This window comes from Oreochromis niloticus, linkage group LG9 (assembly GCF_001858045.2).
Source record: "Oreochromis niloticus isolate F11D_XX linkage group LG9, O_niloticus_UMD_NMBU, whole genome shotgun sequence".
NCBI classification, from domain to species: domain Eukaryota; kingdom Metazoa; phylum Chordata; class Actinopteri; order Cichliformes; family Cichlidae; genus Oreochromis; species Oreochromis niloticus.
The window spans coordinates 21301975-21546585 of NC_031974.2; the positions used below are offsets into that span (position 1 = coordinate 21301975).

At 41.1% G+C, this 244611-nt stretch overlaps 5 protein-coding genes, 4 long non-coding RNA genes and 1 other non-coding gene across 16 annotated transcripts; 6 read left to right on the forward strand and 4 right to left on the reverse strand.

Moving 5' to 3' along the window:
• Positions 1-620: 620 nt before the first annotated feature.
• Positions 621-56822, forward strand: pola1 (polymerase (DNA directed), alpha 1). 2 transcript variants are annotated; one of them, XM_005471767.3, is made up of 37 exons: positions 621-788; positions 1253-1380; positions 1636-1732; positions 1829-1906; positions 1988-2103; positions 2313-2375; positions 2640-2741; positions 2846-3017; positions 3105-3273; positions 4040-4212; positions 4330-4442; positions 4674-4787; positions 4864-4938; positions 5040-5178; positions 5313-5467; positions 5577-5661; positions 5838-5899; positions 6758-6847; positions 6952-7068; positions 7170-7345; positions 7512-7641; positions 9513-9632; positions 9740-9830; positions 9922-10046; positions 10181-10330; positions 11338-11460; positions 23698-23730; positions 24048-24140; positions 24244-24449; positions 24557-24689; positions 24824-24955; positions 25056-25230; positions 25763-25944; positions 28456-28587; positions 37630-37746; positions 45186-45282; positions 55794-56822. In XM_005471767.3, exons 1-37 carry the CDS (start codon positions 740-742, stop codon positions 55928-55930), a joined length of 4449 nt encoding a protein of 1482 aa, XP_005471824.1. In that variant the 5' UTR covers positions 621-739; the 3' UTR covers positions 55931-56822. The 2 variants fall into 2 exon arrangements, with proteins under 2 accessions (XP_005471824.1, XP_003443630.2); XM_003443582.4 differs by having other exon boundaries at positions 2849-3017.
• Positions 56823-62001: 5179 nt separating this feature from the next.
• arxa (aristaless related homeobox a) lies at positions 62002-67982 on the reverse strand. The gene is made up of 5 exons (XM_003443487.5): positions 67450-67982; positions 66563-67127; positions 65082-65127; positions 63085-63416; positions 62002-62398 (listed from the first exon to the last, which is right to left on the reverse strand). Exons 1-5 carry the CDS (start codon positions 67637-67639, stop codon positions 62131-62133), a joined length of 1401 nt encoding a protein of 466 aa, XP_003443535.1. The 5' UTR covers positions 67640-67982; the 3' UTR covers positions 62002-62130.
• A 2835-nt stretch (positions 67983-70817) lies between these two features.
• Positions 70818-72549, forward strand: LOC112847771 (uncharacterized). Its single transcript, XR_003221537.1, has 3 exons — positions 70818-70892; positions 71874-72037; positions 72113-72549. It is a non-coding gene; the product is annotated as an uncharacterized LOC112847771 (long non-coding RNA).
• Positions 72550-78685: 6136 nt separating this feature from the next.
• Positions 78686-86334, forward strand: hgd (homogentisate 1,2-dioxygenase). The gene is made up of 14 exons (XM_003443488.5): positions 78686-78863; positions 80040-80111; positions 80254-80342; positions 80446-80551; positions 81411-81470; positions 81557-81648; positions 81744-81778; positions 81910-81989; positions 82272-82371; positions 83297-83421; positions 85185-85289; positions 85383-85509; positions 85745-85926; positions 86007-86334. Exons 1-14 carry the CDS (start codon positions 78849-78851, stop codon positions 86148-86150), a joined length of 1332 nt encoding a protein of 443 aa, XP_003443536.1. The 5' UTR covers positions 78686-78848; the 3' UTR covers positions 86151-86334.
• On the forward strand, positions 78870-80038 carry LOC112847856 (uncharacterized). Its single transcript, XR_003221685.1, has 2 exons — positions 78870-79596; positions 79677-80038. It is a non-coding gene; the product is annotated as an uncharacterized LOC112847856 (long non-coding RNA).
• A 400-nt stretch (positions 86335-86734) lies between the features above and the next one.
• On the reverse strand, positions 86735-89325 carry ndufb4 (NADH:ubiquinone oxidoreductase subunit B4). 2 transcript variants are annotated; one of them, XM_003443489.4, is made up of 3 exons: positions 89113-89324; positions 87722-87865; positions 86735-86894 (listed from the first exon to the last, which is right to left on the reverse strand). In XM_003443489.4, exons 1-3 carry the CDS (start codon positions 89287-89289, stop codon positions 86832-86834), a joined length of 384 nt encoding a protein of 127 aa, XP_003443537.1. In that variant the 5' UTR covers positions 89290-89324; the 3' UTR covers positions 86735-86831. The 2 variants fall into 2 exon arrangements, with proteins under 2 accessions (XP_003443537.1, XP_013125798.1); XM_013270344.3 differs by lacking the exon at positions 86735-86894 and having other exon boundaries at positions 87716-87865; positions 89113-89325.
• A 1506-nt stretch (positions 89326-90831) lies between these two features.
• LOC109203585 (uncharacterized) lies at positions 90832-98438 on the reverse strand. Its single transcript, XR_002063347.2, has 3 exons — positions 98407-98438; positions 97162-97265; positions 90832-92592 (listed from the first exon to the last, which is right to left on the reverse strand). It is a non-coding gene; the product is annotated as an uncharacterized LOC109203585 (long non-coding RNA).
• A 16494-nt stretch (positions 98439-114932) lies between these two features.
• Positions 114933-124173, reverse strand: LOC106098102 (uncharacterized). Of its 3 annotated transcripts, XR_003221690.1 has the most exons (5): positions 123967-124173; positions 122837-122977; positions 116954-117053; positions 116419-116662; positions 114933-115766 (listed from the first exon to the last, which is right to left on the reverse strand). It is a non-coding gene; the product is annotated as an uncharacterized LOC106098102 (long non-coding RNA). The 3 variants fall into 3 exon arrangements; XR_003221689.1 differs by lacking the exon at positions 122837-122977 and having other exon boundaries at positions 116419-116513; XR_002063422.2 differs by lacking the exon at positions 122837-122977.
• On the forward strand, positions 123193-239447 carry myripb (myosin VIIA and Rab interacting protein b). 3 transcript variants are annotated; one of them, XM_005471762.4, is made up of 18 exons: positions 123193-123437; positions 131259-131468; positions 184047-184268; positions 211133-211269; positions 222548-222628; positions 224452-224549; positions 224853-224933; positions 225636-225797; positions 227451-227631; positions 227962-228488; positions 229890-230039; positions 230288-231064; positions 231356-231418; positions 234222-234410; positions 234500-234661; positions 234791-234886; positions 235103-235163; positions 236799-239447. In XM_005471762.4, exons 2-18 carry the CDS (start codon positions 131359-131361, stop codon positions 236840-236842), a joined length of 3141 nt encoding a protein of 1046 aa, XP_005471819.1. In that variant the 5' UTR covers positions 123193-123437; positions 131259-131358; the 3' UTR covers positions 236843-239447. The 3 variants fall into 3 exon arrangements, with proteins under 3 accessions (XP_005471819.1, XP_005471822.1, XP_005471820.1); XM_005471763.4 differs by lacking the exon at positions 123193-123437 and adding an exon at positions 123577-123863; XM_005471765.4 differs by lacking the exon at positions 231356-231418 and having other exon boundaries at positions 123194-123437.
• Positions 239448-243805: 4358 nt separating this feature from the next.
• Positions 243806-243878, forward strand: trnar-ccg (transfer RNA arginine (anticodon CCG)). Its single transcript has one exon. It is a non-coding gene; the product is annotated as a tRNA-Arg (tRNA).
• The last annotated feature ends 733 nt before the right edge of the window (positions 243879-244611 follow it).

Here is a 244611-nt window from a genome sequence, read left to right on the forward strand (position 1 = left end):
TATTGTCCTCTCCATGGACCGGTTTGGTTGCTGTGGAAACCAGCTTCACTGGGGTAGCCAGGCTTTGAAAAACAGAGCAAAATAATGGCCCCAGTACTAAAAATCCCCGGATTTATAGAATGGTTTAAAAGATTTTTGTTGTTTTGTAAATATATATTGTTCTTGTTTTGTTTCTTTTAGCCAAATTGCGATGCGATTTTATTAACTCAAAAGAAATAAAAAGTCACTATAAACTCGTTTGAACCTCATACAATATTTATGCTAATATCACATAAATTGACTTTTTGAGACCAACTGACAAAATTTTGCTCAGAAACTTTCTCTGATTTATATTCTTATGATTGCATTTTAAACTTCTTTAAGTTACATAAACTTGGTTTCAGTGTAAATTCTGAAAACGGTCGAAATTGTGGATATATTTTAAGCGCATGTTCTGTATGCCACATCGCGCCAGACCTCAGTAATCACACACACATTTGCCTGCCAGATAAATATAATCCGGTGCACAGAGAAGAAGATACAGTGCAGCCCATAGGGAGAAATAATACTGCTATATTGTACAACACTGCCACCTTGTGGACAGAGGTGATATAGCGTGCCAGTTTATTGGTTGGGCGCTCTGTCGTCACTTCCGACATATGACTTTCCCCGGGAAGCCGATTTGGCGCGAGCTGTTCTGTTGTTGTGTTGACCTGCCATAACCGTACGAATAAATAAGACAAAACCACCACTTCTCGCCATGGCTCCAGTGTCAAACCCTGACAAAGACATGGACGCTCCGGACGGCGGTGAGTTTTGGGCCTCGCGCCTCTGTTTTTGCTGACTTTTGGCGACATTGCGGTGGGAAAGCAAAGAAGCTAGCTGACACGCTAGCTAGTTCAGATTATGTTAATACACCTGCTATCAGGCTTCGGTCATTAACACCCAAAGTGCCCACCGTTGTCTGCTTGCCAGCGTTTTACACTGTTAAATGAGTATTATTAAGGTTCAAGCAGGAGGACATGAAGGTAAATATAGGTAGCTAGCAGAAGAGCGCTGATGTGGAGGTCTGTTAACTCGCCACTAAAACCTTCTGTGGCGCTTCGAGAACGAGAAAAATCTATATAACGACCACCAGTAAGTCTTCAGACGTTTAAATTGAATGGTAAAAGAAACACAAGGGTCAGGTCGATCTGGTATATGCGTATTATATGTTTGAAGAAACGAGTCAAACGTCCTTCCTTATACTGCGTTGTCTTGAACCTCTCCTCAGACGATGGAAGTGAAGCCTGTGGTTTGGCGAAGACTCGCTCCAGACGGGAGAAACGGGAGAAGGTGGGGAGGAAGTCCGCACTGGAACAGCTCAAGAAGGCTAAGATGGGAGAGAAGATCAAATATGAGGTATGAAAGGCAGCCTTATCACTGGTTTCTGCTTCAAGGTGTGTGAAGAATATGTTAATTTGCATCAAACACCTGTTTTAACTCCTTCACTGTGACTTAATAAACAAAGCTGGTTAAGTATCTTCATACTTCCTTTTACAGCATCTGTTTTTCACTCATTAAAATGATTCATGCTGTTCTCTATCCTAGGATGCTGTATGCAGGTGTCATATCACAGTAGTACACCTGTGTTTTAACCAGTGTTGTGTTTTTCAGGTGAAGGAGTTCAGCAGTGTGTATGAGGAGGTGGATGAGGATGAGTACTCAAAGATGGTACGAGAGAGGCAAGAGGATGACTGGATTATTGATGACGGTTAGTGTCAGTCAGCCTGCTGTAGGAATATTTATACTGTGCCAACGTCACAATTGTTTTATTACCTCTTCTTTTTTCTTTCTTTTTTTTTGCCAGATGGAACAGGATACGTGGAGGATGGACGAGAAATTTTTGACGATGATTTGGATGATGATGTAGTAGAAGACAAAAGGGGTAAACACAAGGAGTTGATTACATTTTCTGGAGTAAGTTGTCCAGATCAGGTGCATGAATAGGTTTTGTTTGTTTTATCAGGAAAAGGAGGCGCCAAAGGAGGTGACTCAAAGAAGAATGTGAAGAAATCTGTCGTAGCCAAACCCAACAGCATTAAGAGCCTATTCATGAACAGCAACGTCAAGAGGCCTGCTGAGGTATGTGTTTGTTAGCATCTTTGATTTGCTTCTGTGAAAAATGCCCCATGCAGGTCTACATGTAAGGATTTCTGTGCCTGCATGGTGCTTTGGATATTCCAGTCAGTGTAAAGCTCAAAAACATCCAGCTTTTTTTTGTTTGTTTGTTTGTTTGTTTGTTTTTGTCCTTATGCATTTATCAGATGTTTTTGTACTCTTGTCTCTTACAGAAAGATGTTGATCTGTCCAAAGATGACCTGTTAGGGGATATCTTGCAGGACCTGCACTCTGAGGTTGGTAATTCTTCATTTAAAAATGTGACAGTAGTCTGTAGCAAGGCGTTTTCATCTATTAACCACACTTGAGATTACACATGCTGTTCTAAAACCTGCAGTCTTTTATTAGGTTTCTCTTCACGCCATTTTGACTTTTTTCCTGTTTGGGCATGATGACATATTCCCTTCTGCTTTTTCTTTTTCTTTTAAAGGCCGTAATTTCTTTCTATTGGTATCTTAGCCTTTGTTAATGTGGCTTTAAAATATGCTCCGTCTTTCCAGAAACCAGCTCTTCTGACTCCTCCACCTGTGGTGACTCTAAAGAAAAAGAAATCTGTGGGATCACCCATGAATCCCTTCTCTATCAAACCTCAGTTGCCAAAGGTAACTCAGCCCACCCTCCTAATCAAAGGATATTGATTATCTCTTTAGACAAATTTATAAAGTGGCTTACCTGAAATTATAATGAATCATCATCCCTTTGATAGCAGGACTCGCCCTCAGCAGCTGGGTTAAAGGCAAAAGTGATTCGAACGCCACCATCACAGTCTGCCCCCAGGTCATCAGTCCGCCCTCCCTCCTCCACATCTGCTTCTCCTATGGCAAAGCAGAAGGTAAAAGTGGAAAAACTGAATGAAGAAGACAAGAACGAAGAAGAAGGTAATGAAGATGGTTTCTAATCTTTTGCCCTTTTTTTGCTTTGTGAAAAGTTTATGCACTAACTTTACATTTTAACGTGTTCCTCAGTGAATGATGCCATGGCATTTGATGAGATGGACTTTGATGAACCGATGGAGGTTGGCCTCGAGGAGGAGGCACCTGTAGTGAAAGACGACGCGGAGTCTAAACCTGAAGTAGCAGCAGTGACTGCAGTCAAAGTTGAGGCCAAAGCTGAACCTCAGGACCCAGTCCTCATGTGAGTTTTTTATGCCTTTAGTCCAACCTCATCTTATTTCCCATAGTTGTAGTTCTATGGGTCGTGCTAAAATTGCTGTGTCTTCCAGTCTGGAGGAAACGAAGCAAGGACAAGGAAAATATAAAATGCATATAGCAAAGTTAACACGATGTTTACATAAGTCAGTTTAAATGCCCTTTAAACAGGTGTTTAGTCCTGTGCCATCTGTTCCTCCCGTGGTTTACCTGCACATGCCGGTGTTTCTAAAGGAATTCGAAAAGCTAAATGCGATGGCTGATTATTGCATGGGCTATTATGAAAATGACTGCAATTCAGTTCACTTCAATGGTTCACAAATCTGTCTGGGTCAAACGGCAGGGCTCCATACAGTAAAGAAAAAGACGAAACATGTCACACTTCTGTGTCACACCTGCAGTCAACCCCCCACAAAACATTGCTGGACTCATTAAGGTCTGAAATGATTGTAGCTGTGAGTAACTCCAGATTAAAAATAAAAATCTAAGCCGTCTTGTTGTGTTGTCAACTTGCATGAAATCAAAAATGAATTCCCCAGCAAGTGAGCAGCATTTAATGTTCCTCACGCTTGTTTTTAAAAACATGGGAGTCTTGTGTTGCCTGCTTTTATATTCACTGCTTTGTGCAGTCACCTTGATGATTGCAGGTGCAGTTAGCATGACCCACAGAACTAATTATGTTCTTAAACTGGAATGGTTTGCATATGAGCAGATGAGTTTTTAGCAGTTTCTTTGCTGTGTTCCTTGTCAAGGTCCAGCAGAATTGGAAGCTCTTGGGGACAAGAGGAGGAGGGCGGAGCTAACGACGCTCCGGCCGAGGTGCAGGTCGATTCCAGCCAACTTCCTCTGGTGGAGGGGCCAGATGGGGAGCAGGTTTTCCGCTTTTACTGGTTGGATGCCTTCGAAGACCCATACAACCAACCAGGTGGGTCCCATTTTCACCCACTGTGAGGATTAAATACAATGCGGTTACATTTACTGTTTTTAAAAAATCATGGGCAGGTTTGTAGAGCTCACACTGATATGCGAATTTAAATTAAAGGTGTGGTATACCTGTTTGGAAAAGTGTGGATTGAGTCTGCAAAGTCTCATGTCAGCTGCTGTGTTAGCGTCAAGAACATTGAACGGACCATGTACCTCCTACCTCGCGAATATGTAAGTTTCATCTGTCGAAAAATTCATTACCTGTGAAAGTAGAAAGCTATGTGATTGTGTTATTTAACTATGATTGAGTTAAGTAGTATTTTTATTTGTTTTCCTCTACAAAATATTAGCAATTGAATATATGGAACTATATTTGTTGGAATCTAAAAAGTGAGATGTAAGTTTTATACAGAAATATCTACTGATTACAAGTCTAATTAGTGTTTGTATTGTATTTAACAGAAGACAAACCCCAGGACCGGGGAGGTGTCCAACACTCCAGTAGGGATGATGGATGTGTACCAAGAGTTCAACGAGCTCTCTGAGAAGTTTAAGATCATGAAGTTCAAGTCGAAGGTCTGATTATGGACTGTAAAGTGTGAATGTAGTCATGTTTTTAGCTTGTGTTTGATTTCTTTTTCTTGTCCTACAGAAAGTGGAGAAGAACTATGCGTTTGAAATTCCTGATGTGCCCACTCAGTGCGAGTACCTGGAAGTCAGATATTCTGTGAGCAGACTTGTATATATGCTATTCTCACATTGTCCACGCTTTATCCAGTTCTTTATGTTTAAATAAGCTTTAATCCTTTGGGAAATATTGTTTTGCAGGCTGAGTTCCCCTCGCTGCCTTCTGACCTTAAGGGGGCGACCTTTTCCCACATTTTTGGAACCAATACATCCAGGCTGGAGCACTTTCTCCTCAGCAGGAAGATTAAAGGCCCTTGCTGGTTGGATATCAAGTCACCACGTGAGTAGGAGATGTAGACTTTTGTATTACTGATGAAAGATTTTACTGAGTTTAATGTTATCTGTTGGAATTCTGCAAAAAATTTCAGATGACATGTTAAACTTTGTCTCTAAACTTCACTGTGTCAATGTTAGAGCTAATGAACCAGCCGGTCAGCTGGTGTAAGGTGGAGGCGCTCTCTCTGAGGAGTGATTTAATCTCCGTGGTCAAAGATCTCCCACCTCCACCACTCACTGTCATGTCCATCAGTCTCAAGACTGTCCAGAACCCTAAAACTCACCAAAATGAGGTCAGAACACACAATCAAATATCCTGCTGGATACTGTGATTTTATGGTTTTTGCAAACAGACTGAAATTCTAAAGAAGTGAGGACTCAATGCAGTATTTTCCCCTGCAGATTGTGTCTCTAGCTGCGCTTATACACTATCGCTTCCACATGGATAAAGCTCCTCCTCAGCCTCCGTACCAGACTCATTTCTGCGGTGAGTTTTTTCATGGCGTCGCACATGAGAATGTAGTCTTTGCATGCATAGTTATTTAACAGACTGCTGTTTATTTTAACAATCCCCAGCCTTAACATGTAAAACAAAATGTCGGTTAAGAAGTAAAACCACAGACTAAACGAGTGGGCTTGTCATTTTATTATTTGTCTTCTCAGTTATCAGTAGACCAGCTGACTGCATCTTTCCTTATGACTTCAAAGAGGCTGTGAGAAAGAAGGTGAGCGCGTGTCCAGATGTAAACCTCAGCGTGTTTGCACTCATTCATAAACTTCATAATCAGAAACTTCAGCTTTAAACATGCATACTAACGTTTAGTGCACAAATCTGGGATTCATCATCTTCCGGATGTTGTCCGTACTCTGCCTGAAAACTTTAAAACTGACTCAAATGACACAAACAAATTCTGGGACATCCCTCTCTATTTTTCCTCTAATGTTTCATATACAGTACATGCAACATACTGCTCTTTTGTCCAGCATGTTAACAGTTTTCCTTTTGTTAATCACCATGTTTTTTTGGACACTTTTATGGATGTCTTAGTTGATTTTGACAATTCATATTAGCAAGCATTGGAGTTTTTCTCGTTTTTGCTGCATTCATCATACTGGACTTTACTGGAACAAGCTTCATCTTCTGCTGTGCCAGTTATTTGTTTTAATTTTTTATTTTTCTATCGATGGTCTGTTATCAGTAGCGTATCACTGCTGTCGAGCACGTTTAGGAAATTTCTTTCTGCACAATACAGGGAACAGCTGTGACTGGAATACACGAGCACATCAGTGGTGATTGAGGGAGCGCTTGATTTGCTTTTTGTTTTATTGGTGTAGCACGCATTTCCAATATCCCTCATTGAAGTTTGGGAAGCCAAAATTGTGAATGTGATTAAAATTCAGTTAATTTTGCTGCTTTACATGGAACTTGAATAGAAACACTTTAAAAAAAAAATCATTTATTTGTTTGACAGACAGTATAATTTATAAATGTCAGTTAAAAACATATTTTGGGTTGATGACTATGTCAGAAGTAGGGTGCTGTATTTTAGTGAAAACACTGATGGTGTGACTCGCTCTGTTAGAATGGGAAGGTGGAGATCGCTTCTACAGAGAGGACCCTGCTCGGCTTCTTCCTGGCCAAGATGCACAAGATTGACCCTGATGTGCTGGTGGTGAGTAGGAGACGTTGAGATTGTGATAATGATTTTTAATTGGGTTTGAAGTTATATTGTTTTTTTCTCTGGCTAAAAACACTGTACATGTTTGTTTTCTGTAGGGTCATGACATCTTTGGATTTGACTTGGAAGTTCTTCTCCAGCGCATCAATGTGTGTAAGGTTCCCCATTGGTCAAAAATTGGACGCCTCAGGAGGTCCAATATGCCCAAATTAGGGGTAAGAAAACAAATTTGCTGAGAAGTTTTTCTTTGAATGTATTAGAAAGAGGGGAAAAAAAAGCTTTATGTTGTTTTGTGCTGGTGCTTTTGAATCTGCAGGGTCGTAGTGCCTTTGCAGAGAAGAACGCCACCTGTGGCCGTCTGGTGTGTGACGTGGAGATCTCAGCCAAAGAGCTGATTCGCTGTAAAAGTTATCATCTGACTGAACTCACTGCTCAGGTGCTGAAGACTGAGAGAATCACAGTCCCACAGGAAGACATTAAAAACCTCTACAGGTAAATACATGTAAAGGGTAATTTCACCAAAAACACAGGATAAGAAGTAGAAGTCACTTCTTTTGTATTATTCATCTTTAAAGTTTCTACATGTTATTTCTTTGCTCACAAATCAATGTGGGAAATAATATGTGTACATTAATATATGAATGAATATGTGTGTCAGTGACTCTCCTCACCTCCTGTACCTGTTGGAGTTGACATGGACAGACGCCAAGTTGATCCTCCAGATCATGTGTGAGCTCAACGTGCTGCCGCTCGCCCTGCAGATCACCAATATTGCTGGAAATGTCATGGTAATGCCAACAATGCTGCTGTTTCTTTAGCATAATTTAACATGCACAATGATCTTATAGTTTGGCTGAGCCACAAAACTCAAACTGACAGTTTGCAGAATACCAGGGTATTAACATTCAATTAGTCACATACTTATAATGCACTCTCTCAACTGATCAAGAAAAGCATTACAAGTCTAAACCACAGGGCTAAAACCTGCAGGGCTGTGTGCTGTAGGTCTGGGTAAGATGTTGATATTTATATGCTGGATTGTCATGTGCGTTCTGTATCTTGGTATTTTCTGCAAAAGCAACAGGTGAGATGTTGAAAGCAGCTTTATTCAAACAGAGTTCTCATTTCAAAAAGCATAAAATTTAATTGTAGGGTCGTATTTTAAAGCAGCTGGTTTCAGGAGCTGCAGTTTTACATATTTGTGTTGGAAATAATAACTGTTTCACTGAGTTTTCAATCAATTCCTGTTTTGCGAGTTTCTTGATATCATAAATTTAGCATTTAGTACCAATAACAGAATTACATGACCTTTGGTATCCAGTTTAATACAGCTAAAATGGCAAACATGTATATCAGGGCGATCACACAAAGTATTTTCACACCGTAGTCTTTCTGCCTTTCTGATTATTGAGTTGGGGCAGATTTAAAGTGACTATAGACCAACTGATATCCTATATTTTATCTTTTTTTAACAGAGATTCAAAAAATCTGACATTCCAATTTATCAGCTAATATATAATGTTTTTTCTTTTGTGTTTTGGACATACAATACAGTAAACAGACTTCCCACTCCCAACATTTGTTATTTTTACTTGTTTATTTACTCATTTACTGTAGCATCCCCGGTTGAAAAGATGGTCTCTCAAACTGATGGTTCACAATCCTTTTATTAAACAGCCGGTGTATGTGAACACACCGTAAGAGCTACAACATACAGAATAAAAGACTATTAGTAAATCAAACAGTGTGTTACCTTTAACCTTTTGACTTATTTATTAATCACAAATTAATTCTCTTTACCTTACATAACAAATAACACTGAAACTTGTAAATTATTGCATATAACAGTGAAATCGTTGCATCGCTGCCTAAACATGACGAGGTACGTTAGCACCCTCTAGTGGGTGAAAACTTAGCCTTTATCCTTAGTAGCGGTCAGCAGCTATATGCTCCGTAAAACAGCAAAGTACATATCCACAAGACAAACTTTGTTACAAACCTTGTTCCCTCATCAACCAGGTGCTAAGAAACTGCTTTCAACTCAGGATTGCACCTTTATAGCCGTTCTTTTTCCCATTCCCGTCCATTAACCATAGAGCACACCTTCTCGCTGTGCATTAAAACCCGCGCTTCTGCTATATAGTTAATTTACAGCACCTTGTCGCTCTGTGACTTTCAAAATAAAAGCATCCGCTGGGTCCAAGCTCTAACAATATAATAGCCACTCATAAGTTTACAAAACACTTTACAAAATATTAATGAGGTCATTTACATTTACCTTCTACCCAGCTCTGCTTGGATCAGCTCTTTGGTCCAAATGTGTGTGCCCTCTGGTGGGCAAATTATACAATGTCAGCGCAAATAACATGGGTTGATGGGTTTTTCTCCAATCTTTTATCTACTTTTTAAAATTTTTTATAATGCTGATATCAGTAACAAGAAACTAAACATGCTGTCACAATCCACTCACGCTTGTTTGACAAAGACATCAGTTTTACTTCACAAAACTTCATTCATTAGTGTTTTTAACCGACTTGTAACATGTTTTCCCATTTTCTTTGAGGCAAAACAAAATCCTTTTTTTGACATCTTGTTCTGGAAGCTCTAATTGCCGTATGTGACAGAAAATGTCCTGGAAAATGAATTTTTGTCTCTGCAGTCTCGTACTCTGATGGGAGGCCGCTCGGAGAGGAACGAGTTCCTGCTGCTTCATGCCTTCCACGAGAAAGACTACATCGTCCCTGACAAACCTTCTTTCAAAAAAGCACAGCTCGAGACGGTGAAGATGCAGCCAAATAACACACGCAGCTGAATTTTTGTTTTTTCCAAATTAGTTAATTGAAATAAAGCTCCTTCTATTTTTTTCTTTTTTCTTTTTTTTTCCAGGCTGAAGGCGAAGATGATGTGGATGCAGGCAAAGGCAAGAGGAAGAAGAAGGCAGCCTATGCTGGAGGTTTGGTGCTGGATCCTAAAGTTGGTAAGCACTGGGCATGTCTAAAAAGTGTATTTACTCACCTTGTCTGTTCATGTTTACGTCATTATTTTAACTCTCTTCTTCTCATTTTTAGGTTTCTATGATAAGTTTGTGCTGCTGCTTGACTTCAACAGTCTGTATCCTTCAATCATCCAAGAGTTCAACATCTGCTTCACCACCGTGCAGAGGGAGGCTCAGAACTCCCAGAAGAAGAAAGAGGTAGTGTTCAAAAACTGTGGTCACAAGATATGTTTATAGGTTGAGCCTGTTGTCCTGCTACTTTAATGCTAAATGCTTCAGAGTCAAGATTCAATTCATTTACACACTTTTGACTTGTGTTTAAATGGCAACAGGAGGATGAACCAGAGGAAATTCCCGAGATTCCAGATCCTAACCTAGAAATGGGAATCCTGCCTAAGGAAATCAGGAAGCTGGTTGAACGGCGTAAGCAGGTCAAAGGGCTCATGAAACAGCAAGACATCAACCCAGATCTCTACCTGCAGGTACACACGTGATTACACGTGAACACACACTGGCGGTAGGGGTGGTATTTGTGAGCTTGTGTCAGAATAGAATAGAGAAGCTTTATTGTTATTGCATGTGATGTCTTTCATGAATGAAAAACCTCTTTTCCATTAGTACCTACTCACCACAGTTTTCAGGGTTTTCCATTAGGTCATAGTACCCCCTGCTCGGCCAGGGCTCCAAAGCGATCCGAGCAGGTACTAAAATGCAACGTCATCAGACTGCACGCCACTGATTAGCTGATCAGTGGCGCCTTGTTCCCAAAATTCAAAACCACCTTTTTTTTAAAAACCCGGCAACGAGGGAAATGGCTACAAGAATCAACGCTGTGGTCCCCAAGTCGGATGAAAAGTCACAGACGGAGCAGCAGGTTTATCGTCGCCTCGATGTCCACCTTTGTTATAGCGTTCGTGTCGCATACTAATTACGTCACGGGATGCCCAGACGTGTTGCTATAACAACAACCAAGCACATTAGGTGGTATTCAGTTGTTATGCAACACCAGACTATCCGAGTCAAGCCCTGGCAAGTCGATCCGATTAGATACTAATGGAAAGGGGGCTAAAGTTGCACACATACTCAATAAATGAAAAACAATATGTAATAATATATAAAAACCAATGCAGTGTATAAAACAGTGTACCTAAGAAGTAGCAGAAACTTAGATGAGAATGATTGAAAGCTCAGTGTACAAGGTGCTGTTACTGTGCATCTACTGATATAGAGCTATTAGAATGATGATACTGGAAAGTGAGACTGTCTTTCACTGAGTTCCATCTGTTGGATAAAGACTGTTCCTGAATCTGGAAGTGTGGGTCTTTAGATCCTGTTTTCCAGACAAACGACAACAAAGTGAATACATGATTAAAGTCCTTTATAATGTTGGAGCCATACCATATCAGATTACTTAAATCTGTTGATAAATATTTTGCTGCGCTGCACTTCTTTTAGCCGGTTTTCCCATTGGAATATTTTTGTCCCTCAGTACGACATCCGTCAGAAGGCTCTGAAGCTGACTGCTAACAGTATGTACGGTTGCCTGGGATTCAGCTACAGCCGCTTTTACGCCAAGCCACTTGCTGCCCTGGTTACACACAAGGGTAGGGAGGTGAGTAGACAAACACACTGCTGACTCTGTAGGCTATGTGGACACCTAGAGTTTTAGCTGTAAAGCTTTTTTTTTTAGAGCAGTATCTGGATCTATAAAAGGGATCAAAGCTTTTGGTTGGCACCAGATACACTGAGACTGATTAAATACAAGTTTATCCTACTTTCTTTTGAAAAGTGTAAAGAACAGTCCCACGTTCATCCACAAGAGGGCACTGCTACATTATATTCAGCACTGTGCAACACTCCTCACTGTGGCCTATTTTCTTTGACTTGTCATTTGTTTTCTGCTTTATCCTGACTCACATTTGTTTCTACAAATGTCTTTGTTTCTCCCACACCCTGTGCCCTTTTCTGTCTTCCAAATATGATTACATCTTCAATTTAATTTAGTCAGAATAAGAGACTTGCCTTATTTTCGGTGATATCAGTGACACTATGCAAGTATTTTCCAATAACAGAATGCCACGGGCACTCTTGAATCTAACACTCTCCATTTAGTCTCATTGTGTAAGCACTTCTTTCAACACACAAATGGAATGACAGGGGCATGCACGCTCAATAAATTGGTGCAAAGCAGCATGTGTACTGCATGACATAAACAGCTAAAGCTGGTATTGTAACTGAACACCCCCCCACACATGAGCACACACACACACTCACACTCTCCCACTATGTCAGTGGTAGTACTCATGTTCATTTAATGAGCTCTAACAGTACAAGTCCTCAGCAGAGGCATCAGGCTTTGCCTCAGGGGAGTCCTTCATTAAGATCCCCTTACACACTCATTGTGCTCCCTAATAGAGGGCAGGGCAGTAACTCACTGTGCGTGTTTGTTATTTTGTCAGTCCGTTTGGGCCTCCAGTCATGCTTGTTGTTCAGCTGACAGAGCTACATTGTTAAAGTTGTGTATTGGATTTGCTGCTGCAGGTGGGAGTTTCTGTCCCTCAACACTTCACCGCTTATATCTTGTATTATCAACAGCCTGAGGTAGATGGGTTCATTTACATTTGTACCTCCTGCTTGCTTTACATAATCCGGGAAGCATCACCATTCGCGTGTAAGGAGTAGACTAGATTTCCATTATTCGAAGGCTTTGCTCTTGCCCGTGTTGCTAGATTTAGAAGCCCTAATTTAATCATGTGGAATAGACTTACAGCTAGCAGCTATTTTCATGACCTTTCTTGGTGATTTATTTGTTGTATAAAAACTGAAACCTCAAAGTTATTTATCACAAGAGGCCCAGAAATCCAAATTTAGTTGGAGAAAGTGCTGACACAGATGTCACCATTAGTGAGTCACATTAAGATAGTTATATGCTACACCTTCAAGCTGATCACTCTGCTGGTGCCTGAAAGTAAGAAGGTTTCACTAGAACAGATTAGATGGGTTACGTTGAGAATACAGATACTGATGTCCAATGTCTATGCAGCAAAAGGGACTTTGCATCATACATAATGGGATTATACATATCTAACCAAGGCTGTATGAAAAACCTGTGAAGCATAAGTGGTGTAACAGTAAAATTATGCAGCTGGATCTCTTTTGTAATAGTCGGGCTGGAAGGATGTGACATTGTCCTTGCTTTTGAAAAAGTCTAAGAACAACTGATGTGTATATAAAAGATGGGTTTTTTTGTTTGTTTTTTGTGCTTCCTGAACAAAACCCATTCTATATCTGAATCTGGGACTCCTTTGCCCCCATATGGAGCTCACACTGATCGTGCCAAGTCCTTGTTACGGTCAGTATAAAAGATGGAGGTAGCTACAGTGATGTCACACATTGGTTTCTGAAGCCTTGAAGAGTGTTTTCATTTCGAATGCAGGTTTATTTTTTTAACCGGAAGCTATGTCCATGTTTAATACTTTTTGTGGTACTTGGTACAGATTGCTGTATCCTCTGTGTTGAGAAAAGGGCAGGGTGTAGATTAGGCTTGGTCGACTGACCCCTAATGCCACAGAGTATCAAACCCTCCGCGAGGCCTGGTGCAAGCCATGCGCGTCTGCCCCCTGCTTCTTCCACCTGTCCTATCAAAATAAAGCATAAAAACATAAATTATTGTTATTAAAGAGTCGCTTGGTTACCAGATTTTTACCTGATTATCTGTTGCAGTTACTCCTCAATGAAATGATTGTTACTTAATTAGTATTATTAATAATTATTACTCTAATTAGTATGTTCAGCGGTAAATGGACTTGTTCTTATGTAGCGCTTTTCTGCTCGACTCAAAGCGTTTTATACAACATGCCTCAGTCACCCAGGCACTTCTTTCTTCCTAAGTAGTACTTTGTAACATTCACATTCTCATGAACGCATCAGAGGAGCAACTTGAGGTTCTGTATCTTACTTAGACATGCAGACGGGAACAGCCAGGTATTGAACAGCCAACCTTCCAGTTAGTAGAGGCCCTACATCCTCAGCTACAGCCACCCAAGTATGAAGTCAACCTCCAAGCCTCACAATGTGACACAAATACATTTGTCAGGATCAAATACTTTACTACTCTACAGTTATCCTTACACAGTTGCCGAACATTGTAAGCCTTAATACAGAAAGTTATACTGGCGGCATGTCTCGTTAGACTGCATTGGGTTTATCGAGGTGTACTTAATGTGTCAGCTGATTGTTTATACTAATAGTGATTCAGATGCTTTGCAGGTTTGTTGAAAACTAAAATTTCCTCCAAAGTTTTCTAAAACTTTTCAAGTTCTCCTGTGTGGCAGGGAGGCTGTAAGCAAATTGGATTTAGGACTTCAGTACACTCCAGAGTGACGCGACAAATTGGAGAGACGTGCATCAAAAAGGTCATCAGTCAGTGTGCGGCGTACACACGTACCTCGGCTTGCTGATGAAGCAGGAGATCCCACTTCACACAATCTTAGTGTTTTGTTTACTTTGTATCTATGATCCTACCACAACTCTATTTATATAGCAGCTTGTGTGTTTGGGGAGCGCGTGGCTTCAGCACCACCCCGCTGATAATAAGGCAACATGCTGTGGAGGATATTCTTTGAAATTTACGTTTACGTGACAGTTTTACTTGTATATAAATGTGTGTGTATATAAATCTTATAGAATCTAAAATAGGATTTTTGTAGGACCGTTTTTCCAGCACTTGAGCATCGTATGCTCTCTGGCTCGTCACGCAAAAGCAGCAGATCAGCAGTAGTACGAACCAAATGTGTCTGTTTTACTGAATTTGTACAGAGTTCTAAAGTTAACAGGAGGCAAGCTGAGTAGTTCTCGGTAGTTTCCGACTGCAGCGAGCCAGAAAAGCCAGCTGGCATTTATAACTGGGTTTCTAGTGTATTTGTGGGCATTGCCATTTGCACTCCCACCCCCATTTTAATCGTCACATTTGCACTCCACTTTCATCTCATGATTTAGGAGGCTTTTTATTTTTGTAATTGTAACACGTACACTGATCACCACTCTGTTCACAGTGTAAATCCACCCTCCTCCCGCGCCCCTGCGCGCGTTCCCTTCATCTGTTTGGACGAGTGTCCAGAGTGAATGTACATGTGTTCTCTGTATTTATTGATTGGCCCGGCTCTCATCTTTCTCTCGCTCTCGTTTTAAAATGAGGCCTAACCCCCCAGTGTGGCCGGATGGCTCAGGCTGCAGGCCACGGCAGTGTCTCAGCCCTGGGCTTAGATGGGGGTTGACAGACCCTTGGCTGTGGATCTTCTGATCAAATTTGCCAACTTAAGAGGGGAAAGCCCCCACTTACCTCTCCTCCTGATTCTTGTGCGTCTTCCTTGGGTATGTCTTCTATCTTGTGTGTGCACGCATGCCTGCATGTGTTAATACCCATCTGTGTGTGCGTGCACAAGTGCTACTGGCCGAACTCTGCCCTTTGTCGGGACCATTTGTTGTGGCCCTGTTCTGTCCTGGTATGTGTGGGTATTAAAGGGGGGGGATGATGGGTATTAAGAGGAAGGTGAAGGTTTAGGATTACACAGTCGAGGGTCCTCCACAGATTGATGTCCCCCTCAACCCCTCAGCGTTATTTTGGGTTCTTTTGTATGTTCGCCAGAGAGCTTTGGGTGCAGAGAAATGGTTGTATGACACAGACAGACAGCTTGCACACATGTGATTTTTTTTTTTTTTTTTTTTAAATTTTATTTATTTATTTTTTGTTAATGGGTTGATAAATGCATCTGTCACACCAGAAAGATTTTTATTGGCCACAGGCTGCTGGATCTCTGAATTCATCCAATAAATTAGGAGAATTCAATTTGGGGGGAAAAGGTTGCCGCAAACCTGCTTAGGGATGAGGAATCAGCTGCAGGATTAGAACAACTACATGATTTTTCCTTCGTTGGCCTGTGTTAGTGTTAATGTTTCTAGTCACTTGAAATGGCGAAGAGTGTACTTGAATTTCATTTGTGTTTATGAAATCAGAAGCTCGCTTTTAAAATTCTCAAGTTGTTTAGTTTGGCCTGCTTCTCTTGCATGATGGTGTGTTTACATCCTCTTAATCGAGTGATGTTCACAGCGCAGGCCGAGGGAAGCCGCTTATTGTTGCGGATCGCAGATTGGTTTGACCTTTGACTCTTTTGCCTGCAAATCTGACAACCATTAGCAGGTGTGTGTCTCTCAGGATGGAGGGTGACTCCTAAAAGCCATTCTGCTGTAATTGAGTCTCTGTCCTTGTGTTTAAAAACAGCCTGACAGGAGCTCGTAGTTGACATTATTGGCTGGCATGCAGAGTGAAGATAGAAGCTGGCTTCTGTAACGGAGCTGAGGGTGCAGAGAGGTCAGAGTTTGGTTTAGGTTAAACCCTCTCCCGTACGTACGTGTGTGCAGGGGTGCATGTGCTCGTAATGAAGTCTAAGTAAATATTGTTGCCCCTGGTGTCCCTTGTTCTGCTTCTGTATCATCTGTCTTGTCTCAAGAATCACAAATCGGTTCCCAGAATTAGACACAGGAATACCTGAACCACCCTATCACGTCTCATTTGTGGTCGCATCTGTCAGACTGCATGCTCTGATGTCGTGTGAGTAAATATTGTTGCCCTCATTTCTTTCATTGAGGGTTTCAGAATCACAGGAGTCATTTTTACATTTCCCTGAATTAGACATAAGAATACATAAGCCTGCCTACGCCGCCGGTGCGTTTGGGGAAATGAGGGCTGCGATGTTTCCATGATCCTGTAGTCCTCTTAAAGAGCGGGCTTTTCTCTTGATAGGAGTGGACTTAACAAATAGTCACATGGGAGCAGCGCTGCTATTCTGGCATCAATAGCGTGTCTGTGAGGGCGGACGGTGGACAGCGCAGGGGCTCAGAGTTTAAACGGCGACTTAGTAACACCTGCTAATGAGGCCATGTGAGAATGAGCTTATGGCAGAGATTATAATTGATAATGGATTCATCTGGTGTGCATTTGTATTTATTTGTTTACTTTATAACTTTATTTTGAAAAGTTCTATATAAATACTAATAAACTAAATAATGTCCACATGGACATGCTTTATGAGTGAGCAGCTATTTAAATTTTAAATAAGGAAGAACCACATTTTGACTCTTTGCAAAGGCAGCTTTTAACATTTTAAAAAAGATTAACTTCAGTAACTGTTAGCACAAGTTTTTAAAATTCATTTTAGTGACTTTGTTCTAAATGAATGGCAGCCATACTGAGTAATAATTAGTATTAATAATAGTATTAAATAATTCATGATAACAATATTAATTCATCAATAATTATAGTGAGTGACCCCTAAAAAAGAGTATTACTATTTACCCTGTGGAGTGAGTTGAATTTATTTATAGTGTTAGCTTTCAGTGATTAGTAAAACCAGATATTTGAGATTAAATTATCATTATTCCACATTTTCTTTGCTTTTCGGGAAGCATTTCTTTCTCAAATTCACTCCCCACCAACCAGTGGCATATTTACTTGAGTACTTCAATGAGCTAGCATCTTTTAAAAGTGAGTAAGTTCCCTTGGCTGTCCCTTTATTCCCCAGGCACTCAATCTATTCGATAGAGCCATAGATTTTATTTGGCATAGATTTCAAAAGTATGAATAATCATTTAAATTCATGATAATCATGATTTAAATATTGGCCACAATAATTTTCACTACTTTTTGTTGTCTTCGTGACAGCTGTATTGCCACCCCCATTTAAAAAAATAAAAAATAAATAAAAATAGTAAAAAAAATCTGGCTTCACTGGTGCTGTTGAGTATCTGCCTTTATATTACTTATTTACTTGACAACATATTAAAAACTTGGCAGAGAAAAATGCAGTGACATACCAGGATGCATCTTTTCCTGCTATTAAAGTACAGTATTATAATTGAGCGGACAGCAGGAGGATTGTTGTCATTGTTGAGTTATTTTCAATCAGTGTCGGCGTTTGTGATCTTGGCCGGTTGTATTAAATCAGTCACAGCTTTACAACAGATTGACCTTCCCGATGGCAGACATGAGAACACAGCTATGGCATCTGCCAGGACAGGTGTGTGTGCGTCTGTGTGCGTGTCTGTGTGTGTTGTGCTCTGTGCTCATGAATTCTTGCATGCAAGTGAAATCATTTTAGTGAAAGAAGGCCTTTCGGTCTCTGTGGGTGTGTACGGAGGTGTGTGCAGATATAACTTCACGGTAGCAGAAGAGAGCCTGTAAATCTTTTATGCATCTTTGCGTGTGCGAGGCTGTGTTCGTGAAAGAGTTTTGCGAACGTGTGTGTGCGTGCATGCTCAAGTGCCTTGTGGACATGTTGTGTGTATGTCACCCCCCCCACCCCCCAGCTCTGACAGTGGTGTGTTCCTCCACAGGTGCTATTTCAGTCGACCGACTGTCATCCCAAAATGCTTTTCAGCTGAGTGCTTTTCAAAACAATCGTCACTGGTGCCCCAGACTCTTTTTACAAGGGCCCTCTGCTACACAGAGGTTTAACATGCCGCTTCTGATCTGCTGATCAGCAGAAGGATGTATGTGGTGTGTATGTGTTTGTGCCAGAGTTCAAAATGTAATGATAATGGGGGGGTGGGGGGGCTCGCTCATTTATCTTTTGTCTTTACTGCTGCCTTTCAGTCTGCAAACTACTCATCACTCAACCAAGCAGGTCAGTTAAGACTAATATTCTTATTAAAATGACAGCCTGGCAAAAGACAAAAGATATTTTGATGAGAAGTGTATGAGTGTGAGGGTTGGGGGGGGTAGTGGATTCAAATAAAGAATACACGAGATTGACGTGACAACAAGACATGTAAGGCCCTAATAGATGAGGCCAACAAAAAGCTGAGCAACAGCTGGGAAAAGGAGGATATCACAACAAGGCTGAACCACTCATCAATTAGCATGACAGGGTGCAATAACGCACAGCTAATGGGTACAGCTCGTGTGCAGGCACACAGGTGCACATGCAAAGACATGAGACGCTGTTAAAAGCACTAAATGAAAAGGGAATTACAAGCTGTGAAAAGTCAAGTCAAAGACGGTGGGAAAATGCAGCTTTTACAGTGAGATATTAGGACGAGTATTAAAAAGTGTAGATGGGTTTGTGTTAAGCGGCTTTGTAAAAATATTCAGTCTGAAATCCATTGCTCCCTTTTAAACTTTGATTTGAAATCTGAGTTTTATTCAGCTGGACAGGAGGTGTTATTTCCCTTAGACTTTTCCTCCTGTAGTTGTCACTCCTGGTCACTTTTTTCTTTTCTTTTTTTTTGGCATCTTTAAGTGTTGCAAACGAGTGGTAGTACCATTTAACCAAAGTACATCTTCCGGAGCCCTGAAGACTGTGTGTTCGAGTCACAAGGCAGATTTGTTGGGTACATTAGGTTTTAAAAATGAGTAGTGCAAAGGAAAAATGCCACGTGGAAGCTGTGCATGTCAGTGTAAAACTCCTGCAGGAATACCGCACTAACACTTTAACTGCTGAATCTAAACTTGGAGCGTCTGCTGCCAACTGCAGTGTCTTGAGTCTGCTGCAAGTCACAGGTTTATGTTTATTGCAGGGTTTGCATTTTAGTGGGGCACACTGGTTGGATATGAAAGCGCTGCAGATGTGTTCTTGATGGGTGGTGAAAAATGTTGAGTTTGTTAAATATATCATTTGCAGTGATCACAAAAGCTATTTTTTACTACTAAAGTAGGACATGGTAGAAAAAATTTGAGAACCATCGGTTTAGGTCAGTACAGATCTCGCGATACCAGATGTGACTATGTAATATTCAGTATGACCATATTAATGTGAACTAAACGTCTACAGTAGCTATGTGATTATTTCTTTCAAATCAAATGAACCAAACCTAGGCACTCTGGGGTTGGAGACTGTGGCACAGACAAAATTATAGCAAACTTGTAATCTCATTGCTTTTGAAATGGCTGGTTTGAAGGTAGGGGCTAGGACTGTGACCACTCGGAGCAGCGGCTGATGTTGCTGCGTACGCACAGAATAGAATATATCCTACTTATTGCAAGGTATGTCCTTTTATTTGGTGTCTCAGTCCAAGGAATGCAACCTGACATGTGAGCCCTGCAATGTGGCGTCAAAAGGATGAGGTGAAACTGATTACAAACGTGAGAAATTCAGTCTCATGTGTTCTGTCCTGATCCTTCACTTTGCAGGAGCACTTGTCAGCGAGCTGCTCAATTACTGTCCGGTCTATTTACACTGTATTAACACCAAGGAGCCGGAAAGGATGAGAGGCAGGAATGTTAGAAAATTGGTTTTATAGTGCGAGGGGAAAAAGAGCGACTCAGTAATTGGAAGATTTTGAATAGATTATCTAAATTCACTTTGTAGAAAATGGTTAAACTAAGGGAAGCAGCTACACTGGTTGCAGGTATTAAGATGGCAAAACTCAGTCAGAAGTAATGATTGTAAAAATTGAAAGAACAACTCTTATTCCGTAGCTGGAGCGAAAATGCGATCGGCACAAAAAGCCAAGCGAGGGTACAGACTGATCCGATCAATTTGATTGATGTTAGCAGGTTAACATTAAGCACTGTGAGCCCCTCTGCTGAGTTTTTTCAGATGTTTGGCCCAGAATGAGCGTCATTCACGGTGCTGACGAGTGCAGTCATCACGGTGAAGACATACATGCACTCTTTTTACCCCCCGGGGATGTGTGTTTGCATTGGTTCGTATAGTATGTGTATGTCGGTATGCGTTTAAAGATGAGCGCGCGTGCACACACACTGTCAGTTGCACACATTCCAGCGTCATGGTCAAACGACTTGTCTTTCATACAGTTCATTCCTTAAAGCAGTCTGTCCTGCTGGAACTGACAGCATATGGAAAACCTGTCTAAATGAGTCCACACATCAATTACATCAACGCATTCTCACCTCGCTCGCCTCGCTTGTCTGTCTTTCCCACATCTCCCCATTCATCACATCTCTGCACTTTTTATTCAATCCGTTCCATCATTTCAGCTTCGTCTCCTGGCTCTTTCTCCTTTCAGTGCTTTTATTTTGCTGTTTTGTTATTATAAAAAAAAGTATTACTGGAGATTTCAAAATGGAATACAAAAGCAGAGTTTTAGCCGAGTTTTGTTGATGGGATGATTGACACTGTGAGAATAATGAGCATGGCTAAATTTCTCTAAGATGGTCCCCCTTTACTGTCTGCATCAGCAGGCCTGCATTAAAACATTGTACTGGGCTCTGTTGGTGGGCGTGTGTTGTGCCAAGTAGCAATAAGCAATGAAATACAATCCATGGTGTCTATTTGATGACTGCATTTGTGAATTTCAAGATATATCATACCCGGACTCTGTGGGGTTTTTTTAAAATTATTTTCCTCTTTCTTTATTCTCCTACATGTTTTGGCTGTTAGCTGGAGAACTTGAACTTCATCTTGTGATGTATGCACTTGCTTTCTTTCGAATGGGACATTATGATGACTTATTTAATTTTTCCATTTAAGGAGTGGGAAGGTGACATTTAAGGCTTTATAGACAGCTAAGGTAAATGATTGTGGTTGAGGGTTAGATTAATCAACAAAGGTTATATTTTTGTTACGTCTGTAGAAAATTAAAAAAATAATAATATTAATGCTTTCTGTCACATTCGTCTGTAAGTTCATTTGTCCTTTTTGGCAAATGAGGTCAACTCAGACTGTAAGCGAGAGAATCAAAAACATACAAAAAGAAGTTACACAACTAATTGTGATTTTTGGTTAATGTGATATGGACATTTTATTCTTATAAATGCTCTTTATTGTGACAGCTGTGCCTGCATTTTTTCCTGCAGTGGTGTCTGAACACCATCAGGATACGTTGGGTTTTGTTTAGAAATGTTCAAGTCAGCAAACGAGGAACTTGATCTAATTATTAAATTAGCATTTCTGTTGGGTTACTTATAATTAGTTGCATTTGAATTTCCATGAGTTTTACTATATCGTGATTTATATCCTGCTGATTTTATAGTGTATTTTTTACTTTTTAGTCATTTTCCAGCTTGAATTTTAGCATCTGATTCAAATAATTTGGCTTGAAACGGCTCCTTTGTCTGATTATGTGACACTCGCACTGTTATCTTTATTTCTGATAATCCTCTGCTTCATAAAATCACATTACCCAAAGGGAAAAAAATGTGACGCTTCAAGTTTTACTTTTAATGATTGAAATATGGGAGGAATCTTTGCTGCAATTTCACACGCCTGTTTTGGAGAATTCTTTTTTTTTTTAATTAAACAAATGGATGGTTCAGCTCAGGCACAGCTGAGTTTTTCTTACTCAAAAGCTGCTGCTCAGTGGCAGCTGTTAACAGAGGAAAATGTGGCTCGGTATACAAGGCCTGATTTTCCCTCCAAGACAGATACTTTGTTATTTGTGTGAACTTTGGTTTGCACTTTGATAACACTTAGCAAGTGTACAAAACGCTTTAGTCACATGCACATGTGCATACACCAATGCAAGGTGCTGCCCTAGTGTCTAACCAAGGACTCCTTAGCAGACGAGCCTGAACCATCACAGCTGCTTGTTGTGGTGTTTGTGTTCAGTAGCTGGCTGAATTTGAAACATCAACCTTCAGTTATAGTGTTTCATATAGTTAAATGTCAAAATAATTTTCAAATGCATGGAATTTTAAAAAAGGAATAAGTAAATGTGACCTTTAGTCTGGCAGACTGAGCACATTTGGTGTCATCTTTACATTTTATTTTATATCTCTGAATGATCATTTCCTCTGGCTCGTTTTCTGTCGTAAATAAACTACTCTACACTCGCTGCAGGCAGCTGTCATTCACGTTTTAAACCATGAATCGAGGCCTTTACTTTTGCAGTTTTAAAAATGTCTCAAATTAGATTTGTATTCAAGAATTATTGGAGTGGAGCACCTGTGCACTCAGTCTGAGTATTAATAAAGAGTTCTTTCATCTTCCTCTTTTCCAACCTTTCATCTTCTGCTAAACAGGCAGGGGTCATTTTGTCTAACAGCAAAATCCACTGCATAAGTGCAGAGGTGAAAAACTGTGTGTGTGTTTGTGGTAAGACCTTGACCTTGACTGCAGTCCCTAATGGAGAGGCTCTTCCCTGAATGACTCAAACTCCCCCCGCCGTACAGCGGTATGTAGCAGCCCATAAAGCATGCTTATGGCCCACTCTGGTTTCAGGGAGTGGAAGCCCGACCCCGCCCCTTCCTCACACTCTGAAATAGCCGCGTCCTTGTCCCCACACGGAGCACAGTGCGAGTCGGGGTGTATATATGCGGCTGTGGTTGATTGAGGAGCAGATTGCTGGTGACAGGTCACACTGCGTTCCGTCCCTCCGACCCCCCCCAGATTAGCGACCTGAGGTCCCCACACTGCCCTCCCCTCCTCTGGGCCCCCACCTGTTAGGATCCCTCTGCTGCTCAGAGCTTTCCTCACGCACACCCACACACAAACGCGCACACACACAGTGGTCAATCTGCATTTACAGAATTCTCTTATTTCTCCGTCAGTCAACCAGAAGGTTATAAAGGCCATTACAAGTCATTATGGTGTGTGTGTGTGTGTTGCCTGACTGTGAATTTGTGTGGGTTGAAAAGACGCCTGTCACAGCATGCTCTCATAATTGCCCTCTTAGCCAATTATCCCCCATTTAAAGCAAATCACCTGCTCTGCTCCCATGTCCACACAAATGTGTGTGTACACACACACACACACACACACACGCACAATAAATAACACGGAAACTTAATATTTAATCATTTCATCTTCCTGAGTGACATGTTTGTTTACTGTGCTTGTACTGTGTTGTTTTTGTTGTTGGCATCGTTCATAGTGTTGTCTCTTTTCTCCAGATTCTGATGCACACCAAAGACATGGTTCAGAAGGTCAGTCATTACCAAGTTGTTCCTGTTTAATATCTCTAATATGATATGTAATTATGGGCAGAATGACGTAAAATGTACAGGACAAATAATCCTTTTAATAATCACTTCTTCACTGGGTCAGCACGCCTGGATTCTTGCATCTGTATTCAGCAGCTAAATGATAAACTTGGGGTTAAATATCATTTAAGTAGCCAAATCTAACATGAGATTGTTTTAGAAATTGTGCAGTTTGATGTGTGTAATATTCAGTTTATTATCCCAGTAACTGTATGGATTCTTTCTTCTTTTTTTCTCTTACCCCCTTTTGTGTGACTCAGATGAATCTGGAAGTCATCTATGGAGATACTGACTCTATCATGATCAACACAAACAGCAAGTGTCTGGATGAAGTTTTTAAACTTGGCAATAAGGTGTGTGCTTTGGGTGTTTTATCAGTTTTTACATGCGTACCATGCAGTGGAGATTTTAACCAGATGTTGTCACTGAATCTGTGTGTGTGCACTTTGATCCCAGGTGAAGGCAGAAGTAAACAAGCTGTACAAACTATTGGAGATCGACATTGATGGTGTGTTCAAGTCTCTTTTGCTGCTGAAGAAGAAGAAGTATGCCGCCCTTGTGGTGGAGCCAAATGGAGAAGGACGTTTTAGCGTGAAGCAAGAGCTCAAAGGGTTGGACATCGTCCGGAGGGATTGGTGTGACCTGGCTAAGGAATGCGGCAAGTACGTTAGCATGGGAAACAGCGCGTCAGTGTACGGAGCACTGGTAGCACCTTACAAAAGATTTTCATTTGTAAGGAAAAATTCATTGTGTTTATTTATTTTTCTAGCTACGTGATTGGCCAGATCCTGTCTGATCAGAGTCGTGATGTCATTGTGGAGAACATCCAGAAACACCTGGTGGAGTTGGGAGAGAAGGTGGCTAGTGGAGACATACCACTGAACCAGTATGAGATCCACAAGGTGAGGGAATCACTGTTTGTGTGTTTACTTTTCATTTGATTAAAGTGGGGCTTAAGACTCTGTACATGCTGGGTTTTTCTTTTGTGCCATTCCCATTCTCATCTATTACTGCTGTCTTGTCTTGACTTCACCAGGCGCTGACAAAGGATCCTCAGGACTACCCTGATAAGAAAAGTCTCCCTCATGTCCACGTTGCTCTGTGGATTAACTCTCAGGGTGGTCGTCGGGTCAAAGCTGGAGATACCATCTCCTACCTCATCTGTAAAGTGTGTATCTATTAGAGAAACTGGAATATCTCATTACTTTGTGTGTTTCAGTGATATTTCAGTACAAATACATTGGAAATGCATCTTCTTTGCCCAATAGGATGGCTCCAACCTGCCAGCCAGTCAGAGAGCGTACGCTCTAGAGCAGCTCCAGAAACAGGAGAATCTCACTCTGGACACACAGTACTACCTGGCCCAGCAGATCCACCCTGTGGTGTCTCGCATCTGCGACCCTATTGAGGGTATTGACGGTGTACTCGTAGCCTCGTGGTTGGGTAAGTGAATTACAAGTTATTGCAGACCCCAGAAGTGAGTAATGTTATGGCTTAGGAAAATGATAAATTATGGAAAATAATTACAAAAAAGTTTAAAGGAGCTGTGTTACTTAGAAATAAAATGACAAAATTGCTCGAGGAAGTTCCCTACAGATGAAAATACTGCTTTTGGAAAACTGTTTTATGGATTAAATCATTACTTGGATTCATATTGTATGCACGTTTCCTCTCTTGTCCCAGAAGACATAATACCTGCTTAATAATCTTGTCAAGTGCTGCAAATTATTTCCAGTTTCACTACAATACATTTCCCGTAAACACTCAAATGAAGTGTCTATGGGTCACAGTTTAATTGTTTTTAAATAATAATAACATCTGTAGACAGCCGAACAGCTAAATACAGAGTCCTTAATTGCAGCATGACCACCTTTCATTGGTGTTTATCAGGCATGAAATATTTTGCCTTCAGCCGTGTTTCTGAATAAACATTGGCTCTGCTGTAAACCTTAAAAATGTTTTATTTCCGTGTCAGGTCTGGACCCGAGTCAGTTCAGAGCTCAGCAGCAGTTCCAGAGGGAGGAGGAAGCCGATGGCTTGCTGGGTGTTCCCGTCCAGCTGACTGATGAGGAGCGCTATAAAGACTGTGAGAGGTTTACTTTCACCTGTCCTCAGTGTGGCACTGACAACATCTACGACGGCGTCTTTGAAGGAGCTGTGAGTAGATGAACACACCGCTGTCCATCATAAAACTCCTCTGTATTGCTTTCTGTGTTTGTGCAGAACCAGATAATCTTTCTTAGAGTTGTATTTGAAGTCGTATTAAACCTTTGACAGTTTAGACTTCAGCTGAAGAAATGTGCTGTCTGTTCTCAGCGCACACACACAAAGCACCTCACAGATATGGCCGAAGACTGAAAGGGAAGATGGCTTTTATCAGTAATGGTGTGTTTCACTGGTCTAATGGATTAATCAGTAGAGACACGAATAAAGAGTACGACAGCGGGAGAATAATGTTTCCGAAGGCATTTCAGTAAAACTTCCTGTGAAGGATTCATGCGTTAGTCATCCTCCATATTGTGTCTCTGTCTGTATTTTAAGACAGCTGCCTGGCTCCAGTACGGACTCTGTTTTCATTGGCATAGTTTGGACTCCACAACTTGAAAAGCCTTTCCTTAACCCCTGCGGCTCTATGGAGACACACACACACACACACACACAGATCTCCTACCATTTGTCAGGCCAAGGTTTTGTGTGTATGTGTGTGTGTTATCAGCTTCTAATGAGGAGCAGGGCACGCAGCTTTTTCTTGTCTAGAAGACACTAATAAAACTGACAAGCCTTTGGCCTCGAGTGGTGGAGAGAACTTGCAATAATTAAAACAGGAGTATTAAACACACACTTTCCATAAAAGGATAATATCATTACACACTTGAGCAGATATGCTGGTGTGTTGTACTCTGAAACAGTTGCACAAGAATAATCTTGCCTGAGTGATCGTGCTTGTACTAAACGGCCTGCGTCCTGCTATTAAGAGTACAATGCATGAACTTGAAATGTCAGAATAAAATATAGCATTAGTCTAAACGAACCAGGAATCATCTGATTACTGATGTTAATTCTCCTCTCTGTTGCCGGAGGCCGGTATGCACGCACACACAGTGATACTGATAAGACGGTAAGTTAATTAAGGTGGCGAGCATGGTCTAACAGCTCAGAGAGAGAGGGGAGGACAGATGGGCCTTGACTCCTCCGCTGACACAGAGCCAGAGATGGTAGGAGGAGGCGGTGATGTATGATGGAGGACAGACAGAGGAGGAAAGTTGTTTGATGGAGGTAGCGGGAGAGGAGGATGAAAAGATTAAGTGCAGAGAGGGGAAAAAAATGTGGATAAGGTTGCAGGGGAATACCCTCAGTTCAGTTTTAATAGAGCGTTAGGTATCCCACGCAGGCAGTTAAATCAGCACGCTGTGAAAGCTGCACAAACCAAGACGTTGACAAAATGGCCTGCTTAGGCAGTTGGCATGGCAAACCTTTTAAAATTGTTTTTCAAAAGCCTATTTAGTGTGCGGACATGAGGCGGTCCAGATAACGGCCGGGGTTTGTAGCCAGAGGTAGAGGAGAACTGGGAGTGTTAGAAGATATCATCCCTTTCTCATAAGTCTCGCACAGTCACAAGACGGTACTTTGAGTGTTTCATATTTTCATTTAATTGCCCGGCGATAAAATGACTAACAAGAAAGTGGTGTGGTAGATACAACTTGTTTGGGAAGGAGAGTCTGCTCTTGAAAGTGAACTTTTGAAAGAAACATGTAAAAGATAAAGAACAGGAGGGGAGGAGATTATGGAGGGAGAAGAAGGGAGTTTGCTGTCATCCAGAGCAGACTGAAATGAGAGAAGTAAAGCAAGGCTAAGATGTGTGTTTGTGTGTGTGTTCATAAGTGTGGCTGCCTATTAGAGAAATCAAATGAGTTGATTGACTCTAACTGGTAGAAAACTGTGTGTGCGTTTCTTTTTTTTTTTTCTCCCCAAAAGGAGTGATGTAGGCAAACAAAAAGCCAGTGTGTGGCTGGGTGGGGGGGTGTCACATGCATTCTTTTATGTCACAGACTTCCCTGCAGAAACCTTTTTTTGCGGCTGTCAGTGCGACAGGTAAATGGAGTTGAGGTTTAAAGGAGCAAGTGTTTAAAGGCGTTATATTTAGTGTAATTGGTATGTAGTGCGTCTACTTTTTTCATTGCATTAACTATAAACCTTGCTGTCAAGTGGACAATTCAGGGGGACCGGGGTCATGTTGACCTGTTTTCTTCAGGCTACAATAATGTTAAAATCTACTGGACCCAGGGTTTCTTTAAGCTCTTCTGTGTTTGACGTGGTCTTTGTTAAGGTTTAAAGGTAATGGTTGTGTTTGTGTGTCGTAAAACTGGGTTTGCTGATTACAGGGTTAAATATGGAGCTGTGATGAATTCATATAGTATGCATATAAGGCAGTGAGACTATAGTTGATGTTTGCCCTTAGAAGCCATTCTACCTGCTGAAGCATTTTAGTACATGTGCATGCAAACTATAGGAGGAATTTTAAATGTCTCCTGATTTGTGGTTCCATTTTCTTTTTATTACCATCAATAAAATAAAGTTAGTTTACTTCATTACAGGATCATGCAAGCTTAGTGTACGTGGTTACATGCGGTTTCTTTTCAGGAATGTAATATATACTTTCTTTCTCAGGGTGCAAAGGTTGAGCCTAGTTTGATGCGCTGCTGTCACATCCCTTGTGGAGGTTCTCCAGCTGACTACATTGTCAACATCAGCAACAAACTTGTGCTTGACATCCGTCGCCACATCAAAAGATACTACGCTGTGAGTATTTCTGTTTATATTCCCGTCTGCCTCTGATAGTCACATTTTGATGTGCAGCTGATTCCAGATAACTAAAATAAAAAACCGATGGACTCTAAAACAGCATAAATACAGTTTTCTTTAACCCTTGTACACCAATGCCAGGTGATTATTCATTGTTTTGCTTTGAAGCCTTTTAATAGGGTGATCTCTTATTTCAGTTTGAGATGTATGGGTAGAAATGAAAGCACTTCAATTTGACATGTATTTTTTTGCATTAATATATTTCATTGACTAAAATATGCCCAATATTAAAGATAGTGTTAGAAAACTGCACATCAAGGTTCTAGGGTTAATTAGTTTGGCTGCTTTCCTTATTTATTTATTTTAAATCTTTCTCTGTGGTACTAAAAATGTGTTAATTCAATCGAAAATGGTCCTTTCTTAATGTTAAAAAACAAAACAAAAAATAAACAAGTGTGTCTTGAGTCCACATTGTTGCATCTATGCTTGTTACGTACGACAGCAGCACGTTGCTAAAGTAATTAAATAAAGGATTTGGCTGACAAAATACAAGCTCAAGTGGTCACAGAAACTGAGCTGTGTGTAATGAAATCGTCAAAACTCGGTAAAATTGACCTTCCACAAAGTGTCTGTGAAAGGGTTGGACTGTATTTAACACAATGGGGGATGCAACAGATGCAGTCATGTTAAGAGAAGCTATCAAAAGGATGTTGGGCAAAAGATGAAGAAAACCTCAGCAGGGCACTGTGCTGACATTTTCAACCAAAGAGCACACTGAGCATGTAAAATGGAAAAGAGCTCCAGAAAGATATGTCGGCGCATGATCATGGAAATAGTTAAATGGCCATTTGTACTCTGAATACCAAGTTTAAAACGCACACGCAGTTTTAGATGATAAGGTGAAATTTAAATGATAGATGTGGGAAACGGGGTCATTAAGGTATGAGCAAAAACTTAAATTACTTTAAATCAAACATAATGGACTTTAAAGATCAAGCAGATTTGTCTCAATACAAGACACCCACTTACTTGAAAGACTATTTACAATTTTTATTTGCTGTAGGTTTTCTAGCGTAAATCGTTTTTGCAGGTTGTATTTAAGCATTTATGGAAGGCGTGAAAGTGTGAATCATCATCTCTCTACGCTGGTACCTATTCATATTTTCAGCTGTGCATTGACAGATGATGAAATGGTTGTCAAATATACATACCTATAGAAATAATGCCAGTATATTTGCATTATAAAGAAGCGCAACTGTAAATAACAGCAAATCTAAGGATACTTTTCTGACAAGTAGAAGAAGGCTTACATACAGTTTGATTTTCTCCGTGCTCACCTTTCGTTGCAAAAGTTGGGCCGTAAGAAAAGAAACACCAGTTGACAGTTTTGTCAGTGCCATGTCATCAGAAAATGACAGCCATTAGAAAATTAACAAAGAAAAGAAGGAACAAGGCGCAGAAGAAGACGGGCAGTGAGTTGGTTGGACACTATTATAACAACAAAACGAAGATTGGTCTTCCTACAAAATGTTTATCCACCTTGTCTCTATGGTTTGGAAATGAACAGATGGCCTTGACTAACTAAATATTTTGTAAAATTGGGAAAGCAATGTTTCCTTTTACATAGAAATGTTTGTCTCTTCCTCACGGTGAGAAATGCAGTTTATTAATTTCAGTTCTCGGTATCGGCAGATGCCTTAAGCTGAGGATCAGCATGCTCCTAATGACCAATCACAAGTTAAAGTGGCTCAGAGTGGTCGGGTAGATCCTGGATTAGTGCCATAGCCCTGAAGATAGCCCTTTTCGCCTACAACAGTCCTATGCTGTAATGTTTCAAACCAGAACTACTTTGACATCTTATGTCCCAAAAAAGGTTAAAGCAGGCATTACAGTGCAACTTAGTTTCATGTATGTTTTGCTTTACATGTTAGGATAATAATTCAGTAATATTATTGATTATTTATCACTTAATTTAGACGCTGATAACATTTCATATTTTCAAAACTTTTACTAGTTTTGTATTTTTATTTATTTGTAAACATGGCAACACTGTTGCACTCATAGTGGTCAGTACACCACTTTGGTGCAGAGTAAAATGTCTCAGGACCTTTTTAGATGGACGTAACTGAAAAATTTAAGATTTTCTCTCTGGTAACAAATCAAACCAAAGAAACACGTGTTAAAATGTGATCTAGTCACACTGGAATGCAGAGTCATGGCAAAGGGAAACACTGTATCGTCTAAAAACTGAATTATGTTCATTTTCAGATAATATCGAGTTGCACCCAGTAGTGCAAGTTAAAAAGTCCACGATTAGTTTCTAACAAATAAAAATTGAAAAAGCTGAGACTTCCTCACCTCACACAGCTAACTATACTTGGAGTGAGATCGGTGTGAATGTTTCATAAACCTCTTTGCGAGCAATTCAGATCCTCATCCGTTATATCTTGTGAGCTTTTTAGACAGCAGAAGGCCCCAAGAAGTAGTCTTCATACGAAATATGCAATGTATGATAAAACTGCAATAATTCACTGCTATGTTAGCTAAAGTGTCAGTGAAGTTATTGAACAGAAACATGACCGTTATGGCAGTGTGGGGAAATTGAAGACGTTTGCTACATCAATATAGACCCTGAGAAGATGATTTGTAGTCCTCCTGCAAAAGACTTTGATTTATTTCTGTCGTTTTCAAAAGTCTGCCATGCCGTGGCACTCTGATTTATGGCAGTAAAGTATGTGAACACTGATATCTGCAGATTCCTCTTGGACAGAGTAGATCGAGAGGCTGTGACACATGACTGTGTAGAGGACAGTGTAGTCGATTTGCAGCCTGGGAGTGAATTAAACAGGATGCCTGCGTTGTCTTCGTAGGGGACTCTATCTCTGTGTGTGTGTGTGTGTGTGTGTGTGTGTGTGTGTGTGTGTGTGTGTGTGTGTGTGTGTGTGTGTGTGTGTGTGTGTGGCAGGGTAACTCTCCCACAGTGCTGAACAGAAATCAATTAGCGTGGTGAATGTGTGGGTAGTGAGTCCCCCTCAGCCCCTTTGTCACGATGTGTGAAACAGCTGCTACCACTGAATACTTACACGTCACACAGTAACACACATTTATACACACGCGCACACACACACACCGAGGGCTGAACAGCAGTGGACACAGCACACACAGCAGGGCAATGAAGAGGGGTAATATTGTGTAATTAAGGATTCCTTTCAGGCCGAGGGAGAGTTCAAATAGAGCTGTTTGTCTGGGCAGATAGAGTGAAAGCTCTGTACCTCTGTGTGTGTGTGTGTGTGTGTGTGTGTGTGTGTGTGTGTGTGTGTGTGTGTGTGTGTGTGTGTGTACGGATATACATACATATGTGTTGGCGTCTTTAGCTCCAACCACAGAGACATTAATCATTAGTGAAATTACCTTCTGCTCCCCACCTCACCCCCACCATTATCAATAAACCAGCACCCTGAGAATGGGCAAACACTTGTTCACTACCTCTCTCTCATACACACACACACACACACACAAACACACACACAGCCATCATTCCCTCTTCTCATCCCCGCTGTCTTTGGCAAAATGAGAGATTCGCTTGTTTCCTGAACCACCCAATTCTTCTTTTTCTTTTTCTTTTCTTTTTTTTTTTAACCCCTCCCATCTAACCACCGTTACCATGGTATTTAACAAATTATTGCAATTACCCTCGTCATGCGGGTCGCCCCTGGAAACGGGCTGAGGGGCAAGAGAAGAAAGGGGGAGGGAGAGAGAGAAAGGGTGAATGAAGACCAGAGAAGGTGATAATCCTGTTTTGAACAAAAGGTCAAATTGTTGAATAGAGAAGCTTTGATTAAGCGGAGGAGGTACAAAGTGGAACCGTTTGAGCTCTTTTCACTATATGTGTGTGTGTGTCTGTGTGAGAGAGTGCGTGTCTGTGAAGTAGACAGATTTTTAGGTCTATTCACTTTAGAGCTGGAAGTGTTGACTGCCAAAGCACAAAAAACAGTTAGAGGTCTTTCTGTGTGTGTGTGTGTGTGTGTGTGTGTGTGTGTGTGTGTGTGTGTGTGTGTGTGTGTGTGTGTGTGTGTGGCAGGTGGATTCCTCTGCTGCAGAAGTCACATCAGAGAGGCTTCTCCACTTATACAGTACAACAATGGAGCTCAAATTATCTCATTAATCAATTATTTGATTTACAAAACATCAATTATCAATAGTTTTTTTTGGTTGTTTTTGTTTTTTAGATGTGAATGTTTGCTCTCTGAGAGTAAAATAAGAACAGCGCTGGAAAAACTACTTTAAACTGGCTTTTTTTTACTCTTTACTTCACTGTAAGGTAAACTGCAGTTTTAAAAGAAATGATCAAACTGGAAATGTATACAGGATTTGAAACTGTAATGATTTACAGAGAAGTAGAGAAATGGCACCTAATTGAGTTTATTGGACCTTGTTGTTCCTGGAAGAGTGCCATAACATCAGATTGACTGATAATCTATCAACTTCTCTGAACATATAACCAGTGCAGGTTTATCCATAATGATGGTGCTGTGTAAGCCCTGAGCAGCCTTACATGTGGTCTGCATCAGTGTGTAGTGGTGGATTCCTCACTAACGCATTGCCTGGGTGAGCCATCAGAGCAGAGGATCGAGACTTAAAAAAGGGGCGTGGCTTCTCAGCAGGAGTCTACAGTATAGAAGTAATGTAAGAAACAAATCTAATTTTATTGTCAGTTTTAGCCACAACTGAATTAATTGAATCAAAATCGTCAAACCTCTACTTTAATTACCCTCCCCAAGCTGTATTTAAAATGGCTCAGTAGCAGCACTTTAAAGGGTTATCTATAACTTTGCAGGCCACTCGATCAGTTATTTATGGAATATTATCAGTGGATTATTCAAACTGAACATTGTTTATAGCATTGCTTACTGAAATAAATAAACATGGAGATGATGAGGGAAGGTTTATGAACTACAGCGTCGAGTGTGATGTTGAATTCTCAGAGCCTAAATTATAAGAATGTAACAAAGCGGAGGGTTTCGGATGAGATAAATGTGTTTTAAAAATAAAAAAACAAACAAAGAAGAAGCTGCAGAGGAAGGGTACATTTCGCGGTGGGCCCTGTCGTGGCCTGGTCTTGCCTCTATTTGGTTAAATTATGTGGAACTCATTTGACGTCTGCATTCAGTGTGTCAGGTATCCACTGCTGTAATTATGCAATTATGAGCCTTTATTCTCGCGTCCGACTGTACACCCCCGCCCACCCCGCCCTCGCTCTTGCAATATGCCTCAATTAGACTTTTTTTTTTTTTTTTTTTTTTATCCTTCTTTGGTCCTGATGTGCTTCTTGTTTTCAGTCGTTTCTATGTGGCTCGCAGGTCTGCCGCACTTAATCTTAACTTAATTTTTTATTTCCTTCGGTATGTGGCTTGTGTGTGGACGGGTTTTTGTGGTCACAGCGGCAGAGCAGAAGGGCATTGTGGGTTCCTCCTTTGAACCTCCTCGGTCTTTGATGTGTGCCTTGTTAATTCATTTTAATTCATGTGAATGGGCGCCAATGAATATGTTTGTACGCACACTGAATGTTTGTGTGCCAGTGAATCAGGCCCATGGGAACAGCAGTGTGTGCCAAGGCTTGTGTCATAAGAAGTACACAAAAAAGACGGCGCTACAGCCTCCCACTCTCATACTCCTTATCTCCCACCTCCATGAACTATTGTCCTGCGTGTGTCTTTATCAGACATGGTGAAGCAGTCTCATTTCCCATGATGCCTAGCTCTTTGCACAAGAACAGCAGAGGTGTTTGGATAATTAGTCCTGGCGCTGGGTATTGTGGGTAAAGCTGTGAACTCTGGGACTTTCTAATTGATTTGGGACATATGTGTGTGTTTGGTTTTCATTTAAAAGAGATTGGCCAAATTTCTCTCTGTTTGTATGTGTGTGTGTGTGTGTGTGTGTGTGTGTGTGTGTGTAGCCTGTTTGTGTAGACGACATGTCTACACCTTCATCTCCTGTTTGGGGGAGAAAAAACATGCAATTTTTTTTCTAAAAAAATGAATCTTTTTCTGGTATTCATGTTGAACACAATAAATAAATTTGCTGAATTTTGTTGATGTGGTGAGGTGTACATGAGGTTACTGGAAATGTGTGCAGTTGCAGAAGAATAGTTGGGTTAGATGTATTTGTCTCTGGTTTGATCTAGTTCAATAAATTGTTAAATTAAGTGAATGAGGATAGAGGAACATACACTCATTAGCCACTTTGTTAGGTGCACTTGTTCAACAGCTCATCGGTACAGATATCTAGTCAGGACAGTGCATTTAGGTTTGAAGACGTGGTCAAAGTGACCCGCTGAAGTTCAAAGCGGGCATCAGAATGGGGAAGAAAGGTGATTTTTAAGTGACTTTGGACATGACATGGTCTGAGTATTTCAGAAACTGCTAATCTACTGGGATTTTCCCACATAATCATCTCTAGAGTTTTAAAGAGGATGGCCTCAAAAAGAGAAATTATCCAGTGAGCGAAAATGAATTGAAGAGGTCAAAGGAGAATGGAGCGGACTGCTTCAAATTGACAGAAAGGCAACAGTAACTCCAACCACTTTTTACAACTAAGATATGCAGAAGAGCATCTCTTGTCAGCTAAGAACAGGAAACCGAGGCTGCAGCTCAGTGTGATTGGTGAATATTGGAAAAAGTTGACTGAACGTGGGTCTCAAGTTTTCCTGTGTGATCGAATTTGCCATGAACATAAAAGTTGGATCAATCCTTCTTTATATCAATGGTTCAGCCTATGGGGGATATTTTCTTGGCACACCATAGTTATCTTATTAACAGCTGACTATCTTTCAAATGCCACAAGCTACCCGAGTATTCTTGCTGACCATCTCTTTATGTTCAGTGTACCCATCTCCATGGCTCCACAGTCAGCAGATCTCAATTCTGCAGAGCACCTTTGGGATGTGGTGGTACAAGAGAGAAATCATGCATGTGCAACTACTAAATCTGCAGCAACTCTCTGATGCTATCATGTCATTATGGAACAAAATCTCTGAGAGATGTTTCCAGTATCTTGTTGAATCAATGCCATGAAGAATTCGGACTGTTCTGAAGGCAGAAACCTGGTTTTAGGTACTAGCAAGGTGTAACTAATAAAGCGGCCACTGAGGATGGTGTTTAGCAGTCCAACTCCTAAACTGACCTGCCACTGAAAATATTTAGTACATTATGAAAATTAAAATGGGACAAATTTTGCAATTAGTGATCCATAATGTGATGCTTTTTGGTCAGAAATTCCTGACATGAAATACTCGTCTCATATAAACGTCATAGCATCACAACTTCACTGGAACCCGGTGAAGTCCAAATTGCATAAAGAAACAGTGGCTGAACTGAAGTGCTGTTCATTTGTACTGGGTGGCTCAGTGGGGTGGAGTGGGCGGTCTGCCAGGCACATGGTTGGTAGTTTGATTCACAGCTCCTCCAGCCTGCATGCCTGGGTAACATACTAAACCCCAAAGTGCTCCACTGGTGGAAGTGTGTGATAGAAAGTGTTTAAATTCATAGAATGAAGAGATGTATGAATGTGTGTATATGTGGGTGTGGGTGTAAATGGGTAAATGTGAAGTAATAACTGGATTGAGTGCTCAGTTAGAGTAGAAAAACATTATGTAAGTACCAGTCCATGTACCATTACAGTATTGTTCGCTGATGGATTACTATAGAAAAATCCTAAAGATGGTTTTGTGTGCTCCCCCCCCCTCATTTTGCAGGAGAAATGCATCCTTAAAGCCAAACCTGCTTTTTACAATAACCTTCAAAAACCTGACAGATTATTAAAGGGACCAATACAGGGGAAAAAGTTGTTCATATAAGGTTAAATCAGCTGTAAAGAAAATAATCCTCACCATTTCTTTTGGTTGCTGCTTTTCAAAACTGATCAGTAGACAAAGGCGGACCTAAAAATCAATCGGAGCTACCCTGTGTGTGTGTGCATGTGTGGTGGGTGAAGGGGGGTGGTATTGATAGGCAGACAGGTGCAGCGTTTTGAAGGGGTTTATTTTGAGTGAATGGGGAGAACGAAGGCTAGCTGGATGTAGGAAAGGAGCAAAGGCGTTGATGGCGGTGGGTCTTATGCTCTGTCATTAGTTGGGCATTAACCCCCTCCCCTTTAAACCGCCTTTAGTAATGACAGGGCATAAGAAGCAGAAAGGGGAGGAGTGATCTGGAAGAATATGGGGAGATTGAGAGGGTTAGCCCACAGCACCTGCCCAGGGTCACTACCTCACTCCAGGAGGTCCTAACTACTGCCGTTTTGGCTGTCTGCTGCTCTGCCTGTATGACAGAGCAGGACCCTGACACACAGCAGCTGAAGATACATCGAAATGTAAAGAAAAGGAAACATGAAAAGGCAGAATGTGAAGTCAGTAAACTTCTTTCTTTTTTTTTCATGCAGTTTTTTCGTTGTATTTTACAAATCCTATTTGCAGTGCATTTCTTGTCAGATTGTTGTGCAAAATTAGAGCAGCTAAATGGAAACAACAATTTTCAGCAAAATTTCCTCATTACCAGAAACAGTTTTTAAAAGCACCTCAAGACAACAAGTTTTTTTTTCTTCTCCCCAATTTTTTAAGAACACCTTTAGCAACAAAATAAGTGGCAAATCAACACATTTTATAAATGAGTAATGACATTGGATGCTTTGAATGTGTTTTCTGTGTTCATCTGTTTGATGGAAATGTACATTAATTTTCATCAAGAATCCTTTAAACATGATTTCTAATCACTGTTGCGGTAGAACTTCAGAGTATAATAAATGCCTTAAAAATTGAATCTTAAAACTTTTTTTTTTTTTTTTTTTTTTTTAAATTTTAAATGTTGGTTTTGTTTTGTTTTTCCTTTGTGTTTTTCTCTCTGTCAAAGCAGCAAGTTGACATTTTCATCCAAAAACTTCACAAAAAATTTAACTAACAAGCAACAAATCGCAACATTTGGAAAACTTTGTGTGTTTGCAGCTGTTTCACAGCTGGCCGAACTAAGCTAGTTTCATGTGTCATAGGGCTGGTTGATGTGCGAGGACCAGGCCTGTCAGAACAGGACCAGACGTTTGCCCATCGCCTTCTCCCGGCATGGACCCATCTGCCCCGCCTGCAGCAGGGCGACACTTAGACCCGAGGTAACGCACCCGCAAACATCAGAGTTCACACTGGCACACACTGGCACACACTGGCACACACGTGGCGTTGCATTCCCATTGGCTTAAAAGAAATATATCCCAGGCTGAGTTAAATCTCCACAGCAGCATGGGTTGTTGCATTCTGTGGGTCTTTTCCAGTTGATGGTGCTATGGAGCTGCAATATCCGCTCTCATATGTGCTGTGCATTTCTGCTCATTAGCGTCACATTTCCTCAAATATACACTCTGATAAAACCAATCTTCTACTTTGTGGTGTAGCTTCTGTGTGTGTGTGCGCGACTGTGTTTCAGTGCACATGTGTGCCACTCTGTCTGTGTTTGGAAGGCACTAAGAGCTTGGATGGTAGTTTAGCCATTAAAAGCATCTGTCTGTCCAGCTCTGGTAGCCGCCTTATGAACACTTTGTTAGTTTGACCACTGGATTTAAAAGAAACACTCTCCCTTTCAATTTGAGCGTGACAGTTCAATCTGCTTTTTGTCTTTTCTGTCTCTGTCCCATTCTTACCATTCCTGTCTCAAGCCTTTGCCTTAACTCTCTCCTGTCAATTCTTTTTCTTTCTTTCGTTTTTTTTAACCATGCGTGCTCTGCTCCTTTCTGTCCCACCCCACCCCCCACCCCCACCGGCTGCTTTGCTGTGTCTGGCTCTGTGGCGACAGGTTGTAAACCAGAAGGCCAATTTCTGCTGTCACTGTAGCCACTTAGGCAGCCATTGCTGTGCCTGAGGGCCGTGGCACTTTAAACTGTGGGCTGAATAAAACATTTAACTCTCTGTGCTCGTTCATGCACCCTTTCTCTACTTTAAAAACTGCAGCCTGTCTTCATTTTACTTCACGGTTTGACTCCACAGACTTGGCCTTTTTATCTAAATCCATGGGTTGCTGATGATGAAGACAGATATAAGCAGTTTTGTGTAAAAGTCAGGATGAATACTCAGAAGATATTATTGATACCAGTGCAAGCATTCTCCACCGGGTCTGTGAGGATTTTCTGTGTGGGGAAGAACATCAGGTTTTCAGGTTTTCATCGCTCAGTAATATTTGCATGTGACTCAGGTGTTCAAAATTTTTGTTTGGCAATGTGCAACTGTCAGGAAAAGATGCCAGCATTGCTAAAAGGAACTGATAAGCCTGGAGCCATACGCTTCCAATGAACCGGACAACTTGGAACAGGTTTTCATCTGGAGCTTGTTCTTAATTCCATCCCTGCTTGCAAGGTGCTTTGCATACATTTAAAATTGTTGAAAGAAATGTTATTCTTGTTTCAAATTCAAACATTAGATAAGACAACGTGTGGAGATCAGGCTTGGCATTTTCTTTTAAGAACAAGGAGTAAAAATTTGCAGCATCATTTGATTAAAGTTTATTTAAATGTTTTTTAGCTTCTTAACTACAATACAAATACTCCTGTTATATTCAGACAGAGGTTATAGATGGCAAAGTGAGGAATCAGGGGTTAAGATTACATTCTTTTATTTTTGAATATCCCACCTGCTTCCTCATCGTCATTGCATCCATCAGAGTGTGAATGTATGTGAATGATAGAAAAGTGTATGAAAAAGTGCTTGAATGTGTGAATAAAGCATGTTGTATAAAGCGCTTTGAGTGCTTGGGTAAAGTAGAAAAGCGCCGTATGAGAACCAGAGAAACCAGTCCATTTACCGTTTTACTGTTTCATGACTCAAATGTTTTTACTGAGATAGTCGTGTTTCAAAAAAAGAAGTCACTTCGCTGACTGTGTCTACCAAGTTTGCCATACGCAATACAATGCTGTGCAAAAGTCATGCGCCACAACTATTTTTGTTCTGTTTCCAAGGAACCCGACTGTCATTTTTAAAGTGGTCTTTAGGAATAGTTCTCCAGATTTCCTGATTACTTTTCCTTTGTAATTTGGCTGTTTTTTTGCACGTATTTTCAGTCCTGTCCTTGTGCAGTACATCCATCCATCCTTTCTCTTCCCCTTATTCCCCTTATTCAGGGTCGTGGGTGGGTGGGCTGTTGCAGTCACACCTATGGGCAATTTAGAATCACCAATTAACCTAGCCCCACTAAGTGCATGTGTTTGGACTGTGGGAGGAAGCTAAGAGAAAAGGCTGAGGTATTCTATTTTGCACAAGTACTGAACTGAAAATCAGTGGCAACAGGCCTTATGGAGCGATGAACCCACATTTGAAATTTTTGATATGTCATGAAGAAGGTCAGGAGAGGAATACAACAGTGAGTGTCTACAACCATCTGTATAAGGTGGAGGCTTTGTGGTTTGGGGGAATTATGAATACAGAAAAGTACCATCAGATTTGGATCCACCATGTGGAAAACATCTGATTGGCAACAGCTTCATTTTCCAGCATCTAAGTGACCCCAAACGCTCTACCAATGCCATAAAAAGCATAGCTGGATAGAAAAATCACTCAAGACTTTTCAACAGTACTGCATTTCTTTCCCCTGACTGTAATGTGCAAAGACCCATCCCTGCTTTGACTCTGATTGGCCTTTCTAACCAGCCATGTAATTTGAAGGCTAACTAAGCAACAAGCCGCAAATCAGAAGCAGGATATGGGCAGATTACATTATTGTCTTAATTAAATAAAAGACAGTAGAAGTTTCCACACATTGCAGGTGAATAACAAACGAATAATTTTGGACACTGACATGAAACTGATCTATTGCTTTAGTTGTCTGTTGAGGGATTTGAACCTTGATGGAGGCGCTGTGTGCAAAATGCCAACTTTTACTCTTTCTGTGGCTCACGTCTGTATCACTACCGACTGCTACTACAGTGTGAGGCTGGAATAAACAGATGTGACACATGGGGTAGACATGATGTAGCAAGTATTAGAGCAGTAATTGTTTTACAGTGTAGTTGTTTCTGTGATGTTCAGATTTTGGCACCTCTTCTTGTCCTGGTTTTCCCACTCACAAACATTTTAGACAAGTGGAGGTGCGACAGAAATTTGCCACGTCTAGTCGAAATATAACACATTACACGTGGGAATAAACTTGACCGTTTTTATGATGTTGAACCACTTTTTAAAGATGGCATTGCTCTTTTTCTTCTTGTGTGTAAGTAAACAGATTCATTAGACTAATATTAAAAATACTTTTTATTTTCTTATGAATTCATCTCAGAATCCCTTCGCAAGTACATCACTGAGTCTTTATTGGCCTTTAGTGTGCTAGCTTCAACATTACAGCTCTTTAAATACCTTGTTAGCACAAAGGGCTGCCACTTAGCAATATAACAAAGGCTGAAGTACCCTTTGAGCAAGACATCTAATGTTGAATTATTGCTGCTGATTTCCTTTTTGTTTTTTCCTGCAATAGAGTAAGTTATGATTCAAAGTAGGCTAACTTTGACTTTTCAGCACTGTTGTCTGAATTGAGCCAGTGCACCGAGATTAACAGTCCAGCAGCTTACGTTTTTAATTGCTGCTAATTATGCAAAGTATTCAAGAGACCATTCATGGCTGTTTGAGCTGGTGTGGACTGCTCACGCTAGCAAAGAAGAAGACGAGAAATTAGCCAATTTCCACTGAGCGGTGGTCTCCTTTTTTCTTTCTTTTTTCTTTTTTAAATGCATTAAAGTTCTGATTACTTTTGAAACGTCCATCAGATTCATGTGCATCCTGCCTGCTTTATCACTCTGGACACATTCCCTTTCTGCTTTTCGTCTGCCAGCATCATCATAGTTTATCGGTCTCAAATTTGCAACAGCCACAAAGACGATTAGTGGTTCTACTTTTGTGTACGCTGCACCAAAAGCACTTTTTTGTGTGTGCCAGAGCTTCCGTAAACGGAGTATCTTGTTTGTGACTCCTTGTTCCCGTGTCTCTCTCTCTCTCTGCATCATGGTACATTTACCGTCACTGTGGGGCTGCCTCTTCTCTCTTCTCCTTCCTCCATCTCCATCTCTATCTCTCTCTCTCTCTGCCTCTTCCTTCTTCTCCCTCCTTCTCTCGCTCCCTCTCCCTCTCTCTCTGGACACAGATTCAGAGCGTGATCTGATCTCCATGTAATGGGAGAGTAATAGGCACTCTGCCTTGATTGGTTGGTAATTTGGGGGAGTTATGCACAGGTGCAATTTGTAATATTTTCAGTAAATTAAATTTCTTTCTCTTCCTCTCTCCCTCACTCTTCATCTCTCCCTCTCTCCTCTCGCTCCCTCTGCAGTGCTTAACTCAAATAGGCTATTTTTTTTCTCACCCTGTCTCAAATCTGTCCTGACTTTTCCTTCCCCCTCCTCCCCCTCACCTCTTTATTCAATGCTTTCTTTCCCTGTTCCTTTCTTTTTATTTTCTTTCCCTCCCCTCCCTCCCTCCTTAGCTCCTACACTTATTCTCTCTTCTCTTGGCTCGCTCTCTTTCTCTCCTCCTCTCACCCTCCCTTTCTGTCTCTCTCTCGCTCTCCCTCTCTCTTTTTCTCCCCTCGTTTTATTGATGTACGCTCAGGCGCCCATTAGAGCTCCCTTTTTCCCTCTAGTGGAAATTGCAGCATGTTAATTTTCACACAAATTACGGCAATAGCAGGTATCTCTATTTGATACATTATAGCGGGAGCAATCAGAGATAATTGAGTGCCTTTCAGAGGGAGACGGCTGCATTCACTGCCGGCTCAAAGCTGCCCCATTATCGCCTAATCGCTCTTTAAACACTGAATTTTGCCGAACAAAAATTCTTGTCATAATTTTGCTTAAGTGTATTTGGAAATCACAGTCCTTTGAGCGAGGATAATTGAAATCAAATCCCTTTCACTGGAGCTGACATTTCTACATTTCCCCCCAATTGAAATTAATTTCAAAAATTGAGCATGAATATCTTCAAATAGCAGGCAATTATGCCTTTCAATGGGGAGAAATTACCGGTGCTGAATCGTTGGAGGCTTGCGGGCGAGAGCACCAGTTAAATGCCTTTGTTTCCCGCCGTGTTTGCCTAGTAAAGATTTACATATATTGACTCATTATGGTGTCTTGTGAAGCTGATCGGCGTGACTACCACAACCGGCAATAACGCTCATCGCATCTAAAAAGCTCAAGAGTTTTAAAGCCTTGTGGCCTCACAGCTGAGGGAAAAATGTATGTTTGTTTCTCTCCATCTCCCTCCCTTTCTCACTCCCTCTCTCTATCTGCAGCTGCAGTAGCACAAGTGCTTGTAGACTCAGTATTTACAATGCATGTTTGCAGCAAAGCCAGAAAGAAGCATGCAAAGCCGAGGCCTTGTCCGTGTCACCGGTGCTGGGATATTTTCTGCCATGTCAAAGCCACTGGGTGCTTGTAGTTTCACAGCAGCTCACACATGTTCCAGCCTCTGTAACCCAAAAAAGCGGGGAAAAAACTGGCTGTGTTTTTGTTTTTGTTTGGCCTGCTGCAACGTCTCTCCCTCGCATGCTCGCAGAATATTGTCTGTCTGACTACCTTTCATTAACTGCTTCACTGGTGTACCTGAGCGACAGTGTAGTGCGCAAAAGTTCTCTGGAGGTCGGATATGTGCGCGCGCGCGGGTGTCACGTAAAAGATAGAGGCAGGTGTTTTTAAGACTGAGGAAGTCTTGAGTGCTTGTTTTATTGCGTGAAGCCATTTTAGACTGTTGCTCTGTGATTTGGATCAATTTGTATGATTTAGCCTCTTTTCTTATTTCTTACTTTTACCTTTTATTGTATATATCCTCTCTCCCACTTTATCGTCCTCCTGACACATCTTCCTTATGGTGTAACTGTGTTTTGTAGCTGGGTCGGGGTTGTGTGCATCTGTGGGGAGGCAAGGGAAAGGGGGGGGGTAGTCAGTCAGGGATGAGGGAGGCAAAGGAGCAAGCGGTACGAGGTGGGGGCTGGGGGGTCCAACACTCCCGGGAGAGAGGCAATTTCACAGCTGGTTTGCTCCTTAGGCAGTCAGGCTGAAAATGCTGCAGATTTGTGGAGCAAATTGAAATGGTGTCAGTGCAGGAACAAAGCGCCGAGCTGAATGACGAGGTAGGTGTGTGTGTGAGTGTGGGAGAGAGTGAGGTGGGGTTGAGGGGCTCTAAATTCAATAACAATCCTGTAACATTTTAGCCACGCCTTTCTGACACCTGTCAGTCAGTCAGTACGGCGCGACTGGCCCGCCCACAATCAGCATTATATTGTTCAAATGTGAGATGTGTGTGTGCATGTGCGTGTGCATTTTTTGTGGTTTTTTTTTTTTTTTTTTTTTAAAGAGGAAGAAGCGACGCGCTGTGTGTGTACCGACCGAGCTTGTTCAACCTTGGCAACCGTAACCGAGGCTCCATTATGGGATGCGCATGGTTTGGTTGTTGACTAGGCAAGTGCATCAGCGGTCAACAGCTGTGCGTGCCATGTGGGCAAGCCATAGAAAGCCATTAAACACACACTCGCTTTCACACATCACACAGTTTGCGTATAGCTGCATTAGATACTCTTGCCACTTGATTATGCCACAGCAGTAAAAACTGAAATTACAATTACGCACATTCCCGATTGGCAGGTATAATGGGCGCACACATACTCGCTTCACTCACACACACACACACACACACACAGACACACGGATACTGACACACAGGGATTGTCAGGGGATTCTTCCTGGTGGTAATAATAAAGCACTCGGCGCACACCTGATGGCAGTGTGGGGTCGGGGCTTAGCGTGCCCTCTGCAGCGTAGCAGGGAAATGACGAGCCAATAACTGCAATTAAACATGCAGTATAATGGCTAATCAAATTGACAGCCTCGGCTGTTCACATGCCTCTCTCACAATGGCTTATCACAACAAACTATTATGAGGGAGGGTATTTCAGGCCTGATCCCCTCTTTTCGTTCTCTCTCACCATCTCTCACTTCTTTCCCAGTCTTGCTTTCTTTTGCTCTGTTTTTCTTCTCTTTTTTTTCTCTCCCCTCCCTCCCTCCCACCGCTCTGTCTTGCTCATCCTCTCCGTCTCTTTCCCCTCTCTCCCTCTGGCAGGCTGTCGTGTGGCTCCATTTAATTGCAGTGGAGATTAACAAAGCAAGCAAATTTGTTTTCTCGCTTTACTGTGTCACACAGAGGAAGGGAGATGTTTTCAGGGAAGTATAGTCATTTGGGCTAGGTGCACCCTCTTAGAATTATGTTTAATGTGCCTGCTTTTCAAACTGGTAAACCACTTTTATTATTCTGTTGTGGATAGGTTTTTTCCCCTCCTGTCATGATCTTGACTCCGTTCTCGGCAGAGTGAATAATGGTGATTAATCACTTATTAATGCAGAAATGAAGCAGTAGTGTTGTTGGTGAGGTGGCTGGATAAGACTAGTGGTGACAGGGGTATTCCACACATGCAAAAAAATATACACAAGGCTCTTCATCCGCCTCAAAACAACAGAGCTTTTGCCTGAATCCATATCGGGGGGGTTTCTTGATGAAGTAACTCTTTTTGTGTGTGTCTGTTTTTTCTCTGCAGTACTCGGAGAAGGCCCTATACAACCAGCTGTGCTTCTACAGGTTCATCTTTGACTGGGAATACGCAGTCACAAAAGTACTAAATCCAGAAGAAAGAAGTAAGATAATACACACCCAGCATACATGTTGCAATAAATCTAATTCATTGTTTTTCACCTGGCCTGTAGGTGGTTTTGGTTTGAGCCGCCCAGTTTTAGAGAGCTCTTGTGTAGCAATGTCTGCCTTTACTAGAATATAACTAGTTACATGATGCAGAAACCTTGTTGTGAACACATTCATGCAGGAACTATTGTCTTTCTACTGTTTACATCCACCAGCTGAGGGGGGACGGCATTAATGTTTACATCCTGTCACAGTGTTAAAAGTGCTAAACCTTTTGTAATGGGTGTACAGATGTTTTAATCTTCAGAGTGACATAGATGTTGGATGTAGACAGTAGAAAGAAAATGCTCACGATATGATGCTTGGACTTTAGTTTTTTTGTGAGTCACTATTTTTACTGGTGCATTGAGCACAAGAAGGTAAGTGCCATTCACTTCCATTATATTCAAAGGAAGGCTGATCTGTCTCAAACGGGCCAGCTTTTACACCGAAACAATCTACAGGTGATGATTGAAGCCCACTACAGGCCAAATGAAAAATTAAGGCCAAATTAATACATCAACCAATATTGATTGATGTATTTTGATTTCTTTGTGATAAAGAATAAGTAAGTTTTGGGGCCAGTTGTCCTCCAAAGTTTTGCTTTGTGTTTGTTTTGAAACTGGCTCTGCTTTTGTAAATTTAGTCATATTTTATTCATTTTTCTTTCCTTCTTCTCTGCTATACAGCCACTGAAAGTGAAATCAAGTTAGTAGAGCCACTGCTGAACTTTGAATTTTAATATCCTAACAAAGCTTCCTCACAAATACATGTACAACATAGCATTAGCAATCAATGTCTCAACATAAACCTTTTACCCAGGCTGCACTTAAAATATTCACCAGTGATGTGACACACACACATGTGCGCTCACACACACACACACACACACACACACAAAAGTAGCGGAGCCTGGGCATTGGATATGGGAAGGGGGGTTAAGGACATTCAGCTCCTCGACTCGACAGCCCTAATTTAGGAGTCGGATTCAATCACACACACATACAGAATGCAAAACGCTCCAATCACTAGAAGAAAGAAGGAGAGAGCCCTCCATCGCTCTGCCTCTACCCCTACCCTCACTGTCCATCTCTACTGCTTTCTCTCCCTTGCTCTCTCGGTCTTTTCGCTCGCTCTCTCTCCCCCTCTCTTGGACAGGCACTCGTTTGGCTGTGTTGATTGAAAACAGGTTTTAGATTTGGGGAAATGATAGGGGGAGTAATGGGCGCGCTGACGAAAGGATAGCCCTTCTCATATAATGGGACATGGAGCGTATATTTCCCCCCTTGGACTCAAATAGACGCTACTCCAGTGATCTGGGCGCACTCAGTAGGCGTCAGCCACAAGGCCTCTTTACCCATAGTTCTCCCTGATTGATGTCACTTGATTAGAAAGGGCCGCTGGGCCGAGTGATTTATTTATTTGATTAAATTTTTTATGTATGTATGTTATTTATGTATGTATGCTTGAATGCTGCGGGTGTGCACACTGGGACCTGAGTAAGGCAGGGAAAGAGTGAGACAGCAGAGTTAAATATAACGTGTAATCAACAGATGACCACTCAGAAGATGGAGGGAGCTAAAATGGAGGGATTGGACCATTGTAGAGGAGTGGGGGGAGACTAACATGATTATAGCCTACATTTTTTGCTTTTATTTCTGTCTTCGTCCAGATGCAAGAAATCGTCGCCAATCAATCCTCGACTCTTTCTTTATGCTCCTGTGCTTTGCAGTGTTTTTGATCTCTTTGAACTTTCTCGTCCTCAGTTTCTCATTTTTGTATCTCACAGCACAATACTGTACAGTATATCCACTATAAGGGTACTCACAGTTTACTGTACAGCGTTCGGTAAACAGCAAATGGTTGGATGGTTGTGGGTTTGTTTAACATCTTAACTTATGATTCCTGAAAGCTTTTTGATTTGGGATATTGATCTGTTCAGTTAAGTATCAGAGGGGGCTGTTAATCAGCTTCAGCTGCTTTGGAATTTATGAAATTAACAACAGGTGCATTAGAGGGCCAACAATGAGACAACTCCTAACACGGGAATGTATTTACAGACCGCTGACATTTTCCTCCACATTTTCTGGGTGAATATTACTACTGATAGGAGATACTTGGACCTGGCAGAGGTTCCACAGGTAGTCCACCTCCTCAAGGATGGCACATCAATATGTGGCATTGCCAAAAGGTTTCGTGTCTCGCAGCACAGTCTCAGCAGCGTTGAGATTCCAGACACTTAGTCTAGGAGAGTTAGACAGGGCAGTAGAAGGTCCTTAATCCAACAGCAAACCTGGTGTCTGCTCCTTTGCCCAAGGAGGAACAGGATGACCACTGCCAGAGCTATAAAATTAACTCCAGCAGGCCACAGGTGTGAATGTCTCTGACCAAACAATCAGAAACAGACTTCATTAGGGTGGCTTAGTAGGCCCTCTGCTACCTGCACTGTGGAGCCTGATTGGCATTTGCCTTAGAATACCAGCACTGGCAGGTCAACCTCTGGCACCCTGTGCTTTTCACAAATGAGAGCAGGTTCACACTGAGCACATATGACAGATGTGAAAGGGTCTGGAGAAGTCGTGGAGCCTATAACATCGCTCCGCATGACCAGTTTGGTGGTGGGTCAGTGATGGTCTGTGGATGTATATCCTTGTAGGGACACAGACTTCTACAGGCACCCTGACTACCATTAGCTACCAGGATCAAATTGTTGAACCTACTGTCAAGACCCTGGTGCACTGGATCCTGGGTTCCTCCTGGTGCACAATGTCTGGCCTCATGTGGTGATCTGTGCAGGCATTTCCTGGATGACAAAGGGATTGATACCACTGACTGGTCCCCAAACTCGCCTGATTTGAATCCAATTTTCAAAAAAAAAAAACTGGGACATTATGTTTCAGTCCATCCAACACCACCAGGTTGTATCTCAGGCTGTCCAGGAGCTGTGTGATGCGATGTTCCAATTAAGTGCAGAGATCCACTTAGACCAAAAACTAAAACTCTGCTTATTAATTCAGCCTGATTATTTGTGTCGATACCAGCTTGTTGTCAATTCTCAGCTAGGAAACTACTGTTAGCTCCCCTTTAGAGCAACACTGAGTAAAGTGTAGTGCAGACACTGTTCTGATCTCATGGCCAGAAATTTTATTCCTGCCAATATGACAAGAGCTCATTGTCAGTATAAAAAAAGAAATGTAGCAGACATTACACATCACACTAATAATTGCTGTGTTTCTTCAGGTTAAACATGAGCACGTTGCAGCTGTAGTAGAGTACAAAGAGTAGCTACAAGTGTGGAGAGAAGTGGTCCAGTTTCCTCTTGACATGGTAGAAAAAGTGGCTCAGTGAAGGGTCACAGATCAGGGGATACACAGATCAGAAGGGTCCTGGAGGGATGTGATGAACCACCAGACGGTGGTTTTAACTGCAAGTGGAAGTCATGTTAACCTGTTACTCTACTCACTCACCAGACCACAGCACAATCCGCTGTTCTTCACCACACTTGGATGGTTTAGTTTCATAAATCACATCTCCACTGCTCCAATTTCTCTTTTCATGCTTCTTCCCCTAAAACCTGTTTGAGAGACAGAATGTGTGACTGGATGCTGTCTGTCACACCCAGTGTTGTTCTGCACTGCCCAGCACTCTGCAAAGTTAACACTGACATGACAGATGCAGTGATGGCCGTGATTCTGGGGATTCGCCTATTAACTATTAGGCAGCTCCTGCATGGTCAAACTTCTCCTGCTGCTCTAATGCCCTGATGCTGGAAACCATCAAGGTGACATCTCTCAAACAGCTATGTTAGGAATACTAATCTAAATTAGAAAGTGAAAATCTCGATGACATTGAGGCCGCATTTATGAAAGATCTGTTAATAATTCAACATGTCATGTTTCAGTCATCACACATACGTCACTGTGTTAACAGTGTTTTGCTTTGTGTGGCTGTATCCATTAATCCTGTCTGGAAATACTAACAAACCAATGGTGTCCGCTGCAGTTCTGTGCAAAAGTCTCAAGCCACCCTTCATTTCTTTTAATTCACATTCAAGGATCCAGACTTTCTTTTAACCTTTTAAAGTGGTCTTGAGAAATAGTCCTCCATGTTTTCTGAAGATCTTTCAAAGTTTTTCTTTGTACACTGGTTGCTTTGTCACTTATTTTCAGTCCAGTCCATGTATCCGACCATTTTCAGTGACACTGGACACTGACCTGTGAGTCATTCAAGCATAAAAAAAGGCACCTATATTAAGGGATGACTCAGTGTTGTGTACACATGACAGATGACTTAGCAAACAACCAGTTTGTATCTTAAGGCACTTTATTATCAGCCTGTCACAAAAATACAAATATAAATATATAAGTGGAGAAGTATACAACTTATATAGTCAATAAGCTTCCTTAAGAAAAATGGAGGGGAGGAGGGGGTCCAGCAAAGACCTGAGATAGGACCTGAGAGATCAGGTTGACCCAGTTGATCCTTATGCAGTTTGCTGAAGCCTTATCAGAAATGGTCTCAGTGGAAGGGTGGCTGTCAAGATGGCATTTTTAAAGGCTGAGGCATCTCTAATTACACAACAACTCAACTGAACAACTGGACTGAAAATCAGTGGTAGCAGGCCTTATGGAGTGATGAGTCCAAATTAGAAATTTTTAGTTAAAATCAGGATGTACGGAGGCAATCAGGAGAGGGATGCGACATAAGGTGTCCACAGCCATCTGTGCGAAGGTGTGGGCTTCCATTTCAGCCAATGGTTTTGGCGACCTTGTCAAAAATGATGGAAATATTAATACAAAAAAGTATTGTCAGATTAGCAAAAGCTTCATTTTTCAGCATGACTGTGATCCCAAACACACTGCCAATGCAGTAAAGGATACCTGGATACAAAAATGGATACAAAAATAAAACACCACTAGCCCTTTTCCACTAAAATCTGCTTGGAATTAATCGGCTGACTCTGTTTTTAGGGTTTTCATTTAGGTGGTAGTACCTGGTACTAGGTACTTTTTTTTTTTTTAGTACCTACTCAAGACTTTTGCACAGCACTGCAAATTACTAATATACAACACACGCAACTCGTTTCCTCAAAGTCAGCAAAATATAGACATGCGCACGCTCACGCTGCTATAAAATATAGGTTTACTGTGTTATCCCTCAGTCCTGGGGTAGTAATAACCCATATTACTGCATTACACACCCAGGGGCCAGCACTGCTCAGATTACAGGGAGGAGACATATGATCCTATACTCTATACTGTGTCACTGTATACCAGTACTGATTTATGAGCATTGTTTTTCCACAAACACCATCTAAGCTTTAATAATATAATTCTTTCTGGCTGGTGAGCGGACACAGGGTGCTGCTACTAAAAAGAGCTGGTCTGGCTCTGTGGGGGCTCAAGTTTTTGTTTTCGACTCTTGAAGGTAATCAAGATTTTAGAATGAAATCTTACTCAAACTGAGTCATCTTTCGGCAGCTGGGCCCATTAAGGATCAAAGTGCTGCCGATGTACTAGGCAGTCATCTTAAACCGCCTGTGGGAGCTTGTTGTGAAGCGTGATCTAATTAAATGTATAGAATCACCAGTCAAATCTGTTTTGTTTTTTTTTAAATATTTTTTATGCTGTTTTTTTTCTTTTTCTTCCAGTGTTTTTGAAGTTGCAGAAGTCGCAGGTTTAAGTTCGGGATTCCTGTTATTGTTATGTCTGAGAAAACAAAACCATCTATTTTTATACTTTAGGTATTATCACCTTATCAATGTCTATCATCCAGCCCTGTAACTCTTCCAGCCTTACTGTAGCACTGCCTGACTTCTTCTTTCAGCTTCTCCTCCCGTCCTCTGCTTCTACCTCTGTCTTGCCAACCACCTGCATCTCCTCTCTCGCCACATCTCTTTGGCCTCTCTCTTTTCCTCTTGCCTGGCAGCTCCGTCTTGCATGTTCTTCTCCCAGTACACACGCTCTGCACGTCCAAACCAATTCAGTCTGGCATGTCTCACTTTGTCCCTGAGCTGTCCATCTGATACACTCATTTCTAATCGTGTCCATCTCCGTCACAGCCAACACAAAACTCAGCATCTTTAACTCACCTGCCTCCAGCTCCGCCTCCCGTCTCCAACCGATATAACGTACATCGTCTCTCTACCATCGTGTAAAATATTCCTTTCACACTTTCAGTGGCAAATCACTCCCGACGTGCTTCTCCATCCACTCCACCCTGCCTGCACTCAGCTTGCAAAGCATGAAATGTTTCTTTATTGCTATAAACATATATTCATGTCATTTTGCTATTCTGCACACCTGCTGATAAAAATACTTACCAGCCTACGAAATGTGCATTCGTCTGTAGCTGATGAAACTCCGTATACTCTATTGTTTAGATCAAGGTTGTTTGGGAGATTTTTTTATGTTTGGTTCTCAACTTCACCGAATTCCAGGTTCATTTAATTGCACTGCGAGCTGAACTTTAGCACGGGCGAATAGTGACAGAACAGAGGATACAGGAAAATACAACAAGAAGCCCATGACACTGATCAACACTGGAAACCACTAGCTGCAGTACTAGGGGTAGTATTTCTACTACTGCTACTCTCAGCAGGCTGCTCTCAATCTTTCATGCTCCATACTGTCAGCACTCCTGATAGCTGTGTTTATATGTTAGAGAGATGACTAACAAGATGTTGGTTTTGGTCTTTTGAAGGGAACTTGTTGAAAAAGCGCGATAAAACGCCAGCGGCTTCATCCTTTTGTGTTTGCATTTCCCGTTGTTTACTAAAAGTACACATGCATCGTGATATGCTGCCCGTTGTGTCACATACTTTTGATTGTATCTGGGTATTTATGCATTGTCCAACCATTGTAAACGCTGAATGTTTACCATTATTCTGAACATATATAATAAAGCCCATTAAAAGAAAATAGCTTTACATAAGAGCTCTGATTCAAAGCAGAATGTAATTTGATCAGCTCGCATGTGTGTGTGCTTTTGTGTGTGTTGTGTGTTATGTGTTTGTCCTCTGCGGTGCTTCAGTATGTTTGTGAGTGTGCGCACATTTGCAAGCATGCTCCTGTCTTATCTACATGTACATTGCATTTTTGTGCCTGATTGCTGCGACTGAGTAAAACATGGAGGTAATTTCATCCGCTGCAGGAGATCTCTAATAGATTGCGCACACACACACGCCCGCGCGCACTCACACACACACTCACGCGCCGAGTCACACACTGCTATGATAAAAAAAAAAAAAAACATGCTGTCCATTCCTTAGCTGGGAACATCCCGTATCAATGACTTTCAAATCATTTCATGTCACTTTTCTTCTCTCAGTCTCACCCCCCCGCTCTCCCTTTTTATCTCCCTCCTCCCTCGTTTCCTCTGTCTGTTGCTTTTCTCTTCCTTCCATCACCCCCACCCCACCCTCCGTAGGTCTCAATCTTGAGTGTGGGCAGTATGATTGCGTGTGTGAGCAATAATGTAATTTTGCCGCATTGATAAAATATAAATTGTCCTTGAGCTGCGCTTTTCTAATGATCCATTTACCGACAGCTTCCCTGCCACCTCTCAGTGCTCTGCATTTGGTCCTCTTCTACCCTCCCACTCGTCGTCTTTTTTTCTCTTTTTTTCCCCTCACTCTTGTCTTCTTTCTCCTCCTTTCCCTCTCTTTCCTCTCCATTTTCTTCCCTCACTCTCTCCTCATCTTCCCCGCCTCCCCTCCCTTTCTCCGGCGATACAAAGCGGGGTGGCAAAATCCGCGGGTGCGATTGTCAAATCAATTATTCATTCTGTGCAATTACACTCACACAAAGAAGTTTCCCTGTGCTCCGAGTGGTGATTAAATTAACTGCTATTCCAGCTGCCCGTCGCCACCAGCCTAATAGAATATTCATGGAGGCGGCCGACGGAATGGCCGATCTCCATTAACTTCATCATGCTCACTTAATTACAGGCTTGTTATTGTATTTACACCTAGTTAGAGCGTGCAGAGCCCCGATCTACTCGTGCCCAGCACCGCCAGCGTGTGCGCGAGTGTGTGACAACACCTAGTTAGAGCAGAGATAACCCCTGATACACTCACCGTGCGCGTGCGCGCATGAGAGACCATGTGCACGTGCGTGTGCGTGTGTGTGTGTGTGTGTGTGTGTGTGTGTGTGTGTGTCATGGAGACAAAGATGGTGTCCTGGTTGACAAATTTCCATTCAGGTTCATCAATTTGACAAACTTTTCAGGATGCGTGTGCTTTTTCTCATATCTTTGTTCCTCTTTTCATTCTTTTTTTTTTCTATTTTTGCCCCTTTTTTCCCTTCACATATAGGCCTTCCCAATATCACCATCTCCCCTCCCTTCTCTTCTCCTCACACCTCCACCTCACGCTCACTCTTTAGGGGGAATCTATTTATTTGAACCGCACTCCCTACTGTGCCCCGACTTGCAGCAAGGTGTCTCCTTCTTTCTTTTCCTCTCCGTGACTTTTAAATCATTCTTTTATCCGTTCGCCACGCAGTGATTGAGGTGGAAACGAGAAAGGAGTGAGGAGGGGGGGGGAGAGAATTATTTTCTCCTACCTTTCAGAAATGATGACATGATTGCTTTCGCTTGATCATGCATCATCACCCCCCTTCTATTCCCCGGATAAATAGACTAGTCTGCCTCTCCCTGCCTCTCTTCTCCCTCCATCCCTGTCCATCCTTAGCTAACGTGAGGATTATCTGGTAATAGTGGCTGCTGGTGTTAAAGTCAACCACACCATCTTCTATATATGTGTGTGGTGTGTGTGCACATGCATGTGTGATTGCTGTTTCTGTCACATAGATGTCTTTAGTGACTGAGTTATTGTGCTTTTTAAGTGTTTAACTACCTTCGTTGTCATGTATTTTGTGTGTGTGCGCGCCTCACTGTTGATCTCTGTGTATCTAACCTTTGTTCCCTTGGGCAGTCGGTGGGCTGGTATTTATCCAGCAGCCACTAATGCAGCAGGCAGGAAGGACGAGACAGGAGATAGGGCTGTGGAGATGGCGAGGACATGACAGTCGGCCATATGGAGGACTTTGTGTGTGATTTAGATAAACACAGACAAGCACACACTTTGTTTAATTAATCACATCGATGTCCGTTTAATCATTTGGTCATTTAAAAAGATGAAGCCTTTAGTATTTAATGGAATTATACCACCTAAACCAGCAATGTGAACGCATCACTTTGGGCTGAGGGGAGCGGTGACATAAGCAGTTTTCACACATGCACTGCAGCCCTTCATTCTTAAAGACATCGCCCGCCAGACGTGCTTGCAAGAGCGTAAATGTCCGATGTAGTCCACTTGGACGTTAGCCGGCTCCCAGCCTGCTTTGGCACCAAGTCTTTGTTGTTTGGTGCATTCACTGCTAGCAAGTGAATCTCATGTTTGTATTTCCAGTCCTGAGAATGAGTTTGGCTGCGCATGTAGCACCCGGACCCCTGCTGGGTGCTACAATTGGGGAAAAATATCCGTGCGCGATCTTCCTGAAATCGTCCAAAGTTAAACATCTGAAGACGGCCACAGTCCCAGCTGCTGCCAGCTTTTTTTTTTCTTTTTAATCAGTTAATATGCAAATTATTTACTCAATTTATCATTTGTTTTATAAAGTGTCAGGAAATAATAGTTTAAAAAAAAAATGCCCCATGCAATTTTCCACAGCCTCACTGCTCATTGACTTTAATTTGCTGCTGACACCCTCTGATTGTTGTTGTTTACAAATAAGTGGTGCTGGTGCCTAAATGATTTTTATTTGAAGCTCCGAGGACCAGAGCGTTGCAAGTAAAGTGAATAAAAGTGATGACTGCGGCTTGTGAGGGTTTTTTTCTTTCTCCCCTATAATTGAAAATGAAAAGATTAAAAACACAGTGCCCATTTTCCTGCTTCTTCACCTGCATCAGCTCGCTGTTATACCTGATGTCGCTTGCTGCACTCATTGGTTTGATGCTGTGTTATTACTTGGTTTCATGATACTTCATCTACACTTGACGCTTGGTATAATACCGTAAAGATTTGGTTGTAGTGGCCGCCCTGCCCGCTCAGTCTTCTCTCTGGCCTTATTACGGCCCACCTGGAGAGATAACGGGGGCAAAATATTGACTTGATGCTCTCGTTGGGGTTTTCTATCGATCTTATGGTCGTGTGTGTGTGTGCGCCATCGACCCATCAGTCCAATTCTGTGTGGTCGCCCTCCTAGCCCTCAAACTTGATAGCATTACTTGCAGATAGCATTGGATCTGTTAGCTCTCTCCACTTAAGGTTAAAACACTCTAAGTTTTTATGAGTAGAAACAAAGTCATTGTGCTCTTTGTTGCTCTACAGTAGGACTCTGCACAGCTTAATCCCACGTTTGGAGGGCAGCTGAAGTCATCCAAGAGTGAATAGTTAGGTTGAAATGCATGCATGATCTTCTACAGAGCTCTAACAATATCAAATCTTCTTTCTGTCCTCCTCCAGAACTTGTTATCAAGATGAATCAAGAAAAAGACGTCTATCGGAAGCTAAAGGAAGTACCAGACAAAGCCTTGGCGTCCAGCGGGTACTCGGAGATTAACCTGGCCAAACTCTTCCAGGCTTTCTCCTCCCTCAAGTAAAACAACAAAAACCTCCATGAAGACGTCAACACCAAGAGGCTCCAGTTTCTGACACAAAAAGCTGGACATATGCACATACAACCACATGTTTTCTTTGTTTGCAGTTTCCACATATAGACCTCAGCCTCCTAACCCTTATGTCATCTACCCTGCAGCTAATGGGCTTGTAATATAGCTTAAAACCCAATCACAGCTTCCCCATCCGCGCACACACACACTCTCTCTCTTATTTGACCCCGTCACCCTGGCTCTGTATGGTAAAGGGGAGCAGCAATCATACCTAAATGACAGCCTATTGTGCGTGCAGAGGCTAGCTGTGCCCAGATGTGTGTGTGTGTGTGTGTGTAAGTGTGAGAGTGTAAAAATGACTTATCCTCAGAGCAGCCAGTATAGTCCAAAAGCAGCTAATTACCCAATGATAGTGACCCCAGCCTCTAAGACCACTGGATGCCTGCAGCGATCGGACACTTGTTCTGATTACTACCATTCATCCTGTGTGTGTGTGTGTCTGTGTGCGTGTGTGTGTGTGTGAGTCAGATCAGTGGATGAAAGAAAAGAGTAAAGGAGGATGCAGGGAGTGACGGGGTGAGGGAGGCCACACGCGCTGCTCCCTCGCTCTTTTGTCCCAGTATCGAACAGCTGATCTTCTCCTCCACCGCGTCTGTTTAACTGATGTCATTTCGTCTCTTTCACCTTTCCCCCCTCTCTCTCTCTCTCCTGCCCTTCCTCCTCTGTGCAAATTGTGTTTTTAAAGCATTTAATTTTCTGTGTAACAGAGTTGTATCTCTCGGTGGGGTTTTTGTCCTGTTTCTTTGTAATGATCAGAATATTTTGATATTGAACAATTTAATGTTTTTCATACTGAAACCTCAATAAAAGACTAAATGGATAAGAAGTTAGTCCTGTGTTGTTTGGGGAGTGGGTGGGGGAGATCCTGGTTTGCCACTACACAGTGTAATGGCACTGTGATAAAAGTCAGATTTATTAAATGGGGGGAAAAAATGTTCACAACATTGGGACATCTGGGTAGCTAAATAGAGCATCGTTCAGCATCATTTGCTCACAGGACAACTGAAAGCAACAATGAATCAATCATACTACCCAGTAATCTGTGTCCAGAGCCTGATGTAGCTCGTCATTTTGCTCCGCATCTTCAGAATCATATAGAATCTGCTGCAGCAGGTTATATGTAGTGTTGATAATGTTGCTCCTGCATCAAACTGCTGCTAATAAAGTCTATAATGAGTACTAAATGAAATAAATGTCCTAATATTCTATACATGAATATTTTAATCTTCTGAAAGAGAATGTGTGCACTCCTGAGAACTGGAGCTTAAGGCTTGGAGTGATGATGGATTGATGATTGAATATTTTCACATAAAGACCAACACAGAAAAGTCATGTCCCAGAAATAACAGTCTAATCAGGAGCTGAGAGAAGACATAAAGCCTTCTATTAGGACATTTTATAAGCCTGTATGTTGACATGTTAGTTTGTTCTTCTAGGTAATCATTTGAGGGTAGGGTATTTTACCCAGTTAAATCCCGGTGCACGAAGCATTCCTGCTCACTGATTGCTCCCAGTGCAAGCACACCAAAGGGATTAAACTATAACGTTTGCCCAAATGCATGTTAATCTATAGTAATGCCAGCCTGTGCGTACTAAATGCTGGCTGTATTTACTCAGCTCTACTTAAAGTTCAACATGTAACCCGCTGCTTCGAGTGTTTCTCGCGTTTTTCCTCCCAAGAATTCTCCTTTGTGTTAATACAGTCGAGGGAATTTTTTTTACTCCATCCTGCCGTGTGCATTTCCATAAACACGGTACGCCTCACAAATCACTTCAAACCACTGTGACTTGTGAAGGCAACCTTAAGTGGGCTGAACACTTAAACCGTGATTCACTATGCAATGGATAGAACATGCTGAGTGTGTGTGAGAGAAAGCGTCTGCATGCATTTACAGCCATAACTTTACATATTTATTAAAGCATATTAGCTCCACTACTTCTCCCTCAGTAACTTATTTTTTTTCCTTCTTTACTTTCCCCTCCATTTAATCACCCTCAGCTCACAGTAGCTGTGCTCAGGCCTCCTGTTCCCTCTATCAGACTGCGGGGTTTTTTGAGTAAGGGCCCCCGTTTTGTCCTCCCGCTTTGCAGTAAACCAGTCAAATGAAGTCCCCTGCATTAATTTGACCCTGCTAAGCTAATAAGGTCGAACAAGTCTCTTTGTATTGTCGTGTTAAGCTTTATTGCTTGTCGTTTTGACCAGCGATGGACAAGGTAGGCTTTGATGAGGGAATTAGTCCCCTATTCTGTCCCTGTTATTCATAGCGCGGTGGAACATACAAGCACCAGAGAGGGTGTCAAAAGGAGAGCTGGTCCTATTGCAAAGTGTCTCCCTTGTTGGAGCTGAAAAGGCGGTTATGAGACGATAAACCGCTTAATACACTGAGCTAATTGGATGAGAGCAAGAGAGACGGGGGAATTAAGGGGCGATCCGAGAGGGGAGCGGAGAGCCATGGCCCTGCTATTCAGGTCTTTCATCGGGCCTGGTTCTCCGCCTGGGGGGGAACGGAGGGGGAGCCGTTCATCAAAGCGCCTTTTAGATTTCCTCTCCCGGGGACTGAGTAAGGACTGATCCGGCTGAGGCTGTGGAGTGATTGGGCCTATTCTCTCTGGCAGGGACGTGGTGGGGGAGACGAGGCCCGGGAGAATCCAAAATCACGGACCAAATCAAGTCCAGCAGCTCGGGGAAGGAGAATGATGAAAATGGGCAGACAAGTCAGTGGGGGGAGATTTTCTGGACGTTTGGACTTACCTGCGAGAGGCGGGCTGCATTAAGACCCGGTGCACTGACGCAATCCAGCAAATAATGCAGATTTGGCGTCTTTTTTTCTTCTTCTTCTTTTTTTTCTTGCAGCCAATTTGCAAGAAAACAGCTCGTGATTGGACAGCCGGCCCCATTTTTATATCAACATTCATTATCATGGTCATTCATGCAATAAGGAGCCTCCTGGCCTAATCCCAAGTGCAGGCGCTGTCTTGAATGGAAGGGCACACATCCAACAAGTGTGACTTTATAAATCCAGAGCCATTGGCCTTCGACAGCATTTCAATTTTCTCGCCTTTTTGCGCTGCAAAGAAAGTTTAAGCCTCGCTCCCAGCGGGTCACCCGCCTCCTGGCATTCCCCAGATATTAGGGACAAATTGGTTTGCCATTCATTAGTTATATTCACAATAAGATTAAAACTTCCCGGACAATCTCATCAAAACCCTATACAGGAAAAAACACACACGCTCCACCGAGCTTGAGCAAAAGAATAGGGGAAATTTTAAAAAACATGGAGCTCTCACACATCGTGGATGGTGGTTTGGGCACATAGGAGAAAATTGGTTTTTATCTCTTTTTTCTGCATTATGCTCCAAGGGGCGGCTGGGTGACTTAGTCAGAAGCTGCATTGGAATAAATTCAGATACATCTTTCCATCAGTCTGCCGGATCTAATTCCTGCATGTTTGGAGTAAATTGGCTTATTAACAGGTGTAAGATCATAAACCAAAGAGCAGGGACAAGAACAGGTTTTCTTCTTCTTCTACTTCTTCTTCCATAGATGCACACAATAAAAACATGGGCTACATTAATCCGCAGGGTAATTTCACGCGATTTGGTCGGGCACCGAGGAGAGTAACCATTGATTGCTGTAATAGTCCTGCATCAGTATAGCGAGATCCAATGGAGAGAGAGAGAGAGGAGGGTAAGAGGGGGGGGATTGAGGGGAATTAACTCTACGAGGTTGTGTGTGTGAAAGCCGTTTGATGAAGTGGTTTGTTACTTCATTAATGACAAAGGGGACTCGCTTCCATCGAGACGGCATTACAGATGTTAAGACCAATTTAGCGCCTTTAAAGGGTTTTAAAGGAAGTTTTGTGACGGGCCCCCCAAGATAAAGTGGGCGATCTAATTGAAAACCCCTCTCCTTTGTCGCGCGTTTCACATGTTGGGGATTAAGCTCATGAATATATGGTCAGTATTTTGTCAACTCCACTGAAGAGGATAGACGCACGCAGCGCACCGGATTAAACACCTCGTGGATTTTGGCTTTCTGCAGGTGGAGCTGCATCTCGATAGATTCCTCTTCTTTGTTTCAGCTGGCCTGCAGGCATGAGTGAACACCAGGCAACCTGTGAGTGAAGCTGGCTGGATATTTATTTTACATTCCAGCATTGCTCTCTAATGGCACCGGTGGCATAAATTTAACATAAATAAATAAATAAATATTCAATTTAAGACAGAAAGCGTTTTTTTTTCCATAACACTTTTTATTAATAGTTCTATAATATTCTATTTCGCATTATTTAATTTTCCTGGTTTTAGGCCTATGTGAGTCCTAAAGGAATCTGAAATAATAAACGATAACAAATTTTACCAATGTAATTTATTCAAATTAGTTATATTAAACCAGGAAACTTACAATCACTTAATAATTATAAGAAAAACAAAAACAAAAAGCGTTCTTCACTCATTTCCTTAAGGGGGGGGTGGGGGTGACATAAATAATTATCTAAAAACCTAATAATTGATAAACACGGGTGGAATTCTACACAGGGCGACATTCATTACACACTACACCGAGTGCAAAGGACCAAAACACGGTCTCTTGAAATATACACGACCTTGTTTTGAATTTTTTTTTTTTACTTTTTCCCCCCTCCTCTTTTTTTTTAAACACAATATGTACAGTTTTCTCTCACACAGTCAGGTCATTAAAGAAACACCAGATCTCAACGCTGCTCGCGTGCCCTGCAGTCACACTCAGCGGAAATGCCACCGCTGCGATAATCAGACAGGGAGGAGAAAAATTGCAGTAAATTTACAGAAATCTCGCGCTGACGTGGACTCAAACCACCTTAAATCACACTGAACTGATACAGGGATTTAAAAATATAGGCCTATATATATTTATATATATATATATACGTATATATGACGGCTGAGTGTGACTGTCGGGTAGGCGAGCAGTGGAGAGGAGTCAGGCTTGTAAGAGAAGGCTATGGAAGGTCTATGGACAGTTTTCCTTTGGTTCAGGGTGGACCTCCTCCAACACGCCTTTGTTATAGATGCAGACCTGCTCAGCCCACATCAATGCATACAGATTAAGCAGTGTTAATGTCGAGCACTCGCCGTTGTCCACATTTGAAGTAGCACAAGATTTCTTTCTAGAAGTCTGGGTTCCCCTGCGGTTCTTCAGCTCTCACAGCGCGCGCGCGCGTGCATGTGTGCGTGTGTGTGTGTGTGTGTGTGTGTGTGTGTGTGTGGAAGATGACAGACTCTTAAGTAAAAACAGCCTGAAGATGGTCGGTTAAAAAAAGAAAAGAAAAAAAGTGTTTTTAAAATAATTGAATGCGGAGAAAGAATTAGAAAAATGCACAGAAAATGTGGATTAAAAATCGCCTTTTGGTGTCACCCACATTTATTAAAAACAATTAGATTAAAATGGATTACAATAAGTGGAAACAGTTTTAATCTAGTTAAATTGTATTTTATAATTAAATAACGTAAAGGCCTCTGAAATGTCGCAAAAGTGAAGTAGAAATACTCAAAATATTTGTACTTAAGTACATTATTTTAGTAAATATACTTCCACCTTCCTCCAATGGTGATTTATTTATTTTATATATTAATGTAATTGTATTTTTTATGTATTTGGTAGTTAGACTTTGTAAGCCACATTCATGTATACTATAAAAGAATCAAGAAATATTTAAAAGACTTCTATTAGATTGTGTCTTAAATGATCCAAAAGTAGAAACATTTTAAAAAGTTAAATATGTAATTTAGTGGACTGTCTGTCAGGTAAGTGTGTGTATGGAGTGTAAAGCAATGTAATAATAACTGCAATTACCACGCACACACACACACACACACACACACACACACACACACACACACCTTTGTAAAACCAGTGCTCCTTTAAATTTGGTCGTGCTATTTTTGGGGAATGGGGAACATGAGGTAACAGGGATGGCTAAACATGGGGGGGGGGGGGGGGGGGGGGGGGGGGGGGGGGGGGGGGGGGCATCAGGACTTCAGCTTCCAGAGGTACAAATGGGGGTATTTGGAGGAGTTTTGGGTGGGTGGGGTGTCATGGAATGGGACATAAGCCCAGGACGGGGAGGTCTAGAGCTGGTGTTGAGTGTTCAGCACACCTCCTTCCCTGTGGCTCCGGTGGGCAGGATGTTTAGCTGGGTGAGCTGAGCTGAGTGTTCCTTGGCCTTGAGGCGCAGCGCGGCGATACTCGAGGCTCTGCGGTCCGCTGCGGCTGAAGAAGTAGTAGTGGAGGAAGATGAGGAAGGGTCAGGGAGGACGGGCCCCGTGTGGGAGGGGTTCTCTACAGGAGGTGCGGGCTGACGGAGGAGAGCTGCAGCGGTGGAAGCACTGGTCAGAGGACCCATACTGGAGAAGAGCCTGAAAGGACAAAATGCAGAAATCTATATAGATTATTTGAAATTAAAATCATATTCAAGTTTAATTTATGCACTTCACTCTCTTTGCTTCCTATATCAGAGTGCAGGATGACCCAAAATCCTGTCAGTGTGATGGCATACGAAGAGGAACAGCATTGCCTGCTCATTAGAATTCTCAAACCTCCTCCTTGGAAAGATTTATGTCATCTATTCCATGCTGACTTCTTTTATATTAAAGCTAAATGGAAAGCATAATGGTGTATAATGGAGAAAGTAACTGTGGCATATGGAGAGAATCGTGTCACCCCTCCTCACAGCTTGTCTTGCACAATCACACGTTCTGTTAATTTATTAAGGTGTTTGACAGAGTGATTACATGCCACTGTGAATGGTTAACAGTATAACATATTTGTAATCAGACACTGAGATAAACAGTGAGGGAGTGTGACTGAGGATTAGTGTAAACATCACTCATTAGAGTTGTGGGAGTTTATTTTAAGCTCTAATGCTGCTCTGCATTTTCTGTCTGTGTCTGCCTCTAAAATTGTTGTCATTTACTATAAAACAGAGGAATAAACATGAAGGTCAATTTTTTTATTAGAGGATCAAAGTCCAACGGGAGATGTGTTGTGCAAAGAATTATCATTCATTAGATCCAAGGGAAGTCTGTCGATCTGTGCAGCTCACCTGCCAAAAGTGGGTCCAATAAAGGCAGGGTGGCGAAACATGGCAGCCGTGCCCAGGAAAGTGCCCAGGCCGAGTGGGGCAGCCAAGGGTGGGCCAGAGCCGTTGTGAGGCGGTGGAGCCAAGCCTGGGAAGGCTGCAGCTGCAGCTGCGGCAGCCGTCCATGCAGACTCCAGAGCTGGATGTGGGTGAGGAGGGAAGGGTCCTCCCTCTAGGTAGTGGCTGAGAGGATGGCCCGCTGCAAGAGGGCCTGGAAATGGCAGGCCTGACGGGTGGGCCTGCACCCCGGCCTTCTCGCGTTTCCTCCACTTGGCCCTTCGGTTCTGAAACCACACCTGAGGGCAGAAAAAGATGAGAAACACATTAGTATTAGGAGCAAGATGGCAGATACAACACAAAATGAATTTACTTCTACACTAATAAGTGATAAAGGAGAAAAGAAAGAGCAATTTTTCCTACATAGAGGCAAGAGAGGGGTCTGCTCAAAGCTAGACTTAGTTGTAACCCAGGTTAAAATTAGATCTATAACTCTCTATCCTGCTTACTTCACAGCAATGTTGCACTCTAATTAACATAATCTCTATTGAATGTTGTGTCAGTGTAGTCTAATAGTTGTCTAGTTCAGGTGGTGGCCAACAGGCGGAAAGTCACCGGTAATTACATGCAAGGTAAACCCCGCCGCTCACGGTCCCTTAAATCTACTTTCTGTCTAATTAAACCCTCCTCCCTGTAGACGGGCTTCGGGGTGGGGAGAGATAATTAAGAGCGGTGTTAACAAAAGATCCAGAAAATTACCGCTGAACTGGCTCCAATAACAATTAATGCGCTTTAAATTAAATTCTTAAGAGACGTCGAACGAGTGACTTCCATCCAAGAGACTATTTAACTTTCCCACGCATCCACTGTTGCCCAGTTTGCACTGCAGAAGCACGGGGCTCTCACAATGAGCAAAATGTCAACATGTGGAAAGTGACTGAACAGAGCAGGGGCTTGAGCGACAGGCACTGCGCGCGCGCACACACACATTATTCCCAGAGGGCTGTTTAGCATTACACAGCCCCTCGGGAATTTATGAGTTTTTATCACCTCCTGATGGCGCCCGTTAAGTGATTTGTTCACCTACGGCCCCTAAAGAGACATCTGTTGTTTTACCTTCGGCCATAACATCTCGGAGCTTCCACCGTGTTTGAACTGTCTCTCTGGTTATGAGCGCGGGCTTTCGACATGCAAGCCACGCTTTCAGTGCAAAGCAAAGGAGAGAGGGAGGGAGGGAGGGAGGGAGAGAAAGAGGGGGGAGGCATGGATGGATGGATGGATGGAGAGAGAGTGGGATTGGGGGGTTGGTGGTGGTGGAGGGGTGAGGGGGAGCAAACACCTTTAATGGTCTCTCATTCGCTCCCAAGTGCAAAGCATCGGATCAATGCAGGTCTATTGCAATCACATAATGGGAAATCAAATAGCATTATCCCTCCCCTCTTTCTCTCCCTCCCCTCCCTCCTCCTCCTCCTCCTCTCTCTTTTTTTTTCTTTTTTTGCACACGCACACACACACACCTCGGCCTCGCCCCCTATCTGTCCCCTCTGATGGGAATTCAAACACCATCTCATCCCGGGAATACAGACAGTGTTTGCTCCTGCACTAAGTATGCTTTTTATGAATCGCCGGCCTCGGCTTAATAGCCACTAAAACGTCCCCCGTTCGCGTGTAATAACATTCAATAACAGGAAGGACCTTCCCCGCGCAGCGACTGGGGCCATTTAACACATTTTACTGTAATAAATTATTGCCTCAAATTGGCCCGTAATCGTTGATCCTCAATCAGTGACGCATATCACCGGTTATTATCCAGCGCTGCATATCGGAGACATTTTATAGAGGACAGATAAAACATTAGAGGATGCTGCTTTTCCTTTTCTCCCCTCCACCCCCTCCCCTTATATTTGATTTACAAGTCAAGCTTCTCTTTTTTTCAGATAAAAGATAAACACGGAGCCACTTACTTGAACGCGGGCTTCGGTGAGATCCAGGCGCATTGCGAGCTCTTCTCTAAAAAAATGAAATAAAAAGAATAACAAAGACAGAAAGAGGAAGGGAGAAAAAGCAGAGAGACAGTAAGAAAAGATTCAAGGTTACAGGCCACCATTTGGAAGCAACGCAGAATTGCTGTTTTGTCCCCTCCTGTTGTTCACTGTCAACAATAGACGACCAAAAATAGGCTGGATTTTTCCCCCTCTCTTCCCCGACATGAACTGCAGAAAGACGCCATAGCCATATTCTATTTTCCCTGTCACGGATGGAAAGAAATAGGCCTAGTGATTGTTAGATTTTCCTTAGCCAAGGCCTGTCACCGTAACAACATAATGGTTGAAATAATGACATCTAAACTAGCCTGCCACAAAGCAATTGACGCTCCCTTCAGCTATATACAAGATGGGCTCGCAGTTTAAATTAGACCCACGAGTCGCCTTAAGGTAGATCGACTGAAAAATAAAATAAAATAAATATATATGTGAATAATCCCAAATAGGAAAATTGGAAAAATTAATTTTGCGTGATGTTTCAGAAGAAAAGTCAGAAGTGTCAATTTAACAGAAAATGAATGAGATTTATTATTATTATTTGGTTATTTTATTTGGTTTTGGTTCAAACTACTAAAAAAATTCCTGGATAACATAATTTTAACAAAATGTATAAAATATCAGTTTGTAAAGCTCTGGATTTCTTTCAGTGTGTGTGTGTGGGGGGGAACAACGCGTGTGTACACCTGCCCTTGGGCTTGAGGTTAGGCCCTGACTTTGAGCACGCAGTATCATGTCCAGCAGGTAACCTGAGCTGCTCCACTTAATTATTCCTCCACGCAGGAACACCGCTGCCATATGTAGAAGCAGGCACTGTTTTTTTTTTTTTTAAATAAGGGGGGGGGGGGGCTCCCCGTTAGCACTTACAGGCCCATTGTGCTCACTTATTTAAAGCACGGATTTAGTGTGGGGCATTTTATGAGCTGTGATCGGCGCAGTGTCCTGTTACACACGCGTGGAATTACTGGGACTGTTTCTGAAAATTTTTTATGGGCTAGGGGAAGTGTTTATTTAAAAATAAATGCAATTAATTATCGCCTTCAGTCATGGAAGTATGAAAGAACATAGGGCTCGTTTAAGGTTTAAGCGTGTTCATTTCACTCTTAGCTATAATAATAATAATAATAATAATAATAATAATAATAATAATAACAATAATAATAATAACAATAATGTAGGGCAACGCAGTTATATATATTTTACATGGAAATGAAAACTCCATTTAATAGGCCTACAATCGTCGCTTTTTAATTCGTTAAGGAGTGATGCAGAATAACTGAAAATAACAAACGGTATTTTTTTTAGGTTAAAATTTTACAATAAAAAACAACAACATTTTTTCCAAACACTTCCTCGTTTTTTGTTTGCTTTTCTTGTCTTTTTTTTCTTTTCTTTTCTCTCACCTGGTGAAGACATCGGGGTAGTGCGTCTTCTGGAAAGCTCTCTCCAGCTCCTCCAGCTGGTAACTGGTGAAGGTAGTCCTGTATCTTCTCTGCTTCCGTTTCAGCATCCCTTCCTCCGAGTCACTGCCCGCCGACAGACACACACTGTCTTCCCCGTCCCTCACGTCCCCATCCCCGGCGTTCAAGCTCTCCCTCTCCTCGTCCTTCGGGGATAGCGCCACCGCGTCCCCGCAGCCCTCTTCCTCCTTCCCCGCGTCCTCCTCGAACTTCAGCGGACCGAGCTCCACCAGTCCCATGCTGCCGTCCTCCGAGGCCTCTCCGGGGCTCTGGTCACCGTCTCCCCGGCTCAGCGACGCGTTCTCTCGGTAGGACTTGCTACGGCTGATGCTCACCTGTGGCGCCTGGCTGATTTTGAGGCTTTCGCTAGCTTGCTCCAGCAGGAGCCTTTCCCTCTCCAGCTTCTCTGCGTGCTCATGGAGATACTTCCCCCCAGGTCCGTACAGCCGGCGGAGCTTTGGAGGCAGGTGCATGTCAGCGCTGAGAGAGAGAGGCTCTTTCGTTGGCCCTGAGAAAGAAGCGTGTGAAGGATGTCAAAAATAATGAGCAAGCACTTCAATTTTCTTCAAGGCTAAAATAAAATGTAATATTTTCACCGGTGTTTAAAATGACCTGCTTAGTCGTGGAAACACTTTAATTAACCAAAGAGAGATTCTTGGGGCTATAATGGGCTCACCTACAAGCTTCATTAGAGCAACTCCTGCAGAAGCGTTACTCGCATACTTTAGGGCTAAATTAGTTTGCTTTGTTACAAATTTACCCCTCCTTACAACACTGCCAAATAACCAATGTAAACTACTTTTCCAATTTTCTCTTTAAAATAAACTCACCGTCGGCGGTCTTGTCGAGCTCCACTCTGCCGGGCAGACCCGTCAAACTTTGAGCCCCTATCAGTCTGACCTTACAGGGACTCCTGCGGCCCAGAATGCTGTCTATGCAGTAAGAGGAGAGCAGTGTCGGGGATTTACTGCTCTTCCTCTCGCCCCGGTCGTGGATATCTTCCTCAAACTGACCGCTCATGTCGACGCTTCGGTTTGTCTTTCGGTAACGCCTGTCAGTCTCCCTCTCTCTACCTTTCTCCCCTTCCTCTCTCTCGGGGTCTTCTTCTTTTTTTGTTCGGCTCCTCTCAGGCCGGCTCGTCTGTTTACCGGGACCGCTCACTCCTCCCTCCTTCTCCTCTCTCCCCTCTGTCACTCCTGTGTCACACTCTCAGCTAATGACAGACAGCGGTTTGGCTTCCTCGCGCTGCGCTCCGGGTCTGCCAGGCGCTTCTCCGCTCCGCGCGCTCGCTCAGCATAGGCTACGTGTGGGCTGTTGCTGCGCTCTTGATTGGCTGGTGTGTGTATGTGGGGAGAGAGACAGCGCGCAGCTGCTTTATATATTTTACATTAAAGTTAATTTGAGGGAGAGGCGACAAAACCCGACATGGACTTCCCATTCCTCCGCGGAACGGACTCAAGCGGCTGGAGCAGCAAAATCCAAAGAAACTAAAAAAAACAAAAAAATAACGGCTTCTCCTGCTCGTTGGTGTAAAATGTCTCTAACACTTTTACTCACTGTAATTTATTAGCGATATAGCCTCATTTAATAAACCAATGGGGTGCTGACAGGCTAACAAGTGTAGCAATGTCACTAGCACAATGACTTTGGAGGAAAGTACCATACATTAGGCTACAAAGCACAATTTCACAGCTTTTTTCCTTCCCCAGGTTACACGCCATTACATTTCAAAATAAAAGCACACGTGTAAACGATAAAAAATAATAATAGCTGACTTTTAAGTTGATGTTGCTGGCTTACTGGCGCTAGCTAACCAGGTATCTGAATAAAACAGAGTTGGGGCCTATCAGCATTTTTGGGGAAAAGGCCCACTAACAGCTAGCCTACTTGCCATGTACACTGTATATATAAAATATGGTATTAGCAGTATAATTTATCTACTGGTAGTAGTAATGTCCATAATGACGATGATATTTAGCTTTTTTTTATTAGCAATTTTATAACATAACGATAACAGTAAAAAAATACAATAATAATAATAATAATAATAATAATATGAATAATAATAATAACAATAATATGAAGGAATAGGCTTTTGTCTTCTTTGATCATTTCCATGGTCTTTACTTTATTATTACTTTTCCACTATAATTATAACTCTAACATTTTAGGCTATTTCTACATTTGTTTTAAGCACATGGCTTAAATCCTTGTGCCAACATGCAAAAAAAAAAAAAAAAAAAAATCTGGCGCGGAGTTTGTGTTTAACCACTGCACCTGCGTGAGCCATGTCACAGACTGAGTCACATAGAAATATAAATGATCAACACAGAGATCAGAATTTTGTAGCTTTTAAAAACAAAAGTTTATTTTGACAGGAGTGTAAGCATTAATACATGCATCTAATCTATCTATCTATCTATCTATCTATCTATCTATCTATCTATCTATCTATCTATCTATGTCTTACTTTCTGTCTCTCTTCAATTGCCTGCTCTCTGCTGGAGTTGGGGATTGACTTAAAAAGTGAGGGTGGCGCGCGGTGATGAGACGCCGCACGGGGAGCCGGGATGGCACGCAGGGACTCCGCTGTGGAGAGGGGGAGAGATGGAGAGATGGATCGAGAATGTAATTTTAAATGAAAGTCTATTTAACCCGCTGTGAATGGCATGACCCCTATCCTCGCCTCAGAGCCCATCACTGTTAAAAGGATCATTTTCAGAATTCAATCCAAAAACTTCAGCAAGCTGCAATTTACTCTCTCCCACTCTCTCCCTCTCTCTCCTCTTCCCCTCAGTATATATCTGCCCAGCTAGAGCTTCGCAGCAGACGAAAAATAACAATAAAATATATGTCCAAGATTGTACAAGCTGCCCCCCCTTCTCTTCTCTTTTATCTATTTTTAAGTCAGAGCTTTGCGGCCCCTTTTGTGATTGGAATTGGAGTAAGAGCGCAATTGATCTCAGCAAAGTTAAGTTAAGGTGCAGGTCGCTTAGTATTAGAAGAAGGTAAACCCACCTAACTCGGTTTCATCTCCTTTTTTTCTTTTCATTTAAGAGCCTTACAAAAAGTTAACATAGGTGCTTTTATAGAAGTATCGGCGGGAGTGTAATATGAGAGGAAAAGTAATGCTTTTTTGATAGCATTAACCTTTCGTGCCGCACATTTCCTCAAAGGCCTGTGAAATCTGCGATACGAGACGGCACAAAGACAACAGCCAATATCGTCTCGTCATCCGCGTTCACGATAAAACACGCAGTCCTGCATGCTGTCACCTCACGGATGGTGTCACATTTAATCTATCTGCAACTTTTTATTAGTATTATTATTATTTCTTTTTATTTTGTGGTGTCACAAACTTCCGAGCTTGTTTATTTTGCACGCAAATCAATGTAATGAGTGTAATAACAATATAAAATGTTATGCCTTTTCCCTACGCGGTCACAAACAGACGTGCGTAATACAGACGGGTATTTAGAGTCGCTCTGTAATTTGGGGGCCACAATTTGATTCATTTATCCGCACACTGTTATTAACCCTGTGGAAAAAGAGATGTCAGCCGCCATTTCAGCCAGCAGGACATCCGCGCTTTGTTTAAATGCACTAATTACGCGCATACATTAGAGGGGGACGGAATAGCCTGAGCGTAATTTTCACATTTTTCAGTTTCCCGTCTGTTTGACGTGCAGGTGAAGAGATGGCGGAAAGAGGCCGCCTTCAGTTGCAGCGCCACCTCCCCATCCCCTCCCCACCCTGTATTTTCATAACATCCTAACTTGATAATATCCAAGGGGAAACACCGGCTTGTGCGCTTTTCTGTTCGCTTAACGCTCGCATACTGTGGCTGTGCAGCTGTGAACTAGACCCTAGAAGTCCAGAGGCCTCTGAACACATTCACGCCAGTAGGAAGATTCATCTAATGACGCATTTAGTAGTGCATGCGTGCATTTTAATGGCGTGCCTCGGCCTTTTTTTATCTGCAGCGCATGCCTCGTCCTCTCTGAAGGCCAGGGAAGTGATACTAATGAAGTCCATCTAGGGCCAGCAGGTTGCGATGGGCCTATAGCAGGTCATTCAGCTGGCGCCATCTTCTGGACGGAATAGCAAATTGCTCGCACAGGTGAGAAGCAGTTCATGTACTCGTGTCCATATTGCACCATTCATCTGTAACTGCTCTTTCCTGCTCCATCCTCACCACTGCCTGTATTGCCAGTTCATATGGGTGGATTAAATGTAATCAAAGCGGAAACCTCCACCCACCTTTAGGAGACAGGTCAGCACGTGAGGCATTTCATATTATTATTGTAATAATTTTTTAACTACTAATTTGCAGTCGCGTTTTCCGCTGCCCCCTCAAGTTTGCCTCCGCTTTGCATCGCCATGTTGCACCAACTGTCCTTGGTGACGACGGCACATCCTCCATCCATCCCCGCGCTCTGACATAATTGGACACTTGCTCTGCTTGAGAGGCCAAGCAGGAAAAAGAAGGAGAGAGGGAGCGAGTGTGTGTTGGGAGGGGAGGGAGGCTTTTAAGGCGCGCGTAAGCAAAGTTAATTAGCGGTTATTAACAGCCCGCATAATGAGAGCGAGAGGGAGTCAATTTAATGACTTTGTTAGCGCGAGTTCAGAGCGACAGGCGATGATCGAAACAACAAAGGCGAGCGCGCACGCAGCCATCATCCGTAATTTCCAGCGGTAATGCGGTCTGATCAGAAACAAAGGGTTCTAATTTCGTTCAACTGACTCGATAATTTGTCCTTATGTAAGGAAAATAATTAATGACTTAATGCTTCAACAGAAGTAGCTTTCTTTGGGAGAGGATTTTTTTTTTGGGAGGCCTAGTTTGCTGGAGAAGGTGGTAAGGAAATCAATTTCCAGACCCGTAATTATTTACATCATGAATTTAAAACGTGGACGTGTGCCTCTGCTCCCAGTTAGTGCGCAGACGAGGGAGAGTCTATTAGGAGAGGAGAGAAGGAGTTTCGCAGTCTCCTTCTCTCAAGCAAATTGTGTGTGGCAACAAATGGGCCACTTGTTATAATGTAGGATAATAGATTTAGACATTAGAACAAACAGCAAACCGCGAAGGATATGGACCGGATGCAGTTTGGCAAACCGTTAAATGTAATAATAAATGCAATATTTAATGCAGTTCATCAGTGCAGATCTGAAGGGTTTGGTGGCAGATGATTCCTGGTTATACTCTGGAGTCCAGCCTCATTCACGGCTGTATCTTTTCCCCCCCTATGTGCAGGTCATTGTGGCTACCGCCTCGCAAATCATCCAAGCGCCTGCATGCGCGTCTTTACGCATGATTTCATCATTCCACAGATGGGTTGAGTCGGAGGAAAGATGTGAGCGCTATTATCGATTGAGGGAACATGAGACGCCTGCGGGCCACTCTTGGATTCATGGCAGGTGGATAGGTCACCCACACGAGAGCGGCAATTTCACGGCCCCCATTGTCTCCACTGATTACTGCTTTGATCACAGGAATCAAGAGCCCGAGACTCTCGTAAACCTCCAGCGTGGTCCAGGGAGCTCGCGAACTGAAGAGGTCATCATGCTTCATCATCACCATAACCATCGACATCATCATCCTCATCCTCATCATCACCATCCTCATCATCACCGCTAGTTGACCATACAAACCTGGGGCGCTGTGTGTTTTCACAGGCGCGTTGCCCTTTTATTGATTGCGTGCCTTAATTTTAATTCGATTGCGCGAGTGTCAAAAATTCCGCAAGAATCATCCTAGTAATGAGATAATCAAAGTAATATATGCAAATCAGTTATGTTGCCAGCTTATCAAAACCGGAGTGCCCCCCCTTGAGTCTGAAGAAGTCCATTTATTCAGTTAGTGGCAATACCTTGCGCAAATGGCGCGATGCAAATGACAGTTGATTAGACTAAATTAAGAACCTCGTTTCTCCCTGACCTTGTCTGAGTTTTATGTAAATTCTTTCTTTTTTTTTTTTTTTTTGCTTTAATGTGATAAAAGTGCATTTTTTAAACCTTGGCCTTTGTAGATCTGAACAATATTTTCCATGAGAGAAACAATGGTCAACCTCAAAACATAACTCAGTGTGTCAGTAGCTTGGATGATCCCCTGACTGGCTCTTTTGTGTCTGTCTTGCTGTCTGTCACAAATCTCAGTATACCTTGACCCCGGTGCAACACCCACAGTGACAGAAAGTGTGCCGTGATAACTTCCTTGCTGTGGGGGAGTGTGCCTGGAAGATGGACTAGGTGTGGGCGCCTCTGGGTGTGTGTCTCCTTGTGTGTGCCTGTGTGTGTTTACACAATTATGTGTACTCATGTGTGTACCATAACATATTGTCTAAGGAGACAGAGAGAGTGCAGTTGAGACTTCCTCTCTGTGGGGTGTGCGGGGCCTGTAGATGGGAAAGGAATAAATCCAATATAGATTGCAGGGCTGCGCTGCCTCCCGCTGGGGACCCTCAGACTTGCAGGCCAGGATCGAAGTGCTTTTCTCCACCTAAATTGGCCCGAGAGGCCGCAGGAGCAGCCGAGCTACACCCCCAGCACTGGGACTGCCTACGACCTAATGATGGTGCCGGGGACAGACGCAGATATACTCATGCGTACACACAGATGGAGATGCACGCGTTTTGTACGTACACACCCGAAACTCACACGCAATCATGCCCAGATTGATATAACATCAGTCACACTCTTGCACCAGTCAAAAACACACTTTGAGAAGAAAACCACACAGATATAAACACACCCTCCTCGTTCACTGATGTTGAACACACTCATTCCTTGTCCAAAGACCATTCACCTCAAGTCTTCCTCTTCACATCTTAGGCCACCCCTCAAACCTACCTCAGTTAAACTACAGATTTAGAGGAGGCATCCTCACTACCTGTCCGCACACTCCAGAGAGGGAGGAGTGAATAGCATAACTGGCACCACACCAAGTGTCTGGACTGATATGCACTGCTACCTTTTGGTTCCCCTGCAAGGAAAACACCACCAGCTCCCCAATGCCATTACGCTTCCTGCCAAACATCCCGGCACTGTCATTTTGGTTCTGTCCAGGGAGCTAATTCTATTTGTGATGATGTGCCGCTGGGAAGGGTCCAGGAACAGTGTGACAAAATATCCTATAGATGGACATTTGTGGCTCAGTGAGTCTCAGTACCCGCTCGCAGGGCATTAAATGAACATAGCTCATCTCTAGAGTGTAGAGCTGGAAGATGTCATGAAAGACCATGTGCCTTTTGCAGATACAGTTACATTTCTGCATTTTATAAACCATTTTACATCACTTTTCTTTTCATGGGAAGATTTGCGTCATCTTTCTAAACAGATTATACTATAATGCAGATCGTAGCGCTATCTCACCAGCTCGCTAACATGTCACAGTCTTGCTGGCTGTCTTCTCTGTTGCAGAGAGCTCACTTATTACAAAATGAGTGTGGTTAAAAAGAGGATTCAGTGTTTTTAAACTGTTTTGTAGTTACTGCAAAGTGTAAGAGTTTATAGATATGCTATACCTTTTGCTTTGAAGGGCAGGACAGAGCTTTCCCATCCTGTAATAACACTGCTATAGAGCCACTGATATCCTGCTTTTTTGTGTTTGCGCTACCATCTTGTATCTTTTCTCTCCTTCGCTTTGTCTTCTCTACTATTTTCCACTTTGTATTTTCTCCCTTTCAGCTCACTCACGCCTCTCTTGTCTCTTGATGCTGACACATCTTTTACCCTGTTGTCTTCAATAGTCCACTTGTGTCTTTGCTATGGAGCAATTCGTTCAGTTGTCCCTGGCTACACCCAGCTATTTTTTTGTTTGCAATTTTCACGTATCGCCTTTTATTTATTTATTTATTTTTTTTAATTTAATAACTCATCTATGCCCCTGGGGAAAGCACATTTTGAGTTTATGCGTGTGTTTGTGTGCCATGCATACATGGAGAGGATCCATGCTAAATATCCTGAATGCAAAGATAAGTACATGCAGTACACAAACATAGGCCAGAAACACATACACAACAAAATCCTTTTGACATCAATAATTGGTAAATCCTCTGATTAACTTGTAAGAATTGTTCTTAGAGTGCTTAAGTAATTGTGTTTGTGTGTGTCCTTTTTTTATTGCATGCACCCCCTCTCTTTAAAGCACATCTTTATAACCAAGCAATTCCAAAGCAATTTTCTCTGTGGGAGGAGAGTGTAATTTTCTATTCTGTGACACTGTGATGTGTAAGAAACTGGGAGCTGGCGCTAAAAGGTGTCTGTAGTGTGTGTCTTGGTGTGGGTGTGAGCCGCTTTAATGGCCAACGCGGGGCGGGTGGCGGTGGTGGTGAGCGGGTGCATGTCAGGAAGGCCATCATTTAATGACTCCCAAATAGTGCCCTCCTCGTTAGAGCTATCGTCCTGGAAACGCGGGGCTGTGAACCACGAGAGCGCCACACGCTGCAACAGTCTTTTATCTTCATATTAAACCATTTGCATAACATTACCACGATAGATAAGATTCAGGAGATACTCAACCTACTCAGAGAGAGACAGAGAGAGAGTAGACACAGGAGACACAGAGAGGGTATACTACATGTCCTTGCAAATCTAATCAGCGTTAAATGGAGCTGTCAAATGTGTGTGTGTGTTGTGTGAGTGTGCATTTGCTACTGGAAGGCTCATGTCAGGAGTCATTTAACATTAAAGCGCAACAGTATATAACAGGGCTGTAATTACAAAATGCAAGAATCCAGATGTGACATCTAAATACAGCAGTCATTTATTGGTGATACACAAAATAACACCAAATGGCGTGTGCACTTATATGTCCTTCACAAAGTTGAGTTTTAATGTTTTCTTTTTCTTAATGTGTCGCGCAAATTGTATTTGTGGCAGCAGCTCTACGGAATACAAAGAAGTAGCTAATTAGAACAAATTACATTACTAGCATTTTCTAAATTGCAGACATTGTTTGCATTGATGGCTGCATTTTGTGCAGCATCAGCAGACTAACAAAAGGCTGAAATCCGTGTTTTTTATAGGCATGCCGAGCTATGCTGTTTAAAGTGGTTTGCTCTGTTCTGAGGACTGTCGGATCTGCAGCTGCTCTTCCCTGCTCAAAGAAGAAAAGACTTATTCCAACAGAAAGAGCAGGAAAATGTGCCAGCACACGCTAATTAGTTGTTGCTACTTGCCACTACCTGATTAGCGCAGTCAAGAGTGCTGTTGATCTGTACAGTATATTGCTATTAGTATGGATATAGTATATGCCACTCTGCCATAAGCCACTCACAGGTGGAGTGAATAGCATCAACCAAGTCTCTGTTCTTCACAGTCATGTGTATTAGTAACACTCCCCGATGGCACCAGCCTCCAGCTGGACAATGTGCCTCCCTAAGTGACGGATACTTCAGTTTACAGAAGGTAAGGCTAAGCCCACCCTGCTTTATCGTCCTTTTGGACACAAATAGGGAAGATACGAAATGAAACTACAGACTGAGAGCGTGAACTGACCAGGAAAGCATTTTCTGTAGTCATACTTCAAGAACCAGAGGGCTGTTTTCCTATTAATTTCTATACATCTGTAATTTTTTTTGTAGCCAGATCCCTGTTCTTCATTAGGAATTAATCTTAAGCTTCACTATGTTGATCATTTATACTTTACTTAATACTACATAATAGCTACTTAGGAACTGCTTACAAAGAGCCCAAAGTGCTGAACTGTTCTCAAACCTCCACAGATCCCAAACCAGTCGAGCATCTGGAGGCTGTATTGGAACCAAACATTCACCACTGCAGACCCCTAGTTCCTGTGTCCGAACCAAGATAGATTTGAGCTGTTTTGGTGACATGAAGAGGACTTGCAAAATATTTGTAACAACGTTTTAATGTTGTGGCTATAACCACACTGGATTACAATTCCCTGCTCAGACTCTGGTAAGAGTTTAACTGTAGTTTAAGGGTGTAAACAGTACATTTTTAAAGTATTGTATGTACTGCATGACAAAACTTCAGGTGAATGCTTCAGGCACTGACTCGATAAGAGAAAATACCATTGTGCTGTTCAGCTATGGTTTTATGTATGTGTGGGTAGATGATCACTGATCGACAGCTTCCTGACTCTGCTTGCTTGAAAATACCTGGTGGAACGGGGCAACGTATAATTTTTATGTGTATTACCACGCATTGTCCCTAGCATACATTTGATCAGTTTGTGAAAAACAAACAAACAAAAAAAAGACAGCAAAAAATAAAAGAAACCCTAAATAACAACTGTGAGCCATGCAGGACACTTAAAGGACTAATTCAACCTAATAACATACCGGGAAATCTTTTTTTAAAAGGTTAATCTCTCTTTGATATTTCTAACAATGCTTTACCTGAATAATGTTTTTGTTTCTCAAAGCAGAAAATAGGTTTCGTCCTTAATGCCTGTCACAATAAAAGCTGTACACAGAAAGGTCTGGGCACAGATTGAAAGATACGCTTTGTCCTGGATCAGGGTATATCACGGAGGATTTGACACAATGTTTTCTTTCTGTGTGTATTTTGAGTGAACTGAACCTTTAACGGTAAGACTAAGGCTAAGGGGGCAAAAGTGAGTGTACTTGCGTGTGATATGAAAGGCTAAAGATGCCATCACAAAACAGAATACTTACTGTGTGTGTGTGTGTGTGTGCGATAGAGAAAGAGAGAGATTGATTGTTTATGCACACTGGGATAGACTGTGCCAGGTGAGTGTACCATTTACCATCAAACCATTGAATTCAGCAGGCATCTAATAACAAAGCATTTATGGCCCACTTACGCATGCATAGATATAACTGTCAGTAGGCAACAACAGTCCCTTTTCTCCGTCTCCAGCTATTTCTTCTTCTCTTAAAACACACAGGCACCATCCGGATTGGACCCAGATACTCTAGAATTCTATCATCAGACTCGGGGATGAAATTAAAATCGCTCATTTTCTTTCTCCATACAAGGAGCAGATCAATTTCCGGAGACTGGGACGTGATATTTTCCTGCCATTGGGCTTTCTCGTCTTTGGCACAGCACCCTGACTGGCTGCCAGCGGGAGGCCCGGGCCTGACTGCACGCCTCGCCGGAGAACAGTTACTTCTGCCGCGGCGAGTTTATTTGCGCCTCGCTATGAGAATTGCCATCATTTACCCTTCCCCAGCGCCCCCCTCCAGAAAGAGAAAAGAAATAGACAAGCAGGGGGAAGCGAGGCAAGAATGAGAAAGGCGAAATTGATTCTTTTTGATACATGCTGCCTGGGGGACATTAGGCACACCTCGTTTGACCACCTATTTCAAGAAATGAACTGAATAAATTTTGCGTGAAGTAATGTATAGGCCTTTTAGAGGCCTTGCGCTGTTGTTTTCGCTTTATGAGGAATGACGGGCTCGCTGCAGCGCGCAGAGGTCATCTGAACAGAGGCGAATCCTGGTTTTAGGAAAACGAAATTAATTGTAGGTGTACAAGAATGATAACTCACTTTACACGAAACAAGAAGTGAGATTGTGTTGAGCATAGCGAATTTGATGAAAGCACTGAAATCTGCAGGACTGGCGGGGCCCAGGGGTCGATGGCATATTAAACAATTCACGCAGATTGAACAATGCAGCTAAACATTGGGCTACACTGCAAATATGGGGGCGTAAGCCATTAAATAAACTCTTGTTGCCCAGATGTTTGCTTTGCAGGACGTGGGGATGTGCATGGCGCCCGTGTTTGCACAAGTAGTGCGCATGAGGTCACCACTTAAGCAGAATGAGAACTCTGGCATAATGTGTTCCATGTATGATACAAGATTCTGTCCACCTAGCACCCGTACATTTTTCTCTGTATGCGCTGTCAGTGCTAGGATCGCGGTGGCATTTAAAACCATGACTTGGACTTTAATCCCTCAGTGTTCCTTACCTGCATCACACATTTCTTTTTAATCGGTCCTTGTTTGTCCTGGCAGGGCCCTTGTTTGTGCACACTTTGACCATCCGACCCGTCCTTTCCCTTTTACGTGTCCCCCAGCTGTTACGTCACAGAGCCAGTCAAGGCCTAATTAAACCCAGATTGGGAAAGCGTATAAATCCCAGCCCCTTTTCCCTAGTCTGTCCAAACAGCAACATGCAGACACCCCGAAGTGGATTTTAGTCGAAGGGAATACATTAAGAAGAAAACTGCAAGTCGATCTGTAACCACTGTGAAACAGCTGCCATAGACAAAGTTCTGACACACAACAAAAATGGCTGGACTCAAGGTAAGGAGACAATTCCTCGAAGCAAAACTGTTGCTAAATGTGTAAATATTCATTTATTATCGCTTATGAGCTGCGTCTGTGTCGACTATCAGACTGTGCATGCATGTGGAGTTAGGGTGCAGAGCTATATTATACAAAAATACAGAAGAAAAGTTTTTGTTTTTTATTTATTTGTTTTGCACCAGAATGTGCGAAATTCATGCGCCTTAAAGCCACCACAGCTCCTGTGGCCGCTGACCGAAGGGAGGCGTTTCCTCCAACCAATCAGAGCGCTGCATTCTGCAGCTGCCCAGATGTGGTTTGAAGTGCCTAAATCTTTTTTTTTAATTTCAGTGGGAACGCTTCAATTTAATTGCAAAAACATGATTTTAAACCCCAGTTTTCCAATTTATTGCCATTGCTGCAGAATTATGGTGATGGGCTGCATTAAGTAGGCCTTTGCTTAGATTACTTTTTTATATAGGACCTTTAATAGTTGACTGAAGGTTTCATAGTCATGACACCTACTCAAATGCAAAGCTTTGGCTATAGTGGAATAGCTTCGGCTTATTAACAAACTATCCAAGGAATGCTGGGATCATTGCTAAGTCTAGCTTTGCTGCTCTAGCTCTAATAAACTTTTAAGAGGACAGAAAACTGACTTTGTAAAGCATTCCTTCAACTTGGGACACTCTGGAGCTTCCAACAAGCACTTTGGCACATGATCGCGCACATATGGAAACCATCTGTGTCTGTGAGTGTGCTTTCTTGCAAACTCACAATGACTCAGCAAGATGCATGTACACTGTGACAAGTTTGATCTTCCTGTGGCAGAAGAGAAGCGATCAGTAGAGGTGCAGGCGAGATGCAAAACAACACTCTTATCCTAGATGGAACATTGATCAAAACATGCTGCAGAGGATGTAAGTGTAATTAGGCTGTTTCTGTGGCACAATAACACAAAATAATGGATGACTGCAAGGGGGGAAATTTGGCATAACTGCAGTTTGTTTTATCATAGATCTAATGTGAATCAATATGACAACAATTAACAAAAAGACAAGCCTTAATGACAAGCCTTCAAATTTAATTATAACCAGCATGAACACATTTATCCTGCATTACAATGAAGCTGCATGATGTATTTTTTTATTTTTCACTTCAACTTGTCTTCACTTGTGTGTTTGTTTCTTTCAGTACATGAGCGGTTTCGGGAACGAGTTCTCATCTGAAGACCCTCGCTGTCCTGGATCCTTACCCGAGGGACAGGTAAAAACCCTCCCTGGGCTCCTTTTGTTATTTATTCATTATTATTTTCTAATTGTTGAAAATGAGGGTAATTGAACACATATAGTGTACATATGCACACATTACAGCATCAGCATTGTGGTTTTGTTCCATGTCTCTGCAGAATAATCCCCAAGTCTGCCCATATGGCCTCTATGCTGAGCAGCTCTCCGGCTCTGCCTTCACCTGCCCGCGTCCAGCCAATAAGAGGAGGTGTCCATCTCTGTTTGAAACCTAAAGCAGGCTTTATAGTGACTCCAAATGGATCCCAGACATTATGGATAACTAAACATTTCCCTTCCTCTTCTTTCTCTAGCTGGTTGTACCGCATCCTTCCATCTGTTAAACACAAGCCATTCACCTCGGTTCCCTGTGGGGATCTAACAGAGAACTGGAACGAAGTGGAGCCTGATCCTAACCAGGTATATCAACACAAGGAATCCCTGCTCATTTTGGGCTTAGTTACAAATCAAAAGTCTTTCATCGCTTTAACATGTGTGTGGTAAATGTTCAGCTGAAGCCATAACAAAGTTTAGCATAGTGTTTAGATGCCCCAGTGCAACCAAATCTATGCACTGTCTTCTCTAAACCTCACATTAATGCGGTTCATCTTTTTCCTTTAATCCATACAAAAATTGTGGTAAATGACATTGTTTGGGGGCCAGCAGATTCCCTTCATTTTCAGTATTGTGCCTTTAGCTTTACCACACAACCACCAAAGCTATACCAATGTTTTCCACAAGGAAACAATTTCAAGCTCTTCATACTGTTAAAAGTAACAGTGTTGTTTCATTCCATTAAAAAATGCTGGCGACATAAGAGCACATAAAGCCACAAATTTCAAATCTGTGATTGGTGGAGACATGCTGTACGTGACGTCATCATCAGGTTTGTCTATTTCAGACAAGCTTACAAAAAGCAATGATGAAGCATAATAAACAGTAGATATATTTATGTATAGTAACTTATTTAGAAAATATTTTCCACAGATTGATTTCTTTAAATTCACTGAAGGTGCACAATAAGTACACTACAATGAACCGCTTCAAGTAAAAGCTAGTATTTTGCAAAGCAATCTACTACTACTCATAGGTAGCGGTTAGTACTGTAAGTACTAATAGCTGGGAAACTAAATATAAACAGCAAGCTAGTAAGTAATAAAAACAAACAATTAAAAAAGCTGTAAAGCAGGCCCACTGTGAAATAATGGTGGTTATGGTAGTTTATTATAATTTTACAGTAAAAATTTGTTTGATTCTGACTCTGAGGTTTCTTTCACAGCTTCGATGGCTGCCATTCACCATCCCCAAAACTACAGAGAAGAAAGTGGACTTTGTGGCTGTAAGTCAAGCTAATTTTTTCTCTTATTTTTTAATTTTTATGAAAATTTCCATCTGATTTTATTTGCGTCCTTCTCCATGGTTCAGGGTTTGCACACTCTCTGCGGTGCTGGAGATGCCAAATCTCGTAATGGCATTGGAGTCCATGTGTACACCTGTAACACCTCCATGGTCGACAGGTGAGAATGTATACATTATGCGACAAAAGGATATATTTTTTATTAATGAAAAACATTTCCATCCTTCCTTTGATCTTATTTTATTCTTGTTCCAGGTGCTTCAACAACTCAGACGGAGACTTTCTGATTGGTGAGGAAAGGAGCACTGTTGTTGTTTTCACTGTCATCTATCATAAGAACAATGATAGCTCAAACATCAGCCTGCCTTCTTGTTCAAATTTTCTTTTCTCTGTGTCTCTCTTTGTCTGTTTGTGTGTGCAGTCCCTCAGCAGGGAGAGATCTTGATCACCACAGAGTTTGGGAAGATGATGGTCGAGCCGAACGAGATCTGTGTCATCCAGGTGGGCTGTATGTTTTCCATCTCCCCGGTTTTCAAAGAAATCTGCCGTTGTGTCTGCCCCAACATCCCACTTACCATATTTAGAAAGGCATTGTTTGGTGCTTTTTGAAAGTGACCTCAAAAATAAGCGACGGTGGAAAAGAGGTTTTAAGCTACCGAAAGCCTGACCACCTGGACAGCAGCACGTGTGCTTTTCAAAGTCCGTTCAGAACTGAAACAGCACACAGTTGATACTTAATAGGACAAAATTTCCTCTCACTGCCACTTTTCACATTTTTTTTAGCAAGGGATGCGCTTCAGTGTGGATGTGTTTGGGGAAACCAGAGGCTACATACTCGAGGTGTATGGTGCCCATTTTGAACTGCCTGACCTTGGCCCAATAGGTTTGTATGATATTTGTGAGTCTATATAAGTGCAGCATATGTCTTTGTGTTCACTTTTCCTTGAAACGTGCTCACCAAGCTCTTTTACATCTATGTCTTGGAACAGACTATCCATGTCTAAAACTGTTCACACTTTGCGTAACTCACTCAGTGCTCAGAGGATAAACCCTGCTTGCCTTGGTGATTATTTACGGTGTAACTGTTGTGTTATTTAAGATTTGAGTGAAAATTCCAACAAATTGTGGATTTGTGGATTGCAATGAAATACCAGTCACGGATTAGTTAGAAATTTCATTAAGGGTACATATAAAAAGCAACAACAACACAAAATCCTTCTTTGAGTAGCATATTGCTGTCAGTTATTTAGGAAACTAGTGACTAGCTCGAGATTTCTGTCTTCCTACATATAACAAAAATATTTCTTGTGCCCACCAAAGATGTTTTGGCTTTCCGACAAAGCATCGTGGCGCTAATAATAATGTTTTATCATTTAATTTATTCACACCTACAATTGTTTTAATCTTTATTTTACCTTTATTCACTAGCTGGGCCCACGTCCTAATTTTAGGTTTGACAGCATTTTAATAGGTAAAAGTGAATGCTTTGACATGACTTGAGGGAAGGCCTCGAAGGGGACTGGCGATGGCTCCCAGGCCTGGCAGATCCCCAAGCACTAAATAGAAATGAAGAAGTTTTCATTCACGTAAACGAGAATGAACAGCTTGCAGAACTGGGGGAACCTATATAGATGACAGCATGTTTGGAGGCGTGGTCCCGCTCCTGAAATTCTGATACATAACCTTTGCTAAATAAGCTAACAACATAACTACATGAAACCACCTGTGATTACATGATCTGATATATGGATATCATCATAGTTATGCCTACACTGCCTTTACTTTGACACTTTGCGTGTGTTTTGCAGGAGCCAATGGTCTGGCTAACCCAAGAGACTTCCTGTGTCCCGTTGCATGGTATGAAGATCGCAAAGTGCCCACTGGTTACACCGTCATCAATAAATACCAGGGGAAGCTGTTTGCATGCCAACAGGTGGCTATTGTGGCACACAACTTTATCTGTATCACTGTACTTCCACGCATACCTGTGGTCTGACAGGGACACACACACACACACACACACACACACACACACACACGGCTTACTTGCCCTATTACCCTATTTAGTTTTGTGTCTGCTTCAGTGAACGCCATCGAACTGCCGCAGTGACTAACAGGAAACTGTCCAAGTGAAGCATATGATCCATTAGATGCTCCTGCCGACTGAATTGCCATCCCTGATGATTTAATATCGAAGCATTAGCTGTTATCCATTCAGCAGGTTTCCGCCTCGACTCCCTTATGAGTCTTAATCACTCATAATTAGTTAAGGCATTCTGGAGCTGCAGACAGTGTACCTGTGAAGCTTTTGCTTTGTAGGAAAAAACCTTTTTCAAGTTAAGCATTAATTTCAACATATTTCAGCCGGGGAATGATCCTCCCCCTCCCGAAATGTCCTGTTGGGCGCATAATTGGATCGACACATAATGTCTGACAGGAGGTTTTTTACTGAGGCAGGGAGGAGGTGGGAGGAGAGGTTTGTCAGGGGTGGGGGTTGGGGGGGTTGTAACCGTGGAAACCATGTCAAACCACACTGTTATTATTCATCATAGGAAGTACACTAGGGCAAGATACTGTCTTTTCTTTTTTTGAAGCAAAACAGACCTCTTCCCGTCTTCCTCACTGCTTCTGCCACCAGTTATATGCTGGGGGGGGGGTCAGAGGGAACACTTTTTTTTCCCTGTGTCCACTCTTCCCAGAGAGTGGACAAGAGAGGTTGCAGGGGTAAGAAAATAAGATGGGGCGGCGGAGGCCTCGTATAAGGGAAGATGCTGCCGCTCCTGCCTGGTCCTGCTGTTTTGTTCCCCCGCAGAGTGCCGAAATTGCTCAAATTAACTTATTATTTGCTTGACTGGACCAATATGTTTGTGTTTTGTGTGCGTGTGTGCGCAAGTGCTCGCTCGCCTCCATTTTCCTCCCTTCATTTTAATCGAATGTAGTGGAGTTATCACAGATGAATGTCCAAGAAATTACCTGCACTGGATTTCCCGAAGGCCTCTTTGTGCGTCGACTACTGTCAATTGAGTGTGTGTTAAGTTGTTTTCGGCGTTCATTAGTCACGAATGTTTGCGTGCGTGTGTGAATGCATCTGTATATGTATATGTATTTGTCAGTATTCATCGTTGGTGTGTATTAGCTGTTCGTGTGTGGAAAAGCTTGTGTGTAAAGGAGCAGGGAGGTCAGTATGGAGGCAGCTTGAGTTGTAATGAACTATATTGATTTTAGAGCTGCTGTTGAATGTCTTTTTTCGCAGTGACATTATCAGAACAGAGAAACTATATAAAATTGCTGTGGTTTTAACAATCAAGATAAAGAAATATCTCTGCACCCACTGCTGCCGCTGCTCCCCTCTCCCCATAACTGCGCTGCTGCGAGCGTCAAAATGCTCAAAGTTTGGGAAAGTTTGATTGTGAAGCCAATTACCCCATAATACCTGGAGCCTCGTATCACAAAGAAAAGGGGGGAATGAAAGAGAAGAAAGGATGAAAGAAGCACACCCTCTTTCACAATCAACCCTTTTCATTATGACCAGTTTTTTTTCTCTTTATGTGAAGAAGTACTCTCTCTGGGAATTTAAGATTACAAAGACATTATTCATTGTTCCGTTTTCCCTGTGAAAAGCTCAATTTAAAACCTTTTGTGTTTGTTGCTTGGGTAGACTCCTCTTATTTGTTTTGTTCTGTGCTCTGCACGTAGGATTTCTCGCCATTCAATGTGGTCGCCTGGCACGGTAACTACACGCCTTACAAATACAACCTGAAGAACTTCATGGTTATCAACTGTGTGGCCTTCGACCATGCGGTGAGAGTCGTGTTTAGGGACACACCAACAGCACTTTTGAATGCAAATAGCCGTGCTCCTCACCCGTCGCATGTTTATGATCTCTCTATATAGGATCCATCTATCTTTACTGTGCTGACTGCCAAATCCACTAGACCAGGGGTTGCCATTGCTGACTTTGTCATCTTCCCCCCACGGTGGGGTGTGGCTGACCACACCTTCCGCCCACCATACTATCACCGTAAGACACACGCACACACATCCATTTACCCAGCCTGTGTCAAGGCAGTAGGTGAGAACAAACCACCTGCTGTATGACTCACTTCAATGGAGACCCCACAATAGTCCCCTTTTGTCCGATTTCATCGCAGACCTATAAGGCCATCTAGCGGAAATCAGTGTTACACCTGTATATTCAACAGCAAACTAGGCACATGATGCTGCTGTGTTACAGCTCCTCCTGCTTGTCACTGTAGGTAACTGCATGAGTGAATTCATGGGTCTGATCAAAGGCCATTATGAGGCCAAAGAGGAGGGTTTCCAGCCAGGAGGGGCCAGCCTCCACAGCATAATGACCCCGCACGGCCCGGACGTGGACTGCTTTGAGAAGAACAGCACTGCTGAACTCAAACCTCAGAGGGTGGCTGAGGGAACCATGGTAAACAAACAAAATATATATAAGGTTATACATGACCAAGTCAGTATCGATTATCATAGCATGCTTTTTCCTATCACCAGGCTTTTATGTTCGAGTCGTCCTTCAGCATGGCGGTGACGAAGTGGGGTCTTCATACATGCCAGAAGCTTGACAAGAACTACTACCAATGTTGGGAACCTCTACGCAGCCACTTTAACCCCAACTGGAAGCCGGGCAAACAGTAGAAACCCAGCGATTCAGAATGCATTAAGAGCGAACAAATCAAAATAAATATGTCAAAATAAAAATTTCACTTTATAAATGTAACCAAGCAATCCAACGATTTATTTGTGTTCCCCGAGTAGATCTGTTGACAGAATAAACAGGAAGAATAAAGTAATTTCCTTCTCACAGAAGTATAAAACCAAATTGTCGTAACGTGTATTTTTATTTTTAAGAAACATAACTGCAAAATTAAGGAACAATAAGAGGTAACCTTAGCCCAGCATTCTGTTTTACTAAGAGGTGTTTGGTAGGACCACTAATGACCCTGTCTTTACCCCTCATGCCACTGTTGTACCAATATTGCCATTATCCTTTAATATCTAAATGACACTGCAGCGCTTCTTTATTGGACTATATATAGTCTTGCTTTATGTGACGCGGGGATCATTGATATCAGTATATCTTGCATTTTCTTTTCCTGTGCAAATCTGAACTTATGTGAGAGGGGGGAATCGAGTCCTTCAGTCTCCAAGTACATCCTCCTTGCCTCTGTGTATAACTGCAGACATGCAAATGGTACTTTCACACATGAAAGCCACGTAACTCTGGTTTGACAATATAATTTTATTCGGTTAATAATAATTACACACATGGACATCATCTCTAGAACACACAGGACGAGGGTCTTTCTACATCTGGGCTCAAGATGACAAACCGAACTTGCGCTCGAGGGTACCGGCCTTAATCTGCTCCTCCTTCCTATCCTGTAAAACAGATGACAAACAGATGATAGGTTAGTCCGGTTTCCATAGAAACAAAGTCATATCGCCCTCACCCTCATCACCTTCCGGACGTTTTCTCAAACTCCATGTTTTATGAGTGAGCATTTTATGATTTTCAAGCAGCTTTTTTCCCCCCCTTCCCAGCAGCAAAAAAAGGGGGGTGGGGACAAATATGATAGCCCAGCAGTGTGACAATTGCACCAAATTCTCCCTGGAATCTCAATTGGCGAGGACTTTGACGGTGAATCTCCATGACAATGGGGTAGAAAATGAAAGCAGGCAGCATTTTGGATGAAGCATTCATTTCTAACGTGAGCGGGTCTGTGTCAAAAGAAAGAAAACCAGATCAACGGTGCACCTACATGGGAATAATGAGTCCCAATCATCAACTAAATAGCTTTTCAGGTTTCTATGATAGCATTTGTGACCAAATCACATTTTATGAATACCCAGATCAAATACTCTAAATGGTCAAATTATTACAGTGGCTGAAAAATGACCACTATTGTAACAGTGTAAAGTAACCATGTGTTCAATACTGAATTATTTCGTTTCCTGCAGTAAATGTACTGATATTTTGTTAACCTCCAACAATACTTGGCAATTTACTCCTAGTTTCTATTGTTCTTGTTTTGGTTCTAGTCTTGCATGCCTTTAGACAGCCTAAAGAGGGCCAGTGGGGCTTAAATTGTGGTTCAAGAGCTCTCTACAAACTTTTGTGATGAGAAAACACGGCTGAGCTGATTAAACTACCCATTAAGATCAAGCAGACAGCGAGTGAGAAGGCTACGGTGTTTCTTGTCTCATACCCTGTCTGTCTTGAAGATGTAGTAGAGGGCAAAGAGAGGTACAACTCCAAACATTGCACCCAGCAGAGAGGTCTTGTTTGTGGGCCTGAAGTGTGCGTAGGGATTGGCTCGTGCGTACACCCAGCGTGTCAAGGCAGGGTCTTCCTGTACAGACAGAAGTAAGCAATGACATTTATCACCAAATGTAAATGTAGAATTCACAGTAGAAAAATAGACTCAAATATTTACAACAAATCAACCAAAATTTAAAAGTCTCATAGTGACGTTAAAAAATATTAATATCTATTATACTTAAACCTTTTATTTTAGGTGGGGAAAACTCAGGAAACAGCAGAAAAGAGAGGGGGGGGGGTCATTTTCTAAGGACAGGACATTTTTCCTGAAAAATCCTGGTGTACATATTTTAAACAGTTTACATTTAATTTACTGGTATTGTGCTTGCTGGTCAATTTCATGAACTTCATAGAACAAAGCCATTATAAAATGTAACAGTAACATGGCAAAATGTCTGCCTTTAAAACAATCACAGCGCACACAGTATAGATGGAAAAATGAGGTAATCTAAATACACCGACAAGAAACATAAAGCCTTATGAACAACTGAAGTATATCCAGACAGGTGACAAACTAAATCAGCATGAAGGGCTGCTACAACTACTTTGGTGGACATCTGCTATGACTTCAAATTTCAGTGCAGAACCTGCACTGTAACGATTCAAGTCATTAGATATTATACATGATATTCGGTTATACTGTGTTTTGATGATTGTGGTTGACCTGTATAACAGGCCAGCATGCTGTATAACATGCTGGCCCACAATCTCTCATAAGTGTCGAGCTGGATTGGGGTCCGGTGACTGCAAAGGCCATGGCATATTATTCAAACTATTTTTTATAACGATGAAATCATTCAGTGAACCTTGGTGCCTAAAGATTGGGGCTACTCCAAGCTGTAAAGACATGTTTCATCACAGGATACAGTGACTCTTCACACTAAAGACTGAAGTGGACCCAAACCATGTACGCGAAATGCTTCCTAGGAGCATAACAGAACCACGAGACCCCCTAATTTAACACACTGCAGGGGTCGTTTTTTCCTCCCCTTTTTTTTTCCTGTCACCTGTCAGTTTTCAGAGCACACCAGGAAGAAAGCAATATGTACTGCAGCGCACGGTTCTCTGTCTCTAAAGTCCCAAGACGTAAGCGATCTTCGTAATGTAGTAGTGACTAGCATAGAGTGGAAGGTCTCGTTTATAATCTTATCTAAAATTTAGACTAAATAAATACATATAGTCACCACTGTGCCCCGCTAATGCTACCCGTTAGCATTCTGGCCAATAACTTGAGCCCTTTTCAAGGGTGACATTGCTAACTAGCAAGTAGCCACTTACAATGAGCTCTTTTCTGTGCGGGTTATTGAGTTGCAGCTGATACTGGCGCTTCAGATTTGCTCGCACTGCACCCCTGGCTTCTTCGGCACGCCTCTGCTCCGGCGAAAGGTTGAAATATTCGTTTGGATCCAATGTTTTTGGCCGAGTGGCCAAGGGCGCCTCTCGGTAGTCCGCCATGATTGTTTAATGACGGCTGGAACGGTGGCAAACGCGAGCTTGTGAAATCTCGCGTTGAGTGAGCGCCGTATTACCATAGCAACGTCAAACTCTGGCTGAACGAAGCAATGGATGCAGCTCAGGAAAGTGAAGAAAAAGTGGGTGACGGCACATCGCCTGACAGTGATGATGACTTTAAATGTGAAGACGTTTCTGTAGAAGACGAATGGAGTTTAAAAGAAGGTGAAGAAGACTTGGAAGCGACGGTGAAAGCCATCCAAGACCGGGCAGAAGCCAGTGCAAGGCCCAGTTCAACCAACAGAACATCCAAACCACCAGCCGTAGTTGACTTTTTACGGAACTTTCTCTTCCAAATGGGCATGACAGAAGCCCTCGATTGTTTTCAAAACGAGTGGAGTGAGATGGTGCAGAAAGGACTGCTGGAGGAAGAGGGTCTCATGGTGACCCCAGTCGTGCACATTGAAAACCAGCGTCTGGAAAACGAGCTGAGAACCGCTCTGAAGGAGATGGAGGAGTACAGGCGTGCAGTCTCTGCAGCAGCCGGGACTCTGGCGAAGGTGCAAAAAACCAGAGACTTTCACCGGATGCAACATAAGCGTGTTGTTCAGGAGAGAAACAGACTCATCGAGGAGATGAAGAAAGTCAAGATGCAGTGCGACAGCTACGAACCTGCGATGAAGCGGATGAACGAGAAATATGAGGTCGTTTTAAAGCAGGTCATGCTGGCGGCTTTGGAGAGGGACAAAGCCTTCAGGGAGGTGAACTCTCCGTCAGGTCAACACGACACCCTCTGTGGAGGGGAGGAACGAGGAGGCGAGGCGGGTGTAGAGAAATACCCTTCAGTGACACAGCCGAGACCTCCGGCCTCTACGCACTCAAAAAAATAAATTGGGTTGTTGTTGCATTTACAAGAGTCTAAATTGTAATTTGAACAAAATAATTTAATGTTTCTATGGTGAACGTAATTAAATCATGTATGATCTGCATGAAATTCAACAAATTAATGTATTCTTGGTGAGATGACACGATACAATCTAGTAAGAGTGGCTAGTTACCTGGACTCGCGAAATTCACAAGATCACACGAGATTTCAAACCACAGGAAAATCACTGGGGTTATAAGAGGCAGAAAAGCATACACACACTACGTGTATGCTATATGCACTGTTACCTCACAACAAGAAGGTCCTGAGTTCAAATCCGAAGACACGCAACTAGTGGGATTAGATTAATTGGTGATTCTACCCATATGTATGAATGCTTGTCTGTCTGTGTTAGCCCTGTGATGGACTGGCGACCAACTATCCAGGGATGACCCTGCCCCTGGCCCCTAATTTAAGTTATTTAAATTAAGTTGGACTCAGTTGCACTAAATGCTACATTAAGTTGGAATAACAGAATTTCATAATGTTAAAATAAAATTTAATAGCGTGGAAATCCTTTCCATTGTTCTTTTCATGTTTATTCAAATAGGTTTTTTTTTTTTAATTTTTGTTCTTCTTTTATTAAAAAAAAAAAATCATTGTTGTCTGTAGGTGCTGACATGACCAACAAATTAAAAACACACAATACAAGCCCAACATTCAGATTATAAATGAGGGCTGGGGAATAATGTTTGGTCAAGCACGCCAGCAGATTAGAGACCTGATGAGAGAAAACAAGAAAAACTGTACTCAATTAAGAGAAATGTCTTACGAGCTTGAAGACACACAAGCTGTTAATGAGCAGATACAGTGGAATCTCCAAGACACAGAGGAAAAACAACCAGGAGCTACAAGTAAAACTTGATGAAGCGCTGGGGAAAAAAGTTTCTTCAACAGAAGAAACAACTGGAAATAAAACAGAAACAAACGGAGCATAAACTCCAAGACATGGATGAAAAACACCAATTGCTTCTAATAACACTTGATGAAGCACTGCATAAAAATGCAGAAATGCGTCAAGAAAAAGTGCAACAGCAAGAAATACAGAAAATAATGCAACTTGTTCTCCAAGACTGAGAGGAAAAATCTAGAACTACAAGTATGTTATAACAAAAAGAAGGACAAAACCATTGAACTAGAAGGAAAAAAGGAAAAACTGCAAAAACAATGCTCAGAGATGCAGTGTAGGTTCAATGAAATGCAGAGGAGAATTCAGGAGTTAGAAGACATTTACAATGAAGTACAACGGAGGAATACAGACATGCATGAGGCAAAGCTAATACAGGAGGCAAAATCTAAAGAACTAAAAGAAAAAGAAGCAACATTTAAGAACTGGAGAAAAGACTCAAGAAACTTGAGAAGCAAAATGCAGAAACAATCGATGACATAAAAAATCTCATCCTTCACATAAAAGAGCTCCAGGAACAGTGCCTGAGAAAGAAGAAAAAACGCTTCCACTTTTTCAGGAAGGACCCTCCTGCTTCCTCCTCCACCTCTCCTCTCCCCTCTCTCCCTTTCTCTCCTATCACCTCTCTTCGTTCACCCCTTCCTCTTCATCCCTTTTCTTTTTCTTTCTTTTTTCACCCTCACCCCCCATCTAGTCCTGGCAGTTGACTGTCCCTTCCTCAGCCTGGTTCTTTTGGAGGTTTCTTCCTGTTTAAAAGGAGTTTTTCCTCCCCACTGTTGTCTATATAGTGCTTGTTCAGAAGGAATTGTTGGGGTTTTCTCTCCTCTGCCTCTTTCCACCTTTCTATCCCTTTGTTTTTTCCACCCTCTTCTTTCACACTCTTTACCAACCTCTTCCTTTCATCTCTCATCTCCCTACCCTGTGTTCACTTTTGAGGAAACAATAAAGACAGTCAATCATATTTTACATGCATCAAATCACTGTCTTCATTCATGAATAATCTAAGGAAACAGCGGAAAAAAATAACACATCTTAAAGATAATCCTAAACTAAACAGAAACAGCTGTGCACTGGTATACAAGCCCTGTAACTAGGGCGCCTGCCAATAAGCCACTATGGCTAGTCTCCATCTTGACCTAGCACACACTAGTCCTTGAGAGCACTAGCAACTGCTGACTAAATAGCCAGTGGCTCCCCCACCCTCTGAAATAACAATTAAATATCAGTTAAGGATTAAATAAGTTAATAGCAAGGCTTAATCTTTCATCCAATTTAATGATAAGTTAACAGTGGGAACATTAGCACAAGTATAGAAAATGCCCCAGTTCTGTGAATGTTTAAAATGAATAGATTATTTAAGTCTCCAATACACTTGGCACATTCCCTCCTAGGACCATGACTATAAAAGGAGGCCAAAAAGACCCAAACTGGTTTGACAGTTCCTGGGTGTTGCCGGATGGAGGCCAGGTGGAGTCTGGAGGAGAGGTGAGAAACAGATTAGACACAAATCTTAAAACTTTAGGCAACTCTCTTCATGAGAGTTCTCTTAAAAGTAATGTGGCAACAATATATGCAACAGTTAGATGAAAGCCACTGCAATATGCTTAGAAGTCTGACCCTGTCCTTTCTGTAAGTGTGTGTGTGTGTTGTGTTTCAGAGTAGGAGTTTTGCCCTGGGGGATGTTCTTCGTACCTCGCTTACTACATCCAAGATCAAATGACACATCCAAGATCAAATCATCGCGCTAACCGTGAGCTCGCTAATCCGGTTGTCCGAACGCACCTGTTGTTGACGATTAGTATAGCTGGCTGAAGTAATCTGAGATCACTGGGTGGCTTAAAAGGGGCTACGCATCGATAGTAGAAACATTGATCGGCAACCCTGTGATTGGTCGGCGAAGATGTCGAAGGAGCGCGCGCAGTATCTCACGGCAGCAGACCAAGAACTCTTGATTGAGGGATATCAGGAGTTTCAGAGTTTAATTAAAACGCAGGGGAACACTGCAAAGGCTGCAAAAGCAAGGAGAGAGGGCTGGCAGAAAGTTGCTGACAAATTAAACTCGTAAGTGATCCATGATATTACATTATATCATGTGATATTATTTCATTCCACATTATATTATATTACATCATATCCTCTTTCACATTAGAGCCACAACAGGACCCACTAGAACATGGGAAAAAGTAAAAGTGAAATATAAGAATATTCTACAGAATGGTAATATTTATCACTTATATTGCTTTTAGTCTATGACAAGAGACCCTGGAATAATCTGTTTGTTTATAACAGCAACCAAGAAAAGGGCAGAGCAAATAAAGACAGGTGGTGGTCCTGCACCCCCTCGTCACACCCCTTTTTGTACTGTGACATTTATTGACATTGTGGGTTTTTATGTGTGTAGTTTGAATAACACTCCATCACTTTTACCTGTTCCCATGCAAGGGGTGACTGAAGCATGCACAGTAAGTCGGGAGTAAGTATATACAGTACAGTAAGTATATATATATATATATATATATATATATATATATATATATATATATATATATATATACATATATATTTGGAGAGAGAGAGAGAGAGAGAGAGAGAAAGTAAATAATAACCTCACGGGAGAATCGATATCTCTCTATGAGCACACCGTCGCGCTGAGCTAAAGGATCCCGTCTATCCCGCAATATACGCTAAATTCTGTAAACTCTCCTTATCAATCTTGCACCTTCCTTGCTCGCGTACAAACGGACAGGACATGGCTGCGACAGACTTCCCAAATCCACCTTCGCTTTTTTAGCCGTGGTCTCTCATCTTGATTGCACGTAGTAATTTACTATTACTACTCTAAATTATGAATTACATCTGACATGATCTACTACATGTAATAGAATGATTAATAGTACATTTCCCTTTTTTTCGGAAATGACCTGTATGTATCTGTATGAAATCAATAAAAGAATCAAATACATTATCTTTAGTTACATTGATAATATTTATTTATGGTAAAACAGTGGCGAAATATCGCTCTTGCTTTCATATAACTGCAGCGGACATACCTGAGAGGCCGCGATCTAATCCTGTTTACATAAAGTAAACCTGCTCCCGAGCAGGCTTACTTTTACGGCTCTGTTGCTATGACAGCAAGCCCCAGATGAGCTTCGGAGAACCGAACGATCCAAGATCACGCCAAATCGTCAACATTCAAATCCGGCTAACTTGCTTAGCGAGGTACGAAGAACAGGCCCCTGGTCTCCACCCTCACTACTTCACACCTGAGAAGCATCACTGATTACACACCTGGTTGCAGTTGGTCTATTTTAAGATGGAGACATCCCCTTATTTGATGCCAGATTATTGTGCTGTGTGTGGTAACCTGCTTGGTGCCTGCTGTGTGCGAGTAACTCAAGAAATTGTCGATTTGGACTTCATCCTAATCTTTAATGAGAATGAAAGTGCCTATATGCTGGAAGTGGGTCATCCGCCTGAGTGATGTAGAGACAATGAGCTTGTTGTTAACCCCTCAAAAACAAAAGAGATGATTATTGACTTCAGGGGGTCAAGGGTAATTCTCTGGGCATCAGGATGAAGTAGAAGGTAGACAGTAGCAATAAGCACAGAACACTCTAGAGACATTCTTTGTTGGAACGGCGGCCATCTGGCAAACGGTTCAGGACAATAAGAACAAGAACCAACAGCCTCAGGAACAGTTTTTAGCTATCATCACACTACACAACTAATTATAGACATATCATAGAAACTTCAATACAGATAACGCACAAGACGGCACCGAGGACACTTCTGACACCTTAAACTGGCCAAAACATTTGCAATGATGCTGATAATCTCATCTATTCTTACCATCTATTCTTTTCTTTATCCATCCTTTATGTATTCATTTTATTTTTGTTATTGTTTTTTTTTTTTATCTTAAGAGATGTCAAACCATCTATGTATAAAGCCAATAAAGATGATTCATTCATTTATTAATTCATTCATAATGTCCATGGCAATTGCTGGAGTCACTCAATGGTTCAGACATTATAGAAATTAACCACAAGAGGGCACTCTTTAGCAAGCTGTGGTTACACTACTGTGACTGTAGCACACATTGACCGCAGTCTCAGAGAACAGTCTCTAGTAACATGTAAAAACAAAACAAAGAGAATCTGCTGAATAGCATTCAGAGATAAAATATTAAAGTATCAGTAAAAACCCTGCATACCCGAGTCTTTATTTTTCCACTCAGGTAAGAGTGCAGGGTGTGTAAGGAAATGAGCCACTAAACAGACTATGGGAAGTTACTTTATACTGTGGATGACATTCATAGCTGTAATTTTCTCCTCCAGGGGGGTCGAACAAGAATCCCCAGTATTGACTTGATTGCAGAAATGTTTGAGCGTGTAGATTTTCAACCACCAGAGACGATCTGATAGTTCTGTGGGATTTTTTTTAAATCCACAAAGATGATTTAATTCAAGTAAGGCTGAGCTGTTATACACCTTGTCATTGATATGTCTGTGGTATGACAATTGGATTATGCAACACTTATAGGAATGTAAGTCCTCACAGAGCTCTCTCTAATCTTGAACTTTATACTTGAGTAGCAGAGTGGTACTGCTGAGAGAGCTGTTTGATCCGGAGAGGGCCCGGTGTAGCTACGGAATGTGTGACCAAATGATTTATTGTCCTCTCAGGACCTTTAAAGTGCAAGCCGCTCTGCAGCTTTGAAACATCTATTTACTACTTCAAAATTCAGAGTGAGACCACACGGTTCAAAGAGACATTTAGGCTGGAATAAAATATTAATATGTTTCTGGCCTGGCTGCCACCAGTCCCCCTTACGGTGCTGAACTTTGAGAAGTTTTTTGAAACTATTTTTCTCGTCTTGTCAGCTCCCAGAGAGCATTTGGCATTTTATTCCTTATCAGCGATGGTACGGGATGTTTACTTTTTGATGCACTTATTCTGCAAACGCTGACAGATACCAAAGATAATGTGATACAGAAGCAGCTACAGACTGAGAGATAGTGGAATGAAAAGGCGTGGATGATTTCTATCAGCAGCCTGCGCTATACCTTGCAAAGCTGTAATCATTCCCAGTAATCAGAAGTCATTTTGCGCTCCTTTGGTCTTTTAAAAAAGACGTCTACGCACGAGACTTGGCTTGAAAATTGGAAGCAGGTTTCTTTTTCCGACCACAAGCCAAAATTACTTTTCTTCTTATTCATCACCGAAGGCCCCTGAAGCGGTCTGTAGACGTAGAGACAGTGACCTAATGTGTTATGCTGCTCTCTCACGGTGCTTATTCATAATATTTCCCGGCCCAGAGACTCCATTACTCTGTTGCCCATGAGGAATGTAAGTGAGGAATGTAATGTTCATTTCCACCCTTGTTTTCACCTACAGGAACATCATCGTGCCACTTTAAGACCTCTGTAATTTTCACGAATGGCTTCAAAGTTAATGAAGTGCTGGCTGGAAGCAAGAGTCAAGCGGTATGTTATTTCCTGCCTCCCCAGCCCTTATTATCACTCGCTTTGACCGTCCATCCCTCCTCACTGATGCTTCGAGTTTGCGTAGACACAATTGCCTTTCACAGTCTTTCTAAGAACTTCTCAGCACGTAACTCCAAAGATGGCTCAGGCTGATTGGAATTCCTCCCCTGCCTGTCCCCTCAGCTCCTGTCTCCGCTGACAGCCCTGTCCACCTCACAGCCTGCGATGACCTTTAATGTCACGAGGAGGAAAGAGAATGAGAGGAACTTAACTTCCACTGTGCTTTGCTCAGGCTGAGCCCACCCGACATCCTTTCATGGACGCCCTGTTTCTGGAGCTGAATCATAACCAAGCTTGGATTTAAGCGAAGTTTTGCTCCATATCCTCCAAAATGTATTACAAAAAAATTCTCCTCTCCCAATTTATCATCACTTCTCTCTGCTGTCCTATTTTAATCTGTATCTATGAAATTGGTCCACGCTGTCTGCAAATATTCTCTTCTTAATAAATCAGCTTTCCACGGATCTATATAGTGGGGATTGGGTAAAACTCACCAATATTTTCTGCTTTAATGTGCTGTGCAGGGCAGAGATTTGGGCCATGGCAGTGACTCAGCAGGCATCCATCACCTTCAAGGAGAGCCACACAGATGAATAGCCTTGAGATGGAATAGACAAAATCCTGCATTTTTTTTCTTTTAGACCTCCATCACCATCCACCACAGCATTTAGCAAATCGCCACTGACATGAAAACAGGCTGTAAAACCTGTTTTGGTGATGTGATGGTCTCAGAGATCAACTCTGTTTTTCTCCCTGTGTTTTTCCAGTCATTATGTGCTCTGCAAACCAAATTATTTCACTAAGGTGTGTGTGACTCTTGCTGAGAGTTAGATGATCTGTCAATACTTTTTCAAGCTAAAGAAATTGTTAACTTGGCTGAAAAAAATAGAGGAAACACTGAATCTGCCTGTATCTATTAAATGATCACGGTCCCTAGGTCTGGGATCCAGGTTTTTTTTAGTTTTTGTGGGCTCATAATTTGTTTTTGTTTTGAGAAAGAGTTTATGTTCCAGCTTTATAGCTTTTCCAGCTTCCTGTGTGCTTATGAAGTAATTTGTGCCTCTACTTTCTTGCTTTGGTTTTGTTTATTGGTTTTTTAGTTCCCTTTTGTGCTCCCTTTGTTCATCCAGTCTTGTTTCTTTGTTAAGCTGGTTTGTTTGGGTCTCTGTCTAAGTGTTAGTGATAGTTCCTCTTTTATTTTGACAGTCATTTCCCCCCTCATGTTATACATTTAGTTCTCGTTCCCTTGTCTGGTCCTCTGTGATTAGTGTCAGCTGTGCTCCCACCTGTTTCCTCTTCCCTCATAACCTGGTTTTCCCTCAACACTGTGCTCTCCCCTTGTTCTGTGGTTTCCCTTTGATGAGTTTAGCATTTTTGGCCCCAATTCTACCTTATTTTTGTATTTTGGAAGATACATAAGCATTAAAGGTGCATTTTGAGTTAATTTCTTGTCTCCTGAGTCCTTCATTTGGGCCCGAGTCCTGCCTGCCACACAGCTGTTTCATGACATAAATCCAAAATCTTTCAGCGCCTCTAAAACAAAGTCATGTTTCATTGTTTAATATCCCTAAAAAACAAAAAAACAAACAAACCCCAGTTTGCTAAGGTAGTGACTTCCTCAATTCTAGCTCAGATGGAAATGGTCAGCAACAATACTCATGAAGGCTGTGCTGTTTAAACACTGATTAGCTGGTACTAAGGGGAATGGATCTGCTTCTGAGAGCAGGAGCCCTACTCACCTGTTGGTCAAACTTTCTGTTTCCAAGGAGCAGCCAATCAGAAGAGGGCTAGCTTAATGAGAGAGGAGCTCGTTTTAGAGATTGGATGAACTGAGAGGCTGCTCCAAGTCTTGGCATAAGATAAATAAAGGCTATTAAAGATACTCTAGAGGAGTTCAAGAATATGAATAAAGAGCTGGAAAAAAGAGAATAATAGGATGTCTTAAACAACATTTTTTGCTATTAAGCTAAGCTAATCTATGCTAATCATCAAGTTTGACCTTTATCTTTAGCATATAAACTTGTAATAAAATGTTAAAATGCAGTTTTTGTCAATTACCGACATTTTAGGCTTATCACTAATGCACTGATTAAATGATTAGTTACAGTGATTAGTTGCAAATGATTAGCAACATCAGCGGTTTAAGTGTTAGGATTATACTCCACTAGTAATTTAGCCTTGTTGCTACAAGGCTCTCTTCAATATTCTATCAGCAACATTTTGTATTACTGTAATTTTTATGAGAAAGTTAAATTAAAAGTCATATTTCAGGCAGTGTCAGAGACTGTACATTAGCTTTCCAGGACTACACGCAGGGATTGCAGACAGGGTACTCCCTCTGAATGTGCATATAAAGGCTTTGTTTATTATCAGCTGACAGGGCCTTAAAAATTCAATGAATTCTGTGTTGGACCATAAATAGCCTAGCTCTTGTGCTGCAAAACATGTTTAAAGGGCAGAAGGGAGATATATTGAACTAACATTACAACAACGTTACTGAGGATTAGCAAATATCAAACATACATCTGTTCTTCTCCGTCTCTCTCTGCCTTTTCTTCATTAGGGTCAGAGTGATGTGACAGGGCTGGGCCAATGTGACAGCAGTTAGAGGAAGTTTTGACAGATAGAGTTAGAGAAGCTGCTCAGGGGAGGTGATGTCAGTCCGCAGAAGAGAGACAGAAGAGGTGCGGGAAGACAGCCAACGCCCTGAATCTGATCTGATCTGATGGGAAGTGGCAGGAGATGAAGAGAAGGAGTCAAATTCAGCCTGAGTGTGGCGGCAGTCTAAGGTCAGCGGGACCAGAGGAGAGATGAGAATCACCCCAGGAATACTGAGTGGGGAGTACCTTGTCTTGGCCGTCAGCCTACATTGAAATTGCACATTACAAAGGGTCTGCAGCATTTTTTTGTCACTTTTAAGAAACGTTTAATTAAACTCAACATTGCCATAATTTGTATTAGCTGAATTTACTCTGCACTACCCAAAGTCTGAAAATCAGTAGATCTGAGAGTTCAAACATAGCCGCCCTATCTGATAAACACAAGCTGTCATACACTAATTTAGTCAGATCACTTTGTGAGAAGATGACACCTAATTTAAATGTTCCCAGAGTCTTATCATTGAATTTTCACTGCAGATGGAAACTGTTTGAACAACTTTAGCAAGTTCAGAAAGTAACTAAGTAACCTTTCTTTTGAGAGTGATTATTTGGGTGACTTGCACCATCTTATGGGTGTACGTTACTGCCACGTGCTGCCTGCAGTAATGCAAAACATTTTTCAACACTTAACCTTCCAGAGATGATGAGGATTTTATAACTGAACATATGGTTTGAAGGGGTTTATTGTAAAAGACAATGTTGTAATGACTGCCAGGCAGGCTTTGTAGGTCAGCGCAAAGCTGGCAGGGGGTGAGGTAGGACAAAGGTTGTATAGGGAGGGTAGTGGTTGTGAGTGATATTGACAGTTTAGTGTGTGTGTGTGTCTTTTTTTTTCTGGTTGGCATGAGTCACATGAGTCTAGGAAGATCTGGAGTACAGAGAAAACAATCAGGTAAGCACCAAAAGCCCCGGCTAATCAAGCTAAGCTCACTTGAGAGAGATTCCACATGGACACTATGGTGACTGTGTGGTTAGCACTGTTGCCTACAAATATAGGGTAGAGTTTGCATGCTTTCTCATTCCAGGCTAAAGAGAGCACTGGAAAAAAAAAAAAAACTCATGGAATGACCTGGCTTTGAGTGGGTGTGCAAGACAGGGTAGATGTGCCAAGGCAGGAGCGGGAAGAAAACAACAGAAAAAACACAGACAAACATAAAAGAGTGCAAAGAAAAAGTGGCAAAAACCCCTCTGATGTCTGTGGAACCTAATTACATTAAACAGATATTGTCTTTGCAGTTGAAGTGTGTGCTGTCATCATGCTAAAAAAGAGCTCTCTGAGGAGTGCTACTGATATGTCTATTCATCATTCTGGGATGCTCCTGCTTAGATGTAATAGATTTTTTTTCTCTAATTGGTGGAAATATGAGCGCAACAACAGCAGGCATATCTGAATTGCTTCTGGTGTCTCATTATCTAAATTTGCTGTTCTTTCACTCTCAGATTTGGGATGATATGTTTGTTAATACCAAAATGTATACACTTTACCGACAAAAGTATTCACTCACCCATACCAGTCATGGCCACAGGTGTATAAAATCAAGTACCAATGCATGCAGACAGCTTCTACAAACATTTGTGAAGAAATGGATTGCTCTTAGGAGCTCAGTGAAGTCCAGCTTGGTACCGTGATAGGATGCCACCTGTGCAACAAGCCCAGTCATGAAATATCCACATTGCATGTTCCACTGTCAGCTGTAGTGGTATTATAACAAAGTGAAAGCGACTGGAATTAAGCCAAGAAGTGATAGCCCACGTAAAATCAGGGTCAGCAAATGTTAGCCAACTTTCTGCAGAGCCAATCGCTACAGACCTTCAAATTTTATGTGGCCCTCAGATTTTCACGATCCTGGGTCTTTTGACCCAGTATTTTGAGTTTATATATATATATATTGATGTTTATGTTTAAGTTTAAGTTAATTAGATTCTCTAACTTCATTCCTATTATGCCAAGGTTGCTGTTATAGTTCTTTGTTTATTAGATTCCCCTTGTGTCTTCGACCCCTGTGTTTAAGTCTCTCTTGTCCTTCATGTGTTTCATGTCTGTGTCTTATGTTGTTAAGTTTGTATCGTCATGTCTGTGTCTCATTATGTTTCCTGTTTTATTTTGAAGAGGTCTCGTGTTTCTATGTTCATTGTGTTTAGTTTTACTCTTCCACTGTGACGTCGTTATGTTCATTTGCGTCAGCTGTTTCCCCATGTGTTTCCACTTCCCCTGATCACCTCCTGTGTGCTTTTAGTCTGTGTGTGTTCATTCATAGAATGGGTCATTAGAAGCAAGTGCGTCAGATACGGTGGTGTAAAGGACAGTGCTGTTTGATTTTGGCACTTGCAGGGAGAACGTGACTTTTTGGTGGAAGGTGGATTATGGTGTATGGTTATTTTTCAGGAGTCGGCCTCAGTCCCTTAGTTCAAGTGAAAAGAACTCTTAATGCTTCAGCATACTGAGACATTTTGGATCATTTCCTGCTCCCAACTTTGTGGGAACAATTCGGGGATGGCCCCTTCCTGTTCCAACATGATTGTGCTCCAGTGCACAAAGCGAGGTCGATAGAGACATGGATACACAAATTTGGTGTGGAAGAACTTGACTGGCCTTCAGAGTCCCGACCTCAACCTTATAGAACACCTTTGGGATGAATTAGAGTGGAGACTGTGAGCAAGGCCTTCTCATTCATCATCAGTGTCTGACCTCACAGATGCACTTCTGAAAGAACTGTGAAAAATTCCCATGAACTCACTTCTAAGTCTGTGGAAAGCTTTCCCAGAGCAGTTGAACCGTAAGGATTAAGAATGGGATGTTACTCACATTTGTACGTGTGTGAAGGCAGATGAGCAAATACCTTTGTCAGTAGAGTGTATGATTGAAAATGGAAAACTATCCTAATTCTTTAAATAAAACAAAACCGAAGTTGATACTGTTATGAAAATCAGCCTAGCTTTCTTAAGGACAGACTCTCACAGAACATGCTTTTGACTGTGTTTGCCCCACATTGCATGTTGTTTGGGAAGAGATGCACTCATCAACAAGAAACTAATACTTACGTAGTGGTTTCCAGAAATTGAAGATGTCGACTGCAAGCCACAAACTACATGCATGAACCTGACTGAGCTTTTATGGGAAAAATCTCGCATGTGGCTCTGCTTGGGTCATTTCTCACCACAGTTCTATAGATTCAGTGCTTCTGTGTAACTTTTTTTAGCAGTGATTACCATCAGCTTTGTTCTCAAAGGGATGACTGCAGCCAAAGCAGAGTGGAAACAACACCGCACACACCAGTGTCACCACCGCAACGAATGACTGAAACACATCTACGAGGATCTCTTTGTGTTGGCCACACGCGATGACTCATAGTGTGTGGACTCACCCTCAAACTAACATTTATATCATTAAGATAAAATGACTTTATAAAGCTGAAATCTATTTTCAAAGCATCCGTGTCTGGTGATAGTGAGAACACTTTTTTTCCCTCTTGTTCTATCAGGTCATCAATAAGGAGTTCCCAGGATGCATTAGCTCAAGGGAACAGTCTGTCAAATGATATCCTGCTGGCAGCTGTCACAGAAATCTATGTGCTTGTGTGTTTACAGAGGAGTCAGCTCGGGCTGTGTCTGTCTTGTTGCTCTGAAATGGGATTAATCAGATATTGGTCTTAATTTGCGTCAGTGTTTCGGAGAAATCAGGATGCCACGCTGCTGTGGGTTGTGACCAAAATGACACAGAGGCCCCTCACAACCAGCTAATTCAGGTTATCTGGTGACTGAACAACCGGCTCCGGGGCTTACGCTTGTCTATATTCTGCCAGAGCGAGCTGCTGAAGCATATCTAGCGCCGTTTATGTGCTTTGGGGAAAATTCCAAGTGAATAAATAGCATTTTTTTTGGTTGTGTGCCTCTGTATGGGTCTATAAAACCATAAAAAAGAGAGTGTAAGCACCGTGTATCTACGTCATGAGCTGTGGGCTTTGATCAGTAAACGAGAGGAGGATGAGTCACTCTATTCACTTAGATTGCCTGGCTCGTTTTCTTCATCAGATTTCCTCCTAGTTGGGATTTTCTCTGTACATATTTCATTTTTATTTCTTTGATTTTCAGCCCCTCATTCATCGATTAATTCATTCCCATATAGCTTCCCTAACTGTAGTGACGCAGGTGTTTGTTAAATCTGATCTACCAAAATACGGAGCAGCCCACAAAAGATGTGATTTTGTGCATATTTTTACGTCAGCGTCCTGCAGAAACACTCAAAATGAATTTCTGGTTTAGACCATAATGTGTTTCCATTCGTGGCCAAATGAATTAAAAATGACACAAGATATTAAAATAGAAAAAAAAAAGTCTGACTCCTGAAACAGATGGCGTGGACTACATTTGGATTTTTTTTTTCTCTTTCTCTCTCGCTCACATTTGCCCTTGGCTGCTGAAATGCTAATGGATCAGTGAGTCTCTCAGGTTCCTGCTGGTCTATCCTGCTGCTTCTCATGGCCAGCAATGCACTATACCTGTAACACTTGCCATCTGTAATTGAAGGTTTAGTGGCATTTCAGCCTACCTGATACTCACCTTTTAATAATCCTTCATATTTGAATAGAAACATAACAAGTCATTCTGGGGGGACCAAAGGGCAATGTGTGCAATCCTCCAGTGGAGCATGAAGTGCTTAAACATTAAAAAACCTCGACTCCATATGTCTCTACTTAACTTTTATTGAAACCTGATACAACAACACAGGAGATATTTCTGCAAAAATATAACCCCAATCTTCATAAGGATTCTGTGATTAAATAGGTTACAACAAAATGGCAAAGAAGAATATTAATATAGGATCTTTTTGTGATGAAAAAAAACAACATGCAGGAATATATTAGAAATTAAAAACTATATATAAAAGTATCCATATAAATGTAGACCAGCTGATAAATGTAAGCTAGCTTACAGTTAGAACAAGAAGAACAGAACAGAGGTTTTTCTACTGGGAATGTTGTCCATGTCAGCGGTCGGTTTCTCCACACGTTTTGGGGTTACATCTGGACACATTTCTACTGTGCGCAGGCCCTTGTTAGGTTTTGCAAGAATGACAAGGACCTTTTTTTGTGTGTGTTCTCCAGTTCTTGTCTTTTATGTGCTCCTTTCGGCTCTGTCGCTCTGTCCATCGGTCTGAGGATCCCCCTGGAGAGCACAGGGACACGTCGTTTAAACACAGTACGTCAGAGTTTTATTTTTGAAGCTGTGTGCAGGATGATAAACACTGTAAATGACTCACGAGGACAGAGAAAGCTCCAGAGCGACCCGATTTTCCCCTCTTGGCTGGATCGAGCTTCACTTGTCTCCTCGCTCTGATCAACTGCAAAAGCGATTCCAGACAAATCGGTGTTACAGTGTCATTCTGCATGTTCACACATATATTATAACTTCACACTCAAAAAACTGAAACGCCGCCCTCTGAATGATTGCCTGATATGAAAAAACAAAAAAGCAATTTCGGACAGATTATACAGGTGAGCACACCAATCTGAGCCAATAAAACCATATAAGGTGGCCTTATGACTGCTTGCACATCCGGCCTCAGCTGTTTCTCTGCACAGAGGTTGCCATGGAGACTCACCTGTACGGGGGTGGTTTCCTTGTTGTTGCTGAGGAGAGAGAAGGAGCCAGGGCGGAGTTTGTTACGCTTAGTCTTTTTCTTGCTTGCAGCTGTAACCAAGTGTCGCCGGGACCTATCAGCCTAAGAAAACACCGGACACAGGGATTAGTACATGCATGCATACATTGCCATTCTTCTGCTGTGACCATCTCACAGCTGTCACCCCTTCAGTGAAGCACTGGTCTAACACAGATGCTTTCATTTTTACTTTTACTGAGTTGGTAAGAAATGTGGTTTCTTTTCTTCTTTTTTCCACAGCATATACATATGATCCACTATGACTAAAGCTTCTCTGGACCATTCGGCAGCTGCCACCACCACTAAGAACCAGTCACCACCTCCCCCGCATTAGGCTTTTTCTCCCTCTGACTCCCTTGTGAGTAACAAGAACGATTTACCTGGATGAGCGTTTTAGGGAAGCCTTTGACAGAGACGGCCCCGGGCAGGCTGGAGTGACTCAGGTGGGTGTGATCTCTCTGCTCCAACTGTCTCTTACGTCTGAACAAAGCCTACAAGGATGAGACAGTCACAACCACAACCACAGAGGGAAACAACTCCTGTTTCTCTGTGTGATAACGTGCGTCAAGTCTTGTGTGCAGTGGATAGTTTGGGAGCCTGGCCCATTCTCCTTATCCTGCTCCTGGCCACATCCAGCCTCTGTTCTTTGAGAATGCTTAAAGTCAAGCGCCAACATTGAAAGGAGGAAACTGCAAACATTATTATCGTTACTGGTCCAACCACTTCCTGCATCGATCTGCAGAAAATAAAGACTGCTATTAAGCTACTCAAATTCCAAATAAATGGATTGGCACTTTGAGAAACAACAGGTTTCAGTTTGCCATTTGGGACTTTGGGGAATAAACGGCCGAGGCTCGTGGAGTCATCGCCCTGCTGCACAGTCTGCAGCACGGTTACAAATTTACCACAAAGTTACACAAGTGTGGAAATAACTAGATCATTTCCAGCATAATACTTCCTCCTCTTTTTCCATTTCGCTGAACACAAAGATGACTATGTTAGCTGCAAAATATTTGCCTCGCAATCATTCGCGATGCCATTTAAAGTACTTACAGTGATTGCTGTTGACCTACATTTTGTTGATTGCCTCTGTTTTCAGCATTGTGGGATGGAATATTTTACAATTGGCTGTGGCACAACAGCTGTACACTTCGGAGCTGAAGGTTAATTGCAATATGCATACATTATTGTTTGTTTCTATATCTGAAGCTGCAGGGATGCACATGCTGCAATGCTCTTGTGAGCTGACGGAGAGTGTGTTTCTACAGGTTGACTGCCTGATGTCTCTGTGACAGTTACATCATATTACCATTTCTATCAGTAACCCAATCATCTAGTCATGCAGTTTGCATTGATTAACACAGTTATGTTTTGCCTTCTAAAATAAGATCTGCAACTTGTGGACTGACAATAATATCCATGTCTGTCCAAACTCTTCATAACCACAGTTGCCTCAAGGTGGTTTATATTGTAAGGTAAAAACCCTACAATATTAGAAAGAAAACCCTACTATCATGACCCCTATGAGCAAGCAGTTGGCGACAGTGGGAAGGAAAAACTCCCTTTTAACAGGAAGATAAATGTAGTAAGGCTTTTGACGTAGTTTAATAGATGGACATGAAAGATTAGTGTTAAAATAAATTTCTCAATCTTTTTAGTTATGAAATCCTATCACTTTATACATTTATTCTCTTAGATTTTGTCTTATGATTATTATGGCCAAAAATGTCCTTTGTAAGGTGTTTTATTCTTGCCTGTATGTGCCAAACTTAGATACATTCCCTCAGCATGTTCAAAAATACCACTTTTCCCTAGAATGGGTCAGTCACACAAAAACATAGTGACTAATTCTGGTGTAGAGACATGAAAAATGAACCTGTCACAACCACCCCTTTCCACACCATTTAACTCCCCTCTATAAGTCTTTGTCTTCTCTTTCTCAGTTTCTTATACCACTGTGTGTTTTTCATTATCTTGTTTCAGCAGTGGACTTCTTGAGACCATAAAGCAGTTTCCCTGTGTTTAGACCTCCTCTGAGAAGGTTTCCTTTAAAAGGAAACTAAAGAATTCGATATAAGATGTGAAAGTAAAGAGGAAGTGGCACATACCAGTCCTTCAGGTAAGGGTAGCCCCCTCTGCTGCGTCTGATCATCTGACTGGGGACAAAAAAGAAAGTCAACACTCATACTTTATTTTTCATTTTCCAGTACTGTTCAGTTACTGTGGCTTCTGGGAAAAGCCGTTCTCTCCACTGATGACAATGACTGCGTGATTATTTGTGAATGAGATTAGATTTTCAGTCACTTTCACAGTGTGTAAATACTCTCCTATCCCAGAAGAACCAGACCACACTGCCCCATCTAAATATATATTAATTTATGTTATCACTCATCAAAACAAGTCATTTTTCAGCACTCCAATCACCAAACAAGACAGCACGTCTGAGCGGAATAAAGCTGCAGCTGTTCTCTGCTGGCTCTTGATGACCTCATAAAGTAAAGTGCTATGTTTTTTAAGTGTGTATGTTTAGGATATTCATCAAACCCTGCCACAATCCATTCAGTTTTCTGCTGCTGCGCACATTATGTGCTGACAAGTCCCATAAATTACGCATTTAGTGTATACCACCCCATTACAAACACAAGTGCCTTTTGGTGAGAAAAGGGAAACACAAGTAAACTAAACCAAATGCAGCAAATATATCCTGAAAAAGATGCTGCTGCTGGTATTAGTTAGCTCCCACCACATATGAAGCCTGTAATTGCGTGTGCTGTAATTACATTACAAATAATTGCTGCAGAAGAGCACATATGTGGCGCAAACTACATCACACGGAACAGAATTCCCCACTCAGACTCTTTCATGTGTGGGTGAGAATCCCTCTCTCTCTCCTCCTGATGTCAAATGCATTGTCCAGATGAGGGTGATTACTTTGGACAGAACATGAGGACTGTCCACAGCAAAACGTTAACCACGAAGTTAAAGTTTAACAGGCAGCAGCCACATGAAAAGCCAAAAAAAGGGGAGCTGAAGAATTTTGTTCCACAGAAGGGTATATTTTTGGTGGAGTGTCATTATGGCTGTAAAAACCATTACAATGAGAGTTTGTTTCTGTAAGAAGAAAAAAAATTATATGTCTCCACAGGTCAGGGTCAGACTGTACACGTCTCCATCCATTCGAAACACATTTGGCCACTATAATCGCCACAGCAGCCTTTTTTTTCTAAAGGAGCCAGACTGGACGTACTTACATTCCAGCAAACTTACTGGTTTCCTTTGGCCAAACTATTATATAAACACTAATCATGCTGTGTCTGAGCAGAAACAAATGAAACAAGTATGGAACTTTTACTTAAAGTGCAAACTTTTAAAAACATTTATTCCATTTATGAGATAATCCAAACCTTCCCCATATTTAATAAGAGAAAATGCTGGTAAACAGTAACAAATGTGCTAGACATATTTTTAAAGCTTTCAGTGAGTGGACATGTGGGTTATTTCTACAAAAGAGACTACAAAGAGCTACTTTGTATTATTAACTCAAATTTATAGTAAAAATATGAATCAAATCTATCTCAACGCAACATTAGAGACGTATCAACAATTTTTAAAGCAAACTTACTTTACACGAGCCTAATGCTTTTGGTTCTTTTCAGTTTCATTTGCGTTAAAAGTTGGTTATTATGTCGCTTAACAGCAAGCAAACAGCATTTAATGGGCTCAAACAGGCTGTACTTACCCCGGTCGTGTCACGGCAGCAGAGATGATGACTGATACATAATGAATGCCCTTGTCTTCTGCTAACTATCACATCCATTAGAAGTGCGTCTCTTACCTGTCCGTCTGCGGTCTGTCCGCTGACACACGGCTCTCCCCGGCTTGCTCCTGAGCAGTCGAAGGCGTGTGACAGCAGGCTCGCCTGCAGGCACAGCACGCACAGCCAGACAGTAAACCCCATGATCCAGGCAGGAACTAGACTGTCCTCAGCTCCTGTCAGCGCCCTGCTTTATACTCTCGGCTCTGCTAATGGGGAACAGATGCAGGGGAACAGGAGGCTATGCCAGCTTCACACAGACAAACAGCCCACCACAAGCCTTTGCTGTGCGCCAACCAGTGGCCTGTGGTCCTGCAGAAACATGTCAGACATCTTGAGGGGCCTTGGTTAAAAAAAAAGAAAAAGAAAAAGAAAGAAAACACCCACCCTACCCAGCTACCCCCAACCCAAGTGGGAGTATGAAGGCCATTTTCCACTTAAAGCTGCAGTGTAAAAGCTTCCAAAGTGTGTGTGTTCAAAAACACCAACGCAGAGAGGAAACTTGTGTTGTCAGACTTCTGTACATAACTCATAAAAAAGTGGTGGTTTGAAGAAATCCTGCATTATGAAGCAAATTTGTCTCCCGGCTCTGTAGACATCTCTCTCTCCTTGCGCTTTCAGGACATATATGTCCTGTGACTGTTTATAAAGTTCCTTAACGGATCCAAACACTTCAGCGAGCCGTTTAGGAATTACAGTAATTACTCCTCAGCAGACTTTTCAGTGAAATATGCAGGAGCCACAGACACCGTTAATTCATCTTTCAGCCTCCAGACTTAGTGTTGACTAAACACTGGCAAACCAGATTTAATCACAACTGTCTGATGTGGATAAAAAAAAACATGATACCTTTTTTTTTTTTCCTGGTTTTGGGAGGAGTTCTTATTTTTTGAGTGATTGAGACAGAGACAGGAACTTGTTTTTAATTTAAAAGTATGTTTTAATGAACTGGCAATCATTTTTAAGGGTCTGGCAGTTCTCTGCAGGAATTTATTTGCCGGTAAAACGCTGGAAGACATAAAGACTGCATCTCATGATGGGACAAGCTGTACATGAGTGGGTACAGTCTGTCAAGGTGTGTAACAGGATGGGAAAAAGAAACGAGAGGGAGCGAGAGAATGAATCTACTTTAAAGCCTCGGGCGCTCGCTCACAGAGGAAATGCCTCCCAGTAGGACATGCACTGCTGTGAAAATTATGGAAATCAAATAAATTTTATTCCCAGTCCGAGTCAAGCCTACATGCCACTTATACTACTTTGCGTATCAGTGAAAGATTTAGCTTTTCACTCAGCAAACTTGAAAAAGATTGTGAGAGCATTTCTGAGTGAGTCACAGTTTAAGTGGCGAGAATGAAACATGGTTATTTATTTTCATCCCCCAGCTCTGAATTCCAGCTCCCTTTCCTATATTTCCTGAGATACGTGTCTAAGAGCTGTTGTTGTGAACCTTTTCCCAGGAGGTTCAGCGAGACCACTGGCTAGACAGCTGCGAGCTAATGATGTGAATCGATGAAGGCGATGTTTAGTCAGGAAGAAAAGGGGAAGAGATGGGTAGAAAAGTAACCGGTGCTGCTTCGACAGTCAATCCTCACAAGTCTGCTGGCGGACAAACATGCCAGTCATGTTGCTCGACAAGCCGGGTAATTAATTCTGCTGTCATTCCTAATGAGAATCAGACTTTGTGCTTTAATTTAAAACAGCAGGTGATTTTGTGTATGAAAACATGTTGAGAAGATTACAAGTTTAAATCAAACAAACCTCAATGTGGCCAAAGACATTAGGCGAGAGTCATTTAAGTCTACACGATGTTTTACTCATTCTGCGCTTTCAGCTTTAAAGTAACTATTTTTAAAACATCTCAGAAAGTTAAGTATATAAAACTGCTATGCAAAACCACTTCCATTTCTCCCCCCTCCCTGCTCCCCTACAGGGAGTGTCATTCATCGGCATCTCTGCTTTGAGCTGCTGTCACTGTGTCTGGTGATGATGCTCTATGGGGAGCAGGCTTTGACCTTGTGTGGGGAAAAAAACACTCATTTTGTACACAAAGTGTCCCCGTGTCTTTAACCATGGATTTGACGACAGGTAATTTGTGATATAAATACTTGCAGAAATGTGTTTTCGTGCGAGTGACGGTAAGAAACCAAACTGACTGGCAGCAGCATGACAGATGAGTGAAAACAGAAAATGTGACTTGGGTAACAACATCTGGATTAAGAGAAGTGACTCATAAGGTAATGGATGCTTTGCAAGGTCGACTCTTACAGTTTTATTTGTGAAAAGTGCTATAAAACATTTTCCTTTAATCCATCCAAGTGACTTTATTGTCCAGGTTTTGATATTCAGAAAATTGGCCTTTATAGTTTTTTTTTATGGTGTTCAGCACTGCATTGTAATGATGTCAACAGCAGCAGGACTTGGCTGTGAACTGTTATTAGAATGAGTGTTCCTTCTGCTGAAATGCAAAAATTATTGACATAATGGGGCTTATTTTACTGTAACGAGAGATTTTGTACTATGACAGCTATAAGATTTCCTTATATAGTATTTCTGGGATGTATATTTCCTTGCTTTGTTCTCCAAAACAAAGTTAACTTTGTAGAGGCAAGGCAGAAGAGGGATAGTGGATAGAGGAAGAGGACAGAGAAGATTCATGAATGCAGTGAGGATTGGTGTGACAAAGGAGGATGCTAGAGACAGGGTGAGATGGAGGCAGGTCATTCGCTGTGGTGACCCCTAAAGGGAAAGTCTGGAGGAAGAAGAAGAAGTTTCCAAGATTTACATGAATTTGCACCTATTTCAGGAGGCAGTTAGCTGAGCAGAGCATAAAGAGTGCTCACCTTGCTTATAAAGCTCAGCATTTAACATGATAAATGTGGTCTGTATAATCGGTATAAAAAACAGTATTTAAAAGCAAGATGTGGTTTTAGGGGTCACGGGGTTATGTGGCAAACTTTCTTAGCCATTGGCAGGGACTGCCTGAGTTTGTTGCCTTTGAAGGAGGTATTTCCTCCTGTTTTCAGTATTTATTCTAAGCTAAGCTAACCCTTTGTGGGCTTCAGCTAAATATTTTGCGTCTGTGCAAGAAACTGAATGTGCAAGTGTTTCCCCCCAGTGTTTCAGGTCTCAATGAAAGAGGAAAACCAAAGCTAACTCTCCATATGGGGAGACTGGAGCATATCCCAGCTGACAGTGGGTGGGATTACACCCTGGGCAGGTCGCCAGGCCGTCACAGGGCTAACACAAAAACAAACAACCGCTCACATCCACACTTACAGCCAATTTAGAATCAACAGTTAGCCCACCATGCAGGGGCTCAGGAAACCGGAGCACCTGGTGAAAACCCACGCACACGCCACACAGAAAGAACCCAGACCTCCTCTTGCTTTCTGCACTGCCATGAAGTACATACAAGGTCTTCAGGTTTCTGCCAGAGCTAAAGGAAAATCAGCAGGTAATAGCTTTTTAAAACCAAATATTAGAATAACAGAGATTTCTGTCACATAAGGTACCACTGACTTGACTTGGTGTGTTGTCTTGTCAACTTCCAAAGGCCCATTCTGAACTAGCAAATGCTATAAGTCGCTTTCAGATGATATGAAGCTCTAAAACAATAATAAATTATCGTCTTTGTTCACCAGGATGAAGCTTGTTTGTTTCATGCCGCCATTTAGCCTCCATTTAGGCATGCACCAGAAAGCAGCGTGTCTCTGCTGCTTTGTGCAGATACGTCGCTCACGAAGAGATCTCCTACGTGTAGCACGCTAATGAATGGACTCCGTGTGTGTATAATTAGTGCAGGGCCGTGTAACTATAACCTCTGCTGAGAAATGAGAGACTGCAACTCATATTCCATCCATCACCTCTCTGTACAAGTGAACAACCTTAAGGTCTGTTTGCAAATCAATACTCCTCTACAGCACATTGTCGTCTTTTTATTTTTTCCCCCTCTCTGTGTGCTGCTGCTTTGGTAACAGCTATGTGAAAGGTGTGAGGGAGAGAATAGCAGTGAGGCTTTCAGTGCTATCATGTGGAAAGAGCAGAGGAAGCCAAAGATGAGGCTCAGGAAAAACAACACAGCTGTGCTGCAATTTGTGTGTTTGTCATTGAACAAAGACTGATTACAGTCTGGATTTTCCTTTTATCTCAACTCTTTGAGTTAATCTTAAATAGACTATCATTAGTTAGCAAAAGTTTTTGCCCTTAGTCTCACACCTGTACCATCTCTCTGTGGTACTGTTCACATAAACAGAAAATATTAATTGTGTGGATAGTCGGTAAAATGGTATGTCATCGGGGCTGTGGAAACATGACGTCCCAAATGTTTTAACACATATACATACATGTATTGTGTGGCTTTAAAATAGTAGAAAACTATTTGATATTAGCCCATAAAATCAGGAAAATATCCCATTTGCATTTTGAAACAGAATACAAATAAAAGGATGCTGAAAAGCACTTTCTGATTATTTTAAAGGGGATTTTGGGTATTCTGACAAGTAAATGTGTGCACTGACATTTTCAGGATAAGCACCCTCCCGCTTTCTTTTTCTTCCCTGACAGGCAGGCTAAAGGAGAAATTCACTCTTTTAGCTATGGCTGCCACATTATATTTGGTTGTCATTTTCAGAAAGTTGGAAAATATAAGACATGACAAGTTTTAAGAGGAAGGAATTCATAACCTTTGTGAAACAGGAGGGAGATGCTTTTTAAATCCACAGAAGTCATATTTTTGATTCATGACACAGCTCATGCCAACCTCTAAGTGTGTGACACACACGAGAGAGGCCTCTTTTGCTTGTTTTCAGTTCCACATTTTTATTAATGGAGTCTTCCAGAGTAGCTTTGCATGATTCACAGTTCAAAATAATCCTTGTTTACCCAAGTGGTTCAGGCTGTCTTTAGGTTTCTCAGTTTTTTTTGGATCTAGTTTCCTTTGAAAATAGATATGTTGTAGAGTTTATTCAATTCAATTTTATTAATATAGCACCAAAATCACAGGAGCAGTCAGGTCAAGGAGCTTCACATTATGAGGTAAAGACCCTGCAATAATAGAGAGAATACCCCAACAATCAAATGACCCCTCTTTGAGCAAGCACTTGGCGACAGTGGGAAGGAAAAACTCAGTTTTAACAGGACTAAAGCTTCAGCAGAACCAGGCTCAGGGAGGGACAGCCACATGCTCTCACTGGTTGGGGATGATGGGAGGAAGACAGGATAAAAAAAGGTTAATTTCAGGATTTGGATAAGAGTTAAATTCTTATTTTCCTGGTGTGCCCCTTAATTCTTTGTCAAGTCTTCGTCCTTGTGCTAAGTGTTTCTTGTTCTAGTTATGTTATATTAGTCTTTTGTTCCTTGTATTTTGTAGCACTTCCCTCGTCTCAGATTATTCCACCTGTGCACCAAGCTGTTACCTCCCCCATAGTTAGGCCTTTGCTTCTTTATTAGCTTCAGTTTCCTTTTAACTTTGTCACAATGTGTTTGTCTCCTATGTGTTCCTCTCCATGTGTTCCCTGTATTTGGATTCTGTTACATATTCTGTTTCTCTGGATTTTGGTCTGTTGTTTTTTTTCACCATTAAAGGTGAATTTTATGTTAACCCACCTGCCTATAGAGCCTGCTTTTGGTTCCAAATTCCTGCAAACTACGACAAAAAAACAGCTTCCCCTCTCCATGAAAACCCACAAACCCCTCTAGAGTACGAGTTTAACTCAGTCAAAAGACTCTGATTCAGTCGCTTCACGCAGAAATGAGAATTCTTTGTGCTCATCTTGCATTCCTACATCATTCTTTGCTTGCACTCAAAGACTCTGTGCATCTGCAACGCTTGCTCCAAAAAAATGTGGCAAAAGACAAACATCTACAATTTTATCTATCTTACTTTTGCTGTTCAACTTTGCTCTTCATTCATTTTGATTGTTTGATAATGTAATAATGCATAGACACAGAAGTGAACTAATCCTGCCCATCATGCAAAAGCATGCTAGAAAATCCAGGGAATCAGCTCAGATATGATTTATGAAAGTAAAATTCAAAAATAATTCTGCACAATTTGCATCGTGTAAAAGAGACCGAGGACGGATCATAAGATTCATGAAAACACGGTCATACTATAATCAGTGTTGTATCTTATTAAAACAATGAAGTAAGTAGGAAGATGATAATTAAGTCCAAATTGTCCAGTTATTACTGTAGCAGAGTGAGCACTGCTCATTCAGCCAGAATACTAAACACAGCATCATGGGAGACTGTGTGATGTTCGGGTCATGCCCTCTCACTTTCTCTCATTTATATCCAATCCTCTCTCTGCTCTGGTTACCATGGCGGCAAGAAGTTGGATTCACACAAATGCCACTGAGGGCTGAAGCCTTTGAGGAGAGGAGAGAGCAGACGAGGCAAGGTGTGGATGGGCTTCGGTTTCACATGCACACCACTCCACTAGCCTCTCCAGCTGCACACTCATGCACGGAGTACTACAGACACTAGGCTACCTATTATAATCAGAGAGCAATTAGTGTCACAGTGCATCTTTATTACATAAATATGGATCCATAAAGAACAGGTTTTTTTCTGGATGTGGTGTTGGAAGCTTAACAGTCTTTAGACATCTATGACCTGAAATGGTGACAACCAGATAAATAGTGACAACCGGACTGGCTCCCCACAGGTTTCAGCAGACCTTTAATCTACCTGGAAACTAGTTTTTTTAGCCAGTAAAGACAGTGATGGCATCACAAAGGGGCCCCTCCCATTGTGTTTTCTGTCACAAGTCACACAGGTGTATGATTTCTGTTGTTGTTATTATGACACTGGATTAGCAATGCCCTTTGTTTTTGGTTAAGGTGGTATCCTTAACTGTTATTCCTCAGCAGGTTCAGGTCAGTGCTGTGTAATATTCCCATAATATTGTTGCACAACACATTCCGTAAAGCTGGAGTCTGTACCTGGTCAATGCTTCAACCAAACCTGTCACAGAAGGTAAAACAAAGTCAAATTTAGCCACTTGTTTCTTGTAATTGGACTGCAATAGTATAATCTTTCATTTTGTTACACAGAGGATCTCAGTACTGCCATCACGAAGAATCCTGCCACATCCCCTCGAACTCCTGCGATTTCTACCTGTTATAATGTGCCACAGTTCACTCATACCACCTATTTCTCCTCTATTCTCCTGAGAATACCCCTGAAACCGAAAATAAAAAATGTGGATGGGATGTAACACATGCACAAAGTCTGTAGTGTTATTCAGAGAGAGCACTTCATGATATAGCGGGTCTGTAAAAGATTAATTGATCTGAGTGGTGAGAGCAAACCGAGACGTTAAAGCTGTGGAATCCAAAACCACTAAAGTGGGCTGAAAAATGCCGAAATAAAAGCCAGAAAAAATACAAATAAAAGCTATCAGTGTCTTTTCAGTTTGTTTTTGCATAACAAAGCTTGGATTTGTGGAAGGTTTTGTATCTCTGGGCTAAAACACAAAATGAAATGAAGCTGCATAATTGATTCATTTACATTTCATCGTTGCTACGGGTGCATGACTGCTGAAAATAATCATGAGCCGTGCTGAAGCTGATTGTCTGTGTTACATGTACTGTATGCATTAATAAGTGCTACTAACCTATGATCCAAGGCCGGCTGGCTGTAGCAACAGAAACACCTTCTTTGTAAACAGCTGTGGCTCAACTTGGCTGGAGAAAACTGCTGGCAAGCAAACTGGGAAGTGGAGTGGCTGGCAAATTTACTCTCACTCATGCACATTTGTGAAATAAACACAGGAAAGGAGGGGAGTTAGCAGGCTTCTGTGCTGTGTGACTAATAGAGTCTGTGAGCAGACTGACCAGACTGTCAATATGTTGTGGTTTCTAAACAGTAGAAGGAAAAAGAATTAGTCTGGGGTTAGTGGAGGCTAAAGGGGGCGTCTTAAAGTATGAGTTTGAATCTAAATCATTTTGCCATGTGAATCATAAAACCTCCAAAAAAATGTTAGTTTCCACAACCTTCCGAGCTCAGTTGCGTTGCGTTTCTGCTAACCTGTCTTCAAAATCAGCCTCATTGAGCATCTCCTCTGAAGGTATTTTACTGCTAACTGGTTGAGTTGTGCATAGTGTAACCAGAAGGGAAGGCTGTTGTTTTCCATTATGAAAGTGATTTACCTCAGCTCCTGCTCATAACTCACGTCCCAACCCAGAGGGCAATTAGTGCTTTATTAGCTGTAACAGGGGAAATGACTCCCTTCCGTCACTCCGGGGAATTCTAACAAAAAAAAAAAAAGTATTCATCAACCACAAAAACGCCAAATCCATTTATCTGTTTATCAGCTGTAAAGATATCAAACATTAAAAAAGCTCACATTTTGTCTGTTCTTTACAAGATTAAATACGTTTTCTTCCATTTAATCCACACAGTGCATAACCACAATGCACAGAGTGACTCACAGTGTTTGTTTGCTGTTTGCAATGCTTTGTTTCCAGCACCGAAATGGCCACTTATGGGCAATTAGTCATGCTGAGTAGGCAGAGGCTTCACCTCCACCTCGTCACTGACTAATGCAAGACACTATATGTTGGAAAGGAAGTAAAGCGAAAGCATCGAGAGGAGGCAAATATTTTGTTCCTTTTAGGAGCTAGACTGCAGAGGGTTTAACACACAAAATATTATGGGGATTAGACAGGAGCTTTGATCCAATACTCTGAGGTTTGTAGTATTTTAGGCCTTTAACACTTACGTAGATACATGAAGCAATTACAGCCCCTAAATGCTTTGAATAATTATATTCCTGAGATCGAGAAGCATCTTACTTGCTAGTGTGCAACATCTTGCTAATCTCCTACTCAATAGATATTCTCCTGCAAAGTCATGCTCCCCATAAAGTGCACATTCATTCAACATTGCTTTGCAAAGCTCCTGCTCTTGAGTGAACTGCCAGATTAAAGCACAATTTTGGAACTTACAGATATTCTGATCTTCCAGAACAGTCAGATTGGAGGAAGGTGGATTATTTAAGCAATCTCCCATCAAAGTAATTGTGAGGCTGCCTTTCTGTTCAGCTCCTAAATGACCTCTGAAATGTCTTGTGGAAGAAGAAACCACCATGTTTGCTGGCAAGCATCAAGAGTAATTTACTGTACGAGTGGTCCCAAATGGAAAAGCTTCCCCGGGAGAGTCGTTTCAAAGAGTAAAGTCAACAGGAGCAGGATATTTCCTCTGTTACCCGGAGGACACAGAGACAGGCTTAGGTCAATATATGGATCACTGAGGATATCCTGACTGGCGACTGTCGCAGGTGCAAAAGCAGTACATCTCACACACCTGCTGCCTTCCTGGATGCACGGACGTCACTGCATTTTTTACCGAGTACATGTGAAATTGTGCAGACTGTAAAATACTACATCGCAGATCTAAATTCGGACATTCTCTATAGAGGCTTGTCATCTATGGAATAAACTTCCAACAGAAATGAAATTGATTCCTTCTTTTACGTCTATTAAATCTTTTTAAATACAGGTCAAAGGTTGGTTTAAATGTAAAGTAAAGCTGCAGTCATTTTGGAGGTAATTGTGTGCGTATCTTTATTGAGCTAATGTCTGTGTGTTTATTGTAGCTTTGTATTTATATTGTATTGTGGTTTTCTGCAATTGAATGATGTAAGTCTTGTTTGTGCATCACTGGGTATAAAAGCCCAACAGCAGACAGATAAATCAAATAAAGACATGAATTTATAAATCATATTCTTTTTACTACTGGTATTACTTACAGTTATCTAAATGGATCAGCAGTAAACATAATCATTTTTGGATGAGAATCACAGAAGATGCTAATCTTAGGGATTTGTGTAGTGCCACTAAACCAGTCATGGGGTTGTTGTTTCGACAACATCACCACCTCTGAATCTGTGAAGCTTTTGTACGTGAAAAACATGTTTTTTTAAATGACCTGTTTAAAAAAAACATAGCGGTTTGTGTCTTCATAAACTATGCTATTATATTATTATAGTAATAACTTGAGTGAGGTTACATTTTGACGGCCCCCTGGTGGCTGAAGATGGTTAACACCCTGTCATTTTTTCCCTAGTGGGTAGGATTCACAATGGTAAGTGTTTTGTGCCTGTAAACTTCCACTTATAGTACAAATTGTTGTGTTTCCCACTCCAAAAAAGTTACAAGTTTCCCTGACAAAACAGTCATGGATCAACTCACTCTGCCTTCTAAAAATGGGATTGTGATTCACAGACCATTTATATGGTTTTGAAGGGTGACATTTGCCAACGGACGAGATCATATACAGTGCAGCGAAGCCCTCAGAGGGCAATAACCTCAAATGCCATCGCTGAGAATGTGGAGCTATAATCTGCTTCCAAACACATAAAGACAATGACTGTCACAGCAAATAATACCCACACACAGCTGCGTTTGTGCACACATGAACGCTGTAACTTCAGCATGTGACATGGATAGAAGGGGGGTGTGCTTTGCCGTCCCCGTTGCTCCACTTCAGCCATAACTCCTCAGCAGGCTTTACCTGTTTGACTGCACGTTCACACAACTCCGGTAGAAGATGCACGAACATTCCCACAGTTCCCACTTGTGAACTTGATGAGCTTATGGGAGCTCTCAACAGGACATTTTAACAAGCTAAAACACCCCAGGCTCACTGATTTTGCTCACCTCAGATTTGAGGTAAATGCAGGGTCATATAGCGAGTGAGTCAGCAGCAAAGCATGAAGCATGCACATTAGAATTACCAAAGTGTAAAGCTTTTAATAAGCTTTTTACATGTGCTTACGACCAGAGGATTTTGCACGTGAAACCTTAGAATGACCCTCAGCTTCACACTGGAGCTCCATACTAAGTGACCCACAATACCAGACTGGAATAGTACTGGGAGTCTCATCCTCCTTCCTTCACTGTTTTCATTTAGTTTAATCCCTGTGATATGCATACTAACTGACTCTTGCATCCCCATTACAAGATAATTGCAGTTTATGTTATGCAGAGAATTGGCCATCCTGCTGAACTTCTACACACGGTCAATTTAGCACCCCCTACCTCGCCTTTGTTATAATAGTGCACAGGTAGAACGTTTCAATATATTTGTTAGACATGTTTGCTTCCCATGCTGTAATTAAAGCTTGCAGACAAAGCAAGTAAAACCACAGTTTAACAAGCCAGACAAGTTATTTAAAGCAATCTCCAAGCAATAAGCACTGAACCATAACAAGCACGCTTGGTTTAAAGTGCACCGCTGAATATCAGGCATGCAGTCATATTCACTCTAGTTAAAGAAGCGAAATGAATAATCCCCAACCGTGACCATCTAGAAATAATTGCTAAGTCCGTTTATTTATACGCCGGGGTCTTGCAGTGATGCACTTTATATGGTTTAATGATGTATTGTTTACTATAATCATATCTGTGGTATTATCTATTTCAAAACAGAAGGTAAGTAATAAGTTTGAAGGTAACAAAAGAATAACTGACATTAATGATATTTCCAGTTTAAGGTCAGAATTAATTTAATGCCAACGACTCATTTCAAAAAAGCTGCGGGATGTTTCTATTTGACTCTTTTTTAGCATCATCTGCGAGCATTTGTGAGCTGAGGTGAGAAGAACAGTAGCTGCTGTTATAAAAATAATCGATTTCGCATTCTTGCTTTTAATTGGATCTCAGCTCCTCAACATTTCTGGTCTCAACATGCCAAAAGACTTTCTCTGCAAAAGACATTATCTGTACAACATCTGTATATAGTGTTTAGCATTAATTAGGCCTTTGCAGATGCCATGTGGACTAATGTATCGCCAAAGTATCACAGCCTTTGAACAATGAGCTGGAAAGTCTGTCTCCTTTTTAGCCTTGAAATTATTATTTTTTTAAATCATTGAGGTTCTAATTAGAATAATTAATTTCAACATTAAAACAGTATTTTCTAAGTATTACACATATTTCCAGTTTGCGACTTTGGATCCAGTTTAGGTCTTTAGTTGCATGTGAATATGCAAAAAACATAAAACTTTGACATTCACAACCCACTTTAAAGTCTGAATAAGTATAATTAAAGAGAGACTTGCCACTGCAGCAGGTTTCTGAAGGTCTCTGAAGTCCTTCTTTGGACATTGGCTGCTTTTTCACTCACGCTCAGTCGAGCCCTTGTACCTCACCATTTTCAGAAGAATATACTTTTTTTTGCTCGTTAAGCCACCTAACACTGACCTATGCATCATTCAAGAATCAAAAATGCACCTAACTCAAGGACTGAACCAGTGTTGTCTCTACATGTAACAGACAACTTAGCAAAATCCTTTGAGAACTTGGTAACTAGTAGCCTTTTGCTACTAAAAACACATAATTTTCTCCCAATTCTTTAGTTAGATCAAGAGAAATTCCAATGTTAACACAATCTGACAGGGATAAAATAGTATTTTCCGCGCCAACAAGGTCATGCCCAAAAACTTTGACAAATTTGACTATCTACAGCAGTAAAACAGTATCTGATAGTCATGTCCTTAAGAAATAAAAAAAGAAAATCCATCAAAGACCAGACAAAGGGCCTGAGAGATGCTCTGGACTTTCAGTTGATCCAGTGAAATGCTCTTATTGGAATGGTGGCTATCAAAAAGCCGAGAAGCCAAGGCTGTGATATCCCAGATTACTCAAGTACTAGACTAAAAATCAGTGGTAACAGGTTTTATGGAGTGATGAATCCAAATGTGAAATTTCTGGTTCAAATTTTCATCAATATGTACAGAGGTACAGAGGAGGCCAGGAGAGGGATACAACAGTGAGTGTCTACAGCCATCTGTAAAACACAGTGGAGGCTCTTTCATAGTTTGGGGCTGAGTTGGTGTCAATAAACCTAATTAGTACCAATGTTACAATAGTATTTCCGCCAGTGATGTTGACGATCACATCAGAATTGATGAATTCTGAACACAGAAAAGTACTATCAGATTTTGATCCACCATGCAACACTGGAATGCGTCTGATTGGAAAACAGCTTCCCTTTCTGGATGACAATGATTCCAAACACAGTGCCAACGCAGTAAAAGCATACCTAAACACAAAAAGCACTATCAGTCATGGATTGGTCTCAACGTTATTAAAGCAGAGTGGGATCATCTTAGCAGAGAACTGAACAAAAGGCAGCCAATATCCAGAGAAGAACTTTAAATTTTCTTCAAGAAACCTGGAGAACTACTTAAAGGATATTTGACTACTAAGTCTGTCCAAGTGTTAAAGGGCCTACTTAAAGAAATTGCAAGAAAGCCTCCTTAATAGAGTTCAGGCTGTGTTGGAGAATGAATGAATATTGACTTTCAAGCTTGTCAGAATTGCACAACTCTTTAAAAAAAAAAACTTATATATTGTGTATCTCCATGTATAACTCCATATGTTTTAATAAATGACTACCTCTATTTCCCCTTTTCCTTGCAAAATATGAAGAAGGGTGGCTCAAGACTTTTGAACAGTACTCTATGCCTGCAGACCAACGGTGGGCCCCCCATTTTTCCAGTACATAATCTATCTAATAAGTGAAAACAGGGTTTGGTATGTGCGATAAAATATGACTTTGAAAAACTGCCCTGGCAACATCTGCTGCAAATCCAGCATCTTTAATTACACTTAGAATAAAGTAAGCATCAGCACTGCTTGATTTATAATACAGGCGAAGTAGCCTGTAATTGCAAAGTTAGGTGAGCTCTTTATTTTGCAAAAAAAGCATGTAGGGCAACAGCCCAGAAATTGTTTTTGTGAGGCATAGTGTCAGCATTTCTTAAGACAGAGCACTAATAGTGCTCTGGTGCTTTGGCAGAGCACAAGGCAGGACTAATAATGGATACGCAGGAATTGGAATGATTTTCTAAAGTCCATCTGTTTATGAAAAACAATTTATATTCAAATCTTTTCTTGAAATGGGTTTTAAAATTAATTAATGCATTACGTAACTTATGTGAAAGTTAATTAAGCCAGATCATTGCAAGAGTGAAGTCATCTAACGATTTGATCCATCTGACAGAGACTTGGGACGAGCTGCCTCACCCTCTCTTTGGTTAATTGCACAGTGAATGGCTTTGTGAATGAAGTAGTCAGCCAACACAGCGCCTCCTCCCCGCCTCCTCCCCCAACTCTCCCCATGCATGAGCATCAGTGCCAACACTGGAGCTCGGGATGCCCAGGTGCCTGCAGAAAAATGAAATGTGATATTGCGTCAGCAAAGTGCGGAAACAGCCCCAACTAGTTTCTCTCCAACCTCGAAAATTTCATCCCTAAATATGAGTCCACGCTGTGCGCCACCACGGAAGAATCAAGGTTTGGGTGCCAATCCCTTACCTCCCTCGCCGTGCGTCCTTCCCTCCCTCCCTCCTTCTTCCTCCTTCCTCCATGTAATACAAACCTCGTGATCGCCCATTCAGCGGTTCCTACGTCCGCTGCTTTGGGGGTGGTGGTGGTGGTGATGGGGGGTGGAAACACAATAAGCTGACTAACCGAGGGGCAGGAGAGGAAAAGTATCTGGGAGACGGACAGGTGTCGCGGAAGTTTACACTTGCAGAGGCGCATCCCCTCCGCGTCTTTCTCTCATTATTTGGAATAACGTGAAAGAGACTGTGACTGGCGGTCATTCGGCTCCCACTGATCCTGTGTAAGTGATTCTCCACACCGGCTCACCGAATAGGCGAAGAGGTGAACGTTAGCCCGTTATAATGAGCAGGCATAAGAGGCAGGAGCCTCGGTCAGGTGCCTGATTTTGAGATGCACGATTTAACGGCTCGGCGATTCTTGCATACCTCAGTATGAAAATGCTGCCAGCCCAGCTGCTCGTGCAAGAGCTACAGGAGATGTTTGTTGCACAGATGTCATCATGCGATCGCAGCTAACGTGGCAGCCCGAGTGAGATGAGTATAGGTGCTGGTTTTAAATGAGGGGCAAAAATGCGGTATTTTTAGCCTGCGAGGTGCAGGTGAATTTGCATCATCACAAGTGCTGGAAACTAAAAGCACGTCCAGGCAACGCACGGTGTGACTCATCTCTTTAAATTGAGAAACTAAGACGCTTCGGATTAATCAGAGTAAGCCATCAAAAAACAACTAAAGTCACATTTTTGAGTCTGAGCCACTGCAAGAAGGAAAAAAACTTTAACCCCCAGGAATGTAAGCTGGAAAAATCCTTACTTGGCTGCTACTCTGAGTTTGGTGTGCAGGTACAGGGAGCTGTTTCTCAGTGCAGCTGTTTGTGTTGCTTTGTTGTTGTTGTGGTGCTGATTGTCACCTGTTGACAGTAACACTTGGGGACACCTGGGTCACTTGGGCGACACTCCCCCAAACATTTAATGAATGAGTCTGCTATTCTGAGGCGTTCATTCAAAGAAAAATGAAGATCACCCAGCAAAAAAATCACACTTAGTGCTCATGTTACAGTAGTTCTCAACACTTAGTCACATCCACAATTACCCAGGCAGATTTAATCAGCACCTGTTTTTATTTTAACACTTCACGGTTAATGCCTTGTGTAGTGTGTCTTCACGGTCTGGTCTCCGCAGCCTCTTGTCTTGCTCTGCATAAAGTGGTAATTGGCCTGTTAGTGATAGATGTGACACAGCAGGTAGATGTCAAACAGAGACGAGTGATCGAGAGCTCAGTGGGGATTTTAATGCTCCCCCGGTCTTGATGTTAGAAAATTCTTTGGCAGAGTTAACATTTGGTGCCATATTGACCATGCATGGCTGCTTTGGACCAGCTGAGCCGTGGGAAAACAAGCCATGCTTTTTAAGCCTTCTCTTTCCTTTAATTTTGGTTGATTATGTTCATAGAAAGTAGAAACAGGATGGTTTTTTAAGCAGCAGTAAAATCACAGAAGTTACCAGTAAAATAAAATTCAAATATTCTCGTGACAGTGAGCCAGCATGCGTTGTACCAGGACCGGGGCACTGAAGCAGGTTAATTGAATTTACACAGCTTTAATTTTCCTGCTTTATCTACTTTGACATGTCATAGATAGAGTTTATAAATGGCGACAATGGAAATAATAGAAAAATGATAGAATGGTTAAATATGATGTAGTTAATATTGCTTTTTGTCAGTGTTGCTGCATTCGCTGCTCCCAAAGTGGCATTTAGTGTTAATGTGGGGTGAGTCGTTGCTGAACCAGCTAACGTCCTTAATCTTAATTACCCTCTTGTCTGTGGTTTATATTGCATTTCCTTTGTGTCAAATTATTGCACTTATGCCATCCTATCATTATATCACAGATCATCTCTTCCCAAAGGAGGTTTGTTTTGTTTGTAAAGAGTCATGTTTTAATATAAAAAGTGATGGCATTTTATTGGCATTGAAGATTGATACTATACCCAGTGGTGTAATGCAGTAGACTAACTTTGTTAGTTTTTACAACATTACGTTAATGATTTACTTCATGAAGAGAGCAATTCCTGTCCCATTACTTTTGTGTTACTCTGCAACATGGCTCGAGATGCATTGTCTCACAATTACCAGTTAACAATAAAAGGCTGAGGCTAGATGCCCACACACAGACACAAATCCCCATCCAAATGAGGACACGTACACACTTTTAGTGTTCAGGTTCTGAGGTAAAACTGACTACAGCAAAGGTGATTCTATTATAGAACAAGGCAGAGGTAGAAACTGAGGCTACTCCAAGCCTGGCTGTTTATCACGGTTGCCTCTCTGGATTTGGCATTGCATTGCAGGTTCTTCACTAGTAGTTCTTCACTTTGTGTTAAAGTTCCCTTGCAGATGATTGCAAAGAGTCAATGTTCCCTTTTAGTGCAGTAAAAATGGAAGCAGTTTTTATATTTCCACTCCTCAAAAGTTGTAGACTGCTCTACTATTTTTGTCTTCCCTGCAAATGAACTGAAATCAGTTGATTGTAGCACCAGGGCTCAGGAAAAGTGCACATTTGATGATTTCTTCCTTTTTCCCTATCATTCAGATTATTGAAGAACTCATGCAACACAAGTAACAACTTAATTGTTTGAATTTAGCACCGTAGTGGCTCATATTTATTGAGTTATATGCATTTTTTTTTCTCCAAGTGTTTCTAATACCAATTCTGCCGTTGCCTTATGCCATGCCTAAGCACGTACACTTCTCTTTCCATTGTAGATTTTAGGTTGAATTGATATTCTCACAAATTCATCTGTAATGACAGATCTGGTCATGCGGAGCTGTTTAAAATGTTGTCTTGACATGCAGCATTCACTGTATCTGTCCTAAACTAAATCTGGTGCCACAATTTTTCTTGCTTCTCTTTTCTCTCTTGGCAACTCTTGATGTCATCTTGACGGATAGTGGTCATATCCCAGGTAGGAAAAACACCTTGAACACGTCTGTTTCTGCTCGCACGTGGCTGTAAGAAGACAAATGACCAAAGTTATACACTGAGAAAACAGTGAGCTGTCGCTCTAAATTCTCAAGCACAGTGTAAGACAATTTCCAGCTTATATTCCCATTCAAAGATGCATCACACACACAAACTGACTGATCTGCAAAGTCAGTCCGCTGTATTTACCTTCTGTCCAAAAAGTAATTTCAATGAAGTCATCCTCAATGCACTTACCTCAAGCTGTCACAAAAAGCTGATGCAATGGAGAGTGTCTAAAACAAGCAGTTCATTTAGCGCTTGGCTGCACCTGCCCTTTTAGCGCTCCAGCAGGGCCTTGTCCTCAGCTCGCCCCTCCTCTGCTGACTCTCCGAGGTGACAGACAGCAGCAGCAGAGCCAAGTGCTTTGCAGCACGGTGCAGGATGAGTCGTTTTTCTGCATGCTCCAGTTTATTTAGGATGATCTAGCATCTGCGTGTCTGCAGTTTTCTTAAAGAAATGATTGATGCACATGGTGTTTCTTGGCGAAAATGCAGGAAAATGGAGGGGTTGTGTTCTGTTCTCCTGAGAGATGCATCAGTGTGACCTATTTTCTGTCTGAAGTGGTTCTCGGTGCCCTCAGAGTGTCAGCCTGAACATGTTTGCTCTAGTAATCTGACAATATTACACTGGTGCACCCCATTGTTGTGTCAGTCAAAATGTGACACTAGTAACAAATCCTGTATTTTTGTGACTTTGAACAGAAAGAGAAGCCTCAGAGTGGATGCAGTTATGGTATAACATCAATATTCAATATTTATATAATGAAGTTTTACAATGTCTTTAATGGTTTTAAACACAGAAAGATGCTATCGTTCATAAATTACCCTTACTAAACTATGCATTTCTTCTGGTCACCTGACAGTCTGTTATGGTTATTGAATTATTTTGGCTCAAATTTTACAGATAAAACGTATATGTTTCTCAATCAAATAACACACCCAGGTTTCTAACAGCGGATTTTACCTGGACGGATAGGGGACGAAGGGGAAACTTAATGTTTGGATGCAGCTTGTCTGAATTAATGATAAGAGTTTCTGTTTTATCTGATTTTAATTTAATAAATCCATACATCAGTGTCATAATATCAGGCAGGCAGTTTATAAGGTTAGTTGAAAAGAGCTTAGTAAATTTAACTGGGAGGTAGAGCTGTGCCTTTTTGGCATAGCAGTGTAACAAAATATTATTTCTCTGTGTAATGTGTAAAGCAAGGATGTTTTCAGTGCTGCAGCGTTAGTCACCTGTTTCTGACTAATTTCCGCCATCGACATCAACCAACCACATGCAACTACTCACTAATCAGCTGGGGAATATACATTTTTTTTCCAAGCAACTGGCAGTTAGCATGGAGTAACCACCAGTTGCTCGGGACTGCCAGTAGGCCCGTATGACTATAGCTTAAAGGATTGGCTGAAGCCAGTGTTGAGCTACCTTAAACCTGTGTTTCATGTGAAGTCAGCAGGGCTTGGCGGCTTTGGTTGCAAAAACAAATTAAACTGGAGGAAAGGAATACAAAAAAATTGCCTTACTTTTATCCTAATAATTGCAAGTTTTGTCTAAATCGCAAGTTTTTAGTATTATTTGATACAATATGGTATTTGCTGGTGTTCAAACCAGGTTTGGGTTGTGGGTCGCTACTCTATAACTGACAAGCTACTGTTTAAGTGTGCCTGTAGAGTTAGATCTGCTGTATCTATGATAATGTGCTTATTATGAATCATGCCATTATAGTGACTGTATTCAATTAAGTCTATATGAAACAGGACCTCTGGTTTCTGCAGATGAAGTGTTAGATGTTTGGTAATCATGCACTACATAGTGTGATAGCTATTAGTGTAAAGGCAGCTTTAACCTCGGAAGTAAAAACATGCAGATCACGTTTATTCAGTTCAGTATCCCATCTTCACCGAGAACACTGAACGGATTGTGGACCTTTGAACCACTAAGACAGTTTTGTGTTGGTGAATGCAGGTTTTTCTTGTTGCCTTTTCATCTGTGTGCACCACACCTGTGGTATTGACTTTGGTTTGTTAGTGATGCTGCAGAGTAGTGACTCTACTCCGTATGGGAAGCCTAAATTTGAGACATAATATGCACGTGTTTGTGTGCATGCATGAATTGCATGTTGTTGGAAATTATCAGTGAAAGTAATAATGAACTGAATGTGTGTTTGCAGCCATCAAGTATATGCGTCACTAAGCTTCAGATGCAGACACTCTCACGCATAAATGCTGCTTCATCCCTGTCCTTGACACCACTCACTATAAAAAGAAGGCCTAATAATTGCCTTCCCTTGTGGCTATACAATAATGGCCATATAATCATAGTGTATTCATCTTCTCTATACATCAAAAGTAACATGGATGTAAGAAAAATAACTTGCCCTAATAAGCCACTGCTGCTGCTGTAATTTGTTCCAGAGATGATAGATTGATATTCCAGCTGCTAATTTAAGGAGTAAAAATGGTTTAATGCACATTTGAGATCAGCATAATTAGTTTTCAGGTGAGAAAGTGTGTTTTGCACGAATTTCTCAGCTAGATGTGAAGAAATGCAAAGTTAGGAAGACACTTGGCACAGCAGTAACCTCATTTTTGGGAAATATGCTAATTTGAAATAAAGCAGACTCCTAGTCAACTCTATGCACTTCAGTGTTGAGATATAATGTATGTTCCCCTTCTTTTTTCTCTTTTCTTATCTTTGGTGATCTAAGTAAATGCAGCTGTGTTGTTGAATGCTGATATTTTCTGTTGAAACAGTGTTTCAGTATTTGTTACTGCTATGATCAAGTAGTAAAGTCAAGCAGGGTAAGAACTGTGTGTGTGTGTGTATATATATCATTTTTGTGGTGGTGATTTTTCTCTTCTGTAACAAACATTATGTTGTACTGAAGAAGATTTCGAAGTTATTGAGACCACAAACTCATGTGGAGAAAAATGCAGAAGCGGGGATTAAGTCAATAGAAAAGCAGTGTCATTTTTCTGATAGACTTCTGTGTAGTCTGAATTTTTCTTTTTAGCAGCCAAGCAGTCACCCCCTGCTGGTGATTTGAAAGATTGCAGGTTTAAGGTGGTTCAGACTGGGCTTTACTTTTCCATCTTTCATATACAGTCTGTGGTCAAAGTGTTAAAATCAGAGAAAGAAGACAAATGCAGGTAAAAACAAACAAACCCCAAAGCATCCTTTCTAGAGATTTTTTTGTTTTGTTTCACCTCCCAGAAAAACAAAAGTGAATGCCAGCCATATGATGAGTGCCATTCATACTTTTATGCACCTGCTGGCACGTGAAACTGTATATCCACATGTGACTAAGTGTGTATTTTAATATCTTGAGTGGAAAAAGAAGTGTGATTCTGCTAGACTGGAAAGCCTTTACAGTGGCTGAATGAAAAGTAGTGGTAATGTGACAGTGTGCTTACTCTGTGTGATAATAGAATTTTGAGACAGAGATTTTACTGGGGTTTATTTATTTTTTGGGCCACAGTGCTGATAATGTGAAAATTGTCAATTGTGTATGTTCACATTTGTCTTTTGGGATCAGGTAGGATATTCCTATAGATAAAAATGAAAACTGCAGTTTCATCCCCACACAAATGAAAGGAAATGCTCTACAGTTCCACAACTTAATGTTACAATTAAACATCACAAACCTATTAACAAACTTAAACTGAGATTGACTATTATACATAGACCAAGTATGACTGGCTCAGTTTTATTTTCAGATATTAATTCAGAAAGTTTAACAGTGTGTTGGGGTGAGCCAGGTCCTGAAGTGACTGGAGGAATGAGTAAGAGGCTGGACTGAAAGGGAGATGCGCTGTCAATAAAGCTATTGGTCCAATAATAGAATGGACATAATTGTCTGGTCTTCTGAGTCATAGCTCTCATCATAGCTCTCTTCCCTGGCAGTGCTCACCCTCCTGTTTAGGCTCTGTTGTTAATGTTCTCCTCCTGTCCATCTCCTCATCTGTCTTTGCTTCTCTTTCTGTGCTGTCATTACCATTTTGGTCTTGTTTTTTTGTTGTTGTTTTTTAAAGGCAACCCCTCTATGTCTCTGTGGTTCTATTTTTACTTCACCATATGTACTAATATGCCAGTTCATGCACCATTCGTAGAAATAAAATCATAGCAAGGCATTTTATTTTTCAGATAATGACATTAAAAATACTTCAGATGGTCAAGAGGGCCAGTTCAGTGACTACAATCAACCGAGGCGAAACTTAACAGATGGCTGTCGACTACAGCCGCCTGTTCTAGCATTCGCCTGTCAGTCAAAGGGGCACCCGCTTCTAAAAATGATACATTTAAACAGCGTTAAGGATTAAAGTTGTGAATTCTACATTTTATATATAAATCTAAAATATTATATATTATCATAATATAAAATATTATGGTACGAAGGGGAAAATTAGCTAGGGTGACGAGATTTTTGTGCCGTGCTTAAGCATGTTTATTTCAGCTCTGAATTCGGGCAGTTTATCACGGGAATCTGTGGAAGCCTCAAGTGGAGAGAAGAGGAACTGCAGTTTTGCAGCTTCCAAGGAAGATGCTTGGCCTGTCAATAGAGTCTTAGCCAACATAAACTTCTATATTTCTATTTATGTTTAAGCAAAAAAGGTATAATCAATTGCACAACTACTGTAGTCACTGTCACTGTTTCATAGTATAGAAATATCCAGGAACTATACAAATGTTTTTAGAAGAATATGAATACATTTGCTTGACATTTGCAGATATATTGGGTTAAATTTTCCCATAAGTTCAAAAATATAGTTTTTTGCTTCCAGTGCTAGTTTATGTAACAGTCATCTGAATGGTCCCAGAATGTGTGAAGAGGATGCTTTCAAGACACTCGATATTCACTTTACAGCCGAGGTTCATCCTGCAGGCAAAGCAACCTGTGACTCAAAAGTTATCCACAAGTCATACAAGGAAACTTAGGCAGTCATTTTCAGTGTGAGATGAGCATAATTTGGTGATAAATTACTAAAATCCACTCGGACATACTCACACAGCATATAAAAGTTAATTTAATTAAAAAACGCACAATCCATTTTTATTTTTCTATCCGTTTGTCTTGTTCCAGGGTTGTCCCAGCCTCGGCCCCCAGAGCAGCGGTTCCTGTGCCTCTCCACCTCCTCTTTGACTAGTAGCAGCAGCAGCTCGGTGTGGCGAGGGCAGGAACAATGGGCCGAAAGCTGGACCTGTCAGGCCTGACGGACGGTGAGGCTGAGCACGTCTTGAAGGTGGTCCAGCGGGACATGAAACTGCGAAAGAAGGAGGAGGAGAGGCTGAGGTGAGATTGGAATTTTATATTCAGTGCCTATTTTTTATTTTGAGTATTTTTTGCACATTTGACAAGTACAGGGTGATGTGACAGGAACTGATGCGAGGCAATGTCATTCGTGTCTACAGCTGGCTCTTACCAAATCTCCTTTCTGCAACCTGCTTCTTTACTAGTATATTTCTTGTGCAATAAAATGTTTACAAAGTATATAAAAATTACATTTACTGTCTGCAAAACTAAATCTCTGAACGGTGCAATCACAGCTTGGCAACAGTGACTAGGCACAGCAGGTACATATGCCTGACTCTCAAGGACATTCAGGAGACTCGACAACAAAGACGCCCACATATGTTGAGACTATGTATAGTAGTTCTGAAGTCTACTGCTTAAAAGGGTGTCTTTGTACACATTCTTCAGGTCTACAGTTTCTCAGCGTCCGTACAGTTCATTTACTCCAGGAGGGGTATGTATATATGTTATCTACTTCACCAGAAATTAAAGGAAAGAGGCTCTTTAGGCCTTGGATTCATGCGTGACTTTAGACACTTTATCAAATGGAGATGCTAATCTGATTTAGACAGAAAATCTTTTACCACGTAAAGTTTACAATACTCTGCAAGCTAAAATGAGGTACATAGAAAGTTATGCCTTCATGTTGCGGACTGCGACTATGTACAGCCTAAATAATGAGACTAGTGATTAAAAACTGCTGATCTGGGTGAAATTAAGAGTTTGCGTTGAAATGAATGACCTGCTTTCCTTTTCTGGGTAAAGACCCAATTTTTCAAAAATGAATGCATATCCCAATTACTGAACGGGCCACTGTAATCACTGTGAATTGAACTGGGTGCTATGCTACAATGTAAAGCCTCTTAGGCATGGCTTTAGTAAAGTAAAGCAGTCAAATAAAGCAGCAGTAAAATAACTCTTCTTCCACACAAAATGATCCCTGTGAGTGTCACCCACCCCAATCAGATTTCATCAGATGATGGACCAGGTTATGTGTTCAGTATAAGTCACAACGGTGAATTAGCCAGTTAAAAAAAAGTGCTGCTTTCATGACACAGAAAATTCCAACTGTAAGTTCAACATAGTTCTCAAATGCCAATCATCTTGCTTCCTAGTACACCTGTCACATGTGACTTTAGGCCGTGCAAAGCATGGAGCAAAACTGCAACCACACTTGGTTTTTTCCTGGTAACACAAGGAACAATGTCATGTTTTACCACATTAAATCTAGCTTAGTTGTGGCATCAGAAGCCTTGTTTGTTTCAGGTGTTCTTCGTCATGCTTATCCTCCACCATTAGATCCATATCATACAGTGTGGCTTTTTTTTGCCAATGTTGTAGCAGCAACTGCAATATCTCCGATGAGAGTTTATACAGAGTTTTTAAATGAAGTAAAGTAGCAAAGTAGTTTTTGTAACTGAGTTTTCAGTTCTGCTGTGGTGTGTAACTCCTTTCGTGTTTTCTGCTTACAGGCTGTCAGGTCTGATAGGGTCATTATTTCGGCCCTCTGGTCTTTCTCTCATGTCACATCTTCTTAATTAACAAATGCTAGACCGCTTCCATCCCTTCAGCTCCTTTCCTTCACTCCCTCAGGGAGTAGTCAGAGCGGATTCAGTTTGGCTGTGACAGACATTAATAGGAGGCCGGCCATCGAACATATGCTCGGTTCAGTGTTGTTGTTTCATCGTGACTACAGGAGGAGGTTTGCTAGTGTATCTAATGCCACCACAAAATCCAGAAAGTTGTTTTTAGCTGTTTTTCAGCAGGAATTTAGTTGAACCCTATAATTTTTGAAACGCAAATATTCTCCTTTGACTGCCTCAGCTATTTTGTTGTGGAAATTTGATGTCTTTCTTCAGACTTGAACAGTGAGCCTCAGTGGTTTATTGTTCTTGAGTGAATGCCACAAGTGATTAGGCTCCTTTACTCGGAGCGCTAAACATCTTAGCTGTACTCAGAGGAGCAAAACAAAGTTGCTTCACAAACCAGAATGCAGCCGTTGGTTTGCGCTGCTCGAAACTCTACTTAGTTTCCCAGAATTAGTTTCAGAGCAATGATGCTGCATTCCCAAATTACTAGGCTGTAAAATATTCCCCCATCAGTCTGTCATGAATGAGCTGAAATAAATTATGACTCTCAGGCTGTTATTACTGCTGTGTACAGCAAGGAGATGAGCAGAATATTGATGATGTAATCACAGGGGAATATTTATTAGGCAACAATTCTTAAAAAAAGCAAAGCAGATAAAAAAAAACAAACAAACAAAAAAACCCTGTTTCTACTCTTAGCATAAAATTTTCAGAGAATGCAAAGTCACAGTTGATGTAAATTTGTCCACCATGATAGAGCTAGATTTAAGGGGTATTTCAGCCCAATTCAAATGAATTGTAGCCTGTAGTGCTATTTGTACATTAAGGTTGTTTTGATTTGTCATTCTTTTGAGTTCTGGGGAGACTGCTGCCGTTGGGGAGTGTTCTTTTCTTTGCTTAAGTTGGTGATGTGTGACACAGCAAATCATTGGTTTCTAATGAGATGATGAATGTGATCCACTTCACCTGCCAGTAGTTTGTGTATAATCAGATTATTGTGTGAAGATTGAGAGCTGTAGTTCTTAAACCTAAAGGAGTGTTTTAGTAAAGTCTACATTAAATCCAGGGACAACAGATCTGCAAAAAAGAAAAATTTGCGTGTTTTCAGCTGTCAAAATGGTCACCCATGTAATTAAATACAGAGGTACCTCCCTACCACACTGACATTATATTTTATAACTGCATTTTATGCAAAATCTTACTGGAGTAGTAAACAGCAAAGCTCCAAAACAAATGTTTTCTTTCAATAAACCTTACCACATCTTTAAACCTGTCTGTTCCAAGCCTGTTCACAGCGTCTCATTTCTTATGAATTTTTAGTGTCCGAGTCCAAACCAAGATGAGCCTCGTGGCCTCATGAGGGATTACTTTGACTTGACAAAGCGGACCATCTCATTACAATGCAAAAATGCTACAACTGTGCTTTAATTTTTAGACTGAATACCACTGCTTACATTAGCCATAACATCATCAAGCTTCTTCAGCCTGCACATTCAAATGCTTTAGACTCTCTTGAATACTGCCCACGGCTAAATACTGAACAAGGACGTGTTCTTGGTCCATCTCTCTCTTGGGAACTGTGTTTTGCTTTTTCTTTCCGCCTTCATCTAATAAATAAAAAATATTTGTGCGCTGGTCTTTGCATAGTTTGACTTTATACAGTTCAGAAAAACAGAGAAATCCAAACAAAAGAAAAAAATCTGCATCCTGACCGCTACCACGGCCAGTCAAGTTACGGAAGGAAGAAAAAGAAAGAAACCCCATATCCTCTCATTTGCACTGGAAAGTTTTCCCCAGTTTACGAATAGGAATATAAATCTCTCTCCATTTATATACCATTCACAGCAGGCTCCCTCTGGGTTTTTTTATTTTAACCATGCATGGCTAACTCTTTTACGATTGATTTATTGTAATTATTTATTTATTTTTGAAGGAAGGCAGCCCTGCAGAGCTTCAAATTAGGCTGGTAAACTTTCATAGAACAGTTTAAGGCTCAGCTGGCTCTTTTAATGCTGAATTTTGATTTTCCCTCACGGTGAATAATAAGAAATATTTGAAACACTTGACTGACTTTACCTGCCGTCTTATGTACACTCAGATAAAATAAATGCATTAAAGAAATGGCACAGATGGCTATAAGTTTAGTTAGAGACAAGCGGTGCTGTTCTTTAAATTATTTAAAGTCGGAAACTGCAGGTAGTCTATGATGTCTCCCGGCTTTACTGCTTTAATGTCTTTGAATGAGTGTTTAAAACTATGTTTATTATTAATGTATAACACAATTAAATTTGTTTAGATAGTTACTATTCTGTTGATGCTGAGGTCTGTTTAAGGTATACATATGCTCAATTTCAGTAGTGTGATGACATGTATTTGTCATATTCAACACCTGGATGGAATTTCATTACATCCGGAACAGCTGTTCACTTGGGCTCGGCAATCAACTGTTTAAAATCTGGTGGTCAAAGGTCACTGTGAACTCATGAAAGTCATTTGACCAGAACTCAAGAATTCATACGCTAATGATGACAAGATTTCCCATAAATGTCTCAAAGAGAAAAAGTGATTTAACTTCAGGTTCTTACAGTATACATATGCTCATGATGTATCTGCATTTTATAATTTGTCATTGCTTTGCAGAAACGTCCATATTTGAGTCATTGTCCACTCTAATACAACTTTAGATACACTTACCAAAGTTAGACACACTTAATATCTTTTATTGAATTCGCTGAAAGAATTCAGTGCACGTGTTTGTTATGAATATGTGCAGACATGGAATTTAACTGAAAGTTGACTGGCTGGGATATAACAGTGGGGTGCTAATCCTAGTTTCAAATGAAGTTTAAAGAGATCTGAGGCCTTCATTAGTAACCCGTAAACCAGCCGTGCAGCTGTGATCTTTAATCTGAAAAATCAAAGAAGAACTTAAATGTCATATTTGATTCTGTCTTGTGTGTGAGCTAGCGCTGCTGGTGCTTGACTGACACTTCCTTCCAACTGCTCTTGTTAAACTTTGCTGGTTTTTATAGAGCAAAGCACTTTTTTGAATTACAGTAGGAAAAGAAAAGCTGAACTTCATGAAAATTGGGATGGCTAACTTCAATTTAAATGGCTTACTGGGAAACTTAAATAGAACAAAGCTATTGAAAATGTCATTAGTAATACTTGTGCTTATCCTGTAGTGCTGTCACAGTTACATGTTTCAGATCATCAAATATTAATATTAGATAAAGCTGCAGGGCAGCAGGGTGGTGCAGTGGTTTACACAGCAAGAAGATCGTGAGTTCAATTCCACCATCAGGCCAGGGTCTTTCTGCTTGGAGTTTGCATCTTCTCCTGTTTTTGTGTGGGTTCTCTCCCCGTACTCCGGCTTCCTCCCACAGTTCAAAGACATGCAGTTAGTGGGGTTGTCAGTCTTGATGTGTTAGCCCTGTGACAGACTGGCAACCTGTCCAGGGCGTACCTTGCCTCTCACCCTAAGACAGCTGCGATAAGCTCCAGCCCCCCACAACCCTGAATTGGTGGAAGAGGATGGATGGACAGACAAAGATGGTCCAAGTAAATGCAAACTGCAGTTTTAAAATTATATCTTTTATTAAGGGAAACAACTGTGTTATGAGAAAGTAATTTCCCCTTAAATCTAATAACTAGTTGTGCCACCTTGGGCCAGGGGCGTAATTTCCAGGGGGGTTAGGGGGTTATGACCCCCCCCAATAATCAGACCCAACCAATATAACCCCCCCAATAAAATTATGAATTATCTTGCATAAATAGGCTGTTGATTTTCTTTACTCGTTTCAGGTATTACCAGCAAAATAGTTTCATGTTTATTCATCTGGGAATTTACCCAGATTTATTTGTTTATTTAGATAGAGATCTTGACCCCCCCAGTGTTCAGCACAAAGTTACGCTGATGCCTTTGGCAGCAAGAACTGGAATCAACCATTTGTGATAACTGGCAATGTCATTCACATTGCTGTGGAGAAACTTTAGCTCAAACAACTCTTTGCAGAATTGTTTTAATTCAGCTGGATTGGAGGATTTTTGAGCATAAACTGCTGTTTAAAGTCATACCAAAGCATCTCAATCTGATTATGGACAAAAACTCCAGACTCTGACTTGGCACTCCAAAAACCCTTTTTGTTTTCTTGAGCTGTTCAGAGGTCTGTGTGCTGGTGTGTTTTGAAACATTGTCCTCCTGCATAAACCAAGTGCACTTGAGCTTTATAGGGCATGAAGTGATAGTTGGACATTCTCCATCAGGATTTTCCGGTAGAGAGCAGAATTCATGGGTTGATCAGTTACAACAAGTTGTCCAGATGCTGAAGCATCAGAGTAGCCTCAGACTATCACACTAACACCACCTTATTTCACTCTTGGTGTTATGTTCTTTTTATGAAATGCTGTGCTAGTTTTATGCAGATGTAACGGGACTCAAACCTTCCAGGAAGTTATACTTTTGTCTAGTAAGTCCACAGAATATTTTTGCCAAATTCCTGGGCATCTTCAAGCTGTTTTTGGCAAATGTACGATGAGCTTTTGTTCTTTTTGGTCAGCAGTGGTTTTCCCTTTTCCCTTTAGGTCACAGGTGTCGAACTCCAGGCCTCGAGGGCCGGTGTCCTGCAGGTTTTAGATGTGTCCTTGATCCAACACAACTGATTTAAATGGCTAAATTACCTCCTCAACATGTCTTGAAATTCTCCAATGGCCTGGTAATGAACTAATCATTTGATTCAGGTGTGTGGACCCAGGGTGAGATCTAAAACCTCCAGGACACAGGCCCTCGGGGCCTGGAGTTTGACACCCCTGCTTTAGGTGATGCTCTGGGTTCTTCTGTGACCCTGTGGATGAGACGTTGATGCAACATCTGGAAAGTTTCACAGCTGTTCCAAGGTTTTTCCGTTTGTGGAGACTGGCTCTCACCGTGGTGCGCTGGAGTCTCAAAGCCTTAGAAATGGCTTTGTAGTCATTTCCAGACTAATAGATGTCAGTGACTTTTTCTTAGATCTTCTTGTGTTTCTTTTGATGTGTTGCTTTCTGAAATCTTTTAGTCTGCTTCACTTTGTCAGACAGGATCTGTAATCAGGTCTGGTTGTAGCTGGTGAAATTGAACTAGGCTTTCCACAAAATGTAGTTAATCACAGTTAATTTATGATTTAACAAACAACCTATAATTATGAAATCATCTAAAAACTGGAAATGTGTTATCTTTGTGAAATATAAAAATGTAATGTAAGTTACATGTAAGTAAAAAATAAGAAATTGGGAAGGGGGCAAATACTTTGTCAGCTACCAGCTTTAACTGAGTTCCACACTACAGAGCTTTCTGGAAAACTGATATGATATGAAATTAAATCTGTACTAGCTTTCATTTGCACCCTCACTGGACTGGATCTGAGGGGTGAGGGTGTGCTTCTGTGCGATTCAGTTAGAGGCGGTGAGCTGCTCAACCTCTGGCCTCTACCGACTCAGTGGTCATCCAGCTGGAGAGGCTCATTATGTAGCAGCAGGCAGCTCAGGGGAGCATGGGCTTGGATCTACTTAACAAACAGCACAAGCACACCCAAGGGAGACAGACTGGGAAATTATTATAGATAGCAATCCACCACTGTTGCTTTGTCAACAGCGAGGCGATGGCTGGAGTTTCAGCCGCTGGTGACTCTTACAGGTAATTTTCTCTCGGTGTTGGGAAGGATCCACTTCATTAAAGTGTCTGGCAAGTCCTTGCATGGATAGGGCAATTACTGTACCTCCAAACTCATTTCAAATGCAGCTGTGGCAAGTCTGTCCCACCAGTTGAAAGGCTCTCCTTTATCCCGGCTCCTTTGTGTGCGTTGACCAAAGCAAATAGTGCTCTTTGGGTAAGTCTTAATTATATGTGAAGTTGTTGCCCACTGTGCTTCATAGTGATTCACCCTGCTTTTTAGTCTTGGTGTAATTGCTGGCTGAATAGCAGAGGGTGATATTTTGCATCAGCAGCTTTAATTAGTCAGTAAAATTGTGAATGGTTTAGTAATGAAGTTGTGTTCGGAGAAGTGAGCAGTAACTACTGACGTCTTTTTATTAGCGATCTTGTGATTGTTTGAAGCTTTTTTTCAAACCATGTGCTGCTGTTTTATTGTGCAGCTGTTATTATTGCACATTGAACACATTGAGCTTCTGTGTAAGAGAGAGATTTTTTTTTTTTTCAGATTTTTTTTTTGGGCATTTCCAACCATTAGGTCAAATGCTATGTGTCATACAAGCAAAGGCTTTGGCATCTTTCTTCTCATTTCTTTTCAGTGGTTTCTTTTTAGCTCCGGTTGATGTGGCAGGAAGGTAGGGACGGGTTCACAGGAGTCACACTGGGAGGCTGTCGCTCTGTCGGGGACAGAATGACCTCTATTTCCTCTCGTCTTCATCCTCTTGGCTGCCTGTGTGGAGAGAGGCAAGAGGATAAAGATGAGCTTTGTAGATATATAAAGGGACAGCTTCAAAATGTATTATTTTTGAGCCGAGATGAAAGACAGCCAGGTTTGTTTGGTCCAAGCGGCTTCTTATTCATGAGGATCAATAAATTGGTGTAATTGGATTTCAGAGCGCATGCAGTAAGAGAGGATATTGCCCTCTGTTGCAGGACAGTCCCTCTGGGCTGCACTGCCATCTCCTCTATTAAAGCTGCACTGGAGGGAGGGGGGGGCAGATGAGCCTTCTGACATCGACTTTAAGGCCTGAGGTCTTTTCCTTTCACAGCTTCGACTCGGATTTAAGTTTACACCCACATCTATTAAACTGTCCTCCTCTAAATACAGCAGAGTGTTGTTTTATTAATGTTTCTCTAATGAAGCAGGTTTCCCCAGACTGAACTAATGACCCCGACTTGTCTCTGTTGAGGGAAAATCCAGAAATTGCGTAACAGGTCCAACGCAGCTTTGAGGTTTTTGGGCGGCTGAATGGGTCCATTGTGTTTAACAGACATGCCTTATTCTTTTCTTCTCAGTGTCTAAGGTGTTTTTTCTGTGCCATAATCCACTTTTAGGCCCCGTTTTAAAATAATTTTTAACACGTATGACTGCAGATATGCAGTATATAACCAGTGCAGCAGCCAGTAAAGTGGGTCTTTGTGTAGTTTAATTTCAGTCTAGCTGTTGTTGTGGCAGTTGTGTTTTCTTGGCTGCGGTTCCTCTTTGGTGGGTATTAGCTGTGTTGTGTTATTGGTGTGGGTTATTTGTCTGACTCATATTGATGTGGATTGTTTTTGATGTGAAAGTGCTTTGTGTGTGTGTGTGTGCGTGTGTGTGTGTGTGTCGGTCTCGTCAGCAGCGTGTTGTACTGTATGTGTTTGTGTGCAGCAAGCAGGAAGGACAAATCCTTCTGACCCCATTTTTTTTTTTTCTGAAGCCACATTGGCTGGTGTAATATCAGCATAATTTTGTGAGTCATCACATTTCACGATCTACCAGGGTGACATTATACTGCTCTGGTTATTGTAATTTATTTCTTTTAACTTTGTTTTAGACTTCAGAAAAAAAAAGCACCTGAATATGTTTTATGCATAGATTTTTCACCCTGGCTACATCAGGAGCACTATAGCATTTAATGTTTCTTTAGTTGATCAGAGCTGCTAATTGCTGTGACCTCATTGTTGTGCGGTAACTGTTTTAATAATGTCACCCGCTTCTGTGTGACAGGTCAGAGTATTGTCTTTTAATCATATGAAAAAAATAAAAAATAAAATGCCATTGACTCATATCTCAAATAGCAAAGCAAGCTTCCCATTGTTTGAATGGCACAGTCTGCGTGCTGACTTCAGATCAGTACCTACTTAACTTGCTTACCTGTGTTTAGGGGCTGTACAGGTGCCACAGACTCTGATTTCTAATTAGATTTTAATATGGCTCTAAGTAGACGACATTAATATAATTCAACTTAATTAGCAGAAGGAAATATAAGCCCCCTGACCACAGCAATTATACATGGGCGTGCTTATGCATACACTGTCTTGCTCTCTGTGTACAGACACATTTTTCTCATATATGGCTCATCTTATGCTCTTATAGAAAATAGCATCTTACCTGCCAACTACATCTTCACCAATGTTTTTATTTACAACATTTAACCAGTTGGCGCTTGTTTAATTATTTCCTTTACTGGTTGTTATTTTTGGATGGATTGCAGGTTTTTTTAAGTGTTAGAAATGGGGCTGCACAATACTGTGTTTGTTTAATCGGCATCATTTAGTTGCATCATGGTAGCCAATCATGTTTATGATCTGTTGACTTAAAAAGAAACACATTAGAAATCAGAAAATTAGAAAACTGAAATGTCTGATGAAATTTTCTGTGCGTGAGCCGAGTCCCTGGAGAACAAGCGTCTCTAACAGATGCCAGTTTACGGCGTCTTTTTGGAGGTAGGTTCTGATTTCCCCCGAGTGTGACAAATCAGCCACTGCTCATCCCCTTGGAGCTGCTGAGCCAACAGGATTGGCTGATGAGATAGTGAAAAATGAATCCTACTTGTGGCACATTTCCTTTCATAGCTCTTACGCCCCTTTAGCGTTTCCAGCTGACTGAGTAGATAGGTGTCACCTTGCCTGCAAGTAACCTTACGTGCGCGTTTGTGTGTGTGTCTGTGTGTGAGAGAGAGCGCCAGCATGTGGTATCTGAGCTTCAGCTAGCCAAGGTTCAAATGGAGGTGAACGGACCACTGCTCATCTTTGTCTTTCTCTGGATAAACCTGCTCCTTTTTCCACCAAGATAAACTCGTGGGTTATCTGCAGGAAGACTAAGACTGATTCAGAGCAATAACTTGAATATTTCTCCTGCGGTCTGCTGTGATTGCTTCTGCTGCTGGCCAAATGTCAAGTGCTGTTTTGAGTCGGAGGAAAATAGTTGGTTCCAACAGAATGATGGTCTTATCTTGCTTCTTGGTTCCTATCTCTCCCTTTTTGAGATTGGCTCATCTATTCAGTGTCAGTGTCTGATTCAGTCCCATTTTCCATTCAGTAGTATATCCTCTATGCACCTATCTGTGGATGTTTTGCTACCTCAGTAGATACTTAGCAAGGTCCTTTATGTGTTTTAGATGGGCTGGAAGGGCTATCGGGCAAAACGGCACCCCTACTTATTTTGTCTGAATAATTCACATTCTGTTCTCACCCCAGTCCAACTCTTCATTACACCAAGGCTAAGAGACACTAGACTCATTTATCTTCTATCACAGGTCTACTCAGTGGTTGGTGCTGTTTACAGGGTTACTAAGCAGCAAATACCCAGTTAGTTACCCGCATCTTCAGAGAAAATGGGTCTTTTTTGGGAGGTAAGGATTTAAGAAAGTGAGACGTCCTTTGTGGGATTACATCTTTTTCTCGTGAGGATGGTGCAAGGACAGAGCAGCTGAAACTGCCAAATGAAAAATGCATGCTTAAACAGCATCAGCCTTATGCATGTCAAACTGTGTGCCACTTGTGGAGGTGTAACATTTCTGCATCACCGCACTCTCTCACTCTCTCTTTTTTTCTTCATGGTGCATTTAAAGATCCTCCACATTGGGAAGGATTTCATGGTTTCGGAATGCAAAATGACACAAGGAAGCATAAGTTAGCATAATGAAAACACCCGGTCCATGAGGTGAAGAGGGAGACAGACAGTGTGTTTTATACAAGGTGCAAAATGACTCATTACAGAAAGTGAATCCTCTTTTCCTTTCGAAGCAGTCTTGCGTTCTTGAAACTAAAATTAATGTGTTTCATAACTTTAGCTCTTAAAATAATCAGCAGATTGATAATCAAAATAGCATGCCATTGTAGCTGTAGACTTAATAAATGTTGTGTGCTTTAATGAGGCTTCCAGGAGGTGTTTAAAAAAAAAACCTGATGGGAAAAATTAAAGGCAGCTAAAAGCAGCAGGGCCATCTTGGGTACAACTCTGACAAAATCTGACAACTCCCATCCAGTATGGCATCCTCTTCACCCTTTTCATCCAAAAAGTATTATAGGGAAGAAAACACACAAGACAGAGCAGGGACACAAGGAGGACCTACTGACAAATACTACTTCTAACACACAGAGAACCCGCTGAGGAAAAAAACCTAAGGTGACTCCTTCTCAAAGTAACGTGGACCTTCTGCTTAAACGTCTCTGATTTGTTTAAAATTTTATGTTAATAACCTGGATGGTATCCAAATAGCTTTTGAAAAATATTATAGATCCCTTTACTCCCCAAAAGCACAGGCCACCAAACACACAAGTGGTGACCTTTTAAACTCTTTAGACTTACCCTCACTCAGTAGGATATCTAATAAGTATAGGTAAGGCCATTTCTACATTGAACGCCAATAAGTCTCTTGACGTAGACGGACTGCCACCGGAATGGTACAAATCTAAGGGGAAACATTACTGCCTATTCTAGAAAATTGTTTTAACTATATTTTGTTAGGAGATAGTGTCCCCACCCACCCTCCCAGTCCTGGAAGGAAGCTTTTGTATCAGTTATACCAAAAGAAGAGAAGAATAGACTTGAATGTAAATCATATAGACCCATCAGTGTCCTGAACATAGATTATAAATTATACACCTCCATTGTGGCAAAAAGAATGGACAGTATAATAACTTCCTGGATCATGGCTTTATATAAAAATGGACAAGCCCAGTACGATAAAAAAGAACACTACATATTATTGAACAAAGTTCAGTTCCTTCACCTTATACCAGGGATGTGCTGTTGGCAAGGCTGTCCACTCAGCCCAAATCTTTTGAAGTTATTTATTAAACAACTAGCCCAACCAGTACGCCAGGATAGACTAAACTGTATTTATATCATAGGAAATGATTAAAAGGTCAGTTTATATGTAGATGATACATTGGTCACACTACCTGACCCAGACTCAAGTTTACCTGTTGTGATGGGAATTTTGGAAACCTATGGCACATATTCAGGATATGTGCTAAACAAATATAAAACAGGCTAAAACAAGAATGTAGTTCAAAATATAACTTCAACTCATATTCATCAAAAATTAAATATTTAGGAATACATAATCAAGCTGTCTGATGCTAATTATACTTGCATCAATAAGACAATTACAGAAGACTTTGCAAGGTGGAGCTTTCTCCCTCTGGACTTTGGCAGCTTAATCAGATCAATTTAAATGAACATTCTCCCCAAATTATTATATCTTTTCTCAACATCACCCACAGAAATACCCAAAGAACAATGTTGAGACTGGTTGCGTTGATAAAGAAATGAAGGCACCCGGTCAGTGGGTAGATCTCCCCCTGAAAATGTGGGGAGACTTAGTGAAAAATTACAGGATATGGTAAAACTGCTCAGGTGGCCAGCATATGATCCCGACTTTGCACCAGCAGTGCAAGATGGTAGGTTCCAGCAATGGATTTCTTTATGTATTACCTCGATATGTAAATGTGTGGTGTGGCAGATTTCTTTCATTTACTACACCAGCATTTTTTCTATCATGTAGAAAAACGACAAACTCTTATAATTGCACTTCTTTTTCTTATATTAAGATATTTGTAGGATTAAATGTGCAGTTAAACTTCTTTACAGTGACAGAAAGGGGAGTTTCACTTGAACCTGCCCACTTAAGATGTAAGTGGGCTATATTTGGCCCATGACGTAAGATAAGTTTGACATCCCCACACTAGAGATTCTCACATCCAAACATGAGAGACACATGGTGCACAGCTTTAAAAGAAAACAGGAAGTAATGAAGAAGAGGAATAATAAAGAATATGATCTTCCTCCTATATTTGAAATGTATTGCATGTAAGTGTGCTGCAGCTTCAATTTGCAGGCTTGAGTCTTATGTTAAAGATTTCTTGGGTTTATTTGAGATGGCCATTGATTCTCATTTTCTCCTCCACTGGTTCCAGTATATGTTTTTTTTTTCAGTTGGAGCTTAGCTCTCAGTTTGAGGAAATGGACAGAACCGAATCGATATCTCTCTCGGGACTGTTTCTGTATTTCATTTGGATGAGATGCTCTTTGAATCTTCTGTCTTATTTGTCTTTTTTTTTTCCTTTTAATTTCTGTTTCCATCCGTTTGCTCACCATCTGTTTTTCTCTGACACCTATTGGTCGCAAAGTAGAAAAGTGTATCATTTCTTTGTTTCACTCAGTATCGTCATGGCAGCGTGTGCGTGTGTGTGCGTGCGTGCGTGCGTGCGTGCGTGCGTGTGTGTGTGTGTGTGTGTGTGTGTGTGTACAGTATTTACACTGTATTTAAAATCCACCACCCCGTCCCTCTGCACTCACAAGCTGAGGTGATTCCCTTTGTAGCTGATATATAATTACCTTTCCATAAAACCCAGTTTTAAAGAAGTCACATAAAACATGCTTAATTAAAGCTGGGCTACTTGATTTTGTGCTCTTTTCTCACCCTCGTAAAGATTATGAACTAAACTTAAATCACCTCTTGAAACACTATAAACTTAGAGCTGCTTTTCTGTAAAGATACTGGTTTTGATCTTTGCCACTTTAAGTTCTGCACTGTTTCTTTTTATCTTTCCTTCCAATACTTTTATTTGTCTGCGAATGGTTATTTATGTTTTTATTATTGCTCATTTTCGGTTACTTGTACTGTTTTGAATTAGAAGAATTCGATTTAATCACCTGTCAGAAATAGTAGAAATGGTCCACTCTGACACTGTTAAATTACAGTAAAATCCTGTCACATGATCCGTTGCCAGTTAGATATATTGTATTATTCTCTGTTAGAGACTGTGCTCTGCTGCCTTTCCAGTAAGTGGTGCAGAGCGTGGTCAGGATTATCCATGATGGGTAACAGTTTGTTCTCCACCACAGCTTTGAAAGTGTCCAGCTTACAGCCATCACAGAGCCAGCCTTACTAATCAGTTTATTCAGTCTGTTGGTATCACCAGCACCGATGCTGCTTTCCCAGCAGACCACAGCAAAGTGCACTGCACTTGCCACAACTGAGTGATAGAAAACGTCCATCGATTTTCTTCACAGGTTACCTTAAAAGCAGAGCCCTGTGCTTTAACTTGAGCTCCAACTTCACTATTGAGCCATTGTTTCTGATTACGAAACACTTCTAATGTCTTTGTTGTAGTGACATTCACAGTACAAAGGTTTGTATAAAAGAGGTCTGCTGAAGTATGTTCCTCCAGATCTGCACCCTCAGCACATTTACTCTATTCTGCAACATTGAAGCAGTCCTGCAGTGCTGAGATGGTTCCCTTAGCGAGTACCTGAACTGTTTTCATAGATGGCTTGTGTCTGCAGATACTGGGGTAAGAGGAAAGAGACTTTCAGATTGATATGAAAGTTTGAAATGTGCATTGGGGCAGCTTTGTAGGCACCTGAAAAGTTTGTGTAGATCTGGTGTAGTATGTTCTTCTTGCCTGGTGGGGAAGTTACACGATGGAAGGTAAACTCCTTAAAGTTAAAAGGTCTGCAGTTCAACATCAGATACTTTACAGCAAACAGCGCGTGTCAATGACTCTTGTGTTGGTGTACCAGCTGGTATTGATATAAAAGACTTTCAAAAGACAATTTTTTTGAAATTGATAGCAAAGGAGTATTTACCAGGAGGCTGAGGGGTACCACTAACTGCTGCCAGTATTCTTATAGTCTACTACTGTCTGTTAAAGTTGCCTATACAATGTCTTTTTAACTCTCCCACTATAATATCCATAAAAAGTGTATTGCTGTAAAATGTCTTGCACTGAATTCTTTTTTTTAAACTGTAATGAGAAATTAGCTTCTGCTGTGAATGTTTTGCCCCTGGCACCACACAGCTACAGTAATACTGCACTGTTAAACATTTTAACAGTGACCGTGAAGATGAATGCAGGCCGAATACAATTAATCTCAGTCATAGTGGCCACACAAACACTGGCTATCATATCGACAACAATCAAGACAAAAACAAGCAACACAACATTAGTAGAGAAATTATGCAAACATTTACACAATTCTTTGCCTTTAACAGCATATGATTGGTCATAATAAGTAACTGCCTCCTCAACATGACTTTACCCAGTTGAGTTATGGGTGAACACACTGAAAAACACTGTAGTTTTGGAACATTGGATTGCTGCTATATTATGATACATCATATATTATGATAGTCATCAACATTTGCAGCTATATTCACATAGAATATAGCTGGATATTTTGTGTCCTTTCCTTTTTAAGCATTTCTACCCACTGGAGAGCGAGATGTCTGCCAACATGAAATTCTTGCACTCGTCAAACTCTGGTTTCTCAAACTGTGATGTTTGATAATTTGACAGAACTCAGAAAATGTAATTAGTCTCTTGGTATTTGTGTGTGTGTGTGTGTGTGTGTGTGTGTGTGGTGTAATGGAGCCCTGCTGAACCAGACCCTGTGAAAACTAAACAAGTCTTCCTACACTCCTCATGACCTTCAACCACAATCAGAGTAAATACAGAGACGGTCTTACCAAATCATCGCTACCTCCAGTTTATCCAAATTAAAGATGTCTTAAGTGTTATTGTTAGAAACTTCACTAACCACCATCTCGCCCTCTAATCAAAATAAAATTCCTTAGAGTTCTCAAAATGTCATCTTAAATATGCAGAAATGTAGATTTAAAGTCAATTTTTTTCTACATAAAGGCATATGGTGCATTCGGTGACATTCTGTAAATCAGAAATCCATCGTTGACATCCAGTAAACAACATATATTTTAACTTTGATTGGCTAGACATACATGAAGACATCTCTCTGACTTGTAATCAAAACAACCCAGTAATGACAGTATAAACTCCTCCAAAGAATCTGCATCACCACACTTAAACTTTACTGTGGTCTGAGGTGAGAGGAGCAGACGCCGACCTCTCTGGCTTAAAAGACACCTGTCAGTCAATTTGTCTTACTAATGAGGACAAATTTAAGATTCATTGTTGATGTTATTTCAGTCTACTTCAGTGTTCACTTATACCTGTACCTGCATGCCACTGTTTTCCATATACCTGTGCTTTTTCTGCACATGCTCACCAAATTGAAGTACAGTGGCTTGCAAAAGTATTCGGCCCCCTTGAACTTTTCCACATTTTGTCACATTACAGCCACAAACATGAATCAATTTTATTGGAATTCCACGTGAAAGACCAATACAAAGTGGTGTACACGTGAGAAGTGGAACGAAAATTCATACATGATTCCAAACATTTTTTACAAATAAATAACTGAAAAGTGGGGTGTGCGTAATTATTCAGCCCCCTGAGTCAATACTTTGTAGAACCACCTTTTGCTGCAATTACAGCTGCCAGTCTTTTAGGGTATGTCTCTACCAGCTTTGCACATCTAGTGACTGAAATCCTTGCCCATTCTTCTTTGCAAAACAGCTCCAGCTCAGTCAGATTAGATGGACAGCGTTTGTGAACAGCAGTTTTCAGATCTTGCCACAGATTCTCGATTGGATTTAGATCTGGACTTTGACTGGGCCATTCTAACACATGGATATGTTTTGTTTTAAACCATTCCATTGTTGCCCTGGCTTTATGTTTAGGGTCGTTGTCCTGCTGGAAGGTGAACCTCCGCCCCAGTCTCAAATCTTTTGCAGACTCCAAGAGGTTTTCTTCCAAGATTGCCCTGTATTTGGCTCCATCCATCTTCCCATCAACTCTGACGAGCTTCCCTGTCCCTGCTGAAGAGAAGCACCCCCAGAGCATGATGCTGCCACCACCATATTTGACAGTGGGGATGGTGTGTTCAGAGTGATGTGCAGTGTTAGTTTTCCGCCACACATAGCGTTTTGCATTTTGGCCAAAAAGTTCCATTTTGGTCTCATCTGACCAGAGCACCTTCTTCCACATGTTTGCTGTGTCCCCCACATGGCTTGTGGAAAACTGCAAACGGGACTTCTTATGGTTTTCTGTTAACAATGGCTTTCTTCTTGCCACTCTTCCATAAAGGCCAACTTTGTGCAGTGCACGACTAATAGTTGTCCTTTGGACAGATTCCCCCACCTGAGCTGTAGATCTCTGCAGCTCGTCCAGAGTCATCATGGGCCTCTTGGCTGCATTTCTGATCAGCGCTCTCCTTGTTCGGCCTGTGAGTTTAGGTGGACGGCCTTGTCTTGGTAGGTTTACAGTTGTGCCATACTCCTTCCATTTCTGAATGATCGCTTGAACAGTGCTCCGTGGGATGTTCAAGGCTTGGGGAATCTTTTTGTAGCCTAAGCCTGCTTTAAATTTCTCAATAACTTTATCCCTGACCTGTCTGGTGTGTTCTTTGGACTTCATGGTGTTGTTGCTCCCAATATTCTCTTAGACAACCTCTGAGGCCGTCACAGAGCAGCTGTATTTGTACTGACATTAGATTACACACAGGTGCACTCTATTTAGTCATTAGCACTCATCAGGCAATGTCTATGGGCAACTGACTGCACTCAGACCAAAGGGGGCTGAATAATTATGCACACCCCACTTTGCAGTTATTTATTTGTAAAAAATGTTTGGAATCATGTATGATTTTCGTTCCACTTCTCACGTGTACACCACTTTGTATTGGTCTTTCACGTGGAATTCCAATAAAATTGATTCATGTTTGTGGCTGTAATGTGACAAACTGTGGAAAAGTTCAAGGGGGCCGAATACTTTTGCAAGCCACTGTAAATCAAATAAGACTCCCTCACCCTCTTGTTTTCATTTGGGGGTGCCATTCCACCACCCGTGGCTGTTTCTTCAAGTGGCTTGTGTTTCTCTAGAAGCCGTCATTGGTTGAGTGACTGGTTTCGGGAGATTATGAGTCACAGCTGGCGCAGCAGTTGGCTCTCCCTTCTCTGTTTAATCACTGCAGGAGTTGCATGCTCTGATAAAGCTGCTGCTTTCATTATTAGCAAGTGAAACACTCAACGCAGGTCCTCATTTTTCGAATGTTTACCACTGGTGGATTGCTTGGATGCATTTAAGTGCTTATTGTACCACATTTCACCCTCACCCCATGTTACCTTCTGTGATGTATGTGCAGAATAATCTTAGCTGTTTCAGATTTTAACTTTCATAGTTAGAAAGTTGAATCAGTTTATGGGGAACATTGGAGGGTTTTACAGTATAACACAAACTGGTTCCAGGACAGGTTGCTTTAAACATAGACTGCATATCAAAGATGACTATAGTCCCAATGGCAACAAACACTGGTTTGTTGACTAGTGTTTTGAAGCCTCAACTGTGGGATTTCAGGGGTTCAGGGTGTCATTCTATTTGTTTTATAGGGAGAGCTGAAGTGTTATCATCTAACACTGGTGCTTGGCAGCTAGCTTGGTTAGTGAGGTGTATCTGTTATTCTATGTGAGTTTTGGCAAATTAAAAACATAATCCTCTTACCAAAGAAACTGAACAGCTGAGTTATTAGAGTCCTATTTTTTTTTAAATCACAATAAAGTGCAATTTGAAGCAGTTTTATTGTCATGAACAGAAGCTTTTGATACCAAAAATCTGAAAATGTGTTGGAACTTTTTTCAGTGCCGTAGGCAGCAAATGTGCATAGGCTGTAATTAATCAGGAGCTGACGGGGGCAACATATACCAACAAGTGTTCTGATCTATCCTTACATGGTTGAGAAGAAGAAGGGTGGTTGTGAGCACAGCAAAACTGCACATTGAAGGTAGCGACTAGTGCAGCAGCAGCTGCAATAGTGCTGCCCCGACTCTTTAATTTTAGTGGTATTGGTACTGACTACATTTCTTGTAGCAAGCCCTTTGTCTCACGAGTCCTTATCAAATTGTAATATCATACTATAGGCATAGGGCACAATGCATACTTGCCCTGACCCGAGCATAAGTATGCATTTTTTATTAGCTACTTGCACGCTATATTATACAGTGGATTGTGTACAGTTGGTCATCCATCCATGTTTTTTCTAATTTTCTTTAGTTTCGTGTAGAGATTAGAAGATATTTTTCTTTATAATTCATGATAACACTCAATTACAACTGACAGTGCTTCATCTAGCCAAAACTCCTCACACTTTCATACGGTTCCTTCCATTTCACTTTCAATGTCACCTTGAAGCCTACTGTCAATCAGCTGCCCACTGCTCTTTTTCAGTTCCTCATGTGTTTGAGTTGTTTGAGTCCCTGTTAGAAAGGACATATGCTGCAGTTGAAACGTGAGTCTCATATGTGGGTTTTTTTTTTTTTTTTTAGGTGAAGGTGGGCAGGAGGAGGAGCAGTTGGATAAGATTCAACTGTGTGAGAAATGGAGAGTAAGGGAGAAAGAGGAGGGAAGATAAACAGTTGGAGTTTTTTTTTTTTTTATGTGTCCTTGATGAAACACAGGAGATGCAGATGCGTCAAGCTCTGTCCTATTAGCTGAGGCTGCTGCTGGCTGTTATAGCAGCTGCCTTGCATTTATGTGTGTTGTGAGTTCTTGATCAAATTTGTGTGTGTGTGTGTTTGTTTGTGTGTGTATAAGCATGCGTGTATTTGCATGTACCGGGGCTCGGGAGGAGAGGCACGAATTTATGTTCACTTTAGTGTCAAAAGGAAGACTTAATCTATAGTTGGATGATTAAATGCACAGACTGAAGGCCTGCGCTTAAAGAGCACTGCATCAGATATGTCTTCTGATATTTTGTAAAACATATTTTGTGTCAGCATACTGCCTCTGATGGGCTTTGACTATACATCTGCTATGTCCTTCTGAGCAATGAGACGTATCCATGAGGTAAAAACCCACAATGAGAAGGCATGCAATGCAGAAACAAAGTCCCGTAATTTGAGCCACTTGTCCAGGTGGAAAGCTCCATGTTGCGTTGGAGCTCTCCTCCAGTCACTCGCTAAGTCAAAGAAAGCTGATTAGAAAACTGAAGCCTATTCAGTCTTCTTTACTAATGATTCCACACAAAGGAAATCTAAAGCGTGCTGCTTGCTTTTGGTTTCATCACCTGGTTCAACTTTTTCCCCACTCTTTCTCTGTGAGCATCTCTCTCTAAATATTTTTTTTTCTTCCACTTTCCTTTGCTCCCTTTGATGCTTGCGGTTTTGGCAGGACTGTTAATACCTTCCTCTTTCATATATTCTGTTTCCACGAGCTGAGCGCTCTCTGCTGAAGCCGGTCCAGTATTCCTGCGCTCACCTCTTTTAATGTTCGGCCATCGTAAACACTTAATTTTTTGGTCAGTACAGTACATCATGGTGTAGGTGGATTAAGCCTGGCGGAGGCGAAGGCGGGGGCACTGCTCCTCTGCCAGTACATATTAGTTCAGGCTCTGGATTTTGGCCAGCTGTACATCTGCAATTAGATTTGTGGTCAGGTGAAGGAAAGCAGCGGTAGACTCGAGGACATCTGGAGACATGCGGAACACATATCCAGACTTCTCTTTGTCATTTCGGGAAACCCAACATTCATCTTTAATTGCAATTAAGTATATAGTAAGCCTGGGTTACATCCTGCCCGCTATGTTTAGCAGCTAAACTGGGGAGGACAAATTTCTAATCCACTAAAATGTAAAAATATAATGGTTCGGCGATGTTGCAGCACCACCTGCTCTTCTCATTTTGAGATTTTTTTTCTCCCCCTGGTGCACAGGAGTCAGACTAATTCTGTCAATTCCCTGTGTTTTATAGGAGGCTGTGTTTTATGACTGTGTCGTCTGTATTGATGGTTTTGCACAGCTGCACTGCCTGGCTGCCAGGCTGTCAGATGTTAACCCAAATATGCTGATGGAGTAGTGCCACAGCTCGTTGAGTTGCCAGTCGCAACCACGAGCTGGATTGTGGAAATAAAATAAAACAGGTTTGTGATCTTCCAGAAGAAAAAAATCAACTTTAATAACACAGAGCACAGTATGCTGGTATTTGTTTTGTCAAGTAGGTGCGATTCCAACTTCCAACTTATTTTACATACCCTGACCAATTAACTGCAAAAAAAATGATAGCGCTTTTTGTATATGCTGTACAAACTGAAAGCGCCGTCTTATTTTGGCCTTGATATATAGATGTGAACACCACCAGACACCCTTAAAACATAATGTCAGCACTTTAAACCCATTGTTTTGAAATCCAGCATGCTGGAGTGCAGCCAAAACAATGAAAAACATTTCACACTGCTAATACTTTTAGACTGCAGATTGCACTGCTGGCAGTGTGCTTCTAAAGCAAAAAATAAAAACTTGGCCCTATTTCTCTCCACCACAACAACCTTTCCCCCTCATTTAAAAAAAAAGTTTCTATGGTTAAACTATGCTGACCAGGAAAGTAACATGCCTCTAAACCATTAAAATGCACTCCTGGTTTCCAAACCCTCCTGTCTGGGAGCAGCCTTGGAAAATGACCTTCTCCGTCGGGCCCATAGGGAGCACTGTTGTCCGTCTTGTCAGGACCAAGCTAGACTGTACACACATGGCTGCGCTTTCCTCATCCCGGTGGCTGACCACAGGCTCCAGACCAGACTGGGTGACCCACAGGGCTCCTGTCAAAATTATATTCAGGTCTAATTCAGTGTCAGTCTGTTGAGCTTTAGTGTGGGTCGGGGTGGGTGGGGGGAGAGAATACTACCTAGATTTTCTGCCAAAGCTTTATTTATGTTGGAAGGAAAAAAAAGCTGGTACGAGTTTTAAATCAAATCTTTTCATTCTGCATTTTTTCCTCTAGTTTTTGTTCCTTCTTTATACTGCAGTAAATCACATATACAGAGTATTTAACAGCTGTATTCATTGCTTTTAGTGCCCTCCTCTGGTTCCAGATTTAATTGCAGATTTTAATCCCAACAAGCGCTCTCTTGTATATCTGAGATGTCACTTTGAAATGTAAAATAAATCTCTCTGTAATGACTGTTTGGAGTGTGAAAACTGCACCTCTTGGTCAATATCGTCTCCCCTAACCATTCATCCCTGCTTTCATTTCCTGCGAACAAACAGATGTACAAACATAGATGCAAGACGTTTTCTGGGGTTAATTTCTAAAATCAAATAGACTCTGGGTTTTGCGTGGTTGCTTGTCTGCAGCGTCCTCATGCTTGTTGAAAGGAGGCATCAAAAAGATTTGTAAATCAGAGAAGAATCTCTGATTTTTTTTTTTGTTGAAAAGATGATCTTCCAAGGCGAACGTTTTAAAGCATTTCAGTCCATTTTCTGTGCAAAGACAAATTCCAGCAGGCATCCACTCAGACCTCACCACGTTTTCACTGGCAGCACGCACTCCCAGCAAAGACAGGCTGTTTGATTCGCACCAACGCAAATAGGCAGCGAATTGTGTCTTCGGGCTGTACGGAATGATCGTAATAATTAACAGGCCAAAAGAGGACACTCGTATAATGCCGCTCTAGCTGACAGTATATAGCTTTAAATAGCCGACCATTGCCTGAGTAGGCTACTTGAGCAGGCAGCACACCGTGGAAAGAGTTGACAGGGGAAGGGAGCGCAGAGGATGTGGGGTGAGGTGGAGTGGTTAAAGAGTTAGGGGGGAGGGCAATAATTAGCTGAGCTTGTCATTCTAGTGATTAAACACTGATTTAGAAGAGTGCTCAGTGGGTACATGGAGTTAAATTGGCTGTTCTGCTGTTAGTGTAGACGTGACACACGAGGACTGGGTCACTGCACTGCAATGCAGCAGCACAGAAGTGCAGTTCACCTCCCTGCTTGTAGGTCTGAACAGTGTTTGTTTATGGGCCAGAAGTAATGCGAACATACTGGCTGACTTTGCTCCTGAACAGTGATCCCTAATGGTACCTGTTACTTCCTGCATTGTTCTCACAAAGCACATACTTGATAAATAGGCGTCATTATTGCTGCTGAAAGAGCTTGCTGGTATCTTCAAAAATAAAGACGAATTTGCTGTACCCCTCTAATAAGTGCATGTTAGTTCGCAGGTTAAAAGCTCCAGTAAGTAATGTGTATTGGTGGTTATTAATATTAGCCTTCTCTGCCTTGTCTCATAATAAAAATGCTGGTACCCCTCACTCATAATGTTCGCATCAATAACTTCAGGCACTCCTCTTTTTCTTTTCTCTCTATACTCTGTTCTTGAATAAACAAGAACCTTTATTCTGCCAGGCACAGCTGCTTGATAAATATTACACGAGGCAATAAATCAACTTTTCTCCCCCGTTTTTCTCTTGCGGGGCTCTTTAATTCCCCGCTAATACTGACAATATTCTACCTTTATTTTCAACATTGTTCCTAGACATATTCTTCCTTGGGCAAAATGCAGCACTGGTTTCTAGTTTAGATTCACGTTCCAAGCACACATCGCCCTGTCACCCTGCTACATGCAGGAAACATAAACTGTTTGCTAAACAGAAGACTCAGGCTTATAGTGAGAGTGCAGATAAAATACTTATATGACTCTGCTTACACACAGATGCTTGTTCTTGCGCATGTTGGTATAATCAATGGGGTATTTAAATGTTGTATGAGAAATCGAGTGCGTTTGGTTGCCTCGTTAGTTGATTTACACATTCAAAAAAAAGAAGTATTCTTAGAAAGTCCAGAAGCATGGATTTTGGGTGATTGCTCTTGTTTTAAACCTCATGAGTCAGTAGTTCGTATTTAAAAGGACTGTAGGGGATTTAGTCGTGACAAACCAGTTCTACAGCTCACTGTTATTGCTCTAATCAGGTGTGTTTTGTTATCATAGACGCACAGTAAATGGACATAGCTTCCAGGTTGGAAAAATAAAGCAAATGCAGGAGTGCCTTAAACCTGCATTCTATCTGAAGGCCACCAGATGGCGATAGCTGTGGTTGCAAACCGACTACAGCTCCTATTGAAGTCTATGGGAAAAGAGATCGCTGATTCTCTGTAAACCTTTTCCATTATGGGCTTAGTTTGTCAGTTTGGGTCATATTGAATGAAAAAAATGATAGTGCAGGCTCATTGGCTAAGGACCTGTCAATCACAAGTCGGTAACTAATGAATGTTATTTCTTTGCAGCCAAGATGGCTATAGTAGCTCGTCGGTTGGATTGGACCGCACAGGCCATCCTTCGTGCATCAGCGAGCCTTGGCCACCCATAACCCTGTCGCTGGTTCACCAGCAACTGTTCCTTCCTTGGACCATTTTTGATAGGTACTGAACATTACAGACCAGGAACAAACTACAGGAGCTGCAGTTTTTTAGATGCTCTGATCCAGTCATCTAGCTTTTTGTCAAACTCGCTTAAATTCCCTACGCCTGCTCATTTTTCCTGCTTCCAACCTCCAACCTATCAGCTTTGAGGACAAAATGTTCACTTTCTCCCTAACATATCCCACCTACTAACAGGTGCCGTGATAAAGAGACAATAAGTGTTACTCATGTCACCTGTCAGTGGTCATAATGTGGTAATACCTGATGAGTGTATGTAAAAGATGGACGTAGCCACCAAGACATTGTCCACTACTGCAGGCCACTGTTTTGTAATCTCAAGTTTAGCATTTTGGCCATCATCACCTTGGATGTTTTTGAAACCAAAGAAGACCATATTTTGATGACAAGGCAGACCATGGAAGTTATATGGAAGTTGGGCTTTTTGACATGTAAGTATGTGGGGATTGACTGGATTTTGGTGCCAAGTAGCCATTCGAGGAATATTTGGCACAAGTGTTGGCCCTGGATTTTGCAGCTTGATGAAGATACATGTTTCATTACATTTAAACAAACCCCAAACACATTTCAAACCCAACCAAAGACAGCTTAGTAGTTTCAAACAGAGCTTTTTGTGTTGTATGCATCTACCCAGATCATCTCTACTTCAGATCAGATCATAAATGTGATTTTGCCTCTGAAGAGGTCAACAATTTGGTTGCATATAAAGGTAATTTCTGGAAGACCAGATTGCGTTCACCACAATAATTTCCTAATGTTGCAATATGTCATTACTGAGTTGTTCTCATTTCCACCGGAGCTGTAAAAACTGTTATTGCCTCTGCGAGGTAGAAATTGGCTTCCTTTTTAACACGACTGTCCTGAAGATGCCATAGAGATGGATGAAAGAAGTGTGTCTTCAAAGATTCAAATCAACAAGGCATAAGAGTTTCAGTGTGGGGACGCAGCAGCTTCATGGAAGAGTAATTGGTAATGTTTTGTACAAACAGCTTTCGATACACAGACAGTTTTCCCTTGAAATTCTGGTATGGAAAGGTTGTAAGGGAGTGCTTGAGAAAGCTCTCTTTTTTTGTAGCAACTCTGTGTTTCTCAGACATCGATTGTGTCTTGCAGACTGCTTTGTGCAGTAAGCCATCGGATTGTGGCTGCATTACTGACACTTATTCTCCGCTGCTTGCACAAGATCTTTCACCATTACTTTGCTTTTACGCCTCTAAAAAAACGGATGGAGAAATAATGATGCTTCACCTTATCCACAGAACTTCTTCTTTTGCCATTAAACTAAACAACATCATCTGACAATGCAGGTTTAAATACCAAATAGACTCAAATGTGTAAACATGAAATTATGCAAAATCTGTTAGAAGTAAGTGTTTTTTCACCGTAAGTCTGTACAGCAGATAACCAATGGCATTATTTATTAAATTGTGAATCATCATTGAATCAGGACTGAAGTTGAAATTTGATCAAGCCAGTTCCCAAGGCAACACTGAGCAAAGTGTCTCCACCTGAAGGAGATCTTGCTGTGAGGCTTGTTGGCCTGCACTGTAATTTATAGCCCCATTTTGTATTAGCCACACTTTATCATCCACTGCACACTCTGCATGGTGTTGTGTCAGCAATAATTATTCTCACTTCTCTCACAGTTCAACCTGGATAAATTTATGATGTGATTTTAATAAGGTAAGTGATTTTCAGAACGGCAAAGTTGTTTACAGCACAGTCAAGGGCACAACGGGTTATTTATGTAACTCTTTAGTCTTCAGATATTAAGTAAAGATTAAAAACTGTCTTATTTATATCACCCAAATTCTTCCTTTGTACGAACGCATGAGTCCCCTTTCTCTTCACCTCTCTCCTTCTCTTTCCTGGAACCTGTTGGTGTTTGTGCAGCCCTCCTAAACCACCTTCCTGTGTCACCGTCATATTTTATGAATGCAGTTTGGGCTATTTGCTGATACTTTATAGATTTGTGCTCGCTGGTAGCGGTACTGGCACAATTTATATTTACATCGTTATAGATGTTATAACATTTATTACAGACTGGGGATATAGAATGGAGCCAGTGCAGTGTAATGCTACAGCTATATTGATGAATAATAGGTGCAGGTGTGATGTGATCCATGAAATATGCATATATATACTTGATGTGTGTTTGTTTTGTTTTTCTTGTCAGTGTTAAAGTAACAGTTTGGATTTTTGGAAATGTGTTTATTCTGTCTTTTGCCAAAGGTTAGAGAAGAGAATTACTGCCACTCTTGTTTTTGCACATTAAAGAAGAAGCAACTGTTCAGCCAGCAGCTGACAGTCTCAGCTTAACAGAGAGACTGCAAATAAGGGGAACACACCTGGCTCTGTCCTAGGGCAACAACACCTCTTAACAGGACCTCTATAATTCACTAATTAACATGTGGTTTGTTTAGAGTGGCACTCACAATTTTACACTCCACAATAATTTGCTACTCACTAGAGGAATTGCAGACCATGGCCACATGCCTAATTCAACTTATGCCATACTTGTGCTGACAAAACACTTTAGATTTGTCAGGTATGGACACAGGGCCACACGTGACAATTCAGATGTGGGTTAACCGGTGGAACCTTAGTGATTGTGGATTGGGCTTGTTTCAGTACATCCCATGGATGCTTTGGGTGGTTTGGGAAGCTTCCTTTGCTTAAGAATGTCAGCCAGCCTTCCACTGAGACCGTGTTTGCTTTGGCTTTGGCAAACAGATAATTGATCAGTTGAAAGTACAGATGCAAAAGTCAGGTCCTGTGCCAGGTTTTTGTTGGACCCCACTATTTCTGAAGGATGTTACTTTAAGATACCGTTCATCTGTTGTAGGTAGTGTTTTTATGGGGGGACTGCAATGTCCTGCCACTTTCTTCAAATTTTCTTAAGAGCAAACTGTACACATTTTAAAAACTAGTTGAGTTGTGTTAGGTGCCCTTTTAATGAATCATAGGTCATTTTTAAGTGGCTTAACAAACAAGTAACAACAAACCAAAACATAAAAAACAGTTCAGAAAATGGTCAGGCACAAGGACTGGACTAATAATGAGTGAAAAAAAAACAGCCAATATCAATGTAAAAACTTCAGAAAGCCTGAAGAACTATAGATCAAAATCATTTTAAAACAATATAAAAAAGCCTGGCTCCTTGGAAGCAAAATATAAAGAAATGAGGGGTAGTTCAAGACTTTTGCACAGCACTGTACACAGATAAATGGGTTGATCCTATCTTCTCCATCTCAGCTAGAATGCATGTGTTTCCCAAAATGCCAACCTATCCATGTTAACCCACTATTTGCCCTTTAGCAGTGATACTTGTGGCTTATGTAAATTTGGATCTGACAGCTTGGTGTAGAGGTGTGAGGGCTGTTAGGGCTCAGAGGTGACAGCAGAGAGGGTTACGGGGGCTATTAGGCCTGTAGCTGTGTGTGAATCAAACTGTGTGGGACACAAGTGCAGCTACAGAAGCAGCAGGATGCAGCAGTGATTCACAGAGTAATACAGCCCACCACTGTGGAGTTTGAAGTGTACAGAACGCTTGTATGTAGGACTGTGTGTGTGGGGAAAAGACGTGAGACGGAATGAAAGTGATATTTCGGGAGGCAAATGGGAAACAGGCAATGTGGGAAAAACCCAAATACACTGGGTCAAGAAATGAGCTTGTATATGTAGGCTTTAAAGAGAGCAACCTTAATTACCCTCACTTCATCTCCAGCTCCTACTTATGCCAAGTTGTCAGTCATTTCCCGTTGCCATAGCGACAGTTGCACCTCCTAATGAGATTGGCTTCTTTTTCATTTGTCAGGAGATTAAGGATTAAGATCATCAGCATGTCTGACACGTATGAATGCATCACCATGCCGACATGATGAACTGCTTTCGCCCATTACTGCATTATCTGTCCAAATAAACATTCTCTGTAGTCTGTTCCATTCACCGGATTTACAGATTTGATTACCACGTACTACCCTCCAGTTATAGGATATAAATATTTTGCAGATGTCTCGTACAGCAATAAAATAAAAATAAAATTTTCTTGTCAGGCTAAAAAGTGTACCCGACATGCTCATACCCAGAAAGGTATCATTGCATATCAGCTAAGTCTGTCTTAACATAGGGATTAATGCCTAGATAGGGATTTGTCTGGTATTAAGCCATAGTGCATGAATGCTCTTCTCTGCCTGTTATACCAGCTAAACAGATGTACATAGATGAAAATCTGCACTTTGGTTCGTTTCAAATGCAGCCCACTGGAGTCAGGAGTTGTACATGTACAGTACATCAGTTATAACAAAAATATGACTTCCTGTTTAAAGATGCAGTTGAGAATCTGAAGAGCCAAAAATGCTGCACAAACCCAGTTTGTATGTCTGACTAGAAATCAGCGTGATTCCAGCTATGACTCATCCATGTGTGTGTTGTACACACACTGACACACAGTCTTTCCAAATGATAATCCGTTTTCCTTCACTGCTCTCTGAAAATCCCTGTTTGTTTGCTGCAATCCACTGTTCCTCCTCCTCTGTTTTCCCTTTCTATAATTCACTGTTTCTCCTCCTCTGTCTCTCTCTGTGTGCTGTCTTTCACTTTCCCTAACACGCATTGTCTCTCGTATATTGTCCCATGCCATCAGTGTCTGTCAGTGGGTCTCTGGCTTGGAGCAACAATGTTCTCCTCAAATCACCCGTCATCAAGCGGGTGCTCTAAGGACACAAGGCACCCTGTTTTACCTCATACAGTATGTTCACATCAGTGCAATGAAGTAGGCTATAGGTCATAAATAAAGGAGTAGTTTGACAGCAGGGGAAATAAATTTTTCGTTCAGACAGGAATGCTTTTAAAAACAAGGCTACAGCCAGGAAGTAATTAACTGAGAAAATATATAAGTATTTAAGTCTTATTTTTGCTTTGGACAGAACTTTCCTTACTCATTTCTCCTGCCTCCAATCTTAATGGTATGCTGGGCTAATTGCCTCTGGGTTCTAGCTTTATACCTGAGAGTAGTGTAAAAGTAACTAAAATAACCACTTTTTGCTGCAAAGATACAGAAGAGCATCTATGAGTGTACAGATTTGAACCTTGAAGCAGAAGACCACACTCCGTACCACTCCTATTTGATAAGAGTAGAAAACTGAAGCTACGGTTTTCATAAGCTCACCAAAACTGGACTAAAGAAGGTTGGAAAAAGGTTGTCTGGCCTGATGAGTCTTGATTTCTACTGTGATTTGCATTTGGTAGGGTCAGAATTTGGTGTAAACAGCATGATGTTTACAATTTGGATGCTTTGGGAACCTTAGTACCATCTAAGCATCATTTAAGCACCACAACCTATCTGACTACTGTTGCTGTTTGTCAATTCCATTATAATCACAGTATACCCGTTTTCTGATGCCATGTCACAAACCTCAAATTTGGGCACTGTACTCTTTTGGCCTCTACAGTCACCAGGTCTCCAATAGAGCAACTTTGTGATGTGGTGGAACAAGAGAGTTGTGTCATAAATGAGCATCCAACAAATCTGCAGTAACCATGTGAGGCTATCATGTCAATATGGACTAAAATCTCTGGGAAATGTTTCCATTACATTTTAGTTTAGTCTGTGCAACAAAGAATTAAAGCATTTCTGAAGTCGAAAGGGTATCCAATCCAGGACTAGCAAGGTTTACTTAATAAGGTGCCTTGTGTGTGTATTTTTGAAAATGTCAATATTCATTTCACATTTCTATTTCCTAAGCCAAGCAAATGTTAAGATTAGAAGGAAGTCCAAAGTTCAAAAATACATCCCTCAGCATAGCGCACGGATTAAAACATGTTCTAGTCATATCTATTGCTTTGAATTTGGACAGAGCTAGCTTAGCTGCTACTCTCTACCAGTATTTATGCTAAGCTAAGCACCTTCTACTCTGGTTTCTTATTTAGCAGCAGATATGCACTGATATTTCCATGCAAGTCTGGAGAATCCACAAATAATTGTATCTCCCAAAATGCCAAGCATTTCCTGTTAAAGTTAGTAGTTAGCAAAATTTCAGATTTTATGAAGAAGTGTGTTACAGCAAAAAATAACTCATTGATCGTCCTTGGTAAGTAGTTATCTATATTCTGAATGGCTGGTACGAGCTTGAATTATTTGTAGTTATGCTTCAAGAGGCAAGTCAATTTTTAAGGCCTTTTCAGGAGACATGCTAAATCAGGGTGTGATCTATAAACTGCATCTGAGCTCATTTTGGACTTGCCTGTGGTGAAGGCGCATAATTCTGTCAGCCTATGTATACAGCAGCCAGGTTACTACTCATATAAGACACTTAGGGGAACCATTTGTCATGTATGTGTGGTGACTGTCAGGGGGAAAATATACACACTTTTAGTCTACTGCAGTGCATTTAAGTATTTATCAGTGCAAATTGGGAGCTGCTTCACAGTGAGAAGCTCTGAGATAAAACAGCAGACAGATTTAGTCTTTGACTGTTTTGTGAAAAAGAACTGTAGGGAATGCAAAGCTGGTGAACATAAGCAGCCATTTGTTCCCACTTTCAGAAAAGACTCATTAGTTTATGGATAGTCCACCGCCCCACCATAAGAACTCTGAATGGGATGAATTTTTTATAATACCTCTTCGAAGTGTGGGCGTGGTCGCATTGGTGTCCTGACAGGCACCAGGAACTGAACAATGTCTACTAGTCATTAAAGTGGACCTCTTCTGTGTGTGTATGTCTGCTGTTGGAGCCTTGAGAAATGTTTTAGTGTACTATACTATGTACTGTATAGTGCAGACCATACATATTACATGTATGTAATAGGCTACATACAGGCTAACTTCTGGCTTTAAAAGAACAATAACATGGGAGTGGGCGATATGCTAATGTTTAAGCTTCAAAATTAAAAGTCTGATACAAATGGGTGATGTCACATTGGCCACGCCCATGTCTGTGGTGACAACACCACAGCATGCTCAATGCAATTATCCACCAATTTGATTATACTTGAAGTAATTTGGTTTTTAAATTGCTGTTTGAAAAAATATGTTCACTTCGCGCTCCTTCTAGCTCAGAAGTGCCCGAACTTTCTGTGAATGTGGAACTGTCTTATTGTTCCTCTGGAGAATAATTAAGCTGTAACACACAATAGTTTTTAATGAACTCATTGTTTTTAATGATGTCTGTAAATGCAGCTGGAAGATGAATAGACTGACTGTCTGTTTACAAGCTGTGTTGTCTTCTGCAGCTCGTCTCCTCTGGAGGCAGGATCTTAATGAATGGTGAAAGGCTCTGTTGGCACTTTGGAAGGTCATTTTCAGACACAGCTGAATTATTACAAGCTAGGATCAATACAGACTGTTTGAAGTCAACGACGGCTTTTCAAGTGTATATGGGCTTTTTTTTTCTCTCTAATAAAAGATGTTGTCTGATATTTAGCTTTGTTTGCTATCTTTTTGCACCAGCAGATTCTTGTCAAATCTAAGTCTCGGCTTGTTATGCGATTTATTATGTTTAAAGTGAGACCTTGTGATAATGACCATGCTGAAGGTGAAATGCTCATGTTAAACTCAGATAGAAAGCCAATTATAACTGGCATGTTTGAGCTTCTTTGTTGGAAAGCATTGATTGGGGAGAAAATGTAATATTTATATGTATTTTTAAAGTTTTTTTTTAGTTACATGGAGTAAACCATAGCATTGCATAAATCAGCTAGCTGATTAGCATTTGTAATATTATAAAATGCGTATTTCTGACCATGCATATCTTCAAGTAAGTGGATTTGTCCATGTGACTTACAGAGATTGATGGTTTAGAAAATTTGCCTTTTATAAACATGCTGCTGTTTTTTTTTATCACCTATAGAAGGATTTAAAAGCTGTTTATGATGCAGTTTGCAATCAGTCAGTGGTATTTTGCCCTTTTCGGAGGCCATCCCATTCCTTGGCAGTGGGAGAGAGCTGACTGCAATCAGATGGGGAGATAAATGGCTGCCATCAAGGCTGTCTGTTCAGTTGATAGTTGGGGTTGTGAAGGTTGACACTCGCTCATGGTGAAGTAAACACACAGTGTGCCCTTACATGCAGGCTAGAGTAGACTGCCTGCCAAGTCTCTGATCTGCCAATATTGGATCTCTTGAGTGTTTAAGGAATGCACCAAATGGCTGTAACTGGAGTTTGTGTGAGAGAGAAAAATTACATTAATTATTCTTAGAAGAGAGTGGTTTAAAAAATACAACCTAATAAAGCATTATTACATTCACATTATAGGTTTTTATTTATAAAATACACCCACTATGTATGGTGTCAGCTCCCTCAGTAATATGTTGCATTGGTATATGGCTTTTTCTTTCTTATGATGCAGGTACAAGCATCGCGTACCGCTAACTCTCTCATCTGCCATTCTGCACACTCACACACGGCCCACCTACCTGTGTACAAGGAGCTGTCTTTCTGCTCTGTGAGGCAATAAGCTACAGTGTGACCTGCATGTCAGAGTCAGGTTCCCAGTGAAGGGGAATGGATGGAGTGTCAGCTCTTGTCATTGCGGTCACTGGGGTCTGTTACTTCATTAAACGGAGTTATTGAAGAATAGCCGGGGAACCAGATGAATCTGAGAGCTCATGTTTCATTCGCTCTGGCAGAATGCGCCCGTTCAGACAGATTTTCAGCCTTGTCCATTAGAAACCAGTCATAACCAGTTATCTAATCTGGGACAGGTTTAATAAAGTGGCTACATGCTGTAGTCTGTTTGCATTTTTCCATCATTGTGATTAGTTGTAGATCCCTGCAGTTGCACCTGGAGGCATGTAGCTTTGTGCCGGGTTATAACTCCTTTCAGATATTTAAAGTGAAATATGAGGATTAATTTGTAAAAGTTTGTTTTTGTCCACTGAAACATTTCCCAGGCAAAAGCCGGTGTACTCCTTGTGCCATTCCTAACTTGGCATAGATGAGGAATAGTTGTGTCAGGAAGGGGAAACATCTTTTCCAAATCATCAAGAAAGAGATTTCCGTACTGGATCGGTCAGGGCCTGGGTTAACAATGACAGACTCCGGTGATTGTGGAAACTGTGCTAATGTTGGTTGAAGGTAGATGAGGAGGAGACGGGGAAGGTGCATTCAGAAGCAGCGAGAAAAAAGAAAGGTAGGAGTGTGGAGGTGAGAAGAGGGGCTTTAAATGCAGGGACTGGGCAAGAGAGAGAGAGCTGGCAGACATAATGGAGAGAAGGAAAGGTAGAAGCTGTCAGAGAACAGAAAAAAAGAGAAAGACCACAGAGAAGATTCGTAGCTGTAGTGAAGATGGACATGCAGAGGGTTGGTTTCACACACGAGGATGGAAGGGATAGGGTGAAATGGAGGCAGAGGGATGAGCTGAAAATTAATAATAATAATAATAAATAGACAAGCTTAGGGATAGCTATGGTCCAGGGCTTTAGTAAGGAAAATATAGTCAATTCCAAGAACAAACATGTGAAACCTAGCATTTTTGACACAGCTCATAGCACTAGCTATCTCACTTGTCCTGTCACTTGCAGAAGATGAATGACTACACTATTAGTGAATAAAGAAAGCTCATAATCTCATCTCATGTTTCTGCTGAACTTAAAGCAAGAAGGTGTGTGGGGTTTGTATATTCTCCATGTTCCTGTGTGGGTTTTCTGTTCTGGGATGGGTGAATGGATATTACCACTATTACAGATAAAAAGAAAAAAGATTAATATACATTTAAAATGGATAATAACATACCATAGTACAAATTCCATTTGTGTTGTATCATTAGTATTGCCTTTTCTTCCTGCACATCATTGATGACTTATGCTGTAAGCTGACATGCTTTTCAGTGGGGCAGTTTGCTTTAGGGTTGCTTTGAGAAACTGCTTCCTGCCTGGTTCTACCATCCCTTAATGGATAAGCCAGTTTAGCCTCAAGCTAAATCATTGTTATTCGATGTTGCCTGCACCTCCAGTGGGCAAACTATATAAAGTCCATGCTAAGATGCAAGAGTGCACCGAGGTGTGCCTCAGCATATTAATTTAAGTGCTGTATGTCCTTCTGATGTTGCTGACCTGTGTTGGCAAATTAGTGAGTGAAGTGTAGCAGACGTTGGAGCAAAACACATTCAGGTTTCCTTTAATGTAGTAGTAATCTCTTAGGCCCAGTCATTCAACCTCTGCCTCAGCTACACCTGTCCAGCTGTGATAAACCCTTTCCCCCTGTCTCTCTCTTTCCCCCTAAGTCAGCTGCTAAAAACAACCCCAAGGTGACCAATGCAAGGGCATCATCTGCCTGTAAAAATGTCCGTCCTTCACTTTCTCCCTCTCAATCTAAATCCCAGAAGGTGGAATTAGACATTATTATTGTCTGATTGTTTTCTTCGAGGTATTTTGCATGCGCACGAGGATATACTTTGGTTTATTTGAACACAAGTGCCTTCATGTACTCTTATGTGTAACTGCAAGATTACACAGTAGCTTCTGTCTGCATGCTTCCATCAAAGATGAAAAATTCCCTTTTATCGCCGATAGTGCCTCAGGAAATAATAACCACTCTGGAAATGAATGTGTGCGGCTTGAAAGCGCCACAGTATGGTCTGAGCTCCCTGTGGTGTAAGCTGTCCAGATATCATAAATACAGTATATGTGTGTGTGTATGTCTGTGTGTGCGTTTTTGTGTTGCGGCTGAGGTAAATGTATTTCTTTCGGGCTATCTGAGGACGCTTCAGAACTTTGGAGAGTTACCTGCAGCTCGGCTCACAGCAGCCTTTATAGGAAAACTTTACTACAAGGTTAAAGCCATCTCTGTAGAATGCAAACTGACTATATGATGAGAAAATGCAATAGTGTGCACAAGTTCAGACACCCATAACACTCAGTGTTGTTATAATCTGATTTAGTGGGATTCCAAATAAAATCTGCCCATCAACGAAGACCATCCCCTGTCAGCCTCCTTCATGTTATTGTGCTCTAGCGTTATAGCTGGCAATATGAGCGCGTTAAAAGATTTAACAGATTTAACAGACAGGAATAAGCGACTGCAGATTTTGTTTTCAGATTGATTTTTGCTTCTGTGCTTATTCCAGGTGTAAGTGGTCCGTTGCCTGACATATGTTGCACGAGGCACAGTACGTGTGGTTGGCTCTATTGATTTGCCGTGCTGCATTATCATAAATTCAGTATGCATGTCTGTTTGCCACGGGAAGTGCATTAAGACTGTTTGTTGTCAGTGCTAATCCGCTCGCAAGCAAGGCTGCACAAACAGTCATTAGCATTTTGTTTGCTCCTTTTTTCCCTTTTCTTTATTTTTCTCTTAAATCTGTCCGCTGCATCACTACGTCTCTTTCATTAGGTCGTCTTTATAAATCACTCAGTTGCGAGTATATTATTTTTGGATTTGGGGTTGAATTGAGGAACACGTGCAAAATGCACTCATCACTGATAAAATGCGCTGCTTCCCTGCACTTTGTCATTAGTCAAATCAAGTGCGCTGTGCTGCCACAAATGCCCTCCTTTCTCAGGCTGCAATCAATAGCTTGTCTTCTGCATTCAATACTGTATTCTGCCCTTTCTTTCCTCAAATTACCGCCGACAAAAGCTGCTCTCTCTGGACTTGGAAATGGTGGCGGGTGGTGCACAACCCTGTGTGTATGACTTTGTGTCTATACTGTATGTGTATGTGGAGCCATCATGAGTCCCCCTGCTGTTGCCAGATTGCTGAGGCCGTGCGTAACAGATTGATTTGATGTATGTGTGTGAGTCTGTGCGTGTGTGTGTGTGTCTGCATCATTGTATGTTGTGGTGTAATATGACAGGGTGTCAAATTTGTCACATAGACTACACATTGTCTTAACAACACAGACACAAGCTTGATTTGTTCCCCCTCAAGTATTGCAGATCCCCCACAATGTGATTGTGTATGTCCCCACAACATGAGCAATAAGAGTACATGCATGAATGCTAAGCCTCTAAGGTGCAGCAGGCTGGCTGCGGCTGCCAGTCAGCCTATTGCAGAAATAAATAGAGATCTGGAGTTCCTGGTCATTTCAAGAATTGGGGGGAGCGGTTGTTATGTCAGAGGCACAGCCAAATCCCTATTGCCTGTAATTGAACTGGCATCTCCCAAAAATAACTCCCTCCTGTCTTCTGCCTGGCTCAGCGCTAATTATTCCTCTCTGTCTGTCTTTTTCTTGTTCATTCCTCCTTTTTTTCAGTTCCTGCATGCGGCTCTTCTCTCATCACAGGGGAATTGAGTGAACGATGCTCCTCTGTAGCTCTGCATCTATGTTGCCACAGAAATAGCCACTCATTCCCTGGCGGTTAACCCAGACCTCCTCGTAATATACAGCAGAACATCCTCGCACACCCAGCATTTGTAGACCACGGCTAAAGCATCACCACACAGCATAAAGTGCGATTGTAGCTAAAGTGATCACCTGACTATGGCAGATTTTTAAAGCATCACAAACTGGTGATATAGAATGAAATTTTTTAGTATTTTAGGAGATAAAGTATCTCTTTTTTTTTAAGTTTTTTTTTTCTTGAAGAAGCAAAAAGGCAAAATAAAGTGGATAAACAGATAAACATGATTAAACATGATCTGATTTCCCTGTTCTGTTGTTGTTTAGGATCAACATGATATTGTTGGGCCAGGATCAGCAGTGCAGCTGACTACTGACAAGGCCGGGCAGTCAGTTAGCACTGGCCAAGAAGTTCGCTTACGTTTATACCATCAAACCGGCATGAGTAACCTAAACTTGCCTAACAGCAAACTTAACTTGATAATACTTTTATTTCTATTGTATGATTTAATAGAGAAAACACGTGAAATGCTGACTATTTTTTCCACAAGAGAACAAAGCCATTTTTTTTCTTCTTTCTACATTTCAAACATATGACATCACGCAGTGTGATAAGGGATGTCAGATACAAAATATATGAAACATCCAGTTTATATACACGATTCTGTGCTAGGACCAATTCTGTGCTTCCCTTAGGCAATATCATCAGAAGACGTAACATACACTTTCACTGCTATGCAGATGACACTAAACTTTATCTATCCATAAAGCCAGACACCAATTAGTTAAACTACAGGAATGTCTTAAAGACATAAAGACCTGGATGAGCTCAAGTTTTCTGTTTCTAAATTCAGATAAAATTGAGGTTATTGTACTAAAAATCTTAGAAATGCAGTGTATAGCCAGACTCTGGATGGCATTACCTTGGTCTACAATAACACTGTGAGGAATCATGGAGTCTTTTTTTATCAGCATATGTCCTTCAATGCACAAATTAAACAAATGTGTAGGACTGCTTTCTTCTATTTGCACAATATCTCCAAAATGTGAAACATGCTGTCGAGTTCATGCATTTATTACTTCTACGCTGGACTACTGTAATTCATTATCCTCAGGATGTCCTAAAAACTCCCTGGAAACCTTCAGTTGATCCAGAATGCTGCAGAAATGGTACTGACAGGGACTAGAAAGAAATAACATATTTTTCTTATGTTGGCTTCTCCCCTTCATTGGCTCTCTGTTAAATCCAGAACCAAATTTAAAATCCTGCTCCCCACATACAAGATTGTGAATAATCAGGCTCCATCTTATCTTGATGACCTCATAGTACCGAGGATTTCGCTCTCAGACTGCAGGCTTACTTGTTGTTTCCAGAGTATTTAAAAGTAGAATGGGAGGCAGAGCCTTCAGCTTTCAGGCCCCTCTTCTGTGGAACCAGTTTCCAGGTTGGTTTAGGGATATAGACACCATCTATACTTTTAAGATTAGGCTTAAAACTCTCCTTTTTGATAAAGAATATAGTTAGGGCTGGATCAGGCTGCTGGGGGATTCCCATGATGCATTGAGTGTTTCTTCTTTTTTTCACTCTTGATTTGTTTATACGCCTTTTTTTTCTTCAATTATTAGTTAATAGTAATAATAAACTAATAATTACCGGCTCTCTTCAACGTCATGTCTCTGTGCTGTCTTCTTACACTCACCCCCAACCGGTCGCGGCAGATGGCCGCCCCTCCCTGCTGAACGTCTTCCTGTTAAAAGGGAGTTTTTCCTTCAACTGATGTTGTGATTTTGACACTATATAAATAGAATAGAATTGAATTGAACTGAATATTAAAATAACACATAAGTAGGCTGCAGCATAATGCAGGTTATTGACTTTTCTTTGAACAACTGAATGATTCTCACATTTAATGCAAATAGTCTTTTCATGCTGATTGAGAACCTTATGTTGGATGTAAGGTGGATTTCTTACATTAAAAAATTGAAGGATTAATTAAAACTTGTAAATTAGCCTCTGAAACTTATTTAATATATCCAGCTCTTGGCATTTCTTTCCCTCGACAGACCAAATCTGCAATGGTCCAGCTTCAGTTCTTCAGTTCTTTCCGATAAAGGAGAAGAGACAGTCAAGTTAAACAGCTATAGCTTTCCTTCAGTTTAATCTCTCAGTATTGAGCTACTAAAGAGTCTAAATAATAATAACAGAAGGCAAAACTGAATTCCCCCGCTTCCAAATTATCTCTGCACCTCGCTGTGCCTGCGTCACCGTGGAAGTAGGAGTAGAAAACACTGCGCAGTCGCTTGCTCTTTATCTCGGTCTCATTTTCTCGCATAGCTCCCATGCAGGCAAACCCCTGATTGGAAACCTTATCATAGTAGCACACATTTGACTTGGATTGTTTCCCAAAGTGAGGGCTCATTATTGCCCTGTTGTATAATTGTCGGCAGCCAAAGTTGTTTCAGAGAGAAGTCTCCCCATAGCCCAGAGGCTTCATTTTAGCCATGGGTTCACAGAGAGGGAGAGAAAATGAGGGATACAGAGGCTGAAGACTGCTGATGTGTGGAAGTTTGTGGAAACTAAGCCACGGTTGGAGAGTGTAAAGCAGACACTTAAAGGCTTGGGATGATGGTGTCAAACTATATAAGGTACACTGCTGTAAGGTTCTCGGGGAAGGAAGACTAAAGAGAGATGCGGTAAGTTTAGTTGACACTGAACTGAAAGGAAAGAGTTAATTGTGAGTGTGACATTATCTTAAACCACTGGCAGCTTTATAATCTGCCTGGAAGCTGTGTGCAATTGATTCTCCCCCTGCATACAGTCTTTAATAATTGCTCTTACTTTGCAGTAATGGGTAAACTCCACATTAAAATGCATTTGTCATGTCAATACAAACCCTCTCAGCATATGTATATGCTTTAATAACCCTATTGTTGTATGTATGCATTAGCTCTGAGAGTCAAAAGTGAGAATGGGTGCCAACTTTTCAAATCAAAAATCAGATCATACTAATGCAGGTAATTAAGGCTGTAAGCTCTGCAATAATCTCCACAGATCACGAGTTTACCCTGTGTTAAGGAGTCTGCAAAGATAATGTTCCCTCACACAGGTAATTGGTTTAATAAAGGAATGAGAAAGACACAGATGATTGCAGCTATGGTATACCTGCTGAACAGATTTGATTGGCACATTAAACCATCTCATGAACGTTGTGTGCTTTACAGCCTTGGTTTCTCCTGGCATGCAGCACAGTGTTTAAATGAACTGTGTCTCAGTGTCTCTGTATGTTCCCATGTGTCTTTTATATGGATTCACACCCTGTTCCATCCATTTTGCCACATATATGTCTGTGTACATGTTTTTATTTTTTTCCTCATAGTGTTTTGTAACATGCCTCTTAGCTCAGTGAGCTGGAAAGAAAACATTTTGAAATGATGTATTTGAAGAAATGAAGCTTGTCTTTATGTGTGCTTGCTGATGCTTCAAGAATAAGTCCCTGTGGAAAACTAACCAAGAGCATAGTAAAGGAGGGGGAATGGGTTCTTCCATTCTGAGGTTTTAAATGAAAGAAATTAAAAGACAGAGACATGGCACTTGAAGATTCCTAAACTGAAGTCTGTGGAAAAATTCCATAACATCAAAGATTGTTGTGTAATGTGTGGGTGGCATGGTGATGTGTCAGTTTTCATTGGGTACTCCAGCTTCCTTCCACAGGTGAAAGACATGCGTGCTGCATTAATTTTGAATGGCTGTCTGTTATTCCTGTGATAGACTGGCCACCGAGACCTTGAATTGGAAAAGTGGTGAAGAAAATGGATGGATGGTGTAACATTTAGGAGGAAAAATGTTTTATGAAACATCAAGTTAATTAGTTTTTATGTATTTTTTTTTTTAATTAAATTTGATTGGCGACTCTATTTATGGTTTATTTTTCTTTTGCTTTTCTTTGAATTTGGTAATAATGCAGTGTATTTGTATAGGTACAAATACATTATACAGACATATGTAGACATTACCCCTACAGTAATGTGCTGATGTTGATGCCAGAGAAGGTTTGGAATCTTCAAAGTTGTTCGTAGTTCCCATGCACTTTCACTTTGCAACAATATCACTAACTGCTAACTGAAGAACAACCAAGAAGAAAGAAATTTCATGAACTTGTTGAAATGGTGGCATCCTATTACAGTAACAAGCTTGAATTCAGTGAGCTTTTCATCACGACCTGTTCTTTCTCAAAGGTTTTCTAAAAGCAGACTGCCTGGGTAGGTGCTTTATTTTATACACCTGTGGCAATGGGAGTGTATTTCCCATTTGATTATAAATCCCTCAAACCCACTGGCTCACTCTCAAAACTCCAAATTACTTTAACTGTGTACTGCTCACTTTGCTTAGGTCATTTTGCCTGTCATTGCAAACTTCAGAATTTCATGCACATTCCTTGTTATCTGCTCACCACATTGCTGCTAGTCACTGCTTAAAAGTCTATGTGTAGATGGTATAGAACAAATGAATGTCCCTACAAATTTTTAAGATACCAAAATACAGAGCAAAGTAATCATGTCTGTAATTATGTCACCCACACAATCTTGAATGAGACAGCTGTCTCTCCTGGTTTGATGTTTGGGATTATGGGATACTGGATTTTTATCAGTGGTGTGACAGTATGGAAGCTTTTTGTATGGGTTTGTGTGTTTTTGTGCATGCGTGCATTTGTGGGTGTCTTTCCAGACCATCACAGTTCATTTCAAGTGGAAAAAAAACCCCCACATGGGGAGAGCAACAGGCGCAGCTTCACTGCATCCCGGCTGTGGTCACCTTGAGCTTCTAATACGCTACCCTGCAGAGTGACAGGCAGGCATGAAAGGAAAAGGGGGCTTATTGTGCATTAAAAGCTACCAGTCTGCCACTTATTCAGCACAAAGTGAAGATGAGAGAGACGGAGAGAAAAGACAGCAAGTCTGTGGCTCTTCTTTATTTATGAAGTGGATGAGTAAACCACACCAAGGCAACCACAGAAAAATGAACATGATTACTAATGCATGTTGTGTGAATTATCCAAATTCAACCACAGAATACAAAGAAGTTTGAGAATGTGTGTTTAAAAGTTTCTGTTCCAGTGAAATATATGCATAATGTTTCAAGACTGCAAAGTAGAAAGTGGTAATAATCACTTTTAGTCATGTCTATCTACCACTCCTGAACTAATGCCACCCAAAAAATTGTGCAAAAAGGTTTTATTTGCAATTAAATTTGAAAAGTTTTCTTTCATGAACGTCTTTTTTTTTTTCTTTTTTTGTGAAATGTCCACTCCTGCAAAGTGTGGTTGTTTATGCACTCCTTGGTTGGGACTCCTTTATCAGAAATGACTACGTCACTGTTTCCAGTGGCTTGATCACCTTGAGGCACTGCTGAGATTGTATTGAAGCCCACGTTGCTTTGATCAGCTTTATAATCATCTCTGTACTTTTTGGGTCAAGTGTTTTTCATCTTCCTCTTGACAGTACTTCACAGACTCTTTGTGGGGCTGAGGTCAGATAAGTTGGATGGCCAATCAAGCACAGTAATAACATGGTCAGCAAACCATTTGGCAGTAGTTTTGGCTCTGTGGGCAGGTGCTAACTCCTGCTCCAAAAGGAATCAGCATCTCCATAAAGCTTGTCAGCAGATGAGAGCACGACATGCTCTAAAATCTCTCGTATAATGCTGCATTGACTTTGGACTTAGAGGGGAACAGCCACCGTCACAGACTTCACGCTGGACTTCAGAGAATTCCTCAGTTCTTCCTCCCAACTATAAGACATTTATTCTCTAAACAAAATGCAAAAATTACTTCCATTTTCCAACAGGACTTTGTACCACTGAGCAACAGGCCAGGTCTTTTTTCCTCTTTAACCCAGGTAAGACGCTTCTGATGTCATCTTCGTCTCCAAAATTTGAATTGATTTTTCTTCACAGTCCTCTTAAGGACTCTTTCATTAACATGCTGTACGGCACTGTGTGTACAACCAGCCTTTTAAGCAATGACCTTCTGTGGCTTACCCTCCTCATGCAGGGCGTTGATGATTGCCACCTGAACAGTTGTCTAGTCACCAGTCACTTTTGTAGTTGTGTTTACTGAACTAAACCAAGAAATAAACACTATTTATACGTTCTGAATAATAATTTAAAACTAGAAATTAAATATTACAAAACTTGATTTTCATGAGATATAAGCTATAGTCATCAAAATCAAGATGAAAAGTCCTAAAATATTTTACTTTTGATGTAATAAATGTAAAATACATGAAAGTTTACATTTTAAACAATGTTGAATACTTTCAGATGCCACAGTATGACTCTAGTTACCAGTGTTGGGGAGTTATGGAATACATGTACTGGCGTTACGTATTTAAAATACAAAATATGAGTTATATGAGTAGCCCGACACGGAACCCAACGTATTAGTCAGAGGTCCCTTTACTACGGTTCAGAGCCGTGGACCTGTTTTATATAGGCGCGGAATAGTTTTCTATATGAGATCGCTGCAAAAAGTGCAGCCTTACCTAATGTCCACCCTACTGTTACTCATTTTATATTAAGATTTAAAAATCTAGTTGGTATTGGTATGGCGAGTAGCCTTCAGTAATAGTGATAAATCACACAGCAATAGTACATTCATGTAGTTGTAAAAAAGTTTGATTCTTCCCAACACTGCTAGTTACTGGATGGTTCGTGTAGTGCCACTATGAGGTTAACATTTGTGCTCTGATATGGACTCATGTACTGAGTTTTGGTGCATTGTAAAAGGGTTTGTAACTCTGATTTTCATTCAATAAAAGTTAGACTTTGGAGCTTACTCTGTCTTCTGTAGCCTGAAGTTCTAGAGCTGCATGTTTTATTTTATTTTTTTCAGTGGATTATTCATTTGACACTTTAATATTTTAACTTGCACATGAGAGGGATCCCTGCCATCTGCCTGCAAGCTATATGATTTCATCTCAGCTCACCAGCCTCTTCACACCTGCACATCAATCAGCAGCTTGCCAGCAACCCAACAGCTGAATGTCACAACTCCTCTACCTTGATTTGTATTACCCATGTGCCAGTCTGCTACTGCATTGCAGAGGAGAATAAGAGTTGAGATTGTGGTACTCGCTGCTGTTTCTTGGAACCGGCATTGAAGTTGGATGAACTGTGTAAATCTGCTTTATCCTGCCGGGGTCCAAAGGAAAGTTTTTTTTCTCTTCATTCGAGCCAAAATTTGCTTCAGGTGTTCATGCTCAAAGTCAGAAATGTGTGTTCATGCGCAAGAATTTAGTGTGTAGATAAGTCGCTTCAGGCTGAATAACATCAGGAGGGCATGTCAAGCTGAGATCCTGACTCAAGCCTGAGTCCACACAGGCAGCCAGTCGCACTTCCATTAGTTGAAAGGACATCACATTGATTACATTCATTTCCTGAAGACTGACCTAAACCATTAATTCTTAAACCTTGCCCTCATTTTCACCTTCCGCTAAATTTAATCAATTGTTCAGTCTAACACTCAATGATTTGCAGTGAGAAGCGTTTCTTTTTGACCACAGAAGGGACACAGGTCCCCACTGTGCGAGCTCTGTAAACATCCAAACACAAGTCAAAGTACTTCTTCACATTTTGTATTTTCCACTTTGGACTGAAAGCAGCTTAAGTGCTCAGAAAGGTCTCGATCAGTTCACAGTTATCAAAGCGTTTAGCTGCTGTACAGTTGAAAATGCTCGGATCAATAAATACAGACACACACACACGCACACACACAGTTACGCTACACTAATACTATCCTGTCACCCCAGTATATGCGCACATCCCTCTGCTCCCAGGCTGTGTGAGTCACTGGGATTCTGGTGAAGTGCAGATGCTGGTTTGCAGGTTTCTGCTGCAGCAGGCAGATCAAACATTTGATCAAAATCTCTGTGGTATATTTTACGCTCATTTTCTCTGCAATGCTTTGCTCAGCAATACCAACATAAACTTAACAGTATTACATGTGACCCCCACCTTCCTGTGACATCCTACCGCCACATTTTTCCCTATTGTATTAAAGTGGTGCCATTTATCCAAAATGACACTGCGCATGCCAGTCTTTTTATTGTGTGGTATATCAACTATTTATGTACTCTTACATGCTTGTGTTTTGTTTTTAGCTGAGTGCGCATCTCTACCGTGATGAAAAATCTATGTGGCGTTTGAATTAACTTTAAAAACACCCTGCATGGTCTTTAAGCAGGCTTCGATTTATGCCATTTCAGATTTCACTAGTCCCTCCGTATTTGCTCAGAAATGAATCCCATTCCTTATTCATAGATGGCGAATCTCTCTGGCCCTCGTATAGAAATGCAGCAACCTGAAGTTTAGAATGAAGAGGGGTTTTTAAGTTCCTAGTAATATGTTTTACTGTCATGATAGTTATTCTGATGCTACTTACTCATTACCTTTGGATTTAGCTAATAATAATAATTCAATAATTCAATAACTTGAATTTATAGTTTTCTTATGACTTCATTAATCTCTCACATTGTTGGAGAGAAATTTTGTTGCATTTGTTTTGGAACAGCTCTCTTGAGGTCTTTCTACGGTGGTGAGGTCAGGAGTTTGACTGCGCCATTGCAATGCATTGATTCTTTTTTTTTTCAGACATTCTGTTGTAGATTTGCTGCTGTGCTTGAGATCCTTGTCTTGCTGCATGACCCAGTTTTGGCTAAGCTTTTAAAGAGGTGGTCACACTTGATCATAATCCAGGTCATTTGATTAGCAGCACCCGGCTGCTACTTACCCTCTTAATTCCTATAGAAGCAATAAAGGTGGGTAACCATGTACAGCAAATATTCTCATGAGAACACTTTTTCAGTGACACCGTAGAAATTTCGTGAAGGGACAATGCTAATGTACATATCCATGACATGATACACATGGATGGATGTATTAGTTTAGCTGGAGCAACCGGCCCTCAAAAACTATTTGCTATCAAACTGGCATTTGATTGGTTTAAATCAAATCTCAGAATAGCTGCCAGGATATTTAAGATAAGATAAGATAAGATAAGATAAGATAAGATAAGATAAGATAAGATAAGATAACTCTTTATTGTCATTGCACAGTCATACATAGTACAATAGTACAATGAAATTGGAAAACTATCCTACGTCGGCACTACATGTAACACAACACGACACGATACGACACAACGCAACACAAACAACACAACCAACACAACCAACACAACACAGTATAATAACTTAGTAATAAAAAAGAAGAAGTGTATTTGTATTGCACACTGTTATTATTGTACATTACTTATTATTGCACCTTGTTATAAATATAAATATTATTATTATTACTGTTTTTACCGTTGTTAACCCCCCCCCAAAAAAGTCCAGGTAGGTAGCCAGTCAGGTCAGCTATTTGCATTGATCAGGGCTATTGCCTGTTGTAAAAGCTGTCCTTGAGTCTATTTGTTCGGGACCTCAGCAGCCTGAACCTCCTGCCAGACGGCAGCAGCTTAAACACCCGATGTCCTGGGTGTGTGCAGTCCCGTAGGATGCTGCGTGCTCTCTTGAGACAGCGCGTGCTGTACAGGTCCTTCAGGGACGGAAGAGGATGTCCAATGATTTTTTAGGCCATATTGATGACCCTCTGAAGTGCCTTTCTGTGTGCTGTGGTGCAGCTGGAGAACCAAACACTGATGCAATATGTCAGCACACTTTCAATGGAGCAGCGGTAGAAGACTGTCAGCAGCTCCTTCTTCAGGTCCATTTTTCTGAGGATTCTCAGAAAGTGGAGACGCTGTTGGGCCTTCTTTAAAACCGCAGAGATGTTAGAGCTCCATTGGAGGTCTGTGTCTATGTGCACACCCAGAAACTTGAAACTGGAGACCCTTTCCACAGACTCCCCGTTGATGCTGACAGGCTGCAGCTCAGACTTTCTCCTTCTGAAATCAACTACCAGTTCTTTTGTCTTGGTGGTATTGAGGTCCAGGTTGTTATCTACACACCAATCTGACAGCCTCTGAACTTCAGCTCTGTACGCCATCTCATCTCCCCCAGAGATGAGCCCCACCACGGTGGTATCATCTGCAAACTTGATGACTGCGTTGTCTGGGTGGGTACTAACACAGTCATGTGTGTACAGAGTGTACAGTAGGGGACTCAGTACACAGCCTTGTGGAGAGCCGGTGTTAAGACTGAGGGCTGAGGAAAGATGAGGCCCCACTCTAACTCTCTGTACACGGTCTGAGAGGAAGTCTCTGACTTCAAATATATAGATATAACTTCAAATATAACTTCAAATATATAGATATAGATATATATTCAAGTTTCATTCCATATATTTAGACGGCATTCCACATTCCATAACATACATACATACATGCATGCATACATACATACATACATACATACATACATACATACATGGATAGATGGATACAAAAGTATAAAAATATAAAATCTGGCACGGTGGTACCGTGGTTAGGTCCTGAGTTCAGTGTGTGGAGTTTGCATGTTCTCCCCATGTTTGCGTGGGTTCTCTCCAGGTATTCCAGCTTCCTCCCACAGTCCATAGACATGCAGTTAGTGGGGACAGGTTAATTGGAAACGCTAAATTGCCCATAGATACCTATGTCTATTTGTTAGCCCTCCAACAGACATGCAGCCTGTTCAGGGTGTACCCTGTCTCTCATCCTAAGACAGTTAGGATAGGCTCCAGCCCCACCCCCACCCCCCACCTTCCGTGACCCTGAAAAAGGATAAGCGGAAGAGAATGGATGGAAAGTAGTGAGTCTTTACAGTGATTCTTCACAGCTAATCCACCTTATTAATCACAGTGACTTTCACTTGTGTGCTAGTCATTAGCCCTTGGATTCCTGGCCAGTTTGTGGACTGGTATTTTGTCTGCCCTGGAAAAAACCTTCCTGGATGTCCACTCAGCCTTGTGCTGGTTCTTTGGCTCTTTAATTGCATCCAGAGCTATTTTGGCTGCTACCTGCTGACGAAATCAAATCAAAAGTGGTTTCAGAGTAATTCACATTTGCGCATTTGTGATGCCAGGCTTAGGTCATCAGTGCAACTGTTTTGAGAGCTATAACTCTTGAGCTCTGCGCTGAGCAAGAGAACAGCTGCTGAGAGGGCGATACATCATTTAGAAAGAAACGGCAATTGTTTTTGTTTTCCAGCCAGACTGCAAAATGCCATTATCTAGATTACAAATCTGACCATAACATGATTCAACATCACCCAGAAACTTAAGCCTAAGCCAGCCTGTTTGTCATCTGGGAGACTGTGTCATCTGACAGAAAGAGAGAGAGAGGAATGGACATTAAGGAGAGGTGGAAACGGAGGGAAAATTACTATGTTAATGGATGGCTGGCAGACACTAGGAGTGTGAGTGAGAAGGGGATGCAGGGCAGACTTGATGGAAAAGGAGAAAGAGATGAAAAAGACTCGAGCTAATAGATCTTCAGCACAAACAATATTTGCCGGGAGTGACAGATTGTCAGAAATAGCCTGAACATCATTAGGTCCACATATCATCCCAACTCTTCTGTATTGGATTACCAAACAAATTAGTATTCAGCGGGTGTGCTCTCTCCCCCCTCTTAAACCCATGGCACCGTCAACATGTGCACTGCAGTGACTTATTTGCATAATCAATCGTTTTTAATTTAACAGTTTGGCATCCTTAAACTTTCAGCACCCGTAGAACTTTGCAGAGCTGCTGCAGTTAATCATGTTGACATTAAGGAAGGCTTCAGTAATTAATTATATTATACGCATTTCAAATGCAGCGAGGAAACCCAGAGATGGTGTGAACACAGTGCTAGTGGTTAACCTGCTCTACCTGGCAGACTTAAAATAAACTGAGCCAAGATGAAGTAAAATTGATAAATGTGATGGTTAATCAACAGTTTGGCTCTGTAACTATATAAATATTGTTTTTAAATTCATTTAATGGTTACTGTCATTTTCCAAACACTCTCAGCCCACAGCCTCTCCAATGTGACATTTTGCTGTCAGACATCAGGCTCCTCAGAGCTCTAAAAATACACTTTTGATATTTTCTGTCACATTAAAGAGAAAAACCATTAACATTGATTAATCTGAAAAATAACTTGAGCACTTTAATTCTGTGATAGTAGTGCAATACACATATTGATTGACAAAATAAGATTAATTTTAATGAGTTACTGACCTTATTTAATAAATAAAAATGTAGTATTTTACCCTCCTTTAAAGATGAAAGAGCTAATTTTAAACAGTTCACCCTCATTATTAAATTATTTATGGAGCTTTTTGTAAGCACAGCGATCTTATTAAACCCAAGATCTATGTGTGCATCAATTAACGATCAACAAGAATATCTGAGACTGTGATATAGGGCATAAATCTCTTTGCATAGCACAAGAGAAGATGTATAAAAGCAGTGTACTCTGAGTTGGGGTAAAAGAAAACGTCAGTGTTACCACAAAGTCCAGTTATTAACTATTTCGCACATTTGTGTGTTTCTTAAAGGGAGCAACTGAAAGAAGACAACGACATTGGACCAATAAGATGAAGCAGAAATTTAAACAAAAGATCTGTGTTGTAGCTTAGTAAACTTAGTACAGTAGGAAAAACAGTAATTCAAAACAAGCAAAATTGCTGTGCAGTGAACCTGCGACCTGGTTGCCTTCGAAATGGCTGCTTTGAAGACTGGGATCAGTTCTCCATTCAGTCGTAGTCAGTAGTCACCTTCCACGCGACGTTGGTGCATTGAAACACTGTTAAGATGAGGTCAGTTTGCTATGAGTTTGATTGAATGGTGTCCAGTTGACCATTATATGCAGTCTGTTTGTGATAATATGGCAATTAACTATGATAAACCTGTGACAACTGCAAATTGGTTATCATCATCATACACAGATATTCATGTTAACGCCATACATTCAGAGTTCAGTCAGAAACCCAAAGATCTGAAACAGAAATCCTTTATATAGGATAATCTTTTATATAGGCGCATATACCGAATAACAAATACTAATAAACCAGTCTGCAGCCAGCGTGTCCTATTTCAAAGAGACTCGTTTCAGACCAGTTGCTCTCAGTGCTGCAGACTGACTAAGATTGACTGCAACATCTTGGCAGTTTGTCTGTGTTTATATAGTAGATGGCGGTTATTTGCAAACTTTCGCCAGTCTGTCTGAGAGTGATCGTCTGAGGTGGACCATGACTGTTTGGAGACGGGTTGCCAACCACCCTGTGATCAAAACTGAGCTGGTAATTAAATGCAAGCACAAGGCAATGGCAGATGTTTCCCTTTTCTTTCACAAGGAGCTTGCAGTTCTATATTTTTTCTCTAGCATGCCTGAGCTGTCAGCCGTTAGCAGGAATTTTGGAGCATTCTTTAAAATGTAATGCTATAATATTTCCAGCACATTATTATTATATTATAAGCTGTATGCCAAACACCTGTTAAAAATCAGTAACTCAGAACACTGCTTTGTGAATAGGGAGCGCCTTGTGTTATTTCTCACTGAGGCCAATTGTGCCTCGCTGATACCTGGATGACCCGCATGTATCTACACCGATTACTCTGCACTGAGCACAGGTTTTCATGTCTCATTAACAGGGAAATGAGGTAATGTGAAGCGATAGCAGGCATGATGAGCCCTCTTTGTCTCTGGATATGTGTACATTTGCCTGATCATTTAATTAAATGGCTATAGCAAGCTGCAGTCTAACTGGGCTGCTCATTAAACCCATAACACGAAAGCAGAATGGCAAAATGGATCCTGATCATAATCAGGATTGAGGGAAATGATTTCCAGGCAATTGCCTCTTTAGCTTATTGAGATATTAATGTTCTCTGCATACATTTCCCTTGCTTTTATTTGCGCACATAAATGTGTTTTGAATATTTTGTTTTCATTTATCATTTAATTTGAGTGCAACCAATATTTGCCAGTTGCAAAACTATGAAAGCCTCCTTTTGAATGCATTTTTGGTATATAATTGTTTACGTCCGTGTCCATATGCAACGCCCACACTCGTCACCCCAAACCCACCTCTTTCTCACATGACGCTGTATATGAAGTGGTTGGTTCGTCTTGTTAATATGCTACGTCTAATGATGCATAGGAAAAGCAATCAGCGAGGCGGCAGAGGAGATCTGCTCGAGGAGCAGCGTTAATAACTTAGGGAAGCAGGAGAGTGCAGGGTCCCCGCTGGTTCGACACAACATGTATACAAAATACACACAGGAAATTTGCAATATGCTGCATTCAGCACACTTTTTGCTCTATACTTAATTTTTCATGTATGACTTAGTGGTTTGGTTAGGATTGACTCTGTGGTGTAAAGAATACTTCTAACGCCTGTGGTATGCACATATAAGCCCCATCTGCCATGCACATGTGTGCATCTGTGAGATCAGCGTAAGCTCAGTAGGCCGTGACCTGGCTGAGGGTAGGGTAGAGGCTTTAAATAATTTACCCGCTGCCCATTCAAGCTGAACTCACTTTCACACCTCGCCAGCAGCAACATCTCGATCTCTGCATCTCAGCTGCCGCTCGTGCCTAATGACAAGTGATGGCTGATGATGTAAACATGGGTAAATGTGTTCTTACTCGAGCTCTTCTTCTCACTGAGGGTCATTTTAAATATAGCTGACACAAGTGCAACATCGACTGATGATGATGATGACGATGTGTTTATGATACAAATGCGAACCATTACATAATTTATTGTAGCCTCTGCTGATTTTGCATTTTGACCAAGTAAGCACAAATGCTGCAGAGGGAAAACCCATGTGCATAGTTAATGTGAACACTTCAGGCTTCGGATAGGAAAGATGCTTTGCTGGTTAAAACACTGATTAACAGCCCGTATTATACTGTCTCGCTCATAAGCTTAATACCCAGCTACAGGTGAAGGATATAAATTTAGGCTCACTTAATTTTAGGAAGCTGTAGGATTGTCAGAGTCAGCTGAGACTGTGGATTATCGGTTGGTTTTTTAGTTGGTTTTCTTCAACTTTTTAGCCTATTTCCTAATTGCTGATCAGTGGAAACAGTTCTCTGATGTGATCAGCGAGTCTTTGTTCATCATTTATGTGATTTTAAACTTTAGTTTGATTAGCTCATCAGAGCCTTTCTATATATCCTCCTTTTTTTTCCCAGTCAGGCTCGTTTGTGTGTATTGACCTTCAACTTAACTGCGATTTAAGCCAATTTATTGTAATTATTCCCAACCTCATAATATCTTGATTAACAAACTACAATTCTGTTTCATCTGATGCTCTGGATGGGCACGACATGCTGTCCTCAGCCGAGTTCCGACTGAAGTGTGCAAACAAGGCATGACAGGTCCTCGCAAATTGAAATGTCAGCCATCACGTTAATTCCACAGAATCGGCGTAAGGGAAAGAGAGGCGTTTGAGGCAGAAACATGGAGCAGCTGAATGTTTTCACCAAACCCTTGACCCCTTCTGCCCTTCCCTTGTTCACCCCCCCACTGCCCAATTTTTCATTTGCCACAGTTTTTTCATTCACTCTGCATCGCGGCGTCCTCCGCCGTTTTCATGTCCTACCTCTCAACCAGGCGCTCACATCCCCTTTCTCTCTCTCTCCCCCTCCCCTCATCCTATCTCTCTCGCTCTCTCTCTCTCTCTTTCGCTTTCTCTCTCTCTCGCTCTCCCGGTTTCAGCGAGATGAAGCAGGAGCTGGCGGAGGAAGGCAGCAGATGCTCCATCCTCTCCAAGCAGCACCGTTTCAACGAGCACTGCTGCATCCGCTGCTGCGCGCCCTTCACCTTCCTGCTCAACCCCAAGCGCCAGTGCCTGGACTGCCAGTACAACGTCTGCAAGACCTGCTGCACCTACAGCAAGAGGGACAAAGCGTGGCTCTGCTCAGCGTGCCAGAAGGGCAGGTTAGTGTTTCCATGCAGACACGTTCACATACACACCCTGGGCAGAGGCAGAGGCAGGGGAGATTAGGTCAGTGGAATGAATGAGGGTGAGAGATATGAGAGAAGCTGTGAATTGGCTGAGTGGAGGAGACTGAAGGAAGAGGAAAATTGATGGGGGAGTAAACGGGAGGGAATTTGTGAAAGAAGAAAAGAAGATCGAGTGAGGAAGAGGGCTGAAGGAATACTGACTCTGAAGGAGACAGATGGGGAAAAGTGAATGAACGGGAGGGAAAGGCGGACTTTGATGGTGACAGTGCCTTAAGGATGGGTGTGTTTTGAGTCTTTTTTGATTTTTGTTTTGCTGCTTTTTTAAACATCATACTGTCCGATCCTTTCTTATTGAAAAATCCCTGTTTCCATTTGCATTTTTCTGCATGTTTAATATGGTGATGAAGGGGGAAAGTGCAGAGCAATTAATGAAAAGGTGTACTGAGGAGTGGAGAAAAGTTATAAAATAAATGTTACGATTGTTGATATGAACTGTTGGGAATATAGATACAACAAGGCAGTGGTGATGAAAACTGGCACGTGTCCATTTTTCTCCAGCAGATTTCACATTTACATAAAAAAGACCCAATTTCTACAGTAACATAAATGATTTCTTTCTGCTTTTCTCCCAAACAAAAAATCAGGGTTTTAAAGGAATCAATGCATGTTTGTGATTTGAAGGACAAACAAAAAAAACAATCAGGAACGTGTGAGGCAGGGGAACGTGCCGGAGCCAAGTGTGTTTGCAAATGACTGCTGTGTGTGCATATGTATGTGTCTGTTTTAGGCTGTTTATGCATGCAGTTTTGTCCAAAGCCTTGGGAGTTATTCGTGTGTCCCGACTTGCCATTAGATGAATATTAAACTCTCTGTGTCTGAGCAGGCTGTTGAAAATACAACGCCGAAGTGTGAGTGGTGGATTCAGTGGGGTTTGGGATATGATGTATATATGTTTATATATATATATATATATATGTTTAGGCTCTAAGTATCAGCTTGTAAAAGCTTCTTTTGTATGATGTGATGTCTTCAAAGGTGTAATTTTTAGCAACATTCCAGAAAAAATAGCACGCATGTGTATATGTGCTGCATTTCGCATTTTCTGACTGTTTGTGTGCGTGCATGTGTTTGTGTGTGTGTTTAGGGTTAGGGTAAGAGGAGTGGACAGGATTTCAGAGCGCAACAAAGCCGCCGAAAAAAAATTACGCCGCCCCTCGCCTTATTTCATCCCCTCAGTCGCCTAGCTCTGTCTCTTTCTGTCTTTCATTGATTTTTGCTGCATGGTGTATTGAGTTAGACCTGCTGCCCTCGGTCCTGGTGTGTGAGACAGGAGGGAGAAGGAGGAGTGGGAGCAGGAGAGGCAGCGAAGAAGAGGAGGAGAAGGAGGGGAAGAGATGATGGTAGTCAAAGGAGGTGACAAGATTTGCATCGATCATCTCTCCCCCTCATCTTCTTATTTCTGTCTGTCTTCCTCTTTGAGTGAGTGTGTGTGTGTGCGTGCGTGCGTGTGTGTGTGTGTGTGTGTGTGTCCGTATCTCTGCTGGGGGCTCTGTAATGTTCTCATTACAGCTTTAGACTGAGTCACAGATGGGCCTGATGTCACAACATTGCTGTCTACCAGCTACATATAAATACAGCACTTTTCATTAGCGCATTAAACAAGCTTAAATCTGGTTTTAGCATGAATTACTCTCTCTGGGTGGAGTCATGTCATTTGGAACAGCTTTAACTGGGAAGAGAAGGCCGGCACTTGATTTTCGGAAATGGCTATTAGTTACAATTGCAAGAAAATGCACCGATTCGATGCAAAGTACCTCCTCATCAGCAGTATTTTCATTAGAGAAAACATCGAATGAAATACAGTGTTAGTCAAACTGACGAGTTGAAAAAAGTTCATGGGTTTTGTCTCTTTTTGAACCATTTCTGCTGAATCTAAATGCAAAATCTGTTCGCAAAGGAAGCAAACCGCCAAATGCTCTCTCGCATTCACCGGCTGTCCATCAACATTCACAGTGGCGTGGCCACGCTGCCCACAAGTGTGATCCAACTACGGAAAGCAGATTTGTAATCATTGCACACATGGACGCACTCAGAGGCTAAAGTCACCCACTCACACATGGATGCATATTAGAATGTATGCATGTATATCCAGGCAGACTTATGCTCGCATGCAAGCAGACATGAGGACATGCATCGGTTATATGTTTGTTAATTAAGTGTGAGCAGGACTGGTTGACATAGATGTTGTAATGGATTGCATAAATGTTTCAGGGCAACCACAGAAATGGTTGCGTGTCGATGGCAGATGGTATCTGTAGAGAAGACTCAGTGATTCGGCAGCTTTGTAATAACACCTTTCTAGCCTTGTGAAACACGCATACACACACACACACACACACACACATAGATATATATATATATATATATATATATATATATATATATATATATAATATATATATATATATATATATATATAATATATATATATACACACACACACACACGCACCAAACGCATCTGTCCCCTCCTGAACGGATGGGACAGGCATGACCATTTTGCAGGCTGGTTGAATTAACGGCATCCTCGGCCCATGGTCTTCAAACAAACACAACCGCTCACACACAGTATAATCACACTTGCCACACACCAGTGGTTTTTATCGGAGAAGTCAAAACATTTTAGCGGGAACTGAAAAGTAATTTTTTTTCTCCTTTCGGCTCTTCACCCAAAGCACTGGTGAGAATGTTAAAGGGGCAGAGAAGGAGATGAAGAGAGGAAAAACAAAGTAAGGTCAAGAGAGAGGAAGAAGAAGGGAGGGCAGAAGGATGAAAAAGGAATGACAGAAGAGGAAATGACCTGTCCCAGTTATTCAAGAGTGGAAATGCAAGTAAATTCTCCTTTTGCTTTGTCTCACAAATCGCTTTGTTTCTTTCTCTTTGTCTCTGCCTTTGGAAAAAATACTTCTCTGCTACCCCCAGCCTTCTCTTGCTTTTAGTTTAGTATTCTCTTTTCATCCATCTTTTCCGCATTTACATTAGAGCTACTGCACCTCCCTGCATTTAAACTATAGGGGCTCCTCTGTGCATCTCTATATAGAGTTGTCAGGCAGTGTATGCACAGAGGGCTGGTCTGCACAGAAATTGCAAAAAAACAAAACAAAAAAACTGAACCGACAAAATGTACCATTTTCGTAATCTCATCCTAAAGCATGACTTTGAGGAGATTATGGCATCTGCTACGCTGTACAGTACATGTACGCAAACACTCGTGCGAACAGGCGAGGCTTGCACACAAGCACATGCATGTGGAATTCACAGAGAAGCAGAAAGCCATGCTGAAACTTACATTAATTGGGTTTTTTGCCATTAAATTTAATGTTTTAATCAGATCACGCATGGATGCACATCATTTTACTGTGCAGCGTATGGATTAGCAAGAATAAGCGCAAACAGATCCCTGCACATAGACCTCAGAGTCCTCTTAAACAGACATTTCCATGTGCGCTGCTGCAGATACAATGTGACGTTAGCTATGCATCGTACATCGTAAAGAGCATGTAGTCGCTACTGGTAACATGCAACCTCACACATCCACATATATGTTACATCCACTCACTGCTACAAATAGCACTCCCTGTTCAGTCCTAGAAGCTGTTTGTGAATCCGGGAGGTCCTTCTGTTTGTTTTCATCTCTAAGGAGAAGCATATTGATGGTTCACACCACATCTGAATGATTCAGATTTGTGATTGACAGAGGTTGTCAGTCTCATAGCAATAGGTTCATTTAAAAGGAGATGAAGGGGTGCTGATCAGATGATTCACCCAAACGAATGTGATGCTGCTGCCTCTGGTCTCATCTTGTGAATACTTTGTTCATGGCATAAAAATGCATTTGCATAGAAAGCTGTTTGCATCAGTAGCATGTTTAGATCCTTTAAAATCGTGACATTTGACATATTCTCTAGTCTGTTTCTGCCATTTGATTCCACTTGTCCATTCTTCCATTGTGTATTGTAGACTATTTATTGATTGTGTAAATCTCCTTGTGCTGACACGCTGCCGTGCTGTTCTCACCACAAAGCCCCATATTGAAATCATTTCAGCTTTTAAGGCAAATCAATCTTGTAACTGTTTAATTGATTTTCTTAAACAGCCCCTCTACACAGTAGCTTATTAATGCTACAGACACACTAGGGGAAGCAGTGGTTGGAGAGGCAGCATGACCAAAATTACAGAAGCTGTGTGTACCGTGAACTTGCAATCTTGTTGCCTTTGACATGGTTGCTCCAAAGACGGGGGTCTCCAACCACTTGCAGTCAGTCTTCAAAGAGACTTTTGGTCCATGAAGACTGCGATAAAACTGCAATAAGATGGAATGGTCTCCTTTTAATTTGTGTTTGAATCTGGTCAAGTTGGCAATGACATGCAATCGGTTTGTAATAATACTGTAATTAACTGTTCTAGACTGGTCGCAAATCTGTCGCCATCAGCACACACAGAAATTCACACAGATTAACTGATAACCTCATAGATTTGAAACTGAAATTCCTCCACAAATAGTGATACAGTTGCTGCAGGATGGCAATTTAATTGCAAACTGATGCTCAACCTTGCCTTTATATAGGAATGTAATCAGAAAACAACCAATTGGCAACCAGTTGTTTCAAGTCCCTTGCAGGAAAGAGAGACATCACAAAGAAGTTATTCTCACTCACGTAGACTGGTTCAGATTGATTGCAACGTGTTGGGGATCTGTTTGCGTTTATAAATTAGACAGCAATCATTTAGAAACCTTCGCCAATCTGAGAGTGACTGCAGTCGGTCTGAGCTGAAACATAGTTGTTTCAAGATAGGTTGCCTCCCACCAGGCAAGCTGTGCAAGCACTTTGTGATCAGAAGTGGTTGCTCAAAGGTAGCCTCTGGGCAACTAGTTGGCCACCACAACCTTTTGCAATGGAAAAATTCATTCCAGTTACCAGGTAGCCACTGTTTTTTCCTAGTTACAAGAAGATTGTTGTCTTGTTTTTACTCTAGTCTGATAGAGCCAGACAAACAGGTTGTTTTGTACAGCTGTATATATTTTTTTCTTTTACAGTTTTATTAGAGTGCATGAATTCAAATATGCAGCTTTTATTTTGACTGTGCAGTTTCTCTGACTTTTCACCTGCCTGTCTCCAAACCCATTAATCTTCCCCCTTATCAACACCTCCACACAAATACAAAATGTAAGCATGGGATTTAATTTTCTTTCTTTCTTTCTTTCTTTTTTTTTACTGCATTCACATTTTTTGCTCATGAATATTTATGTTAGCATCTCCAAATGATCCCAAACAATAGCGTGTGTGTTTACTAAGACACCGGTGCAAAAATTTAGTGAACTCTCACGCTGCTGCCAGACAAGCACCTGCGGCTAGCAGAGGAAGCAAGTCACAGTGTGATCTTTTTCTGTCCTCCTTGCGGGGGTATTTTTATCAGTGTGGGTGAGCAAGACTATAGTCTTAGACAGGGAGGGTGTGCCCTACAGCGCCAGGCTGCAGATGAAATGTGTGTCTCATTTTTAATAAGACATTTGCATGTCTGTGTTGCTTTGTTTCTTGCTGCTTGTTTACTCCATGATTCTGCCAGGTTTCTAGCAGCTGGGTGCACCGTGCATTGCAGGACAGGTTCCTTGCTGTTTTTCCAATAAAGAGCCTAAATAGAAAGTTGCAAGCCTCAGTGGGTGAACAATGAAAGTCCCGACCCCCTGTTTCATTCATCACAGTGCAGCACTATCAGTTTCTAGACTGGAATGTTTAAATCACACAACACAGTTAACCGTAATACAAATTAATGTGGGTGTAATCATATTTTGCACTGCTGGGAAATATACTTCCATGTAAACTTGCTCAGGTTTATTGAAATCAGCAGCCAGAATTTACACTAAACTGGGACTCTGAACATTCCCATACTTCCGGGAAGCTTTTTTTATCAGAAACAAGAGTGCAGCTGAACCAGCTCACAAACCCTGCATCTCTCTGAGCTGCAGGCACAGGAAAGAGAGCCACTAATCACCCTCTCTGCTTCCTTCTCCTCCTCCTCCTCTCTCCCTCCTTCGCGGCCTTGTCTCGTGTCCAACGCAGCTGACACAGTAGCCACCAGTCGATCATAACTGCTGCCTGTAATTTGCACTTCATAGAGTCACCCGGGACAGCAGACACGCGCACGACCTCTCACAAGATGCACACACAAACGCACTTACGGAAGCCAGTGCAGATTAAGTGTACATCCACATTAATATATTTTAGTTTTAGCATGCACACTAATCTAAAACTGGGACTTTTAAGAATCTCTGCTGACCCAGTTGTGGTTTGAAAACACCAGGATTGTGCTTGAGTCTGGATGTGCCGAAACTTTTAGATGGGTGATGTCAGTCGCACATATGAAACTGGAACAGTAGTAGTAGCAGACTCTCATGCCTTTTCCTATTTCTTCATCCTTTTGTGGATACTTGTTGTGTCTTTGTCTGCCAATGGGAAATGCTCCAATGTGAGCGTGTTTGCTTTGCAGCAACAATTCAGTAACTGTATACTTAATCCTTACCGATTAAGCTAAAACCTTTGGGTCTCGCTTCTCTAGGTATCGACTAATAAAGTTTAAACGTTTATTAAAACCGAATAATTTCTCCTACTCGTTGTCTGAGTTTTCTTTTTATCTTCCCTAACTTTCAGTCTAGCAGGTTTGATCGCCTCTCTTTTTCTTTCTTTCAAGCGATCCGAGTGTTCTCGCAGTAAAATTGAATGTCGAGTTTTATCACAGACTCTGAGAAGAACAACCATTCAGCAGGCCATCTTGCCCAAAAGTAGCCGAATTGCCCCAGTAAGTCAATTTTATGCTACAGGTCCATCTCCTGATTCCGAGCAGATCATACCCACTCTACCTAAATGATAATGACTGTATTTACAGTTAATATAGATGGGGATTATAAACTGTGCTGTAAACTGATATAGTTTTCATTAAAGCATAGTTTTACAAGGAAAATGGGTTAGCTTAGATGTAGCCTCAGGATCAAAGAAACTCCTTGCTTTTTCATTTCAGTTCCACTTAAGTTTTATTCAGGTATATTTCTCACGTTAATTGAAGTGTACTTACTTGAATTTTCCTAATGCAATTTGTGTGTGTTACTCTCAAATTAATTACTATAGAGTTTGGTCAGCCTTGAAGCAGTCTCTGTGTGTCTGTCCAGTAGGGATTTGTGTTTGTGTGTGTTTGTGTGTGTGTGTGTGTGTCCATGTGAGTGTGAATGCTTGTATTGCAGTGCTTCTCATTGTGTGGCTCCTTGTGTAGCATGAAAGCCTTTTCTCTGTAGGGGATGAGGTCTTGTTGAAAGCAATAAATCACTATTATTCAGGTAAACATGCGAGCGCACACATGCACAAAAAGAACCTTGGACGTTCCCTCTTGTGGGTGTGCTAATTCCTGTCAGTTGTGCTATTACCGGTGTGTTATTTTGCAGCTATGGCTCTGAGTTATTAATGTCTCTCTGATGTCACTAGTCAGGCTCCACATCCCAGGCCTCCTCCGTGTGTGTGTGTGTGTGTGTGTGTGTGTGTGTAGGTGGGTGAGACTGAATCAGTTACACCTCTGAACTGAGCACCTCTCCAGGTCCAGTTGTGGAGCGAGCTACACGGAAGCAGCACAATCCACAGTGCCTGTGATCTGATGTGTACCAGCAGGTAAAATCCTGTCATTTCTCGACCGGGGAAACTGGCTGCCATGTTGAAGCGCTCCATGTGAAGCCAGTGATTTATAGCTTTCAGTGCTCACACAGCAAGCCTGCAGCACCGAAGTGATTGGAAATAAATAAATAAAGTAGTTTATGCAGTAAGTTGGCTAGTGGTTTATAACACAAGCTATAAAACTCATGTTTTCATTGTGGGTTAGTGCAAATGGAGACAGAAAAGTACCTACTAATGCTGCTTTATAGTCTAGTCTATCTTTTGTGTGTTCGATTGGAAGCCTTTATTGGAAATTTTTTCCACTCAACCTCTACATTTGAGTAACTCTTTAGTCCCGACAGTGTCTGGTTGGTGTGTGGTACGATACTGCACAAAAGTCTTGATTTCTTTTCATTTTGTTAAGAAAATGGGAAAATGGTCTATTAATTAAAACGCGTCCAAAAATGCATGGAAATACTGTATATACGGCAGAGTTTCTACAATTCTAATGAAATAATTGCTATGATCACTTTTAGTCTTCAGTGTAACCATCATGGACCCCCAACTCCATAGCAGCTTAGCATCTAGACCCTCCTCTTACATTAGCTGCAAAATTATTATTATAGCTAATATTCCCTTCCACTAAAAAAAAATGAGTCAGTTTTAGTTTATTATTGATTTGGTAAATCAAGCAAACTGTATCCTCCAGTATGGTTTAAACAGACTTGAAATATTTGCTGCTATTAGTGCAGTGCTGCTGGAGAATCTGTGTGTTTTACTCGTGTCATTTGAGGTCAACACTTTTAATCCATCTACTAACATTTACAAAGTAAAGACCTTGTAGCTCAGTAACTACTGCACATTGTCTTACTCAAATAGAAATTTTAATGTGCACATTCTCCCTTTGAGTCCTCTCCTCCCTCACTGACTCACTCTGTTTCACAATGACTGCTTTTGCAGATGTGATCTATCAAAAACATCTTCAGCAGGGGAGATGCCCCACAGTACAGCCATTCATGTCTGATATCCTGATGGACTGGCAGGGGAAGATGTGAGCTCAGTGATTGGCAGATCAGTGGAATCAATCTCTAGTTCTTGGTTACGAATTAGGTTTAGTGGCTTTCACAACACATTGAGATCACAATTTATTCCTTTTCCTGTAAATCTTCAAGAATTTGGCATGAAATGAAAAATATTGCATGAATAGTAATAGTTTTTTTCTCATCCTAACTTCACCTCTCACTTTTTCTCTTCCTCTTCTGCACCCTCATCCTTCCCTCAGGCAGATCATCCTGTCTGATCTCCTGCCACAGTGAACCCTCTGCAGTGTAACAGAGGTTATTATTGCTGCGGGATTTTCATACTCATTGCACATTCCTTGGTTTGAACCCAAGAGTCCCTTTAATGAAAGTTAGTTTTTTTTTAACCCAATTTTCCAGTATTTTTATACATTCTGTCAATGTTGGGTTAGATTTCACAAGGATTTAAGAAGCATATATCCTGCAAAATGACTACCGAGAAGGATCTGCAAGGAGGATTAACAAGAATTGTAACATAAATCCTTTGATTGATTAAATAAATACACTGATCCATTCATCATGGCTTAATTGAACTAGCAATTACTTTGAAAGGATAGCTTCAGTTTCCCCTGCAAATGACTGAACAGCAAAATCTACTACCGCTGCATGGAAATGTGTGTGTGTATATATATATATATATATATATATATATATATATATATATATATATATATATATATATATATATATATATATATATATATGTGTGTATAATACAGTTTTGGTGCACCTGTTGACTAAAAGAGAGTTTAATTGAGTGTGAACATGGACTTTGAGCATGGTTATTGGTGTCAGATAGGTTGGTAATGGCTGATAATAATACTCTTTGGTGAAAGACCCTGAACAGGACTCTAGCTTCTGGAGGGTACGTCACTGATCAGTGAGCAGGGATGTCAAACTCAGAGTACATCATGCGCCATATACAGCCCACTTTAATATTAAGTGGGGCCTTGTTTGTTTTTTCAATAATATAACATTGAAAATTGGCAGAAAAGTGATCAAACTAATTTAATTATTCTGAAAATGAAAATGTGCTTGAATTGACACTAAGCTATAAAAAACAGGCTAATACTTTGAGTGTATGTAGGTCACTACTCCCCTGCACTACATGCTGCAGTTACATTTACTGTGACCTTTATTTTTTTTATGCAAATAAAGCCAAATATTTTTGGCTGATAATAAAAGACAAGCTGACTCCACTAAATGTCTATTTACAGTCTACCAGATCTGTGATTCAGATTATATTTGGCATGAGCTGACCTTGTTCCAAACACCCGAGTTTGCCAGATGTGGTTCAGCTGAGTGAGTCATGAGGTGTTTAATCAAAGTATAATATGTCATGTAAATTAGAAACAAGTCTTTGAATGACTTTAATAGACTGGCAACATGTCCAGGGTGTACCCTGCCTGTCTCACGGTGACTGCTGAGATAGGCTTCAGCTCCCAATTAGCCTGAATTAGTTAAGCACAAGAGGATGGATGGATGGATGAGTTTTGAAGTAAAAAGGAGTGTGTTCAAATAAAATTAGGAACATAAACTCTTAAAGGTTTTCATAGATATACACATAAATGCAGTAAATATTTTATGTATCAATATAAAGTATCAACAAAATAACTGATGGAGTAGCAGTTCACCAAAACACATATAAGTATCAGTTAAGTTTTTAATAGCTGAACAAAGCTATTGTTATATTTTCCACTTAAGGGAAAGCACAGGTGTAGTAATGATGGCTGCATTCCACTTTGATGATGTCACGCTTTTGTGTGTGTTGGCTCATTGTGATGGTGTACTGAAAAACTTGTGTGTAACTGAGTTATTATTAATTCACCCTGTGCTTTCTCCAAAGAGAGGGAAAGAGTCTGTGCAACGCAGCATAAATTACCATAAACATGTAGAAGGTTTTATTTAATTAACCAGGTTCATTTTAAAACAGTGTTTCTAATTATGTGACTTTATTGCTGCACGCGCTTTCTTTGACAAGACTTCAGAGGGCTGCCTGATATCCGTCAGTTGTCCTTGCAGCATATGCTCGGGCATGCTGAGAAATATAATGCACACATCTCACATGTGGACTTAATGCACTGGGAAATGGAGCCAGTGTAAATGAATAACAATTAGACAAATATGCTAATTTCAGTACCCCACTTTCCCTGTACTGTTGCCATTCCGAAGGACTTCAAGTGGTGTGTATGTACACATCCTTATTGCGCTCTCTGCTGCATATCAATAGCTGTACATTGCTCCAGGCCTCCTGTCTCATTGCACCTCCTCTTCCATTTTTCAGCGCTTTAAATGAGGCTTTGTCTGTGCATCGCTGCGGCGCTTAGAGCACTCCGTTCACCTTGTTTAGTCATGATTTCCCACCTGAGCGAGGAGTGCTGTTTGATCTCATTTGTTGAAAAATCACATGATGTTATTAAGTCTGTACCTCCTGCTGTTTCTGGGGCTGGTGCTGGATACCTCCCTGCCTGCATGGTCAGTTTTGAAACAGCCGTGTGAAGTTTTCCACCTTCTTTTTTGTTAATCATTTTATCTACTAATGTCACCAAGAAAATGGAGGGATAAGATTCCCGTTTAAGCATTTAACATAATTGGAAACTCTCTGCATTAAGAAGTGCGATTCTCATGTTTTGTACCAGAGGGCATGCGTTTCACCTCCTTGTTGTATTGTCACATATTAAAATCAAGAACAAGTTATATGTCATTTTTCTAAAAAACAGACTGGTTTCAGGGATTCTTTGCTCTGGATGTTCTACTGGAAGAGTTTGGGATTTATACTTTCACTTTCTTTTAGTATGTTCCCGAAACACAAGCAATGCCATATCAAATCTAAATATGGACAGATCTATTTTTTTTTATTAATCTGTTGGCAAAAAAGCCACAGAACATCTTTCAGGAGATAGCTCCTCTGAACATGGAATGACCGCTGATCCATAGCAACCAATGCAACTGGAAAACAATAGGAATCCCCCTCCTTTTCTGTCTCTGTGTGCCTTTCAGGCTGTGTGTTTAGAGCAGCAGCAAAGGAACCCGGGTGATGTTGTCTGATTCGAATGGGATCAAAGCAGCCGTTCATATCGGGGCTGCCAATGTGAAAGATATCAAAGCAGCAAGCAGACACACTTGTGCACAGATCTAGTTCACAAACACACACACACACACACACATGCACGTAAACGTAAAGTGAGGTACTCTGTGCACATTTCTTGGCATAAGAGCTCGCACATAAGAGCGCAATGCACAAATGTACTCTGCGCTGCTATTGAGACTTGTGGCAGCTTTTTATAACAAATAGGAGGCCATGTTGTAGAGATATGTAGCATATGTGTCTGTTTTTGTTGTCTTATTTGGAATATGTCTTTATTATGTGAGTCAACATGACAATTAATTTATGTGTTATATGCCTTAAGTGCCCTGAGTATCGAGTGCTTTCACCTGCAGAGGTTTCTCTGTGGAAGCCTTGCAGGTTCTCTCATGATTACCTGACTTGTGGATTCATGCATTTTGAATGAAGGCTTTCTCCACAGTTGTGGTCTCTCTCTCTCTCTCCCACTTTCTGCCTCACCACTCGCTTACTTTCTGTCACTCTCTCGTTCTGTATCCCATGCTCTCTCTCTATCTGAGGCATGAAACCATCCTCACTCGCCCTCAGCTAGGATCATTTTTCACCCCAGCAAACGGCTGCAGGATTCACATCTCCACGCTGTTTCTGTTTACTTCAGCATACACATCTTGAGGGGGGAGGGATGTGAAGAACACGTAAGTGAGTTTGAAATCCCCTAAACCTGGGCCCATCTCCTGTTGATGGTATGAAAAAAGATTGCCTCTCTACCTGGAGAGGACACACACAGACCTAACAGATAAACATGAATCTCTCATGTTTACAAGCAGACAGACTAATGCACACTTCAGGGATACAGGACAAAGTATCATCTGGAAAAAATATATATATTTTACCACAAACACACTCAGAAATCTTGGTACAAACATGGACTGCAAAAAAACTCAAAGATGGACAAAGATAAAAGGACAAGGAAGAAATATGGATAGAAGAAATGAGGTGAAGAAAAGGTTAAATACATCTTTGGGTTAGATCATGCTTGCTAATCCCTTTCCTTACCACCTCCACACACACACACACACACACACATACACCAAAACACTTCCCTACATTCTGACATTGCGTTGGAGAAGATTGTTTGGGTGCACAGGTCAAGTGTAATTCATTAGTTCATCTCACCACTTACCATGTTTGCAGCCTTTTAGTGGCTCTGGCTTATACAGAGAATGCTCACTCCTCCACTGTGTCTGTCACTTGAACACAGCATACCCTACAATCAGCTTTCCAGCATCAGATTTACATTCTACACGTCCAGTTGACGTTTTCATCTAGTCAGATATGTGGCTTTAAATAAAAATAGATAGAGTCTGTGAAGGTTCTCAGTTCTCAAAAATAGATAGAGCAGAACGCATTACTTTTTCAGCTTGTACTTTATTCTGTTTTGTGACTCATAGTTCCCCATATATAAAAAAATAAATAACCATTGGAATTTTTTTTACTACCCAGAGGCATCAGATTCAGATTGGGCCCAACTGCACACAGTAGACCAGAAGGGTGCTTGTAGTGTGTGTAATGGTAAACCCAAGCCATAGTTATTCCCTGCCCTAAACAAGGAATTTTACTGCTTAAACCAAACCAAACAAACTCAAAGTAAGAAGGCAAAAATCACTAAAACATATGGGCTACCTACCTCAATCTCTGGGGTTAAAGTTCAGCAAATGACTCACGCCATCACCTACTGTTTCAGCAAACACCCATATGTGTTATATATATACCACTACCTAATGTTGTAATAGCCTACTGAACCAGCTACAAGGTGGGGGAGAGCCCATACAAGCTAAATCTATGTGAGTGATAACAGTCATTTAGCCTAATATTCAGCCTAATGGGCTGATAACATTAAAAGCAGGTACATGAAAAAGAATGGCAAGAGGATCCTTTATCTTGTGAAGGCAATGTTATGAGTCACAGCTGAAGTCTGAGTGATCGGCCACATTAGCTCTCTACAATACTTCCAACACAGCAGCATGAAGCTGAATTAGATTCCATCAAATATTTCAACAACAAATGTTGAGTGCAACTGCAGGTATCTATTAAATAAGAACAAAGATAAAAATAGGATGTGCAACATATGCTTAAAAGGTTTAAATAGTTTTCTTAACAAAATGTGGAATTTTCTGTACCAAACTTTGCATGATGTGTATAGTACAACATGAATTAGACAGACTTAACTTTTACAATATTCATGAATTCAGAACTCAGATGTTTTGTTAGCATTTTAGAGAAAACATTTGATTATCTCTGTCATAGTGATAAATATTGTCTTCCTTCCCTCACCCCCAACTAGTAATTTGCAGATGGCTGCCCCTCTCTCAGCTTGATTCTGCTGGAGGTCTTTTCCCACCATCACCAAGTGCTTCCTCATACAGGTTTTTCCTATTGTAGGGATTTATATATATATATCTAACGTACTTTGGGGCAACTGTTGTTCTGACACTGTGTGTGTGGCGCTATATACATAAAATAGAATTGAACAGGACTTACATATATATAGAAATATGTGGTTTGGCATGTGATTTGTTATGTTATTTCTCTACTGTTCTATTCAATTTTCAAGGATATTTATTGGTATTTGGATAATATTTGATTAGAGGATTAAGATGGTATAGCAGGTATACCATGAAACATCACTGCAGCTATATGGCATGGTCACTTGCCCACCAGGCAGAGAATACGCACTTTTGGATTTGGATACTTTATTCCGAATGTCAAAAATTTTTATTTTAAAATAAATTTGGGAGAACTGAGTATCCCATATCTATGAAGGGTTTTTCCTGTATTTCCAGTACATCACTACCAGCAACATACAGTGCAGCTGTATGTCTGTCCATACACTGACCGCCATGACCCCTTTCAATATTGACTTTGCCTTCAGATGAAAAGTATCACCTTGATGTCTGCAGTGATCGCACCTAGAGGTCACTGATAATGATCAAAACAATTCCTACTTGGAGGCAGTGAGAGAAGGTGTCTATACACTCGCACTTTGCACCCTCCACCTCTTCCTGGCTTCAATTACTCAGTGTGACAGAATTAGTATGAATAATGCAGCGCTTCCCTGCCCTGGCCTGGAGTACGATGCACGTCTGCATGTGCACACTGACATGAAAGAGGAAGGGCAAAGGTTCTTCTGAATGATCAAAGCCAAAACCAGCAAAAAGATGCTTAAACAGCAGTGTGTTAATGCACCAGTCATCCAAATGAGCTTAATCTTTGAACTGGTACATTTCCCTTCATATGTAGCCATATATGATTTTGCTTTTCTGATGTAGTTTTGGAAGGTTTTATCCTCATGAAGCTTACATTGGTAATTAAAAGAGGAGAAAAAATATAGGCTGAAAAGATTATGATCTGACCTAATGGTGAAATAGTTTGAAGGTCAGGTTATATCCTCTCATGCTGCGGTAAAGCCCTCTTAGCTTAGTATGTGTTTGGTTAGTCATATAGGGTAGACTGTCACAGAGGCCACTGGTTGATGGATGGCACTCTGTTTCATCTACACTGCATCCATCTTTGCAGCCTGCTGTCCTCTCATTCACTTCACACCAACACCCTATCTCCAATATACAGTCCCTCACAAGCCTGATCACACTGAAGCTATTGGTGCATGATGACATGTTACAGTCTGAGATATACATTTTGAATATTGTTTCCACAATCATAAGACACTCCAAGTTGATCTATATATATCTGTTGAACTCTATTTTAACAAACTCTTTTAATAACGTTACCCTGTTTTTAATTTACCCAGATTTCTTTATGAAAAATATACAGAGAAATGAATGAAGAGACCAACTTGAAAACAATAATATGTTGACAAAAAAAAGCAAAAGGGGGAGTGAAGGGGGAATGGTGCAAAAGGCATAAAGAATATGATGATGATGATGATAACTCCTTTTCAGCTCATAGTAAAAGACAATGAGAGATTTCTCCTCTTCAGTTGGTGAGCCATTCCCCTCTCAACTCTCCCATCTGTCTCAGTCACCACAAAATCAGCGATGGCGCAGAGAAAACACCATGCTGTAAATGGGGAAGGATGGATGAGTAAGAGAGAAGAGATAAATTAGTGTGTGTGTGTGTGTGTGTGTGTGTGTGTGTGTGTGTGTGTGTGTGTGTGTGCGCATAGACTTGTTTTACTACATTTGTGGGGTCTGATAACCAGGAGCCCACTATACTTGTAGGATACAACAGCTTTTGGGGACCCCACATGTTTCAAATTGCAAGTAGACAGCCAAGGTTTGGTTTTAGAGTATTGGGCTAGGAAATGCATTGAAGGATCACCATAAAGAGAAGTGTACAAGGATGTGTATGTGTGTGTGAGCGAGTGTGTATGCACACTGCATGCATTTCTGTGCCTAACATTAATGATTCATTGTCATCCGTCTCCCACGCCCTGTCTACCAGACTGAGCCGGGTAGAGTCTTATTAGCTCTGTACCTGTTTATGTCTGTGTGAGTGCTCAAGATAATGTTATATTTATCTTTATATTTACCTGAAAGTGTTCCACTTAGCACAAACAGGTTAAACTGAGGTAATTAAGAAATATTAAGCACAACGATTATAAACTGTAAACAGTTCCTATTGTAGTGGGCTTGATATAGTAATTACTTTAATGTCGTTTTCGTCACAAGAATAATTAGCCTTCGTTTTTACGTCCTAAATTCCTTTTTTCGGTCATCATGCAAATGAGGAGCTTTGACCTTCTAACCGTAGCTCTGAAACATAAAACACATTTTTACATCTCTTATTCTCATGAGTGTTACTTTGACTTTCTGACTTTTTAGTTGCAAAAAAAATAGATTGCTACATAGCGGTTGTCTTTAACCTCTGTTTGTAGCCTTTGTCACTAGCATGTGTACACTACTTTCACGGTCTGGCTAAGCATGTCCAATATTCTTTAAAAAATGCTAATATTCAGATAAGTGTTGCTAGTTGACATCAATATATTGTTGGTGGATTAATTTATGTAAAAAAATGACATTTTTTGTTTGTTGCAAAGTGTTTTGGGGCCATAAACCACTAAACAATCCAGTGCTGTTCCTGTTCTGCTAACAACACGTCAGCAGTGGGACCATCCTTTGCCTCATTTCCTTTCTTTTCAGATTAAACATACATATGTTATTTTTAATGAATGAGGTCAAGTTAAGGGAAGCATTTCAAGAGAAACAAAGAGAGTCAGACATGCAGTGATACTGAAAACAAAACAGGCCGAACAAAAAAACCCAAAAAAACAGGAGGCTTCTGCTGTCCCAGTGATTTTTGTGTTTTGGGTGGTGGCGTGTGACTAACTTAATGGGAACTGTTTCCAGGATGAGGGCAGCCAGAGGCCTGTTTGGGAAGGAGGCCCTTTGTTGGTTTCCTAATTGGTGGGAATGCAGTGGAATGGCCAGCTTTATCGTCTGGTTGGCTGAATTTTTTGAAATACACTTAAAAAGTGAAGAATGTGGCCCTAAGGTCACAGCTACACAGGAATCATTTCAATAGAAAAATGCTTGTATATTCAGACCCACACACAGAGAGGGAAAAAAACTCACTTGAGTGTAATGGGAGCTGGTTTATAATGTCTTCACCGGAGAAAAGAAATGGTCTCCTCTGGCAGTGCAATTCATAATATTCAGAAATGCCCTTGTGAGATAGAGACAGGCATGCGGGTCTACTGACCAGATTTGTGGGTTTGGCTTTTAAAGCCATGTGCTGCCTTTAGTGTCCATTTGCATATAGATTTCAGACTGGAAGCACTGCAGGGTGTTTAGTCTTTAATGGGCATCAGTCTGCTCTAAAAACTTCTACAAATAATCACCGTTAATTTGATTTCTCTTTAGCTGCATGTGACCTCTGTGGTGTGTAGAACAATAAAGCTGTGCTTATGCTATAAATGACACTAGTGCATTAATGGGTTGTGTCTTTCAAGCCAAGGACAAGCACTTCATCCGCACCAGAAATGCAACCTGAAACCTTTTTCATCTTTCTTTCATGCAAGCGGAAAGCGAGGTGAACTTTTCCATACAGACCGTTGCTTTAGGCGACCTGATTCAAAATGTCAAACTTTAATGTCTGGAGCTGTTCTGTAACCTTCTCTGAAACACTTTCCATACAATATGTTCCTCTTATGTGGGGAAAAAACCTCTTTCATGGTTCCCTGGCTTATCAAGTGCACACACACACACACACACACACACACACACACACACACACACACACACACACACACACACACACATATGAATTCAAACTCATCTTAAAAGGCCAACTGCAACCAAAGACATCTTCGCTTCCCCCAATTTTCCACTGAAGATCGATTCACATGGATTATAGGATGGTGGTGTGCTTTCAAAAAGACTTCTAAAAATAGACCACGCAGAGCAAATGCCCCATGTGCCTGGCATCCATGACGCCCATCGACGCAATGACCTTTCTTCTTAACATGACCATCGTTTCCTATCCTGCTCTGCCCTCTCATTCCCCTCCGTTGCTCCTCTCTCCTGCCTCTGACTGGTGACAGTGTATCCTGATACCTGTCTGGTGTTGTCAGGCTCGGTCCTCCTGCTCTCTAACAGGCTGTTAAGAATGACACTTCGGTACATTGAGTTCTGGCAGCTTCAGCGTTCAGGATTACCACTTTTTTCCCTGTTTGTCCTTGTGTCAAAGTAACTCGCGGAGAATGTCTGAGGTTTGAATCAGGTTAATGACCTCTATTCAGCACACCCTTCTCTCATTTCCCACTGACTGATTTTTTTCCTTTCATACAGCGTACGTGCATAGCTGACATTATTATTCAGCTAAGTTTGCAATTACTGAGCATATACGGGGGTCAATAGGGAAAGGGCATTTCTGCAAGATAATTGTTGATGGAAACGTTTGCAATTAGGAGGACTGATCTTCTCATTACAGGATAATCTCAATAATAACTTTGCTGCATTAAAGTACTTCTTCCACCTTTGATGCTGTAATATTGGGGATATAAAAAAAACATATATTTCCTGCTTTTTTTTTACTCAGTTATTATGTAATCTCTAAAATCCTTTTTATTTGACTGCATTTTCATTTCCTTGCTGAGGTGTTTGATCACATTAAGAGGATAAAATCAGGGAACCCACAGTGACCTAGGGAAAAAAAATTCAAAACACCAGCGATGCCATCTTATTGAGGTTTAATTACAACCGCAAGCTTTGTAGTTCTCTCACACGACATTTAGCTAATTCATTTTGTTTACACGCTTTCGCCTCATTCAGCCTCTAATCATATTGACCGTCCATGATTTTTGGCTTCAGATAGCTGCTTAGATAAAGGCTGCAGGGAGCTGCAGTTTTCATTATCAACACAGAATAGCCAGATGGAGGAGGACTTGTGTGGTGGAAAGCGTAACTGCGGTCTATTCTGTGACAAAATTTCCCACATTGCTGGGCTGCTGCAGCGTTCTGCCTCTCCGCATGCTCCGCTTAAAATCCCATGTGGTGCTCTAGCTGTGCAGGAGGAGGATTCTGAGAGCAGATTATCTCCTTTTCCTATATGCTCTATACAGTCATGTCAAATAATATGTAAATGCGCCACAGCTGGTGTTAAAAAACCTTCTTTGTAGCTTTCTCATTTCGCCAGATGGCCATGTAGCTTGTGTATGGAGTGGTTTTAAGTAAATATGTCTGACATCACTTTTAACAGACCCACATGTGCAACTGAACAGCAACACATGACGACACATCTGGCCAGCTGTTACAGGAGCCAAATTGTGGTCAGTGTCCTTACTTAATTCTCAAATGCTCAATTACTCCACTGTGTACATGCCCTAATTTTTGTTCACTTTGCTAATTTCTCCAAATGTTAATCATGTTCTATTTCATACTGTATGACAAGCAGTAAAAGCATTACAGGCTGTTTTTTTCCCCCGTTAGTTCAAACTGTAAACACAGGAAGAGAGAGATTAATGAAGAGCTCAAATTGCTTGAGATTATAGCTCCAGGTAAGTTTACTGCAGGTCATGAAGCGTGGGTTAGTTTCTGGTTTTCCTAAATTTTATCCACATGCCATTTTTGTGTATTTGGATCAAGCTGCAACTTAGAAAAAAGAAATGTAACATGTAGACATGCCAAAACTGCAGTCCATCCAGTGGAAAATTGCACTGTAGAAAAAACCCCTCAATGGGCTCATTGGAAAAACAAATGCTTCTGGTCAAGACTTGTCACTTTAAACCAAAGGGTGACCCACAGGGTCAAACATGTAAAATATCTTACAGGTCAAGAAAACAACCACACATCTAAAATCAACTCAAACACTTTCTTAATTTATTCTTAAACCTTTGCAATTAAAAAACACAAATATCTACACTCTGTAGATATTTGTGGGCTCAACGTCACCTGAGTTTCATATGTTCTTGAGCAGCATATTTGAGCCTGTCTTTGTTCAAATAAAGTATCCTTCAAGACGCGCCTGTGCTGTGACGATGTGTGAATGACAAGGCAGGTAATCCATGCCAAAATTGCACCATGAGGGGTGAATTTCAAGCTCCAATTGAAACTCAGACCCTCATAACTGATAAACTTTCGGTCAGTCCAAAGACTTCAAATGCTGTTATTATATGTATCTGTACAGTAGAGCAAATGCTGTTTGCAATACCCTGTATTGTGCTAGTTATTAGATAATATATGGTTCTAAATAAGATATCTTACAGTTTTAACATTTCACAAACTAAACTTGTAAACTTTCTGCATCAACCTCAAGGAGAATATTAAATGTCTCTCATGAGTAAACATTGATTGATCTAGGCGTCACTTCTTTCAGAAAGAAATTAATTAAGCTCAGTGTCTAATCCTTCATCGATTAACTGATTTTTAAGAAAGCCATTTTGGCAGTGCACAAGTAGCATAGTAATTTCCATACTGTGCCCAGGTCTCTTTCAGCTGCCAGCACTGAAAGGTGAAGGTCTAAAGAGAGCGCTGAATGATAAAAAGTAGGATGGACACACATGAGGCAGAGAGATGGGGAGAGTAAGGATGATAGCTTTAGGCCATGAAAGAAAGCTAGCAGAAAGAAGCAATGGAAGAGTAAATTGTCTGCCCATTGCTTAAAGCTGTTCTGTGCCTAAATTTGTATACTTTTTAAAGACACAGATAAGTTAAATGAATGTGCCAAAGCACCTTACTTTGAACCTGAACCAACTGTCCAAGTTAAATCCTGTGTATTTTAAATACATGCAGCATGAAAATGCTCCGATCATAGCGCCCTGTTCATTAAATGACCTCCTGCTCTGCCTGTGATATATAGACTGTAACAGAAACAGATGCTCGGTGTTCTATACAGACCCTGATCATATGGTCAGCGCTCTCGGACTTCTAAATGAGTAGCATGCAATGTGTTGTTTGGGTTGTTATTCTACCCGTATTTGAACATCATATCTGGCATTTTATATAATATATTTCCAGCTGAGGTGTGCTTTTTAATGAGCACATTATTTATTCCAGCAGGAACAGAAAGCATGCAAGAGAAAGGATGCAGAAATAATAAAAAAAGCACACAAGCACACACACACTCACTAAATTGGAAAAGGAGAAATGGTGCGTGAAATACAAATACATCTCTTACCGCCTTATTAAATAATGTATTCTTTTTATTTTCCTTTTCCTGCCTATCGAAATGTCAATCACAGAGGAACAGGCAGTTGATCAATATTCATGCTGCTTCCTGGAAAGGTTATGTACAGGACTACTGCTGTGTGAGCGCTGTTTTCCTGCCTTCTGCAAGCCACACGCTGTTTTAAATCATACCGACAGGTTAGTACGGTTCTGCCCAGGTTTGCAGAAAATCTCATGGGCATTGCAGTTGACCCATGACCTTGTCTTTTTTCTTCAGTCTATTCTGCCAATGCCTATATTTTAGTAGAATGTCTTTAGTGCTGTGATATAGTGAAAGAGACAGCATTGCTATTAACACCAAGCTGAAAAAGGTGCCAATTATTTTACAATGCATTGCATATATACACAGTATAATGTAAAATAATCAGCATTTTTCTCAGCTTTGTGTCATAAAGCCTGTATGCATGACCGGCTATATTCCTTAAAACACAGATAAAAAATACAGGGACCTGAATACTAAAACAGATTTAGGTTTCAGTTTCTTCCTAATCTCAAATTATTATGATTCTTTCCAGTTCCATATATTTCCATATGTTATTAATGTTCTTAATCTTTCACTTTAGTGAGAGATAATAAATACTGGCACTACAGGCCCTCATTTCATTTACTTTAAAGCCACCCTCCCCCTAAGCCACCTTTCTTCTGATTGGCTGCCCCTAACAAAGAGAAGGTTTGAAAAGGATGTGGGCCTGAGTGTCTGAGATGATTTTCATGTCACTGACATTATGTAAAGAGCATGAAGTAAACTGCTAAATGAAGACTATTCTTCCCAGTATATTTTGAAACACCCTCACTTTATTTTCACCATAAAAATACATTTTTGTTACTGTGAATAAGTGCTTATGTAGTTTGTATTATTAATAAACACACAAAGAAATTAAATCATATATTAAATCATATGGTATATATTTCTCTCTTGTCCTGGTTTTATTTCCACAGTTTACAGTGTGCATGTAAAATCAATCTCTCATTCCCACTTCTCCCTCCTGGACAACTCTAATCTGTACAAACACACCACTGTAGAAGCAGCAAAAGATGCAGATGAAACACATTAATTCTTGTTGGGGCCGTTTTCTCCTGGTGCTCATATCATAAATTAAAATTAAATTCTCTCCCTAATCAAGCTTTGATTCTTCACCATAGCTTGCAATATCCAAAAATGTCACCGAGCTAAATGTTGTATCTTGACACCCTCGAGGGTCGCTGTCGCAAGTAATACATTGACAAATGTCAATAAAGGTCTGGGCTTCTCTGCTTAGGCTGCTACCCCTGCAACCCAGACCTGGATTAGTGGAAGAAACTGGATGGATGGATGGATGGATGGATGGATGGATGGATGGATGGAAGGATTTTTCTGTTCGCTAGAGTTTTTTTTTTCAATCAGACAGCATGACATCATCTGCATAAAGACACATTCTATTGAATATTGTGTTAACAGAGACTTTGGAGGTGCTGGTTGCTTAATGTTTTTTTATGGTTAGGTGAAAGAATGGAAAACTTTTATGAGGCAAAAAGAAATGAGTTATTGAGTTTGTGCAAAGAAAACAGGATTGCACTGTATAGAATAAGTCATTGAGCTTTTGGCTCAGTTAGACCTTACAACCTGGGAGCTTTAACCTCCCCTGCATCAGGCACTTTGATCTAAACCTGGAGCTGAATACAATCTCATTTTTCATCTTTTCGTCTTACATTAACAAGATCAATCACTCTGCATGTCTTCAGAGGAGAATGTGGTTTGTTTGATGTGCTGTAATAGTCAACCCCCACCTTCCTTTCTCCTTCTGTTGCCTCTACAGCGACTTCAACAGAAGCTGAACCAACTAATTAGAAGGCACAGAAAGTCAATTATGATAATAGTTTCCCTTTTCTGGGGGAGGTGGGAAGTCAGCAAATCCAGCTACTTTTATTGCACTTCTTTGACATACTGTTATATATATTTTATTTAGGATTCATTTAGATGTGCAAATTGGTTTCTGAAGTACAGAGGGCAAACGGGGTAGAGAAGAAGCCCTTTAAAGAAATGAAGCGCTGGTTCCAAAGCTTCGGCAGGGAGTTGAGCAAAGTGATGATGAAGGAAGAGTAAACCTAGCGTCAGGAGACCACAGGAATCCCTCTTATTCATGCAGCAGCTGAGCTTCAGGGAATCTCCCATCCTCATTATGAAAGTGTGTATGAGTATTTGCAGAAGCTCACACAACAGTGGAGCTCTTGCTTGAAAGCCTCTGCTTATCCACTCTACTCTCCTCCCTTCTTCATCTTCTTTTTAGATCAGATCACTCCAGGGAAGCAATGTCATGCTTCATTCATCAAGACGCCTCTCCCTCTGTCCTTAATCCATCTGTCTTTTTTTAAAGGGAGCGCTTGACTATAAAAAGTTTGTGTCACTGGTATGGAACGAAGCAGATGTCTAAGCTGGGGATTGCATTTACTGGTCAGCTGTTTTTTGTGCCAGTGAGACTAGCAGTCCAAGAAATGAAAACTCTGGGCCACTGTGAAGCTAAGCTATATATAACATACAGCCCCAATTCTAAATAAGTTAGGATGCTGTCTACAATCTAAACCAATAACTTATAAATCTCATAAAGCCACATTTAACCCGAACTCTCACAACAGACCATAGACAACATATAAAATGTTTAAATTGAGAACATTTGAAATTTAAAGAAAAATGTTATGTAATTTAGAATTTGATAGCAGCTACACATCAGACAGGGGCAAGTGTAGGATCCAGTATCCATGCACATTCAGTACTGATTTTCAGCCTCGTCTCTTGCACACAGAGATTTCTCACAGTTCTTTGGATGATATTGTGTGCTATAGATGATTAGATATTCTTTGCTATTTCACATTGTGAGACAAATACTGTTTTTTTCCAGATTAGTGAACATCTGCCCATTTTTATTTCAGACAAACTTTACCTCTCTAAGATGCACTTTTTTATATCCAATCATGTTGCTGACCTGTTGCCGAATTAATCGAATTAGTTGCAATATGTTTCTCCGGCTGTTTTCTTTTTAGTACCACTTACTTAACCTATATCCCAACATTTTTGAGATGCATTGCTAATGTAAAATTTTAAATTAGCACATTTTTTTAAATGAAATAGTAACATTTGTGAGTTTAAACATTTGATATGACATCAGCACTCATTTGGGTCTCAGTCCATGGATGGGGTTTTCATAGACTTATTGCTGCTTGGTTGGATTAAAGTCTGGGTCAAAGATTTGGACTCTTTGAATGGATCAACAGTACAACAAAGTGTTGTCAAGGAGTTCTATTGTTATTGTTGTTGGTCTGCAACAAAGTTATGTGGATTTTATGTGTCAAACTAATATCCACGATTGACAGCAACAACGCTCTCCCAGAGAAAATTTCACTCTGAGATGATCAGTGTTATTGTCACCTGTCGATGATATTATTGGTCTGGTGTCTATATCCTTAGTGCACATTCAGTATGCCTTTTTGAAGATGTTTTAAAAGGGGACAGATTTTTTTTAAGGAAAGCCAGAGGCAGCATACGCTAATTAAACACAAGTTTAACTGACTATGGTGGAAACTATTAGTATGTTAAACAGTCATAATTTCAGAAAAAAATCCACATTTCCAGGTAGTACTGTGGCTTTTAAGCCAATAGAAAGTAGGGCATAGCAGTAGTGACAAATTCCAAATGGCCATGGGGTTTAGCAGACAGTCAGTGATACTTATTTTCGTTGTGCTCTATACATAGATGCTACTCAGGCGTACAACTTCATTTCGCCATTGCTTTGCCGCACTTTCATTTCCTGCAGTATTTCCTTCACTTTAAAGATTGCCCCCGATGCACCAGCTCATTTCAGAAATGGACCCTATTTGTAGTTCTCCCTCATATGACGCCAGCTCATAACTGCGTTGCACTCTCAGATTCATGTCTGTGCCGCCTTCCTCGAGCCCATATGGAGATGAAAAAGAGCCAGGCCTTTTTACTTGAGCTCGGCAGCCACCATTAAATTGACTGGGTTGACCCCGTGGCATGAAATTAAGGAGCTGAGGCCCATTGAGCAGCCCAGCTGATAGAGGCAGAGGATAATAAATCCAGCGGAGGGAGGTTAAAAAGGAGGGAGGAGGGGATGGATGTGGCAGACCATGTAGCCTCAGGGACACACCACATCCCTTTATTAGAATAGCTATTTTCCCCCTTCCTTTCCACAACCAGTCCACTCATTGAGCAGAAGCACCAACATGTGCGCGCATTAAAAAACTCTGCCATGTCTGTTTGAGCTCTCCCACTTTGCTGTTTCATAATATGGGAAATAGAGCCAATGATATGTGCAGCATGGTGTCATATTTGCACAGAGAACTGTGTGGCCGCAGCCCCGGCTCTCAGACCTGAAGCCTGTTCATTCATATTGAAGACAAAAAAAGCAGATTATTGAACTTTTGTTGGGGGACAAATGAAATTGAGTTGAGACAAATTACAAATTACAAAGGAAATGTTCATCATTTATGGGGATTTGTTTTGTGAAGACTGTTCTAAAGGCAGAAACATACAAACCCTAACTGTGTACTATGATGTATACAGTGCGTTTAGGTGGCTTTCTTTGCTTGAACGGGGAATATGTCTTTGCTTGTCCTCCCATGTGAGTGACAGTGGCATGGAAAAGCACGAGGAGAGCAGGAGGGACTGCAAGATAAACCACAAAGTTGGCAGAGTTTCATGCAATCCAATGCAACGCTGGCGCAAAGGGAGCGCGTTTTCTGAGGGCTTTTCATAACCCTCGCCGTTATGAATTACTGCTTATGTAATCATCTGCTCTCTGCTAAGGTCTGCCTGGCTGCCCTTCAAGCATCCACACTGGCCCGTGCATCAAGAAATAAGAAAAGGGCCGGAAAATGATGTGACGACAGATCTGAAAACCGCAAGCATCCACTGCTGTCAAACACACAAGACGCTGCTAAGATGCTGCATAACAGTGCTGCTCAAACGGTTTTGTAGCTTCTATACAGCCTACACATAACGAGAGGAAGAAGCCCTTGAAAAGCCAATTTGCTTTAAATTAAAACACATATGAAAAGTCCACAAAAACAGAGATCCACAGTCCTGTGTGCCCCACTCTTTAGTGGGTAATACATCCATTCGTTTCTTAATTGATCTACAAGGTCTGGTTGTCTGCCTATCTCTGTAATTATTAGAAGATACTCAGCTTATGCAGATTTAATTGTTTTGGCTTAAGCTCAAAGTTATAATCCTGCTGTGATTATAGTGAAATTTAACCCTACCACTTTTATTGCCATCTGTTCATTTTGACTCAAAGTCGTGTTTCCTTTCGCTCCTACAGGATTTTGAAGACGCAGTCGCTCGAATGGTATTACAATAATGTGAAGAGTCGCTTCAAGAGGTTCGGCAGCGCCAAGGTTTTGAAGACTCTGTACAGAAAGCACATCATCGAGAGAGGAACGTTCTCTGATCTCCCAGGTAACTTAAATCCTGCCTATTGTGAGGCTTTTTTTATTGCCTTTTTTTTTTTTTTAACCCTGTGATTATTCCCTTCGGCATCATTTTGATTTCAGATACCGTCTTTCTTTGGCAGCGTCTGCATCTCGCTGTGATTTGTGGTTTTGCTGGAAAGATGATCAAAAAACTTGAGATTCTTGGTATTGGCCAGACATTAAGAGTAAATGCAGCCAAGCTCACTTGATTGCTCATTAGTCCGCGTTGTTAAATGGTCACTCGCTTTGTTTCACGCGTTTTTGCCGTCTCGGGTAATGGGTTGCCTAATTGTTTTGTCATCGGTAACAAAGGTTTTTGTCACACACGTGCACATCTTCAGCTCACGCGAAACTCATCGCTGCGCATCCTTTGACTCTTCTTTTGTTGTTTTAAGAACTCTAGTCTCTCAAATGACTCTCTTGGTTTTGTTGAACATAATTCTGCACCTATGAACTGGCCTTTCGTGCAAGTGGGTGAGTGACTGCTGCTGCTGCTGGTGCTCACAAGTGTTGGAGTTGGTAATGGTCACGGTTAAGCTACCCTCCGGAAAAGTCCTGCCACTTAATCTCAGGTTCAGGTCACTTTGCTTCTTGTATATACCAACAGATTTTTATTTTTTTTCTCCCAGCCTTCCTCTGCTTCACGTAACATTGTTTTGACCGGGCTGCACCATGATCGGGCTGCACCCTGTGGCTGACAACAAGGCATTATTTCATATCCTGGTACATGGGATTAAATGGAGGAAAAGAACACAGAGGGGATAAATCAGGTCAGAGTTGAGGCACGATTAGATGAGCTTGAGATGTTTAGGGAATACATCAAGTTTATTTTGTCTGGAATTTCTAAAGTGATTTGCGAGGCAGAATGAATATAACAGCCAGAAGGAATTATATCTGCAACTATGTAACACACACAGTAGAGGACTTTAGCTATAGTACAACAGCCTGCAATGCAACTTACATTAATTATTACTGTGGCGTTATTGTTGTTTCCTTTTAATGGGATTGTCCAAATTCTGCATGACAAAGATCTAAAAGTATGATGTCCAGAGCAACGATTACATTTCTAATGTCTATATGTCTAATAACATGGTGACAATTCAGTTTAGCAAATATATGGTGTTATTAAAAGTGATCAGAAGACACACAAAGCAATAAAATGCTGGTTTTTAAAGCTTGATCGCACAGCTTTGATGTGACTGTTTTGTTTTTACATCTGCACTCTGCGCATCAATCTTAATCTTAAAAAAACAAAACTAAGTATGCAGTTACTCAGTGGCTTCCAGGCATTTTTGACATTTTGCAGTTCATTTCTATCATTTTCACAGTAGGGTGTCCTTCTGGGAGAAGTACAAAGCTTTCACGGGACAATCATGGTTTTTATTTTTTTGGTTGTTGTGACTGTAGCTTTTATTTTGGTATGTGAGTGGACAAAATGATCATCCTTGTAAACCTCTAGTTGTTTGATTTCCTCTCCACTTCTCTCCCCTGTAATCATCGATCCTCCTCCCCATTCTGCTTGCACTGGGTCCTCTCCTCTCCTCCATCTGGGGAGGAGGAGGAGGGATTATGTGACTCTGCTCATGGTCTTCCAGCTTGCCTGAGCCCAGCAGATTACACCGCTTCCAATTCTCAAATACCCACTCACACCCACTCCCAGTAACTGGCTAACGGACTGCCCATATGATATGGATATGCTGTGACGTGTGCAGGCCGTTCAGGTTCCGTGTGTGTCTGGATATTAGTGGCTTGTACAGGAGAGCTGTCAGAGGTTATATTTCATTTTTGTGTTTGTATTAAATATATTATCATTCATCCTACATCCACCCCCTTTGTGTTCTGTCAAACTAACTCAAAAGATATTTAAAAAAAGATACAAATTCTGAGAAAAGCTGAGAAAAGTAAGGGCTTTGAGTTTAAGAAAATTGCTCCTAAAACCTCCTTTTTGGATGCTAATAATTAAATATGTCAAGTGTTTTGACAAGTTTATAAGGGAAACAGATTAACATGATTTACATCAGAACTGCTGAGCTTTAACTTCAACAGAATAATAAGATCAGCAAGTAAATCAGCAATAGATTGCGGTGGGTGGGGGTGGGGTGGGGATCAATTATAAAGATGTTGCTCATTAACAAGCCGATGTTGCACCATCTCATTTGGTCTGTTTTGCTTCGAGAAAAATAAGTTTTTGTTATGTGGCCCAGAAACGCTGCCAGAATGTTAATAATCTCTTTTCTTCGTGCATACAGAAAAGCAGCCTCATAAACCATCCCCGGCTATATGTGAAATATAGTCTGCTTTCATAGAAAAGAATGTTAAATATTTCATCACCGAGGGGCCACTGAAAGTGAAATCAGTTCCACACGAGTGTGAAATGTCAGCTGCCATGACGGCCGGTGGGAGTGATGTGACTGTTCTACATCTATCGTGTTTCCAAAGAGAGAGTGCGACCTTCTCTATGAGGACAAAGAGAAGGTCACGCAAGGAACAGAACATCCTCTTTGTGCTTTCACGTCCATGTTGTCCTGTTGAAGGCAGCGATGCTCCTTTGTGGCGATCGTCTGTGTGTGCACAGAAAGATACGAGTGCTGCTCTGCGTGATCAATGTGGCGCCTGGGGACTTTTTCGCATTAAAAATGGATGAAGTGTTGGTGACCACGTTCTCTGAAGACGAGCAAATCGCATATCAGTGACGACAGATAGAAAACTTAAAGGGAATCATCCATCCGTCTATTCTCTTTGCTTTTCTCAGAACTGATCCAAGTGTCTGATTAAGTGGATCGGCAGATGCAAAGCACTGATCCGGATGTGTGTTAAATTAGTAATTAATGCCTTTGATGGGAAATATAGCATCAAATTTAAAGAAATGTGTGCAGTGGTTGTTTTTAATTGTGCATTAGTCTCTCTTAAACATTTTAGTATTAAACTCTTAGCCTGCAGCGAATAAGAGCCTACATGTCAACAAACTGAGGCTATTAGATGTGACAGAAAACAGCAGAGATATGGTATAGTGTCATGACAAGAGGCTAGAGGGGAAAGCATTTCTTTCTCTTCTGCACACAGAGCACACGACAGAGTATGAATCCATTTAAATTTTAATACTGATATGAAATATCAAGAATCAGTTCCAAGCTGGCACCAACGCAGGAGTACAAAACGGCTGATGCCAAGGTTGGAAACACTAACAACAGTGTGGGAGGGGGCCCACAGATTCTGTCTTCGGTCATTTTCTTCCCACTGAAATTACCTGAACTGTGGTGCTACGTAATCATTGATTTTCAAACCTGTCGAAACAACACTGGCCACCTCCATGATGGGATAAGAGGATTCCGGTGTTCTGGATCTATCTGGCAGGGGCCTTTCTGTCTGCACAGGCACCTTCATCAATTCAATTAAGTTCAATTCAGTTTTATTTATATAGCACCAGCAGGAATAGTCACTTCAAGGTGCTTTATATTGTAAGGTAAATACCCTACATTAATACAGAGAAAACACCAACATTTAGACAACGCCCTTTGAGCAAACACATGGCGACAGTGGGAAGGAAAAGCTGAAGAAATCTCTGATAGGCTCAGGGAGGGGCCTATCAGAGGGTCTGCTGTAACTGGTTGGGGGTGATGTGAGGAAGTCAGGACAAAAGATACAGTGCAGAAGACAGCCAAAGATTAAATGGAGAGTAGTGTGTGAGCACATAGTGAGTGAAGAGCAAATGACCATCATCAGTCCCTGACATTGTCCAGTGGCACAACCCTAATGTGATGTTATTGAGCTTTATGTGCTGGTAATCAACTTTTTTGTAGCTAGAGCACGGCTAGGTGTTTGGTTATACATAATAAAGATGTCTGTCATCTAAACTGTGGCATCTTGCTAGTACCTTGTCAAACATAGTCATTCAAACTTCTAAATTAGTTTAATGTAAGCTGGTTTTACCACTTGTCTGCTTTGGAGCTTAGGAGATTAAAATGCTTGTATCTGATGGTGTCAGTAGGTTGTTCTTCCTGTTGAGTTGCTGTTGGTGTGCTTAAAAAAGTGGCTGCCTACTTTAAATAAATATTGTTCCATGTTCATGTCTTTTGCAAAAGCTGTGCTTCTTCCTAAAATCTATTTCTGTTCCACTGTGGTAAACTGGTGTAAGTGCAGTAGCCAATGTTGGATATTGGCTGTTGGCAATTTTTTTTATAACAGATTAGCTTTGGATTAAATATCTCCATCACAATGTAATGTTTATAGATATCTCCCTGCCTCTCCAGTCTCATTTTATGGTATAACATCATAAAATTCGCCATGAAACGCAGCGCGGTGAGTTGGTTATAAAAGATCAAGAGCAGGAATGGTGAAATTTTTTTTCTGACACTTAAATCTCATTCATTTCAAATGGAGGATTACTGATGTCCTACTTTTCTCCTGCCTTTTGTGTTTGCTGTCACATCCCTTCAATTGCCCGGGAGGCTTACCTATCCAGGAAGGTGACAGTGACTTGAGAAATCCTCCGGCATCGTATCACCTTCAGTTCTCAGTAGTGAGAAAGTTGAGGGAGAGAGGAGCAGGAGTGTGAGTAAACCTGATGTAACTCCAAATGTTTGATGTGTAGCTGCAAACATTTGTGCAAATCTTTCTCTTAGGAGTCTCCTTTTTTTTTCTTTCATTTTTCTCATTCTTTTGAATGTGATGCATATTGGAAAACTGGATTCACACAATTCACATGTGGTGATAAAAAGCTTCAGCGCAGCTACAATAATACAGAATGTGTTTCCATGCAAACGGCAGACTGCTTTCAAATACAATGCTTTACCTTGGATCAGGTTTTATTTTATGTGCTCATGAGGCAACTTCTTTTAAATGCTGCTGAACGAGGTCTGGTCTGATCCATTTCTGTCCATTGAGTGATTAGAGTCTCAACCTTCAGCACTGAACTGCTATGCAGTAGGTTACATGTAGCTTATCTAGTGAGTCACTGACAGGACAATGTGAACAGTGACCTTGAGTCTGTCTTTGTGCTGTTCTGCTAAAATAGTGCAGAAGAAGAAGAGTGTAGTAACAAATCCCAAGGACCTCCTGGATCATTTTATATATATGTATATGTATATATATATATATATATATATATATATATATATATATTTATTTATTTTTAAGAGATTTGTCCTCATTTGAGACCTTCTTTTGCACCTTTTATGATAAAGCTGTTGCACCAGACAATCATTTATTGGCATTTGGGATCCTTTTCTTTTGATTGGCTGGGCTCTTTGAGCTGAAAGCTTGGTGACTCTTAGTACAGTGCTCTGTATGTGTGCAAAGATTAGAGGGCAAAATGTTAACCGGGAGCCTAGAGCTACTGACGTTTAAAGCAAACAACTACAAGGCTTGGACTTTTAGTGGTGTCAACAAGTCAACTACATCTGCTGGCATTCATTTAGATACAGTATGTGTGTGTGTTGATGCACTGAAAGGTCTGATCTTTAGCCCCTGGATTTAATACCACCTTGTATTATTTCTAGTAGTTTTTCTACATCCCACTCCTCTTTTCAACTACTCCTACACTAATGTCTAAGCTCTTAAGATTTTCTGCCATAATGTTTGTTTTTATCTTTTTGTTTCATGCAGTGCTTTGTGTGGGATTAACGTCTTCTTCTTCTCCCAAATGAGCATTTTCGCTGACTCGGGGCTGCATTCTTGGGTCATTAAACAGCATTGTTCGTGACCTGCTTTCTGCATTAGAAAGATTAGTCCAATCGGCTGCTTGCTTCAAGTCATCAAGTCAGTCCTTTTAAGTAATTACGGTCTGCAGGTGGCTTTGGTTGCTTTTCAGAAGTGAAAAAAAATGTGAAAGCTGCAGTTAATTAGTGGAAACAATTTTCTCCTTCATTTTACTGCTCGCCGCCATGATTTGAACTTTAAAGGCCGTTTTTGCCCTGATACTAATTCATTTATCATCACGCATTAACGCACACACTTCCCAGTGCTAGAAACCCCACCTGGATGAAGTTATTTCATCCGACACCCTACATCGTGTGTCTTACATTTCATGATAGATTTAAATGACTTTGACATAATATCAAATAAGGATGAGTAAAACACCAAATTCTCACAAGAATTAAAGAGATACATTAACGTTACTTTTCTTCACTACCTAGCCTTTCATGATGTGAACAGACACACCATTGCCATTGTTCTGAGGACTTTGTTTATGAGACTGTACGTGCTGCCAGATGCTGCATAGTAATTGAAAGGAAACGGCCTAGACTCTCCTCCTCCTCCTCCTCCTGCTGCCGCTGCTGCTGGCACTTCAGGAATGCTCTAAGTGGAGCTTTATTGGCTCATTTATTCATGCACCCTCACTCTCTTTTGTTTCCTCTGTCTTTCCACATAGTCTGTTTTATGACACTCTATTTATTTCAATCAACATAACCCAAATTGTTTATGAGAGCATGCAGTTCCGCTTGCTTTTGTAATCAATATTTTTATACCAACACAGCAGAGAATTTGGATTTCTGCTGCACGCAGTGGCCTATTAAACCATATTATTCGATATCCGTACACGGTTTTATTCTTGTAAGACAACGCATAAACTAGATTAAGTTCTTCATCTAATTGTAATGCCTTAAAATTTAATAAAATCTGACTCTACACTGCTTCTGTCTTATATATGGAGCATTAAAGAGGTTGGAGATTGAAGCACTCTAGAAGGACAAGGAGGTTCTAGAGCAATATGCTAGCTACATCCATCAGCTTGTTAAGGTTGTAGGCATAGACGTCCTGTGGGCAAAATCCAGAAATCAGTGTGCTCACAGTGGCATATGCCTTAGCAAATATATTATTTACTATTTTTGCAATCTTACTTTAGTGCGTTTGCTCATAAATCAGTCATAAATCGCTATCAGCGTTGTAGCATGGTAACATTTTCAGTCAGCAGTCTCCGGGGGCAATATACTTTGCATATTTAAACGTCATCAGCAGGGTCGCCAACTCACGCTGTTCACATGGGACACTTGCTCTGAGCCTCTGGCTTATTCTCACACTGCCATTGACAACACTCAGCAAATGTTGCCTCATTTGGTTGTATTAATTCAGCCTTTGGAGCTGAAGATGTATGATGCACACTGCAGCCTCTCAGACAGGCAGTGTTTCTGTGTGGACTCTGTATCCTCCTTCATGTGTCAACATGTGTTTCCACAAACACGCCAAAGCTATAAATTATACAGTAATCTGCTCTCAACTGGTCAGTTAGAAAAGTCAATAAAAACATTTCACGGTGCTAGTTCTGTCTGTGCAGCTGTAATTTGAAGCGCCTGTGTGGTTAACTGGTTACACATACTTGTGCGGTAGCCTATGTAGTGTATTGTATTTCTCCATTACACACTATATGGACAAAAGCATTGGAACACACCTCTTAATCTTTGCATTTCAGTCCCTAGCCGTTTAGTGTACCTTCACAAACATGTATAAAAGAATTGGTCTCTCATATGAGACGGTGCTTGTAGCAAGCCTGGATGCAGGACTCGGCAGAAAGAGGTGAACTTAACTTTGTTGCTGGCAAAGGACCATGAAAACAAGAAACTATCATTTTAATTTATAACTATAATAGGGCGGTGTGGGAACTGATTGACAGACTGGCAACAAGCCGAACTGACTGACAGACTGAACATCACAAACACAAGACAAGGAACTATCAAAATAAAACAGGAAGTAAGAAATGCATACTGAGACTCAGACTATGACACGCGCACTTGGCAAAACAGGGATATTGACAGCCAGAGAGGCATGGGAACACGAATAGGGAGATAGGAAAGGATCACAAAAGGAAATGAACTAGAATATAGACAGACTACAAACAGAGGATATAATACATGACCAAGGAATTCTACTACAAGACAATAAGGAACCACATTCAAAGAAAAAAACCTTCCAGTCTAAAAGTCAGATAACATAATAACCAATACAGAAGCATAAAGACAGATATTAGATGCAAAACAAATATACAGGCATACTGTATGATCATTATAGTATGATGATGGTAATAGTGCATCTGACTCCTGAACTGCATCACTTTTTTTTTTTTTCCTTTGGTATTGTGCTCTCCAGTTCACCTAAATTGGGCGAAAAATTTTGCACTTCTTCCCTATGTAAAGGTTACTTGGGGAAATACCTTACACCACATGACTCATTTTTTAGCAGTGCCCACACCTGCTTATTCATACTTATTATGCAGGTATGTAGAGATTTGTGAATGAGTGAACAAGAGCAGCGATTTCAGACGTAGCCTATATTTTAGTGTCTCATAGCACAAAATGAGAATAAAACACCTCCAATGATTTAAAAAGGATTTTAAGTGACAAATGTATATAGTAGTTTTTCATTATGTCAGAGGTCATTACATTGACTTGCATCCATTTCCTGGAGGTTTACTCCAACCCTAAAAATAACTACTAGTAAAGCTAACCTTAACCTAAACCTCAGCTTTCCCTAACCGTTTAAACAACCTTCAAATATAACGATTTTCAGTATGGGGTGGATTTGTCCCCTTAAGGAAACGTAATGATGGATATCAGTGTCATTCTGAGCAAACTAATGGCTCTGTTGTGTCCTATTACCCAGTAGCCACAAAGCTGCTTTGGACATGTGACTCATTGATGACCAGAAGAACGGAAATAAAACAATGGTTTGGTAAACCCTCTTTGGCAGTCACTGTCATTATACAAATGGTATGTTTGGCATCAAAAATATCAGAAGCAATGATGTTCTTTATATAAAACGGACATACTGGTATATATTTTATTTAAAAATTGTCCAGCTTATTGTGCCGTTCATTTAAACTCTTTGTTTTGTTTTCACAGCTCTTCCCGACCTAATTCCAAGCCGCAGCAGGCGACTCTATCCGTGAAACGAGCTTTGAAATATTAATGTAGGTTAAAAATCAAGCATACACTACCCAGCCAATCACCATTTGCTGAAAACATTACCAACTTTGCTGGTGAGCAGAGTAGAGCATTACAAATGGAGTAAGACAGATATATTGTTCAACGCTCGGTGAGGGGAATGTTAAATAAGCAACTGTTTGCCAACACATTTGCTGTATTCACTTTATTATGCGATAAGTCAATTTTGTGTTTGCAGCTCGTCGCGAGTGGAGGCGCATTTTGTTAAATTTGTAAAGTGCTCGTCCGTGATGAATATACGCTGAATAAACGACAGCGTGCTCCAGGCTGCTTCCATTAAGGTTAAGAAGAATTTCCATCCTCTGTGTCGACGTGCAGTTCCACCCACTTTCCTACCAGTCAGTGTGTGTCTGTGTGTGTGTGTGATTCTTGTGAGGCGTGTCACTTTCTGTGACAGCGGTCTTTTCTGTGTCTACATTGTCCTGAGCAGCTGCAGGTAATTTCCCCCACCTATTGTCCCCTTCCACACTGTCAGAAACTATCATTCAGCTCTAACCAAGCGAGAACAGTACGGCTCTGTTGGACTCCGTGTGAGTCAAGGTGAGACAACTTTGGAGGAGGAAAGGAGGTGTGGAGCGTGTAATAGTTTGGGGACTTGTTATACCTTACTGCAACTGGGAGAACTGGGCTTACAGGTGGACATGCACGAGGCAGCGCAAAATCTATTGCAACTCCTCAAAGTAGAGTGAGGCAAACGCGACTTTAAAGCAGTGCGTAGAGGCACGTTCAACATTGTTTTTTCTGGGGGTCAGAAAGAAGTAATATAGCAGTTTAGAGTTCCTGGCTTACGGGTTCTGCACTATAATGTTGCAGAGCTTTGACAAACAGTAGTTCATCTTGCAGTAGAGCTGGACTAGTACAGCACGGCTGACAGCTGGCTCTGTTACTGCTGCTCTCATGGGGGAATGGAGAAAATGCTGTTTCTGTAATTTTGATGGATTTGTTTTTTTGTTTACTTGGCTTCCTTTTTTCATCCGCAGGACCCATTAAACCCGCACTGAAAGCCTTTTATATGACGTATTGCTGCTCCTTGCAAAATGTACATATTCAGGGGAGAAATCAACCTTTCATCCAGTAGAAACACTGGAGTGTGAAAGAGTGATGGCTCTGTAACGGTTTGCCTGTTTTCTTGGCAGTGTTGCAGTTAGCTGTGGCAGAGATCAGTGGCAGACTCGCACCAAACCATCGGGCACATTCTGCTGCCTCTGTGTATTTAGTCAGTGACAGCAGCCCGTCCAACAGGAGCAGCATCGGGGCTAGATTAACGGCAGAAGCTATAGGAGACGGGCCAAGAGTGGGAATCATGGAATTTAGTTTTGCTTGTGGGTTTTGTTAGCAGCAGGGGCTGAAATGTTGGGACAAAGCCTAGGCTTTGAGTAGAAGTTTGGTTTTTGTTTTGGCTCCGGGTGCTAAGTGGAAACAAGCTGAAGTGAAAACCAAAGACGGAAAAAGAGCCAGGATTCATGTTTGAGAAGGACTTATATCAGAGGCTAAGTTGGAAATTCACCCGGAGAGCTCTCTGGTGTCATCTGACAGTTTGTCTTCTTAATAAGCTGCATGTCCGCGTGCTCCCTTTTCATTTTTTTAACAGCTAGATTGATGTGAAAGGCCACAATAAATGGGAACCGCAGGGGAGATATCTAACAGGAGTTAATGGGCCACTAAGGGAATATGTGGTTTTGAAGGCGGGCACATAGTAACTACTACTCTTTCTCTGGGGTTTCACAGCTCTTTAAGTAGACCTGTCAAAATTTCCATCTTGAGATACAGGAACATCTCTTTTGCTGTAACTCTAGATTTTAGGAATTTGCTCAAAAAAGATAACTGCACAAATATAGCACAGACTCACAAGAGATTTGGCCTGAATTAGACACAAAACACACAGGAAAAACAACACACCACACCACTGTGATGCTTAAGAGAAAGTGTCCTTGGTGAGCAAAAACATGTCATTTGTTTGAAAGGCAAAGGGAATTATCAGATGAATTGTCATTTTCTTTCAACTGTCATCTTATTTTTGTTTATTTCTTTTTCTTTTTTTAAAAACATCACAATTGGGAAATGGCACCGAGTCGAAGAAGCGAAACAATACAAATTGACAAGATGACAAAAGTGCAGTTGGGAATCCAGTTGACGAGAGTAGAAAAAGAGGTCTTGGTGACATTTTGTGCAGTGTAACCTACTTTTAACGTGGCGACAGAACAAAAAAAAAAGCATGCGGCGATTCTATCATCTGGAATGATACGCGCAGGATATTTGAAGTTCTGTGACAGGCTGTGTTTGAAAGCTTTTATCTGAAGGCTTCGTTTCACGGCCTCTGTGTTTCAGAAAGCAGCGTTCACGAGGGAAGCAACGACAACGATGGCAGCGTCTGCGGCAGTGACTCCGCCTTCTACAAGCAGAGCGAAGGTGAGGGATGCGGTGATGGGAGGGCAGCGTTTTGTGGCACTGCAGATGGGTAATTCCAGCCACAGGTAGAATCGGCATGCTTGTGCTTTTCTACATCCCCTGGAATAAAATGCAAATAAACCTCCTGACATGCAAAAGTGCACATAAATAAAATTCTCGCCCTGTGCTCACCACAGACAGCAGATTTTCTTGTGGATGCTTATTATATTTACACGTACGCTTTCATAAATGGATAAATATGCTAACAAGATTTGTGGCTGACAATAAACAAACCCAATTTTGTTTGTTTACTGGTAATTATCTGCTGTTTGTGCAGTGATCAAGATCTGCCATTTAGATAATGTCAGCTTCTAAAAGGCCCACACAGAAAAAAATACCATATGCTTAATGTGTGTGTGTGTGTGTGTGTGTGTGTGTGTGTGTGTATTTGTGTTTATAGGTGTGTCAGAAATGCCAACAAAACTGCGCTCTTTTATGATGATTTAAAGCAAGGGTAAAATAATCATAGTACAAGTCAAATTGAGGGTCGTTGTACACATTAAATAAAATTGTTTGAAAGGATGTTTGTATTTCAGCATCCTAGCAACATCAGCACTAAGCTGGCACTAAATAGGAACTAGAAGGAGAAAGAGCATATTTCTCCCATATTACCTTGCCTTCAATGGATCTCTGTTAAATCTAGCATTTTGAATAATATCTTGAATTATCAGTCCCCATCTTATCTTTTAGACCTCATAGTATCATATCACCACAATAGAGCATTTCACTCTCAGACTGGTAGTTTACTTGTGGCTCCTAGGGTATTTAAATGTAGAATGGGTGGCAGAGTCGTCAGCTTTCAGGACTCTCTTCTGTGGAACCAGCTCCCAGTTACCTTAATTATGCACCAATGGTCTCAGGCTGCTCCCATTAAACACTTCGCATTTCTTCTTCACTCACTCTTTTTCACTCTTTTTTGTGTTTCTACACCACTCTGTGTTTAACCATTAGCTATTATAATTACATTCGGGACAGAAGGCACCCTTCCACAGTCCCTTCCCTCATGCCCAACTGGTCACCGCAGATGGCACCAGTTTCTTCTTGTTAGAAGGGGTTTTTCCTTCCCACTGTTGCCAACCAATTGGTCGTAGAGGCTTGTTCGATTGCTGGGGTTTTCTTTGTATTATTGCAGGGTCTTTAAGTTACAATAGAAAGCACCTGTCTAATTTCAATGGCATGACTGCTGCAATAGTTGGACACTAAAATTTGTGCAAACAGGTCAAATAAGGTAATTTAGGACTCTAGGAAACTATGAATGTCTATTCATATTCATTTAAATGCACTATATGGACCAAAGTATTAGACCACACCTCTAAATCTTTGGATTCAGGTCTTTTCAGTCCCATTGCCGCTGATTTATAAAATCAAGCACCTAGCCATGCAGTGCGCCTTTACAAACATTTGAAAAATTTGGTCGTTTAAAGACTGAATTTGAGCGTGGTTTGTGTAAAGTTAATTAAGCGGTGCCTATGTCTCTCTGTGCAGAGTGCTGATGGACTTAATAAAAGTCTCTGACGCTTTGCTTACTCAATAACAGCATAGAACCAAATCTCCATTGGCATTAACATTAGCACAAAAGCTGTGCACCGGGAGCTTTGTGACACGGGTTTCAAGTCGATACTGTAGATATAATGTGTATGTGGCCCAGTACTTTTCTCTATGTAGTGTAGTTCATTCTGGAGCGAAGCAGTGGATCACTATCACCATCCACAGGTGAGGGAAGGTTAAGGGAACTCTGTATACATGTATGCATGCATTTATTCTTCGCTGTGTTGTGTTATCAGGGCACAGTATGGCAGAGACACTCACAGTCGCCCTGCGTGTTGCTGAGGAGGCTATAGAGGAGGCCATTGCTAAGGCAGAGGAGTTCAGTGACAGCTTGGTAAGACATCCCTCTCTTCCCCTTCTTCCTCTCACTCTCTTCGCCTCTGCCTCCTCTTTTCTTCCCCCCACTTTTCAGAGCTTTCGTATTGCCTTCCTGCTCTCCATCCCCATATTTTCAATCCCCTATATCACTGTCATGGCTTCTTACTTCTCCTCTCCTCTTGCCTCCCTCTTGGTCTCAGTATCAGCGGGATACAGTCATGGTTTTTGGCAAAGACCTTTGCACAGACTCTCTCCTGGTAATTCACATTCACTTTGAACTGAATATGCTGTGTGGTTGTCTGTGTGTGTGTGTGTATAGGAGAAACAGAATGAGGCTCGATATCTGCGGGACCACAAAGAGGAGCTCATAGAAGAACTCGCCACAACCATTGTACAAAAAGTAGGTATTACTTTACTGCAGGTTTATTCGTCTCTTTTATGTGGAAGCATTCATTGCAGCTAAAATCTTTCAAAATAAAAAAATGTAACACTTCAGGCTATGCCGTTCCTCTCCACCCTTTACAAATGGATTGACGAATAATTACGCTTTTACTCTATAATTTCAAACAAAAGTCATTAATTACACTTATATAACGTTTTAGTGAAATATGGCACAGGAAATAATTTTCAAGCAAGAAAAGAGCAGAAGGTCTTTGAAAATGATAATTTAGAGTGTCAAAATCTGCATAAATTACTTTAAAACTCAAGTGACAACTGCTTTAATTTTACACATGGCATCTAATTTGCATGCACATAGTGAGTGGAGCCAGGATCTGCAGTTGTTTGATTGCCTTTGAGTTTAAAGTCAAACGTGTTGGAAATCAGTTCACTGGAAATGAAATACTTTCAAGATTTCAGCACATAATGTTACAATAAAATTTAAATGAAAATTAAATCATCGCTTTAAAAATTATTAATGGCTAAATATAAAATTCTGTTGTACGAGCGCATTTCTGTTTTCCATTGTGCATTTATTATTCTAGTTCATCCTTTTAAAAAGCTGGCTGTGTACGCCTTATAGCTTGTATGCACAGTCTCTGTCATGTTCTCTCTCCTCATCGTCTTCTTCACTTCCTTCTTTTTCTTTTTTTTTTTCCCTCAGATCATCCAGAGAAGGAAGCGTTCAGAGATGCAGACAGAGTATGACTTTGTCTGGCCTCAGTCTCAGTCTCTGATCCAGCCCAGTGAACTGCCCTCTCCTTCTCAGCCTCACACTTCATCACAAGGACCACAAGACCCGCTCAAAACCTCCTACTCTCTCTATGTGAGTCCCTGTGTCAGTCTAAACTGTTGGGACATATGGAGCATGTCATGCTGCCGTATTCAGCCATCTCTATTTAAGTCAAAAACAAACATGCAGAATAAATACAGATAAAGCATAACCTGTATATTAAAGAAGGACATAGCCAATGAGACACTTCTAAGAGGCACTGCAGTGTGTGATTTCTTTTTTTCCAGCAAACATGCTGCACATTTTTATCATGTTTCATTTCATAGCACAAAGAATACATTTTTTACTTGCTGTTTTTGTGGGCGTGTGTTTGTGCTGTGTCAGTAGTTTTGTTTGCTTTAAACACAGGAATGTTGTTTGCCAGAAAATCTGTGACTTTTCAGTAGCATGGATCACATACTGCTCTGTACGTGACCCACCGATGACAGGTTCTCTGTTTTTGACTAATTGTGAATGCAGTCACTTGAAATTAGGTAGTACGATTAGATTTCTTAATATAAGCTGTATTCTTTTTTCCTCAGACTCTTTTTTTAATACTGATTTTTCTTAATGATGTGTTGGAGCATTCTGGAAGAGTTTACTTACTGTTGTGGGTTTGAGGGAAAGGTCCTTTTTTGAAAAAAGATAATACAATATGCCAACTACAGCAAGTCCTCACACAGGAACACAGGCAAATCAATAGTACACACACCTGGCACGGGTTCATACTACGAGTCAACAAGGACTCCTGGAGATTTGTCATCGTCCTGTGTGTGTGCAGAGCATCATGGCTGCTCTCCCCGGGGCTCTGCCTTCAGTTTCCTGCTGTTTCACTCAGTGAAGATCAAAGTCTTGTGAAATACGCAGGGATCCTCCTCGACTGCTCTGCCTGCCATGGGATAAGCTGTGTTTATCAGCTCTCTACAAAAACACTCAATGACACACAAAGCATACAGATTTACACTCACATGCGTACTTACGTGCTGTAACACTAAAGCTTAATGTTGTACGCCACCCTTTTTAAAGAGGAATGATTTTTTTTGTTTGTTTAATTCTGCAATTAATTTCTCAAATTTGGGGAAGAATAAAGTATAGCTTAGCTTAGCTTATTTTTCGAGTTGACGCCAGAGTACAGATCAGACACTATTCTTAAAAGCTGCCAAATATAAAATGCACCGCAAAGCTCTCATGAATGTAAATTATGTTGTTCCACAGATACACGAATATTACACAAAAATACACAATACACAAAAATTAAGTAATAAAGGTCTAGTGATTTCGTATATTAAAATCTTGATCTAATGTAAATGTATGACTTTTTTGTTTCACACAGAAACAATCACAGGAACTCTTTAGTAGATATTTGCTCAGTGTTATAGCTCCACCTGCTGGTGAGAATGGTAAATTACAGCCGGCATAGTAGTGACGTTTCTGTTTTTTAATTGCTGTACAGGAAGTGAATTGTCCAGATCGACCAAATGCTCTCATGTGTATTAGTTAATTACTATATATGGATATTATATTTTTTGGCCAAGTGCCAGTTATCTCTGTAGATGTTTCTCAGCTAAAAATTTGTCTGAACTTCCTGTCAACAAAAAACAAAAAAAAGAAAGAACTTGTCAACAGAGTTGTGTGCCATTCTTCGGATCTGTGTCATATTTCTGTGTATTTGCCTGTGTGTGTGTGTGTCAATGTTTGTTCTTGCAGCGGTTGCGGTCAGCGTTCTCTCTCACCAGTGACGACTCCCCAGAGAAGGGTCCAGAGGAGGAGGTGGCTGAGGCCGGTGGCGGCAACGACGGCTTGCAGGAATACACTTCTCTGAAGAGGGAGCCTAAGGCGGCCACATCTTTACCCACCTGGAAAAGCATGGATCGCCTGGATAACTCGAGTAAAAGTCCCACTCACAGACTCTTTTTGGTTGAGCAGCTTTCCATTTCGCTTTTATCAGTTTGAATATAACTTTGTGTAGATGGATAACTGAATAGATTTAAAGATTTTTAGACAAAGGCCATAGATTTTCCTTTACATGTCATAAAGATGCACATACATACAAAGACATACAAATTATTTGTAGAATTTTACCCCATGTATTGCTCTATATTAGGCTCATATAATTTTATTGAGAGTATGGATATTGAATTTATTTAGTACTCTCTGAATCCCTGTAGTTGACTCCGTTCTTCTATACTTCCTGCTGCTGCTTGTGATTTTCATCCAGGTGCCTCTTCAGTGCTCCAGAGTCCAGACGGCAACTGGATTGCTTTGCACAGTTCCCAGCTGTCTCGGCCCAGCCTGCTCACCAAGAGGAAGAGCCTGTTGTTCAGCGTGCTGGAAAAGGAGTCCGGCGTTGTCTCCGCTTACGACGAGATGGGATCTGACTCAGAGGAGGACGATGAAGGTGGCTGGGGTGCAGCACTGAGACAGTTTCGCCGCAAACTGTCAGATGAGACTTACTACACAGACTCGCAGCATGACCCCGAGTGGATTTACACTCAGCATCTCCCCGTCACCTCACCATCCTCGGGGCAGTACACCAACACAGAGACTCTCAACTCGGACTCCGAGGCCTCGTCAGTGCTCTCTGCATGTCCCCGTAAACCACCCCACAATCTAATGAGGAAGAAAGGACCACCGGATACGCACCTTCACCCTCATCACCAGCCGCTGCATCACCAACACCTTCAGCAGAACTTTTCTCCATACCCAGTCCAATCAGAGTCATTGGATGTGAACTTTAACCCTAAGGTGATGTCTTTGAATTATCCTGTTCTACAATGTCAGATGTAAATATTGTCCTTTGTAATGAGAATTTTAGAGCCCTACCAAGTAGTTGGTGGGCTAATATCTGCAAATATTATAATTATAATATCTGCAAACACCTTTCAACCATATTATCAGTGTTGATGTTGTCCACCAGAGGGCACTCTGCAACTTCCCTGTTGGAAATGCGTGTTTAGATCGTCACAAGCACAACAACCCGCTGATCCCAGCAGAGCAGGAGAGAGCATAACTGAAGAAATAAAGAACCACACATGAGAAATGTTAGGGAGATTCTAAAAGGAAGAAAGAATATTGACTGATATATCAGAGTATCGGTATTCACCAAGTATCGGTATTGCTATCAGTCTTAAAATCCTATATCAGTTAGGCTCTAGTGAACTTACACGTGAAGTGTATAGTGTGTCTACATTAAATCGACATAAAAATTAGAAGGGAGAATGTTACTTAGCATCAAAAGGAGGAGTGATGAAGGGATAAGAATATTTATTCTCATACTTTCACCTATTTTTTCCCCCTTTTCTCTTACTCTTTTTAATGTCAACTTATTGCATATTACGCATGCACTCTCAATAATAACAGACATGTACAAATAAAGAAATAACAAAAAGAAAAATGCAAATAAGAGGAACCAATAGAGAGCCTATAGAGCTCCATCCATCCATCCATTCGCTTCCGCTTATCCTTTTTCAGGGTCACAGGGGGACTGGAGCCTATCCCAGCTGTCTTAGGGCGAGAGGCGGGGTACACCCTGGACAGGTCGCCAGTCTGTCGCAGGGCTAACACATAGACAGGCAATCATTGAGTGCACATGAATGTCCGTACCAAGGGTTTAGTTTAATTTTCACAAGACGATCATTGTTATTCACTTCACCTAGTACTGGTTTTATTGTTATGGCTGACCGTTGTATGATACCAAAGGAACAAATAACCTTCAAATGCAACTACTGTATTCTAAACAATTAAAAGCTCTTTTTCATTAAATCTCATTACTTAACAGCTCTTTATTTGCTGATTAAAAGGTCATGACTGCTGTTGTAGAACTGGGGATGCTCACTGTTACACTTTTTTTTGTACTCTGAAAAGAGACTCCATGTTCCTTAAGTGAAAAGTACCCACCCCCCCAGTTAGCTCTTTTTTTTAGGAGAGACAACAATAGAGAACAAAAGATACATGAGTTTTTACTTGCAGTCCTTGGTGCAGAGGCCTCAAATGAGCCGACAAAGATACAGAAATAATAGTTGCGTTCAATTAAAACCTGATCACAAAAGACAGTCCTAGAAAGAAAAGCATGTTATCATGTGAAAGCTTTAATCAGATATGTAACAGTGGCACATGTACCTGTTTACTTCCTGTCACTGTTCCCAGGTGATGGGAGACAGCAGCGAGGCAGAGGAGAGGCAAAGCGATCCTGTCAGAAGATCACGGCGACGCAGGAAGAGTAAGAGGGAGTCATCATCCGAGCAAAACAGGACTGGAGGCCAGAGCCATCCACAGTCAGTCTACCCCTTAGTGCAGGTAAAATGTAGTGATTCCTTATTGGTTGTTAACAGGAACTCACTTTAAAATCCATCTATGCATTTATTTATTGCGGCTGATCGGCATTGGTTGTAAAGCATTGTTTCACCATTGGGAGGCAACAAATTAAGATATCTAGTTTAGGCTATTTTGCTCTTTAGCAGTGCTTTAGTCTTTAAAATCTGCAAATATAGGTTACCTGCTAGATTTTTACAATTGTCTTTTGATTTTACATGTCGACATTTAAGGAAAACAGTGGTATTCTACTCCACGCCCTGCTGAAGAGGGGATTAAGTGAAGAACAGCCAAAATCTGACACTATACCAGTGGCCACAGCTGCACCAGACGCCTTCAAATTAGATGCTATGACAACCGAGCCAGAGGACCTGGACACAGTGGCGCCAAATTCACCGGTCCCCAGCCCTTCTCAGCCCCCCTCCTTGACCCTGGGGCAAGAGCTCTCATCCAGCAGCTCAGGGCCTGGATCCACAACCAGAGATCCTCTAGAAGGGGAGCTGCAGTCTAGACTTGGTCAGCTGGTCATCAGTGCAAACAGCAAAGACAGCAGCTCATCTGAGGAGGAGTGCACAAACTGGCCTGCAGACAGGCAGACGGATAAAGAAAGTGACAGACAGAGAGAGAAACTGAAGCCAAAGGAAAGAGAGCGAGAGAGGCAGCGAGTGAGTGACAAATCAAGAGAGAGAGCAAGCGAAGCAGTGGAACAAGTGAATGGACAAGAGATTAAAAGAAGTGAGAGGCTAATAAAGAGTCCCTCGGTGAGAGAAGACGGCAGAAGTCGGGAGAGGAGGTTTGAGAAGGCATGCGAGAGTTTAGATATGAAAGTGGAAGACCAGGAACAAAAGAGAGGAGACAAAAGAGAGCCCAACAGGCAGAGTAAGAGACAACATAAACGAGATGCGGAGAAGGAAGCGGAACAGAAAGGGGGAGCGAGGAGGAGCGGATCCAGTGCAAGTTCACCTGCTGTTACCCCTTCTTCCCACGAGGGGGCGCTGTCAAACAACCAGGTGAGGAGATGGTACACAAGATTTGATTTTCATCCGCAGATCGTCTTCTGCTTGTGCTTGCATTGCAGTCTGTTTGTTGCCTGTTTGTAAGCTTTTTAATTATTTTTTTGTGCCTTCAAAAACTATTTACTATCACAACCTCCTCTGTTATTTACCTGACAATCAGTGCTGTCATTATCTGTCCCTCATCCCATGTTTTCTCTGTTTTGCTGTGTTGTTTTTGAGTTTTTTGTCTGGTCTGTGTGTTGCTGGTAAACGTGTGTATGCTTTCTGTATGTGCGTATGTGTCAGGTGGGACAGAATGACTTGGAGCAACATCAGAGGCTTCAGTTGCTCTCCTCTGTCTTACAGCAGGTGAGATATAAGGGCTAGAAAGAGGATGTAGTTGGAAGTCTTGCACAAGGATACAAAAACCTGCAGCCATCCCAATATCTTATTTACATGCACTGTAGTAAACTGCATTATAATTGCATACATATGATTAAAATGCTCTATTTTTTGGACTCTTTATCAGTCCATACAGTGCTGTGCACTGTCATTTTGCTTCCAAGGGGCCAGACTGTCTTGTAATTTTTTTAAAAAGTGTGTCTTGAGCAGTAGATTTCCAGGCTTTCTGAAGCTTATTCGTTTGCTCCCTTTTCACTAATTTTCAATCCTTGTACATGACCATTTTCAGAGGGATGTTTGGTTTTTTTTGCTAAGCCACTTAATGAATTATTCAAGCAGGAAAAAGGGTACCTAACTCAAGGGATGAACCAGTGTTGTGTCTACACATAACAGCTAATGTAGCTAAAAACCAACTTTAAATGATATCTGTACCTGTACCTGTTGGAAAAACAAACCATTTCTTCACATTTCTGTATAAGACGGTAAATTACTTTGATTTCTTGTGCACTACAAAAGTATGCGTATTATCAAAAATCTTTATTGTTTAATGAATGAATTTATTGGGCAGGTAAAATAAACTTTAAATAACTAGATGTCAAAACTACAATCCATTATGTCAAAAGTAATGTTCCAGCTGATATTTAAAGTTGCTTTTTTTGCATTTATAATCAACTCAGCACTGAGAAGTCAATAATACACAAAGTCAGATAGATGGGACACGCACACACTTGGACAATACATCTGAGGCATGAGGGTCGATGCTGATCATTAAGCAGACTCATTCTAAGGGCTTCTATGAGTAATGCTTGCCTCTTACAGCTTGTATGACACATGTACTGGTGTGATCTATTTCTGATGGCTTTCACAGCTCCCTTTACAAACCCGCCAGGACGCCTGAGTGCGATGTGAATAGGGGAAAACGTGCGACCATAGCCGTGATATTTGCGCCTTTTTGAAGCGATATCTAGTGTTTTGCCTTTATTAAATGAATCCGAATGAAAACTGACTAGCTCACTGCCGTCGTACTAATTCACAGCTTTTCAGCGTACGTGATCTTCAGCAGGTAAGGGTCTGGATGGTGTACAGAAATAGACATAAAGCAAAGAATATTGAATAAATAATCCCAGATTCACAAAATATCAACCACCTTCTGGTTCCGTCCATGTGTTCATTACGTTTCATGCCCTTATGAGCTCATCCCCACTAGAACCACTACTGTGGACGCAGGTGGCGTCATGTGAGGCTTTGAGGCTTTAGAGATTAGCCCTCAGGGTGGAGACGGTAATTGGACCCAGTGTATGCACAGAGGGAACGATACAGGAAAAAAAAAGTTGATCATCAAACTAGTTTCTTTGTTTTTTATGTCCTTGGATCAACTTTCCTCATTGATAGAAGTGAGATATCAGTGTCTGTGATGAGTGTTTGATCAGACGGGTGATGGCCTACTTCTTTGAAGTGGATCAGCACATCTCCACTCCTCCTTTGACCAACCCAAATCGATACCTCACTGTGTCCATCTCTGCATCTCATTCTTTTTAAGATCGATCAATAGTGATTTAAAAAGGAAAAAAAGATAACCAGCATCTTGTCTCTTTTTCATCACTACCTGCTTCTGCCTTCTCCGGCTAAAATCCGGCTTTTCAGACTGTCACACTGTGCCCGAGAGGGATCGATGTACTTCTGATCCCACTGATCAAAGCTTCAGCAAATGATTCATTCATTATGGAATAACGTCTTTCTCTCTTTACTGCTATTTCTTATTCTTTCTCAGTGTTTACATGAGCTCAAGAGGATGAAACGGCAACTTTCTTCACTCACCGTCTTTACTTTTGAATCATTATTTGTCACAGATGGCATGAATTTGGAGGCAGGCTGCTTGGGTTTGGCTGAAATGAGAGATCTCCACAGCTGACTTAAGTCATTCCCATTTCCTGATTAGCTGAGGCATCAATTGACAATCTTATCTCCTCTATTGGCAGATGTTAGATTATTTTGAATTATGATTGAATCCTCAGCTTCACGTCCAAATTGCAACTGCTCTCCTGAAGCTCAGTGACCAGAGATGGTGTGTCCACAGTGCCATCGTTTACCAATTCAAAGCCTAAGAAAAAAAAACAACTGAAGATGACTCACTTCTCTAGCTTTGTCTTGAGACCTTATTACCCCATTTCTCACATCCCTGTTCTGCACCCTCTGACTGCTTATCCAGGTCAAGCATGTGTAGATGTGGGTCCTCACAAAACATTAATTAGGCGTCCAGAGTGACAAATATATGTGCACTTGTCACCTGCAAAATGTTCTTTTTTATTCATTTATTATTATTTTTAAGCTTTACAGTGTGAAAACCAAAGGGGGCTAATGCAGCTGATTAAAACATGATGCCGCATTATCTTTATTGACTCATATTCATTTTTGAAATGGGGATGTTTTTACAACGCTAATGATTGCATAATGTTCCAAAATTGAATAGTTACATAATTGCCTTTTGTCACATCCCCTTGCTCTCGAAATGAAAGATATTTTTCATTATCATTTCATGTATATTACACTACATTAAGCTCTTGCCCTTAAGGTGATGTTTACAGATTTGATGTACTTGCTTGACATTTTCTGCTTTTCTCACACATTAAGTCTCTTTAACAGTGTGAGTAATAAGGTTTTCCCAGTTTCTCTCTGACTCCAGTGTTTCTGGACATTTCACTTGAATTCATTTTAATCTCACTTTAATTCAGACGGTCTGTTAATTCTATTTGTTCTTTGACTGGAGCAGAAGTGCTCGGCGGCTTCGCTCTGCAGCATCACCACGGAGGTGCTAAAGGTTTTGAATGCTACTGAGGACCTGATTGGTGAGGCAGGAGGTGAGAGCTACACCCCTTCTGAGTCTATGAGTGCTTCTCCCATATCCAGCAGCTCTGAGACCCGCAGGTTGGACCAGAGGCTTACCAAAATGGAGGAGAATGTAAGCTAGAGAGCACCTCCACCCAGTAGTTTTGCCTCCTGAGCTTTTGGTGCTAATGGGAACTAAAAGTTTCGCTCTTTTCTCTGCAGGTTTATCTTGCTGCTGGTGCGGTGTATGGCCTTGAGGGAGCACTGGGAGACCTAGAGCACTGCGCCCGCAGTATTAGCAGTGGGACGACAGACCAAGAGCTGGCCTTCCTGGAAGATCAAGTGGCTACTGCGGCTGCTCAAGTCCAGCAGTCTGAACTGCAGGTACTTCAGAGGATCGATGACTGATTGCACACATCTTTATATTGCTATTCTTAATAAAAACTGACCAAAGCTGTTGCCTGAAACATCCTCCTTAAATTCTCTTGAAAAAAATCCTCTTTTTGCTTTAAGATATCAAACATTGAGGCAAGAATATCAGCTCTGAAAACAGCTGGGTTGAACGTGACTGTCTGCAATCGCTTCTCCAAGCTCAAGCCAAAGTCTAAGGTACTCACTGGCCTTCCTGCACGCTTAATCTTTTGCACTTTTTTTGTACTTTCAGGCCATATGTAATGTCTTTAAAGAGTATTGGTGTTACTGATGAACGTGTTCGTGCTTATATAGTAATGAATGGTTATTGAAATAAAGAAATGGTCAGATATGGTTGGTTTGTTAATTTTAATGAACTATAATAGATGAGCGATGGTAATATTCTCATTACAGCCTCAAACCCTGGACTCATCACGCCATCAGAGGAGGAAGCTTCCAGCGCCTCCACTAAAAGGTACCAAACGTGCTTATTTTGCTCACTTTGGAGAAATCTATTATGTTCAGACAAAGAAAAAATATGTTTATGCATGATTTTTTTTTTAAACTGAACTAAACTGCTGACATATGCAGGGTACAGCCTTGTATACACAAAGTGTGAATGTGTATGCTTACGTGTGTGAAACCGAGACACCTAGAGATGGGAACTGAGACAGAGGGGAGGGACATTTTTATTCGGCCTTAGTTAACATCACACATTTTATGCTTTGTCCTAAAAGAAGAGAGAGGCCATTGAATGGATGTAAAAGTGAATACATTTGCTAAAAAGAGACTAAGTAACTGAAAAGCCCCATTAGATGTAAAGCAGCCAAATGGAAACACACACACACAGTCCAGGGGGATAAGGCTGTTTTATCAACCAACTGGAAGTCGGTTCCTTTTCATATTCGTGAAAGGCCTCTTTCTGCTGCAGCTTTCTTTATTTCTTTTTTGTCTCTCTTTTTTTCTTCACCGTCATCTACACAATGACTTTGATTCAGGGTGGCTTTTTAGCAAAGCTCCAAAGAGAGACAGCAGAAAGGACAATGGGTCAAACTCAGTGACCAAGATATTGATTCAGTAATTCCACCTTAGTGTGTTCCTTCTATCAGTCCATACAACATCCTCCACATTTGTAGTGAAAATATACTGACATTTAGCTATACACTACCAAACCTTCTTGTTGCTTTGAAATGATCATGAGGAAAAGCACTTTTTGACCCAATACAACATTATAGAATAAATATAAATGACTTGTTTAAACCAAGGTTGCGATGAAGCCTTTGCAACTGTGTGTACTACCCCATCACAAACTATCAAAATCTGTCTTTTACCACTACCATGTCATAAATCTGCCAGTTTAGGACACTGAAGTGTCTAATTACTCTAATGTGTACTGGAGACCCCACTCCTATTCAGGTTAGAACCAGTTTGCAGAGCTCTGTGAAAGGAGTAATACACGTTGTTGTTTGAAACCTTCATTTTATCTGGCAGTTTCCAGAAACATGATTTATTGCTTAAAACAACAGTAGTTGAGAGTTTCATGGGAAAACACTGTGACATTCCCAAACCAGATGCTAGATGTAATTTCTCCAGCATGTCCTGCCTGGGGCCTCCGAGACATGTCCAAAAGACCTCATGCAGGAAGTGCCGAGGAGACATTCTAGTCAGATTCCTGAACCACCTCAGTTGGTTCCTTTTGATGTGGAGGTGTAGCAGCTCTACAGTGAGTACCTCCTGAATGACTGAGCTCTGCACCTAATCTTTAAAGGAGAACCCAGACACCCTAAGGAGGATGCTCATTTCCTCTGCTTGTACTCACGATCTCACTTTTTCAGATCTAGGCTCAGGCTACCTCAACCTGTCATGGCTGTCTGTCATGATAGGTTGGAGGTGAAGGATGGAGACAGGACAAAGGACATAATTACACATATATGTGATTTTTCCCAAATAGTTGATTCTGTTCATCTGGATGTAGCGTCATCTGGAAAACGAAACATCCAGATGAACAGAATCAACTTTTTTGGGGATTTCCTTACCTGGATGATTGAGCATGAATCAAGACACGTGTGCTTTTCTTAAAATAAAAATGTGGCATTTTTTCTAATTTCAGAGAAGTTGGAGCCAGAGCAGCAGGTTAAAGTATTTCGGCCATAGTGACAGTCAACAGCACAATGAGTCCCTCAGGGCTATTTTCAAGCCCCGGGGACAGGGGCCCTTCACATCCAGTGCCTTGACCCAGCATCTGCCTCTAGCTCCAGGCCAAGCAGGGGCCACCACCTGCCCTGTGTAACCCAACTCAGCACTCACTCCTCACACAAGCTCAGTACCCATCAATTAAAGAGATCAAAGAAGACATCGCTGGATCTTTCTCTTTTACCAAGATCTATTTCATGCTGTTTTTCCTCCTTACTGCACACACATAGACTCACACACACACACAGAAATATGTGTGCAGTCAGCAGTCGGTTTCTCTGCCTTAAGATCTGCAAACACTCCTCATAAACCGACTTAAAAGAATATATATGTACAGACAAAGTAAAACTCAGTTTTCTATCTGTTTGCAAGAGTGTTGTGAATTAATGTGCAATGAAGCTGTGGAAAAATCATAAGAAAATTTGTGTGATTCAGTGTCCCGAAAAGAGGCTGAGCCATGTTTTATACTGCATCGTCTTTGTCACCATGAACCAAGAAATGTTACGGGGGATTTATTCAAACTGTTTTGTTTTTTGATGATTGTCAATATCCACCCGCATATAGCTATCAGATGGTAATCACCAAATGGGGATGATTGTAACCTTCAATATTTTAATGATTTATACAAATCACAAGCAAACCAGAAAAGAGTTAGAAAAAAGAGCTGTTTAGATGTTCAAAGTAACACGTCACAAGTGTTTTTGTTTTATTTGGGGGGGTTTGTCCGTTGCACCATGTGCTCGATGACCATAAAGGAATAGTAAGCACATTGAGAAACTGTAGCTGAGAAGAAACTAAGCTAGTTAAAAGACCAGGTCAACATGTTGGAAATATAATCATTTAATTTCTTGCTGTGACCTAAGTAATTTAGTCCAGCCACTGTCAAGACAAACTGTCAAACTTGTATGAAGAAAAAAGGAGAGGTAAAATTAAGAAATGGGCAGCTAATGATAATCCGAAACCGAAGGGAGCTGGACAGAACCAAGCTCGCTGCTTCCTGCTTTTTCAGTCTCTTAGCTAAGCTAAGCTAAGCATCCATTTGCCACGCTGACATTTCACTGGTGAGGAGTGCGTAAATGTATTTAGGAAAGAAAAAGCTGATTTGTAGATACATTCACATATATTTGAGTAATTGGAAGTTGTGGGTTACAACATTTAAATAGATCAAAATTAAAAAATAGATCTGCATGGAGCATCCATCTGATATTCAAGTTGGGTCTGAAAATCCTCCTCCGTGACGTATGTAGTTTCTCCAACGCAAAGCCATTCTTCCTCCTCCCTGTCATTTTCTCTTGTTTACTTTAAAACTTTGTGGCCTTTTATTTAAGGAGAAAAAAAAGAGTATTTTCATGTTTTCCCTTTGCCGGGGTCATGTCTGATCTTTTGTGTTGCATTCAAAAATTCTTGTAAAGATTTTTACATAACGAAGTCTGACGGGCTATATAACAAATGCCATGAAACCATGATTTTGTTACGAGCAATTTATTTTTGTACTGAACGTTTTTATGCAATACCACTGAAATAAGTACTATTGCAAATTAAAGGCTTTATTCTCTCCTCAAAGGAACCCACCTCAGTCAGTTCTACCAGACTCTCTTATGTGTGATGACTCAAATTGCTTTCAGTGTAAGCTTGCATTTACCATTCGATGTTCTGCCAGTAATGACGATGGTAAATGCTTCGAAAACACAGGTGATGAGAGGCACACTTGTAGTCCTTAAACACGAGAATACTGCCTTTCAGTTTTGGGACATTTTATGTTAGCCATGCATACGGTTATCAGAGTTCTTGCTTTGGCTCCAGCTTAATAAGAGCAGGTTTGGATTCTCTGATAGTGTTTGAAAGGTGTGATGATCTTCTGTATGAATGCTCTGCCCCTTCTATTAGTGACCTTTTCATCCCCAGCCTTTCGCATCTTGGGTTTGCACATTGATCTTGTATTTTTGTCAATCTTGTTCTCCAGAGGTGTTGATGTAAAAAAGAGCATGTTTCTGGCTTTATCAAACTGATGAAAAATGTCTCTCTAAGAAGCACAGCCACAAGGGTCCAATCATCAGTGTCCTGTATTTTTCTAATGTAAAAAAAGAATAAAAAAATAACAATATCTCATTGCAGAATTTGTTAATATATGTATATGTGAAAAACATGGATATGATATGATAATGTGTTTATTGCCCAATCATAGTTGACAAATCGTTCAGTGTTGTGCAAGAGACTGTGTATAATTGTCATGACTTGTGAGGCTGGATTTGCACAGGACGTCTCGTTGGCTGTTGGAACAGTGTCGCGGATACTGAGAAGTGATGAGATTCTCCCAGAGCTAAAAACAAATGTTGCTCTTGTTCCTGTTTAAATCCAGTGTGAACGACTATGAAGAGGTTCACTGTGCACAGCTCCACAGGCGGGCCATTCACTTTTATGTGCAATTGTTTGTTGCAATCCATACGATATGTTGGGGAAATTATTAACAAGCAAAAAAAAGAAAAAAATGCAGATTCTCTATGTGCCACAGTACTCTGAGAGAAAAAAATGTATTATGAAATAAATAAAATTTGCAAACTTAAAATTGTTTTTTTTGTTTGCTTGTTTTTTCAAAGAAAATGTTTGCCTTCACACTCACGAAAGTTACAAGCAAGGTTGTCAACAGATATAATCATGACATCCTGATTTATTAATCAATATAGAGTGCATTTTTATGTACAGACATGGGTGAGGCTCATAACAGACACAAGAGAAATATAATTATGAAGACGTGTATATAATCTCGATTTTTAAAAAATAACAAACAAAAAATAAAACTGAGTTTTTGGATGTGGGGAGGAGAGCACATCACGGTAACCAATCACCGTCCTCCCCGTCGAGCACTTTTCCAAGGTTCTCCTTGTTTCTCAGGCTGCTGAGCAGCAGCTCCAACGTCCTGACGACGGGCATCCCATCGCTGCCCAGAGCCTCCAGACTGCTGTGCCTCTTCCCAAAGCGCCCAATGGGTCTCACCCCGCGCCCCACATACCAGAATGGGTCTATCTCTGGACCTGGAAACCAAGCAGAGACAAGTTTATCAGTGGTACATAAAGCAAGGGATCCATACAAGATGTTAACAGCCATGTCTGAAAACAGAATTAATATTTAGGAAAGTGGTGGTTAAATATTCTGTTAGTGGAGGGACTGTGAGGACAAAGAGTACTATTACAGCCACAAAACGGCATGATTTTGCCTTTCCCCCCCTTTAAAAAAAAAAAAAAATGTGTGTTTTGGTGGCTATGATTCAGACCTAAAACAATGGCATTCTGATATATTACCATGTAAAGTCTGAAAGCCTTTCAAATTAACTGCCAAATGTGTTTTCAGTCTTTAAAGAACTCCTGAAACGTATAACAGCTCACATCTGTTCAGAACGTTTAATATGCAACAACACAGAAGGCTGATCAACAGTATTAATAAATTAACAAATGCGTTCAACACATTTAATTAAATAACAAAATATCCAGCGTGGGGAGCCAGTATTAGTACTCCAAAAATGATACAACCACATACTGAATTTACATTTGATGGCTGATGGAAGGTGAAAACCCGGTTAGCAATTCCTCACTCTGAATTAAACAGTGTGTAATTAACCAAATCAGTTTAAAGTCTAATAACAGAAAGTCTCCTGGTTACACTGACAGACAGCATATCTTCAAACTTAATAACTGGAAATAATGTTTAAAGATTTCAATGGATATAATAGGATTATTAAGAAATAATTACATTAGATCTATTGAATTCCATACACTCAGACACACACTTTATTAAATTGTGGTTGATTTAATAAAGTGTAATAGCCTATTTAGCTTCTTTTTTTTTTTTTTGAGCGCGTAAATCCCATCTGATCCTCATCGGGAAAGTCAAATCGGAATGATTTAAAGAAAACGGGTCTTACTTCTGTTGTCTACATTATGAACAATGTGGAAGTCGTGCTCCACTGTGGTGCTGTGAGCGCGGCTGAAGCTGGAGGAGAGGAGGAGGAGCAGCGCCAGAGCTGCGGGCAGCCAGCGGCTCGTCAGGACGCAGTGCCGGACATCAGCCGCTCTCACGGGCAGCATGCTGCGGTGTCGCTCAAGGCACTAAAGACAGGACGGAGGGACGCAGTTATAAGTAACTTATCACTTTTGAGAAGACACTGAAAACAGGAGCTATTCGCAAAACCAAGAAAAGACAGAGCTTGATAAAATTGGAGATTTGTTTTTAATGTGCGTTTGTTGCGCGCAATAGTAAAACTTCACGAAACACCGTTTCAAGTAGGATTAAATCTTTTAAACCTCGGGACTAATCACTGAAACTCTAATCCGAAAACTTGAATTTCATAATTCTGGATGATGATAGAAACTTTATGATGGTTATAAATCAGAGATCCTTTGGGATTATGTGCAGGTTGAAATTTTATAATTAGCCGCAATTGGCACAATTGTAGTTATTAAAAGCAAAGTAAAAATAATCGCAGAATTTGCATGCGTTAGACATGCAAAATGTAAACCCCAAATGGTAAATACTTACCCTGAACTTTGGTAACAGGCTGAGGTCAGTTGGTGGACGTCTCGAGTCTTTATTGTTGGCAGGTGTGCCCCAGCTTATATATATATCCATGCTGCCCATGAGGCTGTTGGATGATGAATCAAGAACGTCAGTCAGCCACAGTGATCCCAGACTACTGGATGCATCACCCTTCCTCTGCTCCTCCCACTCTTTAAACCCCCACTCATCCTTCTGAGAATGGAGGTTTGCTTTCAGAGTTTTCCTGACGTCTGTCACGCAGCAGAGCAGTCCATCAGCAAGTCAATGACATGCAGACACCTTTAAATTCATGAACATGGGGAGACCCACCGGCCCAAGTAGGTCTGTGAGACAATGACCCGGAGCTTTGGTGGGCGTTTTATGATTAGCCTTTCATCAATCAGCTTGATAGGGACTGGGTAGCACACAATCAGCTGCTGCAAAATGCTTCTTGGGTAAGATGTCTTCTCATAAGCTTTTGGAACTTCATTGATTCATGACAGGCTCTGAAAAGTCACATACACTCACAGTGCTACACACGAGGAAGAAGTAAGTGTAAATATGCTGTATTTGCCACTGGTGGGTACTGAAATGTGACAGTGAATCACAAGTGAGATGCTATGCATGGAGAGGAGAGATTTTCAAATGTATTGAGGTGTAAAGCTGCCTTGGGGCCCAAACCAGCATCTGTAAAGGTCAAGAAACTGTAACACAAACTGATTTGAATTTAACTGTGCAGCTTATCCATAATATAGGTAGGTTTTTGGGGGCGTTAATCCATTCGGTTCAATATATTGACAATTTGTGTCTTTATCTATATGTTGAGACTCTCAGAGCTGACAGTAAATAAATTGTAGCTCTGTCTCTGACTCGCATTTGATGGATGAATCTATAATTAAAGTCAAATGTTGCACTTCAACAGGTGTGTGTGAGCTTTTTACGAAAAAGGAGCAAATATACAGTGTATAAATATATAAATGTCTATTTTCCATTGTATATGTTGAAAACCATAAACCTTAAAATACACCATCAGACACTATACTAGGTAAACCTTGTCAGTTTTCAGTACTTAAGTTTCAGATATGAAGTAATTCTTTGTGGCACAGATTCAACAAGGTGTTGGAAATATTACTCTGGGATTTTGGTCAAAGTTGGCATGATAGCAGCTCACACAGTTGTTGCAAATATGTTGGCTGCATGTCTATGATCTCCTGTTCCACCACATCCCAAATGGATTGAGATCTGATGATTGTGGATTGTGGAGACCATCTGAGTATAGCCAACTCATTGTCATGTTTAAGATAACAGTTTGAAATGATCTGTGCTTTGTGACATGATGCATTATCCTGCTGGAAGCAGCCATAAGAATATGGGTACACTGTGGTCATAAAAGGATGAAGATACTAACCAACATCACTGAGATGCTGTTGAATTTAAACAATGCTCAGTTGGTTATAAGGGTCCCCACACCATTATACCACTAAAAGCAGCCTGAAGTGCTGATACAAGGCAGGAAGGATCCATGCTTTCATGTTGTTTATGCAGCAGAAATCGAAACTCATCAGACTAGGAAACGTGGGTCATTTTGACCATGTCTACATGCTTAAATGTACTGAGTTGCTGACATATGCCTGGCTGATTAGATATTAGCATTAACAAGAAGCTGAACAGGTGTGCCTAACAAACAGTTGTACTTTATTTAAACCAAAAAAAATATATCTGTAATTTTTGTCAGTTATGTTACAGTATGCATCTGTTCAAATGCACATCAAATAATTATTAAACTCCATCTAAAACTACACAGAATATCACTGATAGCACATGTTTATGTTCATGTACACAACTCCACCCTGCGGCAGCACTTTTGTGCCCCTCCTACCGATTAGAGCAGCCATAATTGCGTCATGGCTGAGATCAGATTGTATGTTGCAGAGTGCGGCTGCAGTAATGAGAAGATAACAACCTGAGGATGTGCAATTGCAACACAACGTGGAAAAATCCATAAATAATGAAGCAAATTAGATTTATGACAGGGAACCCTTATTTGCTGGTGTCACCCTTGGATGCATTTTGCAGACAAATACATTTAAAAAGGGCACAGAACAATGTTTTCAGTTCCTGATGTGCGATGTTTTTCTCTCACTGCTGTGATGGGTGTTAGCATTGTTTTCTCCTGCCCAGATAATTCCAGCAGCACATTTTCCTGTCTGAAAGCAAAAACACACGACATTGCAGTATCTTTCATTTTAAACTTTTCTCTCGTGACTGTGGGGCCATAGGCCCTCGAATAATCGCTGATTAGCTTTCTTTGTGTTACAGTGAATAGAAGTATTGATCAAGTCACAGCACCAGGTAACCAGCAAGGCTTCCTGCTCCATGACAAGTGGAGACAGCGGCCCAGTGGCCTAAAGGACAAGGCACCAGCCTCCGGAGCTGGGGATTGTGGGTTCAAGTCCCACCTGGGTCGAGAATGCATGCAGAATGTGGGGAACTATAGGGTTGCTAATTTAAAGCAGGCTGGCAAAGGCTCCTAACCCAACTGATAAAGTCCTCCCTGTTGTGATTCATGCTACACTTAAGTAATAGATCAAGAAGTGTAGTTTTTTTAAATGTAGTTAAACATCTTTACACTGGCAAAAACGGGAGTTTATCCCACTGGAGATCAAAGATGTGGCATGTGGCATACCATGTTTGGGTTTGATGTCCCTGATCTAAAGCATTTCTCTTCTTTCCTACATTGCTGACACACTATCCATGATCTAAAGTGTGTGGGGATGGGACAACAGGAAGTATTTCCCTTGCACCTTGAATTCAGAACAAAGGCCATTTATATAGAGAAACATTCTACATCCACAAGTCTTACCCATAGACACCTCAGGGGCGACAAGGACATTAAAAAAAGGACACAAAATTTTTATTTTTGTGAGGACGTGAATATTTTAAAAGTAAACCTTTTACGAAAGGTCACTGTTGAATAGATGGCTGGTAAATGTTTTCTGTTGAATGTCACAAAAGCCATTTTCAGGCCATCAGATGAGAGCAAAGGACCAGAGAGGCCCAGAGGCCTAATGGACTAGGCACCAGCCTCTGGAGCTAGTGGTTGTGGGTTTAAGTCTCACCTGGGACTACTAAAAAGGAAACTTAATGACTCAAACGAATGCAGACTGTAAAACCTCCTTTGCTGGGGTTACACGGAGTCA

Coding starts and splice junctions, on each gene's coding strand:
- pola1 (XM_005471767.3), top strand. CDS start 740: ATGGCTCCAGTGTCAAACCCTGACAAAGACATGGACGCTCCGGACGGC. Junction 6,848..6,951: donor TTGACCCTGATGTGCTGGTG/GTGAGTAGGAGA, acceptor TGTTTTCTGTAG/GGTCATGACATCTTTGGATT. Junction 7,346..7,511: donor GACATTAAAAACCTCTACAG/GTAAATACATGT, acceptor TATGTGTGTCAG/TGACTCTCCTCACCTCCTGT.
- arxa (XM_003443487.5), bottom strand. CDS start 67,639: ATGAGCGGTCAGTTTGAGGAAGATATCCACGACCGGGGCGAGAGGAAG. Junction 65,128..66,562: donor TACCCCGATGTCTTCACCAG/GTGAGAGAAAAG, acceptor TCATTTTTTTAG/AGAAGAGCTCGCAATGCGCC. Junction 62,399..63,084: donor ATTGGACCCACTTTTGGCAG/GTGAGCTGCACA, acceptor TTGTCCTTTCAG/GCTCTTCTCCAGTATGGGTC.
- hgd (XM_003443488.5), top strand. Junction 80,343..80,445: donor CGTCCAGCCAATAAGAGGAG/GTGTCCATCTCT, acceptor TTCTTTCTCTAG/CTGGTTGTACCGCATCCTTC. Junction 81,990..82,271: donor ACGAGATCTGTGTCATCCAG/GTGGGCTGTATG, acceptor CATTTTTTTTAG/CAAGGGATGCGCTTCAGTGT.
- ndufb4 (XM_003443489.4), bottom strand. CDS start 89,289: ATGGCGGACTACCGAGAGGCGCCCTTGGCCACTCGGCCAAAAACATTG. Junction 87,866..89,112: donor CGCACAGAAAAGAGCTCATT/GTAAGTGGCTAC, acceptor CTGTCTGTACAG/GAAGACCCTGCCTTGACACG. Junction 86,895..87,721: donor ACATCTTCAAGACAGACAGG/GTATGAGACAAG, acceptor TCTGTTTTACAG/GATAGGAAGGAGGAGCAGAT.
- myripb (XM_005471762.4), top strand. CDS start 131,359: ATGGGCCGAAAGCTGGACCTGTCAGGCCTGACGGACGGTGAGGCTGAG. Junction 234,662..234,790: donor TCCAGCAGTCTGAACTGCAG/GTACTTCAGAGG, acceptor TTTTGCTTTAAG/ATATCAAACATTGAGGCAAG. Junction 235,164..236,798: donor TCCAGCGCCTCCACTAAAAG/GTACCAAACGTG, acceptor TTCTAATTTCAG/AGAAGTTGGAGCCAGAGCAG.